The sequence below is a fragment of the Nelumbo nucifera genome, chromosome 4 (genome assembly GCF_055504915.1).
Source record: "Nelumbo nucifera cultivar China Antique chromosome 4, China Antique-T2T, whole genome shotgun sequence".
Classification (NCBI taxonomy): domain Eukaryota; kingdom Viridiplantae; phylum Streptophyta; class Magnoliopsida; order Proteales; family Nelumbonaceae; genus Nelumbo; species Nelumbo nucifera.
Window position 1 is genome coordinate 43,920,662 of NC_142652.1, and position 288,358 is coordinate 44,209,019.

The following is a 288,358-nucleotide window of genomic DNA, read 5'->3' on the forward strand; positions in this document are numbered from 1 at the left end:
TTTTTTCATTATTAATATATTTTCAATAATTGTGTATTTTCACTATAAATTTTCAATAATTAATGGAGATTAAACTATTCTTATTTATCAGAGATGAGACTATTAATTTAGTTGAAATTATGAGTGTTCGCGAGTTGGTATGGTTCGGTCATAGTCTATTTGGCCAACCAAATTGACTTGGTCAGGTTGGGGAGCTGGTCAACTAAAGCCGATTAAGCTTTTTGAAATCCAATCCACTCAAGTTGTATTGGTTTGAGTCGATTTTTTGGTTTGGTCAGTCGGTTCAAAAGATTTAAACTTAAAAACTAAATTTAATTTTAAAAATTACAGTGCAATTATTAAAAAAAATTAAAATTAGATTTAGGATATAAAACATTTTAAGAAATATGGGAAATTTCCCACTTTTCCATATTAAAAATTATATTTAAAATATAAAATATTAATATATATCCATGGTTAGGTCGTTCGATTTTGGTTGGTTTACAAATGGCCAAAGTGAAACTCATCCAACTTGGTCGAATTGGGAAATTTTTTAACTAAAGTCAACCTAAAATACTAGAAAACCGAGCAACTCAAGTTGAGTTGATCGGGTTGGTCGGTTTCATTAGTTTGATGAATAAACCAAACTGAAATCAATTATTGTTATTTTTTATTATAAAAAATTTATTAAAAGTAGTATATAAAATATGAATAATTATTAATTATTTAAAAAGTTGAAAATATAAAACAATTGTATCATATTATGTATTTCTATTAGGGTCATTTACTAGAGCACACCTTTAGGGATGGCAATTTTCCCCATCCCCAATGGGAACCCTACTTCCCCGACCCGATGGGGCCGGGGATGGGGATTATTTTGGCGGGGTGGGGGCGAGGATGGGGATTAAGGTTCCTGCCCCACCCTGACCCTGATTATATATATTAAATGTTATTTATATTAAATATACTATTATATTATTTATATTATATATATATATAGATAGATATCAAGACATATTTAAAACATTATTTATAATTTAAAATTTTTTATTTATTTTAAATAATTTTATTTAAAAAATATACTATTATCTGAAATCATTTTGGGGATTCGGGTCCCCACGGGGAACCCATCCTCGTCGGGGATCAGGGATGGGGATTAATTTCAGAATCGAGGTTAGGGACGATGATTATGATCCCCGCCCCAAACCCACTCCGTTGCCATTCCTACACACCTTATAATTTTACATATTTACTTAACCTACCTTATAGTTTTTATTTTACTAAAACATCCCATATATTTTACAATTTTTTTACTTAATCAACATTTCATTAAGGAGTGTTTATTTTGCCATTAGACCCATATTTTTTATTCCAAAATTGCACTTGACACTTTTTTTGTATAGAAAACAAAATTGACCAAATATAGCCAATAGAGTGGTTGCTCGTATCTTATTAAGGGCAAAAATGATATTTTTATTTTTATTTTCTTTTGATTAAATTTATTTAAATGAACATTAGGGTCAACACTATCATTTTCCACTGTCATTTAATGGAAGATTGATTAAATCTATTGCAAATTATAAGTGGTGTTTTAGTAAAATGCTAACTATAGGATAGATTTTAGTAAATCCATGAAACTATAAGAGGTATTTTAATAAATGACCCTTTCTATTATTTAACTTTCGCTTAATAAATCCCGTGGATCGCATGGGTCCCTGCTAGTATATATTAATGGTAATGACTTATTAGACACATTCTAAAAATTTGGTTACTGCATAGACACTTTTTGAAGTTTAGGAACTGACTTGAGACAACCTCTAAAGTTCAAGGTATTAATAATAAATTTTCCCTATAATTTTTCACTACCGTGGAGAGTTATCACAAATTATGTGGGCCCCTTGTATTTTATAATTGGTTTGTGGCATTATTATTGATTCCAAAACCAACTACATAATTAATGCATTCAGCTAATCTGATTTCTAGCATATAATCACCCCTAAGAAGGCTATGAAATGTGGAACTTGAATTGGTTGAACTATTAGCTGTGTGACAGATTGTAAAACTAAAGATAAAAGACTTAAACATACCTTGAGATTTCATAAATTGACTTAAATATACTATGAGTTTTTCAAAAAGACTTATAGGGTGTTTGGTTCTATTTACGTTTATGGGTGGTCATTTATTTGTACTTTTTCACTTTAAACATTTATTTAGGGCCTATTTGTTACTTTTTCACTTTAAATGTTTCCTATTTTTGTTGTTTGGTTGGGTTTCACTTTAAATGTTTTTATTCTCCACCTCAGATTAATACCCATTAAAATGTGACACATTAGCATTTGGTTTCAAGAAACGTTGGGGCGTTGGGGGAAACAAGAATTTGGTGTTTCCCCAAATGCCACAAGCACAAAAATCAAAGCATTTCAATTTTACCATTTATTTGATAAACGGTGAAACCAAACATATTTCATTTTGCTTCATATACAGTAAACGCCAACACCTATGTGATGCTGATATGACAACGTTTTTTCAATAAACGCCAATGAAACCGAACACATACTTAATTCTTTTACCCTTCATTTTTATTTAAATTTTCAAAATATACCCTAAATTTTTTAGACTGATGGGTGGTCGGTATATCATCCCCTCTCTTATAGTCTTGTATAAATGTGCATCTTAATCGTATCTATAAAATTTTGGTTAAACAAAATGACAATCATATCACACTTGCTTCATACAGAGCCATCTCTCCCAAGGTTGGTAAGTTCTTATTTTGATTTCTTTTCATTAATTAGTTGAAGATTTGATGACAATATTTAATACTCATTTCAAACTGCAAACTCGTGTTGTTTTTCGATGAATTTATTAAAACAATTTCATATTAGTTTCACACAAGTTGTACTTGGCATGGGTATCGTTTTTTGGAACTTCTTTATGAAAAAAATTTGTTTATTACTCTATTTTTATCAATGTTTTCAAAACTTAACCAGAAAAATCGGGAACCAGTCACTTGTCCAATTCTGTTTCACTTTAGAATCACTTTTGACCAAAAGCCGTTAATTTGGTCAGCAAATTGCTGATCTGGGCAGTCAAACCGTTAACCCGAACAACAGTTTTGACCTTTTTTACTGTTTTCTTTATTTTTTTATTTTTTATTAGAACGGACCATTCATTCAGTTTGAATGGTCAAATCATTCGACCCAAGAACCAGACCCTGTTCCCTGTCCGGTTTAGTTTTAAAAACCTTACTTTTTAGTTAAACTCATTTGTTTCTGGTATGTACGTAGGGTAAGATTGGGCTTACCACTCAAGTTCTAGTACAGAACAATGTAGATTGAGCTTGGGCCCCATAATGAACAACAAAAATGATTTTAAGATGAGGCCGCATGATTAATTTTCTGTTTCAGATTAAAAGTAAAATGAATATTTAGATCAAGTTGGAAACCTTCATGTATGAAGCAGTTGAAAAAAAAAAGAAAATAAAGAAAAATAGGAGGAGAGCAGAGAAATTATGTTTTGTCACCTACTATCTTAGATAAAATCCATTGATATCAGAAATCAGAGTAACAAGTCATGGAATAGAGGATAGTTGAAGCAGGATATTAGAGATCAAAGTCACTAATAGGGGTGGCCACGAGCTGATCTCTTCATGAGCAATTCGAGCTCAGCTCAGCTTGGTTCGGTTTCAATCGAGCTTCGAGTCAAGCTCGAGCCCAATTTATAGGCTCGTTTATTAGTTGATCCGAGTTCGAGCCTAATAAAGCTCGGCTCGTGAGGCTCACAAAACAGCTCAAATAGCTACATATATAATAATAATAATAATAAAAAATAATAATATAATTATAGAAAATAATATATATTATATATAATATTTTTATTTATATATATATTAATAACTAATTATTATAATTCTTAATTTTTTAAATATCAAATAAAAATATTTTTTATATATAACTTTTTTTTTTATTTTTATAAAACATTTTTCTCAAATCGATCTCAAGCCGAGCCGAGCTTGAGCTTACAAGCTTTTGACTCGAGTCGAGCTCGAGCTCAAGGTTCTAGCTTGAACTGAGCTCAAGCTCAAACTTGAACCTTGTACTACCTTGGTCAGCCGAGCTCGAATAGCTAACTATTTGGGTCAGCTCAGCTTGAATCCACCCTAGTCACTAATTGCTCTTTCTTTCCATTTGTTAGGAATTGGGATTTAACTTGAAAGGGTAAAATAGGATTTTAAAAATTTTAAGTGAATTTGCATGTGACATTTCATTGATGGAGAGTGTGTTTGGGTTAGTACATAAGATATATGTAAGTGTATTTGAAAAATTAAGAGTATGTTTAAGTCAATTTATGAAAACTAAAGTATTTTACCATAAAACTAATGATAATGCCCCTTATGCCCCACATTAGCAAGCATGAGGGCTATAGTGAGGAATCCGGTTTCAATGAAGGCAAAGCCCATTCCTACAGCATTTACAGCTTTACATTGGGAATACAAATGAAGGCTCCATTGGGAATTTATGAAAATACAAATGAGCCCGACCTAAAAACATAGGCTTGATACATTTTTTTTAGCATTTGTAAGTCAGAATTCCTATAAAATTGGGGGCTTGGGTCAAATTCATGTAACCACGGGATCTGTGGTAATTGGATTGGGTCAATTAGACAGAATTGAAGCGATCAAATCAATTATATAAGTTCTAATTCTATGATTTTGTTTTAATTAATAATTGGGTTGGTCTAGTTTTTGCTATTCCAAATCGATTGGCCTTTCTCTTTTCTTGTATCTTTTGTTACTAGTAATTAAGTATATGCATTGTACATGAGAAAATTTTCTTCATATTAATTACTTGAATCTTAGATATTATCATATTTAAGATAGAAATTGAAAATGAACAAAAGTAACAATATAGTTAAAAATAAACTTAAATGCTTGGGGTAAATGTGCATGGAAATTTTAAATTACAATAATAATAATAATAATAATAATAATAATAATAATGATGATGATGATGATGATGATGATGCTCAATCCGAGGTGGTGCACGAATTGAAGAGAGTAACTAGATAGTCCTTGCTGGCAGGGCGGGACCGAGCTATAAGGACGAGGTCGCGCTTCAAGACTTGTGATCAAGAAATGAGAAGTTAAGAAAGTGAATAGCCAGCTATGCCGAGCTATGCCGGGCGATGACTAGGCGGCCACGTGCCTCTTAGGACCAATTCAGCCATGACCCAAACAAATAATAATAATAATAATAGTAATAATAATAGTAATATTATTATTACTATTATTATTACTATTATTATTATTATTATTATTATTATTATTATTATTATTATTATTATTATTATTATTATTATTACTACTATTGATGAAGGAAGATTTGGCCCGACCTCGTAATCACTCGACATGTGGCGAAGGCAACAGCTCGACACGACAGCGCGCCCAAGACGCAAGCTCCGAAAGGAGGAACCAGCGGTCTGAACTCCCTACAAGGAGCCCGAACTCCTCGTAAGGAGCTTGAGCTCTCCCTTAAGCCCTGAGCCTTACAAGCACAAAGGGCAACGACCCGAACTGGCCTGCCCCATGGCAGTTCGGGACACACCTCTATCCGAACTCAAGACCACCTCGCCCACCACTCCAGCACTTCGCCTCCAGGACACCAAACTGAACAACCGTACCATGCCTGACACCGAGGAAGTTCGTACCCAGGGGCGGCGCACCTGACTGACTTGGGATCTGACGCTTGACAGCCGCACTCCAACGGCCACTTGCCACCGCCACCTGCTACCGCCATCTCCAGTTGCAGAGACGGCTCCAACAAAGAGAGCAGTGGCGATTCTGTCCCAGCAGAGGTGATGACACCCGAATTGGTAGGAGCGCAGTGATAATCATACCCGACCTGACAGAAGCTTAGGAGTGAGTGTGCGAGGTGGTTATAAAAGGCTCCCTACCCCCCAAGAACGAGGTATGTGAACTTTGCGTCATCTGGTTTTATCTTGTCTTCGAGAGAATACTAACTTGAGCTTCGGAGCAATCTCACCGGGTTCCTCCCCGGAGACTCCTCATCTTCTCTGTTTCAGGCTCCCTAGGACAGACTCCACGTAAGGAGCCTGAGCTCTCTCTTAAGCCCTGAGCCTTACAAGCACAAAGGGCAATGACCCGAACTAGCCTGCCCCATGGCAGTTCGGGACACACCTCTATCTGAACTCAAGACCACCTCGCCCACCACTCCAGCACTTCGCCTCCAGGACGCCAAACTGAGCAGCCGTACCACGCCTAACACCGAGGAAGTCCGTACCCAGGGGCGGCGCACCTGACTGACTTGGGATCTGACACTTGACAGCCGCACTCCAACGGCCACCTGCCACCACCACTTGCTACCGCCATCTCCAGTTGCAGAGACGGCTCCGACAAAGAGAGCAGTGGCGATTCTATCCCAGCAGAGGTGATGACACCCGAATTGGTAGGAGCGCAATGATAATCATACCCGACCTGACAAAAGCTTAGGAGTGAGTGCGTGAGGTGGTTATAAAAGGCTCCCTACCCCCCAAGAACGAGGTATGTAAACTTTGCGCCATCTGGTTTTATCTTGCCTTCGAGAGAATACTAACTTGAGCTTCGGAGCAATCTCACCGGGTTCCTCCTCGGAGACTCCTCATCTTCTCTGTTTCAGGCTCCTTGTTGCTCCAGTCAGAGGCAAGGTTGTTGACAGCTAAGACCAGCCGGATTGTGCACCATCAATTGGCGCCGTCTGTGGGAAATCGCTTCCAAAAGCCTCCCTCTAAAACTCTCATAACATCTTTTTTCTCCAAAAAACCCCAACACTCATGGCTTCTTCCAGCAACGCCGGATGTGGCACGGAGATGAACACCGTCGGGGAACAACTACAAGTCCCCGTGGTGTGCATCGGGCAATTCACCATCCCCCTTCCGGTGGATGGGATCCCAGCTTGAATGCGCCACGAACAGTGGCGCCCATAAACCTTCCCGCGATGAATGTCCCCTTTCCACTCCTTATCGAAACAACCTTTACTGAACCAACTGCTATCCCCAGGCGACTAGCCAGGGCCAGTTTGACGACCTGATGCAGTGCATGCGAGCAATGCAAACCCAAATGTAGCAGTTCCAGCAACATCAGCTCCAGTAGCACCAAGTATTGCACCACCTCTCTCAATATCACTATCAGCAGCAGTTCCCCCAATTGCCTATCAACCAACCGCAGCTTCCACCGCGGCATCCTGCTCCAAGGCCAGTCAAGGCTTCCCCCCCAAGGTGGACGCCACCTCCGAGGAGAAGCCTGCCAACCTCAGAACCCCCCTAATAGACAAGCCTCATCCCCGGGCCGAAGGGAAAGAAAAATACCCCCGCCTCGTAGCTCGCAGGCGGGTCGGGAACCTCGCCCGCAAAGTCAGCACCTCGGCGCTCCAAGCCTGAGTTCCCGCTCATAGAGAACCGATTTAGCACCCTAGTAGCGGACTACCAACATTCCGGGCCCATCGAGCTTGGCAACACAGAGGCCAGCAGCGCCAGTACCAGGCCCACTCAACAACGAAGGCGCTAGCGAAGTCGCCGAACTGCCACCCATGTCCTGCCCGAGCTCAGAGGTAAAGAAGAGACAAGCTCGGACGAGGTAAAAGCAGCCCCTATTCTCTCAGTTCCTTCCCCCCTCTCATCAGAACTCCTTGCAGTCCCCATGCCCAGAGACTTCAAACTCCCCCCTCTAGACAAGTATGATGGGTCCTTCGACCCCAGCGACCACGTCGATGCCTTCCAATCCCAAATGCACATGGCAAGGGCCAGTGAGTCGTGCATGTGTGTGGCCTTCACCACCACTTTCAGGGGGGTGGCCTGCACCTGGTACAGGAACCTGGCCCCCGGGTCAATAAGAAGCTGGACCCAGTTCGTGCAAGTCTTCACCGCACACTTCGTTACCAGCAAGCGATGCCCCAGAACCGAGGAAAGCATCTTCGGAGTGGTTCAGAGGGAAGGAGAGCCCATCCGGGGCTACATCAAGCGGTTCAATGATGCGTGTTTGCAGATACCGCGACTGGACCCCATGGTACAGCTCGCGGCGGCCAAAAGAGGAGTAACACACAAGGAGTTCAAATGGCACATTGTAGCTTGCCAGCCCGCGACCGTGGCCGAATTCCTCAAGCTCGCGGACAAGTTCATGAGAACAGAGGAAGAGATCAACCAGAGGACCGAAGGTGGGGTCGAGAAAAGGAAAAGAGAAGGCGAGCCCTCCAACCTAGGTGACAGAAGAAACCCGGCCCGGGAGGCGAAGCCAAGCCCGCCGTCCCGAGCTCCCTTAGTAGCTCGGACGGACTACACGCCCTTAAACACAAGGCAGACTGAGATCTTGATGACGATCAAAGACGCCCCATACGTAAAGTGGCCACCTCGCCTAAAGGGGAACCCAAATGAGAAACAAAAATTTGTATTGTAGTTTCCATAGAGATCACAGTCATAGTACCGAACAGTGTAATAATCTTCGGGACGAGATAGAGGGACTCATCCGTCGCGGGTACTTGAGAAATTTTGTATAGCATAATAATAATAATAATAATAATAATAATAATAATAATAATAATAATAATAATAATAATAATAATAATAATAATAATAATAATAAGACAGGCCAACAAGGGGAGCACAGTAAGGATGCTCCCGAATCCATCAGTAGGCCAGCCGAACCATTGCAAAGACAGCCTCCGGAAAAGAGGCCAGTTTGGGGAACCATCCACGTAATAGTGGGAGGTTCGGTGGTAGCAGGTTGTTCTTCGGCGGCAGCCCAGACGTCAGTTCGCGAAGCAACCCGAGAAGAGCAGAACCCTCCCAAGAGGTCGAAGACGGAAGAACCAATCTTCTTCACGGAAGACGATGCGCGAGGTGTCTACTACCCCCACGACGACGTGCTTGTCATAAAACTAGGGATCAGCGACTCCAAAGTCAGGCGCATACTTGTGGATTCAGGTAGCTCGGCAGGCATCCTCTTCAAGTCGGCATTTGACTAGCTTCAGTTGCAGAGAAGTGGGTTGAAGCCCGCGAACACCCCTCTGGTGGGCTTCAGCGGAGAAGAAGTCAGCCCCCTTGGGAAAATAACAGTACCTGTGGAAGTCGGCACATGGCCTTGTGCGGTGAGACTCAACCACGATTTCTTGGTGGTCGCGACCCCCTCCCCATACAATGCCATAATAGGGCGGCCAATTACGCATGTCCTGCGGGCAGTGGTCTCCACCTAATATCTGGCAATGAAGCTCCCTACTGACTTTGGTGTGGGGGTAGCGCGGGGCGACCAGCTTGAGTCCCGCAAGTGTTATGTTGCCGCCCTGAAGGGAAAAACCAAGGCGGCCGACGACCTTGAACTGGGGCGGCCTACGGAGCAGGGCGAGGAACGAGCTTCGCCCACAGCGGAAACGGTCGCAATCCCGACTTCGGCTGCGGATCCGGCTCGAACGCTACAGATCGATGCTTCCATCAAGGAGCCTCTACGAACCGAACTGGTGAGTTTCTTACTTCAAAATTTAGATATTTTTGCATGGTCTGCGGCCGATATGCCCGGTATTGACCCCAACCTTATAACTCACAAACTCAATACTGACCCTGTAGTCAGACCTATTAGACAGAAGAAACGCAACTTAGCCCCGGAGCGCTGGAGGGCGGTCGACGAGGAGGTCGAAAAGCTCCTCGTAGCAGACTTCATAAGGGAAGTTCATTACCCGAGCTGGGTAGCCAACCCAGTGCTGGTGAAAAAGGCAAACGACAAGTGGCGCATGTGCGTTGACTACACCGACCTGAACCGAGCTTGCCCAAAAGACTGTTTCCCCCTCCCCAGAATTGACTGTCTAGTGGACGTGACCTCGGGACATGAGTTGCTAAGCTTCTTGGACGCCTACTCAGGCTACAACCAAATCAGGATGGACCAGTCCGATGAGGAAAAAACCAACTTCAAAACTGAGTTCGGCCTGTACTGCTACATGGTCATGCCCTTCGGAGTGAAGAATGATGAGGCGACCTTCCAGATACTTGTAAATAAGCTATTTCGGCCCTTAATTGGCACGGAAATAGAATATTATGTAGACGACATGGTCGTCAAGATGCAGTTTTCACAGAAATTAATATAAGACTTAGCTGTCTTCCAAATTCTGCGTCAATTTAGCATGAAACTGAACCCCAACAAGTGTGTCTTCGGTGCCACCTCGGATAAGTTCCTAGGGTACATTGTCAACCGGCGCGGTATTGAGGCCAACCCGGACAAGATAAAGGCCATCCTAGATATGAGACCACCCCGAAAAGTAAAAGAAGTTCAGAGGCTAAACTGCCGCATAGCCGCTTTGAGCCGCTTCATGTCCAAATCGGCAGACCGCTGTCTGCCTTTCTTTAAGGCAATCAAAGGCAAAGGGTTCGAATGGACCCGAGACTGCCAGCTCACATTCGACAAGCTAGAAAGCTACCTCGCTACTGTGCCAACCTTAGTCAGGCCCGAGGAAGGTGAGGTCTTAGAATTGTACCTCGACAAGCGACGATGTGGTCAGTTCGGTACTAATAAAAGAAGTAGATCGGGTCTAGCGGCCCGTCTATTGTGTTAGTAAAATTTTGTAGGGATCAAAGACGAGATACCCGCAGATAAAAAAGCTAGCATATGCACTGGTAATTGCAGCTCGGAAACTCCGCCCATATTTCCAGGCTCACACTGTCATGGTCTTGACCGACAAACCTCTGAGGCAAGTCTTACTCAAGCCCGAGGTTTCCAGTCGGCTAACGAAGTGGGCCATCGAGCTCAGTGAGTACGACCTCCAGTATAAGCCACGAACTACTATTAAGGCCCAAGCCTTAGCAGATTTTATCATCGAGTGCACGTTTAGCCTCGAAGTCCCTGGGCCGGTTGAGCCCGAGATCCCCAGTTCGGGTGAGCCCGGAGCTCCCAAGCCAATAGAGTTTGAACCCCGTAAAGTAGCAGCCAATGTGGCATCTCTCTTGGTTAGGCCAAACGCGAACTGGGATGAGGAGCCCTGGATCCTTCACGTAGATGGCTCCTCGAACCAGTAGGGCAGCGGGGCTGGAATAGTGCTACGCGGCCCGGGTGGCACGAAATTGGAATACGCACTACGCTTTGAGTTCGCGGCATCCAACAACGAGGCGGAGTACGAGGCACTGATAGCCCGGGTTGAACCTAGCGCAAAAGGTAAGAGCCAAGCACGTAGTTATCTGCCGTGATTCACAACTCGTGGTCAACCAGGTTACGGGCGAATGCGAAGCACGTGAGCTCACTATGATTGCATACTTGGAAAAAGTAAAGGAGGCTCTGCTCAATTTCCATTCACACTTCATCCGGCAAATCCCGAGGTTAGAGGACACTAAGGCCGACGCCTTGTCCCGGTTAGCCAGCACGAGTCACAACACCATGAGAATCGTGTACATAGAGGACTTACCTCGGCCTAGCATTCTCGGTGGGGCAGAGGAGGTCGCTCCCGTCCTTGAAGCAGAGCCGAGCTGGATCGACCCACTCGCAAGCTTCTTGCTAGATGGAACCCTCCCTGCGGACTGCAATGCAGCCAGGAGGGTGTAGCGCCAGGCAGCCAAATACGTCATAATAGACGAACGGTTGTTCCGACGGTCCTAAACGCTCCCTTACCTGCGTTGCTTGCGACTTGCCGAAGCCGAGCTCATACTCCGCAACACTCCTGAAGGTCTGTGTGGCGGACACCTAGGGGGTAGAGCCCTCGCCCAAAAGGCACTTCGACAAGGATTCTACTAGCCAACGATGAAGGCAGAGGCTGTCGAGCTCGTCAGAAAATGCGACAAGTGTCAAAAGCATGCCAACATCCACCATCCGCCTACCGCCTACCGCCTACCGCCGACCTCAAGTACCTCACCAGTCCATGGCCCTTCGCGCAATGGGGCATCGACCTCCTGGGGCCATTTCCGCCAGTAACAGGTGGGAGGAAGTTTCTAGTGGTAGCGGTAGATTATTTCACAAAGTGGATAGAAGCTGAACCCCTAGCAACAGTTACAGCCTGAAACATGTAGAACTTCTTTTGGAAATGCCACTTCGGGTTACCTTGGGTACTAGTCTCCGACAATGGCAAGCAGTTCGAGGACATCAAGTTTCAGGAATGGTGCCAAGGTATGGGAATCCGGCATAACTTCACATCGGTCGCACATCCGCAGGCGAACGGTCAGACAGAAGTAATGAACAGAGCTATCCTCCGCGGACTGAAAGCACGACTGGACCGAGCTAAGGGGTCGTGGGTGGATGAGCTACCAAGTGTTCTATGGGCTCACCGAACCACAGAAAAAACCGCCACCGGAGAAACCCCCTTTAACCTCACCTACGACACTGAAGCGGTAATCCCGACGGAGATCGAAATACCTACACTACGACTAGAAGCGTACGACGATCAAACAAATGGAGATGAGTTGCATACCAACCTCAACCTACTGGAGGTAAGAGACTTTGCATACATCCAGACCGCAGCTTACCAGCAAAAGGTAGCTCGGTACTACAATGCCAGAGTAAAAAGAAGGAACTTTCGCGTCGGTGACCTGGTTCTCCGTAAGATCATGGCACTCGAGCCCGGCATGGGCAAACTTGGACCGAATTGGGAAGGGCCCTACCGAGTTAAGAAAGCACTCGGGGGAGCATACGGACTCGAAACTTTAGAGGGCAAACAAGTACCCTGAGCTTGGAACATCGTTAACTTGAGACGATACTACCTATAGACCACCGAGCGAAGTGGACCAAGTCGCTACCAGAGCCAAAGGGCTAGGATGCCGAGCTAACAAGGACCTCGGCATGGGCAAGCAAAGGCAAAAAATGCCGACTAAAAGCTCAGGCAAAGTGCCAACAATGAACTAATAGGGGCATCAACATATGGTCAGTTCGGCAATACGGCCAGTTTGGAGGAAAGAGCGACCAACACTTAATCAAAAAGAAAATCATTCCATTACAAAGTGCTTTGTGTACATTACAAAAAAATATAATACATTTCACAGGCCCGGAGCTACTTCTTCACCATCAGAAGGCACTTCAACGATACCCGAAGGTCCTACCTCGCCCTCGGAATCCGGCTCACCATCAGCGGCGTTGGTCATCTCCTGAGTAATGCGCGAAGTGGATATGGCACTAATATCGAGCTCGGGGTACGTGTTCCGGATCATCCACCGGCTTAGTTTAAAACCCCTTCTGTACGAGTCCACCATCAGGTCGTCAAAGCTCGGCGAGGCGATGTACTCATCGACGGCCTTCTTTTTGGCATCTTCAATGCCTTGAGAAAAGATTTGCGTCCTCTCCTTAATGTCCTCCTAAAGGTATTCGACCTGATGCTGCAAATCTAGCCTCAGATCCGCCATGTGCTTCACTACGACTCTCATGGCCTCGGCATCTCTTTGAGACCTCACCTGCCTAGTCTGTGCAGCGCGAGCAGCCGCCTCAGTAGCTCGGGAAGCCGCCTTTGCAGCACGGAGAGCCTCTTTGGCAGCTCGCGCCTGCCTCGAGCTCCTTTCCACCTGGGCCGCCAAGGCATGGATAGAAGAATTCACCTACCAAAAGGGAAGAACAAGTGATCAAAAGAATGACAGCAAGAAGGATAAAAGCAAAGAGCCCAACAAGAAATCTGCTCACCACCATGGCATGAGTGACAACATGACAAGCCACCTAGTTCAAAGGAAGATCGGTCCACGCCGCAACCTCCTCGGGGAAAATGGCCTCCCTACTCTTCTGAAGAGCGTGGTTCGACGACAACACGCTCCTGAATTCCCCTTGGGCTCCCGAGCCTGAGGGCCCAGCTCACGTATAAGCAGACCTAGAGTAAGCGGGAGCCCTAGAGTAAGCGAGAGCCCCCGTGTAAGTAGTCTCGGCATAAGGGGCCCCTACCGCTTCTTGCATTGGAGGAGCCATCTCGGGCTCCCTGGGTGGATCCTCTGGCGGGTAGCTTGGTACCTTGGGCTCCGCATCTCGAGGAAGCTCGGCACGAGTTTGTTTGGCGACTCGCTTCCTCCTCTTCATGCTGTGAAATAGGCGCCCACCACGAGTCCCTTCTGAGTCCATCACACCTGCAAAAAGAGTTCGGCATCAGAAAAAACAAAAGAACAGAGCAAAACAAAAAACCTCTGAGTAAGGAACCTACCCGAACTCAGGCCGGCCGCAATGAGGTTGGCCTCCGTTAGATACTGATGGCATTTTAGCCCAAGCGGTGCCCATGGCCGGAGGCCCTTCACTGTCTCTTTATCAAGCGTAACACTGGAGTCAGGGGCGGCCATACCCCACCCGGTCTGAAACGGCCACCCCAATACACTTCGCACCCCGAAGTAGTCCCGCTTCCACGCTGGGACCTTGTTGGGAAGTTCATGTAAAAGCTTAAAACCCAGGCGAGGAGATAGGTAATACGCCCGCCTACGCCCGGGAAGGGGACCCGCTTGCTTCTTAAGCATTAAAATGGAAGAATAGATCTCCAAGTCTAAAGGAAAGCCCTGTTCGCAAAATAGGGAGATCATCCCCACCAAGTTACGAATGGAGTTCGGGTGAAGCTGGCTGACCGTAACGCCGAAGTGGTTCAAGATCTCGACAAGGAGGGGGTGGAAAGGCAGTCGCAGCCCCGCAGCGAGCTACTCCCGGAATATCACGATCTCTTCAGGACCGTGTTCCCAAGGAAAGCTACCCGAAGGTATGAAATAGGCATACTCCCCAGGCAAGTTGTAATAGGTAATAAAGGAATGGAGCCCCTCCGGCATCATGGTCGAGGGACCAAACTTGTCTAACGTTTGACCCCGACGAGAGGTGGACGCCAATCTACCCGAGGCGACTCGGCCTACGGGTTTGAACTCTTCCTCGAGCTCTACCTCCGGCTTGCTAGGACCACAGGGGATACAACTCGGTTCGTAGAACCTGCATCTGACCCACTTGAAGAACCGTCTGAGCTATCCAAGCTAGACATTGAGGAGAGAAGATGGGATTCTAGGAAAGTACTCACCCAGAAAAAGGCTTGAACGGACTACGAGACAAATCCACCTGCCACCTCGCGAACTCCTCGCGCCAAGGCAAGTCCCTTAAACATGAGGAGTGGGGGGCAATTGATGAAGGAAGATTTGGCCCAACCTCGTAATCACTCGACACGTGGCGAAGGTAACAGCTCGGCACGACAGCGCGCCCAAGACACGAGCTCCGAAAGGAGGAACCAGCGGTTCGAACTCCCTACAAGGAGCCCGAACTCCTCGTAAGGAGCCCGAGCTCTCCCTTAAGCCCCGAGCCTTACAAGCACAAAGGGCAACGATCCGAACTGGCTTGCCCCATGGCAGTTCGGGACACACCTCTATCCGAACTCAAGACCACCTCGCCCACCACTCCAGCACTTCGCCTCCAGGACACCTAACTGAACAACCGTATCACGCCTGACACCGAGGAAGTCCGTACCCAAGGGCGACGCACCTGACTGACTTGGGATCTGACGCTTGACAGCCGCACTCCAACGACCACCTACCACCGCCACCTGCTACCGCCATCTCCAGTTGCAGAGACGGCTCCAACAAAGAGAGCAGTGGCGGTTCTGTCCCAGCAGAGGTGATGACACCCGAACTGGCAGGAGCGCAGTGATAATCATACCCGACCTGACAAAAGCTTAGGAGTGAGTGCACGAGGTGGTTATAAAAGGTTCCCTACCCCCCAAGAACGAGGTATGTGAACTTTGTGCCATCTGGTTTTATCTTGCCTTCGAGAGAATACTAACTTGAGCTTCGGAGCAATCTCACCGGGTTCCTCCCCGAAGACTCCTCATCTTCTCCGTTTCAAGCTCCCTGTTGCTCTAGTCAGAGGCAAGGTCCTTGACAGCTAAGACCAGCCGGTTTGCGCACCATCAATTATTATTATTATTATTATTATATTTTGTATTCCATTTCTCTCATAAATACAAATAATTTTATTTTAACATTTATTTTTATTTAATATGATGAAAATATAATAGTAAAAATGTCCCCAATGTTTTCAACAAAAATCTATACATTTTCATTTTTTTTCATTTTATATTTTTTAAATATTTATCATTCAATTATGACATCATGGTTTTTTTTTTTGAAAAGTTGGATCATTGACCCACCATCCCGTATAAGAAAATAGCTTTGCTTTTAGATTAATTTTAAATTATATTTCATCTATATTTTATAAATAATTTTTTACTTATCACACTTAATTTTTGTTTGACATAATTAATAATATAAATTTTTATATATATTTTTGATTGCTTGTACTTTTTAACTTTTAAAGATTTATTGTTTAACTATAATATCATCGGTTAATTCCATTTGAGCCAAACCACTAACCCACCACCCAAAAATGAAAATAGTTTGATTTCTAGGTTGACATTAAATTTTGTATTACATCTCCATCTTTGATAAAATTATTTCTTACGTATAATACTTATTTTTTTCAATATAATGAATGTATAATATTAGAGATGTATCCAATATTTTATTTTTTTTATAAATATATAACATTAGATATGTTCCCAAAATCTTATCTATTTTTGTGATTCTTTGTGTTTTCTATTTTTAAAAATATTATTATTTGAATATGACATCATTTTATTTCTAGGTTGATTTTAAATTTTTTATTTAGTATAATGAATATATAATGTTAGAGATATGCCCGATTAATTTTATTATTTTTTGTATTATATATTTATTTATTTTAATTTTTTATTATTTAATTATGACATTATATATTAACCCATTTGACCCCAAATGGTAAAATTGCTTACCCACCACTAGGAGGGACGAAAACGGTTTTGTTTTCAAAATATTTATTTTTATACTATTAAAATTAATGTTGTGGATTTAACTAGTATAATTTAATAAAGAAAAAAATATATCATAAATATAGGATTTAATGAGAGAATATACCTTACATATGAGATTTAATGAGAGAGAATAGAAAATTAGTTTTATTTCCAATTGGTTTTAAGCTTTACGTTCCATTTCCATAACTAATAAAACCATTTATTATTTATCATACTTATTATTGTTTAATACATTGAATAAAAGCATTTCTAACTACATTTTATCTATTTTTGAATTTTATTATTTGATTATGGCAATATGGATTGACCCATTTGACCCAAAATGATTTAATTTATTACCACCATCTAGATGAAAACACTATTTTTTTAAGTAGATTTTAAAAGTATAAACTTTTATGTTATTGAAATTATTAATTTATTATGTATGTTTTTAATTAATAGAATTTAATGATGAAAAGAAACAAAAGTACTTTAAATATATGATTCAATGAAGGTAAATGCAAATTAATACCTTAAATGTTGGATTTAATGAGAGGGAATTGAATGCATCGGATATCTTGAAATTTCCTATTTTCAACTCATTTAATATCAATAATTGATTATCCTATTTGCTTTAATTGTTTATCAATAAATTTAAATATGGAAGGACAAATTTCATCCTCAGAAAATTCCAAAAATATTCTTGCGGCTATTCGTGCTTGTTTAAAGTAGTATAGATATTTTATATCCAAAATGGTAACTATGAGAAAATTTTGGTTGAAACACTTGTTTATCAAGGCAATCATTTTTATCAAGTTTATATTATCAAAAATAAAGTGTTTGGTTGTTGTTAAAACCATATCCCTCACCCGAGGCAGAGCCAAGTATATTGGTGGGGGGTCTTTGCCCTCCCCCAAATAAGTGGGGGCAGGATAAAAAATGTAATAAAGTGGACTACTCTCTAACCTCATTCAACTCCTAAAATAAAAAAAAAAAACAATTGTTTATTTTTTCTTAAAAATAAATATGTAGTAGATCCAAACCTTCTTAGTCTATTTTCTCCAAACCCTACCTCTTATATTCCCTATGTCATTTATTTTTGTTTAACATACTCCCACCCAGAAACAAATAAAGAAAATTCTCCGCTCCATCGCTAATCACCCCCAACGCCTAGTGGCAACAGGATGCGATCCTAAGTCTCTACTATGACGAGCCAACTACTATGCCAACTTAACCACCCATCAGTTGGTAATTGTCCACCTTCTTTTGTCCCAACCCTAATGTAATATAAAAAAAAAAGAAAGGAAAAGAGAGTCAACCGTAGGATACACAAGGGAGGTGTTCGTTTCCATTACATTTTTTTTCCATTGTGTTTATTTTTAAAAAGCGTTTATGCAATGCCATTTGATTCATTGTGTTTTCCAATTAATTTTTGAGAAAATGTTTATGCTTGATGTTTGGTTCTATTGCTGTTTTATGAGAAAATGGCACAATGGAAGTGTTACATCAGCCATCATACTACGAAAACACTTTTGGAAAAGAACAAAAATGACATTTTCTAAGATGGGCAGTTTTTTTGAGAAAATGACAGCATTTTTGACTTTTTTTTAAGAAAATGGTTGGGGTATAACCAAAGAGGGCTACACAAGACAGGGGGTAGCACGTCCCCATAAATCAGAAATACAAATAAAAGCCAAATTCCATGGAAGGTCACTGAGATTGAGATTGACTGTACCCTGTTCAGATGAAAGAGCTTAATTGGCGAGCCTGTCCGAATCTTGATTAGTTTCCTGAAACACGTGATTGTAGAAAAACTCTTCATTTGCATGATTCTTCAATTCCAGATACTCCTCAATGATGTTCCTCAGATATCAGGGTGGTCGATGAGCCGCTTCAGATAGGAGATTACAATCAATGAGTCATCTTCGACGATGATGGGATGGTTAGAGAAATTCGTTGCCAGATTGTGAACCTCCCATGCAGCCCATGCTTTTGCCAAGTTAATGGTTGCAGGACCTAGGTGATAAGCCTTGTAATCTACAACCTCTCCCAGAAAATTTTTAGCAATGGTTGCAACTGAGCATAACCTGTTGTTTAGCCAAGATGCATTGAAATTTATTTTGATAGTACCAACTTTTGGAGGCTGCCAAACAACATACTTCCACAACTTATGGGAATCAACCCCATTAGGCTTCATTCTGGTTTCATAGTATTCTAAAAAGGACAAGAGAGCTCTATCAATCACTACTTGAATAGGGATTGACACATTATTAAAAGATTTTTGGTTTCTATTTTTCCAGATATACCATAATAAGAATAAACACTTTTCTCTTTCATTGTTTCATCAATTTGAATTCTTCTTACCAATTTCCATCCACCACTCCTCCAAGGAAGAGTTTATGCTTGTAGATCCTTCTAAAACAGGTTTGATTGCATCCCATATTTGATTAGCAACTATACAATTCTTAAATATATGATCAACATCCTTGTTACCTCCACAAAACTTACATTTTTCATCCACATTGGCACCTCTATTTTGAAGGGGCATTTTTGTTGGGAGTCTTCTATTTAGAAGAGGTAGATGAAAGCTTTTAATTTTGGGGGACAATTTACATTCCAAAGAATCGAGCTCCACTTTGAGTTCAACTTTTCATTAAGAAACATTCTACATTTCAATTTGTATACTGACTTAATTAAAAATTTCCCATTAGAGTTAAGTCTCCAAACTAATTTATCCTCTTTTGAGTTAGAGGGGATAAAGATTGATTTTATTTTCCCCCAAGTATTCAAAGCAGCGGAGCTACACATTCTATTTTCCATCCACACACACCCCTATTCTGATCAATAACCTCACTAATAAGGAGGTTACCATTATCAATCCTATTCGGGGGGATGACTTGGTCCAATGGGACATTACCCACCCAAATATCTTTTCAAAATCTAATAGATTTGCCATTGTTTATCTCCCAACCTAAACCTTTTTTTTTAAAGAGATCCTCTTCCCTTAAGGATTCCTCTCCAAACCCATGATATACCTTTCTTTTCCTTAACATTCCAAAAGTCCTAATTCTAAAGATACCTTGCTGTAACAATTTTAACTCAGAGGTTATTACTCTTAAATAAAATTTTCCATCACAGCTTTGCTAAGTTATCTTCATTAACCAATTGAAGGTTTTTTAGCCCTATGCCTCTCTATGATATTTTGGGGAAGTTTGAAAGAACTCATGAGGAATTGTGACATCATATTCATTGTAACATTTGGAAGGGTCATTCTACCTATTAAGGATAAAGTGTTTTTTTTTTTTTCAACTTGTTAGTTTATTATTTACCCTTTCCTTGAGATTCGAGAATGTGTCATTTGAAACATTACAATTTATTATCGGGGCTCCCAAATAGATATCAAACTTTGCTTAGATTGGGATCCTCAAATTTGTTGCTAAGATTTTTTGGAATCTATTTGACATATTTTTAGAAAATTAGAACACAGATTTTGAAAAGTTTGGGCACTAGCCAAATGCCACAATCAAATTTAGTGAGAATGTTTTTTATTTTCAAACATCATGTTATTGAGGTCTCAGTGAATATCAAGCAATCTGCAAACCATAAAATTGGTATTTTTGGACTTCCTCTAGAAACCTTACAACCAATTAGGGATTTTGTTTGTTTTTTTTTTCAGAGATTCTTTTTTAGTTTCTTTGCTAGTGCTTCAACGCAAAGAACAAAAATATAGGGAGAGTGTTTTTCGTTTGGTTTTGGAATACACCACAACATAAATGCATTCTTTTATGCTTGTGGTATGTTCCCAATACACAGTGGGATGGGGCTGTGAAGTCCTTGTGAGATGTGCTTTGTGAGGAGCAGATCCCAATTCGCTTGCATCTTCTTTTCATGCTAGAGAAACAAGGGCTGCTAGAAACACGGGTTTTCTCCGCCTTGTTCTCCCAATGGAAATAATAGCTCTTCTCCCCTCTCTTCATGTAAACTCTTTTATTGGGAAATGCAATACTACATGTACATATAGGGCTATAATCCATTGGATCCGGTTTGATTATTGAGAATTTGCATATGAATCTCAATCTGATCTAAAATCTAATTGGATTTGGAGACTTAGGATTCAAATTTGAATCCTAATGGACTCAATTTAGATTTGGATTTAATATAACTGCTTTAATTTTTAAAATACAAAAAAAAAATAAAAAAAAGTTAATTACTTTAGTTACTTTTCAACTTTTATATATAATAAATTAAAGTAATTAACTTTTTTTTTTGTATTTTAAAAATTAAAGCAGTTAAGTTAAATCAATATAACTATATTGGATGAAATTAAATCTAAATTTGATCCAATTATTAATCAAATATGAGTTGCAAAATGAAAATCCAATAATTACATAATATCAATCAGAAATAATTGTATCATTGACATGGATATGGACATTAATCTTTCACTTCATGTTAAACGCCATGTTTCGATAAGTTGCTTTTTTTTTTTTTAATTTCATCTCATTTAACCTTTTTGTTATTCACTCTAATCTTTCACCGTTTTCTCAAAAACGACGATAAAACCAACACCAGCAAGGTAATTTTGTGGGAAGAGTTTCACACAAAAATAACTCATACAGAACTTAGGCACCAATTTGATAAAGTTGGGTCATGGTCTTGACGTGTATGATAAGCTGGAGTCATTTAGGTATGTGTTTAGAATTGTGGACGTTTATTCGTTAAATATTTTGTATTTGATTTAATTGTAAAATCGAGAAAAACAATAATGTATCCATTTTTTGACACATAGGTGCTACTAGGTGTTATTAGGCACCTTATCAGTAAAACAGTGAATAAAAACATACCCATTAGGAAAAGCACTAAAATGAAACTTCCCTAAACGATAATACACACATAAATCAATGCCCAGTTTTGTAAATATCTATGCATATGAATTTGTATAATGAGAGAAATGCTGAAATGACACCTATATAATAGTCTTTATTGAATAAATGCCTATCGGTTCCAAATATCTTCTAGATCTATAGACAATTTGAGCGATAATGGAGTTGATGTAAGGTCCTGATTTGAGTCATTTGACCTGATGAGCAATGAGGACCATAATCCGCTATAATCTGTCGGCTCATGCAATCACCAATGTCTTGAGCCCAGGCCCAGGCCCAGGCTGCCCAGTTGACCTTTTTATCCTTGATGCCCTAAACGCTTCTCTTGGAATGAAATGAAAGACTTAATCGTAGACGTACACGTGGCACCAAAACACCACCCTTTTAATCTTTTATATTGCGATTACGTTTAGGGTTTTCAATTCTTACTCTATAAATAACAGGCTTCAGTCCCAAATCTCCAAGTCAGCATCTCTCTCCCTCTCTCATTCTGTAGGGTTTTTATGTCCATCTCTTCTCAATTGTTTCCTCCATGCCATTTGCGAATTTTCTATTACTCTCTCTTGTTGTTAGCCTAAGGTTTTGGTTTAATTTTCAGGTGCTTTTGGACTATTTCCACTGGGGGTTTGGAGTTTTTTTCGATCTATCTCTTGATTGGTGTTGTGTGAGAGCCGACACTGATAGGTGTTTTATAAGCCCTAAGATTCAAGTGTCTTTGATAGCAGAAACAGTTACTTTTTCATCTTGTTAATGGTGGTTGGAAGTGATGATCCTTTCCCCAGATGATCGACTCTGATTATACTGAGCTTTTGATTATTCTTCTCTTTGGAGAAGATCCAAGCCAGAAACCTGATCCATCCACCTACTATTATTACATCAAAACAATATTTTCTATTATTATGTTGTTGGTTTTACAAGTTTTTACGCTTTATTACTATCCGGGGTTTTCTGACTTCTGTGGTATTAGGTGCAAGTTTCTCCACTGATCGACTCTGTTTAAATTGTGCTTGCTTTAATCTTCTCATCTTGTTTAGTGGAGATTCAATACTCGAAAAATTTTCGATATTTTGTCGCGTTTTTCAACTGTTTGTTTATCCAAAAAGAAATCGTAAGGAAGGCCATTGATCGAAGCCAGTCTTGTCGAAATATAGAACTTTTGGATCATCGATGGTTTAAGCATGAAGAAATTGTTCTTCATTTGGGAGTACGTTTCTTTAATATTGTTTTAGGACGGGTAACAAGCCCGGAGAAGGAAGGGGATGAATTGTTCACTTTAGTTCAGATGAAGATGCAGGGGTTTTCTGTGGCAATCAGTAGAGATGCTCTGGGAAGTAGAAAGATGCAAGAACAACATACGAGCGTTTCGACCGTTATCATCTCGTTACATCATAAATCGGATTTAAAATTCATAATTATATTTTAATTAAAAATAATATAAGATGTTATCGTTATTTAATATAACGATAACGTAATAAGCTCCCGTTATAATTAACTGATAATTAACCTAATAAGCTCCCGTTCATTTCTATCAGCCTTTTGTTCTCCTAAACCATCAAATCAGATGTCTCCGATTTCTAGTCTGATTGGTACATCACCAACACTTGACAAAATTAGCAAAAAGACTATTTTATCGTTATTTTTCATTCAAATGAAATAGAACCACTGTAGATGTATCAGTCTTTTGTTCTTCTGGGCGGCTTTGCCATCAAACCAGATATCACCGGTTTCTGGTTCATCACCACTACTCTTAGTTGAAAAAACCAGAATTTTCAATTGGAATCAACTAGTTTAGTTTAACAACTTGTAAAGGTTCCATTCAGAATTTTTGAAAATATAAATGAGCCCAGCCTAAAAGCCCAAGTCAGAATTCTTCCAAAATTGGAGGCATGGGTGAAACTCTTGTAAAGATCCATTTTGAATTTTTGAAAATATAAATGAGCCCAACCTAAAAGCCTAGGTTTGAAGCAGGCTTTTGGTATCCTTAAGTCAGAACTCTTCCAAAATTCGAGGCATGGGTGAAACTCATGTACCCATAGTCTCTCTGTGGTAATTAGAGGCATGGGTTACCGTAGTCTCTCCCTGGTAAGTTCTGGTTTTATGATTTTGTCCTAATTAATATAATTTAGTTGGATTTGGTTCTTTCTCTTATAAGTTGATTGGCCTTGTATTTTTTGTTATATTTTATTATAATAACACTTGATCAATCAAAATCCACTCATGAATTTTGATAAATAATACTTGATTGATTATCAGGTTTAAGAGCTTTAAGATATGATATCTTTTCTATATCATAGTTCAACCCCTTTTGATAATTGACTAATTACTCCCCTACTGCAATCCGACTCTTTGATGAGGAAGATCTCCACGGTTTCCAATCTACTGCAACTAGGTCTTTTGTACCCTGTTTCTAGGGTCATTCTTCTTGTTCCCGATGAGTTTCAACTGAGACTGCACGAAGCATTGGTATCTTTTCTCGCTGCCGGTGTAGTATTCTTAGGGACCATTTGAATCAAGAGAAATGGAGTTGAGATATTCGATTTTTTGTCACTGTAGAGTTACAGTAAGAGATCGCCATTAATGGGATAGTTGATTAATGGAATTGCAAGGATTAATGGGGTAGTTTGATTAATGGAGTTGTAGTGATTAATAGGGTAGTTAATGTTATCGAAGCTGTTGTTGCTGGTGGTCTATATAAGTAAGTAGAGACTATTTGTTGGATTTAGGCATCTCCAAATGGTTGACCGCCATCATGAAGTAGATGTTATTTTTGTCGGTGGTCTCTAAGTACCTGTTGGATTTAGGGAAAGGCAGGACCTTCCACAGTTCCGTCTCTGAATGGCTGACCGCCATGACAAACAAGAAAAAAGAAAGGGGGAGGGGGGAGAGTACACAGGTCGAGAGAGAGATTTTCTCATAATACAGGTTTTCTACCACAGGTTTTCTTCCACTCTTGTCGTTCTGTTATTGCTCACGGCCATTAGTTCTTCTCTCCCTACCTTTCTCTAAAATTTTCTTGCTATTCTTCATGGCCACTGGCTGGTACTGTTCCGTTGGCTTCACCCTTGGATAATTGCCCTATAAAAACCCAAGAATGAACTAGAGGGAGACCCCCTATTCTGCTAAAAATTTGCTTATCTCCTTTTATCCCATCTGAAAAATGGATCAGTCATGAATTGGGTTTTATTTTGAAATTTTGAGAAATAATTGAAGGTAAATGTGATATTTTGCTTTTCTGCAAAAAAACAAAAAAAAAAACTTAAGGATATTGTAAGGGTACAGTTTGTCAATTAGGTAAATAATAGGGATAGTTTAAGAAATTTGCCCATAGTATAAATACAAATATGTATAGTACAAATACATAAAAAATATAAGGTTTTGCACTCTACATATTTGTATTTGTACTCACTCCAAACCGAGCCTAAATTTCATAGTTTTTATGAGATAATTTTGGTTAAAACACTGGTTTTATCAAGGCAATCGTTTTTATAATTATAGATCACCATATAAAAAAATAAAGTGTTTGTTTATGAGTCTGGATCTCCTGCACACAAACTCTGCCCACGTTTATTGCAGCCATATATGGAGAACATCTCATCCTCTACATAGTATTATGCAGGGGGAGATGTTCCCAATTCATGGAAGGTAGTGTGTTGTGGGTAGACGTGGGCAGAGTTCTCGTGGGCAGGAGATCCAGAGTCTTTGTTTACTGTCGTAAATAAACAATTGGGTTAGGCATGATCGTCTCGATTAATAATCAGTTTGGGATTGGTACAACCTACCCCATATCCATTACACCCAACCCCTAGTGGTAGTAAGATGCTTTCCCAAGTTTGTACTGAAAGATGGTAATCTAATGATCATATTGTGCAAAAACTCCAAAAATTAGAAAGGTGGAATTTCAAAATTTTATAGAAACTCTAATGCTAAAATCACATAAGAGAGAAAACTGGTTTTTCTTCTCAGATTGTGTGGGTTCTTGGACCAAGAAATATCAAATCTTTTGGGTCAAGATTGAGTTAGTACTTGATTATGATGTCCATAGTACAAAAATCAAAGTGGTGCTCACACTCAAGCTTGAATCTTCCTAAATCACTACAACTAATTGAAGATGGTATAACTGTGTTTTCACCTTTCAGTCTTGGATATTTATTTTTTCCAAAATTTACAATAATATAAGTTTGACCTTTCACATGAGTTTGGGTGAAATATTTTTGACCCAAAATAAGTCTAGAACAATGCTACAAAGATTTATTTATAAGAATGCTAGAAATATTGGCTAACAGGTTTGGTCGAATGGGGTCGAAAACCTTTGCTAAAAAGGTGTCACAAGCATGGATTCATTTCAACAATGATGGGGAGGATTTTCATTGTTCAATCCCCTCCTATTGGTCCCAATTTATAGATTATGGAAGGATTCAAGAGCCCTCTCCTTGTCTATTTATGATTCCTAACATGTATACGATTAAGTTGGAGAGAGTCTTGCTCTCCTAATTCAACCCTTTAAATTAAAATCTAATTAACTAGTTAAACTAGTCAAATCCTAATCATACTAGACTATCTAGTGAATAGTTTTGACTTGGATTCTTATGTGAGACTTTTAATTTTCCATTAACACTTTAATAATTATGGAAAACACTCATCCAATTGGGAGATTATAGCTTGTATGGCATGTGACCCACAACTTATAGGGAGAGCCAATAGGTCACAAGCTAAAGGCCCAAGTCTATGGGTTCAACCCATTATGTGATAATCAAGTCAATACATCCCAATTAATCACTTGAAATTAATTTCTTTACTAATTATATTAGACACCACATTTTCCCTCTTTGTCTTTATAACATGGTGTCAAACTTCCAACACCAATGGATTCTTCATTAAGGATTCAAATGATCATATTATCAACAAATTCAAGACTCCAAAGGGGAAGCTATATAAAATATTCTCTATATCTTAACATAGTAGCAGATCCTTATCATATTAATCATTAGTCTATATATCATCATTGAATGTCTCAACATACCAAGGTATTTGACCCTAAAAGGATCTCACTATTTGTCATATCAAAGATAGACAAGTCTAATATTCAATCTAATATCAATATCAAGTCTAGGGATTAAAAACAACACCTAGTTGTTTCACTTGTTAGAAAGTCCAAGAACATTTTGGTCTAGTTCAATGTTTACTGTAAACACTCATCCTCACACCTTAGTTCACAATTGAAGCAGCTAAAACCCACTACTTCGCCACCTTAGGCAGTATAAGAATGATAGAATAGACTTTCCTAAGTATATTCATTGGTTGTTTGAAAATTTAAGTCCATATTATGATAACTATGGGGTCTCATACATAATACTTATATGAATTAAGGGGATTTAGTAGAACAACGTAGTGACACATGAAATAGAAATTCTTTCATTCCAACAAAAATATACACAATACATCAGTTGGAACTGAGGGCATACACACTGTTTAACATCTACTATGACGAACCAGCTATTGTGCCAACTATGTCATCCCTCTGTTGGTAATTGTGTGCCTTGTTTTATCCCCACCTTAAGAGCTCTTTACAGAACTTGAACTAGGACACATGTTGGAACTTGGAATCTCCTTGGAGCCCTTGAACTCTTAAACACATTTTCTTGATATCCAACAAAAACATCAACTCTAAACATTTATATTCTCCACCTCTATGCTCATTATATTACAAATTAACTTCTAACGATTTTAGTAAATAAAAAATCAAAATCATACAAATTGGTGAACACTCCCTTAGGGCTTTATTTATAGGGGATTTAGGTGGTGGATGGGAGCAGCTGGAAGAGGAATTAAGCACATCTGACTTGAAGATGAATCTGCAGTTGTTTGCATATGTTTCATTTGAGATTGGTGCTAGCTTCAAAGGAATAAGAGTTAACATGTTTTGAGTAATCAAGTTTTTTTTTTCAAGGAACACTTTGTTAAAGGAAATTGAGTCAAGTATTTCATACAACAATGAACGGTAGAAATCATATTGAGTTGAAGGGAAGAAGCACTGGAAATTTATAACAATGAAAAAACAAAGTGTACAAAACTCTCTTCCATATAGGCTACAAATGGATGTGCTTGATAGTACCACAAAAAAGGAGCATTAAATTTACCATAAATAATCTCATCATAAATATGTATTAGATGACTGAATTGAGAGGATTCACATAAATAATCCACCTACTTACTATTAAGAGAGAATATATAAAACCATTTATAAGCATTTCCCCAACAATTTTGAATGGTTTGTGTGCTTCAGGCTTGGCTCTTTTATGGCCAGCATTTTCTTTGCTTTGGTGATTAATGGGGCAGTATTGGTAGTTGGATTAACTGAACTGATATACTATAAAATACTAAAATGACTTTCCACTGTACATATGGTTGTTATGGACTTTTGTTTTTTATGGAAGGCTCAAGTTAGTTTTATTCTCTTCAAGTCACTCTTTGGGTTTCATGCTGAATTATTGATTTGATTCCTTGGCAGTTCATTTTGATGCAAGCTCAAACCAACTATTTCTCAAAGATAATTCACAATCTTATACTGTTTCTGTATAGAAAATTCACATTTGGTGATATTCATATGGAAACAAAATTGAAACTGCAAGAGTCCTATTGATCCCATAATGAATTAGCTTATTTGGAATGATACAACATGTTTTATTATAAAATTCAGATCATGACACATTACAAGTTTACTAGATGCATCAGATCAGTTGCTGTTAGGCAAAGATATGACGGTACAACCTTATTAAAATGTAAGAGATGAAAAGAGAAAGAAAAAGGAAGCACTGCCAACGCCCATTGGGACAAGCTTGACTGCTACTTGGGGACCCAAGCTGCTTGATATTATCCTCTTCATGCTTGGTTTCTTTATTGATCTTTGAATCTTCATAGTTGGTCTCTGAACTTTCTGACACTAGTTTTTTGATCGCTGGCTCTTTACTATTGATCTCTGTACCCTCATTCCTGCAAGGAATACTCTTTTGAGTTGAAGCAGGATAGAATCCTAAGACCAATGTGATTCAGGAATTGACTGAACATCCTACAAGTCATTTAAATTGTTCAAATAAGCGATTACCCCATTGAGAGTAGGAGGAATCTTGGGTTGATTTGATTGGGATTGTCATTACTTTGTCGTTGAGAAGATGTGCGTCTGGTTTCATAAACACAGAAGAAACAACCATGTAAATAGTTAGAAGAAAAATTTATAAAAGAAATGAGACAAGTAGTTCAATTTTGCAGATAGTTCCTTCTATTTTCAGACTAATATGAAGAAAATCTGAGAGACATAATTAACTAAGGGTCCGTTTGGTTCGTAGTCAGAATCGAAATCGGAATGGTCCATTCCCATAGTCTGTTTGGTTCAGACAAGAATGGGAATGGGAATTAAAATCAGCAGGAATGGGATTTCATTCCCAAGGGAGGGACAGGAAATGGCCATTCCCTCAAATGGGGGAATGCCATTCCAGCAGGAATGGGAATGGGATTCCGATTCCACCCAACCAAACAGTTGGAATCGGAATAGCCCATTCCAATTCCGATTCCAGACCCCTATTCCTGCAAACCAAACTGACCCTAAGTATATTTTTACAAGGTTGGTATGTTTTAGTTGCTACATGATGGAGTTAACATGCCTTTGTGTTGTCTGGGGTTTTGGCTTTGGAGCTGGCGGTTGTTGGGGTTCATCACTTGGTATTGGTACATTCTTTACCTGCAATGAAGTCAACAGCAATAAAAATAAGCACTTATTGGTACATTCTCAACTATTAATTAATACCTAAAAGCTAAGTAAACCAACTCACCAAGTTTCTAAATTGGAGATTGTAGAACATTTGAAGGTATCTTTGTTTGGCTTGCTTCTGTTCTTTGTTCAATTGTTTCCAGAAGCTGTAAATGGATCCCATGTTCAACAATTTGTTTGCATAAATCTTCCATGTGTAGCTGCAAAGATCCATCAAAAGAAAATGAAGAAGAGAAAATAAGCTATAAATATTGTATGCTAACAATCAATATGTGTCTTTTTTGAGCTTTGATTTCTGCATTATATATATAGTAAATAAAAAGTAATAGGCTCTTTTAGTTACCATTCATATATGCGTTGAAGACCAGCTATGGATATCTTTCTCCAGTTTTCAACATCCTCCTTGCACTTCTCAAAGAAATCAGCAATCTTATTGCTTGATTCATCTCCATTGTTAGGATCAATGTGGAATCCTGAAACCCCATCAACAATGATTTCTGCTGGGCCTCCTTGATTGGTTGCAAAGGTTGGCAGTCCACAGTTCATTGCCTCAATCACTGTAAGGCCGAATGCTTCATATAAAGCAGGCTGTACAAAAGCACCCTTTGTATCAGCAATGCAGCGGTACAGTTCTGCATTCCGGAATCGATCGGTCTGAGCTGCTATCCATCGGATCTGACCCTTAAGTTGGTACTTGTCTATCAGGCTGTGCATCTTTTTTATTTCTGCAATTTCTTCTCTGTCTTTTGATTTGGATGGGTCAAAGAATCCAGCTACAACAACTAAATTAACCAAATTCCTCAGCCTCTTGTTCTTCCCAAACCACTCAGTTAATCCTGTAATATTCTTCACAATATCGAGCCTTGCCATTGAGAAGATAATGGGCTTTTTCCTGTCCTCTAGAAACCCACTATTCCAGGAATGGTTTGAATGTTAGAAACTTCCTGATATACTATCAGTTTCTTCCTTTGTTATAGTGTACAAAAGACAGATTTTAAACTTACCAGTTAAATTATGCAGGGTAAGTAGCATATGCAGAAAGTCATACTTAAGATGCTAGACATGGCATGCCATATTTTGGTGTCACAGTGTTTGCTACATATTTGTCTACATGTGTTTGAGGTAAATGAATTCTAACCGGGAGACTCACATGTGTTCATCATTATCCTCCTTACTGTAGAGTAGTTCTTCAATTGCAGAATGAAATGAGGTCAGCCGCTTTTGCTTTTGTGCGTAAGGGAAGTACACGGATTGATCAGCCCCAGGGGCAGCAATGTTGAATTTGGGATCGAAGACGTTGATGCCTGAGACAATTCGACAGAGCCCTGGTAGTGTAAATGCAGCATGACTTTCATACTGTCCAGGCCTGTCTTTACTGCAGAGAGAGAAAAAAAAAGCCTGAAGTTAGTTGTTATAGATGGTATTTCACTTGGAATTAGTTGAATTTCAATTAAGTCTCTTTCCATGTTTTTTTCTGAATGGTAAACTTGCAAAAATAGTAAATGTAGATAACAGCACAAAATTGTTGCCACAATTCTCCCAACGTTTTCAAAAACTTGTTTACTTAATAATTGTGTTTTCTTGATAAGTACTTAATAATTGTGCTGTGCCAGTCAATAAAACAGTTCTATCCTTCCTAGCTAAATTCTATATACTCTCTATACGCCTGAAAGATTATCAACTAGGTTTTAGATTCTGTAGTAGGAGATTAAAAATCTGAAATGTGGTTTAATGTCTAACCTTCCTGCAATTTCCTGATATGTGCTTGTGATGATGAAATCAGTAGTATTCATGGAAATGACGTCAGCTGTAAACTGACATGAGAAATGATATTTAGCATCTAGTTCTTTCCACTTGATATCTGAGTCTTCATACTTTGTCTTCTCCAGAGCGTGTGCAATGGTTCCCTATTTTTGAGACCCTCAAGTCAGTAATTTCTAACATAGTAATCTAGCAATTTTCCTAAGAATGATCAACTATCAGACCTGAGTTATCCCAAGTTTGCTTGCCATTAGTGATGCCACCAAGTTTCCATCAGTGTAGTTCCCAATAATAAGGTCCGGTTTCCCTTCAAAATGGTCAAGGATCTTGGCAGTGGCATCCTAGGAATTCAAGAAAGATCAGAAAATTGATGAATAAGGTTTGCATTAGAATTTAGAAACAAAAGAAGCATAAGCTAAGACTGAAGTTTGTGAATCAATGGGTACTTGCCTGAGTAAACCTCTCAAGGTAGGGGTAAATATCAAAGCGAGAAACCCACTGGCGTAGGACACCTTTTTCTGTTCTGAAAGGGACACGAAGGATGTGGGAGTGCTTTGTGTCAAGGATTGGTTCCAACTCCTGGTTGCATTTTGTTCCTCGAGCATCTGGTATAAGTCTTGTAACCTGTATAGGAAGCAATAAGTATAAATTCTATTCTATACATAATGTACTTATGCGTAATATGATTCTTTAGTGATTCTAACTTACCACAAGAATCTGAGGCTTGATATATAGGCCTTGCTTCTTAATTCTAAGGAGCAATTCCTCCTCCAAGGCCCTTACTTGATCCAAAATGTAAACCACCTGTTTAAAATAACAGATGCATTAACCTTATTCATTGACAATGAATGAAAATTTATTGGTATTATTGGCCGTAGTTATACCTGTCCACCAGTATCTGGCAAGCCAAGGACATCAGCTTGGCCAAAGTATCCATGGGGAGAGAAGATTACGACATCGAAAATTGTTGGAAGCCTACTGAAGAACTTCTCCATGTTCAGTGGGTCTGGTGCTTGGAGGACCTCTGAGAGTGATCTCATTGTCTCTTTTACAGTTTCTGCGGTATCTCCCCATCCTTTCTCGAAACCCCATTCAGCAAGTCTGGAAAGTACAAATGATTTAACACAAGATAAGAAAAAACAAACACGTTTTACGGCCTACAAGTTGATGTTCATGTAAGTGTATGAAGAACCAATGTGAAAAGTATAGTATACCTCTGTTCAAAATTCTGATATGGTGCATCTTTGGGATTTGAAGAGAGGAATACATCAGCTAATATCAATGCTGTTTGAAGCTTTTCAACTGTGTTGAGAGTCTCATTGATCATAAGATTCTGAAAAATTTCAACCCGAAGAGGAATTGATTAATAGCTGCCATATATAATGTGAGAATTAGCAGGTTGTTCCTTGTTAGGTTATCTTGTTTCTGTACCTCTCCTTGATGATTAAGAGCAATTAAGTAGTCCACTAATGGATTTGCACTCTTAGCATGTTTCCTTATCTTGTATGCCATGAACTTCGAGATGAAGTTAGCTCCATTACCAATTGAAGAAGATAAGCTCAGTTGAGGCATGGAGAAATCAAGTGCTCCAAAATCCACTTCCAATGCATTTTCATCAGTTGCCCTGTATGTTATGTGATATTATTGAACCCCTAAAGCTTTAAGATTGTGAATGACATTGGGTTTTGAAAATTCATGAGTAGCACATCACTTCTGAAAAGATGGTGAAGATATGATATAATTTGGATGAATTTAGTATCTTAAGGGTAGTTACTTCAATTATTGGGCAATTAGATGAAAACTCAGGTAATCCAATAATTTGTTTAGGCCTGTTTTGGAAGGGTTATTCAAGTGTACAACGGGTTGCAATGTTCAAAATTGGCAATATGAGGGTGAGTCAATTTTAAAACACTAATATGTTAAGGGGGCTTACCATTTCTCATCAAAGATCGTTTCTTTAAATTTCAAGTACTCTGAAGAAGTTATTGCATCTACTCCTAAATCATCAGCATTCACCTTAACAAATTCCCAGGATCCAGGATTGGGCCTGACTGCAAATGCAATGCAAGGTGGAACAACAGCTGCCTCCTGTGATTTTTAGAAAATTATTTGGATATAGGTGGTCAACCATGAAATATTGAAAATGAAACAGAGATAGAGATAGATAGATAGATAGAGAGATAGATAGGTAGGTAGGTAGACATATAGATAGATAGGGAGAGAGAGAGGTTGATATATACCTGAGTGGAAGACAGGATGTAACCAAGGAAGTCCTCCAAGACTTGGGTTTTTTCAAGCTTATCTTCTATTGTCTTCTCCATTTCATCCATTAGTTGTTGGCGCTTCATCAACCTCCTTCCCTTGGAGACATACCTGTTTTTCAGATGTCAATGCATTAGAACAAGAATCTTCTCCACTATCAAATTTAATAGGACAGAGGACAATGAAGCAGGGAAATCTTGACATACGTTGTAAAGCATCTCTTCATATAGTACTGGCTTTGCCTCAAGGCCTCGGGCATGCTGGCAGCAATGGAGTCTGATAGTTTGAAACTTGACCCAGAAGCCATTGGACCAGGTAGGAGAAAGAAGCTTGAAAAGATCTATCTGAATTCTGGGAAGAGTTGCAGGACACTTATGGTTGGACAAGACCAGAACTTGGGCAATTTATAGAGATGGGTTTAGCTTGATTTGATTGATTTTTCAATAAGATTAAAGCTAATGTAGTAGTTTCCTTTTAGTCTGTACAAGTTTAGTGATCAGGATTAAGAGTTTTCTTGCTGGCAATGGAGTCAGAGTGGCAGGGTGAAGGAATAGGAGAAAGCACATTCCTTGGTTAGGATTGGAGAGAAAGATTTGAGGCTAGAAAGGAATTCATCACCGTGAAGAGATCCTTTGTCTGAAGTAAATTGGCTCTGTTTCATGCTTTTCAAGTTTGTAAATTTGGGGAAGGAATTTGTGGGGGCGTGATGCACGACTTATGAAATGGGTTTTATTCTTTTCTTTTCTTCTTTAATTCTTTCATTTGTGTTGCTGACCGTTAAAATCAGTTATTTTTCTCAGAAAGAGAGTAGGGAAGTCTAGCTGTAGATTCAATTATGATACTCCAAGTCAGCTCTCTACACGTGCATCCCTCGGGACTGGCATGAGTTCCAGTAGAGGAGGATTCAGACAAGGATCTATGGGCCTTATCTGTAGCACGTGCGACAGGAAATCTTTGACCGTCAGATGAATGGGATTTGGGATCTATATAAAAGATCTAATCGGCTATACCCTGAAAAGAATTGAGGACTATAACCCGCTCCACCCTGTCAGTTCAGTGCAATTTCATTTGCACTGATGCGAAAGTATGGGAGTTCAAACCATTAGGCTCAGAATGGGAGTTCATTTGCACTTTTGCTTTGGGCTTTATCTCATTTTTGTTTCAGGTTTAATTTTACTTCATTTGCAATGGAAACAAATAAGATGAACCAAAAACTTGAACAGAAATAAATCAAAATTTGCACTTAATGCTCAGTTTGGAAGGAATACAAATATAAATATGTACAGTGCAATTTTATTTGTACTAGTGCAAATGAAAAAAATGCAAATTCTTATTTAATTTTGTTTTATGTTTTACTTTATTCTGCTTCATATTTTAATTTATTTCAATACACATTTGTATTATAATCAAACAAAATAAGCTTAAATTTAAAACAAAATTAAGTCAGAATTTACACTCAAATCATTTGCACTGTCATAATTTTGCATTAACATGAATTCATTTGCATCGCAACCAAACACAGTCTTAGTTGCATTTATGATTGGTGCAGAGCAAATAATTGGCGGTCCCACAGCCAAAAACAGCTATAATGTTTTATCTAATCTGCTTTCTGACTTTTTAATTAGTTCCAAGTCTATCACAACAAAAGTAGCAAAAATTTGCCGATAAAATTAACCATTTAATTCCTTCTCAGATTCTTAGGCCAGCTTTGGATAATAGTCTTACATTCATCAAGTTATATAGAGACTCCATCCCTGGCAACCCTTGCACAAATAGTTGCTGACTATAAAGTTGTAATAGCCAAAATTTGCTTTCTTTCATTGTTATAATCATCAATCCTTTTTTGCTATTCCATTAATTCTGTTTAACACCATATACATGGTTGTATTATTGGCTCTTAAATCATTTATTATTGTTATTTCGCACATCCTTTTACTCCCTTCAACTTATAATAAATCAATTCTTCTTACCTAATAAATCAACTTATATTATGCATGTGGTCAAATCATCTTACCTAATTTCTCACTTATTGGAGCTACTCCTAAGTTCATATCAATCTCTTATTGTAATAGCCAAAATTTTCATTTTATTTAACCCACCACAGATAGTATCAACCAATGTTTTAAAAAATCAAATTGGAAACGGTACTACTCTCTGACCACCAGTTTTCGAGTCAGTGGTTCGACCATCCTAATCTAACGGAAAGAAAAGAAGAAAAGAAAAGAACAGAAAAAAAAAGTAGGAAGGAAGGAAGATGGAGGAGGAGGGGGAGGAGGCAATGCTCACCGGTGATGTTCACCAGCGATGATGATGGCAGCAGTGGCTATAGACAGCAGCTGCAACATTTTCCCCCAACCCTTTCTGGTCTTTCTTTCTCAGATCTTAGACAGTTTCTCTCCAATCTCTTTCGCTCTCTCTGATTTTAGTGATCTCAAACCTGAGATCGCGTCTCTCCCTCCCATCTCTACATCACATTTTTTCTCTGTTAATGATCCTTTAAAAGAAATAAATATTTTATTGAACTGTGAACCACTGCCCGGATTGGATGATTTAGTGGTTTAACCGCCTGGGTCAGTGGTTCTTTGGCTAATTCAACAGTTTTATCCAAAAAGATGGCTCTATGTACTCAAAACCGGCCTGGAGATATAACCAGTTCGTGGGTCAAACGATTCAACTGCCAGTCCAATCTGGTTTGTAAAACGGTATCAAACCCCTCAAATCCCTCAAAAACAAGGAATCAGAGTTTGTGGAATTCTTATTTCAAAGCCCTTAAATCCTATTGGGAATTTGATAAATCAGGATATGTTCATACTTTTAAACTTTGCTAGAGAGAAAAACTTGCATAAACGTCAATGAAAAGTTTGTATGCATAACTGAGGCTCTTGAGTTGGGGGATTTTGACAAAAGTGAAATGGTTAATCCATAAAAATGGAATTAGGTGTGGTTCAATTTCATTTCTTGGAACTAGCCAATATTCTGTCTCTCACTTGCTTTTTTACTACCCGATTGCTAAGGCAGTATGGTTCGGATCTGTAAGAGTGTCAATTGCATGAGACTTTGGTCCAATTCGATCTAGTCCAATATGGGTCCATTTACAAATGGATAGATTCAATCTGGTCCAAATTCATATAAACCAAATCTAAACTGGTCCAATTGAAATGCAACTGGACCAAAAAATTAAAAAAAAAAAAAACTACAGAAATAAGCCGTAGAACGCCCACTTATAGTCTTTCTTGGAAACATATAGGCTCAAACAAAAACACATGCTAAAATAAAAGAAACTATGTTTCCAAGAATTAATCCATGAAAATGGAATGAGGTGTGGTTCAATTTCATTTCTTGTAATTAGGGGTGTCAATTGACTGGTTTTGGGTTGGACTTGTCCAAATCAAAATTAATTTGGATGGATTAGATAGACTAATAAGACATTGAATTGGACTAATCCAGTCTTAACGATCTAAAGTATTTATTGGATTGGATTGGATCCGGTCCATCCATAATAGATTTATATTGTATTGGATTGAATTGAAGCATCAATATCCAGTCCATTTATAGAAGATAAGAATACAGGCATTAATGGAAGGGATGTGGATTGGAACCAACCTAAATTAAAATTAATTTAAACATATTGGACGGTCCAAATATTAAATTGGACTGGTCCAAAATGGTCCAGAATATTTATCGAATTAGATTGAAACCTCGTCCTTCTGTAATGGATTCATTGGACCAGATCAGACAATTGGACCAAATCCGGTCCAATTGATACACCTACTTGAAGCAGCTGGATCAATTCATCAAAAGTGTTCTCTATTAATTATGAAAATCAATAACATTACCAGGATGCAAACTAAAAGAGAAAAGATGATAAAGCCAAACTGAAGTACTGTCACTGTTGTCTTAAAGAAAAACATAGATAAAAACTTGCAACCCAATCAGACCCGATCTGAGGCATTCAGAAGAAATGATTTCAAGTGGTTGAGAAGGGTTACCAACTGAGTCCATTGGACCTTTTAATAATGTTTCATTGGACCGTCCAGTCTCCATTGGCACTGCACATTGACCTCTTGCCAAACTATTCTCTTTTGGATTGGTTATCATCTTGGTTGCTGGCAGATTGTGATGACTCCTTAATTTTGGTCCTTTGCATTATTTTCTCACTGGTGATGCTTTCCTTGGCACATGTGGAACACCTTTACGATGCTATATATATATATATCTTTAACAAGGCTGACCCTAAACGCTCTCGGTTGTACCTCTACTTCATCCCACCTTAATTTCTTATTTTCGGATATGCTTATCCTATTATTGCCCATCCCAATCCTAGTGGTATCCATCATGGTTTTTAAAATTGAATCAGAGAACGAACTGGTCAGGGGTCCGATTTTTGGGTTAAATGGTTCGATCATTCAAATCAAACGATCAATCCATTCTGACAAAAAAATAAAAAATGGTCAAAACAGTTTGAACAGTTAATCACCTAAATCAGTAATTTACTGACCAATGATTTTTGGAGAAAATCCAATTTTGAGAAAAACCAGAATCGGTCGTTCCTGATTTTTCCAGTCCAATCATTTGGTCTGGTCCGGTCCACTTTTGAAAACCATGGTATCACACTGTTCGAGTCACTCATTAGCAACGTCGTCCCCCTTTAAACTTGGTGAAGATCAACATTGCTGCTGCTGTCGGGGTCATTATTTGTGACTCTTGTGTTGTTTGTTTGTCTGCTAGATTTAAGATCCTTCCCTGTTGTTCACCTGAGGAGGCTGAGGGGCTAGCTTTTCTACTTGCTATTCAATGGCCTTTGGATCTCAATCTCCAATCTTCGGAGGGGATGCTCTGATTATTGTTGGCGTATCAGTTTCATCATTAATGACTGTTGTGCTCTCACAGAATAGTATCAATCTTGGGTAGTCCCTCCCCCTTTTATCATTTCTGATCTTTAAGTTGATTGTATTGAGAGTAGTTAGTTGAATGAATTTGCCTTACGACTTCAAAAAAAAAAACAAAAACTATCGAGTAGTTTATGTTGGATTTTAATTTCATGATTAATTACATGATAAAGCAAACTAACACATGTACCTTGAAAATGGTTTTAAAGTTTCTACCAAAACTCTTTGTTTTAACTTCTTATATTAGAGAATTTATGAATCTGATTTGAGCTTTCAAGTAAAAACTTGTTTACAATCCTTAAAATTATAGAGGAAAGTATAGAGACTTACTACTGCACAATGCACAGTGCAATGAGACACTTTAGAAGCACACTTTGCTAGCACAACACGGGTGTGCACGTGGTTTGTGTGAAATGACTATATTTTAGTATTATAAGATAATTTCCAATGACACAGTATGAAATTGCAAACTATGATTTTTGTAAAATCACAAGTCACAAAGTGAGCAAAATTATAAACTGTGATTTTGCAAAATCATGGGCAAAAATAGTAGACCATGATTTGTAGGTAATTTGCAAAATCGCAAAATCACAAATCATGATTCACAAATAACAACTCAGAACCTGCATCTAATCTAAACCACACACAAGGGAGTGTTAGAGGCTGAATAATGGTCATTGATGTTTTAATTTGATCCAATAGTCACAACTTGAATGGGTGTGATCAAAAGACATTGTTCAAATAGTAATAGCCATTAACTATTAACTAACTGTGAATAGTCACTGAGTTTGAAATCATGACAGTACGAAGAGCCTCTTTGAACAAACACATTCTTTCTCAAGATGACTATCTAGAATCTATAAAAGGATGTGAACCAAGCTAAACTTCACAACACAAGTTTTCACTCACTTCTCACTACAAATCATTGTTGTCTCTCTTAGTCTAATTTGTTACTGTTTCACAAAAGGTTTCTCTGAAGATTCTTCAACTTTGTTGGTTGCAGTTTCTCACCCTAGGCTCTATTGTATTCTGCGAACGAGTTGCTAATAATCGAAGAACAAATTTGGTAAACTGAGTGGAGACAAATAATATTCTAAAGACATTATCTTTAGATACGCCTTAGAGCTTCTCCAATTTCTACAACCCTGTTTTCCAACAGTTAATATATCATTCATTGACCCTTATACAATGTAGAAGGGCCATTTAACCCAATACAACCATATTTGTTTTCTTAGGTTTATGTCTATGTACCTTCAGCATATGAAGTGAATGTTGATGACGATAGTGGTGGAGATGATCATGCAACTGATCATGGATCCATGCAACAAACCTCAAGATAAAATAGAAACATGATCATATTACTAATCATTTTTTGTTTTGTATGTTTTTGAAGCCTAAAGGCAAATTCATTCATCAATACTGGTATAAATGTCTAATATATATAAATTAAGGTTGTCCATGCCCTCCTTAATGCCACATCAAAACCCCTCTTTCCTCCTTCTCTACCCCCTTTGAATATATCCTCAATGCCTTAGGTTTTTATCAAAGAAAATTCTAAGCTTTCATATATATATATTTTTTTATTTGCCTAAAAGTCAATGTAAAATACCTTCAACTTCTAAAACTTCTCTTAAACTACAGTTTTCACTAGGGCTGTGTTTGATTTGAAGCAAAAAGTAGGGAAAGGAAGGGAAACTTTTACAAATCTTGTATAAATTTCCCTACCTTTCCCTTCCTTTCCCTACTTTTTCCCTTAAACCAAACATAGCCTAATTGTTCTTATTCCACTTAAGAGAGTTAGGGAGTAGAGAATATATTAAACAATCTTTCACATTGATGGACCAAAGAAAGAAATTGGTTAGAGATCAATATCAAATCATTGGAGTCCAAGTCATGATACGGATTGGTATAGAAATTAATACCAACATCATATAATTATCAAAAAATAAAAAACAGAATCAATCGGTATCATACAAGTGATATTTTGATTGATCAAAAAACTCTTCCTACGAATATCATTCCTTCTTGGCATCAAGTTTACATATCATATGGCCAAGTGGAGATGGGGAAATGGGTCAGGTCTGGTTCGGAATAGGGTGTAGCAGTCCCGTTCCGCATTATTAATCAAGACAATAAGAATTAATGACCCCAAACCAAATTTATTATTAATTGTGAAAATCGTGTTTGACCTGACTCAATTATATTTTTCACCTATAATTACCAATGATAATAACAATTTGAAAACTTCATTTCATAATATAATCTTAATAAAATTGAAATTAAGATGTTAAAATGTTTATTTTTTGATAAATATGTGTTTTTAATGATAATTAACTTATTTACTATTTATACAATTTATTCTTTTAGACATTAAAATAAAACAATAATTACAAAAAAAAAGAGATCTTTATGTTATTAACTATATAATTGGTTTGGGGCTTAATCAATTCAAATCAGCAAAGAAACCAGTTCCAACCCATTATTAATTGGGACGAAACCACATTGAACATGATCAGCAGTCGGACTAAAAAATATGGGTTATGCATAAACCATTTTACCAGTCGGACGAAGAAAGCAACCAAAATTGGCTCAAGATTGGACCATTTCAACAATTCAACCTACCCACATTGAACATGATCATTGTGCTCTTCACAATTCGACCTAGTATATGATCCGTCTCTTGGATGGTTGTGCCTTACCTGTCCATTAATCAATGTTTATTAATTCAAAATCTATTTAAAAATATTAATATGCCTATAAAATCAATAAAAAATTTTAAAAGTTAATTAATTATTAAATAATATTGATTTTAAATTTAAGTAATTGGATTGGAGTTAGATTGCTTTAGCCTAATTAGGAATGTTGTAGGGATCCTTTTGCTTCAATTTTGCTTTATAAAGTTTGTACATTGCATTGGTCCCGATTAAAAACTAATATTTATTAATTGCAAATTACTTTTATTTAAACCAATAAAACTAATATAGACTCAAATTGGCTTGATCCAACTAGAATTGCCATAAGCTCTTTTTGCTTCAATTTCACTTAACAAAGCCCATGAACGGGTTCTTACTAGTGTATGTATTAAAATAGGTCATGTCATGCCATGTCACAAAGACTGTCTTTCTCCCCTACCGTTTCTCTTTTTTTTTTGTTTTTTAATTTTAATTTTTAAAATTAAACAAAATTACTCAAGTAGCCTACCAATTTTAAGTTTTTAAGATTTTCATGTCTCATCATTAACTCTCTCTTCTCTTTCTCATAGGGGTGGATTCGAGCCGAGCCGAGTTGAATACTTGGCTATTCGAGCTCGGCTTGTTGGAACTGTGTCAAGTTCGAGCTCAATTTGAGCTAGAGACTTAAGCTCGAACTCGGCTTGGTTCAAAGCTTGCAAATTCGAGCTCGTCTCGGCTCAAGCTCGACTATAAGCCAAGTTTTTTTTTTCTAAAAAATAAAAAATATACATATAAAAATGTTTTTATTTTACATACAAAAAATAAGAATTATAAAAATTATTTACTATTATACATAAAAAAATATTATTATGTATAATAAAAATATTTATTATATATATTTATTTATTTTTATGTATGTATGTATGTATGTATATAATAAAAAAATATTTATTTATTATACTAGGCTCGCGAGCTTCACTAGCCGAGCTTCTGGGCTCGAGCTCGGCTCGACTAGCAAACAAGCTTATATATCAAGCTTAAAGCTCAGTTTAAATCGAGCCAATCCGAGCTTGAATAGCTAGTGAGAAGCTTGGCTCATGGCAACCCCTAAGTTTCTCATTAACTCCTTTGATTATATCTCTTCATTAATCATTTCGTTAACTCTCTCTCCTCCAATAACTCACTCCACTAATTCCCTCCTCTCAATTACTTTATTAAATTTCTTCAAATTCACTTATTTACTCTCTCCTTCAAAAACTCATGCCACTAATTCTCTCTCTCTCTCTCTCTATCTATATATATACATTGATTTCAATTTAACTATAATTTTATATATATTAGATGAATTTGCATTAAACTGTAATTATTAGTAAACATTAATTATATTGAAATTAAGATATTCATTGATATATTATTACACTCAATAATATACTTTCATTTAAAATTATAATCCATTTATGTTCTATTTCAAAATAATAAAAATTAATTAGCCATAATAAAAATAATTTAGTAAGTTACTTAAATAAAATAAAAATAATTATTAATTATTGTTATTGATAAATATATTTTTCTTAATATAATAAAAATAATTTAATTAAAAAAGGAATAAGATAAATTAAGAACAAATATCAATTTAAAATCAACATAAAAAAGATATAAAATAATCAAAGAATTAATAGTTTTATAATTAAATTTATTTAGATTTAAACCAACTTAAGTTCTTCTGAAAACTAAAAATTTATAGTTAATTAGATTACATAAGAATTTTAAATTCAATAAAAACTTAATATACTTAAATAAATTCAATTTTATTAATTTCAAAAATTAATAAAATATAAATTTTAAATATAGCTTAATTATTTTAAAATCAATTTAAATTCCATTTATAAATAAGAAAAATTATAAAAACCTTCCAAGGTTTTCTAATAATCCTATGAAACTCTCTAGTGTTTTGACCTTAGCCAAAACCTCCCCTATTGTTTTGAAAAAAAAAGTGTAAATACCTTCGATCTTCGTTTTGTCAGCATTCCAAATAAAAATTGTTAATGTAATGCATTAACTTTACTTCATTTCAGCCTTTTTATCTTACTTTGTCCAAGATTAGAACAGTAAGGATTTTTTGAAAGTTGTCTTGCAAAATTAATTAGTGAAAGGTAAGGTTGAAACTTTAAATTATGTATGATAATGCATTAACAATGATAAGGGTATTTTGGTAATTTTAATGTATTTATTACTTAAAAGCCCGGGGAAATAAGGTATTTGCATTTTTTTTCAAAACTATAGGAGAGGCCTTTGTTAGGGTCAAAACACAAAGGTGGTTTATAGAATTGTTATAAGAGGATTTTTTATAATTTTACCTAAAATAATACAAAAATAATAATAAACCAATAAAAAAATACTTGAATTGAACTTAGTTCAACACCATTTAATTGGAAATGTTATAAATAAAGCCTATACATCGGCATGGGTCCTGACTAGTTAATCTAATAAACCAAAAGAAATTTGCTTAGGGGTGATCATTTCAGTCTGGCTTAGCCTGGGCCCATATCAGGCCCACAAATTTCATGGCCAATATGGACCCAACCCATCTTGTAAACAAATAACAATTTAAAAATTAGTTAATGAAAATATCATAAATAGTTAAATCTCCTAAAAATAATGTGTGTGTCTGTGTGTGTGTGAGAGAGAGAGAGAGAGAGAGAGAGAGAGAGAATTCTAAGAATCAGGTAGGCACAACATTGTAAGCATATCCAACAAACACTTGGAAAATTTTTGACACCTGCCCTTAAAATACCCCCAACCTACTCTTGAAAAAGATTCAAAACAACTTTTAACAATTGTTAGAATATTTATTAAGTGCTCATTGAATGTTCTTACAATGTTATGCCTACTAGATCCGAACTCACTTCTACATGCCTCTTCCATTATTAGTCTATTGTATTCCAAAGAAAAAATTTATTCTCATCCAAATTTCATTTTTTTTTTGTTTCAGCAATAACTTTCCCCTTTTCCCCTTTACCCCCTTTTTTCCCCAAAGTGCTGGTTGCGGGATCTGATTCCATGTCAATGCTAGAACCCTCGATTGGTCATCCAAATTTCATTTATTTGCTTCATATTCAAATTCTATTTAATTGGTTAGTTGTTAGAAAATTATAATTTGAAACCTAATAACCAAAATTGATAAAAATGTTAAATTTTAGTAAGTCTTTATCTAGCAACTATTAAAAATGAAGAAATTAATAAAAATAAATAGTTATAAATATAAAATTAAAATATATTTGAATTATATTTAAAGATAACTAATATTAATAGGATAATTAAAATTAATAAAATTAGGAAATTTTTTATTAAAAGTAATAAAATAAACCATATGCTTTCCATACAAAACTTATAAAAAATAATTAAAATTATAAAACTAATAATGTACCAATTAGAAATGTCATAAGACTCCTACTTAGGGATAATGATTTATAACTTAGCCCAACCTAGCTATACCTACAAATTTCTAGGCTCAAGTAACTATTTTCTTTTAAGCTAAGTCTAGCTTAGATCTACACCAAACGTACACATAATGCGAGCAGTAGGTAAGAGTGTTCAAAATCGGTTGATAAAACGAAAACTGAACTGAATCAAAATGAATAAGCTAGTTTGGTTTAAGTTAATTTGGGTATCAGTTCGCTTCGATTTTTATTTTCTAAAAAAATCAATTTTCGTCAAAGATTTTCAACTGAACTAAACCGAAAATCAAATTAATGGTTCTATTTAATTAAGTATATTAAATATATAATATTCAATTCAATACTTTATACTCATTAATTAATAATTATTATCTTTTCCAATGGGTGATGTTCAATTCACAATTCCCCATTGTACTTTGGGCGGTTGGGTCTATTCTAGCTTTTAATTAATAATAGTTAATTAAATAGCCCAAAGACTCTAAACAACTAGATTATTAAAATCTAGATTAATTATTAATTATTCACTATTTGTGAAGAATGAGTGTAGTTACTTTAATAATTAGTCATTCAACTGTTCATTAAATGACCGTAGTTGTATTAATTATTCATTAAAATCCAGACTAAAGGTTAATAGTTAATTGTTTATTAATTATTAAAATCAAACCAAAAACCGAACCGAACCGAATTGAATTCGATTAGGGTCGGTTTGGTTCTAAATTGTAGTCTGGTTTGGTTGGGAGAGATGGTCAAACTGAATAGCTGGTTAGGTCTTTGGTTCTATCTGAACTGAACCAAACCGACCGATTGTACACCCCTAGCAGTAGGGTTGTAAATGGATCATATTCAAATCGAATCTAATTGCACCTACATCTGCATTTGACTATGAAATCTCTAGATCTACTTCCACATCCGGTTATTATGTTGGATTTTGGATCGGATTTAAATTTAATCCACAATCATCTTATTGTGTTTAAAATTACCAAAAAATTAAAACAATTTAAAAAAACTAAATATTTTTATAAAGTATATATGTATAATACATGTATATAAATATAAAATATTAAATTTATCAATTATAAACTTTATATAATTATACGTAATATCTATATGTATACATAATTATACTACATATATACATAAAATAATATTTTTTTATTGGACTTGGATTTTAGTTGTATTGGATAGGGTTAAATTTGCATCTTATCTAATTATTAATCAGATGCAAGTTCTAACATCCAAATCCAAGATAATCATATTTGGAGATGAATCAGATAACAAACTTTCAGAGTCCATTGACAACCCTAGCATGTAGGGCCCAAGCTAAGCAACCCCTAAGCTCAACTTGTAAGTTATATACATATATATTTAAATAACAAAATTTATATTAATATATAGATAGAAATTTTTATATATTTTTATAATGGACTAAAATAAAACAAAATTTTTATTTGTAAAAATCATAGTTTTATAATTAACAAACACAAGCCTGTCCCTGTCTCAAGTATAGACAAATATTATTATGCTTGAAGTGTGGGATGGGATGGGGTGGATTAGGCAACCTTAAAACTGTTAATACACTATCAAAATCTGACCTAAGATCTTTTATTTATTTATTTATTTATTGGTTCATTAGGCTACACAATGGGGATAGTCCATCCCCCATAGCTCTTTTGGCTTCAATACTAATAATTTTTATCTAAAAATAGTTAAAAACTCAAAAATAATGCATGCATAGGTTATACTCGGTTTGGTTCAATCTAATTATGAATGTCGCATTGCTCTTAGGGGTGCAACTTGGAGGGTTGGGTCACGTTGAGGATCAACCAAAGCCCAACCTAAAGTCTTAAACTTTAAGCTTGGACTTAGATTAATTTAATTATGACTAAAAAACTCAATCTATAAGTTAATTTAATTATAACTATAGCTTAATTTTATGTGTTTAATAATATTTAAATAATTTAAATATTTAAGTAATATTTACAAAAAATGGTAACATTAATCATTAATAAATCAAAAAATATAAAAGAACACCAACAAATGATTTGAAAAAAAATAATTGCTTTATTAATTAATTAAAAGTAAATTTTATTTTAGTTAAAAATTATTAATATAATTAATCCAAATTACTAAAATATTTTTATAACAAAATATTAAAAAAAAGATTAATTATTTTAAACAACAATCTATTTCTTCCCTATTATAATTATCGATTTCTATTGCTTCACTTTCCCTGGACAAATCTTGTGCACTACATGGATCCTTGCTAGTATAATCTTATAACTTTTTCAATCCTGTTGCATTTCTATAGACCTCAATTGCAACTGTAATACGACTATAATTGATGAGTCATTGGTAGGGGCTGTGCCCGAAGGTGGGTCATTAGTAGTATAAAATGATGGCCAAGCTTGTCACAACATAACCCAATAAGAAGGAAGAATCACAGGGTAATCATATGGTGATATTACATCTCCTTTCTTCCTCAGGAATCTTCTGTAAGATCTGAAGGCTACTATCGTCAGGCATCTCTATTGTCTGCCAATTGAATGACTATTGCACTCTTATGATCAAAGAGATGTCAAAAAATTTAGACTTTAGTGGGATGATAATTTCTACGAACCCACCCCCACCTGCCCTAACTGGGCAGTTTTTTATTTTTTTTCCTTCTTCTTTTTTGCTTGAAAGGTGGGTTTTGAGGTGGGGACGGGTTTTTGGATTCTACAACCCGTACGGGTACATATTGAGCTAAACGACCCTTTCCTACCTGTATATTATTGGAAAGGGATAATTGATATATTATCCTAATGTAAAAAATAAGGTCCTACCGGGAGTCGAACCCAGGTCGCTGGATTCAAAGTCCAGAGTGCTAACCACTACACCATAGAACCATTTTTGAATGAAAATGTCAAAGTAAGTTTTGTAAAATTTGAACCAACAAAAATAGACACGTAAAACAGGAAATGAAGACCGACAAAATTAGAATTTATAATATTGTATGCACGAGTGGATTGACAACTTGTCTCCCTTGACCCCAAACAAGCCAAAGATTGGTTTATTGTCAACTTGGGATTAATAGCTATGAGCCAATGGATATGCACATTCTTTGCCGCCCTTTGATCTTCCCCTTGGTAGATTGATTTAAGGATTTTAGCTATGAGCCATGTTCTCTCTATCTGGGATAGCTCATTAACTGCTGTGCTAGTCTGCTAGATCAAAGAAATTATAAACAAAAAAAAAAAAGTGTGATAACAGAGAGAAAACACAAGATTTAATATGGTTTGGCAGTTTGTGCCTGAACCCACTAAAAAACTTTTGCAATATATCACTATTGTCAATCAAAGATTACATTCCTAACACAGAGTAATAATTTTATCACTGGATTAGCTAGGTTTGAGGTTAGATGAGCCTTGGAATGCCTTGAGGTTAGATACTCATGTACAATAGATTATAACATATCCCTTGGAATGCCTAACACCTATTCATCACTAATAAGTATTGAGGTTAGATAAGCCCTAAGAAGTCTAATAAATTGACACAAAGATTGGTTTATTGTTCAACTTGGCTTAATAGTAGAGGCAAGGAAATCAGAAATTATAGTCCACGTAAAAGTTTGTGAAAGAGCTAAACCATGTCTCACCGTAGTAAGTATGAGCCACACTATTCACTCTGAAGAAACAAATGGTCATAGGCCCACGTGATCCACGGTTTAGTGTGCAAATCAACCTTTCCACCATTGGATTGGTGCATACACAAAATGTTTATAACTCTAATATTTTTATTCAAAATAAATTTGTTTTTCTTTTATATGTATGTGTGTTGATTCAACCACAAGGATATGGAGAAGTAGGTTGGATTGGAAACTCTTGCCAAGCTTACATGAGTCAGCTTGGCTTGGATAGAGTTAAGGGCTAGCGGCAAGCTCTTAGGCTGTGTTTGTTTTAGGTGTAAATGTGAACTGGGGTAAATTTTACATTCCAGTTCAATTTTGTTAACGTTTGGATGAGATGTTATTTTACATCATAGATAAGTGTAATACTCCACTTTAGGTAAATCTTACATTGAAAATCAGTGGAATGTTACCATTGATAAAATCGATGCAAAACTCCATCTTCTCAAAACTCGATGAACACACACACTCTCTCTCCCTCTTATTCTTCTTCCTCCCTGGTTTCGCTCTCGTCTGTTCCTACCTGCCACTGCAACTTCCGGTAGTAGTAGTTCTCCCCCTTCTCCAATCAGTTACTATTTCTTTTGGATATCTCACTTGCGTTGGTATTCCACTATAAAGCAAAGAATCTAAGTTTCCAACAATGAAGACTCCACCATCGGTGTTGCAAATCTGTGGACTATATTAAACTGCGAATATTTGCAAGACGAGCAGTGCAGCTCAATCATATTTGAACAAAACATTACCTTCTCTACTCAACCTCCATGCCGCAAGCTTTTTCACCGGTGTAAGAAGTTTCCATCTATTCCTTCACCCAGGTTGGTACCAAATGGCAACGAATCAGAGCTCGCACCTCTTCTTAGCGCTGCAATGGTCAATTGGGTTCGACCAACTCAGAGCACAGAAAAGCAATTGTTCTTGTTCATGGCGCAAGGCAACTGGGTTGCCATTCAAATTTTCTTGACCTCTCCGGTGCTGGAACTCAAGTCCAAGAGTTTCGTTGCATCTTCATTACAGAGATAGCAATTGTAGTCGCGGTGCGAGTGGAGAAGACATTTGGATGCAGCAACTGTAGCCCTCTTTGGATCTCTGCTAGAGGCTGGAGGAGGAGAACGTTTTAGAGCAAAAACAGAAGCCACCTAAGAGAATTTTAGAACAGGGAGAGTTCCAGAGAGCAAAAGCTAGGTTCGACAAAAGGAAGAGTTTCAGAGCAGAAACAGAGTGGGAAGCTTCACTTTTACACTGTGACAACTAAACGCCTTCGGTGTAAAAATTCAAATGCATTCAGTTTCATTTTCCATCGACCACTGAACCGGCACCACCTTTTTCATCGATGTAAAAATGATTTTACACTTCAAACAAATGCAGCCTTAAAAGAAATCACATCCCTTATTAGAGATACTTGTCTCAACCAAAAGGAATTGTTCAAAAGTCATGAATTAATTGGCTAAAGCTTGGACACAAATAATAAATTTTTTCATACTATTGCCACCATTAGAAAAAATAGGAATAGAATTACTAGAATAAGGAATGATGAGGTTGGATTTGTGACGAAAATGACATTCGGAGCCACTTTTGCTACATCTTTGAAGATAGATTTAGATATGGGGACACCTATGGTATTGATGAGGCCATTATGGATATTAATCACTACATCTTTTATGATATTAATCAGAATTTGATTAAGACTATGACTGATGAGGGAAAATTTGGTACCCTTCAGTCCATAAGGACCTTAAGCCCCTAGCCCTAATGGATTAAATGCTCTCTTCTTCAAAAAAATTTGGTCTATTGTTGGGGATTCAATTTGTATTCAGTAAAATGAATAGAGTTCTTAATAGAACTTTTATTACTCTTATCCCCAAATTAAATAATCTAGAGACTGTAAATAGCTTTCCACCTATCATCTTATATAACGTGATTTACAAAATCATTTAAAAAATTCTAGTTAATTAGCTCAAACCTAATATGGACAATATCATTTCGTCTTTTCAAAGTGCATTTGTGCCTAATAGATAGACTACTGATAATATTCTTATTGCACATGAAATGTTCCATTCCATGAAAAAGAAGAGGGGTAATTCAGGTCAGTTGACTTGTAAGATTGAGATGAAAAAAGCATATAATAAGCTTGAATGAGATTTCATAGAGAAGTCCCTGTATAAATTTGACTTTCACTCTCAATGGATTAATTGGGTGATGGAATGCGTTAGAACTGTTTCCTTTCAACTATTGATCTATGGTTCACCTTCCAACAAATTTATTCTCTCTAAAGCATTAGACAAGGGGTCCTCTCTCCCCATATATCTTTATGTTGTGTGCAGAAACCCTTTCTAGGAAGCTTGATAAGAAATCTAATACTGGAGAAAGATTGATTGGGTGTAAAGCATTTCGTGGGGGCCCTAACGTTCCAATTCTTCAGTTTGTTGACGATTGTTTAATTTTGCTAAGACACCTGTCAATGCATGTCTTAAAATCAAAGACATTGAAAAGTTGGCTAAGGCCTCTAGTCAATGCCCTAACTTTCCTAAGTCTACGCTCTTCTTTTCAAAGAACATTCGTCTTAGACTCAAGAAAATGATGTCAAGAATTCCTAAAATTTCTATTGAAATGAAAAAAGAGATTTATTTGGGAGCCCCCTAATTGAGGGAAGGGTGCCAAGGAAATTTTTAAGAACCTCAAGGATTGAATGGTTAAAAATCTTGCTGGTTGGAAATGAACTCACCCTCTTTAGTAGGAAAAGTAACATTGCTCAACTCCTCCACATGCATGATGCCTCAATCCATTATAAGATCATTTAAAGTGCCCAACAATGTAACTGAGAACATGAATAAAATTCAGAAAAAAATTCTTAGGGTCCAAATCAAGCGATAAAAGACCAATTCACCTTGTTAGTTGGAAGAAATCCTATACACCCAAAGATTAGGAAGGTCTTAGAATCAAGAACCTTCAATGGATAATTCTGCATGCCTTGCAAAATTAAGATGGTGTATCTTGACTAACCAGGACAACCTATGGGTTAGAGTGTTCTCTAATAAATACCAAAAAAGACATAACCTTTGGGAGGTCAAAACAAGAAGGGGTGTCTCTTGGGCATGGAGAGGTATCCTTTCCTCGAGAGATGTGATCAAAAGGAGTATTGGTTGGATCATTGGTGATGGTAAAAGGACCAAATTTTGGAATGGTGTGTGGGTTGGATCCACCCCTCTAATTAATTATGTGTATCAAGAGCAAATTAAGAATCTAGACCTCGACCTCTTTGTTAGTGATCTCATTGATAATAAGAGAAAGATTTGGAAAGATCAACAAATTCGGTCTTCGATCCCCACATTACAATGGTGGAACATTAAACCTATTATTGTTCTATTTGCCCCCATGAAAGATAAAATGATTTGGAAACTCACTTCCAATGGAGAATTTATAATGTAGTTAGCTTAAAGTTTTCTTATTCCTAGTCCTTAGCTACAAATTGCCATGAAAAAATGCAGATTAGAAGGGGTTGTAATATTGACAATAACTATGATATTTCTGGAGAAGAGGAGGATTTAGATCACATATTTCTTAAATGCTCTTATGCTAATCAGTTCTGGAGAACTATTGGCTCTAACAAAAGGAGACCAAATGAAAAGGATACTTCAATTCGTGACTGGTGGAGAAGATTTTCTAATGGGATTAAAGCAAGTGATGATATGCTTATCAAGGAAAAAATGGTGGTTGTTCTATGGTACCTTTGGAAAAATAGAAATTGGAAAATTTCCAATAACTGTTTGATTCCTCCTACTATCCTTCTTGAAAAAGCTATAGCTCTAAGGCCCTGTTCGCTTTTCGGTAAGTTATTTATCCGGGTAAATGCAATTATATTGGTAAGTTTTTTTTGAGAAATACTTACCCATGTAAGTGTATTTATCCATGTTCTTTTATTTCCTAAGTAAAAAAAGGAAATGACCATTTTAACCATAAAAATTCATTATTAAGAGGGCATTTTTGTCTCGTTCAAGTGTTGGAAACTTTCCCCCCAAGTGGGAAAGTTATTTACCCACCTAGGAGATGGGTACCACTTACCCAGGTAAGTGATACCTAGGAAAATAAACATTCCCTGATCCCCACATTAATCCGAAAAAAGAACATTGGGTTCTTGGTCAATGGGAATCAAAATCCCATTGACCAACTTTCCCCCTTCTCAAAATCCTAAAACAGAACACCCCCTAATTTTTTTATGGATTTTCTTAAATGGGTAGGGAGGCTAATTCAAATTATAGTAATGAGAAGGCATGGCATCCTATCTTATGGAAGTGTCCCCATGAGGGTACTATAAAGATTAACTTTGAAGCCTCATGCGGGCAGAATGGCTTTTGTTCAATTGCTTGCATAGCTAGGAACCATATTGGAAGGGTATTGGATGTGAAGGCATATTCTATTGCTTTTGCGTCCATTAATGTTGATGAAGCATGGGCTGCTTGGGAAGCTCATAATGTTGCTCTCAATTTTCGTGAATTGCCAATTGTTATTGATGGTGATTCAAAGCTTGTCATCAATTGCTTGTAGAAGATGTTATCCCCACCTTGGAAACTCAAGAGTATCATCAAGGAGTATTACTAACTCAGTGTGCTAATGAATCTGAATATTAGATATATGCGTGTCTATTGCAAAACAAACCAGGCTAGTGATTGGTTAACTCATCTCTCTCTCATAATAATCATGTGTTTTTTATTAATGAGTTACCTAGGGATCTAGAGTTTATTTGTTTTTGTGATGCTTGGGGACGTGATACCCCCCCTCTTGTGTAGCCCCTTTTTGGATTTATAAAACAAAAAAGGAAATGGCTTAAGCCAAGTGGTTTTGGGGTTCAATTATTATGAGAACCAGTGTCCCAACAAAAAGAAATTATAAATAACACTCAAGGTCCGTAACTCTTGTGCAAATTATTAGAGTCCATAGACTCCAATTCTATTTTTCTTTTTTGTTTTTTAGAATTGGAGAAAAAAAAGACTCCAACTCAAGTTGAATCTTGAGCTGTAACAAGGGCAAGTTATCAGATTCTTTTGATTGGTAACTATTGGCATTTGTTTTATAGGCCAAGTATCCTAGACTTTCACTAGTATCAGAGCCAATTGGCCTAGCGTATGAGCACAAGCACTACATCGTACCAGCATGCACCCACAAAGAAAACACTCCAAATTTGCTACCCACAAATTGTTTTCACATTCATACCCACAAAACACCACCATCATGTATTAGGAACATCTCCTCCTGAATGATAAGGGAGATATTCCCAATGCACAACTGCAATTACTCTTGGGTAGGGATGTGGGAACAACTCTGGGTAGAACAAAAGATAGAGATAAAAAGAGAGAGTAGCCACCCCTTTTTCTCCTCTTCTTCTTCTCAATTGAACTCCATTGAAGGAGCATGGTTAGAATTGGAACTAATACAATGAGATTGATCTATTTATCTGCATTTTCTCTGCTATTTTTGCCTATATTGTTGTTCTTGCACTAGATGAATTGGTAGGCGGTTTGCTCTTAAAACTCTAAGAAGTCTTGTGTTTGGTTCTCTTATTGCTTGAATATTGATGCTAGATATTTCTTTGACTACATTTGAGTATTCTTTCCTATTTGCTTCTATTGATCAAATCAATCAATTGATTGATTAGATTAGTAGCAAAACCCAATTCATTTTTAGGGATTTTATGTTTTGTTTTGAATATTCTAGAGAGTAAAATTTGCATGTTCTAGGGTTTATTATTATTATTATTATTATTATTATTATTATTATTATTATTATTATTATTATTATTATTATTATTATATTAATTTCTAATATAATGGTTTCATCAATTTTTGCTTTGTCTCTTCCTTTTCATGTTTGCAAGGGACTAAAACAAATCTTATTAGAACAATTCTTGAACACTAGAACTCTTATGGAATGAGCCAACCGAGTTTTTTAGAACTAGCAAAGGATTGAGAATAAGCTTCAACTTTCAATTTGTGCAGAAAGCTTAGTTTCTCGACTCTTCTTCTTCTTCTTCTCCTATTATTATTATTATTATTATTATTATTGGTTTCATCAATATTCTTTGTCTCTTCCTGTCATGTTTGCAAGGGCAAAGATAAGAGATGAAAGTAGAACATAGGATATTTATGGAAAATAGCACTTACTATGATGTACTTGGTGTGGGAACAATCGAAATCCCCATTAGCAATGATATCATTTTAACTTTGGCAAATGTGTTGTATGCTACCAATATGAAGAAAAATAATATTATATACAAAAAAAACGACCTTTGGCAACAGGTACTTGCTTACGATTAGAAATGGGTGTTGTCAAAAGCATAATTTTAGAAACAAGTGAGGAATATTGTTGCAAAATCAAATGAATTAGCAACACTAATTTAATAACTGTTGCTAATTATTTCACCAAATTTTTGCCGACACAAACGAATTAGAAACAAAAGATCCACTTGTTATTATTTATTAATATTATCTCCAATTGTTACATTGGCAACAAAACTTAATAAACTGTTGCTAATTGTTTCCTCAATTCTTGCTATTTCCACTAAACCTTTTACAACAATAATAGAAAAATCGTAGTTGTAGACATATTTAGCACATCAATGATTAAACAAAAGTTCGCTCTAATGGATGAGATTAACTCGATCCTATGGCAACCAAAATAAGAAAAGATTCCTCCGAACATATTTTTATTTTTGTTGGGGTGGCTTAAATTTGGAGTAGGGATGTCAATGGTTCAAGTTTGGCTTAACCCAAATCCAACTTGATCGACCATATCAAACCTCACCCAACTAGTTCTATATCAAGTAATTAAAAATAGAGTCAACATATGACATCATAATTAAGATGATAAAATACAAAAAATTGAAGAAAACTATGTAAAAATTATTAAATACTTAATGTAGGAGATGTTTCAAAATATATAAAACACAAAAAAAAAATATTGTAATCAATCAACCAATGTCACAAAAATGAAAACTAATAGTTAGTTATGTATTGAATTCACAAGGAGGCTTTTTATTGGTCAATTCCCTTCTAGTATTACATCTTTCCAACAATATAGCTTTTTGGCTATTTCTACTACTTTGTCTATGTTACTTCACTAGACGTGCTTTTATTTTTTTCTTTTTTGATTAGTTCCAATTTCCTTTAACATTAGACTACACAGATTGATAGGCATATATATTGTAACTATGAAAGGGCATTCCCCTGAGAATCCCAAGTTGATTGCACAAATCTTGATTCTTGATTGGAATCCCAAGATTTACTTGATTTTTTCTATTCCAATCCATGAGATACCATCCACCCCCAGTGTCCTCTAAATAAATTTAGGGAAAAAAAGTGACCTAGGATTCATTATACATGTTTTCTTCGTCTTTAATTCTTGGGATTATAGCAGAAAGAAACATAGACTAATGAAGATCAATAAAATGATTTGCATTGGCCCCTTTTTGTACTACCTTTTACCATTGTATCATTGTTTGGTATAATGTGTTTCTGCTAAAAGTTTTGTCTTTTAGAACAAATTTATCTAAGTGCTTTTGACTTTGTTTTATTTTTCAAGTTGGCATTTAACAACTTGTTGATAAGATTGAACACCATGATCCCCCAGTAACATTTTCCTCTTTGTGGTTGAAAATGCTACTCTAGTGTATAGTGATGGAAACTATTCTTTTTATTGTCTGCTATAGTCAACTTTTAATGTCATGGCAAAGGTTTTATTTTACAACAATATGAGTAATGGTAGGGGTTTGATTTCTATTGAACATTGAAGCAAATATACTATTATTCATCAATGGAATTCATGTTGTTGGTGTTAGAGATGGTGAAGAAGAAAGAATGGGCAAAATTGGGATTTTAAAATATTTCGATAGTCACATGTAACGGAATGCGATGGCACACTAATAGTAGGGGTAAAGTTAGTCAATTGTTAGAAATTTAGAGATACTTTAAGGGATTTTTTAAAACAATAGGGGTACGGCTAGTTAATTTCTTAAAACTTAGGGGTAATGTAAGGGATTTTCTCCATAAAATAGTGGTGCTAGGTGCTTTCAGCCCTTTGGGAATATGTAGATCTCGAAAAGCTGCCCAAAATAAAAAGGTCATCCTAATTGGACAACCAAAGTGCAAAGTTATGGCCTTTGGAAGTTCACATATACATAATGTTAAGAGTCTGAATCTAATTCCAACCACTGTTTTGACAACTAGATAGTCAAACCATTTGGACAAGAAACCGGTTAGGTCACCAGTTCAGTTTTGGACTTGAACCATTATTTGGCAAAGAACCGTTGAAATGGTTAGAGAACCACTATCTTGGGTGGTTAAACCACTAAACCATTTGACCTGGACAACAATTCATGGTTTAATAAAATATTTAATTTTGTATCTCAACAATCATTGATAGAGAAAAAAAAAGTGATGTAAAGGTGGGCGTAGGATGGAAACAAGATCTTAGATCTGAGATCACTACGAGAGAGAGAGAGAGAGAGAAGAAAGGATCAAGGGAGAAACGTTGATGCTACTATTGAGATTTTAGATCAGAGAGAGAGAGTAGAAAGGGTCAGGGGAGAAACATTAGTGTTGCTATCTATTGCCACCACTAGGGGTGATCATTTCAGCTCGGCCTGGAAATTCCGAGCTTGGACCCGGGTTTTGTGTTCAGGCCCGAGCCCACATCAGGCCCGCAAATTTTAGGGTCGGGCTTGGGCTTAATACTTTAAGCCCGGCCCAAGCCCGACCTGGCCTACATATATTTAAACTTGCACATTTTGTGTATAATGTATACATATGTATACATTATATTTTACATTATATTATATATTATATATTATATATTATATATATAAATGTTATAACATGACATGCATAATTTATATTATATGTAATATTTTGTATTATATAATGTATAAAATAAGTTTATATGCCTATTATGTCATTTAATATATAGATATGTAATGTTTTATATATGAATGACATTGGCTCGAAATCAGGCCCAGCCCGGGCCCGTATAGACCTAGGCTAGGGCTTATGTTTTAGGCTCGAAACCCTAGGCCGAGCCTAGACCTAAGCTATAGCCCTTATCATAAGTGCAAAAACTGGCCCGGCCCATGATCGCCTCTAGCCACCACCACTGTTGCCACCATCCCTGTCATTTCTTTCTTTCTTTTTTTTCTTTCCTTTTCTTTCTTTCATTTCTCACCAACAACCACCTACCTCTCTCTTTTCTCACAAAAGAATATATATATATATATATATATTATCTTCATTTTTACCCTAATATCAAACCATGCTGACTTGAAAACCAGTGGTCAAAGTGGTTCAGTTTCTCGCTCAGTTTTTAAAATCTTGGTCCCAACAATTGTCACATCACAAATACAATGAAACCAATTTCCATTAATACCAGCAAGAAACCACACATGTAAAAACACTTCATCTTTCCTTTTGCTCATCCCTCCTACTTGAATCAATGAAACTTCCCAAAAACTAGGGTTGTTCACGGGTCAGGTTGGGTCGGTTTACTAAGGTTTTTCCAACCGACCCAACCTGGTCGGGTTACCTGAGATGGAAATCGAAACCGACCCAGTGTTAAGCAAAACCAACCTAGTCGGTTTGAGTCGGGTTGGGTCGGTTTGGGTCGGTTTCGGCTCTAATTTCATCCATGCCCCCTGTGGCCACCTAGTTTTCTGGAAATATATTTAAAACTGAAATATGTATTTTAGAAATATATATATATATATATATATATAAACAAAAATATACATACAAATATATTGGAATATATATTTTCTGGAAATATATATCTGACATATTTCATAATATATATTTTTTAGATATAGATATTGGAATATATATTTTCAGATATTTCAATTTTTAGTTAAGTAGGAACTAAGTCGGTTCGGTTCGGGTCGGTTTCAATTTTCACACAAAAAACCCGAAACCGACATGAACCATCGGTTTATGAATTTGTACAACCCGAAACCGACCGGTGCTTAATAAAACCCGACCAACTCAAGTTGAACCGATTCGAATTGATCGATTTGATCGGGTTGGGCCTTCTTATGAACAGCCCAACCAAAAACTCTAGCTCAGCTCAACACTGACGACTCACTGGCGGCATGTGACAAATCTCAAACCCAGGTATGCATCACCAACGACCTCCCCAGTCACCTTTATTAGTGGTTTCCACCAAATGTTTCCTCTCTCTCTCTCCTCTATTTATTCTCCACCACTAATTCATCTATTTAGTCTATTCTTCTAAGTCCAAACCCATCCTTTCTCTATGTAGTTCTTTCATTCTTATTTCATATTCTATATTCTTTTTGCCTCTATTAATACATGTTATACGGAATTCACTTTCATCAAAGTGTGGGCAAAACAAAAGAGTGGAAAAATGAAAAGCAAAGGATCTAAGTTTTAGACCGTCTAGGAATTTTAAACGAGAATAGAGGTGGTTCTAGAAATGGTAAGGTGAGGTAGGTGGCTATCTGACCGGGTTGTTGTGGCTTTGGGAAGTTCAGGTCTGGTCTAGTTGATGGTGGAGACAAAATATTGGTGAATAGTAGTGGCCTTCGAAGTTCGAACATGGTCGATTACAAGAAAGATGAGTAACAAATGATGAACTTTGGACAAGATGCGAGGTGTTAAAGAGGGGGTGGTCAGTTTCAGGAACCATAATGGTCTTCGGCAGTCAATTGAGAATTGAGAATTGGGAGAACCAAAAAAAAGAAGAGAGGAATGGAGAGAGAGAGAGAGAGGAAAAGAAAGGGAATAGGGGCGTCAATGGGTTGGTCGGGTTAAATAGTAAGTTCACCTGGCCCGACCTCATAGGGTTGGTTTAGGGGCATGCCTATAAATCAATTTCTAACTTAAATTATTGGCTTTTAATTTTCAAAATGTGTTATAAAATGTGAAATTAAAAGGACGTGGGCCCCAGGTCGAGTTTAAAAATATTATATATTATTCAGTCAGGTTAGGGTTGGGGCAAACTTGCACCAAACCCAACCCATTAACATTCCTAGAGGAGAAGAGAAAAGTGGAAAGAGAGAATTGTTTGGCACATATGAGTGTCTTTCTCTTGTTTGGGAGATAAGTGGTGTAATTGTATTTATGTTGGGACAATTGTTAAAACTGTTGTGTTGGAACTCGATGGATTAAGCGGGTCACCTATAACCTGGCGACCATGTTGAATGGTCAATGGTTCCATCCGCTTGGATTGGATGGTTTTTGACCAAATTTTTATTTTTAGAAAATCAGACCTGAAATCATAATTGGGTGATGGTTTGATTGTATGAGTCAACCATGGATTGAATAAGGTCATTTTAAGGCTGATTCAAAATTGGTTAATTTTTCTGCAGAGGTACAAGAATTCATCATGACAACAAATCAAAGGCTTTGATGTTTTGGGCACAGGGCTACGATACTGTCGTAGCAAATGTGTGGGTAGTAGTAATTTAACTAAAACAACTCATTAATCGAATCCGTACACGTGGCCCCCGAACACCACCCCGTTGGCCTGTTCTATTACTTTTAGGTTTAAGGTTTTCAATTTAACTCTATAAATTGCAGGCTTTAGCGGAAACACAGCACCACATGCACATCTTTCGCCTTTTGATTTTGGGGAAGGATTCATTGTTTATGTGTTATTTGTTTTTGCCCTCTCCATTATCTAGGGTTTTCCCTTGGTTTCTTTTTCTTCCTCGTTGTATAGTTTACTAATTTTCGACTCTTCTCGCTTGTTGCGAGGTTTGGGTTTCTACGCTGAAGGGTTTACAAATTTTCCATTCGTCTCGCTTGTTGCGAGTTTAGGGTTGTCTAATTCCATTAGTCTCTATTTCTTCCTCGCCGTAGTTCCATTCCTCTCGCCTGGTTCGAGTTTGGGTGTCGAATGCTGATTACCATGATTCATTCTGTCTATGATCGGTGGTGTAAGAGCCAACCGTGTTCTCAATTTCTCACACCTTGAGATTCAAATAGCTTTCAAAGCCTTTTGATAGGTAGTGGACTAATGGTGGTTGGAAGTGATGAGCCTTTCCCCAGATGATCGACTCTGATTATACTGAGCTTTAGATTATTTCTCTTCGGAGAAGGTTCAAGCCAGGAATCTGATCCATCCACCTTAGTATTAAATCAAATTTTTTTATTGTTTTTACAGTTTGTTTTGCAGTAGTCGTTATATGATACAAGATTGAACCATCCAAGTGTTTAAGTTGGAGAAACAGAAATGACGAGTCTTTCTACATAGATCGACTCTGATTAAAACTTGTGCTTACTTTGATCTACTATACTATTTGTTTTATGGAGATTCTAAAGCCAAATCTTTTGATTTGATCAACATATATGCATTAATAGGAGTACTCTTAAATTTGTGATCATACTTTATGAACAGATTTCTTAGAAGGGGAAACAAGCTCTGGGAATGAATATGTAGTAATCATATTAAATTAGTAATGTAAAAGTCTTGAAAGTGATAAACATACAGAAGGATTCAACAGAAAATGGATGATATAAAAGATCTAGGAAGGATAGAAGTGTAGATTGGGAAGGTTGAAGACAAGAAGGATGGAAGGATCTAAATCGGTAGACAAGCTTTCGGAAGTGCATAGAAGCAAGACTCACTGTCACCAAACACAGCCACTGATCAGCTGCTCTGCTTCAATCTAATTCGAAAGTAGAATTGTCCTACTTTTACGATCAGACAAACACGGCCTTAAGGCTGTAGGCCATGCTAGAATGGATTCCCCCGATGGATGCCGAAGGAAGCCATAAATCTCACCAAGAATTCACGATTTTTTGTGGAGGTATATCCATAACTTGTTACATTCATGGTATGTTGTGGCTGATGAATCTCTGAATCATCTGTTTTTGCATTATAATGTGTATATCTAGACCAGTAAACATGCATGGTGCGAGGGAGGCTTCAATTCAATATAGAGGACTTTTCTCTCATCCGTTGGACTATTCCCATTAGACCTCCTCTGAAAGTGAATATTGATACTGGTATTGGATTGGGTTGTTCTGGTGTAGGGATGGTGATACGAGATTCAGATGGGGCCTTTTGCATTGAAGCTCGAGTCTGAGGATATTCCATTAATAGAAAGTTTGTGGTTTGCTGAGGAGTTGGTTTTCATTCCTTCATCGCAGAAGAGATGCACTTGTTCTGATCAAAGCTTTGTCGGAGGAAGATGTCGATCTTCCATGATGTAGAGGAATTGAACACTTCTGGGTTGAAGATGAATCTGCATTGTTGTTCACTTGTTCGTTTAGAATTAGAGATTTAGAGATGTGTGGGTAAGTGGCAAGCCCGCATTGACCCAATAAGAGTCGGGTGACTCGGGTCAGTGTTAATTGGTTTGAATTCGGGTAGAAGCTGCCCTGTACCAAAACTGACCCCATTGACATGTATCATAATTCATTATTAACATTTGTAAAACTAGCCGTAGCCGAATAGCCGATGTCGAGTGCACGTGTATTATTTGTGGTGCGTATCGGGACAGGTTTGGATATCATATTCGAGCAGAAGAGACTAACACAACAGTGCAACTCGGCTCTATTGATTTTGAGATTGGTGATGGCTTCATAGAAAGTTGGAGTAGCGTGTTTTGTGTTATTAAGGCTTCTTTAAGGAATGGTCCCAGAATTATGTTTAATGGAGGGCTATATTGTTTCATTGCCTTCAACTTCAAGCCATTATTTGGGTTTCATACTGAACCATCGATATGATTCAATGGCAGTTAGGGCTGTCGACGGGTCCGGTCTGGGTTGGAACCAGTTGGAATCAGAACCGATTCAACATGAAATGTCGTGGACTCAGACCCGGAATCGGATTTGACTGAGTCTGTAATTTTTGGACCCAGAACTGAATCGATCATATCTCGGGACAATCTGGTCTAACCCAACAGACTCGATTATAATAAATTAAAATAAACATTTGTGTTTAATATATATTCCCATCGGCTCCAGTTCCTGGAACTAGAACCAGCTCAATCGCTTTGGGTCCATCGGGTCGGACCTCGCCCATTGACAGCCCTAATGGCAGTCCACTTTGAATCATTACGGCTGTAATTGGGTTGTACTAACCTGCATCAGAATCTCATCAGATTTGAAGACAAATCCTAATGGACTCAGATTAGGTTCAAATTTAATTCCTGTTCTAATCTTTTAAAATACCAAAAACAATTAAAACTTAATTACTTTTCAACTGTTATATATAATAAATTAATGTAAAATTAGCATACTGAATTTATTATATATATAGTACAACATAGAGAATATATGCATATAATTTTAAATATTTATATAAAATTTATGTATTAAAATCAATACATAATTTTAATACAATCAGATCCGTCAAATCCAAATCTGATCTGATTATGAATTGAATGTATGTTGTAATATTCAAATCAGATCAGATTATTAATCAGATGTAAATTGTAACATCCAAATCCAGTAAATGCATCATCCAAACCTGAGATAATACAAACTATTCTTTAAAGATAGTTCACAAGAGTACAATATGAAAAAATATGAATATGAAACTACACCAATCCATAGTGGTGATGTTAAGGCTCAGTTTGGAAGGAGTACAAGTACAAATACATACAAAATATATAAAATTGAAGGTTTTGTACTCTACAAATTTGTATTTGTATTCCTTACAGTACAAATACATACATAATAATATAAAATACATAGTTTTGCACTCTACATATTTACATTTGTACTCCTTCCAAACTGAGCGTAGGGAAAAATATGAAACTGAAACAGTCCAATTGATCGCATAATGAATTTGCTCTTTGTTTGAAATAATTCAACACTGTTTATTATAAAATCCAGATCATGACACCCAATAGAACATACATTCGATCTTCATCAGATCATTATATTGTTATTAAGCAAAGACACGGTACAACCTTATTAGAATGTAAAAAATGAAAAGAGAGAGAAAAAGGAGACATTGCCAACGCCAGTTGAGACAAACTTGACTGCTACTTGGGGACCCAAGCTGCCTGGTATCATTCTCTTCATGCTTGGTTTTTGAACTTGGTGACTCAAGATGTTTGTCCTCTGTATCTTTATTGATCTTTGAAAATTCATACACGGTCTTTGAACTTGCTGACCCAAGTTGTTTGATCTCTGTCTCTTTATTATCGATCTCTGTACCTTCATTCCTGCGAAGAATGCTCTTTTGAGTTGAAGCAGGGTAGAATCCAAACACCATTGTGATTCAGGAATTAACCGAATATCCTAGACATAGGTTAAATTGTTCAAATAAGTGATTACCCCATTGAGAGTAGAATGAAGCAATGCAGGGTGAGTTGATTGGGGATCATCATTACCTTTGGAGTCGAGAAGATGAGCGTCTGGTATAGACAAAGCAAGAAACAACCATGTAAATAAAGAGTACAAAATTTTATAAAAGAAACAACATAAGAAGTTCAATATTGAAACTCCATTGAGGTCATTGGTATTTATTTTTTCAGATTAATTTAAAGAAAAGATGAAACAAATAATTAACTATGTGGTTTTATACACACAAGGCTGGTATCCTTTAGTTACTCTATGATGGAGATAACATGCCTTTGTGTTGGCTGGGATTTTGGCTTTGGAGCTGGCTGTTGTTGGGCTTCATCACTTGGTATTGGTACATTCTTTGCCTGCAATGATGTCAACAGACATGAAAACAAACAGTTATTGAAATCTCTTTATCTCTTTAGTCAGTTATTAATCAGTACCTAAAAGATGAGCAAACCAACTCACCAAGTTTCTAAATTGGAGATTGTAGAACATTTGAAGGTATCTTTGTTTGGCTTGCTTCTGTTCTTTGTTCAACTGTCTCCAGAAGCTGTAGATGGATCCCATGTTCAACACTTTGTTTGCATAAATCTTCCATGTGTAGCTGCAAAAGATCCATCAAAGAATATAGGAAATAAAAAGTATTATGGTAAATAAAAAGTATTAGGCTCTTCTAGTTACCATTATGGTAAAGAATATAGGAAATAAATAGTGTATGTTTATATGCAATTTGTGTTTGTTAATGAGTTTTGGTTTGTGCATTATGGTAAATAAAAAGTATTAGGCTCTTCTAGTTACCATTCATATATGCGTTGGAGACCTGCTGTGGATATCTTGTTCCAGTATTCAACATTCTTCTTGCACTTTTCAAAGAAATCAGCAATCTTATTGCTTGATTCATCTCCATTGTTAGGATCAATGTGGAATCCTGAAACCCCATCAACAATGATTTCTGCTGGGCCTCCTTGATTGGTTGCAAACGTTGGTAGTCCACAATTCATTGCCTCAATCACTGTAAGACCAAATGCTTCATACAAGGCAGGCTGTACAAAAGCTCCCTTTGTATCAGCAATAAAGCGGTACAGTTCTGCATTCCGGGATCGATCAGTCTGAGCTGCTATCCATCGGATCTGACCCTTAAGTTGGTACTTGTCTATCAGGCTGTGCATCTTTTTTATTTCATCAATTTCTTCTCTGTCTTTTGATTTGGAAGGGTCAAAGAAGCCGGCCACAACAACTAAATTAACCAAATTCCTCAGCCTTTTATTCTTCCCATACCACTCAGTTAATCCTGTAATGTTCTTCACAGTATCGAGCCTTGCCATTGAGAAGATAATGGGCTTTTTCCTGTCCTCCAGAAACCCACTGTTCCAGGAATGGTTCAGATATTAGAAACTTCATGATATGGTATCAGTTTTTCCTTTTCTTTTTTTTTACTATATAGTGCACAAATGACAGATTTTAAATTTGCAGTTAGGTTGTGTATGGGTAAGTAGTAAATGCATAAAGTGTTTGTCCCATATCATACTAGACAAGGCATGTCATATTTTGGAACCTCAGTGTTTGCCCCATGTCATTCTGCATTTGTTGGAAATAAATGAACCATAACCAAGAAACTCACATGTGTTCATCATTATCCTCTTTACTGTAGAGTAATTCTTCAATTGCAGGATGAAATGAGGTCAGCCGCTTTTGCTTTTGTGTATAAGGGAAGTACACAGATTGATCAGCCCCAGGGGCAGCAATGTTGAATTTGGGATCAAAGACATTGATGCCTGAGACAATTCGACAGAGCCCTGGTAGTGTAAATGCAGCATGACTTTCATACTGTCCAGGCCTGTCTTTTCTGCAGAGAAAAAAAAAATCTGAAGTTAGTTGTTGTAGACAGCATTTCACTTGGAATTAGTTTGGATTTCAATCAGATCTCTTCCAAGTTGGCTCTGAATGCTAAACTTGCAAATAAAGTAATTGTAGATAACAGCACACAATTGTTCCCACAATTTTCCCAACATTTTCAAAAACATATTTACTTAATTTTGTTGGGCTAGCCAATAAAACAGTTCTATTCTTCCTAGCCAAAGTCTGTACATTCTCTGTACTCCTGAAAGATTATCAACTAGGTTTTAGACTCTGTAGGAGACTAAAAATAAAAGATGTGGTTTAGTGTCTAACCTTCCTGCAATTTCCTGATATGTGCTTGTGATGATGAAATCAGTAGTATTCATGGAAATGATATCAGCTGTAAACTGACATGAGAAATGATATTTAGCATCGAGTTCTTTCCACTTGATATCTGAGTCTTCATACTTTGTCTTCTCTAGAGCGTGTGCAATGGTTCCCTATTTTTGAGACCATCAAATCAGTAATTTTTTAACATAATAATCCAGCAATTTTCCTAAGACTTATAAACTATCAGACCTGAGTTATCCCAAGTTTGCTTGCCATTAGTGATGCGACCAAGTTTCCATCAGTGTAATTCCCAATGATGAGGTCTGGTTTCCCTTCCAAGTGGTCAAGGATCTTGGCAGTGGCATCCTAGAGTTCAAGAAATAGGAAATTTGATAAAAACAATTTTCATTAGAATTTAGCAACAAAAGAAGCTTAATCTAAGGCTGCAGTTTGTAATTCAATGTGGTACTTGCCTGAGTAAACCTCTCAAGGTAGGGGTAAATATCAAAGCGAGAAACCCACTGGCGTAGGATACCTTTTTCTGTTCTGAAAGGGACACGAAGGATGTGGGAGTACTTCGTCTCCAGAATTGGTTCCAACTCCTGGTTGCACTTGGTTCCTCGAGCATCTGGTATTAGTCTTGTAACCTGAATAGGAAGCAATTAGTATAAATACTATTGTAGACATGTGCCAATGACTCCAACACGACTCTTTGATGATTTTAACCTACCACAAGAATCTGAGGCTTTACACTCAGGCCTTGCTTCTTAATTCTAAGGAGCAATTCCTCCTCCAAGGCTCTTACTTGATCCAAAATGTAAACCACCTGTTTAAAATAGCATATGCCCTAAGTTCATTCAATTGACAATGAATGAAAACTTATTGGTAGTTTGTCTCAAGTTATACCTGTCCACCGGTATCTGGCAAGCCAAGGACATCAGCTTGGCCAAAGTAGCCATGGGGAGAGAATATTACAACATTGAAAATTGTTGGAAGACTACCAAAGAACTTCTCCATGTTTAGTGGGTCTGGTGCTTGAAGGACCTCTGAGAGTGATCTCATTGTCTCTTTTACAGTTTCTGCATTATCACCCCATCCTTTCTCAAAACCCCATTCAGAAAGTCTGAAAGGTATGAAAGTTCAGCATAAGATATAGTATCAAAAAATAGTTCATCATCAGATAAGAAAACCAGGTCTCAAGGCCTACTAATTAATGTTCATAATACTGTATAGGGAACCAATGTGAAAAGTTTAGTATACCTCTGCTCAAAATTCTGATATGGCATGTCTTTGGGATGTGAGGACAGGAACACATCGGCTAAGATCAATGCTGTTTGAAGCTTTTCCACTGTGTTGAGGGTCTCATTGATCATAAGATTCTGCAACATTTTGAACCAGAAGTGGAATTGATCAAGGACTGCCATATTTTTTTGTGAGAGTTACAATTTTGTTGTTTGTTAGGTTATCTTGTTTGCATACCTCTCCTTGATGATTAAGAGCAATTAAGTAGTCCACTAAAGGCTTTGCACTCTCAGCATGTCCCCTTAGCTTGGATGTCATGAACTTCGAGATGAAGTTTACTCCATTTCCAATTGAAGAAGATAAGCTCAACTGAGGCATGGAGAAATCTGGTGCTCCAAAATCCACTTCCAATGCATGTTCATCAGTTGCCCTGTATGTCAAGTGATGTTATTATTTAACCCCTAAAGCTTTTAGCTGGTAAATGACATTGGGTTTTAAAAATTATTAAGTAGCACAGCACTATTAAAAAGATGGTGAAGATATGATATAATTTAGAATAAATTAGTATCTTGAGGTGAAGGTTAGTTACTTCAAATGTTGGGAAACTTGATGAAACCCAAGGTATTCCAGTAAATTGTCTAGACCTGTTTTGGAAAAGTTATTCAAGTGTACAAGGGGTTGGAATGTGTAAAGCTGGAAATCAGTGTCTAGGTGAGGTATGTGGGTGAGTCAATTTCAGAACACTAATCTGCTTAGAAAACTTACCATTTCTCATCAACAACCACTTCTTTAAATTTCAAGTACTCTGCAGCAGTAATACCATCTACTCCTAAATCTTCAGCATTCACCTTAACAAATTCCCAAAATCCAGGATTGGGCCTTACTGCAAATGCCACGTGTGGTGGAACAACAGCTGCCTCCTGTAGTTTTTAGAAAATTCTTTGGATATAAGTGATCTTCAACCATGGAAGCATGGAAAGAGAACAGAAAGAGAGATTAACACCTGAGTAGAAGCCAGGATGTAACCAAGCAAACCCTCCAAGACTTTGGCTCTTTCAAGCTTGTCTTCTATTGTCTTCTCCATTTCATCCATTAAATGTTGGCGCTTTATCAACCTTCTTCCCTTGGAGACGTACCTGTTTTTCAGATGTCAATAATTTAGTACCAAAACCTTCTCCTATCAAATATATAATGGGACGAAGGACAATGACACAGGAAAACGTTGACATACGTTGCGAAGCATCGCTTCATATAGTAACGGCTCTGCCTCAACGCCTCAGGCATGCTATCGGCAATGGAATCTGATCGTTTGATAAATGATCCAGAAGCCATTGGACCAGAAAGGAGAAACACAGAAGCTGGAAGGGAAAAGGTCTGAGTTCTGGGAAGAGTTGTAAGACAAAGATGGTTGGACAATCCCAGAACCTGGGCTATTTATAGAGATGGGGTTTAGCTTTGATTTGATGGATTTTTAAATTAGATTAAAGTTAACAAAGTAGTTTTCTTTTAGTTTCTGCAAATTAGGTGATCAGAATTAAGAGTTTCTAGCTGGCAATGGAGCTAGATGGGCAGGGTGAGGGAATAGGAAAGGTATATTCCTTGGTTAGAGGTAAAAAAGGTAGGTTGAAACAAGAAAGGAATTCATCACTGAGAAGAGATCCTTTCTCAACCAGATTGACTCTGTTTCATGCTTTTTCAAAAATTTAGGGAAAGAATTTTGTGGAGTGTGAAATCCTCTGAAATGGATTTTATGCTTTTCTTCTTTAGTTTGTGTTCCTGACCGTTAAAAACCGTTATGTTTCTACATTTCTCCCTCCTAGTACCCGCCAAAATGGTAGGTGAGAGTCTAATCGAGAGCCATGGTGTTCGGGTCATCTACAGTTTCACTCGTACTACACGTCACCTCTGTACACCGAGTTGTTGTTTTTTGCTATATATGAGATAGGAAAACTTGGACCGTTAGATGAATGGAGAATACACAAAGGATGTAATCACTTAAAATGAGGATGAATTCACCAAACCAAGCCATTGAATGGTGAGCTAACTAGCCGACGAGATTTACTTTATCTGCGCTCTGAGCATATATATAATTTTTATTTTAATTATTTTTAATATAATTTTTTAATTTCATTTTATTATATCATATATATATATATATATAAACAATTATGTATATCAAAACATTGGGATAGCTCGGGCCTAGGCAGACTAGGCAGTGCCGTCTCCCTTCTCGGGGGATTTGTGGAAGCATGGCCGTCAAAACCCACGTTTCAGCATGACATGGCAGGCTACAGTGCAGGTGGCCCACAAAAGTGACGGAAAAGTATAGGAAGATCCAATGCAGATTTTTGAATTCCACCTTACATTTATAAATATTTAAAATGTCAAAAACCCTTACTCTATGCATCAATGTCCGCTCAGAAATTGACATCAATTTCGACCTAGCACCAACCCCAATTATACTTTGGGCCGATGAATTCTGGCCCTGGGCTGAACATTCATTCTCCCCAAAAGTGGGTTGTGTTAACATTACACCTTCATGGCAAAGTTCAAAGTATATCAGCCCATATCGACTAATACGTATCGTTTCAAGAGCTTTCAATTGACCAATACCTATCGTATCGATTGATACGTACTGTATCGGGGTTCTGACCGGTTCAGGGGTGGAGGAACCATGAATGTTAGGACACATAACTAGCACGTTTATTTCATAACCTTTACCAATGATTACTCAATGTATGGTTACGTGTACCTAATGAGACATAAGTCCGAATCCTTTGAAAAGTTCAAGGAGTTCAGACAAAAAGTCGAGAAACAGTTGGGGAAAAAAATTAAGGACCTTCGATCAGATCGAGGAAACGAGTATCTCTCCGACGAATTCAGGGACTACTTAAAGGACAATGGGATTATATCACAACTATCTCCTCTTGCTATACCACAATTAAACGGTGTATCAAAGAGGAGAAACCGGGCTCTATTAAATATGGTCCGATCACTTCTCGTCCACTCATAATTACCTATATCCTTTTGGGGGTATGCATTAGTGACTGTGATATATGTGCTGAACCAGGTTCCAACCAAATCCGTTCCTAAGACTCCCTATGAGCTCTAGACCGGTAAGAAACCAAGTGTAAAACACTTGAAGATTTGGAGTTGTCCTACACATGTTAAAAGAACAAATGCTGACAAATTGGAATCCAAGACCAGTCGTTGCCTATATGTAGGCTACCCCAAAAGCTCCATAGGATACCTATTCTATGAACCAAGAGAACAAAAAGTGTTTTGTAATCGAAATGCCCATTTCTTGGAAAAAAATTACATTATGGACAATCATTGTCAAAAAATTATTCTTAATAAGGAGAGCCCAGAAATAATGGGAGATGTTCCACAAGTTCTAGATAACACCCAACCTAGAAGATCTACCCGAGTTTCTAGGCCTCCATTTCATTACGGCTATGATCAAGAAAGTTACTTGATGAAAGCGATGATCAGTGAGGAAGATCCCACGACATATACAGAAGTTATGTTGGACATAGATTGTTTGAAGTGGGTAGATGCCATAAAAGCCAAGATAGACTCAATGGAAACCAATAAGGTCTGGACCCTCGTAAACCCACCCCCCAAGATAAAAGCAATTGGTTGCAAATGGATTTACAAGAGGAAGAGGGACTTAATGGGAAGGTTGAGACCTATAAGGCTCGATTTGCTATGAAGAAGTATACTCAGAAAGAGGGAATCAATTATGAGGAAACATTTTCGCCAGTGGCCATGCTTAAATCCATATGGATCCTACTAACTGTAGCAGCACACTATGGCTATGAAATTTGGCAAATGGATGTCAAAACCACGTTCCTGAATGGAGATATTATTGAATATATCTATATGCAGCAACCACAAGGTTTCATTGTTGTAGGTTAAGAACACATGGTGTGTAAATTTAATCGATCCATCTATGGACTTAAGCAAGCTTCTAGGAGTTGGAACATCCGATTCGACTCTACCGTCAAACAATTTGACTTTGAGCAAAATCCATATGAGCCTTGTGTTTACAGGAAAACATTGGGAGATAAGGTAAAGGTTACATTATTGGATGTAGACGACATTCCATTCATTGGGAATGATGTAGGAATGTCGACTACAGTGAAGGTATGGCTTTTATAGCAATTCTCCATGAGAGATCTTGGAGAATCATTCTTCATCCTAGGACTTTGACTCTATAAAGATAGATCAAAAAAGGATAATAGGTTTATTCCAATCTACTTACATTGACAAAATTGTCAAAAAATACAGCATGGAGAACTCCAATAAGAGATTTGTCCCTTTTAGACATAGAGTCACTCTCTCCAAGGGTATGTCTCCCAATACTCCTGAGGAGATTAAGGGCATGAAAGAGGTTCTCTACGCCTCAATCGTAGGGAGAATCATATATGTCATGCTGTGCACTCGACCCGACATTGCTCAAACTGTGAGTGCAGTAAGTAAATACCAATCAAACCCAGGACATGAGCATTGGACAGCTATAAAAAACATACTAAAATACCCTTAAAAAACAAAAGAGTTTTGTCTGGTATTCAATGGTAGTTCACTACAGATCTAAGGGTATACCGTTGCCGACTTCTAGTTAGACCTAAATGATAGAAAGCCTATATCCGGTTACATCTTCACCATGGCCTATGCAGTTAGCTGGAGAAGCAGTAAACAAGGGTTCACAGTAGATTCCATGACCGAGGCCAAGTACATTGCCGCAAGTGAAGCTACCAAGGAAGTAGTTTGGATGAAGAAGTTCATTCACGAATTAGGAGTAGTTTCATCTAGTACATTACCCATTCCATTATTGTGTCACAACGCTGAAGCCATTGCTCAGGCTAAGGAGCAAAGAGCCCACTCGAAGTCAAAGCACACCGAAATGAAGTACCATGTACTACAAGAGATTGTTGGTAGAGGGGACGTCGAGATTCAAAAGAGAGCATCAGCGGAAAATGTAACAGACCCATTAACAAAGCCACAGACACAGAAAGTGTTTGAGAAACATGTGGACAATATGAGACTCCAACTTGTACCCGATTGGACCTAAGTGCAAATGGGAGCTATTAGACAGTGTATGCCCTTAGCTCCAATCAAATTGATGTACATAAAACATTTAATGTAAATGAATAAAAGTATATAATTGATTCATGTTATATCTTGTATGTTTTTGTGTTAATACCCTTAAATTGGACACTTATGAGACTCGTGTTATATTAGGATTTTCTCAATCATTAGATAGACCTGGGGAGGTTTATTCTGCCAAGGCTAACACTAATGTGCTGCCAAGTTGGTTGGGGTGGCTTGTCTCAGATACTAGGGTGAGACTCAAAGCACATGTAGTGTGTATTTGTTTGAAACACTGAACCTATACCATTTTTCAGTTATGCCCTAGACCTTGAAAACTGATGAACAAAATTGGAAAATTACACTTAACCCCTAGACTCGACTATGGTACTGCACTAAGTGCCAGATTGGGCTATCTTTGATATGCCAATAGCGAGATTCTTAGAGGGGATAAAAAATTGGGCATGTTGGGGTAGTCTAAGAATTCACTTGAGTGGGTGATCATAGTAATAAAATCAGCCAATTTGTCAGACAAAGTGAATGATTGGGGACTACGCTCTCTCTAATGGAAACCTAAAACAGTCGGCAGTTGATTTCAAACTTGTTTGATATTTGTTTTGAAAAATATATTTATATGAATATATATTTTATGTTTTATGAAAAAGGTTTGCAAAATGTTTTAATTCCCAATATCCATCTGAGCAGAGAGTGCAACACTGTACCTTGCAGTCGAGGGAGAGGTCCTCTCTTGTCGAGCAGTGTTTGATCATTAAGGGTTGAGAGGTTAAATGTAAGACCATTTAGTGCTTTTATACCTGATGGGCTAATCTCACTTAAGACCATAGTCCTTGGGCCTTCATAAGATGGCTGGACCCAAGGAATATTTAATGTAAATGTTGGGCCCATTAAGGATCCATACTGATGGACTCAATGGTTCACTATGTTTAGCAGTGAATTCGGCCAGGATTTGTCATAGAAGTTAGGATGAACCCATATGGCTTTTATGAAGATCAATGTTAAGGTCATACGCCATACAAAGAGAGCTAAGTTATCCAACAATTAAAAAGGGAAGTGAGCATGCTTGCTTAATGGGCCTAAGGCCCATAATTAACTGGGTTAATTAAAAAGTCACATGACAGTTTAAACAGTCATGTGACTTGGGCGAATTTGGTCTTGGATATGGGCTTAGATCAGCATTAGGATAAGAGGATAACTCTTATTCACTTAAGGAATACATATCCAAATAAAGATTTGGATTAGAAAACTCTTAATTGGATTAGGAGAATTTGGTCTTTAGACTTATAAATAGAGGGGGGCGAACTGCTCCAGATTTCACCTTTCGCTCTCAGTTCTCTCCATCTGTTCTTGCCACCCAAACCCCAATTCAATCTCCAGTTTCTTGGACTAATAGAGATTAGTTCCTACCTTTGATTTTGCTAGAAAATCGGATTAGATTTTGTGCTCACACTCCCTTGGTTGATCCTTGTTGAAGGATTGCATTTCTTTCTAAAGGACTGCATTGTTGAACCTGCTTCTCCTCAAACTACGCCATATTCAATGTAAGCGGGTTTTGTTACCCTCTTTGGGCGTGAACACCTACTTTGGGAGCTGGACGTGTAGATTCCATATCAGGTATTGCCCTCCCTTTTCTTTTGTTTTCAGATATGGTCTGGTTTGTTTCAAGAACAATCATTGAAAAATGTAGTTTTTGTAAAACTGGGAATACAATTCCTAAAATGAAAAAAGAAATTTTTAAAATTTTGCCCAACCACCCTGCATGATTCAGCCATTCATATAATGGATTTCCCCTTCCTTTAATCTTACCATTGATCTGATAATCTGTAAGGACCATTATCCGCTATGCTTGATCATTTCATGCAATGCAATGACTGTAACAAAGTTAGCTCCATCCACGGAAGTTCTGTGAATGAAAAAAGAGTAAATTATAAACTAATACCTATAGTTTGGGGTAGTGGCAATTATCCTAAAAAAGGGTAATCATAAATTACTACCCTATAGTTTGGGTAGTGGCACTTAACCCTAAATTTTTATTTGCAAGAAAGAACCTTTTAAATTTTGACAAAATCCTCATATTTTATTATTATTTTTTTCTTATAAAATAAAAGACGGGAGAGTAGCACGTCCCTAGAAAGCAAAACAATTGATAAGAACTGAAGGCCTAAATATTAGCTAACCAATCAGCAACTTTGTTAGTTCACCGAAGATATGATGGTATACCACATTACCCTCCATCATCCCTCTTAAGCAATCTTTAATATTTGACTTCAGTCTCCATCATCCCTCTTGTTTAAACAGTCTATCATGAGCATGGAGTCGCCCTCAATGATAATGTGCTTGTTACTGAAATTCAAAATAAGATTGTGGGTTTCCCAGGTGGCCCACGCTTCAGCTAAGTTGATGGTGGCAATTCTAATGTTGTAGGCTTTTAAGTCAAGGATTTTACTAAAATGTTTTTTGGCGGCACTAACAACAAAGCATGACCCATTAATACAAGATGCATCAAAATTTATCTCTAGCGCATTGAAGCACAGCCTTTTCCAAAGGGTAGGGATCCAAGATTTTTCTTTCTTCATTCCCCTATCGTTAATTGTATAGGACATGATTTCCAAGAAAATGTTCTTGCTATCTTTCTCCAAGGGGGAAGGGATTTATAATATCATCTTGTTTCTATTTTTCCTCGGGTGCCAAACTAAAATGGTAAATTTCTCCCTAGTGTAAGAGTTAGTAGAACCCTCATCCCAATATCTATCTAAAGTGACCCGCCAGTCCCAAATAGATGACACATAACCCCTTGGAAAACGAAAGGATGCACATGTCACCCATACTTGTCTAGCAACGGGACATTAAGCAAATACGGATACACCCAATGCAGAAATCTGATTTCCACTGCACAGCTATAAATATTCAAAACGTCCAAAAATTACACTCTATCCACCTATACCCACCCATGAATTGGCATCAATCCGAAGCTGGCACCTACCCCAAATGTACTTTAAACCTACAAATTCTGACACTGAGGGTATCGGTCATTTTCCCAAAGCAAATATATGGTCATAATCCTCCTCCACACAAAAATCGCATGACCCATCAATATTGAACCTCTAGAAACCAACAACTTAATTTTGAACATTAGCTTATTATCAAGGAGCAAAAAAACATAAAGAATTTGTATTTGTGGGGACAATTAAACTTCAATACTTTAGTCAAATTATTGTTTGGCCTAGCACACTCTCCATATAGAAAACAAAGCTTCATTATATGCAAACTTGATGGAGAATTTACCACTCGAGTTCGAGTTAGGTTCACCAAATAAGCTTATCATAATGAGCATGAGAACGAAGAAAAACGGTTCGAATAAAATTAGAACTCCTCTCAGTCCCAATAACACCACTAACAAGTAAATCATTGTTACTAATATTATCACTATCAACAGATTTGCATAAAGGCTCATCATCTGCTCACTTGTCGGTCTAGAACTTTATAGACCTCCCATTGCCAATGGACCAACCAACACCTCTCTAAGCAACTCTCTAGATGAGAGAATGCCCCTCCAAGTCAAAGACTATCTCTTTTTAATTTTTTTTTTTTTTTTTGACACCTTGAACCCAAAGATTATTTTTGTCACTCAAAATCTTCCAGCCCAATTTAGCAATGCAGGCCTCGTTGACCCACCAAAGGTTTTTCAAGTCGAGACCACCCCGCTGCTTAGATGTACATACACTATTCCAGTTAACTAAATGGATGGGCTTTCTCCCATTAGTCTTTTTGAATTCTATCAATCTCATTCAGCGGACCCCTTGGAATTTTAAAAGGGCCTCATAATAAATTGGGGCATCGTATTAGTAGACTTTAATAAGAGTGAACCTATTCGCAAAGGAGAGCGAGTTTTTTTCTAGCTCGATAGCTTTTTATTCACCTTCTTGATGAGAGGTTTAAAGGTATCCTTATTAACTCAGCAATTATTCACTAGGGTTCCCAAATAAGAACTAGTTTTAGCTCCCACAGGTATTCTGAAAATCTTGGACAACATTTTTTGTAATCTCCCATCGATATTCTTAGAAAACAAGAGTGCAAATTTTGCAAAATTTAGGACCTAACCTGAATATCGAACAAAATTTGATAAGATCTCTTGGATTTTCAGACAAGCTCAAATGGAAGAATTAGCAAAGATCAAGCAATCATCAGCAAACTACAAGATTGGAATGGAGGGCCCAACTCTCGAAGATTTACACCCAATATGACTACCAGGAAGGACTGCTTCCTTTAAGAGCTTTTTAGTGAGAGTTTCAGCACAAAGACCAAAACTATAAGGGAAACGAGGATCTCCCTCGGATTTGATACACTCCATGACTCATCCAATCCACTTAGTATGGAATCCAATAGCACTCTTTCAATGAAAATCTACTCCGGTATGTGGTAGACTTTCTCCATATCAATGTTGTAGGTGATGATCTTAGATTTACCCTTTTTCTTTTTCATGAAGTAAACCATTTCATGAGCAATAAGAATAGTCTATGAGTTGTGTATTAGGAACAAACACACTTGAAAGGGTGAATTGATGTCATCCAAAAAAAAAGGTTTAGTTCTATTGATAAGAATTTTGGATATTATTTTCCAAATGACACTATACAAACTAATAGGTCTATAGTTTTTAGTCAATTCAGGATTATTAATTTGTTTTGGGAATCAAAGTGATAAATGCTTTGTTCTATATTATGTTCAAATACCCAAAATGGAAGAAAGCTTTAACCAAATTGCAAATAGACTTGCCAATAATAAGCCAAAATCTTTTAAAAAATAAAGTATTAAGGCCAAGTCCCACGGCTTTTAAGTCCTTCATTGAGACATGAGTAGAATAAATTTCATCATCAGTCAAATTACTAATGATGGATTGATTCATCTCATTTAAGATAAAAGGATCAATACCATCAATGAATTCATTAATACCTTCTGTACCCTCGGTTTTGAATCTATCATTTAAATTTTTATACAAGAAATCAGCAATTTCCTCATTATTATTTATCCAAACCCATCATTATTTTTAATTCTATACTTCTTCTGATTGTTGGAGTTGTGTGGAAGAATTTGTTGTTCTTGTCTTTGCGGTTGACCCAATCAATTATTGACTTTTGAGCCCAAAAACACTCCTCACGAGTAAGGATAGAATTTAATTGGTTTTGAAGGGAAATCTCTAAATTAAGGAGGGAGGTGCTAGAAGGGCCGTTAACTAGACTAATTTGTACCTCTCCAATCTAGCTAGAGTAAAATATCCTCCTTAAAAATATTACCAAATCTAGATTTCTTCCAAACTTTAGCTTTTGGATCAATGAATTTCTTTTCTTGATAAATTGAATGACTCTAGAACCAGTGGAACTCTAAACTGCCTGCATTTTGAATTACATCCTCAAGGCTTGGGTCAAGGCACTACATAGCCTCAAATCTTAATGGTTTAGGCCCACTGCACTTCAAATTGTCCATTTGGAGGAGGAGATGGGAGTGTTCTGATGCCAAAAGTGATACTGTTTTTTCAAGCGAATTGAGCTCCCTTCATCTCTATGTCAATTAAATTACAATGGTTAATTAAATCATTGAAGACACGGATTTGATTGGGGTACACTCATCTACCTCCTAACTTGTTTTCACTATTTCTAAAAGCATTAAAATCACCCATTAGGCACTAGGAACTATTATCCAATTCCAAATGATTCTATGTCCACCCTGATTAGGAGGAGAGTGTAAATAAATGTACAAAAGCAAGATTTATTGCAGGCAAGATCAGTAATATAAGCATGAACCATCCATTCATTAGTACAAAATAAGATCAAGGTTACATTGATTCTTGTCCCACAAAACCCATAACCCCCAGAAAACCCAACAAGGTCAACAACAATAGAATCATCAAAAGGCAAAGATCTAACAATCCTCCTTGCCGATCCGGGTTAATCCTAGATTGCATTGAGTCAGGGCAAAAGGCAGCTTTATGATGACCTCGTCTCCTACAATATAATTGAAGCACAGGTTAATAATGTTCTCATAGAAAACTTATATCTTATGCTCCTAGCCAACAAAAGTGAGGGGAATCTAAAGCTTGAACGGTTTAGAAAGATTAACGCTCACACAAACACGAGGATACATGGCTCAGTACAATGTTTTAGTGTTTGTGCCAAGTTTAATTACAATACTTACATCATGAATGATACTTTCAAGGTCATCCCTGTTCCAACAATCCAGGGGCAAACCTAGAAGTCCGATCCACAAGGCTTTCTTCAGAATGAGGTTGTAATCTTCAGGAGAAGAGGAGAGGAGGGAAAAACCATTACCAATAGTCTGAATATATATCAGTCTTATTTTTTGATACCCCCAACTTTGGCCTTTTTCTGTAAATTAGAAAAGATAACACAACAAGAATAAAGTAATGGTTCGATGATCATCGAGGATCAAAGTATCACAGTTTGATTACAGTACAAATAATGAGGTATTTGAGTTGGAATACAATACAATTAACTATAGATAAGATACTGATAGAGAGGAGAGAGAGAGAGAAGGTACAGATCTAAGAGGATAACTGATCTGATGAGGACTCTATCCAAAACATGATCTAATACGCCCTTCAAGTGAAATGTCTGGAAAGGACATGAATCTTGGACAGAAGAGAAGTAAAACGAGTACCACTGACCGCTTTGGTGAGAAAATCCACAACCTGATCACCGGAGGAGATGAACTGTACGTAGAAAGAGCGTTTGAGCACAAGATCCCTTATGAAGTGGAAATCAACCTCAATGTGTCATGTACGGGCTCAAAAGGCAGGATTGGGGGCAAGACATGTTGCACCAATGTTGTCGCACCAAATAACCGGCACATGAGTTAATGACTGACCCAAATCTTGCAATAGAGAACGAATCCAAAGAACTTCCATGGTAGCATTAGCACAAGCCTAGAATTTGGGTTCAGTACTAGAACAAGCAATCGTAGGTTGCACACATTAAGTTCCACCCCAAATAAATAAGCACCTGTAGAATGCCGATCATCGGGCCAGCCAGCCCAATCGACATCAGAGAAAGCCTGAAGAGAGAGGGGAGCTGAGGTGGAATAAAAATGAAGATCATGATCGTCTGTATGTTTGAGATGCCATAGAATACATTTTACAACTACCTAGTGTTCAGTTGTGGGGGAGTGAAGAAACTGACACACTTTATTGATGGAGAAGGAGATGTCTAGACAAGTATTAGTAAGAGATTTGAGAGCACCTACAATACTTCGACACTCCAATGGATCTAAGAGAGAGTCACCACTAAACTTGGAGAGTTTAGAGTTCACAACCATAGGGGAAGTAAGAGGTTTGGCCTCAGCCATGTTAGCATGCTTCAGGAGACCCAAAATGTACCACTATTATGTAAAGATAATCCCATGAGGTTGAGCCATGATTTCCATACCAAGAAAATAATGTGCTAGGCCAAGATCTTTCAAGGAGAAGGTACGACCCAAGGTAGAAACGAGATCATCAATGGCGGACTATGAAGACTCGGTAAGAAGAATGTCATCCACATAGATAAGCATATACATGGTTACTGAGCCCTTTGTGTAGATAAACAAGGACGGATCTGCTGAAGACATGCAAAAACCTAGTAGAATAAGCTAAGAACCGAGACAAGAATACCATGCTCGAGGAGCTTGACAAAGGCCACACAGAGCCTTAGTGAGTTTACAAACATGATGAGGAGCAAATGAATCCTCAAAACCCTTTGGTTGTCAAACATAGATATCCTTAGAAACATAACCATTCAAAAAGGCATTATCGAAATCTAGTTGCAGAAGAGGCCAACCAAGAGCGGTGGAGAAAGCAAGAATAGTATGGATGGTAACCGGCTTTACCACCAGACAAAAAGTGTTTGTGAAATCCACCCCTAGAACCTGACTAAGTGCCTATTTTATTTCACTTCAAATAAGCACTTTTTTATAAGTACTTAATAAAAGTTTTGGGACCACACATTAAGTGGAAAACAAGCACTTGTGGGTGTTTAGTTAAAAAGTACCAAAAAAATACTTATTTGATAAAGAAGTACTTATTAAAAAAGCCACTTGAGAGTTGCTTTTTTTAAGTACATGTTAATAAGTGGACTTGCCAAAATTTTGAGACTAAAAAGTCCTTATTTATTTTTTTAAATACCCAGAATACCCCCATCTCTCCTTAAACCCCCTTCTTCCTCACTCAAATAGGGTCAAGCATACCAATGGTGGCACCTTCCTTGGAAGCGATCGGCAACCGGCAACAGGCACCTTCCTTTGGACTTGTATATATGTATGAGTGAAGTGAGGGCTAAAATTGTCATTTGTGTCAATATAAACACTTATGGAGAAAGTATCTTACCAAACATCCCCACCCCAATAAGTGCTTAAAAGCATAATAATTGACTTGACAAATGGATCACCAACAGCCTTAAGTGATTGTTAAAATAAGTACTTCTAAAAAGCACTTCTATAACAAGTACTTCTTTTAACAACCACTTAATCATCAAACAGGGGCCAAATCCCTAGGCAACCAAGTGCACCTTACACCGTTCAACAAACCCATCAACGCGCCATTTAAGTTTGTACACCCATTTGGTACCAACGACATGCATATGTGGTTGATAAGTGATAAGGTACTAAGGTCCAAATCTCATTAGCAACAAGAGCATTAAACTCACAGGACATTGCTTCACACCAACATGACTCTTTAATAGCTTTAGAGAAGCAACTAGGCTCGTGGAGGTCATCACGAAGTGTAGCGAGTAGTGCTTTTGGAAGAGGATAGCAAGTTGTTGTATGAGATTCAACCGGAAGAGAACCCGTGAGAATGGGTCTGCATGGTATGAGTGTGGATAGAGGGTGTCATTACTAGTTGAGTGGCATCAAGTATCTCTTGTTGAAGTCGATTACCATGTGGATGAGGAGAAGAATAAACACTACCAGAGATGGGGTTGTCGGCAGGTTGGGACACCATCGATGAAGAGGATATCAAACTACGTGAATGTGTTGCTTCAGATGGCATTAAACAAGGAACTAGAGCTGGTGGTACAGTGATAGTAACATCGGTGCAATGTTCTGAAGTCGGAGGAAGAGCAAGAATAGCCAGAAAATAAGTCTCATCGAACACAACATGTCGTGCAATATAAACTCAACCGGAATGATGGTGAAAACATTTATACCATTTGTGAGAGTTGTTGTAGCCGACAAATATGAAGTGTAGTTACCGGAAAGAGAACTTGTTGCAATTATATGACCAGAGGAGGGGATAACAAGCACAATCGGAGGTGTGAAGCATAATGTAGTCAAAATGGTGCCGAATAGTGTCGTAAAGGGAGACTGTCCTTGCAACACCTTGGTAGGTACCTGATTAATCAAATAAGCTGGTATAAAGGCTGAATCATCCCAAAAAGTGAATGGGAGAGCTAAGGTAGCCAATAGAGACAGGATAGACTCAACGATGTGATGATGCATTGTTTCGATAGTGCCATTCTGCTCATGAGTGTGCAAATAGAAAAGGTGATGCTTGATACCTTGTTCAGCTAGAAACGATGATACATGTCTGTATTCACCCCCCCCCCCCAATCCCCTAGTCAGAGTGTAAAGCTTTATTTTTTTCTCAAATAACACTTCTACATGCCTCTTAAATTTAATAAAAATATCAAATACATCAAACTTGTTTCGCATCAAGAATAACCAAGTAAACTTACTATAATCATCAAGAAAAAATACATAGTATCTATAACCACTATTGGACATAATACGGGCAGGACCCCAAACATCTAAATAAATTAAATCTAATGGAGCTCTAGACTGACTATTATAAGAAGAAAGACATAACCTACGACTCTTCCCTAACTGGCAAGATTCACAGACAGACGGAACATTGTTGGCATAAGACGGGTGGCCGAATATGGAGATAAATTTCTAAACCACGCGAAGAGCTAGATGCCCCAGTTGTTGATGCCAACCATGAATGGATCTACATTCACCTACAAAAGCATCTAGAGAGTTATCTTTGATGCCAAGCCTACCTGTGAAACAATAAAACATGTCTCTACTTGGTCCTCATAGAATTTGTCACCCTGTACAATCCTTCAAAACAAAATAGTCACAATGGAATTCAAAAAATAGATCGTTATCACAAGTAAACTTGCTAACAGATAATAAATTCTTCGATATGTCAAGCACATGCATTAAATCATTCAATTAAAAAGTATGAGAATTATGAGTCAAGGAAGAAGAAGCAATATGATAAATCTACAACCTTGCCCCATTGTCAACTTTAACCTAATCAAAACCACCATAATCAAAACGATTTTGCAGATTGTCAATAACGGGTGTCACATGATGTGTGGCTCTATCTGCAAATTATTAAAATTAAGGTCATATCATCGCCTATATTTGAGAGCACCATGTCTAGGAGCATTACACACTTGACAGACGATGGAAGAGCGACCATGACCCCAGCCTCCATTAGATCCATCATCAGAATGACCACGACCACAATTGTTGGAGGGAGAAAAAGTTCAAGGTTGCGGTTGAGACGACTGAGCTTTGTTCTTAAATGAAGAGAGATTAGTAGATGGCGAGTTATCCATGGAAGGAGAATGATGTTGTTCTAATAAGGCTTCATGACTAAGAAGAACGCCCAATATATCATTGATACCAAGGTCCTCTATATCTGGTCGGTTAGTGACTATAGTGACCACCGACTTGTATTCTAGACCAATGTTGGCTAAAACAAATGTATGAAATCAACATAACTAATACGATTAGAAGCAAGAAATAAGTTATTAAAGAGACACCTAGCTTCATTAATATATTCAATAATAAAGAGATTTCCTTTCTTTAAACTCCATAATTGCCTACACATCCGAAGAATTAGAGACCGAGAATGAGCAGAAAAAGATTTCGCAAGTGTAGTCCATACCTCATATGATGATCAAAGGCCTACCACTTAAGATAATATACCCTTGGTAAGAGTAGAAAAAATCTAGCTAAGGACAACTTGGTCAAATTTGAAACCATCCAGCATAAGCAGGATTCAACACCTTGTTGTTGGGATTAATGGGGTTGACAACTTCTTTAGGAGGAGCCTTGGTGGTGCCGCCAATGATTCCCATGACTTTGTGAGTGTAGAAGACTAGGAGTAGTTGTGCCTTCTAGAGCAAGTAGTTATCTCCACTAAGCTTGGTAGGGAGATAGTGAGAGGAAATAGAAATCGATGAAAAGATCACATCAACAATCAAAGACATGTTGGACCAAGAACTATGAGAGTCACTGTTGGAGGCCATGGTATTTGGCTCTAATACCAAATCAAAAAAGACAACACAACAAGAATAAAGTAATGGTTCAATGATCATAGAGGATCGAACCTTCATGTAACTATAGTGATTAAAGCATGACCATTTGATTATAATACAAATATTGAGGTACTTGAGTTAGAGGAGAATACAAATAATCGATACAAGAAAGAGGAGAGAGACAAGAGATAAGGTACAGATCTGAAAGGGCAATCGATCTGATGAGGACTTTACCAAAACATGATCTAATACTATGATAGTCTTGATTGATTCCATCTCTCCCACAATTTTGGCGAAGAGACACAAGGACACGATCGCCCACCTTCTTTCTTTCTTTTTTAATATCATCCAGTTCATAAGATGGACCACCTTGGAATCACCTCCTTTAAGTCTTCAATCACCCCTTTCTTTGCAGAAGTGATATCCATTTCTTCATGAAACAAAGTCTTGAGTGATCTCCTTGCCTTACTACATTCAGCCTACTCTGACTTGATACAAGCACTCCTCTCCATGTTCTCAGAGTTTTGAAATTTCTCAGGAATAGGAGTGGAATCAATGGTTTCCACTTGCATCCCGTAACACCTTAAATAGGCTTGTTCACCCATAGCATGCCCCTTCATACATGGAATGCAATAGTAGTTATAGTGAGCATACCAACACATGACAACCTTCGGGGAGCCTGCACCATGATTGCTACTAATAAGAGCCTCTTTGTAGTTGTAATCCATAGCAACATCATGCACACCCATATTAATTGAGCATTTGGAGGGATTTGCCAACATACAATTTTCAACCAACCTATCTCCCCCCAAGCAAGTAAGAGGTCGAAAGGCCATTGAATGTTCCCCCCATGTATGAATTAGATTAATCCATGCAAAGTCCAGATAACCTCTTCCTCATAAGCAACTTTAGATTAGGGGACTCATATATAAACATTTGCGATAATTTATGTTTTCACTGGTACAAGTTGGCTAGAAAAAGAAGCAAATATTTTGATTTGCAAATTCCTTACTAGTTGATATAACCTCCCTTGGGCAGAGTCGGCAGACATAGGCCAAATCCTGAGGCCCAAGACCTCCAATTCTAGGAAGATTAGAAGGAGAGGTGTTCAAACCACAATTGATTCACACCTCCACTTCTCACCTTTTAATTTTTTTTCTTCCAATGAGTTGCACCTTGGAATTACTACAACGTTTTAAAGTTTTTTCATTTCCATAAATTTTTTGACAATAATTGTAATGTTCCTTGTCATGCTAGTATGATTCCCATCACTTTCTTTATCCATATTTGTTTCTTGGCTTTAGACGACAAGCTAAAGACATAATCCATCGAGCAGGTATTTTTTCAACAACTCTCATGATTTCCCAGAGTAATGTAACTCCATGGACTTTCAAGGCCTCCACACAATTTCTTTATCTTCTTTTCTTTCTGTTATCCTTGATCACCATGAGAAGTAAAGGCAAGAAATTTTGAGGGGGGAAAGGCCTCTGCCGATTCCAAATTTGCACCAAAAAAAACACACACAGATTAGTAAATGAGGATCAGATGAAATAGGAATGAGAAAACATAAAAAAGGACTAAGGGGCATTCGCATTTCGGTAAGTTGCTTACCCAAGTAAATGAACTTACCTGGGTGTTTCCTAGGAAAGACTTATTCGGGTAAGTGCATTTACCCATGTTCTTTTGTTTTCTATGTAAATAAGGCAATGACTATTTTAGCCAAAAAAAAATCCATTATTAAAAGGAGCACTATTGTCCAATTCAAGTGTTTGTAACTCCCCTCCCCCCCTAAGCAAGAAAGCTTACCTAGATAAGTAATACCTACGAAAATAAATTTTCCCCAGTATATACATAAATCTGGAAAACAGAACATGGATTTTCTTAGTCAATGGAAATCAAAATCTCATTGACCAACTTTCCCCCTCTAAAAATTCGAAAAAGAACGCCCCCTAAGTATCATCGAAACAAACACCTAAGAGACACTTAAATGCCAAACTAAGAAAAAAGACGATAAAAGGGATAAGAGGGGTTGGTCGGCCGTGACACTTCCCTGAGTTCGAGTTGATTGATCTTGTGAGTGTTCTTTATTTGGATCTTGAGAGGGGGAAAGTTGGTCAATGGGATTTTGGTTCCCATTGACCAAGAACCCCATGTTCTTTTTTCATATTTATGTGGGGACCAAGGAAAGTTCATTTTCCTGGGTATCACTTATCCACCTAGGTTATAAATAACTTACCCACCTAGGGGAAAAGATTCCAACACTTGAATGGGATAGAAATGCCCCTTTTAATAATGGATTTTTATGGCTGAAATGGTCATTACATTATTTACCTAGGAAATAAAAGAACAAGGGTAAAAAGCACTTATTCGGGTAAGTGTTTCCTAGGAAAAACTTACCCAGGTAATTGCATTTACCCGAATAAATAACTTACCGAAAAGCGAACGAAGCCTTGGTGTTATCAACCAACACATGGGTAGATCAAAAAGTTCTTGTGTTTCTCCTAGGGATTCTCTTTACTATCTCCATCTTCACATGGACACGGCAACACATGGACACTGCTTCCATCTTCACTAGGGGTTCTCTTTATTGTCTATGGGTTGTTGTTTGTCTCATTCCTTGAATTCAATTCTAATTCAAAAAGTTGTCGTGCTTCTCCTCCTCTAACTTAACTGAATCTTCAACTCGACCCTCTCATACAAGCCTTGTGCTCCTCATTTAAAGTTTGAACACGAATGCCCATGCCATTATCAGACAAATTCTCATCGTTTAGGCAGTGAGGCAACTACAACACAAGAGGGTAACCTAATTACTCCCATTCCTCTTTTCTTCATTCTTCAACAAGACTAAGACTAGCCAGCAAGTGGGCTATGACATTTAAAATTGTCATAACAAAAGACCACCTAAATAAAACTTTGCAAGCTCCATACTCCTGATGATTTGAATTGAAATAAACACTTTGGATTCATCAAATGTTGTTTTCGGGTTCCATATGGGTTGTCAATGGACTCCAGAAGTCCAATACCATTGGACATCCGATCCAATGCAAATTTAAGTTTGATTAAAATTATTATTTTTATAGTGTAATTAAGTATATAATATTATACATTTATTAAAATAATCAATAATTTTAATATATATATATATATATATTGGTAAATATATAAACAAATACTTATTTTTCTACTAGAATTTAAGGGATGGGAAAAAGGTTGGTTAGACCCAACCCAACCCAAAGTTGACATCGGGTTGGGTTAGGGTAAAAGGAATTAGTTAAGGTTAGGGTTAGGGTTAGGGTTGGGGGGTTTAGAACATAGGGTTGGGCTAGGGTTGGCCTCAACCCAACCTTACCCGGCCCAAATTGCAGCCCTACAGCTAACATACCAACGAGCCAACCCTCGATTGGTATATTTTATATTTATACATTGTATAAACTACATTAAAAGTAATTAAGTGTTTATTTTTTGTAATTTTAAACAAAATAACAAGTAGACATGAATTAAATGTATATTCGACATGAGTCTACCATATAGGATTTTGGTTGCAAATATTTAATAATTAAATCAAATATGGATGTAGCTAGATTAAAATTGAATAAACCAGCTCTAAGCCCACCCTTTACCTAACCCCCCTTCCCCACCCACCAAGAGCATATCGGATTTAGAACTCACAAGACCGTGTCTATAATGTCTTCACATCCACTTGCAACTATGTATTAGGAATATCTTTATACCTGCATATTTTTATTCATGGAGAGATATTCTCAATGCATAGGTCCAATTGGCTATGAGGACAGTGTGAGCATGGTCTTGTGAGTAATGAATCCAAGTTCCCCAAAGATACCAGATCTACTTCTAACACCCTCACATCACTTTATAGTAACATGAACACCTCCCAACTGGTTAGGGTTAGGGTTGAAATTCTTGAACCCAACTGGTTGGGTTAGGGTTGACCCCTCGGGCAACCTGACCCAACCCAAAGTAATAAACAAAACTAAAACCCTAATAATCTTTAGTCTTTTTTGAAAGGTTGTATTTTATCAAAAAAGTAAACAAAAGTCTGACTTCGTCTCTATTTTTATTCTAAATCAAGGTTGTATTATTTTAGGATTGGTGTAATACTTTTATCCTTTATTTTTTTTTTTATAAAGAACTCAGAAATCAAAATAGGAGTTAAACTATTAAAGTATTCTCTTTCAAAAAAACTATTTAAGTATTCTTTCTTTTTGGCAGACCAACAAAACAATTGTTTTTAAAACCAAAAAATATATATATTCCAATGATATCAATCATTGCCACATTAAAAACTTGAAACAAGTTCCTTCCAATGGATACCTACCTTTTGACATGTTGATATGCTCACGAGAAGATGGAGTAAATGACAGGTCAAAGGTGTATCCAATTATCCATTGGATTTTAAATGTCAATGGGTTGAAGGCGCACATTTGCCTTTGCCTATGAATGACCTACATTTGGGCTCCACCAAACTACTCTCAAAGTTCAAGCCCATGGATTAAAGAGGCTACCCTCCAAGTCAGTTGAACCCAGCCTATGATCCAAGACAATTTTGGGCCAATTCGCCTAACTACATTTATGGGTGGACCAAATTTCATAGGAATCAACAAGGCCAATTTTGGGACAATTTTAGAGTTGTTTCGTGGAAAACCCACCTCATATGGCTAGGTCCCTTAACAAAACAAGATAGCCCAATATCCTATACTTTGGCATGTAGATGAATGGATGGGTTCCCGGCTCCATGATTGTTTGTTCTTCTTAATGTTTGACTCTTTTTTATTGGAGTTTCTTAGTCTTGTATATGTAATATGTTAATCCATCACCATCCATATAAATCTAAGTTTATTTATTATACTAATTTGTTATAATATGGTTATCTTTTTTGTAGATATCAATTATGGGAGACAAGGACATTAAAATGGAAAACAAAAATGGGTCTAGACGTCATAATGATGTGAATACAAAGAAAGCAACTTCAGAGGTAACACCCAAACAACCAAGCAAAAATGCATCTTCTGTTTGGAAACATTTTACTAAAAAGAAAAACACAAATTGTTCAAAACCAACCTAGGCAAATTGTAATTACTGCAATCAAGAATCCAGGTGTGCAAGTTCTTAAGGAACTAGCACACTTTATAGGCATTTATCCAAACGTAGTAAATGTCCTTTTAGTGTGAAGGACAAAAATCAACAAGTTTTGTTAATTCAACTAACTGCATCAAATGAACAAGGAAAAGTTGTCGTAGTTAATTGGAAATTTGAACAAGAGCATTGTCGGAAACAACTTGCCCAAATGATAATTCTTGATAAGTTGCCTTTTAATTTTGTGGAACATGAAGGTTTTCAAGATTTTGCGAGGGCTTTACAGCTTACATTTAATATCATGCCCCGTACAACTATGACAAAAGATTGTTTTGGAGTTGTATAAGGATGAAAAAAAAGAAATTGAAAGACATGATTTCAACAATGGATCAATGCATTTGCCTCACTATAGGCATGTGGACATCTAACCAATATCTTGACTACATATGCCTTATAATGCATTTCATTAACAATTCTTAGAATCTACAACAAAGGATTATCAACTTTTGTATAGTTCCATGTCCACATGGTGGTGAGGTGATAGCTCAAAATGTGGAGTTTTTTTTAATGTCATGGGGAATATAAAAGTTGTGCACTCTTATAATAGACAATTACATTGCTAATGATGTTGTCATTAGAAGGTTAAAAAGAAAATTCATGAAAAAATGATTTATTATTATATGGTGAATACTTTCACGTACGCTGCTCTGCACATATTTTGAATTTGATTGTGAGAAATGGAATGGAGGAGATGAATGATGTGATATAAAAAAACCATAATAGTGTAAAGTATGTAACGATTCCACCAGCAAGGCATCAACCATTTAAAGCTTGTGTTGAACAAGAAAAGATTACAAGCAAATGCCTTGTTTGTCTGGATGTTCTAACTAGATGGAACTCTACGTACTTTATATTAGATACGATTTTGAAGTTTCAAAAGGATTTTGAGAGTCTTAATGAACAAGATCAGAATTTTTCCAAAGACCTTAAGGATTGTATTCCTATAAAGAAAGATTGGAAGACTGCAAAAAAATTTGTGCAACTTTTTTAAGATGTTTTATGATGTAACAAAACAATTATCTAGACATTCTTATGTTACATCAAATATTTATTTTCATGAAATTTGTCAAGTTGAAAAAGTTCTAATACAATGGTGCAAGCATGTAGATCCTTGTTTCTCTGATATGGCTATGAAGATGAAAGAAAAGTTTGACAAATATTGGGGAAATGTTGACAAAATTAACCTATTATTGGTATTTATCGTGATTCTAGACCCAAGGTATAAATTAAAGCATGTGAAATGTTGCTATTCAAAGATTTATGAAGCTCAAAAAGGTTATGGATGGCTTGAATCGTCTCTTCAAATACTATCAAACTACTTATTTAGGCCCCTAAACATCAACTACTGCAGTTGGACCTTCTGTTGATTTTGATATGGATGATAAAAATACAAATACTCAAGATGAATATCAAAGATTTTTGGAGGAAAAAGAACTCAATCAATCAAGGCCAGAACATTTTGATATTTCGAAATTGTGGAGTTTAAGTGTTGCTAAATTCCGCATCCTTTCTTTTATGGCACGAGACATTCTTATAATTCCAATGTTCATAGTTCCTTCAGAATCAACCTTTAGCACTGGAGGTCAAATGCTTGACAAATTTCACAGTTCTCTAACACCTAAAGTTGTTCAAGCTTTAGTGTGTGTATACAATTGGTTACGGTCAACGTCCCTAACACCAGAGACTGAAGGAAACATTTTAGAACCATCTATTTATGATATCAAACATTTTTTAGTTCATTTTTATGATTGTATGAAACATTTTAGAACCATCTATTATATATTTGGACAATTAGAAATAGCATGTTATGGAGCTTTGGAACAATTATATAATTGTGGTGCTTAAATAGTTTCTTTAAAATTGATGTGGTTGTGTTTTTCTTTGTTTGTTTTCTTTTCTTTCTTTTCTTTTTTCTTTTCTTTTTTTTTTCTTTTCTTTTTTTTCCATGAGAATTTGATTCTAGTGTGATTATTGTAATTTTTTACTCTTATTGTGATGTTGTCTATGAGAACTAATTGTAAATTCAGCCAAAGGATAAGTTGTAGGTGACATGATGATTGATGAGGGCATGAGGCTATGAGATAAAGAATTAATTTCTAATTGAACTAAAAGTTAAGTAGATTTTTATTCCAGTTATTTGCATGTATTAAACTATATCATTTTTTTTATTATTCAGAAGTGCTTTCACTAATTTTGTCATTGTTATTTCTCTTTGTTTTATAGCTAATTAGGTATATGCTTATATTGCTATTGGGGTTATAGGTGTGTTCAATTGTTTCAATATTCATAGGTACTTGATTACTTGTCTTTTCCTTTTGTCTTGTAATTTTTATGTGTGACCTATCAAATAGATTCAAATTATTTGCTTAATCCTATGAGTTGTTATTAGTGATTTTATTTATATAATTTTATGTTTCATTATTATTGATTTCATGAATTTATATTTTTGAGAAAAAATCTATCATAAGTCATAACTCATGATAAATAAATACTTATTTTTCTACTAGATTTTAAGGGATGGGAAGAAGGTTGGGTTGGACGCAACCCAACCCAAAGTTGACATTGGGTTGGGTTAGGGAAAAAGGAATTAGTTAAGGTTAGGGTTAGGGTTGGGTAGGTCGGGTTGAAGGTCGAGTTGGGTTAGGGTTAGGGTTAGGGTTAGGGGTTTAGAACACAGGATTGGGCTAGGGTTGGCCTCAACCCGACCTAACCCGGCCCAACTTGCAACCCTACAACTAACATACCAACGAGCCAGCCCTCGATTGGTATATATTTTATATTTATATACTCTATAAACTACATTAAAAGTAATTAAGTGTTTATTTTTTGTAATTTTAAACAAAATAACAAGTAGACATGAATTAAATGTATATTCAACTTGAGTCTACCTTATAGGATTTTGGTTTCAAATATTTAATAATTAAATCAAATATGGATATAGCTAGATTCAAATTGAATAAACCAGCTCTAAGCCCACCCTTTACCTAACCCCCCTTCCCCATCCACAAAGAGCATATCGGATTTAGTACTCACAAGACTGTGTCTATAATGTCTTCACAGCCACTTGCAACTATGTATTAGGAATATCTTTATACCTGCATATATTTATTCAAGGAGAGATATTCTCAATGCATGGGTCCAATTGGTTATGACGAGAGTGTGAGCATGGTCTAGTGAGTAATGAATCTAAGTTCCCCAAAGATACCAAATTTGCTTCTGACACTCTCACATTACGTTGTATGAAAATGTTCCTGGAATTGCACAAATGGCAGGAACCAATAAAGGGGGGAAAAGAGTTGCAAAACTTTATGTAATGAGAGCAACACAAATAATTGATTCAAACATTTTAGTGGCAACTTTGTGAATGTAGAGTTTCTACTTTTATAAACAATTTATAATATATATTTTGTTCTTACATAGCATATAACTAAAACAAATCATTGAAGAATGTTTCACAATATGTTAAAGCTTTAATTTAAGTATGTCCAATGTGCAAATTTTAGAGAATCCATCTCTATCGCTAGATAGTTGGCTAATTTGGGTGATTATAGAACTAAAGCTCGCGCTAACCTTTAGAATTGGCAGTTTAATTATTTGAGTTTTTATAATGCATAGGGAAGGGCTCCCCCATCGTGTGTAGCTTGTTGGTTGTTCTTATACTACCAAAAAAACTTATGTATTCAATATCTATAGTATCATATATGATATTAAATAAAAAATGAATGAAAAAATTATTATTATTATCAATAAATACAATTGCTAAAAACAGATAAAATTGTAAAATAAAGAGGATTTAACATATTAGGCTACGTTTGGAAATGATGAAAATGGAGTGTAAATCCCAGTTTAGGGTAAATTGACACTCTGGTTCACTTTTGCCTGTGTTTGGCAATATTACATTTATGCATTGACAAATGACATACCAGTGCATATTTACATTGATAATAAGATGTAAAAGTACATCAATAAAAAAGAAGTAAATTTGCATTCAAGTGGGCTTTTGATAAAAAAAAGCATATATTTTATTGAAATTCATGTTGGCATCCATTACAGCTAAAAGTTTGTTTTGATAAAAAGGTAAACTTGCTATTACAAAATTAGTCCAACTTTATAATTTATATGAACCATTTTACACTCTACATATTTGCATTCACACTTATATGCATCATTTTCAAATACAACCTTAGGGTTTTATGAGTTGGATGAAAGCAATATTATAACATTTGTGATGTTCATTAAATTGAAAAGTCTAGTAGGTCATGAGAGTGCTTTTACCGTTGGATTGATGGTTAGATTGTTTGCTTTGGTACAAGTCTTCCAATATCTATGCTACCATAAAAGGTACAAATACTCTCACTTGATTTTGGACCTTTTGTTTAAGTTTAACATTAAATATCATTTGCTACTTTATTTATTATATATTAAATGAGGGTCAAAATTATATTTTAAAATGAATTTATAACAAACTTTTAGAAAATTTCCTTATTTAATTAGACATCTTTTTCTTTTTTTGTATTCATCTTGCTATTGAATCAAAATGAGAAAAAGCATATTGAAAGAAACATGCTTTTAATATTTGAGTCTGTCTATCTTGTTCAACAACAATTGTTGGTCTACTAGTAGAACTAATGTGAATTTAGATTGAAGAAATTACATGACAAAGCATCATATAGTACTAGAAAAATAATCATGATTCAATTATATTGGATGCAATACTTTTTTGGAGACTCTTTGGGCAAAATAATAGGAAAAGAATACTGGTTAGGATGATGAGTAGGATTTTTTTTCTTTTCCTTTTATTTTCATAGAAATAAAAAAATAGTAATAATAAGTGTAGGTACATAGTGATCACTCAAACCATCAGAATACTGAGGATGTCGAATTGGTACCCCATGGACCCCTGTGATAAGTTCACAACTCATCAGCTATCTGCAATGAGCTTACAATCCACCGGACAACTACGATGAATATATAACTCATTGCACGATTAAGACAAACTCATACTTAAGATGAATCGCGATGAACTATGGTTAAAGAGAACTCGCGATGGGCCTTAGACATGCGCAGTTCTGCGATAAACCTTGAATATGTGAAGTTCTGCAATGAACTTTGGATGCACAAAGTTTTACGATGAACTCGAGATAATTATTGAACTAAGGGATCACTTTGAACTAGAAATAAATATCGGCTACATGTACAACTTTAAGTTACGTGCGTGGTAAATGATAACGTCACCAACACCAAATTGGTTGAATGGATCACGAAAGGAAGTAATATATGCAGATTATGAGAATCCTCAGACAAAAGGAAAGTTCGTCTTTGAAAGATCTTATAGGACACGTGGCGAAACCCTAACAATGTTCCTTAATAACTGATAATGAATCTAATATTCCCTTTAATAATGGGAATCAAACGCTTTTGACTCCTTCCTTTTTGAACCTCGGGATCCCTCCTTATAAATGAGAGTCCATCCCATAATGAAATCACCAATCATTCAATCCTACTGCCTTATTACTTACATTTTCCATAATCTCCAAACCTACCTCTTGCACCCAATCTTCCTTCGTCTTTCAAGGAGACCCCCGAACGTAGCCTAACCACTATATTTACAATAAGTGTGGCTTAAAGATGTTTAATCCATATGAAATTATAAATAAATTATTTTTTTCCGTTCTTGGTAAATTAATCCCTATAACTAAATTCACTTCTAAAATATGCATTGTAAGGTGATATTAGGGACTAATAACAAAGTGATAATAAGATTTGGATCCATAAATATTAGGTTCACAATGTAGTTTGTAGATAAGGGTGTCAATGGACCAGTTTTGGATTGGACCCCGTCTAATCCAAAATCAATTTAGACGGATTGAGCAGACTAACAAGACATATTGGATTGGACCAATTTAGTCCAAAATATTTATTAAATTGCACGCTCTCTGCTACAAAACAAATGACCACTCTTTGGAGCCTACCCCTCCAAGCTTCACAACAAGAGCCAAATTTGCCTAACCCAGTTATTTACCTCACCAATAGTAGAATCCAAGCTTTATATGATCCTTCAAGCATAATTTTCTGCATTTCTTTTGCAATTTCTTGTATTTTGAAAATTCTATAATTTTCTACATTTTCTGCAATCTTTTGTATGTTTTTGCATGTTTTTACAATTTTTATGCAATGTTTTATATTTTCTACAATGATTTTTTAATTTTTTTGTGTTTTTTATTTGTATTTTTGTAATTTTTATATCATACAATTTTTTTTTTGTATTTTTAGATGACCCAGTCCGAATAGATGCCACATGGCAGTCGTGAAGGCAAGCAATTCTCTAAAACTATTTTCATACTAGTGAATAACCCTGTACTAAGTACGGGGAATCATTAGTGTTAAGTTTACATTATGGAATCAATAATGTTAAATTTATATCTATTAATATTTTAAATAATTATTAAAATATCAAGAAATATTTATTTCAAAAATATCTTTTCAATAATTATTAGAATATGGAGAGTTTTCTTTTGTTATAATACATAGATGATTAATGATTAACGATAGAATGTAGGTAGAAGTGGTTGTGGATAACCACTTTTGCATTTTCTGTATTTTTTACGAATGGGTTGAAAATGGTGGTAGTGGGTTGTGGCTTCAACAACAACTTCTTAGAAAATGCCATGTGTCTAGATTTCAAAAAAATGAGAAGGCATGTGTTTGAATGGTGGGGGGTTGTAGCCTGGTATTGGGTTGTAGGCTTTAGCAGGAATTTCTCAGAAATTGCCACGTGTCTATCTTTCTAGAAAATGAAAAGGACACTTGTCTGAATGGTGGTAGTGGGCTATGGGCATTAACAACAATTTCTCAAAAAATGCTATGTATCTAAATTTGAAAAAGCTACGTGTCTGAGTGGTGGGGGTTGTAGCCTAAAAACCTTCATTTAATTTATATGTATACTAGCGGAGGGGGCCCTGCATTGCAGGTGCTCCCCCATAAACTATCAGGCTAGAGGCTTGAGCTCGAGCTCGATTTCGGTTTGAGGCAAAAGCTTGGAAGTTTGAGCTCAGCTACCTTTGATTGCAGGTCTCTCAACAACCGAGGTTTCAAGTTGAGGTCTCCCTTAATTGCAGAGGTGTCAAACCGACGTGTCCCTCAGTTGTTGAAGTGTCGAGATAAAGTTTCCCTAATATGAGAGGTATCGAGTTAAGGTCTCCCTTATTTGATAAGGTGCCGAGATGAGGTCTCCCTTAGTTGTCAAGATGTTGAGCCAAGATCTAATTTAGTGACCGAGGTGTCGAGTCGAGGTCTTCCTCAATGGTCAAGGTGTCATCTAGCTCGAGCTCGATTCGAATTAGAGACTTGAGCTTGAGCTCAGAAGTTCAAGCTCGACTCGGCTCAAACTCGACTACCTTTTATTGCAAGTCCCTTAGCAACTGAGATACCGAGTTGAGGTCTCCTTCAATTAGAGAGAGAGTGGCATTCCTGTAATTTATGAGGAGAGAGAGTGATGGTAGGAGAGAGAGATGACATTCTTTTAATTTACAAGAAAGAGAGAGAGAGTAGCATTTTTGTAATTTGAAAGAAAAAAAGCAAGAGAGAGAGAGTTGGGTAGGAGAGAGTGGCATTCTTGTAATTTGAAAGAAAAAGCAAAAGTGAGAGAGTTGGTAAAGAGTGGTATTCTTGTAATTTCTAAGAAAAAAGGCAAAAAATACTGTTAGATTCCATTTCCCTCATCTTTAGTCCTTGTTACGTACACATTTCAGGTTAATATATTTACTAAGGGAGGGGGCCCTACATTGTAGGGCTTGTTCATAAACTACCAGGCTCGAGCTCGATTCGAATTAAAGACTTGAGCTTGAGCTCGAGCTTGGTTCGAGTCAAAAGCTTGAAAGTTCAAGCTCGACTACCTTTGATTACAGGTCTCTCAAGCAGTCGTGGTCTCCATCAATTGTTGAGGTGCCAAACCGAGGTTTCCCTCAGCTGGTGAAGTATTGGGCTGAGGTTTCCCTAGAAGGCGAGGTGTTGAGCTAAGGTCTCCCTTAGTTGACAAGGTGCTAAGCTGAGGTCTCCTTCAGTTGTCGAGGTACTGAGCCAAGATCTCTCCCCCAATGATTGAGGTGGCGAGCCGAGGTCTCCCTCATTGGTTGAAGTGTTGTCTAGCTCAAGCTTGATTCGAATTAGAGACTTGAGCCTGAGCTCAAAAGTTTGAGTTTGGCTCGGCTCAAACTTGACTACCTTTGATTACAGTTCCCTAGTAGTCGAGATGTTGAGCTGACATCTCCCTCAATTGGAGAGAAAGTGTGGCATTCTTGTAATTTGAAAGAAAAAAAAGGCAAGAGAGAGAGTGTGTCATTCTTGTAATTTGAAAGAAAAAAAAGCAAGAGAGAGAGAGAGAAAGTTGGTAGAGAGTGACATTCTTGTAATTTATAAGAAAAAAAAGGTAAAAGATAATGTTAGATTCCATTTTCCTCATCCTCATGCCTTTTTACGTACACATTCAGCTTAATATATTTACTAGCGGAGGGGGCCTTGCGTTGTAGGGGCTTGCTCATAAACAACAGGCTAAACTCGATTTGAATTAGAGATTTGAGCTCGAGCCCGAGCTTGGTTTGAGCCAAAAGATTGAAAGTTCGAGCTCGGCTACCTTTGATTGAAGGTCTCTCAAGCAGTTGAGGTGCCGAGTCGAGGTCTCCCTCAATTGCCGATGTGGCAAATCAAGGTCTCCCTTAGCTGTTGAAGTGTAGAGTTGAGGTTTCCCTAGCAGGTGAGGTGTTGAGTTAAGGTCTCCCTTAGTTGACAAGGTGCCAAGCTGAGGTCTCCCTCAATGACCAAGGTGCCATGCTGAGGTCTCCCTCAATGGTTGAGGTGTCATCTAGCTTGAGCTTGATTCGAATTAGAGACTTGAGCTTTAACTCAGAAGTTCGAGCACACTTCAGCTCGAACTCGACTACCTTTGATTACAGGTCCCCTAGCAACCGAAAATGCCAAACTGAGGTCCCCCTCAATTGGATAGAGAGTGGCATTCTTATAATTTACAATGAGAGAGATGAAATTCTTGTAATTTGTAAGAAAGAGAGAGAGAATTGGTAGAGAGTGGCATTCTTATAATTTTTATGAAAAAGGCAAAAAATACTATTAGATTTCATTTCCCTCATCCTCAGACCTTTTTAAGTACACATTTTAATTTAATTGATTTACTAGCGAAGGGGGTCCTGCGTTGCAGGGGCTTTTGCTCATAAACTATTAGGCTCGAGCTCGATTTGAATTAGAGACTTGAGCTTGAGCTCGAGCTTGGCTCGAGTCAAAAGCTAGGAATTTTGAGCTCGATTATTTTTTATTGTAAATTTCTCAAGCAATCAAGGTGTCGAGCTGAGGTTTCTCTCAATGGTCGAGGTGTCGTCTAGCTCGAGCTTGATTCGAATTAGAGACTTAAGCTTGAGCTTAGAAGTTCAAGCTTAGCTCGACTCGAACTTGACTACCTTTTGATTGTATGTCACCTAATAGTTGAGATGCTAAGCTAAGGTTTCCCTCGGTTGGGTTGGAGAGAGAGTGGCATTCTTGTAATTTATAAAGAAACAGAGATGAAAGGAGAAAGAGAGATGACATTCTTGTAATTTATAAGAAAGAGAGAGAGAGTTGGTAGGAAAGAATGACATTGTTGTAATTTAAAAGAAAAAAAAGCAAAATAGAGAGAATTAGTGGAGAGTGGCATTCTTATAATTTTTAAAAAATTGAATTTTCCTCGTACTCAAGCCTTTTTACGTACAGATATAATATAGATATTGAAATAGATAGATATAGATATATTAGATATGCGGGTTGACCCGACCCATATACACCATGTGGCAGCTATGAGAAGAAGCAATACTTCAAAATTGCTTTCGGGTATGTGGGTAGAGAAACAGAACGGCGTGCAAAACCGACTCCAACGCTGCTAGTGCCCGCTGCAAGTTGCCACCACTGCTTCTCTACTGTCTATTCTTCTTCTTTGTGGATCTCTGTTCTTCAAAACTACTAATTTCCGAAACATTTTTTCGTATCATACTACTATACCAGAACAAAAGACAACCGGAAGTGGCAGGGATGAAGGACGCGGAACACCTCGATGACATGAACAACTTGGCTGAAACTAAGTCAGACACGGAAAACCCTAGTTCTTCCGATTCCGAGTCGTCCGACGATGACGCCGAAGATCTCCAACTGGAAACCCTAGAGAAGGAACTCGCGGAGAACCCTTCGAGTTACGACACCCACGTTCAAGTAAGCGTTCTCTTGCTTGACTTCTTGCTTCATTGCAGCGAATTTTAAATGAAGGTTTCATTCATTAATTTGTTTGCATTTCGCAGTACATAAGGACTCTGAGGAAACTCGGCCTCATTGAGAACCTACGTGAAGCGAGGGAGTCGATGAATATTTTGTTCCCTTTGAGCCCTGCAATGTGGCGGGAATGGGCGAAGGACGAAGCTTCGCTAAACACCGGGTATGCTTAGTTAGTCTGTTTAAAGTGTTCTTAATCCGTGGGTGATATCAGCCTCTTCTTGGAGACGAGAAGAGTGTTTTGCTTTGCCTTGAGCTCGCAGAGGTAAGGATAAGAAAACAGAGTATTTGATAAGGGGTAAAAACTCGATGCCTTTTATTTATGATATAATGGCTATTTATAATCACCAGGACAGGGAATAACGGTCAGTGATTGCAAACCATTTCAGTGATGAGAGAATATTATCCGGTAACGGTTCTGTGATCGGTTATAACGTCTTGCATCAGGCACGAGCGGAGGCAGGGCTATCATTCCTACCCTGCCACGTCCTTCCTAGGAGAGTAGTCGAGCTGTATCATTCTTGCCCCCATTGGGATTAGTCTTATCCTCAAGATTAGCTCCAGGGAAACGCTTGTTGAGAGAGTCCAGACGTTCCCATGTCGCATCAGAATCTGTAGTTCCTTCCCATTTGATGAGGAGCTCAGTGATTGCTCTGTTCCCACTTTGAACTATAAGCCTGTCCAGAACTGCTATACAATGTGGCTGAAGAACTCCTCGCATGGTAGCCCAATTTAGCCTTAAGACATGAGACATGGAACACAGGTTTCTAAGGTCCGGTTTAAGACCTCAGTTTGCCCATCTGACCGGGGGTGATAAGGTGAACTCATATTGAGATGAGTCCCTTGAAGCTTGAACAATTCCTTCCAGAACGCTCCAGTGAAAGTTGGGTCCCAATTACTCACCATATATCTCGACATCCCATGTAATTTAAACACTCCTTCCATGAATACTCGAGCAACCTCCTGTGTTGTATAAGGATGACTGAGGGAAAGAAAATGACCATATTTGGTCAGCTAATTCACCACTACTAATATGACATTCTTCTTATTTGAGCTTGGCAATCAGTCCACAAAGTCAAGTGAATGTCAACCCATGCTTGCTTCAGAATGGATAATGGCTGGAGTTACCAAGGAGTAGGAAGATTCTCAGTTTTGTGCCTTTGACAAACATCACACTCATGGACCCATCCTTTGACTTCCTTTCTATAGCCCTTCCAATAACAAATTTGTCTCAATCTCTGAATGGTGTTCTATAACCAGAATGGCCCTCGATGGGGCTGGAGTGAGCTTCATCAAAAAGTTTCCTTCGAAATGATGAAGTGGGACTCAGTACCAGCTTACTGTCCTTCCATAACAGACCATTGCATTGTCTGTAGTTTGGCTTATGCCTTCTTCCTTCTGCAATCTTTGTTATAATGTTATGTAAATGAGCATCTGTAGCTACTTCAGGTTTCAATTCTGTTGTCCAATTTGGCATTAGAACTGATATTCCCATTACCTCAGACTCATGCCTTCTAGAGAGTGCATTGGCGGCATTATTCTCTTTCTCTTTACGATAGAACACTTCATAATCATATCCCAACAGCTTGCTTAGAAGCTTTTGCGGAGTGGGAGAAGTGATCCTTTGCTTCATAATATAACCAATGCTTCTCTGATTTGTTAAAATTCTGAATTTATTGCTCAAGAGGTAAGGGTTCCAATGTTAAACTGCTGAGACGACTGCAAGTAATTCACGATCATAAGTGGACATGTTCAATGCTTGACCTTGTAATGCCTTATCGAAAAATGCAACGGGCTGCCCTTCTTGGGATAAGTCTGCACCTAGGCCATGGCCACTAGCATCACTCTCCACAGTAAAAGGTTTGCTGAAATCAGGTATCGCCAATACAGGAGCAGTAGTCATGGCAGCCTTCAACTCCTTAAAAGTAGTTTCTGCCTCCTTCCACCAAGCCCAGGCTCCCTTTTTTAGTAACTGGGTGAGAGGTCTGGCTATACTCCCATACCACTTAACAAACCTTCGGTAATACCTAGTCAACCCCAAGAATCCCCTTAATCCCTTCACTATGGTAGGTCTTGGCCAGGATAGCATTCCCTCTACTTTAGTTGGGTCCATTTCCACTCCTTGATTGGATATGATATGTCCTAGGTATTCAATTATGTTTCTCATAAAATTGCGCTTATTTCTTTTGGTGCGAAGTTGATGGGCACGAAGAATGCTCAAGACTTGCTTCAGATGGAGGAGGTGCTCTTTTTGTGATAGGTTATAGACCAAGATGTCATCAGAGAACACTAGAACAAATTGCCCGAGTTGTTCCTTAAAGATTTGGTTCATGAGCGCTTGGAAGGTTACCGGGGCATTGGTGAGCCCAAATGGCATTACCAAGAACTCATAGTGTTCTTCATGAGTCATAAAGACTGTTAGCAATGTCTTCCTCCTTCACCTAGATTTGATGGACTCAGCTTGCAGATCCAATTTCGAAAAGAACTTCGCTCCATGGAGTTCGTCAATCAGCTCATCAATGATTGGCATGGGGAAACGATCCTTGATCGTCTGCTGGTTTAACGCTTTGTAATCCACACAGAGCCTCCACCCACCATCTTTCTTTTGCACCAACAATATTGGCAACGAGAAGGGACTCTGGTTGGGTCAAATAATCTCTTCTTGTAGCATCCCTTCAATCCCTTCTGTGTATAAGGGTAATAGTATGGTCTAATATTTGCAACATGGCCTTCTTGGGTTAAAGGTATCACATGGTCACAGGAATGTGGAGGTGGCAAGCCTGTAGGTTCCTCAAAAATATTTGCAAACTCTTTAAGTAAAATCCTAGTTTCTCTATCAACTTCCAGATTATCATATCCCAATTCTACATTCATAAATTGTAGTAGGTATACCTGGGTAGCTTTGTTCAGTGCCTCAGGTGCAGTCTCTGCAGGTTATCAATTTGGGCTTGGGCTTCCGAACTCCTTTTAGTATGTGTGCTTCTTGGTCATTCCAAAACTGTAGAAACAGAGCTTCAAAATCCCACAGTATAGGTGCGAGAGTCCTAAGCCATTGAGCGCTGAGCACTGCATCATAATCAGGGAGTTGTAGCATATGGAAGTCTACCTCAATGGTGATTCCCTGGGTCTGAATACCTACCCTGGAGCACCTACCATAGTCACGAAGTCGTTCACCGCTCACCACCTGTATAATGAAGCTAGGATGGGAATCCACCTATAACCCAACCTTCACCATTTTGGGGCAACGCCGGAGATATCCCTACACGCCATATCCGGAGCCAATTCACCCAGAACCGTGAGGATTCAAGGACACATTCAGCATTATCCACTTACCATCCTCTTGGACAGCGGGTCTTCACATAACTTCTTAGACTCCTCTTTTGTAGTTGGCCCTTGGTGATCTTTCTTCATTGTCGTTGTAATCCAGAAGAGTTTCTGCTTTTGACATTGATGTTGGGGTGTATACTTTTCATCACAATTAAAGCAGAGTCTCCACTCTCTTCTTTCCTGTGCCTCTACGGGAGTTAGTCTTTTAATTTCAGGTAATTTCTGAGTCTGGTTAGAAGTGTTACCTGCCAAGGATGGGGGCTTTGCTTTTGGAACCTCTTGCTTCGTCAACCTCTGTTTTTGCATCCATTCTTATTCTTTTAATAGCGCTGATTGAAATGCTCGATGGATAGAGGTTGGTTCGAGCATCTCGACTCTTGTGCAGATTTCAGGCTCAAGTCCGGAGACGAAATAGCTAAGGAAGGGGGAGAGGAGGGGCTGGAAGACAGGGGAGGAGAGGGGAAGATGAGGATCCTTAGATGGAACATGAGGGAATTGAAGGAAGGAAGAAGAAGGGATATTGTAAGAATTTTTTATGTATCAAACCATAGGGGGTATTACTTCAAGAAGCAAAACTGGAATGTTGAATACTTTTTAGCTGGGGTGAGCAATTTGATTGCAGCCTGGGTTCTCAGTCTTCCAGAGTTTGACCAAGTGAACAAGCCGGATCTGATAGAGAATTTCTGGAGTACCATAGAGTTGAATACCTGTAATTTTAAGTCATTTACAATGTAATTTGTTAAGTAGTCGGTTTGTGATCTAGACAACCATTTTTCTGAGATGTACTGCTTTCTTTTTCAATTTTAATAAAATTTGCTTTTGATCCTTCAAAAAAATTAATGATATGATGGCTATTTATAATCACTAGGACAGGGAATAACGGTCAATGATTGCAAATCATTACAATGATGAGAGAATATTCTCCAGTGATGGTCATGTGATCGATTATAACGTCTTGCTTCAGGCACGAGCAGAGGCAGGGGTATCGTAATGACCTGTCATGTCCTTCCTAGGAGAGTTGATCTGTATCAAAGCGTACTTATATTTGTTGTTAGATTTCTAGGTCGAGGTGATTTTTCAAAGCAGTCATGTTACTTCTGGCGGCTCAATCTTTATAACAGCACCTTTTTGTGGAATTAAAAGGTTTTCGTCGCATGGTATCTGTTTGAAGGTTTATCTTTCCTGATGTTCCCTTGTTTTTTTTTTGATCTGATCAATAACTGATATTCCCTTGTTTTAAGTTGAAATTGTATTGTATACTAAAGAACGGTTGACAAGAAATGAAACTAATTGTGTAGGGAGGGAGGGAGGGAGATCAACCTTTCTCTGATATCATGTGCTGAGATAATCTGACCTGAAAACAGAAGTAAAAAGTAAGAGAATGAAGAAAAAAATAATTTATAAAGAGGAGAAGAGGGGGTGTTCCCTATGTTGCCTCTGATATGTAGCTTGCTGACCTCTTCACCAAAGTAGTTACAAAGAAAAGTTAGAGATAGACTTATGCAAGTTGGGAATGACCAATATCCATTCCCAACTTGAGGGGGAGTGTGGAGAAATAGTGTAGTAAATTAGTTATGGGTGTTTTAAAAGTACAAGGCGCAAAAAAGGCGCAGGGGAGAATTGGAAACCAAACTCTTCTATCTGGTTTAGAAGGCTCCAAACAAACTCTATCAAGAAGATGCAAAAGCTCTGTTACAGAGGCGAATTTCTCATCCCTCAATGCCCTATGAAACATCAATAGATTAGATAGAAAGAGAACCCTTGCTGTTAAGGTAAATAGGAAAGAGACAGATCAATCATAAGTCATAAAAAGAAATAGGTGAGAGAAAAGTCAAGGAAAAAATGGAGTTCGTGCAGGCAGGTCAGTGGAGGAGATCCTTGAAGATAGAAGCAAAAAATTTCCTGTTCGAAGAGATGAGAATCAAGGGGAAGGTAAGCCTGAAGGTAAGGGAAGCGAAAAAGGGTACAATATTGCTGGAAGGATTAGAAGTGATCGAGTGGCTAAGAGAGTTCATAGCTGGAGCCTGTTCAAAAGGTAAGCAGATAAACTGGCAGGATTTTAGTACTTTAGTAGGGAGAAGATATGTTGTTGAATGTAAGAGGAATAGAAATGGCTTCTTCATAGCTTTGGCTGAATTTTTTGGTAAGGGACGAAGGCAACTGGTGTGTCTACCAGCAGGAAAACAGAACCAAGGATGGGGGGAAGTCGACTGGTTGTTCAAAGAGTTTTTAGCTCAAAGAGTAGCAAATGATAAAAAAGCCTCCATAAGGGAGGAGAAGGCATATCTCAGCAACAGCAGGGTAGTACAAGGGCCAGTGGTCATGGCAAAAACAAAAGGCCAATGCAGAATGGTGGGAGGTCTAGAGAGAGAAGAGTGGGATAGTAAGTTTGTGATACAAGCCAAGGAAAAGGTTAATGATTGGAGGAGGGTAGCTGACTTACTGGCAACCAGTTTGAAGCTGAAGAGTGTCTTCATAGTAACCCCCTTCGATAACTGTAAAGCCCTCCTAGATCCAATAGAGAATGAATTGGAAATATCAGCTATCAATGTTCAGGCTGATTTCGGATCATTCAGTCTTTAAATGGAATCCAACATCCAACTCCAAGGATTTATTTGTCAAAGATGGTGTGGTGGTGCGTGTAATAGGCTTGCCGTTTCATCTATGGAAACAAGAAGTAGCAGAGTCTATAGCAGTATTGTGTGGAGGAATCTTGCTTTCTGGGGCGAACAGAGGGGAGTTTTGTCTCTGTGTGGCTAGCATCCTCCATTGAAGCAGGGCTGTGGAAGGAGGCTCGTATGGTAGGAGGGGAGAAGGAGGAAGAAGAAGCATTACGTGGACTTGTGAGATTGGTTAATTCAAATGGGAAGGAATGTTTCACTAAAAAAGGGCCAACAAATTCTAGGAAGCCAAAAAGCTTTGGGGCAGATGGAAGGTCAAACATGTAGAAAGCAAGAAAAGGCTATGACAAATGGCAGATCTTTTGCGCAGGTGGTGTCAGGGGAAATAGACAAAAATTTACCAGTGTCTAAAGGGAGAGGGCTGAACCAGCAACCTCAGACAGGGAGGGTTGCTGGTTCGACCATTAAAACAGGGGGGCGTGATTTGTTAAGAGGTCACGTGGGAGGATAGAAAATGGGCCCAGTCGAGTGAATCCCTTTTCTGGTGGGCCGGAGAAGGAAACTCAAGTAAAGGCTTTAAAGCTGGGTTCTTATACTACAAGTTTTGAGCCCAAGGCCCATTACAAGACAAATGGGCCAAGGGACTCTTTAAGTAAGCACGTGACTGGGAGGAGGGAAGAGCTGATATACGAGATTAAGTGTCTATCTTCTTCTATCCTGAATCCCTCCTTTCGATCAAATAGTTCAGGCGCAAAATCTCAAGACTCTCAGTCTCGAGGCTCTCTATAGTGGGTCCCATTCATCCTGGCGAACCGTCTCTCACCAGATAGGCGCAACCTGAGATACCTGAAGCCTAGTGATTTGAACAGAACAGGGTTTGAAGATTGGTTGAGTGAACAAAACAGCAGTGACGATTCTGATAGAGACGAAACTTTAAGTTTGGGAAGTCTGTCTCCGAAAAGCAACAATGATTTACTTGAAATAGAAAGTTTGCATACAGAGTTGTTGTTTTTAGAGGAAGAGATTGAAGAGGCAGGTGGCGGGAAGACTAGAAATGGTGAAGAAAATGGTTCTAAAGCTGTGAAAACTCCTCTTCCCTTCGTTGAGGGAGCTGACCCTGAGTCTAATGAATTACAGGATGTTGGTGGAGAGGGACAAGAATCGGCCGTGAGGATGGATGTGGGTATTCCAGTGTCGGAAACACAGAGAAAGGTTTTCCAAGTGGGTAGGTCGTCAGGAAGTGATTCTTTCACTATGTCTACTTCACAACTTTGTCCAAAAAGGGGAAAGTCCTTAAAACCATTTGTCGCCTGTCAGCAACTCAATTCCAGTGATTCTAGTCCTACCCCCGTCCTACCAGGTTTGGGTGTCAATTCTTTTTTAGGTACTGACTTGTTTGCTATACCTGTAACAAATATTCCAGCTTCCCATCCAGGAGGTTCTGATGCAAGAGAGAGGGTGATAGTGGATGGAGGAGAGAGGGTGATGGAAGGAAGTAGTAAGGGGGAGGCAGACAGAATTTGGGAGTTGATCTGTACAATGATGGAGGAACTAACAAAAAGAAGGATTCTTAGAGAGATGCTGTAGCCAAAATAAGTGTGAGCAGGGTAAAATTCTTCCTCAGACATTGACTAGAAAGGATGGAGAAAAGAAAAAGGATGATTGTTGTATTAGGAAAGGGGGGAAAAAAGGAACAAAGGAGAAAAAAAGATCTGAAGTGGAAAGGCTAATCTCAAACATTGAGGGGGATTTAGAATTCAGTGGTAGAGGGGATAGGAGGAAGGGCCTAAAATGAGGAGATTATGGCCTTCTCATGGGTTTTTTTTGCTATTTTGTCTCGATGAAAATTATTAGCTGGAATGTAAGAGGGTTAGGGAGTGCAAGAAAGAGAAGGGTGATCAAAGACCTACTTTGAAGGGAAAAACCCGTTATTGTGCTGCTACAAGAATCCAAAATGATGGAATTAGATGGGAGATGGGTGAGGAGTTTTTGGAGGTCTAGAGGTTTAGGTTGGAGCTTGTCTCCTTCTTGGGGAGCCTCGGGGGGGATCGTAACACTGTGGAGGGAGGATGTGGTGGAAGTAGTGGAAGAATTGATAGGCAGATTCTTAGTTTCCATTAAGTGTAATAATGTAGAGAATGGGTGTGTATGGGTCTTAACCAATGTTTATGGCCCTAATTCCTATAGAGAGAGGAATGAGATGTGGGAGGAACTATATGCAATCAAGGGGCTATGGGATGGCCCTTGGTGCCTGGGTGGGGATTTTAATGTCATTAGATTCTCTGATGAAACCAGTAATCCCCAACAGGTAATTACAACAAGCATGAGGAAATTTAATGGTTTTATTGAAGAATGTGAACTAAAGGAAATACCTCTGCTGCAAGCCAGTTACACATGGTCCAACCTTCAGGAAACCCCTTTGTGTTCGGAGTTGGACAGGTTCTTATTTAACCTTGCTTGGTAGAATAGTTTTGAAAACTTGGTTGCTAGAGCGTTACCCAGGGTCACCTCTGATCACTGTCCTATCTAGATAGGTACTGAGTTTTTTCCTATAGGACCCAAACCTTTTAGATTTGAAAATATGTGGCTTACCCATCCAGATTTTGTGAAAAAAGTGAAGGAATGGTGGGGTGAGGAGGAGAGGGGGGTAAGATGGAAGGGGATCAAGTTTCATAAGAAATTAAAAAAGGTTGAGAGCCAAAATAAAAGAGTGGAATAGAGATCATTTTGGTAGAATTGAGGAGCAAAAGTTGTGCCTAATCTCTTGAATAAAAAACTTGGATGTAAAGGAATCTCAAAATGGGTTGACCGAGAAGGACAAAGTGTTAAGGAGACAATTGAAAAAGGATTTGGAAGAGGTGTTACTGAGGGAAGAAATCAGTTGGAGACAAAAAGCCAGACACAAGTTGATTAAGGAAGGCGATGGGAACACTAGATTTTTCCATGATTTGGCAAATGGGAGACGAAGAAAGAATCTTGTGACCAAGCTAGAGATAGGAGAGGAGGTGATTACCAACCAGGATGACATAGCCAAAAAATTTGTTGATCACTTCAAATTGATTTATAGAAGACCTTTGAGTGAGAGAGCAGTCGTGGAAGGGGTGGAATGGCCAAGAATTGATGATGGAGTGGCAAGGTGGCTGGAAAGGGATTTCGAGGAAGAAGAGATTAAGAAAGTTGTCTTTCTAATGGATAGATCCAAGGCTCCAGGTCCAGATGGCTTTACAATGGGTTTTTATCAAGACTGTTGGGAGGTGTTGAAAGAGGATTTAGTTGAAGTCTTTAAGGAATTTGCAGACAAGCACATTATAAATCCTGGAATTAATGCCACCTTTTTGGCCTTGATACCTAAGAAGAATGATGCCAACCACCCAAAAGATTATAGGCCTATTAGTCTGGTGACAAACATCTATAAAATTCTGGTTAAAGTGCTCTCGTTGAGGATCAAAATAGTCCTCCCTTCTATCATTAGTGAAACCCAGGGGGCTTTCATTCAAGGGCGACAAATAATAGATCAGATCTTAATTACGAATGAGTGTGTGGAGGAAATGAAAAGGTCTAGTAAGAGAGGTTTCATTTGTAAATTGGATCTTGAAAAGGCCTATGATTTGGTGGACTGGAAGTTTCTATTAGAGGTTATGCGAAACTGTGGATTTGGGGACAAGTGGTGTAGTTGGATTTTTGGGTGTATCAGTACTTGTCACTACTCTATTATGGTCATAGTATGGTGAGGGACTTTTTTCCAGCTTGCAGGGGTGTCAGGCAAGGGGATCCACTCTCACCCTTCCTTTTTACCTTAGTAGCTGATGTGATTAGTAGGATCGTTACTAAGGCTGACAGTGAAGATGCCATTAGGGGTTGGAGAATAGGGAGACACCAAGTCCCTGTCACCCACCTTCAGTTTGCAGATGACCTATTGATCTTTTGTGAAGGAGGTTTTAGCAAAAAGGTAGCAAACCTAAAGGAGCTAATCAAAGGTTTTGAAAGTATTTCTAATTTGAGAATAAATTTGGAAAAGAGCTGCATAGCGGGTATAAATTTGGAGGTAGGGGAGGTCGAGGCTATTGTGGAGTGTCTTGAATGTTCCACCTCTGCTTGGCCTATGTCATATTTAGGGCTTCCTTTAGGGGCAAATCCTAGGGAGAGTAGATTTTGGACCTCAGTGATTGAAAAGTTTGAGAAGAGATTAGCCTCATGGAAGAGGAATTATGTCTCTTTAGGAGGGAGAATTACTCTAATAAGAGCTACCTTGGCTAACTTACCTACCTATTTTTTGTCTGTTTTTAGGATGCCAGCTAGGGAAGCTAGGAAACTGGAGAAGTTGATGAGAGATTTCTTATGGGAGCCGAGACAAGAAAAAAAGGATCACTTGGTTAATTGGGAAATTGTGTGTAGAAGTAAAGAAGAGGGGGGTTTGGGACTTGGGAGGGTAACTAGAAAAAATCAAGCTCTGTTAGGGAAATGGTTGTGGCGATGGCCATTGGAAAGAGAGAGATTGTGGCATGAGGTGGTGGGAAGCATTTATGAGAGGTCAGAGAATGGATGGGATGCTGGTGTATCAAGGCAAGCTAACCTAGCAGCACCTTGGAAGGCCATTCACAACACCCTTCTTCAATTCCTCAATTTTATCAGGTATGAAGTTTGTTCTGGCAACACTGTTCATTTTTGGGAGGATATTTGGGTAGGAGACACACCTTTAAAGGATCTGTTCCCTTCGCTATTTTTTTGTTTCTTTGTACAAAAAAGAGGTGGTCTCAAAATTTGTCTCACCTTTGGGAACACCTTTAGATCCTACTTGGGATTTTGGGTTTCGTAGAGGACTTAGGGATGATGAAATTGAATCTCTTTCTATTTTGCTTGGTTGTCTTAATCAGGTTTGTTTGGATTCCTCCAAGCCAGATAAGAGGGTATGGACTCCTAGACCCAATGGAACCTTCACTTGTGCTTCTTTCTTCAAGTCCATCTCTCAACTTTCTACTCACCAACCCTTTCCGTCAAAAGAAATTTGGTGCAGGCCAGTTCCCCAAAAAATTATGGCGTTCTGTTGGGAAGTATTCCATGGGAAAGTAAACACTCTAGATAACCTACAAAATAGAAGACCTTTCCTCTGTATTTCTCCTAATTGGTGTATCCTCTATAGAGCTCACGGTGAGGATTGTTACCACCTATTAATATCTTGTCCCTTTTTTGCAGACCTTTGGGCTTGGCTACTTTCGTTGTTTGGGAGTAGTTGGAGTCTACCAGCAGAAGTTCACATGCTCTTCAACCATTCTACCTTTTATTGGCCTACAACAATAGGGAGAATTATGTGGAGATGTGCTCATGCTGCCTTGATTTGGACTCTTTGGGAAGAAAGGAATATTAGAATTTTTCAAGAGAAGGAAAGGAGCAGTCAGGAATTGAAAGACTGTGTGTTAAATAGGGCAATACCTTGGCTGAAGACCTTGGAAATCTTTCATCAATTCTCCTTTAATGACCTTTGGAGAAATTGGTTAGTAGTAGCGAGGTGTTCATCTCTAAAGGACAAATCAATTACAAGCTGGTCTCCTCCATCCGAAGGTTCACTGAAGTTGAACTTTGATGGAAGTAGCATGGGTAATCCAGGATTATGCGGAATGGGGGGTGCTTTTAGAAACGAGAAGGGAGAGATTTTGTTGCTCTACTCAGGTCCCTTGGGAATTGGGGACTCCATCAGGGTAGAACTTTTAGCTGCTGTACAAGGGCTGCTATTTGCAAACCAGCTGGGGGTACAACACCTAACAATCGAAGGGGATTCCAAAGTGGTGGTGGGTTGGTTGAAAAATCCTGAAGAGGCTATGTGGCGTTACAAGAATGAAATGAAGAAATTTAGTTGGTTGACAAGGAATATGTTGGTCACTGTATAGTGGGTGGGGAGATCAGCAAATACTTTGTCAGATGTGTTAGCTAAGCAAGGGGTAAATAGGGAAGAATTGTTTTGGGCTCAGTTATGATTCTTGCTTTTCTTTCCTAGTTTACTTGTAAGATTCAAGGAGGGGCTGCAGCTCGCGCTTCTCCCTGGGATGTTGTATGAACTCACTCTAAATCTGGTTCTGATTTAATAATTCACTTTTTTTATGAATTATGGGATAATGTCTTATTAGTATGGTTTTGTTATTTTTTATTCATTTGTTTGGATTAGTTGATTGCTCAGTGATTGTTGCATGTTCTTTCTAATTTTGCAGACCTGAGGCCTTTGCTGTAATTGAAAAACTTTATGAGCGAGGAGTGCATGAATATCTGGTAGGTTCTGGTACTCGTTATGTAACATGGACTTCATATTCTGTCAAAAAATGGATATTATGATGGCTTCAAGGCAACTGTCTTTTCTATTCTTTTACCTGACCTATTTTTGTTAAGCACATATTGAAATTGAAGTAACTTTGCATTTAGTCACTGTTCTGCAATGCAGCTGAATATACTTTCTTTTGTGTAGTCTGTATCTCTTTGGTGCGACTATGTAAATTTTGTTCAAGAACATGATCCATCAGTACGGGAATGTTCATCAGATGGCATCAAGAAGATGAGGGACTTATTTGAGCGTGCTCTTACTGCTGGTGGATTGCATCTTGTTGAAGGCAATAAAATCTGGGAAGCATACAGAGAATTTGAACTAAATATATTTCATACTATTGATGATAACAACAATGAGGTCAGACTTTACCCTAATATAAGGTTTCATATTGGTGTTACATTTTCTATCAGTGATCACTTTGCTACATCAAGCCTTTTTATTGGCTAATTTCTACCTCAACTTTCTTCTATTTTTCTATTTGATTTTCTCGTATTTGATTTTGCTTTAATTATTAAGGTAAAGGGAAATATGTTAGGAACTCGACAAGAAAGTGTTTCCTGGGTGTGCTATCATTATGCATGGGGGTGTACATTTTTTTAAGCTTAACAAAGTCTAAAATTGAAGGTATAACTATGTAGATGTTAAATCTACTGTCCTTATGATGTCTAGTGATATTTGATAAATAGAAGTCGGATATTTTAATTTGGTATTCACTTGTCACTAAATGCCTAAGTTTATATTTCTCAAAAATCAGAAGTGTATGCACACGTTATTTTTTTGAAGGTAAATAAAAATTTATTAAAAGAAAAAAGAAATATAAGAATGATTATAACCAATCATCCGAGAGAGAAGATAACCCAAAGACTAAATCCCAAAAGAAAAATCCTCACATAGGCCCTTGACATCACAAAGACTAGCCCTTCCACGGTTCCATCATTTACCCTTACAAAAAAGCATCCCAAACAAAAATCACAAACACAAATACATCACTGAGAAACCAAAAACCCATAAACATCTAAAAAGCCTATCTAACATCCCTCGAGAAGCCCAACCGAGACCCTAACCCCCCAAAACCGATCAACACTTCTTTATCTCTTATTCTCTGTTTCTTGAATAAAATATTCTTTTCTTCTTCTGGTTGGCCTTTTGTTTTTTTAGCCATGTTGTTAGGCCCTACTCAAAACAAACCTCCTTTTATCCTCGCGAGCACCTTAGAAACCAGAATCTGATGCTGGTTCTTTTGATTTTCTTTTTGAGTTTTAAAATGCGACCGTATTTGAAGCTTCCACAACTTCCTTTGACTTGCCTGAAGCAGCATTCTCCCCATCTGAAACCAACTCTCCTTTTGCCTTATCTTCCCACCTCCCTTTAAAATTACCTGCAACCTCCATCATAAATTTCCTTGTCGTTTTTTTGGAAGAATCAGAATAAAAGATTCCATTAAAATAAAAAGAGCCATACTACCCGGGGGTTGTTAAGATAGCTCCCAGTCGCATCCTAGCACACATGCCGGTTACACTACACCAGAAAAATCAAGAAAAACAGAACCGGTTGAGATTACAAGTCTGTGACACAAGAAATTTCAAAAATTCTCCCCTAACACTGCTCCTTCCCCAAGTTTCTTCCCTCATGCCCAGACTAAAAGATTCCAGTTTATTCTCCTGCAGCAGCACAACTGTAGGAGTAAGACTATTTTTCCTCATTAAATTTCTCACTGTCACCCTTCTTTCCTTATCTTTCAGACCCCTTACGTTCCAGCTGGTCACCCACACTCTTCTCTTCCCCCCTGACAACTAAAGAGAAAAAGACTCACCTTTTGTCCTCACCCACTTCCTCCTCTCCCCCCTCTTCGTCCCACTCCTTGCCCTTCCCATGTTTTTCTTTTTCTCTATTTTTTTCTTCCCTCCTAATTTTTCAATGCGTTCGAAGGCCTTCCTTGCAAATTCTTCCCCTCCCCAGAAAAATAAACCCAAGGATTTTTTGATAGGGACCTCCTTTTCTACCAGCTTGTCAATTTCAACAACACCATTTCAGATCAGATCTGAATCCTAGACTGTCCCCCCTCCGATCTCCCTCTCTCAAGGTTTTAAAATGTGGAGGCGTGACGCGAGGCGTTCCACTACCCCTCTCAAATACAAGGAGGCGTAAGCCTCCTTAAGAGGAGGGGGGTTAGGAGGAGGATGAAGAGGAAGGGGGATCTTATTTTTTCTTTACTTTCTTTCCCCTTATCTTTTTTTCCCTTCCCTTTTATTTTCTTTCCTTTTCTCTTTTTTTTTCTTCTCTTTCTTTTTCTTTCCCTCCCCTTTCTTTTCCTTTACTTTTTTTTCTTTTTTCTTTTTTTTTTGTCTTTTTATATAAGATGTGCATGAGGCGTATGCCTCTAGCACGCCTCATGAAAAAAACGCAAGAGGCGTACGCCTTAGAGGTGTTAGCGCCTCTAGCATACGCCTCAGGACGTTTTGGGAGCGCCTCGCCCGGAGGCATGCCTCCAGGCATACGCCTCCCACGCCTTTTAAAACACTGCTCCCTCTTCTTGTCTTTCCCCTCTATTCCCCTCCGAGCACCCTTCTTGTCCTACCTCCCTTACTCCTACTCCTTTTTCCACCCCCTGAGAAGAAACAAGAGCTCTTTTTTCTATTGTAATACCTTTTCTTTTCTCTCACTCCCTCCTAACTCCCCAAACAGCCTTTTTTTTTGGAACCCCGGGAGACTTTGCCTCTTCCCCAAGCTCCTTTCCCTATCCCTCCTTCGACCTGCGTTCAAACATTTGGCCAACATCTGAGATAGGGGTGCTTACCTCTTGGTTGATCCGCTTTTCACTAAACTCAGAAGCACCATCAGTAGCTCCTTCCCTGTCCTTTGTTAAACAAATCAGTAGGTCCGAGGTCTTATCTTCTTCTCCTGCTCAGAAAACTGTCGGAGCCAAAGAAACCATGGTCACCTGCTGGGAAACATCAGGCTTTGACTTCCCTCGACAAAACTCAATCCATAGCCTTCCTTTCTCTCCCAACTTCAGACCTACCCGCTAGCCTTACGACGAGCTCCCTCCCTCTTCGAACGATGTAGCAACTCGGGTGGCACTTGACACTCTTACACGGTCATTGTTTCCTCTCTTTCTCTGAAACTCCATTGTCTTTTTGCCTTCTGCATATTTAGCAACCATCCAACCCAAACATCCTTTTGGTCCTTACCTTTTGAAATATTTTTCAAGAAACCCCTCTTAAACTGCTTTTTACCAATAATGCCCCTCCCTTTCTTTTACCCCAACTTTGTGAGCTTGTTCTTTCTCACAACTTCCCCCCTCCTGTGAGCCCCACCTATAGGAGATTCGAAGCTAATTCCTCCCTCCACCTGTGTCCCTCTAACTTCCCCTTCTACCACGTGCGAACTGAGCTCCCCCGCCTTCTTACCTTTTTCCCTCCAATGTGTCCTTTCCTGTTTAAATCTAAACCTTTCTCTCCATCTGAAATTCCATAACTGCCCTTCCCATCCCATTTTGAATGCAAAAAATGGTTGAAAAACAGATTTACTTTCATTTTCTATACAAGAATGCATTCTTACCAAACCTGCAAAACCGAACTGGAGTGCAAATTTACTTCAGTTCTGCATTTGTACCCTCACCAAATGCTGCCTCAGATGTAAAAGTTGCACTGCCAATGAGTGCAACTAAGAAAAATGTGTAATTTTGCACCAGATGGAAGTGCAATTCATAGTTACAAATGGATGCAAAACTGAACTAGGTGCAAAATTTATATCTGGATCAGATTTAAACTGCAAACAAACAGAGCCTTGGCAATAATTTCCTCTCTTAAATGGTAGATTTCAATGAAACATTATCAACAACATATAATTGCATTTTAAATTTCAATGAAACCTTAGGGTGAACATTGAGAAAAGTTGTATAGTTGGAATCAATATGGGGGAAGGGGAGGTTGGTGAGTATGCAAACATTTTGGGGTGTGTAGTTTCTAATTGGCCCTTAAATTACCATGGTTAACCTCTGGGGGATAATCCTCAGAGTGGTGATTTTTAGGCCCCTATTGTGGAGAGGGTTGAAAAGAGACTTGTCAACTACAAGAAAAATTATGTTTCTTGGAGGGAGAACCACCTTAATTAGGTCTACTCTGACTAACCTTCCGGTCTATATTTTGTCAGCCTTTATAAGATTCCAACTAAGGTGGCTAGCAGGTTGGAAAAACTAATGAGAGATTTTCTTTGGGAGCCGGAGGAGGAGAAGGATCATAGGGTCAGGTGGGAGGTGGTATGTAGGGATAAGAAGGAGGGAGGTTTGGGAATTGGGAACATAAGGATTAAGAACTTAGCATTACTAGGGAAATGGCTATGGAGATTTTCATTGGAGAAAGAAAGACTGTGGGTTAATATAATGGGAAGTATACATGGGTTGGCAGACAATGGATGGGACTCTGGGATTCTAGCAAGGACTACAAGAGCTTCTCCTTGGAAAGCTATTCAAGCCATCTTGCCCTTGTTCTCTCCTTGGATTAGGTATGACTTGCAATTAGATAACCTCATTAAGTTTTTGGAACATGTTTGGGTTGGGGATTCCTCTTTAAAAGATCAATTTCCAGGCCTTTTTGCTATTTTTACCCTTAAAAATGAACCAATTTCCTCTTTTCTTGTTCCTTCTAATTCACCTTCTAGGTTTGGATGGAACTTGAGCTTGAGAAGAGATGTCAGGGACACAGAGTTAGCTTGTACTTTAGCCTTATTATCCATTCTTGAAGGGGTCTTCATTGAGCCATCAAAGACAGATAATAGAATATGGACACTCACTCTCTCAGGTTCCTACACTTGTGCCTCTTTCTTTAAAGCCCTTTTACCCCCTCCTCCTGTTGGAATTTCTTTCCCTGTTAAAGAAGTGTAGTGTCGGCCTATACCTCCAAAGGTTGGGCATTTTTGTTGGGAAGCTTTTCTTGAAAGAGTTAATACAAGGGATCTACTTCAAAGAAAAAGACCCAACAATTGTTTGTCTCCTCACTGGTGTGTTCTCTGTAAATCCAATGACGAGTCTGGGTACCATTTACTAATTTCTTGTCAGTTTGTTAAAGGTATTTGGGAATGGTTTACTTCGTTGTTTGGGTGCAGGTGGACTCCCCCTTTGAATGTGCAATGCTTATTTACTTCCATGCCTAACTGGTCAACCAAAAGGGCCAAGATCATGTGGAGATGTGGTAGTGTGTTGGACTGTTTGGGAGGAGAGAAACTCAAGGATATTCTCAAATAAGGAAAGAAGTTTGGAAGTAATCCTGGAGACTATTCACATTAGGATGATACATTGGTTGAGAACATTGGAATTGTTTAAAGTCTTCTCAGTTGATGAGATGATAAGAAGCTAGAAGGAGATTGTAGATTCGGCCTCAATTAAGAAGACCTTAAATTCCTGCTGGACACCTCCCCTTCATGGGTTTACCAAACTGAATTTTGATGGTAGCAGCATAGGCAAGCCCTTCGGAGTAGGGGGAGTGATAAGGGATGAGAAAGGGAATTTGTTAGCCATGTATTCTGGTCCGATTGGGGTGGGAGATTCCTTGAGTGCTGAGATACTAGGAGCTCTTGATGGGATACAAAGGGTCAAGGAAGTGAATATTAAAAAATTGATCATAGAAGGTGATTCTGAAATTGTGGTGAATTGGCTAAAAGATGACAGTTCTATGCTCTGGAAATACAGCAATGAAAAGAGGAAGTTCAAGTGGCTCACCAAGGGCATTGAAATTCATTGTACATGGATAAAGAGAAGTGCAAATGCATTGGCAGATGGTCTAACTAGGCAAGGGGTGAACAGAAACTCTATCTTTTGGGCTGTTTTGTAATTGTCTCATGGTTAAGTTGTACTTTGGGTAGTTGGGAGTTAAGATTCTTTAGCTCCTTCCCTTGTAATTCTGTTTTTCTCAATCATTAATAAAATTCATTGTTATTGATAAAAAAAATCACTCTCTCTCTCTCTCTATATATACATATATGTATGTATGTATATAATTTTGTATATTTTTTCCTTATTTTCCTTAATAAAGTTTATTTTTTGTTTATCTAAAAATATTTCTTCCTTATTTGATTTCTATTTTACTTGGTAGGTTTTCTAGTTTAAGTGCAAATTATCAGTTTATTTAATGACATGCTTATGTAATGAGATAACTGTTGTATTTTGTTGTCATTTGATCTGTGATTTTTTTTCTTTATCTAATATTTGTTTTATGAAATATGACACATGAGATAATTTATCAATGACAACCAGGGAAAAGAAAAGCAAATTCAATGCATTCGAAGCATATTCCATCGTCAGTTATCTGTACCACTTGATGACCTAAGATCAACCCTTCTTGCTTACAAAGCTTGGGAGGTCAAACATGGGAATCTTCATGAAAGCAACTGTTCTGACTTGGATGGAATCCCCAGTCATGTTACCTCAGCATACCAGAAGGCCATGGAAATGTATAATGCTCGTATACCTTATGAGCAACAGATATCTAAGCAGGATGCATTTGACACAGAGAAGCTTCAACACTTCACGGTATGGTAATTGTACATGACATCATGGATGGAAACCTTTAGTTATTTTATAATTCTTTATATTTTTGACTCCAAGGGAGTGTGTTCTATATTGTAATAACCTGGACAGAGTTGTTGTTTGTTCTTGTTGCTACCATTTTCATTGTTGGTAACACTGTTTCCATTATCATAATCATCACCACTACTACCATCACTATTATTGTTGTAGTTGTTGTTGTACTTATAATATGTCATTTCATTTCTTTGAGTTTTGCATGCATGTCCTCACACTTGTTCTGTACCTGACGTGTTTGTATGTCTATATCTGTACCTCTTTCAAATAGTCAAATAAACTGCATCAAAGAAAAGAAGTATACAAAATGTCTTTAGGCAAAGTGCTTCTTTTTGTTTTCGAGTCACTGGAGCCATGTTTCTACTTGGTAGATAGAAGACTTTTTGACATTTTTATTGTAGGCTAAATATGAGCTGTTTTGCTCAGATGATAGGATTTGCCACCCCAGCTATGAGCATGAATGCCATTTTTGTTTTAATTTACAATTAATGGATGAACTTAATTGGTTCCCTTTGCTTTAGAAGCCTGGTTTTGTAGTGCTGCTAACATGCATCTATAAAAATAATGCTGCCAACATGTGGGGGAATTTGCATTAAAGCCTTGAATGATTCTTTCTATGCTATTTATGACTACATTTAAGCTGCTCATTGATTAAAAACTTTGGAATTTGGAAGAGTTAACTGCAAAATAACAGGATATACATGGTTAAAGAAAACTGGAGAATATGGAGAAGTTCATTCCGGCGACAAGGTGGAGGAAAGAAATCAAGGTGGAAAAGAAAAGACTGCTACTTGAGGATTCAAAATCTAGAAGAACAAATCTGAAAATCAGAGAAGACAAATGAGCAACGGTTATCCTGGACTTGGTGGTCTTGAACTGGTTCAAATGATTCATAGATGGCCTGCTTTTCTTTGTGAAGAGAGAAGGATGGAGAAATAAGATAGAGGAGAAAATGAATACTGGGTCGAGTAGAAGGAACAACTGAGGATGGTACATCACATTAACAAAAATTTTTGGTCAAGGGAAGAAAAAAACAATATGCCTACCTGAAGGTTGGCTAAACAAGGCTAGGTGTTGGTGGCCAGTGCCCTAGAAGAATTCTAATCGAAGCATGGAGAGCATAGTGAAACTGGAAAGACCAAGTGCCCTGGAGGAGAAATTCATACAAGCACAGAAAAGGAGAAATCAGGTGTAAGGGTATCAGGGGGGGGGGTGGAAATTAGAAACTGAAGAAGATTTAGTAGTATCATCCTCAACAACAGTGCCGAAAGTTCTGTGGGTAAGGAAGAAGATTGATTGGGAAGTGTTTTGGAATGGTAGAATACTGATGTATTTCATTCTATTGCCAATCGGCATATTTATACAGTAAGCTGCTGCAATAACTAGAAAGAAGAAAAAAATAGAAAGAAAAGAAAAAAGAAAGTAAAAATATAGAAAGAAAAGAAAATAGAAAGTACAAGAATAGAAAGAAAGAAATAGAAAGAAAACTTTCTAAATCAATCCTTCCACAATCCTAGGAATATATACAATTCTATTTTTACACAACTACCAAATATAGATCTGCACCAGTAACCCCACGTTTTCCAACACTCCCCCTCAAGCCGGTGAATGGAGGTCCTCCATTCCCAGCTTGGCTATAATTCTTCGAAAGTCTGTACTATTGAGCCCTTTAGTAAGTACATCGGCCAGTTGTCCTTTTGTAGATACATAGGGAGTGCAAATCAACTTGCGTCCAGTTTCTCTTTTATAAAGTGTCGGTCAATTTCGATGTGCTTCGTCCTGTCATGTTGAACAGGATTGTGAGCAATATTGATGGCTGACTTGTTATCACAATATAGTTTCATAGGCTCTTCTCGTGGAATCTTCAGGTCTTCTAAAATTATCTTCAACCAGAGTAATTCACACACTCCTTGTGCCATAGCCCTGAATTCTGCCTCTGCACTTGATCGAGCCACTACATTTTGCTTCTTACTCCTAAGTGACTAAGTTTCCTCCCAAGAAGGTACAGTAACCGGAAGTGGACCGTTTATCTACTGGAGATCTTGCATAATCGGCATCTGTATATGCTTCAAGAGCCAGTCCCTCATTTCTTCTAAATAAAATTCCTTTTCCTGGATTGGCTTTCAAATAGTGCAGAATTCGATGAGCAGCCTGCAGATGAACTTCTTTAGGATTATGCATAAACTGACTTATTACACTTACAGCGTATGCAATATCTAGTCGTGTATGTGCAAGATAAACGAGTTTTCCAACCAGTCTTTGGAACATCTCCTTGTCTACACTTGCATTCTTGCTGGCTTCTCCAAGTTTATGATTGGGATCTATAGGCGTAGAAGCTGGTTTACATGCCATATTTTCTGTTTCTCTCAAAAGATCAACAACATACTTTTGTTGAGAGATAAAGATGCCTTGTTTAGAATGTGCAACTTCAATCCCGAGAAAATACTTTAGTCTCCCCAAGTCTTTTATCTCGAATTCTCTGGAAAGGCAGTTTTTCAATGCTTCCTTCTCCTTTTTATCATTCCCAGTAACGATTATGTCGTCCACATAGACTAATAGTGCAGTAACTCCCCCTGAGGCTGTGTGTTTGATAAACAATGTGTGGTCACCTTGACTTTGCTTGTAACCTGTACTAAGCATCACCTTTGTAAACCTTCCAAACCATGCTCTCGGAGATTGTTTGTGGCCGTATAGTGCTTTTTTCAACCTACAAACTTTGTTCCCCTTAATGCCTTCTCCAAAACCCGGTGGAATTTCCATGTATATCTCCTCTTCTAGATCACCATGGAGAAATGCATTCTTTACATCAAACTGTTGCAAATCCCAATTATAGTTAGCCGCCAAAGACAATAACACCCTTATTGTATTCATTTTAGCTACTGGGGCAAAAGTTTCCTGATAATCTACCCCATAAGTCTATTTATATCCCTTGGCTACCAGTCGTGCTTTGTACCTTTCTAACGACCCATCAGATTTGTACTTAATTGTGAACACCCATTTACAACCTACAGTCTTCTTGTTTCTTGGTAGATCCACAATTTCCCATGTGTTGTTCTTTTCTAGTGCCTCCATTTCCACTCTCAAGGCTTTTCTCCACTCCTTATTAGAAAGTGCCTCGGCTAGAGTATTAGGAATTGAAATAGTGTTAAGGCTGGCTAGAAAACTTTTATGGGATTTAGAGAATCTTTGGAACGACACAGATTTGGCTAAAGGGTACAATGGGCGTTTGGTACATTCTCTGGTTCTTTTTCTCAGTGCAATAGGTAGGTCATATTCAGACTGTGAAGGTGCAGGTTCAGGTTCTGCATATCCCTCAGTTCCAGGATTAGGAGTTGAATCTTGGACTTGCACAAGTTGAGGATTTGGATTTCTTCTCTGTAGAGAAGATGGGCCGAATGGCCCATAGACTGTCATTTTATGTTATGTTATGTTTCTCTCTGTTGTGGGCCTTATTCTGGGCCCATACTCTATAATAGTCTGTTTTTTTGTATTTTCCTGCTCACTCAAGGGCCTCTCTGTAATTTGTAAAAGATTAACTTATTAATAAGATGTTTAGAGTGTTAGAGAGGGGTTATGTTCGAACCTCTTACTGTCTAACACTCATTGCCGCCAGCTCTCTCTTCTCTTCCTCTCTTGTTTGTTCATTTTCTGGTTTGCATCTAATATCAAACAGTTCCATACATCAAGTGGGCTGTTTTTCAACTTGGTATCAGAGCGGGTCATTGCTTGGCGTGTCCCTCATGTGGTTCTAGTTCAGCCAACTACATGAGGAGGTTCTAGGGCTGAAAGTTTACAGTCATTCGCCTGGTTCTTGGAGGTCATTGGAGGGTGCCCAAGTGTCTATACACTTGGAGAAGGGTTCGGTGACCAGGAAGAATCAGAGAGCAAGTTGTTTGGCCTGATTTGAAATAAGAGAAAAGGACTTGCGAAATTATCTCAGAGAACAAGTGTTCGGCCTGGTTTATAGTTGAAACCAGAGACTCTCTTGCTGTAAGTCTTTTCTCAGTTCTTTGCTGAGTTATTTTTTTGTTATCTGGGAGGACTGTTAAAGCATTCAAAACACCTCCATTTGGCCCACTGTTGCTGGACTGATTTCTGGGTTATTCTGGAAGTGTGGTTCGGCTGTTATTGGGCTTCCAAACTGCTAAAAAAACTGATCTAAATTAAGTGGTACAAGCCTCTACTTAGTTCAGCTGCTTCTTGGACTTAGACGAAGTGTTCTTGAAGAGATTTCTGCTTGTTAACAGTGAAGTGTTGACTGTTGCATACATAGTGTTTGTAAAAAGTCCTCTTAGGTACTGTGGACTGTTTTCTTTGTTCTCCTTGGGAAATTATTGTTGGGAACCAAGAATACATATTGTTTGGAGGCCTACTGATTGTTCCTTGAAGGCTGAATCAGGGTTTCTCCCCTTGAAAGTGCTGCCACCGAACTTGGTTCTCACGGCTGTTAGTTCTGAACTGAGTTTGTGAGTTGTTTTGTTTGCTACTGTTTCAACTCAATCTGAGTTCTTTGAAATCAGATCACTTTTAAAGGCCTGCCGAAACCCTAATTGAAGCTGTTACATAATGGACTTCTCAGAAATTGAGAACAAGAGCACTGCTGAATATGGACATAATTTGGGAACTACAACTGATTCCTTGTTGGCTGTAACTACAGTTAAATTGGATGGAACCAATTATTTGGCCTGGTCACAATCCGTAAAAATTCATATTTGCAGTAGAGGAAAGTGGGGGTTTATCTCTAGGAGCAAGAAAGCTCCCCCAGAGGAGGATCCCTCTTATGAGAAATGGGTGCAGGAGAATTACACAGTGATTGGGTGGCTTGTGAACTCAATGCAGCCACAGATTAGCCAACATTACTTGTGGATGAACTCGGCTAAAGAAATCTGGGATAGTGTTGCAGAAACTTACTCCCAGAAGTTGAATGTAGCCAGAGCTTACAAACTGAGAAGTGATGTGAAGATTCTAAGACAGGGGGAGAAGTCACTTGCAGCATACTTCTTAGCCCTAAAATCTATATGGCAAGAAATTGATTTGATAGAGGCCGTGACATGGGATACCCCTAAGGATGCTGAAACATATAGGAAATTGGTTGAAAGGAATAGCTCAATTCTGAATATGACATTACAAAGCAAAACATCCTGTCCAAGGAAGATGTTTCATTGTCTCAAGCATATGCTTTGGTCAGCAGTGAGGAAAGTAGGAGGAAAGTGCAGGTTCAAGGGGTCAGTATCAGTGATCATTTTGCAAATATGGGAATCAAACCCAAAGGAGTTACAGGAGCTCCCAGTGGCACAGGAAAGAAGGAGGTGGTGTGTGAATATTGCAAGAAGCCGAAACACACTAAGGACAAGTGCTGGAAATTGCATCCCAGTCTTGTTCCTATCCGATTCCAGAAGAAGAATGACAATAGAAAGACAGGAAGTGCACATACTGCCACAAGTACAGATACAGAGTTTGAGTCTGCAAGTGCACAATTGGCAGCCATGAAAGCTGAATATGAGAAGTTTGGAAGGATGATCAGCCAGCTTGAAGGTGTAACTTCATCATCCAACCCTTCTAGAAGTCCAGCCACCACTGCATTTGCTCACTCAGGTATAAGGGCTTCTGCTAACCATGCATCTACCTCAGGTAATCCCAAGACCCCTTGGATCATTGACTCAGGTGCTTCTGATCACATGACCAACCTTTCCACTTTGTTTGTGTCATATGATTTGCTTCCTGGCCGTGACAAAATCACCTTAGCTGATGGTTCTCTTGCCCCCATTTCTGGCAAGGGAACTGTCAAGCCTACAGACTCTTTACTTTTATCTTCCACTCTTCATGTACCTAAGTTAAATACCAACTTGTTATCTGTAAGTAGCTTGACCAAGTCATTGGACTGTTGTGTAACCTTTTTCCCTTCTCACTGTGTGTTTCAGGACCTGAAGTCTCGGAAGGTGATTGGGAGTGGCCATGAAGCGAATGGAATATACTTGCTTGACACCCCTGGCCAATGCTTTGATCATCCCAAGAATGTTGCTTTTGGTTCTACTTCTTCAGAGTCTGTCAGTCAAATTATGTTGAGTCATTGTCGGTTGGGTCATTTACCTTTTCCTGCTTTAAGTCATTTGTTTCCCAAACTGTTTAAGGGAGTCAGTGTGTCCAGTCTCAATTGTGAGTCATGTCAGTTGTCAAAGCATTGTAGAAAAAATTACCCTGTGAGCAATAAAAGATCCTCTTTTCTTTTTCATATTGTACACTCTGATGTGTGGGGGCCTTACCACTTACCCTCTATGAGGGGCTACAAATACTTTATCCTGTTTATTGATGACTTTTCTAGATTCACTTGGATATACTTAATGAAATCCCGAGACGAAGTCCCGAGACTTGTGAGGCAATTTCATGAGCTTGTTTTAACTCAATTTGGTACCAGAATTAAGGTTTTCAGATCTGACAATGCAAAAGAGTATTTTGAGAAGAGCTTATCCTTGTATCTCTCTGACATGGGGATTATTCACCAAAGCTCCTGTGTTAGAACCCCTGAACATAATGGAGTTGCTGAGAGGAAAAATAGACATATTGTTGAGGTTGCAAGGAGCCTTTTATTTGCCTCACATGTTCCCACAAGATTTTGGGGTGATGCTGTACTTACTGCTACCTATCTAATAAACCGTATGCCATCCAGGGTTTTAGGGTTTAAATCCCCCTTCAGTCTTCTTCATCCAGATAAGGATCTCTTCCCAATTCCTCTTCGTGTGTTTGGTTGTACCTGTTATGTTCACATTCCAAGTGTGCAGAGACACAAGTTTGAACCAAAAGCCCACAAATGCATCTTCCTTGGTTACTCCCCCACACAAAAGGGTTATTGTTGTTTTGATCCAAAGACTGGCACCAGACATGTCTCTATAGATGTTACCTTTGATGAACTTTCTCCTTTTTATGGTTCTTCTCAGGAAGGACATTGTCAACAGGGGGAGAGTCTGTCACAAGTTTTTGCTCTTCCCCTTCCTGTCCCAGTTCAGTCTCTTGACAAATCTGTATCCTCCCAAAATGAATCAAAGGAGGATCAGCCACTTCATTCTTCTTGTCCTAGTGCTCCTATCTCTTTACCTCCTCGTCCTACCCATAATCCCAAAGTGTATCAAAGGCAGAGATCCAGGAATGAGCAAGTGGTTTCCCTTACAACAGATGAGGCTCATACCCTCCCAATCACAGATGAGATAACAGGTATTGCTTCAGCTCCCTTGGAATCCTCCTTCCCAGATCTTGATGTCCCCATTGCTGTTAGGAAAGGAAAGCGGAAGTGTACTGCACACTGCATTTCCAAACACCTTTCTTACGACCTACTTTCCCCTTTATATTGTGCCTACCTCACTTCAGTTGCTTCTAACCCCATTCCTAGGTCTGTATCAGAAGCTCTTGGGATTCCAGAATGGAGAGATGCCATGCAGGCTGAAATGGATGCCCTACATGAAAATGGTACTTGGGAGGTGGTGGATTTGCCTGAAGGGAAGGATCCAGTTGGATGCAAGTGGGTTTTTACCATTAAATACAGGGCAGATGGGATTATTGAGAGGTACAAGGCCAGACTTGTTGCAAAGGGCTACACACAGACATATGGGATTGACTATCTGGAAACTTTTGCCCCTGTTGCTAAGATGACATCTGTGAGGGTTCTTTTGTCTCTGGCAGCTCACTTTGATTGGCCTCTCTATCAGTTAGATGTAAAGAATGCATTTCTGAATGGTGACTTACATGAGGAGGTCTACATGTGTCTTCCTCCAGGAATGTATGAGAAAGATATGCAAGGAAAGGTATGTAAACTGAAGAAATCTCTTTATGGCCTCAAACAATCTCCTAGAGCCTGGTTTGAGAGATTTAGAGCTGCACTTGTTAAATTCGGCTATGTTCAGACACAGTCAGATCATACTCTTTTTGTGAAGAAAAGTGGGTCTCTAGCAGTGTATCTCATTGTGTATGTTGATGACATTATAGTGACTGGTGATGATGCCTCAGGCATTCTGGGCCTTAAGTCTTTCCTCCGTACAGAATTTGAGATTAAGGATCTGGGGGAGTTGAGATATTTCCTTGGCATAGAAGTTGCCAGATCCAGGGATGGGATTCTTATTTCCCAGAGGAAATATGTCCTTGATTTGTTGTCTGAAACTGGCAAATTGGGTGCAAGACCAGCTGCAACTCCTATTGATATGAGTCACAAACTTTTAGCTTCGGATGGAACTTTGTTGGAAGACAAAGGGGTCTTCCAGAGACTTCTTGGGAAGCTTTTGTACCTGTGCATGACTAGGCCAGATATTGCGTATGCTGTCAGTTGCATTAGCCAGTTCATGCATGCTCCTAGAGATACCCATATGGCAGCCGCAGAACGGATTTTGTGCTATCTGAAAGGCTCTCCAGGAAAAGGAATTCTATTTGCCAAACATGGTCATCTGAAACTTGAAGCCTATACTGATGCTGATTGGGCTGGAAATATTGATGATAGAAGATCTACTTCAGGGTATTGCAGTCTGGTGGCTGGTAATGTTGTCTCTTGGAGGAGTAAGAAACAAACAGTTGTGGCTCGATCCTCCGCAGAAGCAGAATATAGAGCCATGGCACATGGAGTCTCGGAATTGTTGTGGCTAAGGTCCTTAATGGAAGAACTTGGGGTAGATCATGACAAACCCATGATGTTGTACTGTGATAATCAGGCTGCCATCAACATTGCTCACAACCCGGTACAACATGATAGAACCAAACATATTGAGGTTGATAGACACTTTATTCGTGAAAGAGTCTCCTCCGGTGAAGTGTGTCTTCCATTCATTACTTCTGAAGGACAATTGGCAGATTTTCTCACCAAGGGCATTTCCAAGGGAAGGCTTCAACATGACACTGGCAAGCTGGGCATGATTAACATCTATGCTCAGCTTGAGGGGGAGTGTAGAGAAGATGGGCCGAATGGCCCATAGACTGTCATTTTATGTTATGTTATGTTTCTCTCTGTTGTGGGCCTTATTCTGGGCCCATACTCTGTAATAGTCTGTTTTTTTGTATTTTCCTGCTCACTCAAGGGCCTCTCTGTAATTTGTAAAAGATTAACTTATTAATAAGATGTTTAGAGTGTTAGAGAGGGGTTATGTTCGAACCTCTTACTCTCTAACACTCATTGCCGCCAGCTCTCTCTTCTCTTCCTCTCTTGTTTGTTCATTTTCTGGTTTGCATCTAATATCAAACAGTTCCATACATCAAGTGGGCTGTTTTTCAACTTTCTCCTAGAGTAAACCTGCATATATCTCACATCATCATGCACATTATTGGTGGGGTTAACAGTGTCTGAATTTGGTTCAATGGTCGGGTTGTTTGACTCTTGTTGAGACTCGGGAATGTGGGGCTCAGAGGATTGTGACTCAGAGGGATGTGACTCTTGACGGTTGGATGATTGTGAGGAGGGTAATACATCTAAGGAGAGTAGATCCGAGGCCTTATCTTCCATTAATGAGGGCTCCCTCTGAAGATAAGGTTGAGTGAAAAAGGATTGTCCCTCCTCAAATGTGACATCGATGGAGGTGTAGAATTTTCTGGTGGCTGGATGATAACATTTATAACCTTTCTGAGTTGGGGAATATCCCAAGAAGACACACCTGATTGCTCGTGGATCCAATTTTCCCTTATTATGGACATGAACAAAGGCAGTGCAGCCAAAAATTCTTGGTGTGAGATTATTTGAGGTTCGAATATCAGGGTAGAATTGAGAAAGGACTTGTATTGGGCTTCGGTTGTCAAGAACTTTAGATGGTAGTCTATTTATGGTGTATGCAGCAGTAAGGACAACTTCCCCCAATATTGTTTTGGCACCCGGTTTTGAAAGAGAAAGGCTCGGGTGGTTTGCAAAAGATGGCCATTTTTCCTCTCAGCTATCCCATTCTGTTGGGGAGTGTTAACACAGGAGGATTCATGCACAATGCATTCTTTATGAAAAAATGGGGACAAATTCTGATTAAAATAATCTGTAGCATTATCAGATCGAAACCTTTTAATTCTCACACCGAAATGAGTTTGGACCATGTTATGAAGGGCCCCATATATCCAAATGAATCAAATAAAAAGGAGTTGAAGATCTTTTATTGCTGATTGGGAAAGAAACCCTTTTGTGCTTAGCAAGTTCACAAACATCACAATGAAAAGTTTCAACATCAATTCCTTTAAACAAGGAAGGAAGCATTGTTTTTAAAACAGGAAATGAAGGATGACCGAAACGGAAGTGATGACGCCAAATTAAATCTTTATTGGAGGTAGATAAGAATGATTCGTGTGTGACATGCATAACAGTGTGAGATGGTTTTCTGGTTGTTTCAAGGTAGTAAAGTCCATCCCTTTCTTTAGCAAGTCCAATCTTCTTCCCCGAAACCTGGTCCTGAAATACACAGTAAGAAGGAAAGAACACAACATTGCAGTTCACATCCTGGGTGAGTTTATCTATAGAGATAAGGCTAGTGGATAACTTAGGAACATGAAGCACATTTTTAAGCAATAGGGATGGAGTAATTTGAATATTCCCAATCCCTGTCACTGTGGTGAAAGAACCATCAGCAACAAAAGTTTTTCTATTACTAGGACAGGGCATATAGGTGAGAAAATGTAGTGAAGAGGGTGTCATGTGGTCAGTAGCTCCAGAATCAAGAATCCATGGAAAAACACTAGCCGGGGCATGTAATCCTAGAGATAAAGACTCACCTGAGAGAGCAAGAGAGGTAGAACCACTTCCTGGTTTCAAGGATTTCAGGAAGCTCCTTAGCCTTTCAATTTCTTCATCATTAAATGGTCCCTGACTTGAGTGTTCTTGCTGTGGGGTTGTGGAGATATTATGGGCCTGTTGAACTCCTTTTGAAACTCCTCAATTTCCCCATTCCTTGCTGGATGTGGGAGGTTTCCCATGAAGTTTCCAGCACCGATCTTTTGTGTGTCTGGGCTTTTTGCAATAGGTGCACCAGAGGTTATCGTTAGAGTCACGGGTAGTTGTGTCACGAGCCAAGTTGTGATTGTTCTCACCCTTTGAACCACTGTAACTTCCTCCCCTTGCCACCATGGCTGAGCCTTCGGGATCTTTAGGCTCAAGTATGATTCCACGATGGCTTTCCTCAACTCTGACAAGGGATATGACTTCATTCAATGGAGGCACTTCTTCTTTGCCAAGAATTTGTATTCGAACCTGATCAAATTCAGCATTCAGTCCGACCAAAAAATCATACACCCTATCTCTTTCAATAAAATTCTTCAAGATCACAACATCATCAGGGCATTTTGTTTCAAGAACCCGATAATGATCAAGCTCATGCCATAAATTTTGCAGCAGATTTGCATACTTTGTAACACTTCTGCTCCCTTGTTTGGCCGCCACTATCTTCACTTTGACCTCATAGACACGAGCAGCGTCATGGGCTTTGGAATAAGTTTGTCGGACAACATCCCAAATAGCCTTTGCAGAGGGAAGAAACATACAAGTATCACTGATCTCGGGTGTCATTGAACTCCACAACCATGACATAATCATTGAGTTCTCTTCGTCCCAAGCATCAAAATTTGGCTCGCCCAACTTTGGCCCTGTTCCAAGAAGGTGACTAATTTTTCCTTTTCCCTTCAAATAGGTACGCACTAGTTGTGACCACTTCAAGTAGTTCTGGTCATAGTCTATATGTTGTCTGAATATTCTGCAAATCACTAGTGTGAGGATGAGAATTTGTTGCTCCTTCATCGGTTTGGACGGGAGCACTTGTTGCAGTCATGTCAGACATTGTTAATGGAGGAAAAATAAGGGCAGCAGGAAAGGAGAATAAAGGAGGGAAGAACTGGCCGGAATAAAGGAACACTTCTGGTTACAGATCAACACTGAAGCCAGAAGAGAAAAACACGAAAAACTGGCAATGAAGGCCGAAAAAAAAACTCAAGGTTGACAAACCTAGAGCTCTGATACCATGTTTTGGAATGGTAGAATACTGATGTATTTCATTCTATTGCCAATTGACATATTTATATAGTAAGCTGCTGCAATAAATAGAAAGAAGAAAAAAATAGAAAGAAAAGAAAATAGAAAGTAGAAAAATCGAAAGAAAAGAAAGTAGAAAGTACAAGAATAGAAAGAAAAACTTTCTAAATCAATTCTTCCACAATCCTAGGAATATATACAATTCTATTTTTACACAACTACCAAATATAGATCTGCACCAGTAACCCCACGTTTTCCAATAGGAAGGGAGAAAAGTTATCTTGACAAAGGAAAGAGTAGAAGACTGGAATGAAATCTTGAGGATGATAGTGGAAAATCTCAATCCAAAGAAAAGTGATCCTTATACCTTTTGGATAAAAGAAGGCGATATTAGACGTGGGAAAATTTCAGTTGGCAATGTTGGCTTTGGAAACAAGATATGGGAAACTAACAATAGAAAACTGGTTGCTCAATTGTAATGAAGAAACCTGTGTAAATGGTAGTCTGGTTATCAAGCTTCTTGGGCTACATTTCGACCTTTGGAAGGAGCAAGTTCTCCAAGAGTTGCAGCTATTTGTGGTGGAGTCTTAGAAGCTTACTGTATGAAGGATCTGCGAGCAACATAGATTAAGCTTGTGGGAGCGAAACCAAGAAATATCCCTCGAGCTTTGGAGGTATTTTCTGATGAGACCTGGATAACAATATAGCTCATATTGGAAGCTGAAGTGTTACTCTGGAACTCTGAGTTGAAGGTCGAAGGAGATGATGATGTAGTGCACTAGATGCCATGTGGTCTAAGACTCTAAGCTGGGTGGATCGCAATAAACATGGAAGACTGAGAAGTCGGAGGAAGTCTCAGTAACCGAAGATTTCCTTTAATGGATAAATTTTCAAACTATTTTGAATTTAATCCAAGGGCCGACAAGGCCTCTTATGCGGAGGTGGTAAGAACAAAGTCGAACTAGGGCAATTCTTTTTTATGGAACCAGCCTGAACCAAGGTCTAACCTAGCTGCCTTGTGTAGAACTGATATGGAGTCATGTGACCACTTTAAAGAATCCATGCCTCAAGAGCACTTGAATGTGGATGTAAAGCATCGCCCCATTTGATACAACCAGTCTTTCCTCAGACTTAGGCTCAGGTGGCGAACTTATTGAGCAGAGGAGGGTTCCCTTTTCTCTCCCTCTGGCGGCAAAAGGCCTGAAATGTCCACAAAAGAGTTTTTGCTGGAAGAAAATCTTGGTGGAATACTCAACAACACTTGATAAGCCCAATCTATGCTTTAACAGTGATTAAGAGCATGATTTTGATGATGAAAACGATTGGGTGGAACCAAGGGACTTAGATGAAAAAGTTAACTAACCGTCAAGCAACGAAAGTGTGGACTCAACGAAAGGTTGCAAAATTATGGATTTATATTAGCTTGGAACAAAGCTTCTCTTCAAAGAACATTTTGGTATAGAAATTTTGGGGCTGAAGGAAACATGAGTGGAAGAAATTAGTACCGATTGTGGGGATCTTTGGAGGAACCACAAGGATAAAAAATGTAGGAACAAGACAAGCACAGGAATAGGGTGTTTGTAAGTGGGGTGAAGAGGATCACAAGGAATCGAGCACAAGAACACCTAAGGAACAAAACTTGTTGGTTGTACAGGTTGATCAAGAAATGGACTCGACCACCCAAAGCTTAACCTTGGGAAAGTTTGTACTAGTTCGGTTCAGGGATTTTTCTTCCCCCTCTACCCTTTTCTATTCCTCCTCTCTCTATCTTCTCTTCTGAATTTACTTCTACACGGCCTGGTTCTAATCCCTCTCCTATTGACTTTGCAAGTCCAACTATTGGTGTCACACTTGATGCGAACTCTGACCTTCTTGAGCTAGAAGAGGGAGGAAGAGTGGGAGTGGCAATGGAGGAGGAGGAGATTATGGTGTTGGTCTTAGAACATTTAGTAAGCCTAGTTGAATTGGAGGATGAATGAGGAAAGATTAGAGGTGTAGGGGATTCCCTCAGAGCCAATAGAGAAAGAGGAGATTGATGACCAAAGTAAAGAGAGAAGAGGAATAGTGATCAAACAAAGACGAAGGGGAAGAAACCTAGGAAATCAAAAAAAGAACTCACCAAATTGAAAGTCTATAATAGGAAAGAAGTGGAATGCAGTGTTTTAAAAGGCGTGAGAGGCGTACGCCTGGAGGCGCTCCCAAAACGCTGAGGCGTATGCCAGAGGCGTTGACACCTCTGAGGCGTACACCTCAGGTGCAAGAGGCGTATCCTCTTGCACTTTTTTCATGAGGCGTGCTAGAGGCGTACGCCTCATGTGCCTCATGCACATCTGATATAAAAAGACAGAAAAAAAGAAAAAAGAAAAAAAGGAAAGGAAAAGAAAGGGAAAGGAAAGAAAAAGAACAAAAAAAGAGAAAAGGAAAGGAAAAGATAAGGGGAAAGAAAGTGGTTTGCCCCCGCCCCTTCGACTGGGGTAGACCTGGCAATTGGGTTGGGTGGGTCGGGTTCGGGTTGGGTCAAGACACTTGGGGTTGATTTCGGGTTGGGTTATCAAATGCTAAACCCTAACCCTAAATGTTCAGGTTAGGGTTGATCCATGGGTCAATTCGGGTCATCCCAAAAAAATTGAAATTAAAAAAATAAAGATAAACTACATGGGAAATGCCAAAATTAAAGGAATTAACCTTAAAATTCCAAATATAGAATAAAAAAACTTGAACATTTAACAATTTAAAGAGTAAACAATAAAGAGTAAAGACTAAATAGAAAAAATTAAAGAGTGGAAACTTCTAACAATGCATAAATAGTCCCAATTAGACTTGACAATTTGGTCAGCGTGTTGACCCATGACCCAACCCAACACAACCCAATTTTTTCCGGGTTGGGTCATTCTCTCATTCAGGTAGCTAAATATGAGACCCTAACCCTATTTTTTCGGGTTGGGTTGGGTCGGGTTCGTGGGTTGGGTCAACTTTTTGCCAAGTATAGCTTGAGGTTGATGGCCAGGTGTAGATAGGGAAGGGGAAGTTGTTAAGAATTTAGTGGAGCATTTCAAATCAATCTTTGCCACTATAGGAAATAGATACCTTAAGTTTGAAGACTTGGATTGGAACATTGTGCCTGAAACATAAGCAGCCTTTTTAGAAAGGTATTTCATTATGGAAGAGGTTCGTGGAACAATTTTCTCAATGGAAAGATCCAAACCCTAGGTTTTGATGGGTTTTCAATGGCTTTTTATCAGGATTGTTGAGAGGTCATAAAAGATGATTTGATGGAGGTATTTTTTTTTTTTTGAATTTCACTGGAAAGGGAAAATATCGTCGGGAGCAAATGTTACATTCCTTGCTCTTGCCCATAAAGAAAGAGGCTAAGGCCATGCTTGGTTCAATTCTCATTCTTTCTCATTCTTACCCAACATGATCTCTTGATAAATACAATAGAGTCCATACTTTCATGATGTCCAAACAGATAAAATGCCTTATCTAAATGGAGATTTGTCAACTTCTTATAGTTCAGGTGAACCATCAGCAAATCCAATAATGGTACTTCTGGTTCCCCCACTCTTCCCTTACATTTTTTTCTTTCTCCATATACTCAATAATGCAAATATGATTATGTTTCAAAGGTCTTCACTTTGTATCATTAAGAGAGGATCACTGAAAACAATTACTGTCCCTATTCAGAAAAGAAGATACACAATAACTCTCATATGGATCAGAAGGACTTGATACATTTGCCAATATCTTAAAAGAAAATAGGTCAACAGGATTAAATACAAATTTGTTTTGTTTTGATCAATATATTACATACAGCTGATGCAACACATTCTCAAATGGTTGTATCTCAAACGGCTTGGATGTATTCTGGTATTCTTTTCCAAAACTTCTCATGCAATCCGTCCATTGGGTTATCTTCTGTGGATGGTGAAATGTGCATGCTTACAGAAAACTAGGTTTCCATGATACAGTAGCTCTCTTCCCTTTGGTAAACTGTGTGACGAGTCACTGTTAGTTCTTGTCTTCTTTGGTTCCTGTATACTATCTACTACCTACCTGGCTAATCTGTATACATGAGTATATAATATAATGAAAGCAGTAAAGTGGTTTTCCTTTTTTGTATCATTATGCTTAACTATTTACTCTAATGCTATTGGCTTTTGCAGACCTACCTGAAGTTTGAACAGTCCTGTGGTGATCCAGCTCGCATTCAACTTCTATACGAACGCGCTGTTGCAGTATTTCCTATATCAAGTGACCTTTGGATTGAATATACTCAGTATTTAGATCACACCCTGAAGGTTTTCTTTCAAATTTGTTTCAAACAATTTTTCATTAGATGTAATTTTTTTTCCCGTAATTAGATGTAATTGCTTCACTTCATATCATTTACCTTTTTATTTCAGATTCCAAATGTTGCAAAGTGTGTTTATTCCAGGGCCACAAGAAATTGTACCTGGATCGGGGAACTTTGGGTTCGATATTTGCTTTCCTTGGAACGTGCTCATGCCTCTGAGGAGGAGTTGTCTACCGTATGTTTCAATCACCGTCTCCTCTTAAGGATATTTCTTATTTGTATGGAGTTAAAAGTTGGGATACTATTTGTTTCGAGATTGGCGATTGGGGAAATTTAGCCCATGTAATTTGCATTCCTTAATAACTATTGGTTGGTGAGCCAGAGCATATGTTAAATGGTGCAGATGCATGGTCTTTTCTTTATGTAACAGAATCACTCAAGGATCAGAAAATAAGACTTCTCTAAAACTAATAAAATCTATTCCATCAGTCAGGTGAATGATAGGCAGTGCTGTTGCAAAATGATCCTAACCACTTGAAAGAATCTTACTCTTGTTACTTCTGTTGTACCATTATGCCCCTTGTGCTTATTTGTTTATTTATTTTTTTTGAAAAAAGGTAAAGTATGATCTTATTAATATAAGGTCCGAGTACAATGAGAAGCTGTACAAAATGGAGGCCATCCTCAAAAAAGTATAATCAGAAATACTATCTCTGAAAACAGTATTTATAGACAACCAACTTCTCAAAACCTTTATTGCCAAGTTAATGACCTCAGCTTCAGTAGTAGATTTGACCACGCAGCCCACAGAACTGCCGGAGGGATGGAATTCTAGCATAACTTTCCTTTTCCTTTCTTAGACAGCCCCTGGATATGCCACTCCTCAAGCAGTGCTCTTGTGTGCTTTAACCACCCCCCCTCCCCCCCACAAAAAAAAAAAAAAAAGAAAAGGGAAGCTTTAGAACAGCTATTGTAATGTCAATGTATTGATCTTGAAAGATGAGTGAATAGGGGGGATTAACCAGATTAGGCTCAGAGTGAGCTGATCTTAAATCTTATTGTACTTTGCCTAGAATAAATCACATAACAGAGGAAATACAAAAGAAAAGGCCTCTGAGATGTGTCTGGGTAGAATGAAGAAGAAAGAGAATAGAATTAGGGCAAAGAGCAGAGTAGATCTGACCAACTTAGATTATCCAACTGCTGTACATCTTTTATTAATTATATGATGTGAAATACAACTACAAAACTGCCCCTGTTTAAAGAATAAAAAGAAAAGGACACTAAAATCTTGCTGCCACTGTATATACAGGATATATAAAACTTCTAAACTCCTGCTCAAGTTGGAGCATAGATGTCATAAAGCTCCAGGTTGCTACAGATCTGATTCATCCATACCTAACTCAATCCTTACATAATGTGTGGCAATTTGTCCACTTTTGACTTTCTCCCTCACAAAATGACATTCTACTTCTATATGCATGGTTCTTTCATGGAACACTGGTTGGAAGAAGTATGAATTACAGCTTGGTTGTCTTAAAACAACTTTATTGGTTTAGAGACATCTACTCCAATCTCCTATAATCAATGCTTCAACGTAATTAATTCACAAGTGCTGTGGACCATTGCCCTATATTCAGCTTTGGATTGCTTTTAGCAACCACACTTTGCTTCTTACTCTTTCATGTAAGATGATTACCCCCAAGAAATGTGCAATACACTATAGGAGACTTTCTATTTGTTACAGATCTTTCCCAATCAACATTTGAATATCCTTCCAATGTCAATCCTCCCCTTTATTATATAATAATACTTGACCTGGAGCATCATTTAGATAGCATAACACCCTAATGACACCTGCCCAGTGACTAGACCTTGGGTTCAGCATAAATTGACTCAATACTCCCGTTCTAAATCATATATCGTCTGGTAACAGTGAAGTAGATAATTTTATTTACTTGTAGCCTTTAACTAGTTGGATTGTCCAATGGCTCCTCCTCACTCTTTGTTATCTTATTCTTAGTGTGGTCAATGGGAGTGTCAACTAGCAGATGATATCATCTCCAATTTAGGGGTTAGAGAGTGGGTAGAGACAACATCCCACTTACTCATCTCCAATTTGCAGATGGTATCATTATTTTTTGTGGAGGAGACATTAGGAAAGTTGAGAGATTGAAAAATCTAATCAAGAAGTTTGAAAAAGTGTCAAATATGAAAATCAATTTGGACAAGAGTTGCATAGCAAGGATTAATATGGAGGGGGTGGTCCTACATAGGATAGCAGATTGCTTAGAATGTTATATCACCCCGTGGCCTCTGACCAACCTAGGGCTTCCCCTAGGTGCAAACCCGAAGGAAAGTAGGTTTTGAAACCCAGCTATAGAAAGATGTATAAAGAGATTGGCTGCTTGGAAAAGGAGTTATATCTCTTTGGGAGGTAGGATCACGCTGATAAAATCTACTATGGCTAACCTACCCATCTACTTTCTCTCTGCCTTTAGGATTCCACCAAGAGAAGAAACGAAATTAGAAAAAATTATGAGGGATTTCCTTTGGGAGCCGGGAGAGACTAGAAAGGACCATTTAATAAAATGGGAGGTTGTGTGTAAAAGAAAGGAAGAAGGTGGTTTAGGTCTAGGGAATGTAAGGAAGAAGAATACAACTCTGTTAGGGAAATGATTATGGAGATGGCCTCTTGAGAGAGAATTTGTGGGTTGAAATAGTGGCAAGTATACATGGTAGATTGGAGAATGGCTGGGACGCTGGTGTATCGCGTAGGGCTACCTTGGCAGCACCTTGGAAAGCAATTCATAGCCTCCTCCCTCAGTTTCTCAGGTACATCAGGTATGATGTTGGCTCAGGGAATTTCATTGGTTTCTGGGAAGACACTTGGTTTGGTGACTAGCCTTTAAAGGAGGTTTTTCCTTCTTTGTATTCTATTTCGTTGTATAAAAATAAGGTGATTTCAAATTTTTTTGTTCTTCCTTCTTTGCCTTTGAGTCTTAACTGGAATCTCAGATTTCGTAGGGGTTTGAGGGATGAGGAAGCAACTTGTTTGTTAGAACTTCTCCTTCTCCTAGATGGTGTTTGTTTAGAGCTTTCTTGTCCAGATAGAAGAATTTGGTTCCCAAGTTCTAAAGGCTCTTTTTCTTGTGCCTCCTTTTTTAAAGCTCTTTGTCAGTCCTCTTCCTCTTTGTCCTTTCCTTGGAAAAAAGTTTGGTTTTCGTTGATTCCTCCTAAAATTCAGGCCTTCTGTTGGGAAGTGGCTCTTGGGAAAATTAACACTCTGGATTATTTGCAGAAGAAGAGGCCTTTTTTGTGTATTTCCCCGAATTGGTGCACTCTATGCAAATCTGATGGTGAATCTTGTTACCATTTACTAATTTCCTGTTCATTTGCTTCAGATATATGGGATTGATTTTTCTCTTTGTTTGGGTGCAGGTGGAATATGCCAACCGAGATAAAAGTTCTGTTTGACCCATCTACCTTTGTGTTACCGAAGAAGAGGGGAAGAGTAATGTGGAGGTCCACTAGAGCAGCAGTGGTGTGGATCTTGTGGGAAGAAAGAAATGCTAGAACTTTCCAAGAGAAAGAAAGGAGCAAACGACAAATTGTGGAGTGTGTAATGACTAGGGTTATAAACCGGCTACAAACGGTGGAACTATTAAAAAATTTCACACTTGATGATATTTGGAGGAATTGGCCATTAGTGGCTTCTAGCTCAATGCAGAAGGTTAAGGCAAGGTTGGTTTGGGCTCCTCCCATTGAAGGATTCCTGAAATTAAACTTCGATGGGAGTAGTCAAGGCAACCCAGGCCCAACTGGAATAGGAGGGGTCATCTGAGACAAGGAAGGAAACTTAAGAGAAATCTTCTCAGGACCAGTGGGGAATGGAGACTCTTTAAAGGTAGAATTGTACGCAGCCATACAAGGTGTACAGATTGCAAGAGAGCTAGGATTGGAAAATTTGGTGATAGAAGGGGACTCCAAGGTGGTGTTGGGTTGGGTAAAAAACCCAGATTCAGTGATCTGGGCTCACAGAAATGAATTGAAGAAATTCAAATGGTTAACTCAGCAGATGGAGGTAACTATACAGTGGGTGGGGGGAGGCAAATGCTTTTTCTGATTCCCTAGCTAAACAAGGGGTAACTAGGGAACAGTTGTACTGGGCTCAATTGTATACTTATGATGTTTCTGTACCAATGAGTGAGGTTGCACCTCGCGCCTCATTTTGGGATGCTTGTAATGAACATTTTATCATTTGCTTCTAATGAAATCAATTGAATTTTATCTATAAAAAAATGGGAGTGCCAACTGGCTTAATTCCTAGTAATCTTATTTCTTCTAACAAATCAAGAACATACATTGCGAGAGGGTTCAAGGTTGATGATTTTTTCAGGTCTTGGGGTGCAATAGCTGCTTCTTCCTCTAGAAGACAAAAAGTTTGTGTGCAGTGGTCACCACCACGCTGTGATTGGAAGTATCTAAATTTTGATGGTAGTTGTGTGGGTAATCTGGGACTATCAGGCATTGGTGGAGCAATTAGGAGGAAAAAGGAATTATACTGCGGGGGGGGGAGGCAAATGCTTTTTCTGATTCCCTAGCTAAACAAGGGGTAACTAGGGAACAGTTGTACTGGGCTCAATTGTATACTTATGATGTTTCTGTACCAATGAGTGAGGTTGCACCTCGCGCCTCATTTTGGGATGCTTGTAATGAACATTTTATCATTTGCTTCTAATGAAATCAATTGAATTTTATCTATAAAAAAATGGGAGTGTCAACTGGCTTAATTCCTAGTAATCTTATTTCTTCTATCAAATCAAGAACATACATTGCGAGAGGGTTCAAGGTTGATGATTTTTTCAGGTCTTGGGGTGCAATAGCTGCTTCTTCCTCTAGAAGACAAAAAGTTTGTGTGCAGTGGTCACCACCAAGCTGTGATTGGAAGTATCTAAATTTTGATGGTAGTTGTGTGGGTAATCTGGGACTATCAGGCATTGGTGGAGCAATTAGGAGGAAAAAGGAATTATACTCTCATTGGTACTTAGTTTCATTGGGCAAGGTGATGTACTCAGATCAGAATTTTTGGCAGCAGTTTATGGTGTGGAGAAAGTAAAAGAATCGGGTAGTGAAAGACTGATTATTGAAGGGGACTCGAGAACAATTTTGAGTTGGCTGAAAAAGGGAGAAGGGATAACTTGGAAATTAAGGAATGATTATAGAAGTTTCAAATGGCTTTTTAAAGAAATGATGATTCAAGTCAATTGGGTTAGAAGATCTGCAAACCGTTTGGCAGATGGGCTAGCTAAGCAAGGGGCTCAGAGACGCTCTATGTAGTGAGCTCATTGCAATTTTCTGGGTTAAATATGCCCTCTTGTGAGTCTATGATAAGTCCTTTGCAGTAGGAAGAGGACGAGTAGCAGATAGAGGGGAACAAGATTCTATTGCTGAGAAAAAAGGATACATTTTGAAAGAAAGAGACGTTATGAAGAATAAATGACTAATGTGCATTGTAGGGTTATGGCATTTATAACCCTTTTGAAACCAAGAGTACCCAAAAACACACTTGAGTGAATGGTTATCTAATTTATTCAACCCAAGGCCAAGACAATAAACAAAATAGACAACCAAAAATCCATAAAGAGAAAAGGGAAGTATAGAGGGAAACAAAAGAGAGAATGAAGTCTTGCCAACAAGAACTGAAGAAGGCAAGTGTTTTATGAGAAAACAAGAGGTTAGGACAACATCACTCTGATAGACTTCAGGAATTAGCATCTGGAATTCTGGATTAAAAGAGCACGAGCCGTATCAAGTAAATGGTGATCTTCCGTTTAAGCACACATTTTGTTGTGGTGTTTTGTGAATAAGAAGACTGATGAATGATGCCATGAGGATTAAAATAGGACTGAAAGGGTCTAGAAAACTGTTCCTAGGTGTTATTGAACGAAACACTTTAATAGAAACACCAAACTGATTTTGAATTTCAGCATAGAGTGAAAAGAGAGTAAACAAGTCAAAACACTCTTCATTAAGTAAATCCAAGTCATTCTTGAATAATCATTAATGATATTTGATTCCATTATGCGGTTTGATATGACTAGGACCCCAAACATCAGAGAGTAAACAAGTTCAAAAGGACTCAAGACTCTATTCTAACTTCTTGGAACAAAAGGTGTAATATTTTCTAAGTTGACAAGACCCACATTGCAACTTTATTGTAGGCTCTAATGTAGGAACTAACTCCTTTAAGACAGGAAGATGGATAGTCCAATCAACAATGCCATTGAAGAGGAGTAAGTGTTGCATGCCATGCCTTCTATGAACCACTGCCATCTAGATGGTACAACCCTCCAACCTCACACCTGCCACCAATTGTCCTCCCTGCCTTGAGATCCTAAAAGACAAAATAAGTGGGATAAAATGTGATAGAGCAATTAAGAGTCTTTGTTAACTTATGAACATGAGACTAAAAGGAAACTTAGGCATGTATAATACAGTAAGTAAAGTTAAATCAAAATTAAGTGCTACATTATTGGTACTTGAAACGGAAGTAGTACAATTGACAAGAGTAACAGGTTGAGAAGTGAATGGGGGGATATAGAGACAAACTAATCTGGAGACCTCATCACGTGGTCCATGGTCCATGGTCTGAGGCATCGGAATCTGTACCCCAGGACTTAGAAGAAGATGCAAGACAAACAATACTTCACTTAGCTAGACTAGCAGTGTTATTAGAAGATAGGCTAAGTTTCTCATATTCATCACGTGTGATGGATAATGGATTCCAACTCCTTTCTAGCACTAGAATCAGGAAGGTCATCCTCTGTAGCTTCATGATCCTCTCCAATTGAAGCATCACTGGCCCTTGTAGATGGAGGACCATGCAAATTATAGAAAAAAAATGAACTGTATGCCTTTCACATCCACATTTTTTTTGATCAATCCTTCACATCCACATTGACTATACTCACATACAATACAATGTCCACCATCACCTCTACCCCCACCTCTGGCACTACTGCCATCTTTAACCACCACCACAGCCCCCTTTTCCCATTGGAATTGGACTGGCATGTTTATAGTTAGACATTTGAATCTTTGTAAAGCTCCTTTATAGGACCAGGCTGCTGTTTCTGGTTCTTTTAACCACTGAATCACCAGCTTGGAATCACCTTCGATTAACAGCTGTTAAATTCAGCTCCTTGTAACACTGCTTGAATTTAGTACAACTGCTTCACTTGATCACAGATGTCTTTTGCATTGTCTAGGAACACAAGACTTTCATAAATGGAGGGTTCCATTACTGTTCCAAGACAAGCAAAATATTTGTTTATCCTCCTGCACCCAATTGTTGTAACAATCAGCCCCACTTTCTGGTTTTGGATCTTTGCCATATTTCAACTTCATTCAGTGAGAAAAACGTCCAGTGATTTTGGCCATGGTACATAAATGTCATCTGTATCATCATGTAATCTTGTTGCATCACCACACCAGATTTATTCTCACCCATGGGTGATGCCATAACTCGTAACTCAATGCTGAATAAGAGTGAACACAACTGTCTCATCCAAACCCTCCTATGGGCTTTTACCTACACACAAGTTTCAAAGTATTGATAAACCTTCATACGTCAAAAGGGGTTTATTAGTACTTTGTACTGCACACATCCTAATTTTTGTTTTGGTTTTTTTTTTTTTTTTTTCAAAAATAGGGCAGAGGGGTAGGTAGGCCTGCCTACCCCCTGAAATAAGTTAAAGCTTCAAAAGCTTCATATTTGATGTATCGGTGACCCATTGGCAAGATATGTATTGGCCAATATGGCCCAATAATGACAAAATTTTGAACTTTGCCTACACAATCAACCCCTCATAGTACCATAAATACCAAACTACAGCAGCCTACTTCAATTAAAAACTAACCTGAATAAATTAGGAATAGTTGCTGAGCTCAGACTCAACCAAAATATTCTGGCTCACATCAATTTATTATCCACTCCCAACATAACAGAGTATTGCAAGTTACAAGTCTGAAATTTGCATAAATTCTTCCCTCTTTGAACTGCCATTTAGAGGGCTTCTTAAAAAGGAAATCCATCAATGCAAAATAATTCAAACTCAGGCATGAAAGCCTCGTCCTTGTTACTATCAGATCAAAGCTCTTAACCTGTGTTTTAGGAGAAAGATTTCTCTTGCACGAGGCTGAAGAGAAAGGCTGAGATCTACCCAAGCGATTAATGGTTCTCTGGTACCACGTAATCTGGTTAGAATAAATCACTGAACTGAAGAAAATTAAAGGAAAAGGTCTCAGATATTTCTGGGTAGAAAGAAGAGAAAGTGAAGAGAATTAGGGCCATAGTTTCAAGGTGCCAAGGTGAGGCTAGGCGACAGGGGGGTGCCTTGTCGCCTAGTCGCCTAGGCGATGGATTTTTTTAAGTAAAACCCTAGATCCTAGGGTAGTTCCAGATGTGAATCAGTCCTCTAATATCAGGTTTAAAATCAGTGATTAACAGTACAAATCAGATCTGAATGATAGTGCAAGAGCTGTGTATGTCGAAGAGAAGAGGTAAGAGAAGAAGAAGTCGAATTAGTCTTCCTTCTCCTCTAACCCTATATTTTATTAATCTCTAAAACAAATTGATGATGACAAGTATACCCTTAAGTAGGCGGCCAGCTTGGCAGTTGCATAAAGAAAATAAAATAAGAACAAATAACAGGCCCATTAAGTGAGGCCCATCAACATAAAATAAAAGATAAAATAAAGGATATCACATAAGAGGCTGTTAGGGCCCATTCGGCCCAGTCTCTTTACAGTTCCCTAGGTTCCATAACCATCTTTCCTTAATAATTGTTCATAATTTTCATAAGAAAAGTTTAAATTTCATGTTTAAGTCTAGAAAATTAACATTTTATGAGAAGAAAAAGAACAAAGTAAAGAAAGTTCAAAAAATATAGGGGCTGAACCCCAACTTTTGTTATAGGAAAGAAGAAAAGAAAAGGTGGAAGAAGAAAATGTGTTGATTAGACAAAATTTTAAGTTCTTCCCTTGCTTATAGGTTCAGGTTTTGAAATTTTGGAGGCTTCAATCAAGGATCAAAAACCATGGGTTCAATACAGCAGTTAGCAATGTTTGCATTGATTAAACCCTAACAAAATAAGAAAATAATAAAAGGAAATTAGTATATAAACACATAAAATGAATATTCTAGTTTAATAATGTCTATTTTATAATTATAGTGTCAAAAAATTAAAAATCTAAAAGTATTTTATAACCCAGTGCACAAAACTTCTAGGTGACTGGGCGAGGCGAGCCTCCAAGGGCGCCTTGTCGCCTAGGTGTCGCCTTGACAACTATGATTAGGGCTAAGGGCAGAGGAGATTGAACTGGCTTAGATTCTCCAACTGTCATCCATCTTTTATTAATTATATAATGTGAAATACAATCGCAAACGAGACCCTGTTTAAATAATAAAAAGAAAAGGACAGTGATACCCTGCCACCGCTGCATATAAAGAATAATATATAAAACTTCCAACACTTAACCTTGCCAATCTGAGTCTGGAATGACCACTTTAGCTTTATCTGGAGTTTGATCCAAGGTCGAATAACCAACTCAGCTGGACTAATTTGGAAGCCTTGGCAGAATTTAGTCCTTGCTGATGCTTTGTTTTTACATTCTATGTATTTTATTCTTGAAATTAGACTTAATTTCTAATTGTCTCACATGAATTCTTGTTTTAATCAGATTTTTATCTGTTGTTGAACATTTGTCTGATAAAACCTGGAGTTAGGCCTTCTGAAGCTTATATCCTATTCTATTCAGGTTTTTGAGCAATCACTACAATGTTCTTTCTCAAGCATTGACGAGGTAAGAAAAATACTTATGGACCTTGTTTTTTTAAGTCAGATTTTCAAACTTGTTTCACTGCATGTATGGTAATGTTTTATTCTGACGAGGTAAGAAAAATACTTATGGACCTTGTTTTTATAAGTCAGATTTCCTTGGTTATTATGCAATTTTATCATCTTTGGGGGTCCATTTACTAGAGTTGTCATACAAAATAAATGTTGTGTTTAATTAATAGTTGTTCCATTGGAGTTAATTGATAGAACACTCAGGGATAGTGAGGCTTTGGTTATTTAGATTACAACATCTGTACTTTAATATATGGACTAAAAGAAAGAGATTTGAGGAGAAATTGGGCAGAGTATCTCAGTTAGAAGGATCTTGAGATTGAGTTGGTTAGAGTGAAGGAACTTTTCATATGCTGATGATCAATTCATTACAGATGGTGTATCATTGAGTTGCTAGAGGGACTTTAGGATGGTTTATTCATAAACAGAGAGGGCCTTAAGTGAATCAATATAAGAGTGTAATTAGGGGTTCTGATAGTTGAATGTGATGTTTCTAGAGTATGTGTTTCCTGGGATGGGGGTATGTGGATGGGTGCTGTACCGTGATTGTTCTGTGCAACATGTGCACATACTTGTGAATTGTGATACATATATTGATTGTAGGACTTGGTCTTTTTAAGTGCAGGGGAGTTGTTAATTCATGCTGCTGCAAGTCTATTTTCTGATATCAAGATTTGTGTTTTCTAGGGCTTCTCTTCTCTCTTTTTTATTTTTATTTACATTGAACAGAAGTGGATAATAACATGGCTATAAGAAATGAGTACAAACCTCTGGGACATAGTGCCAAGGGCAGCCCTAGCCCAAAAGGGGGGTCTGCTCCAAAAGGCGTCAAGAATATTGAAAGAATGAGCTTGGCATTTTAGGATGCCATTATGGTTCAGTTTTTCCTACAATTGAATTGGTGGATATTAGAACCCACCTGAATGAGTGATTCAGTCTGGCACTCAGGCTCAACACATCTCTAATAACACTTTCCTAATCCTACTAAGGCTAACTTAGTTTGAAGACACCAGAAATCACTAAAAATAGTAATATGTGAATTTACTAAAATTAGTAATTACGAGATTTACTACAAATAGTAAGACCAAGAGTTACCATAAATTGGTAATTTCAAGATAAAAATCTAAAAAACAGAATCATGTTCTCAAGGCACCAACAACTAAAAAATAAGCAAATAAAAAAACTGAAACAAGACCAATATCCTATACTGAAATTGATATAGGAATTGGAATATTGGTTTGTTTCCCCATAAATTATTTTCCTTGCTTCTGCCTCTGCAACACTTGGTGATCATATTCTCTCGATTCTGTACTCTACCTTGTTTGACTACCAATCTTTTGTTGGTAAGTTGCCTTACAAAGCAATTAAGTTTATTATGTAACATTCATTCTTGATGATATTTGCGTATTGTTATCTGCAAAGTGTTATCAAAGCATCAACTAGTTGACCAGCCAGTCCATTGAGGGCCAAAGTGACTTAATCACTAACTAGCTGGCCGATTCTCATGATGCGGTTGCCTAGGACAACTAAGCATCAGCTAGGTTGACTAGTCAACCCAGTCCACAACAAAATCATTTTAAGCCGTATTTATTTGTATATCTTCTCTAATTATTAGAAATAATATATAACATTTTTTCATTTTGTTAATTTATGATGTTACTTTAAACCTTTGTGATGGAAGATGGAGCAATGTTGGACGGTTGTATATAAAATAGAAAAGGCTTAAAATAAAAGGCAGAAGAGTAGTTTTCTTTCCTTTATTTTGTGAAAAAAAGCAAGATAACGTTATATTAATTGGTCAAAAAGAGGGAACATTCCCTATACGGTGAGCTGCTATACAAGTATAGGCATTTTCAAACAGTAAAGATATACTAAATACAAAAAGTTATACAGCATAAGAAGAAGAAAAAGCAGAAATTGTCCAAGAAATGACTTTTGCAGAGATGTTTTGGTAAGTTTCATCTAGTTGAGAAGCTTTGATTCTAATGATCCTGCTGTTTCTCTCCATCCAAATACACCAGAGGGTGGCTGCAGGGATTAGATGTCAGGATGCATTAGATTGGGGAGGCAGATTTTGCACCAGCCAACTTTGAAGGGCTTCCAGAACTGACCTTGGAAAGACCCAACTTATATAAGTGTCTAACATAGTGGGCCCAGATCTGGTAGATTATTTGGCAGTGGAGGAATAGGTGATTCATTGTTTCCAGCTCTAGGTTACAGAAAACACAGGTGGAAGAAGGAATATTCATACCTCTTTTGATAAGATTTTCCAGAGTAAGAGACTTGACGAGGCCTGCAATGCAAACATGGAAGGCACTCTTTTAAGTTTTCTTGTAATTAGCGATATGTTGGTATATAGTTGCCACAAATGTCAAATCAAATAGTCGATGTTGTATTCTTTATTTGGGAGACGAAGACTGTGATTCCCTATCCTAGATTTTGCTTTGCTTGCAAAACAAAGACTATAAACTTAAGGTTCAATATCATTCCTTTCTTCCACTATTGTAGTCCATGTCACTGAGATTTCATTAATATCTTAAGTTTTGAATATGTCTTTGTTTTGTCAACTAGGCAATGCCTCGGCATTGACTTGTCATCACATCAGACAAAGAGGTCAAAATGACTAGTGATTGTTTCACTGCATTGATATTGTGAGGGTGACTGTTAGTATGCCCAGGGTTCTAGTGCTCATCTTTCTATTCTGTGTATCTTTCTATTATTTCTTTTGTTGCTGTTCCTAAAAATGTTTTAGAGACTTTCTCATTCTTAGTTGAAGGCAGCAAGGAACCTTGAGATGGTGGCCCTATATTATAATAACACCTGGAAACTTGTTCAGCTTCCTTAGGGAAGAGAACCTTTTGGATGTAAGTGGGTCTTGATTCTGAAACATGGAGCTGATGACTTGATGAAGTTGTACAAGGTTATATGGGAAAATTGTAATCTGTGTTTTATGAAATTCCTTGAAGTAAAGCATAGAATCTGTTCCTTATGCCAAAGTTGTAGTTAAATCTTCAAAGGACTGCATGCCCATACTGTGTGCATTAAATGTCGTTGCTGCTGTACCCTATGAACCACCTTTTGTTTTGACTGCAGAACAAGGAAATAGACAATTTCTGCCTTTAGACACTTAGGTCTCTTACCATGCTATTTAAAAAGTTAGATTGTTGCAATTTTGTTGGTTCTGCACTTTTTAAGTGTCTAATTTGAGTTCTTTACTGGATTTTGATTAATCAAACAATACTAACATGCCAGTGGACCCTGCTATTACAGTATCTGGATTTATTCCTCACTCGAGTGGATGGTTTACGGCGAAGAATTTCTCCCACTAATGCGGAAGATGGCCTTGATTGCACAGTGTTCAGGGACACATTTCAGGTTCCTAACTGTAATGCCAACACAAATTGTTTGGATCTTTCACTTATGATTGTTTTTCATTGTTCTTGTTAATCTAAAGCTCAACCTGTTTCCTTGGAATTGTATTGTTTTTTTTTTCCTTGGAAAATATGCAGTATATTTCCTATAGAATTTTGTTAAATACTGTACTTGGTATGCCCAAATTGTTTCAATGGAGGTTTGATCATTTTTGGGTTATTATGTGTATTAAAGCCTTTTTGTGGGGGGTGGGGTGGTTAGAGTGTTTCTCCTTTTCTTTTCTTCTCTCCTGATTTATTTATGGTGACTATTTTCATTGTGATTGGCATGCATCACAGAAACACCCATATGGAATTTGTTCTTATGCAAATTGTCATTAGCAAGATGGAATCAAGGGAGAGTTACCAAATGAACAATTCCACCTTTTAGGGCACTTTATCTGTTTTTTAACAAATGCTTGATGAATGCATTTCACTGAGTAAAACTTGTCTGAAAGATTATTATCTGCTGAAAAAATTTTTGAATTCATCAAATTTTCCATATAAAAGTTGGAGACCATATGAGTTGGTCTCCCTGAAGTTCAGGACAAATGATAATTTCCTTAGTATACAACATGTAGTCATGTATTACCTAGAACATGGGTCACATTCCAGGTTTACACCATTCATTGTTGCAAAAGAGAAATTTTGTGCCTTCTACCTGATCACAACCATGGTAAAACCAGCAAACTCCTGGTGAAATTTCAATATTTCTTTCCAATCAGTCTGGGGACTCCTCCAAACAACTCCACTTCATATAATTGGTGATTGTAGGCCTGACTTGTTTTCCAAGTCAATTACAAAGTCACCCTTACCTCTCCACTCCTAGATCTCAAACCTACAACATGCACTGGCAATTAGCTGTGTTTGGCATGCTTCTAGAGACTCAGTTCTGATGAATTTTGTGATTCTAAGAATCAACATTAAATTTTGATGTATGGAAATTGCTGGAATTAAAGCATCTTTTGGTCTCAAAATTCATTCTAAGAATTGATTCTTTGGAGCTAAAATTTTAACATAAAAAAAGAATCATTTTTGGCTGAAAAGTTGACTGTAACCAATGGTAATCAGACCTGTGCTTTTATAAGAAGACAGAAGAAAAAAGAGAAAAGAAAGAGGGGGATCAAGGGAGAAGAAGAAGAGAAAAGACAGAACGAAGAAAAAAGGGGTGGAGATTCTAATGGTTCTACGACCCTGAGCTGGCCGAAGAGAAGAGGTAAAGTTATGTGGAGATGTTCTTGGGCTGCATTGATTTGGACAGTTTGGGAGGAAAGGAACAGCATAATTTTAAATTGTACAGAAGGGAAGGATAAACCGATTGTAGCTTGGACTCTAGGAGAAGGTTTTCTTAAATTATATTTTGATGGAAGTTGTCTTGGAAACCCAGGGTTGGCTGGCATTGGAGGAGTATTTAGATATTCTGAAGGACACATTCTTGCTGTAGTTTTTGGCCCTGTTGGAGAAGGGGATTCGGTGTATGCTGAATTCAAAACAGTCTTGCAAGGAGTACAAATTGTTAAGTACTTAGGTGCCGTTTGCAAGTCTTTTTTGAAAGATCTTCCGGCTGACCTGATAGCCAAAAGATGATGTGAGCTTTTGCATTAAGATCTTAACAGCCTGAAGACCGCTTTGTTAAGGTGTGTCTTCCTATGCATCTTTCTGTGCGAAGACGTGATGAAAAAATCGAAAAGCTCCATTTGGGGCTTCTAGAAAATAGCCCAAAATGGGCTTCACACGTCTTTTTGGGGCTACATCTTTTGGCGGTTAGATCTGTTCCCAACCAAATGGGAAAAGACCAAAATGCGTGCTGCTGGGCTTTTAAACAGCTGACAGCCTGCACAGAAAGACGTGCCGAACAGCGCCTTAAACAATGACAGATTGGTAAATACTCCTCCAATGCCTGCCAACCCTGGTCAAGAGATGAACAAGTTGCATATCATAGACTATATAAGGAAGACATACTTCTTGGGAAGCAACTCTCTTTGATAAAGTGTCAGTCCACTTCAATAAGTTTTGTTCTATCAGGCTGTCTTGGGTTATGAGCAATGTTAATGGCGTTTGGTTATCACAATACAACATTAAGGGTCTTCCATATTCAATCCCCATTTCTTTTAAGTAGGGATCTCAGCTATAACACTTGAGTCACCCCATTAGCCATAGACCTATACTATGCTTTAGCAATGGAGCGGGCAACAACATCAAGGGTCTATCACCACAATATCATCAACATACATAGCCAGGAGAGTCAAGGCAGAACCTGTTTCTTGATATAGTGAGTGTGATCAGATTGGGCTTGTACGTATCCAAATTTCTCTAAGGCAAGTCTAGATCTATCAAACCATACTCTTGGAGATTGCTTCAAAGCATACAAAGCTTTCTTCACCCGACAGACTTTCTTATCAGCATCTATGTTATAAAAAGTGGGAGGAAACTGCATATACACTTCCTCCTGTAGATCATCATTTAGAAAAGCGTTTTTAACATCAATTTTGAATGGTTTAAAATGTCCCTAATTTCCCTAATATTTCCACGACATATTTCCATTTTCATTTCCATAGGTAGTGACATGAAACTTTACTGGAACCGACATTTCCCCAATGAACACTACCAACACTATGTGGAGTGCAAGAGATAGTTTCCACAAAATACTTCCATTTCCACTTCCATGGGTAACAACATGAAATTTTACTTCAATTGACATATTCCCCATTGAACACTACCAATACTATGTGGAGTACAAGAGATAGTATTATAATATAATTTGGTAACAACATTGTAGGTATGTGAAGTAGCAAGTTATTGTCCACCTAACTTATATGATTACCACTTTGATTGATCTATTGCAACCATTTACATTTTCTATGAGTTCAAATTTTGCTTTAACCTATTCTATCATGAAGCTCCGAATCTTAAAGTTTATAGGGCAACTTTAGAATATATTCTTTTATCTATAACCTTACTTTCTTAGCTTTGTTTAATGATTTAGTATAAGATAATAATTTAAAAAGGTGCGCCTATGCTTTTTTTATCATTTCATAAAATAACATTATATATTTTGCACATTTTACAATGTTTCCACCATATCTATAATTTTTACAATATTTCCGACGTTTCCGACATGTTTCTTTTATTTGGATGACCGACATTTCCACTGACATCGACATTTCAAACCTTGGGAACGACCATGAGAAATTTGCAATAAGTGATAGAAATACTTTAATAGTGTTCATTTTGGTGACTGGTGCAAGGGTTTTTAACTACAATTTATGATTGCACTACTTACCTTGTGTGATTTAAGAAAGTATAGATGGATCAAATATGATATGAAATTTGAAGGGTTAAGATCCATCATATGGATGGCCTAACCATGCTAGATGGCTGGGCGAAATTTCAAAAAATTCCTAATGCTTCCAGGAACCAAATTCCCTATGTTTCGAAAAATTGCATTTTTTACGATCTGTCTTGCATTGAACTGGACCAGATTTGAAACCAAACAAAGAGGGGGATGTATACCTGATACGGATGCCACAAACACAGGTCCCAAGGTGGAAGTTCACGCCCAAATCAGTCCTAAAACCAGCTTCCACTGAAGATGGCACAATGTACTCTTGAAGCTGGTTCAACAATGCAGTTTTCAGCAAAACTACAATCCAACTGCTTGGATCGAACTGGGGAAGTGAGCAAGAAATTCCTCTGGATTTCTCTTGCAAAAGTTAGAGGAAAACTGATCTCTATCAGTCCCAAATAAGCTATAGTCTAACTAGGGTTTCTTGGAAGACAAAAGAAGAGAGAGAGAGAGAGAGTAGAATTGAGAGGTGTTCTTGTTTAGTTCCCCTCTTCTTCTTTTATCTCTTTATGGAGCACTTCTCCTAATCAAATTAGGAGATTATCCAAATCTAATTTGGATCTAGACTCTATTAAGAGATAAGCCTTATCCTCTTAAGAGGATGGGTGCTCCATACCCATTTCCATATCCAGATTTGCCCCATGTCACATGACAACTTAAGCTGTCATGTGATAACTTAATTGATCATATTAATTATGGGCCTTAGGCCCATTAGCTATAAGGCTCATGACCCAAGAGTGTTGCATGGCCATCTTAGGCCTGATTTGTATGGCGTGGGATACCACAATGACCTCACATAAGTCCACATGGGTTCGACCTAGCCTCTGTGAAAGGGCTTGACTGAATTCACTACTAAATACAGTGAACCCCGATCACATCACTATGGGTTCAAAACGGGCCCAACATTTACACTTAAATGATCTTTGAATTCAACCATTCTATGAAGACCCAGGGATAATGGACTTATGTGAGATAAATCCTATTAGGTAATCAGCCCTATAATGGTCTCTTAGACTTAATCTCTCGACCCATAATGATCAGACACTGCCTGACAGGGAATGACCTCTCCCTTGGTTGCAAGGTGCAGTGTCACACTCACTATTGACAGTTGAAATCCACTACCGGCAGTTTAGGTTTCCATCAGAGAGAGTGTAAACCCTATCATTCACTTTGTCCGACAAAGGGGCCAATCCTATCACTATGATCACCCAATCAGATGAATTCTCAGATTGCCCCAACATACTCAGGTTTTGATCCTCAATGGATCTCACTGATTGGCATATCAAAGACAGCCCAATCCGGCACCTAATGCAATACCATAATCAACTCTAGAGTTATGTTTAACTTTCTAGTTTTGCCCATCAATTTCCAAGGTCCAGGGCATAATCGGAAAATGGTTTGGGTTCAATGTTTCAACGAAACACACACTACGTGTGCTTTGGGTCTAACCCTAGCAGTTGAGACAAGTTGCCCCAATTTCTTTGGCAGCACCTCAGTGTCAACCTTGGCAGGATAAACTCTCCAAGTCTATCTAACGGCTGAGAACATTCTAAACTAACACGAGTCTCATAAGTGTCCAGTTTAAGGGGTAATTTCATAGAAACATGCCAATATCAACATGAAACAATAATGTACTTTTATTCATTTACAATAAATGTATCTGTACATCAATTTGATTGGAGCTAAGGGCATACACTGTCTAACAAAATTAATAGGGTTCTGTTTTACAAGTATAGAATTGGAAGAGATTTTTAATAGAAGTGTAGCTGCCATGAGGTGTGTGTGCCCCATTCTATTCATTATATGGTAACTGTGCAATAAGAAAAGGGGCAGTTGCAGAAAAGGAAAAACTCTTTGAAGCCCTTCTTCTTTTCTGCACCTGTTCCTTCTTGTATTGGACTATCAGTCTCAACCAATAGTCAAACGAAAAAACTGTGCAATAAGAAAGGATTCAACCATAATAGGTAAAAAGCTTTGGGATATAAGAATGTGGTAGTGGAAGGGGATTCAAAGATAGTATTGGGATGAATAGGCAACAGCCAAGATCAAAGATTTGCTATCCGAGAAATATTGAAATATAAAAATTATCAGTTGAGGTGGAAGTCATCTTTAGATGGGTGCCAACTGCCAAGGTTAGTATATAGTATTAGGCTACTGGTGTATTTCCATTTCCAAAAATTCGATTCATGGTATAGGTATGGGTATCCCATGTAATATGTTTATTTTCTTGTTTCATATTTTAAAAGTGTTATGCTATAAAGTATATCTAAAAGAAGTGTTATGCTATATGTAAGGAGGCAGAGCTCAATTGCATCGAGGGTCAGGTAGGTGGTTAAGGATGAGGGTGGTTGAGGGAGAAAAAAGAAGTGGTAGGGGTCTATAGGAAGATGGGTGAAAGGCTGGCAGGTTTTCAGTTTCAGTGTGTTTGCAGGAAGTGAAAGGAGATCAGGGTTGGGGTTTTAACAAACACTTGGTCTTGTTTCCCCCTTGTGTGTTTTGGTTTATATGGAATGAGAGGATCAGGAGATAACTAGAAGATAAGCCCAAAATTATTGAATTGCTGACGGCTTAGTTGCTCAGCTTGACTCGGTTGGATTCTGATGATCCCTGATTTTGAACAAGTTGAGCAGTTCAGATTTGAGGGAGAACTTTCGGAGTGTTTGTGATATTATGAATTGTAACAGTGATCAGTTTGTATTTTTGGTCATTTGATGTTTTGTTTTGGTGAGGTGTCCTCTTGTCACCTCTTAATATGTAACCTTTTTTCTTTTTAATAATTTTTTCTTCGTCTTCCAAAAAAAAAACAAGTATGCAGGTATCATAGGAAATAATCCATATATTAATGAATTCTAATATCATATATCTATTAAAAGTTCTAAAATTTTAACCTTGTTAGCAACCTTCTATCGGTAAGATAGCTAACATCATGTACATAAACTGTTCACTTTTGTCAAATAAGCAAGGAGAAAGGGGTAAACATCATGTAAAAAGTGTTTCAAGAACACAAAGTTTATTGAATCCAACATGGACACTTCATCCATTAAGCGAATTAATGCAACACTAGATAAAACAAATTTGATATACTTGATATTTGAGGCAATTCAGTTCCTCTCCCTCCTAGGGTAGATCCTTTTGTGTGGTTAGAGGCTGTTGGAAAGAGTCTTGTGTCTTCTCCTCTGTACATTTTCTTTTTCTATTAAATTTTTAATAAATTTTTTACTTTACAAGAAAAGAAGCTTAGACAACAAGGGGCAGTAGAGGGTGCCAACCAATTATATAGCTGGGTGCATAAGCTTTTGTAGTCTTATTGAGAAAATGTGAGATTTCTATTAAAGAAATAATGATATAGATAAAGGCTGCTGAGGGAGAGGTTTCCTCAACAGTTGAGTACAACAAAACGTACGCAAGACAAGGCCAGAGGATAGCTCTTTCGAAGCAGAAGAGAGGATCTTATGGAGGATAGGTCCCTTCGTTACTTTCTGGGGTATATAGGAGAAAAATTGAAGGGTATACAAAAGTGAATCAATAATGTTGCACAGGATTTGCAAGGTTACAGTGCTCAAATTTCCAAGTAATGATATCTGATTGGGAAACATTCAATGAAGCTTTCATTGCTATATATTGTTTTTGTTCTGATATTTTTAACATCAATTCAGTTTAATTTGGCTGATGTTCTTGAATTGTATAATGTATTGTATATATCATATTCCACAGCGTGCCAAAGAATACATCTCTCCACACCTAAAGAGTACTGATGATTTATTGCATCTGCATGCTTATTGGGCTCATTTAGAGTTAAATCTTGCTAAGGATCTGGTTGCAGCTCGTGGAGTTTGGGAGAGCCTTCTGAAGACCAGGTTTGGTTCATACCTTGCCTGCTCTTTTTAAGTTTGCGGCATTTTACTTTATTTTCTCTGTACTTGAGAATTTTTTATGGTTCACAGTGGTTCAATGTTGGAAGCCTGGCAAAGCTATATCAGAATGGAAATTGAAGCAGGTCATATAAAAGATGCTAGGTCTATCTATAAGAGATGCTACAGTAAAAGATTTAGTGGGACTGGTTCAGAGGTATACTTAATACTGATACTTTCTTGATTGCTTTACTCATTGTGAATTGTGTATTCATAATCATAACCCTTCTGTTTATATATGCTGATACATATATAAGTCATACAAAAATTTGCAACTGGTTCATAGATACACAATACAAAAATTGGTGGTTTTCTTTTCCTTTTTTCTTTTTCTTTCATTCAAAAGAGTAAGATTGTTGTATTACATGTTTGATTGTTGGATGTGTGTGACAAAACTATCAATCATCAACTTATAGTTTATGGTGGCATTTTAATGATCTTCTTTAGTTTTTGACACATGGTTCTTCTCTGTTTCTTTTTCACTTTTTTAATGCATTGAAGCTAATGGGAATATGAAATTAGAAGAAAACAAAACAATGGAAAATGAAGATTTGATCTAGAAAAGTGAGAGAAATAAGAGAAGTGCTGAACAAGAGGAATAAAAAGGTGGAGAAGAAAGGGAGAAGGAGAAGAGAGTTCGATGATATCTATTCCATTCCCTTAATTAGTTTTATTAGTTTTGATCAAAGAATGGGCCAACTTCAAAGATCCCCTTAATGTAGTGGTCAGCTCATAGATATAAAATAAGAAGTTTAACAGGCCCATATAACCAAAGCTCATTAATATAAAGACATAATGGCAACTATAATATAAACGATACAAGCATAGTTGTCAAGGTGCCTAGGCGACCATAGGTTACCCAGGCACCTAGGCAATGGAATCTGAAAGCATAAAATCTAAGGAACCCTACTTCTCCTAAGCTACTTTATTGGTTTTTTATACTAACCAACGTACCTGTATGCTACCTATTAGCAATAAAACCATTCAAATGAGTAACTGACTATAAATTTCATATAAAAACATAGAAATGCCTTCATAAATACATCATTTAAATATATTAAACCAATGTTTAATAACCTGTATCAGGCTAACAAATGGAAATGCAGCAAGGATAAGAGAAAAATAAGGGGGCACTATTTCGTTCCCAAAAAAAATTTCTTAAAAAATAACAAAATAAAAATCCATGAATAAGGGGACAACTTGGACTGTGTTTAAGGGGTAGAGACCCTATTTCAGGCCAATTACAAGGTTGAATGCAGCAAAAAAGGAGAAAAATAAGGAGACGGAGCCCCTGTTTCTTTCCAAAATAAGGGGACAAAGAAGAGCCACAGTCTTGTTCCCAAAAGTATTTAAATAAAACTAAGAAAATAAGAGTAATAGGACCATTCGAAGGAGGAGGGGGTGTCGGAAAAGCCCCTGTTTTGTTTCCAACAATATTTCTTAAAAAATGTAAGAAAAAAAATACAGGAGCACGGGACAACTTGGACTGAAAAACTCTTTTCAGTCGTCGGTCTTCTTTGTCTTCTCTTCTCAGTCTTGGTTTAGAACCCAAAAAACTTGTAACATACGCATAATTCTAAATAACCATCTTAATAAAAAAAAGTGTAACATACAAAAGGGTGTATGTTAATAAAATAAAGCCAACCAATAAAATGATATAAATATATATGAGCATTCAAGAAAATGATATGGTAATATGGAAACCATATTAGTGTTGGGTGAGGTGACCTCTAAAAGTCGCCTAGTCGCCTGGGCATTGCCTTGACAACTATGGATACAAGTGAGAAGATTAAGGCCCATCCAGTCCTGTCTATCTATAGTCCCCCTGAAGTTGAGCATAGCTGTCAACCATGCCCATCTTGCTTACATAATTCTGTAGCTTACCCTTTGGAACCCCCTTTGTTATTACATCTACTAATTGTTCCTTACTCCTTAGACGCAATAAATGGCAAATACACTTCCCCTAAAGTTACTCTCTCCCGTATGAAATGTCTATTTACTTTAATACGCTTTGTCCTATCATTCTAAACCGGATTATGAGCAATGTTATTGGCCACTTAATTATCAAAGTACAACATCATTGGCTTATCATAGATACTAACCAATTCCCCTAGGAGAGATCTAGCCCATAACAACTCAGATACACAAATGGGCATATCATTGTATTCTTCCTCCATTGATGATCTAGCAACCACAGGCTGCTTCTTACTTCTCCAAGAAATAATGTTCCTCGCAACCATAGCACAATAACTAGAAGTGGATCTCCTGTCCTCAATGCAACCAGCCCAGCCTACATCTATATATGCCTTCAACTTCATATATCCATGTTTGGGAAAAAGAATACCCTTCCCTCGAGTTCCTTTCAAGTAGCACAAAACCTTTTCAATAGCCACCATATGGGTATCTTTAGGAGCCTGCATGAATTGGCTAATCACACTTATATCATAAGAGATATCAAGATGAGTCTTCAAAGATATAATTTCTTAAGAATTCTCTGGGACACTCCCTTCTTAGTTAATAACTCTTCATCATTGGTTAAGAGCGTGTGATTTAAATGAGTAGGCATGGATGTAGGCTTAACTCCAAGTTTGCTAGTTTTAGTTAAATGATCAAGGACATATTTCCGTTGAAAAATATACCTTCCCTAGACTGAGCAACGTCTATCCCTAGAAAGTACCATAACTTTCCCAAGTTCATAATCTCAAAATTAATACTAAACCTCATGAGGCTTTGAACTTGCTGTAAATCATTGCCAATAACCACAAAATCATCAACATAAATGATTAAAAGGGTCACTAGAGAAGCTCTCCTCTTAACAAAGTGGGTGTCATCAAATTGAGTTTGTGTGTAACCAAAAGTGACAAGATTAGCATGAAACTTGTCAAACCAAGTTCTAGGGGACTGTTTGAAGAGATTTCTTCAATTTGTAAACCTTTTTCTATATTTCTTGCCCCTATATCCCTAGTGTAGGAGGAGCGTAAACTTTTTCATATAGATCTCCATTCAAGAAGGCATTATTGACATCAAACTAATAAAGAGTCCAGTCAAAACTTGTTGCAAAGAAGTGAAGGACAAGAGAACCTTAACTGAGGTCATTTTAGCTACTAGAGCATAGGTCTCCAAGTAGTCTATACCATACATTTTACTTGGGGTGTGTAGGAAACTGTGGACCCCACATTAGCATACTCGTGGGACAGCATGGATTTAATTAAGTTTTGATTAGGATTAGCTTTCCTAGTAGGATTAGTTTTAATCTTATCTTATCTTGTCTTATCTTGCCATGTAAACATTAAAGTCCTATTACAATTATGAAAGTATGTATATAAATTCAAAGGGTGGGGCGGCTGTTTAACAACCAACCACTCTCTTTTCTAAAACCCTCCACGAAATCTTCCTCTCCATCTCTCTTCTTCTCTTCTCCTCCTCTCTTCTATTTTTCTTTTATTTTCTGTTCAAATCTTTAGTCTTGTACGACTACTGGGTTCTCATCTAAAAGAAAAAAATCCAGTTAACTAAATTGATTAGTTTGGTATTTTTTTCAAAAATCAAAGGACTGGTTCAGTTCCAGTTAACTTATAAAAATCAAGCGGTTAATCGAACCAACTAGTATATATATATTATATTATATTATCTATAATATAAGAGAACCTTTGTGGGAGGAAACTTGGTCATCTGGAGAAGAAGCAAAGTGTGGTGGCTAGATCCAGTGCTGAAGCAGAATGCAGAGTTATGTCTCATTGAGTTGCTGAAATCATGTGGATAAGAAACCTGTTAGGTGAACTGGGTTTTGCAGTTAACTGTTGTTAGTTTTAATTATGTTGTTACCATGCTGTCAGCTAAGATTGCTGGCAGCATGTTCTTTTCTTTTGTTTAGGGTGTGCCACTAGGGGCCTATGAGCAATTTCTTGTAATTATTATAATACAATTTTAAATAAAGGAGAAGCTGGGTACCACCAGTTCTTATCTTTCTCATCTTCTTCTTCTTCTTCTCCTCTCTCCTCTCTTCTCTCTTCTTCCTTGTACGATCACATGGTATCGGAGCAACATTAATTCTGGACAATATTTTTTTTTCTTTATGCTGAGGAGTATTCACTCAACTCAGGTGTCGGTTTTTTGTTTTGGAATGTGAAGACAAAAAACATAAAATCGGACTGATCGGAAACATCTCTTGTTACTTCTTCTGGGTTCTTCCTTGGTCGTAGCACCAAGGTAACCCTAACTGGTGGAAGCCGATGCTGTGAAGCTTCCTTGTCCTCTTTGACTGATGCTGTGAATATCCAAATAAACCTCTTTTTTGACCTTCAGCTGGTGCTGTGAAGGCTTGGCTCCATCGACTGATGCTTTAAAGCCCAAAAAACTTCCTTTTTTGACCTTCGGATGATGCTGTAAAGGTCTGGTTATGTTTTTGCACCTTAATACAGGTGCTGTACAGGGGTGTGTGATCCCCTGTGTCCAGGTATGTGCTAAAATCAGTGTGTGAAGTGTGGAATTTACAGTAGTATACTTTGAATAGCAGTTTTTTTCTCTTCCTAGACTGTTTATGTGCTGCAGAAGTGTGTATATGCTTTCGGAAGTAGGGTGTGGTGTTTTATGCCTAACTGTGACTATTAGAAGTAGTACTGGTGTGAGTACTGGTCTTGTGCACCTACAATGTTTTGTTCTAGCTTGTAGACCTGCCTTTAAAAATGGCGAATGATGATTCTGCATCATCTGGGGTTACATCAACCCGTGGTGCTGCAGGTATGGGGGCTGAAAGCATGATGTTCTCTATGCCGAACACTCCTTTGAATGATCTGAACTACCTAGAGTGGGCCAAAGGTGTAAAACTTTATGTAACAGCAAGGGGGAAAGCTGGTTACATAAATGGAAGGGTGAAACCCAAGAGTGGGACTGATGTGAAAAAGAATTTTATGTGGGCAGATACTGCAAATGAGATATGGGAATAGGCCAAAACCACCTGTTCAAAGCAAAGGCGCTTTGCTAAGATCTACCAGTTACAAGCTGAATCCTTAACCTGTAAATAGGGAAACCGCAGCCTATCAGCCTATTATTTATCTCTTACCTCAGTGTGGAAAGAATTGGACCACTATCAGGCTATAGAATGGAAACATGAGGATGATGCTAGAGCTTATAACAAGGGTTTCTTAGCAGCGGGTTTTTGCTTTCTTGTTGGGGCTAAACCCTATATATGAACCCCTTAGAGTTCAGATTTTAGGAAGTAAAGAGTTACCCTCAGCCCAAGAGGTGTATGCCCTTGTTCAGTTTGAGGAAAGTAGGAGGAATATGATGGTTACAACTGAGGGGGAGCAACTGGTAGCATTAGCTGCAATGGGTGGAAATAATATGGAAAAGAAAAATTATTTCAAGAAAACCGATGATAGTTCTACACTCACTGCCGTCGTTCAAGACATACTCGTGACACATGTTGGGAGCTCCATGGGAGACCAAAGTGGGTTGTAAAGAACTAAGAACAGGGTAAGGTACAGAGTCAGAAGAATCCTAATACAACTTACAATGCAGCAAATGTAGTAACCCAAGAAACTTAGTCTGCTGGGGTTTCAACTGATAATGCTCGAGAACACTTCATTGGTTTTGACCCCAAGGACGACATTATGAACTCCTTCTGTAGTCACTTGGAATCATATGGTAGGGCCTTGCACCAGATGAACAGATCAGCCACTGGTAACCGGTGTATTCGGAAAAAGTAAATAAAAATTTTTCTCCATGCTTCCCCGGCAATGGCGCCAAAAACTTGGTGTAGCCGGAAGCGCGTCGTTAAACACTCCAGAACACTAGTTTAAACATTTATAATTTTTACTGTTTTTCAAACAACTACTAACATAGTAAATGGGTGAGAATGGGTCGTATCCACAGGGAAGCAAGTGAAAAATTAATATATACTTAGATCTGGACAAGAGAATGCAATCGGGAATGGCAGAAAATAGGAAAATAAAATCTACCATTGCTGAAATGAAAATTTTAAAATTTAAACAAGACAATAAATAACAATCAGAATTTAATAAAGTATGGGAATCAACAAAGGAAGTAAAAGAAATAAATAAGAAAAAACGATCCAGAATCCGGATCCAGTGGCGGTAGCTGCAGATTGGCCAGACAACTTGCAGAAACCCCTCCTGACAAGAACCGAGCGTCGGTCCTTTCTACAACCCTCGAACCCCTCAAAACACCTTAGCCTTGAACTGAACGAATTCAGATATGCAAAACAAAGAAACAAACAAGAATTAAATCTAAAAGATTGCAGAAATAAAAATAACAGAAAAGAAAATAAAGAAAAGAAAAGAATCGTTGCTCAGATCCAGTTGCAGTAGTTGCAGAATGGTTGAACAGCTTGCAGGAATCCCTCCTGACAAGATCTGGGCATCCTCCCCTTCTACAACCCTTGAACTCCCCAAGAAACCTTAGCCTTGTTAACTGGGCGAATTGACCAACCCGTTCTACAGGGCCCCTGGGGTCCTTTTTATAGAGAAGGGTGGACACAACTGGGAATAGAGAGAAAGAGGGGGGTGGCAGTTGGGTTTTAGCAAAAATATGGGTGCCTTAGGGTTTAGAATGAAGGGTTAGGATGGTTCTAGGGTGATCTTAAGGCTGAGAATAAAAGGAGAAGGCACCCAATATTATGTAAGGCTGAGATTTAATGGCTAAAGGCTGAATGGTGAAAATTAGAGGTTAGGTGGCTCCTAGGGTTAGAATGCTAAAAAGAAAGTGCCCTAGAATGGATGGAAGGTGAGGATTTAGCAGTTAGGGGTGGCTAGGGTTTGTTAAGAGTGAAAAGAATGGGTTAAAAGGTGCCCTAGGGTTTGCTAAGGCGTGGGGAGCATGATAATACAATAGGAGGGGTGCCAAACTGGGTTTAGCAGCTAGGAGGCGCCCTCCTGCTTTCAGTTTTTCACAAAAACACCTCCTCTCTCAGCTGGACTTCACACTAGCTTCCCAAAATCTGCAGCTGGACTTCACACTAGCTTCCCAAAATCTGCATTTCAGCCATGAAAACTTCCCAGTTTTCCCCAAAATTTGCACAGAGACCCTTAGAGACCACAACATTGCATTTAATTGGGAAAAGGGTATATCTTGACTATTCTAAGGCCAAAAATACCCCTGAATTGATGCCCTTAAGGCATCAAAATGCAGAGTTATTAGTAACCCTTCTACTTGATTCGCGTCTACATTAGGTAATGTAGCTTCTGCCTTCCATGTCTCCACAACCACAAATTCCCCCTGGATCATTGACTAAGGGGCTTCTAATCACATAACTGGTAAGCCAAACCTATTTAGTTCTTATAACCTTTTGTCAGGAAGGGATAAAAGTGAGACTTGCAGATGGCTCTTTTTCTTCCATTGGAGGTCGGGGATCAATATTCCTCCCTCGAGGACTTAACCTAAATAATGTTTTGCATGTCCCTTAGCTTCCTATCAACCTTCTTTCTATTAGTAGTATCACAAATTCATTAAACTGCAGTGTAACCTTTTTCCCTGATTCATGTATTTTTTAGGACCTAACTTTTGGGAGGACGATTGGTAAAAGAAGCTTAGTGAATGGTCTCTACACTTTTGACAGCAAGGCTGGTTTCTTGGTGTCATCTTCAGAGTCTCATAGTTGGTCAAATAAAGGTCAAATTGTTTTGTGGCATAATCGGTTAGGTCATGTGTCCTTTGAGCAAGTAATGTAGAACAATTTTTTCTTCAAGTAATAAAAGATCAAGTTTCCCTTTCAATATTGTGTATTCTGATGTGTGGGGGCCTACTACCATAACTTTGTAGGGCAGGTATAAGTACTTTATCACATTGATTGACGATTTCTCCCGTTATACATGTGTAGCAGAGACGAAGTCCCAAAGATCGTAAGAGATTTCCAAAGGATGGTGTTTACTTAGTTCCATGTGGATGTTCAGAGTTTTCAATCCGATAATGCCAATGAATATTTCCATAGTGAGCTAAATGAGTTTTTTGCTTCCCATAAATCGATTCATAGAATCTCATTTGCAAGAACACCACAACAAAACGGTGTTGCAGAAAGAAAAAACAGACACCTCCTTGAGGTAGCCCGAGGGATGATGTTACATATGAATGTCCCCAAATGATTTTGGGTTGATGTTGTACTTGCTGTTGCTTGTGTAATGCTTAAATAGATTTAAGCTTTATTGCAATTAGGATTACTTATCTCATAAGATTTCCCATAATTACAATTAGGTCCCTTCACTAAGACCCCTCTTAGTGATTATACCTCTACTTCATGCTTTGTCTATGTTTGCCCCTTAATGTGTGGTTCAAAATTTTGATACAATACATCCTGTATTGGGCGTGTTTTATCGTATTGGTAGATCTCCAAAACCCCAAATAAGGGGTATTTTGGAATTTGGCCACTTTCACGGGGTAGGCATACCTAAAACCGGCCCCCAGAAACAATTTTGAATAAAAAAACTAAAAAAAAGTTATGAAGTATCGAAACAGCCAATATGCCTGTTCGTGTGTATCGATACTTTAAACCATGCGTGTGACCTCTTAGGTTCAACCTTGTTAGGCAGTGGCAAATGATGTCAAACTCCTTTAGCAATCCTGATGGAACTCCTTCCAGCTGAATTGAGTTAAAACTCTTTTAGTTCTCCCTTGAATGTGAATAATAGACCATTATTCATAGGGGTTTCACAAGTCTTGAGTGACACCTAGCAGTATGTCATGACTATCATAATAGCTTGAATTTTGCAGATTGAACATTTCCATCTATAGTTATGTTACAGATGAATTCTTCTATCATACAATGTCTCGAAAGAGTAGAGGGTCATGGTGGTTTTGTCAAACCCCATTGGCTCAGTTATATTCCCACTAGATTGATGATGACTCATGGTAAAACTTGGAATTCTTTTTATAAACCATGTTGCCTTGGCCAAGGACTTCTTGAGCAACACTAATCCTAGTCGGATAGGACATTCTCCCTCATGGAGTGATAGGTCCCATATTATGCATTCACATGCCACCATTTACAATCAACATAGCCGGCATGTGCATGGCTATGCCCCTAATTAGGGTACATAGTTGCAAGGCAACGCCTAGGCGACAAGGCACCCTTGGAGGCTTGCTTGGGCTATTCACCAAGCAGTTTTGTACTTTCTATTAATACTTTTTTATTCTTTATTTTTTTGAGATTATAATTTTAAAATAGACATTATTAAAGTAAAATATTCATTTTGTGTGTTTATATACTATTTTTTTTTATTATTTTCTTATTTGTTAGGGTTTAATCAACACAAACATTGCTAAATGCTGCATTGAACCCCCAAAGACTTAAAAACCTGAATCAATAAGCAAGGAAGAACTGAACATTTTGTCTAATGACTCTAATCAACACATTTTCTTCTTCCATATCTTCTTCTTCTTCTTCTTCTTCTACTACTACTATTACTACTACTACTACTACTACTACTACTACTACTTTTTCTTTTCTTCTTTTCCAATAACAAAAATAAGGGTTCAACCCCTATATTTTTTGAATTTTCTTTTCTTTCTTTTTCTTCTCATGAGTATGTTGATTTTCTATACTTAAACATGGAACTTTGTACTTTTCTTATGAAAATTATGAATAATTATTAAGTAAATATGATTATGGTACCTTGGGAACTACAATAGGATCTTTGTTTTTTGAATAAAAAGTCCATCACCTAGCCTTGCTTTGGTGCCTTGAAAACTATGTTAGGGTATAAGTGTTTGCATTGTCAAACTATGGAAGCCCATGCACAAGGTATCCATGTTGCCTCAGGTCTGAGGATTATCTACACAATTGGGATGATGGAATTTATTATTCACAAAAGACTCTATGTAACTGTTCTATTAATGGGAGTAGTTCAGTGAACTTGTTCTCTAACAAGCACCCACATATTTTCTGTAGTGTTTTTACATAAGTGTCTTGAGATTCATCACTCCACTAAGGCAAGCATAATATGTGCCACTCTATCTGGATCATCAAAGCCCTCTTGATGATCCTCCAACTAGGAACTATTTAAGTATCTTGTACCAAGATAAGCATATCTTAAATTCTTAAAACACTTAAGAATACATTATCTTGACATAGTTGCTTTGGACTATTCATGCAAATTGTAATATTAGAAAACATGAATGATGAAATGGCCATTTATTAATGAAGTGTGAACAGTACAAATCTTCCTTCCACAGTATTGGTTTTGAGGCATACAACTAACAGGAAAGTGGGCTGTACATGGGGTAAGAGAGGCATTTACCATATGTAACAGTCCTCACCAGAAAAGCCACTTTAGATGGCACTTTCTGAGCCCTAACTACCTTATGAGGAAACTTGGGCCTATCCAAAGTAAGATGCTGCACCATGGACTTGACAGAAAAGTTTTCTTTCTTGTCCCATCCCAGAATGTACTGCCCTCTTCTGTTGTGACGGGATGAAATTGGTGAAGTTGGAGAAACAAGGTTTCTAAATTTCCAATTTCCAGTCAAAAAGTTTTCTCCTGAACGCTGGAGCCCAATGACTGTTTGCTCCATCATTAGAAAAAACTTCTGCTACTGTTGCTTCTTTGTTAATGGCTGCATTGAAATGATTGGAGTAGGTATTAGCCAAAGTTCTATCACCACACCATAAGTCCAAGCAAAACCGCAGACGAGCTCCTTTGCTTCCAGACTCCAGTAGAGGTAGAATGAGAGGCTTGAAAAGTGTTCCAACCTCCAAAATCTTGCCCATATTTTCCTGCTATCTGTTGTCTCCACCAATTGTTCCTTTTATTATTGAATCTCCAATGCCATTTGCTTAAAAGAGCTGTATTCATTTTCCTTGTCTGGTAAAGACAGAGGCCACTATTCTGTTTTGTGGAGCATATCTTGGCCCAGTCAACGAGCTGGATTTCCTTGTCATCTTTCCACCCTTTCCAGAGGAAGTCTCTTTGAAATTGAAATATTTCCAAACTACATGCAACTTTGGCAGGGATCTTAAATAAAGAGAGGAAATGTCTTGGAAGACTGGAGATGGTGTTTTTAATTAGAGTTAGCTTTCCTCCCTTGGACTTGTATCTAGCTTTCCAGGAGGATAGCTTCTTTTGATATCTCTCCGGAACTGGATCCCACAAGGAGCAGGAGGAGTTGGCTCCCAAAGACAGACCAAGACAAGAGTACTTTTTTAAACAAGTGTCTAAAATGCCCACAGTCCCATGCGCCTACTTAATATATAAATTCTTATCAGACATGAAAAAAAATCAAAGCTCATTACCGCTTGGTACATGGTGTAGAAAAGGATATTTGCGGACCTTGAGATCCTTTTGAATGGGATATTCATCCTTGTAACCCTACATCTATTGTCTATATGAAATATGTCCAATGCTAAGGTCTATCTGAATTAAGCATCCAGTCATATTCACTTAAAAATCTCCTTCAATTTGTAGTCTTTTTCTGATCATAATATATGCATCATGTATTTCTTATTTATTGATGTGTCAAGCTTATTTATTTATATCTTTTCTGTTTGTTTGTAAAGAAACATGCTACTCTGTTATCCTATCAAAAAATAAAACATTCTACTCTGTTTCTCTTTTGCATATTGTAAAAGTGGTTTTGCAACCATTGGTAGTAATCATCTTGCATTATAAAAAGGATATTTGCATATTGTCTATAAAGTGGTTTTGCAACCATTGGTTTTGCAACCATTACAGTTTGTTTTGCATTGGAATGAATTGTTTTAAATGCCCTGACTATGCTCCTTCAAGTGTCAGAATTGAATTTTGTTATCTGCCATAGAAGAATACTAAGAACAAAGAGACAGGAGATTAAAATACTAGAGAGCCAAAAAGTGGAGTGGTTGGTGCTCCATTCTCTTATTTTTATTAGGGTGAAGCATTAAGTACCGAGTATTAAAATATCCTATGCCTAGTGACCCATTTGTATAGCTGTATACATTTTAATGAACTTAATCTTTTTTAGGTTTTGTTCTTGAAGTGACATGTACTGTACTATTGCTTAGATGATACCTTCATTTCCTAAAACACAAAATTATTCAGGACATATGTCATTCTTGGTTGCGTTTTGAGAGGAAGTTTGGCTCATTGGAAGATTTTGACTTTGCTGTAAGGAAGGTAATATTCTAGTCCAAGCCTTACTTAGAGTTTTTTTTTTTTTTGTTTTCAAGATAAATAAGAAACTTCAGAGTTTCTGCCTCATTTAGAATTTCTGCCATTTTGGTTTTATACTTTGCTCTTTAATATTATTTAGCATTGCTTTCTTGAGATGGATTTTATTTAGTGATGTAATTATTTTTAGAAATTTAGATGGGTATGGTAGTCTATTCAGATGAATGGAAATACATGTTTAGATACTTGATTTATTGTTCAAGATTTGCTCTTGAAGGTTATGCAGGATGATGTAAATTGTTTAAATGGCTGATAGAAAAATCTATATTATTTAAGTTTGTTACTTGTGATAAATTTCTTTCTCTAATTTCATCTTTATGTGGAAAGAGACTATTGTAAAATATTACTGTGAAAATGATGAGTATGATCAACAGTCAAGAAGAAGGTACACCATACACTGAAATGACATAACCACACATTGCAAGCCAAGTATAAAATATTAGGTCCCTACCATCGCTCTGCCCAAAGTCATCATTTATTTGCACTACTTGTGGATGGATTGACTAAACATATTCAGGACGTCCCATGGTGCCTCTGTTTTATTCTTTTTTAGTTAATCCCTTGGTGCTTGTTATTTTCTGATGAGATAGTATTAATAATTGATGAAACCAACAAAGGACTAAAAGCTAAATTAAGTTTATGGGGAAATACCTTAGAAATAGGAGGTTAAAAAATAGGACTGTATCCATTGTAAATTTAAGTGTTATCATAAAAAACTCTCCACCTTTTCCCATTTCTTTTAAACTTACCCTGATTTTTCAAAACCTATAGCGACCCCCTAGTCCCCCATGTTAGAGAACTTTTGTTTAATAAAACTTACATACATTCTTTCAGGTGACTGTTAGTGACCATTAACAGTTACCAGTTGGCCATTGTTTATTTTTAATGACCAAATTAACCCTGAACTTCTGTTAAATAATTGTTTAAACAAAGAAAACAGTTAAAAAAATTAATTGTTCAAACAAAGTATCAATATGATATGCCTAGGGGTGAGCAAAAAAAAAAAAAAACCAAAAAATTGAACCGATCGAAACCGAACTGAAAAATCGATTAACCAAGCCGGTCAGTTCGGTTTCGGTTTGGTGTTTTTAATAAATCGATGGTACCGGTTCGGTTTTGGTTAACCAATATAGAAAACCAGCGGTTAACTGAACAGACCAGTATACATATATTTCTATACATTTTATATATATTTATGTATATTTTATATATTTTGTATATATTATAAATTAATACATATGCATTATATGTAACATATATATATTTATAGTATATGATATATTATCTATTATTTAAAATATAATATTTTATATATATTTATAATTTTTTATTATATATTTATATATATTTTTATAATATATATTGTAAAAATTAAAAACCGAAAAACCGGCGAACCAAACTGACGGTTAACCAAACCGGTCAACTGGTTAACTGACTGGCTTTGGTTCGGTTTTGGTTACCGGTTTTCCAAAAACCAGTAGTACCGGTTAGGTTCAAAAAAAGCCCCACGGTTCGGTTAACCGAACTGTGAGCACCCCTAGATATGTCTCGTATAGGGTGTATTGTATTGTATCTTTAGGAGTCTGATACGCCTATGTACAGGTGTTTTTGGGAACCTTTTTTTTAATGAATAATATGTATAAAATGTATATAAAATTGAAATTTGAAAAAATAACCAAAAAGGATACATCTCTGCTGATACACAGAGATGTATCAATACTTTGAACCTTGATTTGGATGAAGAGAACTCCCGAATGTCAGATGGACGGGTAGTACAATAAATTTCATCATGATGCAATTTTTGTTCATGGCAAACCTAAAAGGAGAGGTAGTGTTGTAAATTTATAAAAACTATTCATCTCCTAAAGATAGATCTTTGACAATGGGCTCTTTGGAGGTTTTGAAAAGTCAAGGTAACTTTTAGAGAGGGGAGGGGGATGAAGGTGCATTTTAGATAATAACTGAATGTGACCTCTTCCATTACCTTGTTTCGTGATTCCTAACAAAGGAGAGATTGAATAGAATATCACCTGTAGAGCTGGAGTAGGATGCAAAGGAAAATTTTACAACTAACAAAAAAAGGCAAATTTTATAAACATTTATCATTTGATGGAATAATGAGTGCCTATAATTGTAGTGATATTTGATGTTAAAATTTTCTTATTTCTTTTACTGGGAAGGCTATAATGCTTGTATCTTAAGGTTCCTACTTGGCCCTAATTTGGACTCCTATTATTTTATTTGAACAGTTGTAGGCACAATAATATTCCTGTTACTCCATAAAATTTTGTTCTAGTATGCCAAGTACATAGAAAAGTTATTCTAGGGGAATGTGTAACCACATGACATGGATTAATGGTCATAGATGTGCTTTGGAAATCGATGAAAAATAAAGAAAACAAATAGGTGTCCAAACCTAAAATGAGGAAAATTAGAACAATTTAGAGACAAGCTGATATCAGAAGGAATATGAAATTTAGATGGAATTACTAATAATGTGCAGCTTGAAATGGCTAATTGTATAAGTTGCAATGTACATTTTAGAAGAATCTAAAGGGCAATGAGAGAGTGCTAAAGAAACTTAGTAGTGGAATTAAGAGGTTGAAAATATAATGAAAATAAAATGAGAATGTTATAAAGATACTCAAAAGAATAAACATGTAGAAAACTTGGAAAAAATTGAAAACATAAGAAAGAAAAGGTCGAGATTTAAATCATGTCAAGTTACAGAGGAAGATCCATGAATCTTGGTAGAAGATGTGGAAATCAAGGAGAGGTGGAAAAACTATGAAGTAAAATAAAAAGAGAGAAGGAAGGAGATAAGTAATTTTATCTCCTTTAAGGTCCTGGATGTATGTACACCTTCTTATTCTTCTTTTAATAAAATTGCAAAGTTACTGATCAAAAAAAAAAAAAGACATGTAGTCATGTAGAGTGTGCTAATTAAGGAGTGGTTAGTAACTATAATAATATTGAAAATAAAATGTACATTCATGAAACTAGAATTACTAAAGTAAAGGAGGTGCTAAATAGGATGAGGAAAAGGTGTTAGGACGTGATTGTATTCTAATAATAGTGTAGGAAGGTATTGGAGAAGTTGGGTTATTATGGCTAACTAAACTATTTGAAAGTTATTGTGTTTATATTTAAAAATAAAGGCATTATACAAAGTTATAATAAATATTGAGAGATTAAACTCATATCCACACTAAAGTTGGGAGTGAATGATTGGGCAAAGGTTATGACATGGAGTTAGTATATCAGAGGACCAATTTGAGTTTATTCACCATGGAATTTATTTTCTTTTGAGACGATTGATAAAAATGTTCAGAGAGAAGAAGAGAGGTCCTCATATAGTGTTCATTGATCTAGAGAGCATATGATGAAGTCCCTAGAAAGATAATGTGGTAAATTTTGGAAAAGAAAGGAATCCTGAATAGGTATGTGGAGCCAACTAATGATATTATGAGGGTGTAACAATCAATGCAAGAACACCTGTAGGGGAGACATCAGGTTTTACAGTTATGGTGGATCTTCACCACGGCTTGGAACTTATTCGTGCACTAATAATAGATAAATTGGTTAACCATATTCTGAGGAGGTCCCTTGGGACCTTGGTATTTGCTGATAACATGGTATTAACTGATGAAACTACGGAAGGATTAAATGTAGAATTAAGTTTATGGAGAGAGAGAGAGAGAGGGCAAAATGACTAGGAAAATTCAATAAAATAGTTGTAAGGCAGCAATGCTGTATGCATAGTTGTGAAGGTGTCGCCTAGTCGGCACACGACTAAGCGACAAAAATGACAAGGCGGGTGCCATATTATAATATCATCTATATTGCTACATCTTATTAATATGTTCTATTATATACTGTATGTATCATTTATGCTTTGTTTTAGTGTTTTACTATTGAAATTTAAAGGATCAAAGGGTTTAGAGAAGAGGAAAAGAAAGAAAGAATGAACAGAAGTATAGAGCTCCCTCTCATGAATTAAACAAAATAGCAAGTCCATCCTTGTTTTCCATCTTGAATTTTTATCATATAACTTAATAGCTTTCTTTAATTGCTAATTGATATGAAATTAATATATTTAAAATATTTTTATGAAAATCTTTCAGATATGATGATTTGCCATTTTTCTTAGGAAATATAATGTTCTTAATAAAGAAACATGCAGCTAGGTGACTAGGTGCCCTGCTTTAGCCTATAATCACCTAGATGCCTTGACAACTATGACTGTATGGAGCATAGTGTTGGGCAGTCAACAAACAAAATGTCTTTCACCAAAAAAAGAAAAAAAAAAGCAAAGACTGAGGGAAAACTATGTTCTGATGGGTAACTCCTGTGAGAGAGTTAGAAATGCGTATGTTCTGATGGGTGAGAGGGAAAAATAGAAAGGATATGGTTAGAAATGAAGTCATTCATGTTACCTAAGGGTAGCTCCTGTGAGATAGTGGAATTATATTTCAGGTCTTAAAATCCTAGCTAAAAGCAAAGACCGAGATCAACTTGTAGTTTGCGACTGTCAAGCAAAATAACATAACCATGTGAGGCCAAGCGGAACTTGGCAGAGGAGCTTCTCTAGGTCGTGAGGAAAAGTTTCACAAGATAGAATATTGCGAACACGACACAGACAACACTTATAAGTATCAACTCATCTTTGACAATTTGACCTCGTGAAGTCAGACCAGAACCTTCACATTTAGAGGTTGATAGCTTGACCTCGGGACTGCATTTGACGTCGCGAGGCCGGATCAAAACCTCAATACTTAGAAGCCGATAATCCTGAAAGTTGTGACATGCACAAGGTTGTTTTTTTCTGTTCAAAACCTTTCCAAAACTAGGGTTCAAGAATCGAAGTATCACGTAGGAGAATAGATCCAAAACATTAAGAAAGGTTGGATCTTTAGCTGATGGATGAGTCTGCACAATTGCAAGTTTGATCCTAGATGGAAGCTAGGGTTTTTTGGACTTAATTGTCTTGTCTAGAATGCCTGAATGTGTAACCTGAATTTCCAGCCTTAATTGGTATTTAAAGGCTTCTATTATGTCTCTAATCTGGAAAAGTCCCAATCCAATTGGGTGTTGGGTGGTTTGTGTTATGCAACTAATTCAGTACTAGTTTGAATAGTCATGTTTCTAGTCAAACTAGAAGTCTTGCAACATTGGTTGTACCACTACGACCTCCAATAGGTCGTATACAAAAGAAGACATTATTGTATGGCATGGGGCCCACATACCAATTGGGCCTTCTTACTCAATCAAAGTGAGTTGAGACCATTTGGCCAAACTCACTCTAACTAAAGAGTGAATCACCTGTTAGATTATGGGCCTGAACATTTTAGCCCATTAGTATCTAATACTTGCTACTTGGGCCTCATCCACCCTATGAGTCCAAGTCCAGTGGTCCAATTCAATTAAATGTCTGTTAGAGTTTTGGGCCTAATAAGACATTTGCTACATTACTTATCAGCCATCAATAGGCATCATTGGATCTGGGGAAGGACTTATTCCCTAAACACAGCCCAGTGTCGCACTCTCTTATTAGCGGATCCTGGGAAAGAATTATTTTGCAAACACCTTTTCAAAATAAACTATTTAAATATACACATATACTTTTGCAAAACAGATTTCAACAACTTTTGAATCCACTATCTATAGTTTTATTTATCCACTGAATAAGGTAGTATGTTCACAGATATTCTCTTTGTTTGACACAGTGACTGATCCCATTACAATTACCACTTGCCTAGATACCCCTCATAACTACTTCAACATACCCAAATGTTGACCCCAAAAAGGGTGCCACTGATTGATGTATCAAAAGCAGCTTAGCTGAATATCCAGGTGAATACCATTATCAAGTCAGGGATCACAAGCAATGCTTCAGCTAAGCCACCTATCCAGAAGCCCCAGAATAATCTAAAACCTGGTCTGGTTCAGTGTTTCAGTAGACATCCATTCCCACACTTGGGGTCACAACCCTAGTAGATGAGACAGTCCACCCCATTACTTATGTAGTGTGTTTATGTCAACCTTGTTAGGATTAGACCACCCAAGTCTATCCACTGGTTGAGAACATTTTAGACTACATTAATTGGAAGTTGGGACAAGGCTTAGATGATCGTGATGATGATTATGTTAAGCATATAATACTGTTTTTGTTTGTTTAAATAGCTTGATACTCGTATATGCATAATTAGTCGAAACATGTGAAAGACATGCAAATATGCTTGTATTCCTCTATTGGAATTTGGCATACCTAATTACTGGAACTGAACTGTTTAACACTTCCTAGTAAAGGGACTAAAGATTGGAAATTAGTAGGGAAAGCAGATATAGGATATCCTCAATCCGGATACCAGGTTTCAAACTCAGGGTTTCAAGCCAAATACATTAATATTTGTGTCATGCTAAATGTAATGGAACTAAGATAATTTGGATGGTTTAGGATCTGTTATGGTGTAACACTGATATTTTTCTTTGTATATTGGAAATTGTTGCAATACAAGAAATATGGTTGTTTGTGCAGTGGGAAATGATATAATTGTGTTCATGAAGTAATAATGCTACATCAAATCTGTGTTTTATTTCCTTGATATTGCTTCCAGATTTTCTTGGTGGAGAATCTGAACTGAAAAAGGGCAATGATTTCTTTTTCGTTTAGTTTCAGTTGGTTCATAACTTCTTTCCTTTTCTTCCTAGGTGACTCCACGCCTGGAAGAGCTTCGATTATTTAGAGCACAACAGGAATCCAAGAATGTTTCTATTACAACTGCGAAAGAGATTCCTGCAGATGTTGTTTCCCAAAAAAGGAAATCAGGTAGAAGATTAACGGATGAACAACCTCAACTGAAGCGGCAGAAATATGCAGCATATCACTCAGAGGGAGCATTGGTGAAAGATACAACAAAGAAGTCAACAGAAGAAGATGATGCGAAACCTATTGATGGCAAGACCAACAAACTTGAACCCACAGATGAGCAAAGGATCAATGGTTCTACATCAAAGAAAACAAAGTACACAGATCAGTGCACTGTGTTTGTTTCAAATCTCAGCTTTGAGGCAAGTTGCTTTCTCTCACCACACAACATGGCTATTTGGTATTGACATTAAACTGTATGATACTAACTTTAACACCTTGAACAGGCCAAGGAGGAACACCTACGTGATTTTTTCAGTGATGTTGGTGGAGTTACCGCTATTCGTATACTGAGAAACAAGTTCAATGGAAAATCAAGGGTCTCTCTCTCTCCTTCCATCTCCCCCGTCTCTCTTCTTTGTATGTGTACCTTCTATCATGAGACCTAGATTGTGAATCCAGATCACTGTGTGATACAGATTGACAAGTTCATTGGAAAATGAAGGGTCTCTCTCTCTCTCTCTCTCTCTCTCTCATGTGTGTGTGTGTGCACGTGTTGATTAAACATAGCCAAAAGCCATTGCCATCATATAGGATTCTAATGCCCAATTTATGGTTTCATTTTTGATTGTCAAGAGCTGTACCACATGCCATATGTTCACTTCATGTTTGTTGATCTAGATTTTAAATTCAAGTGTACATTTTGGTTTCTGCATGCCCAGGAATCTTGGGGAGAAAAAGTGGGATAAAGAAATAGTTTGATGCTCATTATTTGAATGTTAGATGCACTAGAGATGGTGGGCAAAGATTTGGTTAGTGGATATTCTATATCTTGTCAAAGCTATTTATGTTGTATGTACATAACTTCAGCATCAGTATCCAACTTGCTACCTACATTTAGTTGTCAGTTTTAGTGGCTTCACATATGATTCAACCAGTGAAGACTGAGGACCAATAACATCATTGATGTACAAATTTTTTGACGACCACTTATAGGATACTGCTTTTCCTGCATATCTTCCTCACGGTTCTTGAATGTGTTTGGGAACCATAGCGTTTTTGCTAATAAAACCTATATTAACCGTATGTTCTATACTTGTTATGATTTGGAGCATAGTCTTCAAGGCGCCAAGGCAAGGCTAGGTGACCATGGGGCACCTAGGCCTCACCTAGGCAATGGAATCTAAAAATAGGAAGCCTACAGATTTCTATTCCTCCTGAGCAAGTTCTTTTGTTTTTTTTTTTTTTTTTGTTTTACATGAACCTACAAACCTCTAAAGTAACTTTTGTGCTTGTGCTTTGTGAAATCTCTATTCGATTCTAGGTTAAAGTAGAGAAGAAGAAGAGGAGAAAAAAGAAGAGAAGAAGGGTTCGGCTAGAATAGGAAAAATTATTTCACCTCTAGCCGACCCACTTGTATTTATCTCCAAAAACATAGTTACAAGAAAAGACCATATTGTCCCTCATAAGTGATGGGACACATAACTTAAACTTAAATAAAATAGACCTTTCACTCTCAAATAGATAAACCAAATGACCAAAATACCCCTGATTTGTGTATTCTAACACTCCCCCTCAAGTTGGAGAGTATATGTCATGTAGTCCCAGCTTGTCACAAATATAATCTACTCTGCCCCGAGACAATTCCTTTGTAAAGAGATCTGCCCACTGATTTCCTGAGCTCACATGAGATGTGGTTATCACTCCACTTTTCACTTTCTCTCTCACAAAGTGACAATCGACCTCAATATGTTTGGTTCTCTCATGGAAGACTGGGTTGGAAGAGATATGAATAGCAGCTTGGTTATCACAATATAGTCTCATGGGTTTGTCAACCGAGAACCCCATCTCTTGTAGCAAGTTCTTCAACCATACTAGTTCACATGTGGTATGAGCCATAGCCCTGTACTCAGCTTTTGCACTACTCCTTGCCACCACTATTTGTTTTTTGCTCTTCCAAGTTACAAGATTGCCACCAAGGAAGGTACAATACCTTGTGGTTGATCTTCTGTCTGATATAGAACCAATCCAATCAGCATCTGTATACCCCACCATTTCAAGAGTCCCTCCACTTCGGTATAGCAAACCACGACTTGGAGCACCCTTCAGGTACCTAACAATCCTTAGAATTGCTTCCCAATGAGGAATCCGAGGATGTTGCATAAACTGACTCACCATACTCACAACAAATGATATATCTGGTCGGGTTATAGTCTAATAATTCAACTTTCCCACTAGCCTCCTGTATCTTCTAGGATCATCAAACTCTTCACCTGCATCAACACTCAACTTGACATTAAGTTCCATAGGAGTCTTTGCTGGTTTAGCACCTAACAGTTTTGTTTCTTCAAGTAGGTCAAGAACATATTTTCTTTGACATAAGTTAATTCCATGCCTTGACCTTGCAACTTCTATTCCTAGGAATTATTTTAGCTTACCAAAATCTTTCGTATTGAAGTGGTCCTGTAGGAATTTCTTCAGCCTGTCAATCCCGTTACTGTCACTCCTAGTTATGACAATATCATCCACATACACCACTAGCAAGATTTTCCCATCTTTTGGGTCATGGCTGAACACAGAATGGTCTACCTGACACTATTTCATCCCAAATTCCTTCAGTACTTCACTGAACCTCCCAAACCATGTGCGTGGAGATTGTTTCAGTCCATAAATTGCCTTTTTGAGTCTACAAACCTTTCCAACCTCCCCCTGAGCAACAAACCCTGGCGGTTGCTCCATATACACTTCTTCAATGAGATCACCATGTAGGAAAGCATTTTTGATGTCCAGTTGCACAAGAGGCCAATCATACATAGCAGCTAATGAAATCAACACTCGAACTGAACCAATTTTAGCCACAGGAGAAAATGTCTCCATATAGTCCACACCATACAGCTGAAAATAGCCCTTGGCCACTAACCTAGCCTTCAATCTCTCCACACTACCATCTGGAAGATACTTCTCTGTGTAGACCCACTTACACCCAACAACATGCTTATCAGGAGGAAGAGCAGTAAGTTCCCACATGTGATTGTGTTGTAGAGCAGAGAGTTCCTCTTCCATGGCTTGCCGCCACCCTAGGGAAGTAAGGGCTTCTTGGACAGTCTTGGGAATGGAAACAGATGATAGCAATGATATAAATTTGCGATGAGAAGCAGAAATGTGAGCAGCTGAAACATAGTGTGAAATAGGATGAGAAGTACAAGTGCGTTTTCCTTTCCGCAGGGCAATAGGAAGATCAAGGTCTGAGGAAGAAGAAGCAATGACAGTCTCTGTCGACGAGGGCTGAATTGGAGGAGGGGCCGATGCTCTTCTGTGAGTATACATGTGTTTGATTGGTGGCCTCTCAGTAGTAACCAGCATGGTAGGTGAATCTGCAACTGGAATGGGAACCACGGGAAGGGGATCCGCAACAGGGATAGGAAGAGGAACTACGGAGGAAGGAGAAGAAACCACAGTATCCGAGTTAGGGTTGTAGCACTTATACTCTTTCTGAGTCCTTGAGTAGCCAAGGAAGATACACTTAGTAGCTCGTGCATCTAACTTGTCTAAACCAGGCCCCAAGTTTTGAACAAAACAAACACATCCAAAGACTCTTAGGGTGAGAGGAAACGGAGACAAGGTGGGAAACAATACCGAGAAGGGGGATTAACTTCCAAGGATGGACATGGGCATCCTATTGATGAGGAAACAAGATGTAAGGACAACATCACTCCAAAAATGCTTTGGGACATTCATATTAAGCATAAAAAACCGAGCAGTTTCAAGGAGATGTCGATTTTTCCGTTCAGCTACACCGTTCTGTTGTGGGGTGTAGGCACAAGATGTTTGATGAATTATCCCATGGTGCTCTAAGTATTGCTGAAATGGTATTGAGGTGTACACTTTGGCATTATTGGAGTGAAGAATTTTAATATGAACACCAAATTGGGTACGTGTTTCAGCATAAAATTTTTGTAAAATAGAAAACACTTCACTGCGATATTTCATAATATAAATCCATGTCATCCTTGAAAAGTCATCAACAAAAATTACAAAATACTTATAGCCATTGTATGACATCACTTTGATTGGACCCTAGACATCAGAAAGAATTAAAGAAAAAGGACTCGAGACACGACTATCAACTCTTGGACTAAAAGAGACTCTATGATGTTTCCCAAGCTGACATGATTCACAATCCAAAGATGAAAGATGACTCAAGGAAGGAACCATCAACTTCAGAGCCTTGGGTAATGGATGACCAAGTCTGCAGTGCCATTGAAGAGGAGTAAGAGAAGACTGAAAAGCTACTGGAGGGTTACCACCATCAAGGTAATACAATCCACCTGCCTCATGCCCTCCACCAATCTTCATCCTCGTCTTGAGATCCTGAAACTCACAAGAAGAGGGATAAAAGGTTATGGAACAATTAAGTGACATGGTTAATCTACTAACAAACATAAGGTTAAAGGGGAACTTGGGAACATATAAAACAGATGATAAAGACAAGGAGGAGAGATCAACATCACCAACACCACAAATGGGAGATGTAGAACCATTAGCAAGAGTAACTGTTTGAGATGCGGAGGACCGAGAAAGAGAAGAAAATACATTAGGAGTCCCAGACATATGATCCGAGGCTCCGGAGTCAATGATCCAGGGTGAAGGCTTGGAAGCCAAGCAAGCCATACCTGAATGGGCAAGGGTAGTTGTGTTCTGCTGAGATGTCTGAAGGTACTGCTCATATACTGCACGGGGTACACTCACTATCTCCTTCTCAAAAGCACCAGTATATGTGGAGGAAATCGGGTCAGTTTGTTGACTTTCAGTAATTGTACCACTACCCTTAGTCACAACATGATTAGCCCAAGTGTTGGGTGGACCATGTAAATCATAGCAGAAATTAACCGTTTGCCCCTCTAATCCATAGTGTGTACACTTCCTAGGGGCATTACTTTTTCCTTTACCACGACCTCCCCCTAAGTTCCGACCTCCACTCCGGCCTCCTTCACGGTTAAACATGGGACCACCACGGTTACCTGGAAGGCCACAACCACCACCACCACCTCTATTTCCACGGCCTCCCCCTCTAGTCACCACAAAACCAGATTTGTCTGAGAGAGAAGAATGCTCTATAGACTCAATAGATGTCCTCCTGAGGGAAGAGCAGATCCCCCCAATATTTGTGCACGGACAGGCTCATATTCAGCCTTCAAACCCACCAGAAACCTTGTCACATCAAGTTGCTCACGCTGTTGTTGCTGAATCTGAACATCCTGTGTCAGAGGATGATACACATTGAGCTCATTTTGGATATTCCTCAGACTTGCATAGTATTCCTCCAAACTTTGACTGCCTTGTTTCAGATTAAAATACTCTTGGTACAACTGATACACCCTAGTTGTATTGTCTTGTTCTGAGTACAATTTCTTAGCATGATCCCAGATTTCTTTAGTTGTATCTAGGAACATAAAGTTCACGCTAATTTTTTGTTCCATGCTATTCCACAGCCATGTCATTATTTGTGCATTTTCCTGTTCTCAGTCACTGAACCCCGGATTTTGTCCACGGAACATAATTCTCACTGTTCAACTTAATAGATGTCATTTGAACATTTAGGTAATCTGGAGGAATCATAATGCCTGTTTTATTGTCATTCCCATCTCCAATCGATGCCATCTTAACTAATTCACCTTCAAATATTCAGCACAACTTCACGCACTTCCACAAAACTTATCTCACTCTCAGCACCACCAACTTCTTCAAATACACATTGCACATCAAATACAAAAACTGAAATCACTCAGTCATTAAATCAAACACCTGTACTGCACACTGCAGAACCATTCACACACCAAATCTAAGGGCTGAAGTCACTCAGCCATTAAACCAAACACAAAAATCAGTATAAACACCACCACACGACACAAGGTTTCACTTTCAACTATTCAGAATCACCCACACACCATTCAACACAGTACAACCGCCACCACACCACTGCTGTCGTGAACTTCAGCAGTCGAAAAATTCTACTTTCAGCACACATATGAGGTAAAAACAGAGAAGAACAAGGCTGATATGCATACTAATCACTTCAAACCTCCACAAAAAAAATATTTTGAACCAAAGCACAGCATTTACAGTCCACTATTTGGGCAAAAAACAGAACTGCTCATACCTGTCCACAAACAGCCCTCTTCGTATCACAGAATAGAGGGCATCTAGTACACAACCTCAACGACCACCACCACAGTAACTAGAGGCATACTCACCTCCAAAACCACAAAACGACCACTTCTTTTTGGCCTCTTGTCGAGCTTCCACTCAGGCTAGAAGCAAATCGAAGAAAGCTGAAATAGTTGGCGGCGAACCCAGGAAGAAGACAAACAGTGAGGAAAGAAAAAAAAGGGAAAAGAGAACTAGGTTTTATTGCTCTGATACTATGTGAAATCCCTATTCGATTCTAGGTTAAAGTAGAGAAGAAGAGAAGAAAGAAGAAGAAGAGAAGAAGAAGGGTTCGACCAGAATAGGAAAAATCAGTCCACCTCTAGCCGACCCACTTGTATTTATCTCCAATAACATAGTTACAAGAAAAGACCATATTGTTCCTCACAAGTGATGGGACACATAACTTAAACTTAAATAAATCAGACCTTTCACTCTCAAATAGATAAACCCAAATGACCAAAATACCCCTGATTTGTGTATTCTAACATGCTTCTTGCAGTCAAGTATGCAAAACATAATATTTGAGTTTGAAGCTAGAACTTAAAAGAACTGTAAGGGGGCATAGCCCCCGTTTTAGACCAAGAAATAAATGAACTTTGGAAGAAAACTTGGGGGGGGGGGATGAAACCCCTGTTCTTGTCTAATAAAACAATTCAAAAGCTTTGGAAATGATAAAAGAAAGAAGAGGAAAGAAAAGGGGGTGTGACCCCTGTTTTAAACCAACAAAAAGAAAGGAAGCAAAGAAGAAAAAGAGAAGAGAGAAATAACAACTGTTTCGTTCTTGCATTTGCAGCTTCAGGTGTGACTGTGTGAGAGACTGAGAGTGAAACGAACCGGCTCTAAGTTCTTGTAGTCTTGCCTCTTCATTGTAATGTGAAAACTCCTACTAGCCAATTCAATGATCAACTATTATTTTGTTACTTTTAGTAATAACAGGTTCTATCATAACTAGTAAAAGTAACCAATAAATGTTAAGGACAAAAGAAAAACAAAGATTCCAAGTAATTTGAATGACTTCTAAGCGTCTGTTATTCGATAAGGTGCCAAGGTAGCCTAGTCATGCACTTAATTCATTGAGTGTGCACCTTTTGCATTTTTCACATGGCATTTGGAGCTACAAACTGATTTTCTCTCCTATGAATCAATCTAGGTAGCTTGCTGCCCAAGGCACTGTAAATTTCTTCAACATCCCAAAGCTGCTTTATGTATGATCTAGCAAATTTTTACATTTTTGAAGTCAACTGAATTTTTTATCTAAAGGTCGTAGATATGTGTCATTCATTAGAAGCTTTGAATTTTTGAGAATGTGAACAGTCTGCATTTATTTATTTAATTTTTATCACTGGTTGGAAGAATTTCAATTTAAAGAATGTGACTATCTAATTATTAATGTTTCAATACATGTTTGAATACATAATATAACATAAAGACACCATTGATGGAGATAATAAAGGAGCCCTTAATATTAGAGCTGTTCAAGTACCATGTAGAGATCAGTCTATGTGCATTCTCAATTTCTCAATAATGTCTTTATTATCTTTAATTCTGAGCTGTTGGTTGTCTTTGCTTATCTATCTGTTGTTTGGACATTTGTTGTGTTTGTCTTTTCTGTCCTGTTTCATTTGTTTCTGAAGGTTCCATAAAATCAATTTCCACATTTTTAGGTTGTTGTTCCTTTCCTCCTTTTTCTTCATGCTGGCTTTCCCCGGAGGAACCTATATATAGTTTCCAATATGTTGATGCATTATTCTTTGTTCCTTGTTTCAATGTTTTGCAGTAATTCTGTCCAGCCATTTGTTTCTGAAAGTTCTTTTTTAATGCTTTGACCTGCATTCTATATGTATTTTTTCTGTATGACTATAGATCCTTTTAACTGAACTAGGTCTTTTGTTTGCGGTAATGAATGATATGTCTCATCGAATATGACCAACTTTTATGCTCATGGAATCATTTATTTGAACTGGTTTTCTTTTTTCCTTCTCTCTGTTTTTAGGATTTCTGGTTTGGAAATGCTGGTAGCCCAGAATCAATGCCATCTGTTTTACATGCTATTTATCACATTGTAGAAATATGGCTTTTGACTTTTGAGTTGCAAAATGACATCTGACAAAATGTCTGATAGAGACATTTGATTGTCAGTGGTTGAATGAACTATACAATCATGTTGACTTTGTACGAGATGCTCCATATTTAATATTTTTCACAGGTATTCTGATTATTTGAATTTGTAAAGGGACTGGCATATGTCGATTTCTCCGATGAAATACATCTTGTGGCAGCTGTATCAAAGAACAAAAAGCAATTGCTAGGAAAGAAATTGAATATTGTACGGTCAGATCCAAAACAGAGCCAAAAACAAGATTCCTCTAGAAGCAACACCATTACAGAGCATGGTATGTTGACAAGAAGAAAACTCTTTAATGTTTTTTAATTTCTATCCCTTCTTTGTGTATGCCATGGTTGTCAAGGCTAACAGGCACTAATGTTTATATGGCATTTCCATTTCCATAGGTATTATCTTGAAATATTACTAAATTGGCATATTTCCCAGTGAAAACTATCTACACTATGTGGAGTAGTATATGGGGTGGTATTTTAACATGATGAGTTGGCAATAATATTGCAGATATATGGAGTTGTACTATAGCCCACCTAATGTAGATGATAACCACTTCTAGCTGGTTTGAAATTCTTTTTGGATGTGACATTATATCAGAATTTTTGTTTGTGTAATAGATTACTTGGAGTACTATTAAGAAAATATTATTTTGCATTAGAATAATCTGCACATTTTTGTTAGTGTAAATTTCGTTTGAACTTTATTATTTAGTTTTGACTCTTAATGTTTATAGGACTTCACAATGCATTATTTTGTCTATTAACCTTAGTTTCTTGGTTGTGCTTGATGGGTTGGAACAAGATAAAATTCTAAAATGCCATAATTATGCTTTTATCATTTCATAAAATATTGTTGTATGTTTTCACACATTTCACAATATTTCCACTGTCTGTAATTTTCACAATATTTTCATACGGCATTTCTGTCATGTTTACTATATTTGGATGACTGACATATTCATTGACACTGAGACCTACATATTAAATGTTGCCTCCAAAACATCTATATTACACTTACGTAGATCATGTATCATAGATTGAATGAACCCAGATAGCATCTGTATGTGTCTCCACTATGAGATTCCATGCTTGTCATGTAAGATTCCTCTACCTAGTAAACTTTTTAAATAAGAGAATATTTTCTTAGTTCCTTCTAAATGAGGTGCTTATAGTTTGTGCATATGCTGGCTGACAACACTTACTATGTAGGAGGTCTCTAGCGGAGTTGAACACAATTTAGGAGTTTCCCCTCTAGCCTTTGGTCCATGCCATAATCCTTGAGTAACACTCCCTGATCAGCAGCTAGGTAATGATTAGGATCAGTTGGGGTATCTACTTATTTAACCCCCAATTTCACTTTAGATGATCTAAGATATGTTTTATGAGAGAGAAGTATCTTCTTTGACTATGCCAGTTTGATACTAGGAAACAATGTCGTCAGACTTGGACTTGTTGAAGAACCAAAAAGGTCACTAATTCACAGTATTGTTGATTTAACAGGTCAAAATCATTCATCTTGTAAAAACCACCACATAATATGAACATACAATGCTGACCAGGTTACTAGTTTTTCTATTCAACTATTGGATCCTATCCAAGTTTGACAGCATTGCTAAGAAATATACTAGATTTGCAAGGGCCTTGGTCTCAAACTCAACAGCTATAAATATCTTTGGGCCATCAATTTATGTTGGATTACCTGTAATCACAATATCATTAGCAGAGACAATTAAAGAAACTATCAATCTTCCCTCTAGCTTTGTGAATAGAGCATGGTCAGCAAGAGACTGAAGGTAACTGATAAAGTTCAGACCGGTGATATCCTTAGGTTCGAAATAATGAATAGAAATAAATATTGGAGAAAGATTAGGAGAAAGAGAAGAGAAGAGAAGAGAAGGAGAAGAGAAGAGAAGGAGAAGAAACAAAGTCTGGTTCGAAGTAGAGTTCTCTCTCTAGTCGGCCACTTCTATTTATAGCTTTCTAAAATATTGTACAAAGTCTATTGTGCTCTCATTTAAGTGTGGGACACATCACTTAACTTATGATCTACTCGTAACTACATCAGCATATAAAATAATGTAAATTGACTATACAACCCCTCAACAGTCGACTCTAATACTCCCCCTCAAGCTGGTGAGTATATGTCATATAGTCCTAGCTTGTTACATATGTAATCCACTCTTCCCTGACTCAACCCTTTAGTAAACAAGTCTGCCCATTTATTTCCTGTATTCATATATGTTGTGCTTATCACTCCACTAAGTACCTTCTCTCTTACAAAGTGACAGTCAACTTCTATGTGCTTTGTTTTTTCATGAAATATAAGATTGGAGGAAATATGAATTGCAGCTTGGTTATCACAATACAACTTCATAGGTGTGTTAATCGAGTACCCCATTTCCTCTAAGAGATGCTTCAACCATACTAGTTCTCATGTGTGCCATGGCTTTATATTCAACTTCAAAACTGCTTCTTGCTACCACTGTCTGCTTCTTACTCTTCCATGTCACCAAATTGCCCCCAAGAAATGTGCAATACCTTCTAGCGGACCTTCTGTCAGATATGGAACTAGCCCAATCAGCATCAGTGTATCCTTCTATTTCAAGTCTCTCTCCACTCTCATATAACAAGCCACAACCTGGAGCTTCCTTCAAGTACCGTACAATCCTTGGTACCACATCCCAATGTGCGATCCGAGGATTTTGCATAAACTGACTCACTACACTCGCTGCAAATGAAATGTTAGGTAGAGCGATAGTTAGGTAGTTCAACTTACCTACCAACCTCCTATAAATTCCAGAATCTTCAAACTCCTCGCTCGCATCACTACTTAACTTGACATTTGGTTCCATGGGTGTTTTAATTGATTTGGCACCCAACAGCCCTGTCTCCTCTAGTAGATCAAGAACATACTTCCTCTGACATAGATTAATACCATGCCTTGGATCTTGCTACCCCTATCCCTAAGAAGAAGAAGAAGAAGAAGAAGAAGAAGAAGAAGAAGGGTTTGGCCAGTAGAGGAAAATCAGTCCTCTCTCTAGTCGACCCACTTGTATTTATCTCCAATAACATAGTTACAGGAAAGACCATATTGTCCCTCATAAGTGATGGGACACATAACTTAAACTTGAATAAAACAGACCTTTCACTCTCAAATAGATAAACCCAAATGACCAAAATACCCCTGTTTTGTGTACTTTAACACTTCCCCTAAAGCTGGAGAGTATATGTCATATAGTCCCAACTTGTCATAAATATAATCTACTCTGCCCCGAAACAATCCCTTTGTAAAGAGATCTGCCCACTGATTTCCTAAGCTTACATGAGATGTGGTTATCACTCAACTTATCACTTTCTCTCTCACAAAGTGACAATCGACCTCAATATGCTTGGTTCTCTCATGAAAGACTAGGTTGGAAGAGATGTGAACAGCAACTTGGTTATCACAGTATAGTCTCATGGGTTTGTCAACCGAGAACCCCATCTCTTGTAGCAAGTTCTTCAACCATACTAGTTCACATGTGGTATAAGCCATAGCTCTGTACTTAGGTTCTGCACTACTCCTTGCCACCATTGTTTGTTTCTTGCTCTTCCAAGTTATAAGATTGCCACCAAGGAAGGTACAATACTCTATAGTTGATCTCCTATCTGATATAGAACCAGCCCAATCAGCATTTGTATGCCTTACTATTTCAAGAGTCCCTCCACTTTTGTATAGCAAACCACGACCTGGAGCACCCTTCAGGTACCTAACAATCCTTAGAACTGCTTCCCAATGAGGAATCCAAGGATGTTGCAAAAACTGACTCACCATATTCATAACAAATGATATATCTTGTCGGGTAATAGTCAGATAATTCAACTTTCCCACCAACCTCATGTATCTTCCAGGATCATCAAACTCTCCACCTGCATCAACACTCAACTTGACATTAAGTTCCATAGGAGCCTCTGCTGGTTTAGCACCTAACAGTCCTGTTTCTTCAAGTAGGTCAAGAACATATTTTCTTTGACATAAGTTAATTCCATGCCTTGACCTTGCAACTTCTATTCCCAGGAAGTATTTCAGCTTACCCAAATCTTTCGTATTGAAGTGGTCTTGTAGGAATTTCTTCAACCTGTCAATCCCATTACTATCACTCCCAGTTATGACAATATCATCCACATGCACCACTAGCAAGATTTTTCCATCTTTTGAGTTATGGTTGAACACAGAATAGTCTACCTGACACTGTTTCATCCCAAAGTCTTTCACTATTCACTGAACCTGCCAAACCATGTGCGTGGAGATTGTTTCAGTCCATAAATTGCCTTTTTGATTCTACAAACCTTACCATCCTCCCCCTGGGCAACAAACCCTGGTGGTTGCTCCATATACACTTCCTCAATGAGTTTACCATGTAGGAAAGCATTTTTTATGTCAAGTTGCACAAGAGGCCAATCATACATAGCAGCTAACGAAATCAACATCCCAACTGAACCAATTTTAGCCACAGGAGAAAATGTCTCCATATAGCCCACACCATATAGATGAGAATAGTTCTTGGCCACTAACCTAGCCTTCAATCGCTCCACACTATCATCTGGAAGATACTTCATTGTGTAGTCCCACTTACACCCAACAGCATGTTTACCAGGAGGAAGAGCAGTGAGTTCCCATGTTTGATTTTGTTGTAGAGCAGATTGTTCCTCTTCCAATGCTCGCCGCCACCCTGGGGAGGTAAGGGCTTCCTGGACAGTCTTGGGAATGGAAACAAATGATAGCAATGATATAAAGTTGCGATGAGAAGCAAAAATGTGAGTAGCTGAAACATAGTGTGACATAGGATGAGAAGTACAAGTGTGTTTACCTTTCCGCAGGGCAATAGGAAGATCAAGGTCCAACGGAGAAGAAGTAATGATAGGATCTGCTGACGAGGGCTGAATTGGAGGAGGGGCCGGTGTTCTTTTGTGAGTATACACTTGTCTGATTGGTGGCCTCTCAGTAGTAACCGGCACGGGAGGTGAATCTGCAATTGGAATGGGAACCACGGGAAGGGGATCCGCAACAGGGACAGGAAGAGGAACTACGAGGGAAGGAGAAGAAACCCTAGTGTCTGAGAAAAAAGGAACCGATTCAAAGAAGGTTACATCGGAGCACACAAATGACTTATGGAAGTTAGGGTTATAGCACTTATACCCTTTTTGAGTCCTTGAGTAGCCAAGGAAGATACACTTAGTAGCTCGTGCATCTAACTTGTCTAAACTAGGCCCCAAGTTTTGAACAAAACAAACACATCCAAAGACTCTAGGGGTGAGAGGAAACGGAGACAAGGTGGGAAACAACACCGAGAAGGGGGATTGACTTCCAAGAATGGACATGGGCATCCGATTGATGAGAAAACAGGATGTGAGGACAGCATAACTCCAAAAATGCTTTGGGACATTCATATTAAGCATCAAAGACCGAGCAATTTCAAGGAGATGTCGATTTTTCCGTTCAGCTACATCGTTCTGTTGTGGGGTGTAGGCACAAGAAGTTTGATGAATTATCCCATGGTGCTTTAAGTATTGCTGAAATGGTATTGAAGTGTACACTTTGGCATTATCAGAGGGAAGAATTTTAATATGAACACCAAATTGGGTACGTATTTCATTGAAGATTTCACTGCGATCTTTCATAAGATAAATCAATGTCATCCTTGAAAAGTCATCAACAAAAATTACAAAATACTTATAGCCATTGTATGACATCACTTTGATCGGAGGACCGAGAAAGAGAAGTGTATACTTGGGGACATATAAAATAGATGATAAAGATAAGGAGGAGAGATCAACATTAGCAACACCAGAGATGAGAGATGTAGAACCATTAGCAAGAGTAACTATTTGAGATGTGGAGGACCGAGAAAGAGAAGAAAATACATTAGGAGTCCCAGACATATGGTCTGACGCTCCGGAGTCAATGATCTAGTGTGAAGGCTTGGAAGCCAACAAGCCATACCTAAATGGGCAAGGGTAGTTGTGTTCTGCTGAGAAGATGTCTGAAGGAACTGCTCATATACTGCACGGGGTACACTCACCATCTCCTTCTCAGAAACACCAGTAGATGTGGAGGGGATCGGGTTAGTTAAACATGGGACCACCACGGTTACCTAGAGGTCCACGACCACCACCACCACCACCACCTCTATTTCCATGGACTCCTCCTCTAGTCACCACAAAACCAGATCTGTCTCAGTGAGACGATTGCTTTGTAGACTCAACAGATGTCCTCCTAAGACGAGCAAAAACTTCAAGTGAGGGAAGAGTAGACCCCCCTAGTATTTGTGCTCGGACAGGCTCATATTCAGCCTTCAAACCCACCAGAAACCTTGTCACATCAAGTTGCTCACGCTGTTGTTGCTGAATCTGAACATCTTGTGTCAGAAGATGATACACATTGATCTCATTTCGGATATTCCTCGGACTTGCATAGTATTCCTCCAAGCTTTGACTGCCTTGTTTCAGATTAAAGTACTCTTGGTACAACTGATACACCCTAGTTATATTGTCTTGCCCGGAATACAGTTTCTTAGCATGACCCCAGATTTCTTTAGCTGTATCTAGGAACATAAAGTTCACGCTAATTTTTGGTTCCATGCTATTCCACAACCATGTCATTATTTGTGCATCTTCCTGTTCTCAGTCATTAAACCCTAGAGAATTAGAGGAGGGTTTCTCCTCTCTTACATGTTTTATTTTTTTCTTGGCTTTTAAAAACACCTCCACAGATTTTGCTCACGACACATAATTCTCACCATTCAACTTAATAGATGTCATTTGAACATTTAGGTAATCTTGGAGAAATCATAATGCCTGTTTTATTGTCATTCCCATCTCCAATCGATGCCATCTTAACTAATTCACCTTACCTCACAAAGAAATCACTGCTATATTTAGAGTATTCACCTGCAAATATTCAGCACAATCTTACGCACCTCCACAAAACTTATCTTACTTTCAACACCACCAACTTCTTAAAATATACATTACACATCAAATACAAAAGCTGAGATCACTCAGTCATTAAATCAAACACCTGTGCTGCACAGTGCAGAACCACTCACACACCAAATACAAGAGCTGAAATCACTCAATCATTAAATCAAACACCAGTACTGCACACTGCAGAACCATTCACACACCAAATACAAGGGCTGAAATCACTCAGCCATTAAACCAAACACTTACACTGCACTCTGCAGAACCAACTTGTACTCCGTTGAACACTGTTCACCCGAACCTGCTCTCTTCGTACCATCGAATAGAGAGCTTCCTACCAATCACCACAAACAGCCACTGCACCACAAACTGGAGGCATGAAGACCTCCTACAGAGAAAAACGACCACTCCTTTTTTGCCTTTCCCTTAATCTCCCAGTGGTTCTTGAGAAATCTGCAAAACCCTAGAGAGGAGGGTGATAAAAAAATCTGGGTAAACCAGAAAAAAAGAGCACGACGAGCAGATCTGAACTTGTTACATGCGCTTTGATACCATGTGAAAACCTTATTTAGTCCTGGGTTACAGTAGAGAAGAAGGAGAAGTAGAAGAAGAAATAGGGGTTTGGCCAATAGAGAAGAAGAAGAAGAAGAAGAAGAAGAAGAAGAAGAAGAAGGGTTTGGCCAATAGAGGAAAATCAGTCCTCTCTAGTCGACCCACTTGTATTTATCTCCAATAACATAGTTACAAGAAAGACCATATTGTCCCTCATAAGTAATGGGACACATAACTTAAGCTTGAATAAAACAAACCTTTCACTCTCAAATAGATAAACCCAAATGACCAAAATACCCCTGTTCTGTGTACTCTAACAGTTTGGAAGTGATCATGCAAGGTCTTTAACCCATCAATACCCAACCTATTATTGTTGGTATAACAATATCATCTACATATGCCACCAATAAAATCTTTCTAGCACTGGACTCATAGCTGAATATGGAACCTAACACTATTTCATGCCAAATTTCTTCAGCACCTCATTGAATCTGCCAAACCATGCACGAGGAGATTGTTTATGCCAATAAATAGCCTTCTTGAGTGTACACACCTTACCATCCTCCCCCTGAGCAACAAACCTTAGTGGTTGCTCCATGTATATTTTCTCAAGGAGGTCACCATGTAAAAATGCATTCTTGATGTCAATCTGAAACAGAGGCCAATCATACATAGCAACAAGGGAGATCAAAACATGAACGGAGCCAATCTGTGAATAACCTTTAGCAACCAATCGGGCTTTCAACCGCTCAACATACCCATCAGGTAAAAACTTAATAGTGTACACCCACTTGCAACCAACAACATGCTTAGTAGGCGGAAGAGTGGTAAGCTCCCACATATGATTATGAGCTAGGGTTGAGAGTTCTTCCTCCATTGCTTGGCACCACCTTGGAGAGGTAAGTGCTTCCTAGAGTCCTAAACATCCATAGGAACAAAAGTAGAGGACAACATGGAAACATAATGGTGATGGGAAGCTGAAAGGTGAGATACAGAGACAGATAGAAATGGGATGAAGAGTGCAATTGCATTTATCTTTCCACAAAGCGATAGGGAGATCAAGGTCAGAAATAGGGGTTGAGGCTGGCGAATCTGTCGACGGTGACAAAGCTAGAGGAGCCGGTACATGGCGATGCGTATACACTTGTCGAATTAGTGCTTGTTCAATAGGAAGTAGCACTGGAGGCAAAGAACAAAGGTGGAGGAAGAACATCGGGACACTTCCTCCACCTCCATGGAGGAAGAACATCGGAAGTGGTGGAGGAAGAATAAGGGCATCTGACCCCCCTTAAAAAAAGGAACAGACTCAAAGAATGTAACATCAGGACACACAAACGAATGTCGGGAACTAGGGTTGTAACACTTATACCCTTCCCGAGTCCTAGAATAACCATGAAAGATGTAGTTAGTGGATTGAACATCTAATTTGTCCATCCTAGGCTCAAGATTATGGACAAAACACGCACCCAAAAACCCTGGGGGTAAGAGAGAAAGAAGACAAAGCAAGAAACAAAACATAAAACGGAGAATGACCTTCAAGGATTCACATGGGCATGCAGTTAATAAGGAAACAAGATGTAAGCACATCACTCCAGTGATTTAAAAGGCGTGCCTAGGCACACAGGCGAGGCACATTTTAGGGTATGCGCCTCGCCTAGGTCCTAGGCACAACCTTTTCAAAAGGCGCATGCCTGGTGCGCCTAGGTGTGCGCCTGATGCACCTTTTACCTCAGTCTAGGTGTGCGCCTTTTGAAAATTTGACGCCTCGAGGGGCATCAATTAACATTATAAAATCATTATTTTTTGTGTGAAAACTAAGAATTTAAGACCTAACGTGGACTTGTTTGGGCTTGCCTCGAGGGGCGTGGCACAAAGGCGGCTCGTAGAATCAGGAATGTAATATGTTTTACATTACATTAGCTACTTGAAGTAATGCAATTGAGTGAGAAAAGTGATTAGAGGTTTTACATGCTTGAAAATGTTTTATATGTTTGATTTTATTTTTAAATTCTCATTTGAATATGTTGTACATCTTATGTTTATGTACTTCAATTTTAGATAATAGGTTTTATAAAACATTATTTTAAAATTTAAGTTTATATTTTTTATTAATATTATGTTTAATATTTTTTGATTTTTTTGACATTTTTAGTATTTTTTTTGTATTTTTGTGCTTTGTTTCGAAAAGGTGCGCGCCTTGCGCCTAAGGCACAAATTGAACCCTATGCCTTTTTTGTGCCTTGCACTTTTAAAACACTGCATCACTCCAAAAGTGTTTGGGAACATTCATATAGTGCAAAAGGGACCGAATGGTTTCCAAAAGGTGGCGGTTCTTTCTTTCAGCCACCCCATTTTGTTGAGGTGTGTAGGTATACAAGGTTCGATGGATAATGCCATGTCAGAACGAAGAATCATAATGTGTACACCAAATTGATTACGAATCTTAGCATAAAATTTTTGAAAAATGGTAAACAATTCACTCCTTTCTTTCATAAGGTAAAGCCATGTCATCCTTGAATAACCATCAACAAAAATTACAAAGTACTCGTAACCATTATATGAAACTACTCTATTTGGACCCTAGATATCTAAATGGACTAAAGAAAAAGGACTCGACACACGACTATCAACCCTCGGACTAAGGGAACATGATGATGTTTCACGAACTAACACGACTCACAATCCAAAGTAGAAAGATGACTCAACGGTGGGACAAGTAACTTAAGTGCTTTGAGAGACGGATGACCAAGTTTGTAGTGCCGCTGAAGAGGAGAAAGAGATGTTTGAACGGTTGTTGTTGAACCACCTCCATCAAGATAATACAGTTCACCAGCTTCATGCCCTCCACCAATCTTCGCTCCCATCTTGAGACCCTAAAAAACACAAGATGAAGGGTAAAAGGTGATAGAGCAATTAAGAGTAGCAGAATGTCAACACTACCAATCTTCGCTCCATCAATTTACTAACAGACATAAGGTTAAAGGGAAACTTGAGAACATACACAACTGAGGATAGGGATAACCTATGTCAACACTACCAACACCACATATGGAAGATGTGGAACCATTAGCAAGAGTAGCAGAATGTGATGTGGAGGGCTGAGAAAGGGAGGAAAACACACCTGGAGTCCCAATCATATGATCTGAGGCTCTAGAATCTATAATCCAGTGGGAAGGTTTAGATGCCAAACAAGCCATACCTAATTGTGCAAGGGTAGTCGTGTTTTGCTGAGATGTAGCCTGAATAAACAGTTCATACTCATCATGTGGGACACTCATCAGTTTACTGGGGAATCCATAGATGTAGCCTGAATAAACCACTCATCCTTTCTCGAGGCATCCGTAGATGTAGGGGGGGTATCTGATCAGTATGTTGGGATTCCTTCTCAAACCACCACTAGTAGTCACTACATGATTTACTTAGGTTAAAGGTGGGCCATGTAGATCATAACAATAGTTGATTGTATGTCCCTCCATACCACAATACACCTCCTCGGACCATTACTACGTCCTCTGCCATAGGCTCCCCCTAAATCTCGACCTCCAATATGATCACCACCACAGTCATACAAGGGTCCAGTACCACCACCATGACCAGGTTGAACCTCTCGGACTCCTTTACCTCTATGGCCTCCCCCTCTTGCGATTGCAAATATATGATATAGTTGAGTTCTTTGTAGGTCCAACTGAGATCCTTCGGAGATGGGAAAATACCTCTTCAAGAGAGGGAAGAGAAAACCCTCCTAGTATCTGTGCTCTCACCGGTTCATATTCAGACTTCAACCCTACTAAGAATCTAGTGGCATCCAACTGCTCTCTTTGTTGTTGCTGAATCTTGACATCAGATGTAAGGAGGTGATATACATTCAACTCATTCCGAAGATTTCTTATACTAGCATAATATTCCTCAAGACTTTGATTACCTTGATGCAGATTAAAATACTCTTGATATAGTTGGTAAACCCCAGTTGTGTTGTCTTGCCCAGAATAAAGCTTCTTTGCGTGATCCCAAACCTCCTTGTCTGTATCTAAGAACATAAAGTCCACGATGATCTTGGGTTCCATAATATTCCATAACCATGCCATAATCTGTGCATCCTCTTGTTCTCACTCATCGTACCCCTGAGAGTCATTTGGGGGTTTATCTTCCTTTACATGCTTCACTTTCTTCTTTAGCTTTCAAAAAAACTTTTAACAGATTTAGCCTAAGGCACATTATTCTCACCATTTAGTTTGATAGATGTCATCTGCACATTCAAATAGTCAGAGGGAACCATTACACTAGACTTGCCTTCACTGTTGTCTCCCATGGCTGCCAAAAAAAAAAAACACTCCACTTATACTAAAGAGTCATTACACTACACCCCAACAGCTTATTATTGTTAGAGTACCTACTGTCACATTTCAGCAATAACACTCACTTTTGTTCACCACTTTCAGCAACAACACCACTTCTGTCTTCCACTTTCAGCACCATAAACCGCCAAAACACACCTCACATACATAGTATTAGGTTCTGCAACACATGCAACCTACCTATTTGAACCCCCAACATATCAGACGTGCTGTTGTTCAATTACACCACTGAAACCAGCCCTCTTCGAATCGAATAGAGGGTTTTCTACCAACCACACATAAAATCCACTACCACCCATTGGAGGCATGGAAACCTCCATATTAAAGAAACAATGACTCCTTTTTAGCCTCTCTGTGAATCTCCTATCGGTTAGTGAGAAACCTGCAAAACCCTAGGAGGATAGGCGCTGAAAAGGAGAAAACTGGGTTGTTCTGAACTGGATTATATTGGCTCTGATACCATGATAAAGTTCAGACCAGTGATATCCTTAGGTTCAAAGTAATGAATAGAAGTAAATACTGGTGAAAGAGAAGAGAAGAGAAGGAGGAGAGAAAATAAAGTCTGGTTTGAACTAGAGTTTTCTTTCTCTAGTTGGCTAGTTCTATTTATAGCTTTCTTAAACATTGCATAAAGTATTGTGCCCTCACTTAAGTGTGGGACACATCACTTAACTTACGATTTACTTGCAACTACATCAGCATATAAAACACTGTAGATTGACTATACTACCCTCAACAACTGACTCTAACTGTAACCTCTTTTCTAAACTTAAAACCATTTAACTAGATATTCTGTGATTATTTATAGATGGACTTCTTGAGATGACATAAGTTCCCTTGACCTCCAAATGGTGGTGATATAATACACTTCTTGAACATCTCTATTTGAAAAGGCACTTTTTTTTCACAAGAAGTTGTTGTAAAGGTCAATTGTAGGATGTCCAAGAGAGATATCACACATTGAATTTCATTTTTGCCACTACACCATAAGTCTGTATAGCCCTTTGCCACTAACCTAGGCTTGTACTTTTCAATAGACCCATCTGTCCTATACTTCGTGATAAGCGACCATTTACGTTCCATAGGTTTTTGTGCTATTAGGAAGACTAATTAGTTGACATGTTTCATTTTTCAAGATCACCCATTTCTTGCCTCAGAGCTTCCTACTCGAGATGAAGAGGGGTCTCAATAGAATATGAAAAAGCATGACATAGAGAGGATAAATGCTTGTAGGATAGGAATTTAGAGGTATAATGAGTAGCACTTCTGTTTTGATGCTTTCTTTTGCATAAAGCAATGGGTGCATCAAGATCACAAGGAACAATAGTACAACTGGATGAATTATTAGAAGAGGGAAGGTGACAACTAGTCTAAGATAAGAGTCATAGAGGATTCATATCCACAACTACCTTATCAATCAAATATATGTATGGAACTATCTTTTGTTGCCTTTAGAGACCTGCAAATCCTTGGCGCATCATCAATAGGGGCAACCGGGATTCATATCCACAACCTGTAAATCCTTTCTATTAAGCTTTTCAGGAGCAATAGGAGTTACAAATTCTCTTGAAGCAGAATTGCAGGCTTTAATACAAGTGCTGAAATTAATTGCAGTGAGAGGGTGGACTGGGATTGATATAGAAGGGGACTGTCAGACTATTATATTCTGGGTGGAAGATGTGGAGAATATCCTCTGGAAAACCAGTGAAAGACTCTTTTCCTAGGTCAAAATTTGAATATCTCATTCAAGTGGGTTCCTAGAAGTGCAAACAGCTTGGAAGATGCTTCAGCTAAAGTAGGAGCAATCAAGGAATGTTTGGATTGAGGTGAAACAGGCCCAGGATTCAGTTTGTTACTCTTGAATGTAATGCAATGATTATTTGTGTCTGCCAGTTTGCTTCGCAATTCTGGGTTGGTTACACTTTCAGAAATAATTTGGTTCATGTTAATGAAATTTTGTTATTTATCAGAAGAGGGTAGAGAGACCATGAGATTGAATTGTATTGGTTGCTTTGTTGTTAAAATTTCTTGATCCTTTGCTTTGCAACTCTCCAAACCAGATCGTCGAGTATGGTCTCCTCATCGTAGAGGGTTGTTTCTTGTGCCTTTTTATTTTTCAACTCTTGTCTGCTCCCCCTACCTGGGCCTTCACCCCTAAAGAATTCTGATCTAGACCAATTCCAACTCAGGTTGGTACTCTTTGGTTGGGAAGTTTTCTATTGGATGTTAAAACCCATGGACAACTTACAAAAAAGGCCTTTCTTGTGTATTTCCCAAAATTGGTGTATCCTATGCATAGTTGGGGAGAAAGTTACTACCACTTACTAACTCCTGTCCTTTTGTTGTGGTCTTACTCTTTGGTTGCAGATGGCCTTTGCCTATGCAGATTAGTAGCTTATTTGACTTTTCAACTGTTATGCAGGAGAGAAGAATGGAAGAAGAGAGAGAAGAGAGAGAGAAGAAGAGAGAAGTGAGAACTGAGAGCAAAAGATACTGCTGGCGGTGCTAGCTTTTTTAATATATATACTAGGGCAACAACAACTAAAATAAAAAGTGTAAAAGTACAATAGTACCCCTGTGGTACTATACATAGGAAAAATAACAGCTGTTAACACTCCCCCTCAAGTTGGGGCATAGATGTCAATCATGCCGAACTTGTCACATAAATCATGATGCCGTGAGTGGTGTAGTCCTTTTGTAAAGATGTCTGCAAGTTGATCCTCAGAGCTGACATAGGGAGTAGACACTTCCCCTATGATAACCTTCTCTCTGATAAAATGCTTGTCGACTTCAATGTGTTTAGTTCTATCATATAGCACAGGGTTAGCAACAATGTTTATGGTCTGCTTTGTTATCACAGAATAGGGTCATAGGTCTGTTCACTGGAAAACCCAAGTCATTCAACAGATTCTTTATCCACATAATCTCAGCCACTCCATGAGCCATTGCTCGATATTCAGCTTCAACACTAGATCTAGCTACCACACTTCGCCTTTTGCTTCTCCAGGTAACTAGATTTCCTCCTATGAAGGTACAATAGCCACTAGATGACTTTCTATCATTTAGGGATCCTGCCCAATCTGCATCAGTATACACTTCAACTTTCAAATGTCCGTGCCTTTGAAACAACAAGCCAGCACCTAGAAACCTTTTAAGGTATCGGAGGATTCTTTCTGCTGCTTGAAGAGAGAACTGAGAGCAAAAGATACTTCTGGCAGCGCCAGCTCTTTTAATATATATTGTTTCGACTGCTGCTACAGTAGTTCGAACAGGAAGAGGAGAAGAAGAAGAAGAAGAAGAAGAAGAAGAAGAAGAAGAAGAAGAAGAAGAAGAGAAGAAGGGTCTGTCGAAAATCTATTCAGTCGACCCCCTTAATCTATATTAGATTCTAATAATGTTTACAAAGACAAAAATGCCCTTACTTAAGTGTGGGGCAGAGTAACTCTAATAACACTGCCACATAAGCAAGTTACTTAATAAATAGAAGAAGACTAAACTACCCCTATTCGGCACATCTTAACACTCCCCCTCAAGCTGGAGAATATATGTCATATAATCCCAGCTTGTTACATAGATAGTTCACTTTCCCTGAGCTTAGAGCTTTTGTAAACAAATCTGCCCACTGATCATTGGAGCCCACATGTTCTGTATTTATCTCTCTAGCAAGAACCTTCTCTCTCACAAAGTGGCAATTAACCTCTATGTGCTTTGTTCTCTCATGAAAGACAGGATTGGATGAGATATGGAGTGCAGCTTGGTTGTCACAGTACAATCTCATAGGTTTATCCATGTGAAACCCAATTTCTTGTAGGAGATTCCTCAGCCACACTAATTCACAGGTAGTGTGAGCCATGGCCCTATATTTGGCTTCAGCACTGCTTCTGGCCACAACCGTCTCCTTTTTACTCTTTCATGTCACAAGATTTCCTCCCAGAAATGTGCAATAGCCTGTAGTAGATCTTCTGTCACTCACTGAGCCTGCCTAGTCTGCATCTGTATACCCAACTATGTCAAGTTTTCCTCCTGGTTTATACAATAGCCCATGGCCTGGAGCTCCTTTCAGATACCTCACAATTCTAAGGACTGCATCCCAGTGAGGTATACGGGGGTTCTGCATGAATTGGCTCACCACACTGACTGCAAAGGAGATGTCGGGTCTCATGATAGTCAGATAGTTCAACTTTCCCACTAGTCATCTATACCTTCCAGGATCTTCAAATACTTCTCCTGTATCACTGCTCAACTTAACATTTGGTTCCATAGGGGTCTTAGCCGGTTTTGCACCTAACAGTCCTGTTTCTTCCAATAGATCAAGGACATATTTCCTTTGGCACAGATTCACACCTTGTTTTGACCTGGCAACCTCTATTCCCAAGAAATACTTTAATTTCCAAGGTCCTTTGTTTGAAAATGATTTTGTAGAAATACCTTTAGTTTGCCAATCCCCAATTTATCACTACCAGTGATGACAATATCATCCACATAGACCACTAATAAAATCTTCCCAGCTCTGAGTCATAGCTGAACACTGAGTGATCAACCTGGCATTTCTTCATTCCAAAACTCTTCACCACTTCGCTGAACTTTCCAAACCAAGCACGTGGAGATTGCTTAAACCCATAAATTGCTTTCTTCAGCTTGCACACCTTACCACCCTCCCCCTGAGCAACAAACCCAGGTGGTTGTTCCATATATACCTCCTCCACTAGATTACCATGGAGGAAGGCATTCTTTATGTCAAGTTGAAGGAGAGGCCAATCGTACATAACTGCCAAGGAAATTAGGACACGAACGGAACCAATTTTAGCCACCGGAGAGAATGTCTCCATGTAGTCCACACCATACAACTGTGAGTAACCTTTAGCAACAAGTTTGGCCTTCAGACGCTCCACACTACCATCTGGAAAGTATTTCATAGTATACACCCATTTACAGCCCACAACATGCTTGCCAGGTGGGAGAGTAGTAAGTTCCCACGTTTGAGTATGTTGAAGAGCAGAAAGTTCCTCCTCCAGGTGAACTAAGAGCTTCTTGAACATTGTTAGGTATGGAAATAGAAGACAAAAGTGAAACAATCTGGCGATGTGAGGTAGAAAGACGAGATAATGAAACAAAATTGGAAAGGGGATGGAGTGTAGAACTACATTTACCTTTCCGTAAGGCAATGGGTAGGTCAAGGTCTGAAGGTTTAGCAATAGGAGCCATGAGAGGATCCGCGGATGAGGTAGAAGCAGGAGGGGCCGGTGTCGTTCGACGTGTATACAGTTGTCAGATCGGTGGTCGTTCAGTGGTGACCTGCACTGGATGAGATGATGAGTCTACTCCAACAACAGCCTCTGGAACTGAATCACTGACAGGAAGAGGAAGAGGAGGTAATGGTGAGGACAAGGGTGCTTCATGACTGGAGAAGAAGGGGACAGACTCAAAAAAGGTGACATCAGGGCAGACATAGCACTTTCGGGCAATGGGATTACACTTGTACCCTTTTTGAGTCCGAGAGTAGCTAAGGAAGAAACATTTAATTGAGCATGCATCTAGCTTGTCTATTCCAGGACTCAGATTATGAACAAAGCACACACAACCAAAGACACGAGGAGTTAATGGAAACGGAGATAAAGTGGGAAACAAGATGGAGAAGGGGAACCGACCATGAAGAATAAAGGAGGGCATCCGATTAATGAGAAAACATGCAGTGAGTACAGCATCACTCCAAAACCGTTTAGGAACATTCATGTGGTGAAGCATAGACCGAGCAATTTCAAGAAGATGACGATTCTTCCGTTCAACCACCCCATTTTGTTGAGGGGTGAAAGCACACGAGGTCTGATGAATAATGTCATGCTGTTCTAAATACTGTTGAAATGAAGTAAGAAAGTATTCACGACCATTATCTAAACGGAGAACTTTGATTGGAACACCAAATTGTATGCGTATTTCAGCTTTGAATTTTTGAAAAATGGAAAATAATTCACTTCTTTCTTTCATTAAGTAAATCCATGTCATTCTTGAACAATCATCAATAAAGGAGACAAAATACTTGTACCCATTATAAGACTATTTTGATTGGACCCCAAACATCTGAATGAACAAAAAAAAAACGACTCAACATACGACTCTCAACTCTTGGACTGAAGGGCACACGACGGTGTTTACCAAACTGATATGACTCACATTGTAAAACTGACAACTGACTCAATGATGGAACCAACATCTTTAGAACCTTGAGAGATGGATGTCCCAGTCAGCAATGCCATTGTAGAGGAGTAAGAAAAGTCTGAAGTGCAATTGAAGATCCACCACCGTCAAGGTAATACAATCCACCAGCTTCATGCCCTCCACCAATCTTCTTCCCCATCTTGAGATCTTGAAAAACATAAGTGGAAGGAAAGAAGGTAACAGAACAATTAAGAGCTTTGATTATTTTACTAACATACATAAGATTGAATGGAAACTTAGGTACATATAAAACAGATGATAAGGGGACAGAAGCCATGTCAACTTTACCAACACCACAGATGGGAGATGAGGACCCATTGGCAAGTTTAACAGTTTGTGATGTGGAGGTTTTAGAAAGAGAAGAGAACACACCTGGAGTCTCGGTCATATGATCTGAGGCTCCAGAGTTAATAATCCAGGAAGGAGTTTTAGATGATATGCAAGCAATACCTGATTGGGCATATGTGGCAGTGGTATGCTGTGAAGTAGTTTTAAGGAACCGTTCATACTCATCACGCGGAACACTCACCATCTCCCTCCCATAAGTAGATGTAGATGTGGGAGGTGTTCGGTCTGCCAGTTTACTGTCACTAATAACAACCTCGCCTGCTACAGCATGATTAGCCCATTTAGAGGGAGGGCCATGTAGGTCATAACAGAAATTCACTGTGTGTCCTTCCCTACCACAATCAGTACACTTCCTTGTAGAGTTATTTTTTCCTCTGCCATGGCCTCCCCTTGAGTCACGGCTACCCCAACCAATCATGGAATTGCCACGGCCCCCTCTGGGAGCATGACCTCCCCCTCTTGTACTATGTCCACCACCTCTAGCTGTCACAAATGCTGATCTATCAGACTGTGTGGGGTTCTCTGTCTGTCCCAAAGAAATTCTACGAAGTCTTGAGAATACTTCCTCAAGTGTAGGAAGAGTAGAGCCCCCCAATATTTGAGCTCTAACTGGTTCATATTCCGACTTCAGCCCCACTAAAAATCTTGTAACATCTAGCTACTCCTTTTGCTGTTGCTGAACTTGAATATCTGGAGTAAGGGGATGATAGACATTGAGTTCATTCCTTATATTCTTCATGCAGGCATAGTACTCTTCTAGTGTTTTGGTTCCTTGTTGTAAATCAAAGTACACCTGATACAGTTGATATACTCTTGTTGTGTTATCTTGTCCAGAATATAGCTTCTTAGCATTCTCCCATATATCCTTAGCAGTATCAAGGAACATGAAGTTGGCACTGATTTTGGGTTCCATACTATTCCACAGCCAAGTCATGATTTGAGCATCTTCTTGTTCCCAATCATCAAACCCTAGAGAGTCAACTCGTGGCTTCTCATCTCTTACATGCTTTACTTTCTTCTTTGCCTTGAGAAAAACTTCCACTGATTTAGCCCATGGAACATAGTTCTCCCCATTTACCTTAATTGAGGTCATTTGTACCCCTAGGTAGTCGGAGGAAATTACTACACTAGGTTTCTGATCATTGTAGCCATCTCCTATTGCTGCCATTGTACTCTTTCACAGTTGCCTCTAACTTTACTTCTCAGCTACAAGCTGATTGATGTTGTTCACAGTTTGATATTTCAGCACCTATTGCAGCCTCTAAACACAACAGTGGAAGCACACACTTGTTCTTATTCACACTACTGCTGACTTCACACACTTACGTCACACATAAGCGTCAATTTACCATTCACTAATCACAAGTAGGCCCTCTTACAACCACTCAAAACAAATTGTGCATCACAAGCACCACAACACAGTCAAATCTGCTGCACCCAGTTCAGACTTGTTTAACACACTTAAGAGGGCATTACACAACCACAAGGAGTTCGGCAAGGTCACTGCATTCCACCTTACACCACTCGGCCACTTACAGCAGCCCTAACACCACTTAACAACTTACAACAGCCCTACACCATTCAACAGCTTACAGCAGCCCTACACCATTCGGCTACTGCACACACAGCCCTTCCTAGGGCAACAATGAACCTAGTTCTCTAGGTTCTAATCAATACGAACCGACCTTCCTTTGAGAATATCAATCAACCATTCACTGCTGAAGTCACTTTCCTTGTTGAAGAAGGTTATGCGTAGCAGAGAGACAAGCTGTAATGTTTCTGACCTAGGGCGAACCAGTTCTCTCCATTGACTGACCAGAAACGAAGGTGAAGAGTCACGAACAATGCTGAGGTGCTTTACCAACTGACATAGGTCAGGAACCTGGCTCTGATACCATGTTTCGACTGCTGCTACAGTAGTCCGAACAGGAAGAGGAGAAGAAGAAGAAGAAGAAGAAGAAGAGAAGGGTCTGTCGAAAATCTGATGGTTAACCCATTCAGTCGACCCCCTTAATCTATATTAGATTCTAATAATGTTTACAAAGACAGAAATGCCCTTACTTAAGTGTGGGGCAGAGTAACTCTAATAAAACTGCCACATAAGCAAGTTACTTAATAAACAGAAGAAGACTAAACTACCCCTATTCAGCACATCTTAACATATATACTAGGGCAACAGCAACTAAAATAAAAAAGAGTATAAGTACAATAGTACCCCTGCGGTACTATACATAGGAAAAATAACAGCTGTTAACAGCAACCTTTGTGTGGCCTAGTAGGAGGGATAGACTCATATGGAGGTGTGTTAAGGCTGCTTTGGTTTAGATGGTCTAGGAGGAGAGAAATGCAAGAACCTTTACTGTAAAGGAAAGAGATGAGGGTGCAATTTTTGATTGCATTGTGCAAAGGGTTATAGATTGGATAAAAACCTTAGATACTTTCTCTTACTTCTCTTATGATGATTGTTTGGAGGAACTGGGAAGCTGTAGCAAAGCGTTCAACTGACAAATGAAGGGTTGTCTCATCTTGGGTACCACCGGAGAAGACTTCATTAAATTTAACTATGATAGAAGCACTATAGGGAAACCCAGGACCTTCTGGAATGGGGGTTTTCAGAAATAAATATGAACATATTCTTGCTTTATACTTGGGCCTGGCAGGGGTGGGGATACAGATTGCTAGAAAATTTCCCATTGAAGGATTGCTCACTTTAGGGGATTCCAAACTGGTAGTTGGTTTGTTTAAGGAACTGGACACAATAATATTGACCTACAGGGAGACTATTAAGAGATTTAAGTGGCTGACTGAATACATGATTGTAAGGATTCAATGGGAAAGGAGATTGGCAAATTGAATGGCAGAGTACTTGGCTAAGCAAGGGCTGGCTAGGTATCACTTGTAGGGCTCAGAGTTGTAATATATCTTTTGCTTTTGAGGCTGTGAGTGTGTTGGGAAGCATTGATGGTAAACCTATTTGTTTTTGCTTAATCTAATGTAGTTACTTTACTTTATCAAAAAAAGAAGAGTTGAAACTTTAGTAGAGAAAAGCACATTGATAGATGCGTTATCATCTAGTAGTACAATCAAGACACTTGTATCCTTTATGAATATACAAGTACCTCCAAAAGATTAGTAGCCTTAAATCAAGTTTGGACCTGTTAAGGTCCAAGATATGAATTAAAGACAGAACTAAAGAAACACCAGGGAATGGGAAAAAAAGAAAGATCAGGGAAAAGCAGTTGATGCTACAAGTGTATGTTAGACCCCCAATTAATTTTACATACACCAGGAAGGGGAAAGGTCAGCTGGCGGCCGAGGGGGGGAAATAATTGAACATGGGGGAATTTATGGCTGGAGGGAATAAGGAGAGTTTTTATGAGATTTATAGCTTGTCAGTTGAGAACAGGAAGAGTATAGGGCATTTAGCATTTATAGCTTGTTAGTGGGAATAAGAAGAGTGGGGCATTTATATTTCGGCCAGCTGGGCATTTATTATGGAAGGCAGTTTTGCTATAAGATGTGTATAAGAAGGGGCTTTGGGGGATGGGGGAAGGCAGATTTTTGCTGAGTACAGAACTCTGAGAGTGCTTGGGAGAGCCGACGGTCTCTCGAAGAACCGACCTACTGTAAGTGATCCTCTTTTCCTCTGGATGAATATCAGTACCCTGTTGAAGTACTAGTGGTTTGGATTCTGCTGTGAGTCTGTGAACTGCGTGTTACATTTCTGGGACATATCAGTGGTATCAGAGCATGTCTTTCCTCGGCCATGGTGACAGCTAAGGAAGTGGCATCATAGGTGGAGGGTTTCGAAGAACGCTTGACTTCTCTGCATTCTGAAGTGGATGGCTTGCATGATGAGATAACAGCTGGACTGTCGAAGATCACATCCCTGGAAGGAGGCATTCAAGACTTGGTAAGGCGTTTTGATCTGTTGCTGCAGCAACAGTCCTTGTCAGCTCCTTTGTCTACAACTGACAATGTTCCTCCTGTATCCGCATCAAGTCGTGCGGCTGACAAAGGGAAGGGTGCAGCTTTCCCGACGTCCCCTTCAATGACAGTCCCGGAACATACTTCTGATTCACTTCCTCGGAAGTTGGAGCTGCCTATTTTTGATGGGGAAAATCCAGACGGCTGGCTTTTTCGCACATAGCGCTATTTTGAGATTAACGGCTTGCTTCCGGCGGAACGCCTGCGGACAGCGGTGGTCTGTTTAGAGGGTGATGCACTGGTGTGGTATTATTGGGAGGATGGTCGGCGACCCTTTCGTAGCTGGGCAGAATTCAAGGAACTCCTCCTTGAACGTTTCCGATCAACTCAGGAGGGAAACTTGCAGGAGCAACTTCTATCATTACGTCAATCCACTACTGTCAAGGAATATCGTCGCCATTTCGAGGTGCTTTTTGCCCCCTTACATGACCTACCAGAATCAGTCCTTGAAGCAGCCTTTGTGAATGGGTTGCGCCCAGATATCCAGGCCGAACTTCGACAGATGGAACCCATTGGGCTGATTAGAAAAATGGTTGCAGCCCAGAAAATTGAGGAAAAGAATAAGGCCTTATGGGCCTATCAATCCAGTTCATACCCTCGTGGGCCCGCGACATCCCTCTCTGGAACCCACTTTAACTCACGGGTTTCACAAGTGACTACTTCTGCTGTCACCCGACCAACACAAGCCGCAATCCCTCCTCCTGCACCAGCCCCTATTGTTAAGGCCCCACCTCCTGCTTTCAAAAAGATGACCGACAAAGAGATGCAGCAGAAACGAGCGAAGGGTCTATGCTTCCGTTGTGACGAGAAATACAGCCCGGGACATCGTTGTGCTCAGAAATCACTTCAGGTTTTATGGGTTCAAGATGACGTGGAGGAACTAGATTCTGATTTGGACTGCACTTCCGGGGACATTGAAATTGCTCCGGCTCCAGAATCAGCCGCACTTTGTGTCTCGTCTCTTGTTGGGTTGTGTGCGGCAAATTCCCCCAAGGTGCGTGGACACATTTTGTCACGTGAGGTGGTCATATTGGTAGACTCGGGTGCATCCCACAACTTTATCTCCGCAACTTTAGTGGAAGAATTGAAATTACCCCGCACCCCTACACACGAATTTGGAGTTCAGATGGGAAATGGTGATGAGGTGAGAACTTCCGGAGTCTGCCGTCAGGTTTGCATCAACTTACCCGAATTGGATGTCATTGCTGATTTCTTTCCCTTAAAGTTGGGTTCTACAAATGTCATTCTCGGTTTTCCTTGGTTAGCATCTCTCGGGGACTCAGTGATGTATTGGGGCAACATGTCTATGAAACTCAATTTGGGAGGTGCCCGGGTAAAGTTGCAGGGCGACCCTTCTCTCTGTTCATCTCAGGTATCCTTGCATGCCATGATGTGCAACTTACAACATGAGGGACAAGGGGTTTTGATAGAATTAAAACAATTGCCGATAGTGGATCCTCCGCTGAACTCTGTCTTGCCTACATCCCTGCCCACCTTCGCCTTACTAGATGAGTTCAAAGATATTTTTGACATGCCTACGGGCTTACCCCCTGCCCGGGCTACAGAACATGCTATTGTCTTACAGTAAGGCACTTCTCCTATCTCTGTTCGTCCTTACAGATATCCTCAATTCCAGAAAGATGAGATTGAACGTCTTGTCTTTGAGATGCTGGTTGTAGGTATTGTTCAGCCAAGTACAAACCCCTACTTGAGCCTGGTCCTTTTAGTCAAAAAGAAAGACAGAAGTTGGCGTTTTGTGTGGATTACAGAGCCCTCAACCGTGCTACGGTTCCGGATAAGTTCCCCATTCCGGTCATCGAAGAACTTCTCGATGAGCTCCATGGTGCTTCTATTTTCAGCAAAATTGATCTTAAATCGGGCTACCACCAGATTCGGGTCCGCGGGGAGGACATTTCCAAGACTGCATTTCGCACCCACGAGGGCCATTATGAATTCCTTGTCATGCCCTTCGGTCTCACTAATGCGCCCTCGACCTTCCAGTCATTAATGAATACTGTATTCCATGATTTCCTCCGTCGCTTTGTGCTGGTACTTTTTGATGATATTCTGGTTTACAGTGCTTCCAAAGCTGCCCATTGGATCACCTTCGACAGGTATTCTCTGTGTTGCGCACTCACTGTCTCTTTGCCAACTCAAAGAAATGTATCTTTGCTCAGCCTAGCATTGAGTACCTGGGTCATATTATTAGCACGACTGGTGTTTCTACAGATCCTTCTAAAATCCTTGGTTGATTGGCCTCAACCATCTTCACTTAAAGCTCTTCGCGGTTTTTTGGGACTTATAGGCTATTATCGCCGTTTTGTGCGTAACTATAGTAAAATAGCATGGCCATTGACGCAGCAGTTTAAAAAAGATGCTTTCTCATGGAATGCAGAGGCCGATAATGCATTTCAGGAGTTGAAACGGGCTATGACGACCGTACCAGTGTTGGCCCTTCCAGATTTTTCCCAACCCTTCTTGATTGAGACAGATGCATCCAGGGTAGGACTCGGGGCGGTATTAATGCAGAATAATCAGCCTATAGCTTTTTATAGCCACAAGCTTAGCCCGACGGCACAGTCAAAATCTGTCTACGAGAGGGAATTAATGGCCATTGTCTTCGCTATTAAAAAGTGGCATCCCTATCTTCTTGGAAGACGCTTTATTGTTCGGACCGACCAGCGGAGTCTCAAGTATCTATTGGAGCAACGGATTGTTGAAGGTGAGCATCATAAGTGGCTTCTTAAGCTTATGAATTATGACTTCGAGATTCAGTACAAACCGGGTGCCGATAATACTGTGGCTGACGCCCTATCCAGAGTTCATGCCGAAATGCACTTAAACTCACTTACAGTACCTGTTTTTCTTGATTTTGATGACCTTAAGGAGCAAGTTGATGATGATCCTTTTTTGGCCAACATCAAGCATACCATACAGCAGAATCCAACTGCCTATCCCGCCTATTCTTTAGTTGGAGAACACCTACGTTATCATGGTAAATTGGTTCTGCCAGCTTCTTCCCCATTTATCCCCCTCTTGCTTAAGGAGTTTCATTCGGGAGTTGTAGGAGGACACGCGGGTATCTGCCGGACATATAGGTGCATAGCAGCTGAATTTTACTGGCGGGGGATAAGGCGTTCTGTCCAGGAGTTTGTGCAGACCTACGATGTGTGTCAACGCAATAAATATGAAGCCATGTCCCCTGTTGTCTTTTTACAACCTTTACCCGTACCTGAACAGATCTGGGAAGATATTGCTATGGACTTTATTGAGGCTCTTCCTAAATCAAAGGGGTTTGATACAATTATGGTGGTGGTCGATCGTCTCTCCAAGTATGCCCATTTTATCTCCCTCAGTCATCCCTTCTCAGCTCTCACGGTTGCTCAGGCCTTCCTACACAACATAGTCCGTTTACATGGCATTCCCCGCTTGATTGTATCTGATCGTGATAAGGTCTTTATGAGCTTCTTCTGGCGTGAGCTTTTTACCCTGCAGGGTTCAGAGTTGCATCGTAGCTCAGCTTACCATCCTCAGACAGATGGACAGTCGGAGGTGGTTAATCGCTGTTTGGAGACTTATTTGAGGTGCTTTGCGGCTGATTCCCCCTCCCGCTGGTCTTCTTGGATATCGTGGGCAGAATACAGCTATAATACCTCTTTTCACACTGCTGCTGGCATGACACCTTTCAAGGTGGTTTATGGGCGTGATCCTCCTCCATTAATCCGCTATGAGCTTGGCTCTACGGCTAATGCTGATGTTGAAACTGTTCTCCTTCAGCGAGATGCTATACTCAGGGAGCTGTGTGCTCATCTACACCGGGCACAACAAAAGATGAAAGACTCGGCTGATGTGAACCGCCGTGATGTTAATTTTGAGGTTGGGGATTCGGTGTATGTACGAGTGCGACCTTATCGCCAGCAGTCTCTAGCTCGCCGAGCCAATGAAAAGCTTGCCCCTTGATTTTATGGACCATTTTCTATTGTGGAAAGAATTGGTGTTGTCGCTTATAAACTTCAACTTCCTCCAGAGGCAAGGATTCACCATGTTTTTCATGTCTTGCAACTCAAGAAGGCAATTGGCAATCATATCTCTTCTCCCGTGATTCCTTCCACTCTGTCAGCTGATATGGAAATACTGGTGGAACCTGCGGCCGTTCGGAGGGTGCGTCCATCCACTTTGCCTGGAGTTACTGGTTCGGAAGTGCTTATCCATTGGCAGGACCTGCCTGATTTTGAAGATTCATGGGAGCCTTTTGACTTACTTCACGACCAATTTCCTCATTTCAACCTTGAGGACAAGGTTAGACTTTGGGCGGCGGGTAATGTTAGGCCCCCAATTAATTTTACATACACCAGGAAGGGGAAAGGTCAGCTGGCGGCCAAGGGGGGGAAATAATTGAACATGGGGGAATTTATGGCTGGAGGGAATAAGGAGAGTTTTTATGGCATTTATAGCTTGTCAGTTGAGAATAGGAAGAGTATAGGGCATTTAGCATTTATAGCTTGTTAGTGGGAATAAGAAGAGTGGGGCATTTATATTTCGGCCAGCTGGGCATTTATTATGGAAGACAGTTTTGCTATAAGATGTGTATAAGAAGGGGCTTTGGGGGATGGGGGAAGGCAGACTTTTGCTGAGTAAAGAACTCTGAGAGTGCTTGGGAGAGCCGACGGTCTCTCGAAGAATCGACCTACTGTAAGTGATCCTCTTTTCCTCTGGATGAATATCAGTTCCCTGTTGAAGTACTAGTGGTTTGGATTCTGCTGAGTCTGTGAACTGCATGTTACATTTCTGGGACATATCAGTGTACAATCCTAGATGGCATTCAATTAATAAAGAAAAGCTGTTTGAACTAGGGCTGTTCACGGGTCGGGTTGGGTCGGTTTACTGCTGTTTTTCCAACCGACCCGACCTGGTCGGGTTGCCTGAAAAAGAAACAGAAACTGACCCTGTGTTAGGCAAAACCAACTTGGTTGGTTTGGGTTGGTTTGGGTCGGTTTGGGTCGGTTTGAGTGCTTGAGTTGAGGGGCTAAGGGAGTAAGGGCGGACCAAGTTAGAAGTTACCAAGAAAAGAGAATCAAATTGTGTTAGAAAAAGAAGACTGAAATGTGGAATTTTTAAGAAGGCTTCTAATCTAAGTAAAAAAGACACCTAATTGTAATTACCTATTTGGTGTAAAGGACCTTAGAGAATAGGATCCTTTCTTTAAACCTTCCAAAAAAAATGCAAGAAGCTATTAATGGCATTAATGGCATTCCTTGTCTTGCAATGCTTGCCATTAATGGCATTCCTAAAGAGAAGACTAGAAAGTAGAAACTATAAGTAACTAGAAAGTAGAAACTAAGTTAGGTACTAACTACTAAGTACTAATTAGGAACTAAGTCGGTTCGGGTTGGTTCGGTTTCGGTTTTCATTTGTGGAAATCGAAACCAAACCGCCCCATCGGTTTATGCTTTTTAGTAACCCAAAACCGACCGACGCTAAAGAAAACCCAGCCGACTCGGGTTGGGTCAGATCGGGTTGGTCGGTTTGGTCGGTTTGGGTCTTCTTATGAACAGCCCTAGTTTGAACAAAACATTTGCAGAACTTGTTTAAAAGTAAATAGTGGATCTGAAAATCTTGACTTGTTTCTCAAACTGCATTCATTCAGTGTTTTAAAAGTGCAAGGCACAAGGTTCAATTTGCGCCCGAGGCGCAAAGCAAGGCATGCGCCTTTTTGAAGCAAGGCGCAAAAATACGAAAAATTGTTAAAAAATAAAAATAAAATGTCAGAAAATTCAAAAAAAAATCAAAAAGTTCAAAAGAGCAAAAAAATAAAAAAATATTAAACATAATATTAATAAGAAATATATACTTAAATTTTAAAATTAATGTTTTAAGAAACCTATTATCTAAAATTAAATTACATAAACAAAACATGTAAAACATATTCAAATGAAAATTTAAAAATAAAACCAAATATATAAAACCTTTTCAAGCATGTAAAGCCCACAATCTCTTTTCTTCCTCAATTGCATTACTTAAAATAGCTAATGTGATGTAAAACATATTACATTCCTGATTCTACAAGCTGCCTTTGTGCCACACTCCTCGAGGCAAGCCTAAACAAGTCCATGTTAGGGTCTTAAATTCTTAGTTCTCACACAAAAACTAATGATTTTATAATTTTAATTGCTTTTTAAGAAGATATTTAAGAGGATGAATGAATGAACAACATTAGCAAATAGGGGGTTTTCAGAGCTCTAGTAATTGTGTTAATGATTTCCTCACCTAAAACATGTCTAATTAAAATCATGCTGTCCTCAAATCTTTTAACATTTACAATTACATTTTTTTAAATCATTATCTACTATTATTGTTACACCATTTCTATTATTTACCTCTCCCATATACCATAATTTGTAGCCATCAATTTCTTTAACTTTTTTACACATCCATTTAATTTCTTGTAAGCATGCAATGTTAACCTTGCATTCCAAGTGGCTAAACGAAGTTGTGCTTGTTGGACTAGATTCTTTACCCACCCCTGTTCAAAAGGATGTAGGAAACTTTGCCTATTTGACACCACAATTGGGTGTTGCTGTGGAGGGTCACTTATGAGGACCATCTTAGCAAACCCTTGTCCTTTTGACTTTACACTCGGGTTTCGGTGCAATGTGTCGTTTCAAGAGAATGCTCTAGTGTAGTTGGCATGAAATATGACATAATGAAAAAATAACCGATTAGGGACACAAAAATAAGGATTTAAAATGAATGTGGTTGACTCTTCATTAATCGATTAATTGACCTGGTTGATCTTTAGTGGTTCTAGGCAATATTTTAAAAACCAACCCAGAGGCCAAACTGTTTTTTCCTTTGGGGTCGTAGGTCATCAGTTTGGCTATCTAGGTCAAATAGCTTAGATGATGCCACGTTAGCACTCTACTTATTTACGTCTATATGTGTGTGTGTAGACACATGTTTATGTTTTTAACAATGCTTTAAAAGGCGTGGGAGGCATATGCCTGGAGGCGCGCTTCCAGGCGAGGCATTCCCAAAACACCTTGAGGCGTATGCTAGAGGTGTTGACACCTCTGAGGCGTACGCCTCATGCGCTTTTTTTCATGAGGTGTGCTAGGGGCGTACGCCTCATGCACTTTTTTTCATGAGGCATGCTAGAGGCGTATGCCTTATGCACATCTTATATAAAAAACAGAAAAAAAAAAGAAAAAAGAAAAAAAAAAGGAAATGAAAGAAAGGAAAAGAAAGGGAAGGGAAAGAAAATAAAGAGAAGAAAAAAACAGAAAAGCAAAAGGAAGGGAAGAAAAGATAAGGGGAAAGAAAGTGGTTTGCCCTTGCCCCTTTGGCTAGGGGGCTTCACCCCCCAGACCCCCCTTTGAACTAATGTTATGCATCTTTATTCCTCTTGATATAAAAGATTTTTATTAAAAATAAAGAAAAAACTGAGATCCCCCCTTCCTCTTCATCCTCTTCCCCTTCCTCCTCCTAACCTCCCTCCTCTTAAGGAGGCTTACACCTCCTTGTATTTGGGAGGCTTATGCCTCACGCCTCTCGGTAGTGGAACGCCTCGTGTCATGCCTCCGGATTTTAAGACATTGGTTTGTAATAAACTTATCTATATTTTTATTTGTAAAAAATATTAAAAAAAAACGCAATTTGAGGCCAAACGGGGGTTTTTCTCAAAAATAACAGGGCAACGGCACCTTGGGACACATAGATCTTGAAAAGTTACCAACAATCAAAAAAAAAAGAAGAAAAAAGATCACCCCAATCAGACATTGTAGTGCAAAGTTATGGCCTCTGGAAGTTTACATACATATTTAGTGTGCAACCATGACCCATTCATCGGGTTGAACAGGTCAGTGGTCCTGCTGCTCGGTTCTGATGGTTTTTTGACTCAGTCAATGGTTTTTGACCAATTTCCAGGTTTTACTAGAACCAGAACAGAATCATGGCTGGGTGATGTTTCGAATGGTTCAACTGGCCGGGTCAACATTGGGTTGAAAACACTGATCCTAGGTGACCACATCATGAGTATCAAATAACCAGTTAGTAATGTAGTCAGTCTGCTGCTGTTTTGCTGTTTGATAACGAAATTGTTCATTTCTTGACCCCCCCCACCCCATGTAGGACCAGCTCAGTTCTAGTCCTTAAAGAATGTTGAATGGTCTTCTTTGATCAGAATTTTATGGTCGTAATGGCTTCTTTAAGGAATAGGAGAGAAAATAGAGATAAGAAAGAAGAGATAAAATACCTGGAATCACTCACAGGGTGCCCAGAATCACTTTGGGGCATGGGAATCACTCACCATAGTTAGCATAAGCTGAAGAAACTCAATATATTTCATTGCCTTTGTGTAAAACGTCCATACATATTTATAGACTCTATACTCGTAATAATCCTTGGAGTCAAAACTGTTGGACTCATATTAGTCCTAGGAATCAAACTATTAGACTCAATAATCCTAAGTTGTCACATCCTATTTCAATTCAAAGAAGACTCAATAACTCTAGTCCTACTTGTGCAGTGACCCTAAAATTTTAAACATAAATAAACCATAACCACACGAATTAAACCCTATCATTGGACCCCACAGAAAATTGCAAATTGACAAAAATACCCCTGTTGTCCAAAAATATAGAAATACATAAAATTTCATAAAATTCCAATTTTGACTCTTCAGCTCTTGCATCATTCTCCCCCAGTTCAAAAAAACTCATCCTTTGAGTTTTGAAGAACTTGAGGATGAAAAGTTGATATGCCTCAATTTCAAAAGGAGTAGAACTTACCACAACTACATGCTTGAATTGTAGAGTAGAGGTTACACATAGAACTAGGAAAGGATCTTGAAAGAAACGTATTTCTGAAACACTGCCTACAATAACTATCTTTGTTAAATAATCAATGACATTAGTTTCTTGAACACTTAATTCATCAACCAGTCATTGTGATGAATCTTCCCCTCGCTTATCCAAACCCTCAAATGCAACATTTGGAACTTTTCCTTCAACCTCTAGCTTAGGAATCACCATCTCTATGTGTTCTGCTATTGATGGTTCTTCAACAAACTCTAGGACTCCTTCCATTATTGATGTTGGTGGAACTTGTCCTATGCCAGGTTGTAATTCTTGAATTAGTTCTAGTTGGGCTTGTAAGGTAAAGTCACTTGCTTCCTTATTAGGATCTACTACAATCAACACATTCTAATCTTGCACCTGAATTTCTTTAACTTGTCCCACTTCTATTTCTTCTTGATCATTAACCTCAAATTGATCACGAGTGTTGGAAACTCCAGCAATTTCTGTTTTTTCTTGGCTTGCACCCTCTTGACTTTTAATATCTACAACTTCTATAGCTTGAAATTCTTCTTCTTTAGCTTCATCCTCGACTTCAGCTCTAGGATAGGCATCAACTTGCAATGAATCATCTACTTTCTTTTCAACTTTGTACCTTCTTCCCATTGACTTCAAGTTCTTTGTTGAAACTTGGTGCTTCTTCTTTTCTTCGAAATTAGTCAACTCCATATATAGATCATCATGGAAGTCTAGTGGGATGTACTTTTCTTGCATATATCTCTTCATCTTTGCCCATGTACTAATTGGATCATCGCTTCTTTTTTCTAGTCGTTGCTCAAGAGTTCTCCACCATACTTTAGTATGACCCGTCAGCTTCATGCATGCAAATCTAATCCTTTGTTTGTCAAACATATCATAATAATCAAAATATTCTTTTAGTTCAGCAACCTAATCAAAGAATGTTTGTGGATCATCATCTCCTTTGAAATCTGGTATTTACCTTCTCTTCTAACATTTTTGAAAACCTTACTCCCATAGCTTAATAGTATTAGATCTATTTTCTTCCACCATCTTCTCAAATAAGTCAACCAAAGACCCTTCGTATGGTTTAGAAACCAACCATCATTGGTTTTAGACCCGTAAGATTGTTCAGAAGGTAACCTAGGCCTATAGAATCAGTCACTTTGTGAGAACATACTGAATAAACCATTAGGTCTAATACCAACTGATGTAGGACGAGCTCAGTTCTAGTCCTTAAAGAATGTTGAATGGTCTTCTTTGATAAGAATTTTATGGCCTTAATGGCTTCTTGAAGGAATAAGAGAGAAAATAGGGATAGAAAGAAGAGAAAATACCTGGAATCACTCACAGGGTGCCTAGAATCAATCTAGGGCATGGGAATCACTCACCATAGTTAGCATAAGCTGAAGAAACTCAATATATTTCATTGCCTTTGTGTAAAACGTCCATACATATTTATAGACTCTAAACTCATAGTAATCCTAGGAGTCAAACTGTTGGACTCATAATAGATCTAGGAATAACTACCTGACTCAATAATCCTACGACTCAAAGTAAGTTATCACATCCTATTTTAATTCAAAGAAGGCTCGATAACTCTAATCCTACTTATGCAATGACTCTAGAATTTTAAACATAAACAAACTAAACTAGATAATTTAAACCTCATCATTGGACCCCACATAAAATTGAAAAATGACAAAACTACCCCTACTGTTAAAAATATAGAATTACATAAAATTCCAATTTTGACTCTTCAGCTCCTGCATCACACCCCCCCTCCCCCCCAAAAAAAAAATCCGGTTTTTTGGTTGGTAGTTACCAAACTGAACACAACTCAAGGTAATTGCATTTATGCTTACCAATGATTTTAGGCAATTGTTTAGTTCCCTGTATATTAAGTGGACTCTAACATACAAGCTCTCTGGAGTAGCTTCACTTGCTCAGCTTCTTTGGAAGGGTTAATGGGCTATTTAATGAGATGTCATCAAGTTTTTTACTTTTTCCTTCTTTTTTAGTTTTTTATTGTAGTTAGGATATGGGAGAGCAAAAACATTTTTTGAAACAAAATGAGAATGGTTTGTGAAGAATGAGCTGTGATACTGCAAAAAGAGAATGTTTAATAAAAAGCCAAGCCAATTAGGTCATTGTGTTTCACCAACGGAACAGTTGACGTTTGAGAAATAAATGTGTAATACATGCATGTTCTAGTTGCATTGCATTTTTAATGGATGGTAGTGTGCTTTGTCTCCAAGTTTACCTATAAAATAGAGCGCAAATGGAACAACCTTTTAATTTCTCCTGGTTTCTTCATCTTGATAATATGTTGAACCTTTTTGAATGCATTTAATTAACTTTTGCAGGTAAAAGAACAACTGCTGGGGAAGATGCTCCAGACGAAAAGCATGATATAGAAGGATCTGTTGAAGCCGATAAAGAGTCTGTTGCACCTCATGTGCCATCCTCACATTCTCATAGGCGTGGAGAGACTGTCTATCCCAGGGGTAAGAGCACATCCACTATGGTGCCAAGAGCTGTTGTCCGACCCCTTGGGTGGGGCAAGAATGAACCAAGGAGTGAAGGAGATGAGAAACCAAAATCAAATGATGAATTCAGGGAAATGTTCCTCAAAACTGAGTGATAATTCAGGAAATATCCAGTCTGAGTGTCCTATTTTTTGTTGAGTGGATATTCAATTATTCAGTTGTAATCTATAAAAAGATACATGGGCTCCAGGCAAAGTCCAGATATGCTGATTACCTACGAGTTGGTTTCTTTGCTGGATCTGGGTAGAGGTTCAAAGTATCAGCATATCAGTGCCAATGATCGAATGGGCTCGCCAAAGAGCGCGTCCCATAGTTGTTACGTGCTTTATCAGCACATGATGGACAATTTCATTTTATTGTTCATAATCATTCATGGGTGCTCTCTTTGCGAACTACAGTCCATGTCTAATGGTGTAAAGGACATTTGCATGCAGAACATCACAATCAGCATGATAAATATTAGCTCCATGCTCGACTTTGTGCATTTTTTGACAACTTTCAGGCAAAGAGTTCATTAACCGCTCAAATACTACCATGAGATATGGAAGTGCCAAAGACCAATAAATCCATGTCTAGAAAGGACCCTGCAACCGACGAGCAATGTGGCTATGCACCTTGTTGAATTAAGGTTATTCTTCATGAGGGATAAAATAACCGTCTCCCTCAACTTCCGAATCTCAAATCTGAGTCCCGTGCAAGTTTAAAGCCCCCTAGACGAGTAAACGCTTCAATCTCAACTAGGGTACAGGGAAGCAAATTTGGTTGCCCTTGCAGCTTCCAAAGTGATCTCTAAGAAGTAATAACTACTCCTGCACCAGCAGAGATGGTGTAGTGGTAAGGTTAAAATTTCAATATGATATGTCCAATAAGGGGTGTATTGTATTGTATCTTTTACAAATTGATGTGGCATGCATGGCAATTAGGCATCTCACATTTTTTCATGCATACTGGACTCATATTGGGGCATATTGGGAGTGTATCGGAGTATATTGGTAGCGTATCGACAAAAATGATCTGCCCAAAACTGAAAAAAAAAATAAAGGGGGAAGGTAAATTTATTTATCATGAAATAAGCCTTTTTTTCACCTCCAAATAACTCAAACTCCAAACCTCATTTCTAGATTGTTAGATTTGCAAAAAATTGCAAGAATAAGTGTGAATTGTTAATTTTTTGAAGATTTTTTAAAATTTGAAAAAATAAGGTAAAATAGGTGAGTTTTTTTTCAAATTTTTTATAATATCTTGTGTTTTTTTTCTTTAATATTTAAATTTATGTTGATCTAGATTTCTTATCTTCAAAATCACAAATTTTCTTTTTCTTTTGTGTTATCATTAGATTTATGGAAATTTCATGAAATTATTTGGGGAAAATATAAATTAACAAAAAATTTGAAAATATAATTTTTTCTTTGCCTATAAAGACTAAATATGTTTTAGATCTATAGATTTATCTATCATATCCATAGAGCAATTAAATTTCTTTAATATATTTTTTTATTTTTTATATTTTAGAATTAAAAAAAAATAAAAAATAATTAATTATATTTTATTGTTTGATCATAACAATGGAATATATTATAATTCTATGGATGATCTATCATATCCATAGACCAATTGAAATATTTTCTTTAATAATTATTTTTTTTATTTTTATAATTTTAAAATTAAAAAATAATGGGAAAAGTACTGATAGGCCCAATGTAGTTTACAAGTTGAAAAGTGATGTGAAGAACCAAAGACAGGGGGAGAAGAGTGTGGCAATCTACTATTCTATACTGAAATCCCTATTGCAAGAAATTGATGTTATGGAGATAATTGTATGGGAGAGTAAGAATGATGTAGAAATGTTTAGGAAGTTAGTGGAATGAAACAGGGTCTTTGAATTTCTTATTGGATTCAACCCTGAGTTTGACATCATTAAACAGTATATTCTAACCAAAGATAATGTTACTATCGCCCAAGCATATGCTATGGTAAGCAGCGAGGAGAGTAGGCAGTAGGTTCAGTTACAGAGTCCACCTACAGAACACTTTGCACATGTTGGAATAAAACTAAAGGGTCCAATTGAGAAGGAACAAGTGTGTGAATATTGCAAGAAATCGAGGCATATGAAGGACACTTGTTGGAAGCTTCATTTTGATCTTCTACCTGACTGGTTTAAGAATAACAACAATTTTAAGAAGACCAATCAGACAGCTAGTGTTGCCATAGTACCGGAAGGAGGAAGTAAGAAAAGTGAAGAGAAGTCAACCATTGAATAGTTGGCAACAATGAAGGCAGATTTTGAAAAGTATGGAAGGCTGTTAAATCACTTGGAGGCTACTGTTTCTACCTCAGCATTTGCTCACTCAAGTATTCGTGCTTCTACAAATCATGCTCCAGTTTCAGGTAATCATAAAATCCCTTGGATAATTGATTTTGGCGCATCAGACCATATAACCAGCTTGTCTAATCTTTTCTATTCATACCACCTTCTCTCTGGTAAAGAGAAAATATCTCTTGCTGATGGGTCTCTTGTTCCCATTTCTGCCAAAGGGGATATAAAGACCTCTAACACCCTTTATTTATCCTCTGTCCTTCATGTCCCCAAACTTAATACAAATCTTTTATCTGTTACTAACTTAAATAAATCCATGAACTATATCATAATCTTCTTTCCCACTCATTGTGCTTTTCAAAACCTGCAATATCAGAGAATGATTGGGAGTGGCCATGAGGTGAATGGAATATATTTGCTAAACACACTTAATAGAGCTCTTGGGGCACCTCATGTAGTTGCCTTGGAGTCAATCTTGTCAAAGTCTGTTGGCAAAGTCATGTTATGTCACTTTTGGTTTAGTCATTTGTCTTTTTTCTGCTTTGAGTCATTTGTTTCTATATATGTTTAATGGAGTGTCTTTATCAAATCATCATTGTGAGTCATGTCAACTGGCAAAGCATTGTAGACAATCTTATTCAGTAAGCAATAAAAGATTTGTTTATCATTTTTCATATTGTTCACTCTAATGTGTGGAGGCCATATCATTTGCTTACTATGGGGGGTTACAGGTACTTTATCCTTTTTATTGATGATTACTCTCGTTACACTTGAATTTATCTCATGAAATCCTGAGATGAAGTACCAATTATTGTGCAAATTTTTCATGAATTCATTCTTACCCAATTTAATACCTTGATCAAAATATTCTGTTCTAATAATGCTAAAGAGTGTTTTGAGAAAATCCTCTAAACCTGTCTTGAAACTTTTTGAGATATTTATCGAAGTTCTTGTTCCTACATTTCACAACAGAATGGAGTGGCAGAAAGGAATAACTGACATGTAGTTTAAGTTGCTAGATCCCTCCTTTTTGCATCCCATGTTCCTATAAAATTTTGGGGAGATGATGTCCTTATTGCTACTTTTTTGATTAACTGTATGCCTTCCCAAGTTCTTAGCTTCAAAACCCCCTTTCGCCTTCTCTTTCCAAATAAGGATCTCTTTTCTCTTCCTCTCTGTGTTTTTTGGTGCACTTGCTATGTCCATGTTCATAGTCGCTTTGTAAATGTATTTTTCTGGGATATGCCCCCACCCAAAAGGGATATTGCTATTTTGATCCGGTTAGTGGCACCCGCTTTGTATCTCGGGATGTCACATTTGTTGAGTCTACTCCTTTTTTTACTATTCCTCATAAGGGGGAGAAATCTGAGAAACCCTTTGCTATATCTCCAACAGTTCCTCCTCTTGTTCCTTTTGAGTTATCTGATGAGGTGTCCACTTCTCCCACTAAACATACCTCCAGTATTCCTACTCCTCCACCTCATCCTGTTCTCCAAAGGTGGTACCAAAGGCATAGATTCAGACATGGACAAGTTGTTTCCACTCCTACAAAAGAGTCTTTTGCTCCTCCCATCATTACTGAGGTAACAGGTCAACCTTCCTCTGACCTCCCAAACCTTGATCTTCCTATTGCTCTTCGTAAGGGCAAGCGGAAGTGTACAACCCATTATATCTCCAAACACCTGTCTTATAGCCTTCTATCTCCTACCTACTACTCTTTTCTTGCTTCTGTTTCTTCCCATGCGATACCCAAGTCTGTACTAGAAGACCAATAAACCTGAATGGAGAGATGCTATGATGATGGCTGAACTAGATGCTTTGCATAAGAACCATACATGGGATATTGTTGACTTGCTAGAAGGGAATGAACCAATGGGTTGTAAATGGGTATTTGCCGTTAAATATCATTCCAATGGGTTTGTTAAGAGGCTTAAGGCCAAGCTAATTGCTAAAGGCTACACTCAGATGTACAGTATTGACTATCTTGAGACATTTTCTCCTATAACTAAGATGACCTCAGTCTGGGTTTTGTTGTCTCTAGCTGCTACTTTTGACTGGCCTCTCCACCAGTTTGATGTTGGTATATATATCTTTGCCTCTGAGGGTGTATGGAAAGAAAATGCAAGGGAAGGTGTGTAAACTGCAAAAATCCATTTATGGTCTCAAACAATCTCCTCGGGCTTGGTTTGAGAGGTTCAGGGCTGCTCTTGTCTCATTTGGTTACAGACAAATTCAATTTGACCATACTCTAGGGAAAGGCATTCCATTTTCCAAACATTGACACATGAAGCTAGAAGCATACACTGATGTTGATTGGACAGGATGTATTGATGATAGGAGATCCACCTAAAGTTATTGTGCTTTAGTGGCAGGGAACATTTTTTTATGGAGGAGTAAGAAACAGTTTGTAGTTGTCAGATCCTCTATTGAAGTAGAATACAGGGCAATGGCACATGGTGTGTCAAAATTACTGTACGATCACTTTTAGAAGAATTGGGGGTTGACTATGAGAAGCCAATGATGCTCTACTGTGACAACCAAGCAGCTATCAATATTGCACATAATTCTGTTCAACATGACAAAACTAGGCACATTGAGGTTGATAGACATTTTATACGGGAAAGAGTTTCCTCAGGAAAAGTTTGTTTGCCATTCATCACCTCAGAAGAACAGTTGGCTGATATTTTGACCAAGGGAGTTCCGAGAGGGAAACTGACACACTATATATGCAAGCTGGGCATGATTAACATCTATGCTCAGCTTGAGGGGGAGCGTAAAGAGATTGGGCCGAATGGGACCTAGTATCTTTTCTTGTAGAATGTTTTTTATTTATTTGTTAGCTAATGGCTAATGGCCCTATCTTAATGGCCTTGTTATTTCTTTTTTGTTAGTTCTCTTTATATTATTGCGCTGGCTGCCCACATAAGGGTATACTTACAATTATGCTAAGATTGAAGTTTAGTAAAAAAATTAGAGAAGGGACGAACGAGACATTCAAACTCTTCATCTTCTACCTCTTCTTTTCTCCATCTTCTTTCTTTTGTGCTGTTGTTCTCTTCTTTTTTTTCCTCTTTTCTCATAATTTTTCCAAGTTTACATCAGTTTTAGATGACTGATTTACATCTATCAACAGCATATTGCACATTATTTTGAGATTAAGCACACTGAAAACAAGACAATTAGAAATCCCGTGAAAAGTGGAGTTCTTATACAAGTATGAATGATTGTTAATGCTGCAAGAAGAGAACTTCATAGTTCAACTTTTCATCAGCTGCAAGTTATGATGAGTAATGACCATACAATATTAGCCAGCTCACTCTAACTATTAAGCCATTTGTTTTTACAAAAATTGGGCTATTAACAGTGATAATTTGACTTCCCATACTCAAGAAATGTAGGACATGGGAGGCAATGAAGAAAAGTATTCAAGTAATATTAAAGTCCAGAACAATAGCGGCCAATTTCAGTTTATCATATACAAATTAGCACATAAAACCATAAAGGAGAATCATTAGTTATTCCTCTAGAGGATTAAATGGTTCACTCTCGAAAAAGGAGAAATGGATGTAGTTCATGCTCAAAATAAATAGGTGATAATGAGAGCAATTCAAGTTTAGTTAAGAGGTGTAATAACGAAAGTAGCTCAAGCTTAGTTGAAAGTGACAGAAGTGAGATTGGAATAAATGAATCACCTAAACCAACTTTGTAAGGTATTGGGTTTCTGCCCCTCAAGGAAAGAATTTCAGCAGTGAAAAGCTTCTTTCAAATGAAATTTGAAGACCAAGACAACAGTTCATTTCTGATGTAACCGTTTTTAGTCACGTACCAATTTTTTATGATGTATCAATTTTTTTGGCTAAGTGCCTCGTCATTTGACCTGCTCCCAGGAAAGGATGGTGGAGCTCCTTGGTGGTGAACTGCTTGGGGGGAGAGCTATGCCGAGCTGCCTGAGCTATGTCGAGTTGCCCGAGCTATGCCGAGCTGGGGAGAGCTATGCCGAACTCCCTAATGGCGAACTGCCTGGGGGGAGGAGAGCTATGCCAAGCTGCCCGAGCTATGCCGAGCTGGGGAGAGCTATGTCGAGCTCCTTGATGGCGAACTGCCTGGGGGAGAGCTATGCTGAGCTCCCTAGTGGTGAGCTACCTTGGTGGACTCGTCATTTGCCCTGCTCCTAGGCGGCTTGTGACTCAGAGAATGGTGGAGCTTCCTAGTGGTGAGCTACCTTGGTGGACTCGTCATTTGCCCTGCTCCTAGGTGACCTGTGACTCAGAGAATGGTGGAGCTCCCTGGTGCAGCGCAACCCGACTGCCCTCTGCATGAGGTGATCTTCTCTCCTTTGTAGGCAGTGGGAGCTGAGGGACCTGCGAGAACTCCATCTTTTCCTCCTCTTTGTAGGCGGCGGGAGCTGAGGAACCTGCGAGAACTGAATCAGAGGACCCGGGGGTATTTTCCCGGTGGGGACTCTCCGATGCCTAAGTTAGCATTCTGATTGTAGGGAGCTTGGAGAGAAATGGGAGAGCTAGAGAGCAGGGATTACCTCCATTTTTCCATTCTCTCCCCCTTGTTTTTGGGGGTCGGAGTCCTTATATAGTGGTGTCCTATCAAATCAGGCGTAACAGCCTCTGTCAAATCAGGCATAACCGCCTCTATCTCTCTACCGCAGCCGTTACTGCCAGAGCTGAAGTGGTGGGTGCAGGCAGCTATTGCAGAGTACGACTCTGCCAGGCAGGGACAACTCTCAGGGCTGGCAGGCATGGCGTCGCCTGGTGAGAGACATGGGCGCAGGTCTCCGGATCTGTTAGGTATGGTTGTCAGGCATGAGATCTTCCTGCGATATGTCAAACTGCTCTTCTGTACCGAGCTACCCTACAAGTGGCGAGCTACCTATGGCGAGCTGCCTAGGGGTGGAGCTATGTCGAGCTGCCTGTGGCGAGCTCTGCCGAGCTGCCTGTGATGAGCTATGCTGAGCTGCTTGTGGCGAGTTGTGGCAATCTCTGCCGAGCTGCCTGTGGCGAGCTATGGCAGGCTCTACCGAACTGCCTGTGATGAGCTATGCTGAGCTGCCTAAGCTACCCAGTTGTTAAGAGGTTACACTTGGCTTGCATTAGGTGCCAGGTGTCACAATTTCAGTGGAGGGCCAAATTCGCTCTCATCAATTTCATACTTCAATGACTAAAGATATTATCATATTCATTTAAATTTTCTGAGACAGCAATTTTTGTTTAACTTGGATTAAAACCCTTTAATAGTCTTGATTGAAAATATTACTAAACAAATATTCCTCGTAGTTTTGCCTTGCATAATAAAGAAAAAGAAATGGCTATGAGGGCCACCTGGAATCATTGAATTGTTTATCATATGGGGCTGTATGAAGCTTTTCGCATGTTCCAACAATCATGATGGAGGTAATTGTCATGAAGCTTTTTGCATAAAAGCTTTTGAATCGAATAACAGATGGAGGTAATTGTCAGCAATGTGAGAAAACTTTTGGGTCGAATAAAAATTTTGGAATCAAGTCTAGTTGGTCGGTTCATTAATGCAGATCCTGAAGGGGAAGAGGTTTCAAAGTAGGTTTGTTCAAATTGGAGGTTGAAAAACAAGTTTAAGTTAGAAAACTTTTACATGGGATTCTTCCTTTTCATTTTGAGTTACAAAGATGAAGCAGAGGAAGTACTTTGGCAGGAATCAAATAGAGTCTGTTTGCCTGAGCTTAGATTGGGGAGATGGAATCTGTTAGAGTCGGCTGTTAAGGGGTAGTCTGGTCATTTTGCCTTACCTTAAGTTTGTATTGTAATGTCTTTTATGGTTTACTTTAAGTGCTATGTCCCATAATTAGGCGCGTAACTGTCTTTGTAACTAATTAGAAACATATAAATAATACTTGGCTGACTAGAGAGAGTGATCTTTTCTATCTAGTTCGAACCAATCTTGTCCTCTCCCATCTATCCTCTTCTCTCTCTGCTCCTTTTTATTTATCATTATAGGACTGAAACCAGTGCAAAACCGATTTGTAACATGGAATCAGAGCCTTGGTAATCAGTCCAAGGTCAACCCAATTTCATCGCCTTCTACCCTATTTCTCTATAGAGATCTCATTGATCACTTGGAGAATCACAGAGCGGATGTGATTGTTCATGTGAGTTGGATAGCAGCTACAGTGGTAAGATGAGGAGAGTTGTGGTGAACGTCGGGAGGATTGGGAAGATGGAGGAGCGGATGTTGGTTCTGCAGCGAGATTGGTGGGAACAAGGTTCAAAATGTCGATACGCCGGATATGCCAATATGAGCATATGGGGCAAATCGATACTGTTTTTTAGTTTTTTTTTTTTTTTTTTTTTCTGAAACCGGTTCAGGGGCCACCCGTGAACCAGTCAGACCCGCGATACACCCACTATACGTATCGGCCGATGGATAAAAGGAGATGGATAAAAGGGATTTGATGCCTGGGTAAAGCTAGAGCGGGGAAGAGAGGTCTTGGGAGTGAAGAGATTGAATGCAGAACTATGGTTAACGTTTCAGTCCAAGGAAGTCACAGAAGAGGTTTTGTAAGGGGAGCAAGAAAAAGAGAGGGCCATAGACCTCAGGTTGGGCTGGTGTTTCCTGGTGGTTGGAGAGCTAAAGAAAGGAAAAGCAAATTACATGACTTAGATTGGCATTGCAAGGATACCCCTCCATGCGTGGAGCATACTTATCTTTGAATAAGTGGGTGCAACGTGCAGTAGATTCCTTAAGTTCGACGACCGCAATAGAACGTGGGAAAAGATGGACTTAGCTAGGATTCTGGTCAAGGTTGAGAATCCTGTAGATATTCCTAGGAAGCTGATTCTGGAGTTTGCAGGGGAGGAGTATGAGCTGAGAATGTTGGTAGAAGAGGTCGATGAATCCTTTTGTAAAGAGGAGAGGTCACATTATAAGCACAGAGAGAAAGGGAGGTCAGAGGGAGAGACAGGGTGCTCGAAAGCTCAGGGGAGCGTAGAGGCGAAAACAGGGGAAAGGCAGGAGATAGAAAGGGAGTCAAAGAGTCAGGCGAGGGAAGAAGGAAATGCTGAGAGGGAGCCGAAGAGTCGAGGGGAAGAGGTTGATGCTGAGTCAGATTCAAGTTTAAATGGGAAGACACACGTGGGCGAAGGGGCAGCTAGAAAGGACGAAGAGGGGGACAGTTTATCCCAAGAGCAAGCCTTGTTTTACCTCTTCTGCTTCTACACCTGCTGGGGAATTGGTAGCAAAAAAAAAAAAAAAGCATCCAAGCTGCTATAAAAGAACCTCTGCTGTCTCTTATCACCACACCAAAAGAACTTTTTGTTCTCCAAAAATCCTCCATCAGTATTGATTTTATAATAGTCATTTACTGGTGGCATCCATGTTGATATTTGGGTTCACAGATTTGACCTTCTAGTCTTGAGCCATTTCAGACTTTCACATCCCAAAGTGATAGTTCTCCCCAACTTCCTCCTGCAAAGATCAAGAAAATATTTTAAAGGATCAACTGTAACATTTTCAAATATTTCTTTATTGCATGCGTTCCCCATCGTCCGGGCTATGCCAGAGAACTGTGAAGCAGTTTCAATTTTTCCATGTTTTTGGTCAATGATTGCCTTGAAACATGCAGAAAAAGAGTTAAAAGCAGCCATTCTGAGACTCAACAAGCTAGCAAACCATAAATACTAAGAATTATCACACACAAACTGGATTAAAAGTTTATTTTTATTCCTAGTGACAGAGAGAGCAAATGGCATTTGAAATAATGTGCCTTTCAGAGTGGTTTAGTTTACCACAATGGCTTCAAGTCAGGCTCGCCAGATAAAGAATTTGATTTATGGCCGACGAGGGAGGTTACAGAGAGAGCTCTAATGGGACTTTGACAGGGATGGGATGCTTCTAAAATTTGATCTTTGGTTCTCGCTATTCTCATATTCCTATTTATTTGCCAAAAAAAAAGGCAGATTTAACAGTAAAGATACCATTGGGTTGAGGATCCACACTAATTTTTCATGCAGTCAAAACTTGCCAAACTTATTTTTTGAATCTCTTCACATTACATTGGACACAGAAGATTTTCCAACAAATCCTGCCTCCAAATTCAGGTAGCTTCTAGCCTTTAAATTTTAGCCCAGAAAACACATGAAAAAAATATGCACAATTTTGCCTTGTAGCATGTCTTTTCATGAGTGAAAAGGAGACCCACAATTACTTTGGGAGAAGCTCCAAGAGTCCATAATGGATTTGTTTCCTAGCATTGTTTTTTCTCTCTAAATATTACACCAATGCAAGGGTAGCGACCTAAAAGTTACATTAAATTAAAAAGTAAAAGAAACACCAATAGGGGATCATTACTTACCTCTTGTCTAGACAGGTTCCACTGGAATTCCTTTTATAGCCTTTCCTGTTTACCATTAATGAACTCAAACAAACAAACAAACAAACAAAATAAAACAAAAAGGATAATTAACTTGAGGATTTTTACCTCAAGAATTAATTGGTGCTGTGGTATTGTCAGAGGTGATAGAATGCTGGAGTTTCTATTATGAACCTGACTTTGTGGTCTTGAGCTTTCAATTTACCATATCTATCTCCTCAATATATACATGATTGATGTGTGATATTTTTGCCCAATCTTCTCCTCCCTCTTGGCACCTATATTTTAGTTCATCAGAGCATTCCCCAATAAATAAACTCTGAAGGCTAGTTGGCAGCCCCTTCTCTGGCAAAGACATTAGATTACAACAACGGGCAAGAGACAACTTTTCAAGAGAAACTAGACCATGCAAATTCTTAGGAAGTGACTTCAATTGATCAATTCCACGTATGTCAAGATGCTTTAGTATTGGTGGTAGACACTCATCTTCCTCTGGAAACAATACCAATTGAGTACAATCCAGAAAACAGATTGACTCTAAGAAGGAAAGTTTGCAAAGTCCACTGGGTAACGACTTGAGATTATTACAATCGATTATCCTTAAACATTTTAGCATGGGTGGAAATACCCTATCTTCATCTTCTAGGAATGATATAAGATGATCACATCCACTGATAGTCAAATCATCAAGAGAAGTGAGTATCTGCAATCCAGTAGGAAAGTATGCAAGTCTAGGAAAATCTCTGATTGACAGACTTCGGAGAGAAGCAAGTGATTGTATTGCTTGTGGTAGGGCGGTTGAATCACTAGATCTCAATGCCTCCAGAAATGGAAAAGAAGTGTTCTGGTGCTCCCAACTTAATATTCTCTCACTACAATCCTTTAATTTAAGGTCAATAATTGATGGAAACCTTGGAAGAGAAGTCAAATCATAACACTTATCTATTTGTAGTTCTTTTACAGTAGGAAGAAATGAAGAGATCTTCCTCAGCTTTGGGCATTCTATGATTTGAAGACTTTCAAGGCAAGGAAATTCATAACCATCATCATCATCATCATTTTTCCCGCACAATTCCTCTAAGCCAGTCATATTTTCAAGTTGTAAATATTTTAACCTCTGAAATCCCTTAAGATCACCATTACCATAAATTTCTTGGCACACTTTCTCCACTTTCGGCATTCCGTGTATCTTAAGGGATTCTAGCAAGGGTAACTGCCCAAAGGGTGGAAGAAACTTGCATTGTCGGCAATTGAAAAGATGCAGAGAGACTAGATTACTACATCCCATGATGTCTACCATCATCCAATCTGGAAAATTTAAGCCAGGGTAGCCAGAAATTTCAAGTCGCTTCAACCATTGGTGTGGTTGTAAAACCTTAAGTACAACCTCGGCACTTGCTTCACACTGTACATAGTCACCATATTTGCTCCACTTTAACACCAAATCATTAATCTTTCCATGATGCTTCAAATTGACATTCTCATACTCAATGTTTACTACGTTTTCTAGATTAAAAATTTGAAGTTTTCCCTCAAGTTGCCTCAACTCTTTTAACTCCCCTATTCTGAAGCCATCATTTTGACGCACAAAAAATACTGGCAATGTCTTAAGGTATTTTAACCTCCCAATGTCTGCTGGTATGCATTTTTCCCAAATGTGGTTATCCATCACTAATTGTTGGAGGTTGATGAGATTTGACATGTTTTTGGGCAACTCGCCAAGGGCATTGCAACCTTCAAGATTCAAAATTTGCAAGTTGTAAAGGTTACAGATTGACTTAGGCAATGTTTTAATATGACTGCCACAAAGGATGATGTGCCGTAGGTTTTTCAAATTGCCAATATCATTTGGCAATGCCCCAAAGGCATTGCAACTTCTAAGGTTCAGTATTTGCAGATTATAGAGGTTACAGATTGATTCAGGCAATATATCAATATGACTGCGACAGAGGATAAGGCACCGTAGTTGCTTCAGAGTTCCAATTGAATTAGGAAGTCTTACACTCTGAAAATAAGACAAATCCAACACACGCAGGAATCTCAAATGTTCTAATACATCATCAACTTTTACACAGTCCAAGTAATGTGAAAAAAGTGTGGATGATCTCTTAAATTTATAGAGTTCTTTTCTTATGCTGTCCAATTGATGAGGCCAAACAAGTGAAACATGACGAACCATCTCGATATTGTTACACAATTTGTCTCTCCATTCGAAAGCACATTCCCCTTGAAACTGACTGCTAAATCATGCATAAGATCATGCATCACAAAACAGGACTGATCCTCGCTATTTTCTCCCTTATATTGAAAGAAAGACCTGTTGAGTAAATCATCAAAATATTGTCCACCAATGTCTTCAATTCTTCTAGCATCTCTAGATTTCACAAATCCTTCAGAAATCCAAAGTTGGACTAAATGTTCCTTTTCAAATTTATAATCCTTGTCAAATAATGAGCAATATGCAAAGCACTGCTTGAGTTCTGATGAAAGGTGATAATAACTCATCCTTAAAGCTGATAAAATGCCATCTTCTTCTATGTCCCATATATCACTTTTGATGACAGACTTCCATTCATCTTCATCTGATTTGCCTTGTAGAAGGCCTCCAAGTGTGTTTATTGCTAAAGGCAACCCTTGGCATTTTTCTACAACTTTTCTACCAACGGCTTCTAAGTTGGGATGTTTATCGCAATTCTCTTCAAGAAAAGCATGTTTCTTGAACAATGACCAACTATCTGCACTTGACAAACCATTCAAATAATGGGTTCTAATTGTGCCCATGACAGATGAAACTTTAATGCTCCGAGTGGTTACTAAAATTCTACTCCCTTCTTTTGTCAACAAAAATGGAGTTCGCAAGGCATTCCAATTACTACGGTTTTCATTCCACAGATCATCCAACACAATTAAACTTCTCTTCCCACTTAGTCTTTCTTTAAGTTCAGTTTGAAGTAAATCTAATTGCTGGAGATGATCAGTTGATGTTTTGGTTATTGAATTTAGAATTCCCCTAGTTAGTTTTTTGACATTAAATTCCTGGGAAACATAGATCCATACTTTTACATCAAAATGGCTTTGCACATCTGAATCATTATAGACGAGTTGGGCAAGTGTAGTCTTTCCTAGGCCCCCATACCAACTATGGAAATCACAGAAACACTTCCTTTCCATTATATTGATCAGATAATAGCATGTTCTTTATGAGCATTGTATCTTCCTCTCTTCCGAAAACATCAGATATGTCTAGTAAGGATCCCATCTCACTTGATGAGTTGCTTGGTAATCTCTTAAACAATTTATGCACACTAGCTTCTGCTTGAAAGTAGTGTTTTCTCAGCTTCTTTTCAACCTCAACTAGTTTTTCGTAGAATTTAGTTATGAATGTTGCAATATCGTCCTTCCGTAACATTCTATTTCCTTTCAAAGAAAACGAGTGAAACGAGGGTACCTGCTTGTGGTTCGTGCTTGGAATACTTTCATCTTTCTCTTTCAGAACTTCGTAGATGAATTCATCCAGTAAATCATCAGTACAATAAGCACTACTTCGAAGAAATTCAAGATGAACTCTCAACAGACCATCCTTTCTTTGCTTCTCCTCCAAGACATCGATCATCGCGTAGATCCTGCTAGCCGTATCATACAGTTGCTTCAACTCTATTTCAACACCCCACTTTGATCCAAAATCATGTAGCATCGGTGATTTCAATTTATCAATTATCACCTGAATTTGAGGAGATACGACTATGTCCTCGCCTCCTGTCATAGCTTTCCCCTTGTAGAAAGATCAAAGGATCCAAATAGGTAAACCTTTTAGCGTTTCTGGTGAAAATGTTCAAACTTCAATATGAATGAAAATATAAAGGCCAAGGGCACCACATTGACTTCTGATTCTTTCACCGGTGAAAAAGGAAAAAGAAAATGGTAAATTGCAAATTAGTACGGGGATAGTCTCACTTTTTTACTCCATCAGGGCCTAAAACAGAAAATCATGCCCACTAAGAACTCACTTCTTCAGATTCAAGGCGGGGTCATTACAGCAAATCAAAGGTTTGTGCAAGGCTACGACACTGCGTAGCAAATGTGCGTTGGAAAAACAAAAAGGTCAATAGCATTTTTCAAAAAACGACTCACTAAATGCCACGTTAATATCCCTAAAATCAATTTTGCATATTTGTTTAAATTTTTACAATATGTACTTCTGGATTGTAAAATAGTTGAAGGCGATGGTCCTTGACGGATGGTCTCTCCCCGGCGATGAATAATGCGAATGAGAAGAGATGGGGGTTCAAGAGAAAACTAAATTGAAGTGATTGAGGAGGCAAGTCCGAGTTCTTCGATGAGGGAACTCAATCGAACGATTTTAAAGTTCGGGAAGTGTACGAGAAAGTGAAGTGAAAGCTAGAGCAGATGATGGAGATGGAGAAGCAAAGAATGGAGTTTTCTGGGGAGTTGAGTTACAGAGGTTGCGGTTCTTCATGAAGACCTAGATCGAATTGTCTCATCTAGAACACAAAAGAAGGGTTATCTCATCAGCAATGGTCGTCGGAAGTCGGAACAATAATAACAGTGGATAGAACCCTCATTAAATGAATCCCTTGTGTAGGGTTGCCCATTACTTATGCTTTTGTTGAAACCCAAATCAAATCAAACAAGACTTACCCACAAAAACGGTAGCAATTCTATTTCAGATACAGATCGACTAAAGGAGTTATAATGTTATATCCATGTAAATCAAAGTGGAAAAGACAGATAGATTACTTGGTCAAACTCAAACACATTAGCAACTGAGTTCTGTTTGCCAAATCAAAAGTAGTGGTTGAATTTCAATTGAGTTTTGCATTCACAAATCACGTGTTTATTTGGACTATGCTCGTATAGGATCTTGAGATGCTGTAACTGAAATTGCATCTTTTTTTTTTTTTTTTTTTGTACTTCCTTGAGTTGAAGGGAGGTATTTCCCCATTTTTTGTTTTTCCTTTTTCCACTCTCCTCTCTTAGTTTTTGAAATGGGTTTTGGGTAGTTTCCACTCTTGGGACAAGTCACTCCCAAACTCAGAACCCTCTTGGGAGTCAGGCCTCATCCCGCGGGAGAGAAAGGCAAGTCACTCCCCCCACTTCGCAGCATGTAGTCAGGTCGAGGGACTCTCAACCAACCAGACCCGTATCACCTCGGCCTTCGCAGTTCAAGATCCCGCTCGTTGAGAACCAGTTCGAGGTCCTGGCTGCGGATTATAGACAAGGCCCTTCGATCCACAGCCATCGGCAGCAGTCCGAGCCACTCCCTGGGCTTACTGTGCCCAACAACACAGAGGACAGCAGCACTAATGCAGAGCCAACAAAGAAGCAGTGGAGACATCGCCGAGCTCGCCGAGCTACAGCCCAGCGCCTGCCCGAACTCCCCAAAGAAGAGGTGAGCTCAGGAGTAGTGAAAGTCACTCGCTCCTCTCTGTGAACTCCTGGCCGTCCCAATGCCCCAAGACTTCAAGGTACCTCCCCTGGACAAGTATGATGGATCATTCGACCCAAATGATCACGTAGATGTCTTTCAGTCGCAGATGCACTTAGCTGGGGCGAGTGAGTCATGCATGTGTGTAGCCTTCTCCACCACATTCAAGGGAGTAGCTTGCACGTGGTATAGGAACCTTGTGCCTGGAACAATCAAGAGTTGGGCACAGTTCGTGCAGGTTTTCACCTCCCACTTTGTCTCTAGCAAGAGATGCCCGATGACCCAAGAAAGCCTCCTCGGCATAGTCCAGAGGAAAGGGGAGTCCATCCGCAGCTACATCAAGAGATTCAATGATGCGTGCCTGTAGATACCTGATCTGGACCCTACGGTGAGGCTCACAGCAGCCAAGAGGAGGCATAACGCACAAGGAGTTCAAGTGGCATGTGGTTGTCAACAGACCTAAGGATGTAACTGAATTCCTCAAGCTCGCGGACCAATTCATCGAAACGGAGGAGGAGATGAACCAGAAGAGCGAGAACCCGCCTGAGAAGAGGAAAGAGAAGGTGAGTCCTCGACCCACGAGGACAGCAAGAAGAAGAAAGAACTAGCTCGAGGAGGAAGGCCATATCAGTCTTTCCGAGCTCCTCCAGCCGAAAGGCCGAACTACACACCATTGAATGCGAAGCGAGCTGAGATCCTCATGGCAATCAAGGACACGCCATACGTGAGGTGGCCACCTCGGCTGAGAGGAGACCCAAACTCTAGAAATAAAAACTTGTATTGTCATTTTCATAAAGATCATGGTCATAGCACCGAAATTTGTAAAAACCTCCGCAATGAGATAGAAGAAATCATCTGTCGTAGGATGGCAGGGGGAGTAAGGTAGAGACGCTCCCGAGTCTAGTAGCAGGCAAGGCAAGTAGCCGTAGAGGCCGCCACTCGAAGAGAGGCCAGTTCGGGGAACAATCCACATGATCACCGGTGGATCGACCATCGTGGGTAGGGCCTCGATTCGCGAGATCAAAAGAGAACAGAATCCCCGAAGCGACTGAGGACGGAGGAGCCGATTTTCTTCACCGAAGACGACACACACGAAGTCCACTACCCTCACGATGACGCGCTCGTCGACTCTAGCAGCTCGGTGGACATCCTCTTCAAAGCTGCGTTTGACAAGCTTCAGCTTCAGGAAAGCGACCTCAAGCCCGCAGGCACTCCCTTGGTGAGCTTCAACGGAGAGGAAGTCAGGCCCTTGGGGAGGATTTCCGAACCAGTAGAGGTCGGCACCTGGCCTAGCATAGTGAGGCTCAACCACAGCTTTTTGGTGATCACAACTCCCTCCCCGTACAACGCCATAATAGGTCGGCCCATCACCCATGCTCTACGTGCGGTGGTCTCCACCTATTATTTGGTCATGAAGTTCCCCACGGACTTCAGAGTTGGGGTAGCGCGAGGCGATCAGGTCGAGTTTCGCAAGTGCTATGATGCCACCCTCAAAGGAAAAGCCAAGGTAGTAGATGACCTCGAGCTGGAGTGACCTGCGGAGCACTATGAAGAGCGTGTTGCACCCGTAGAGGAGACGGGTTTCATGCCTACTTCAACAGAGGACCCAGTTTGGACTCTCCAGATCGGCGCTTCAGTTGAGGAGCCTCTACGATCCCAGCTGGAAGTAGAGACAAGGTATCATGAGATCGAAAAGTTGGCGTATGTGCTAGTTATTGCAGTTTGAAAAATTCAACCGTACTTCCAAGCTCATACGATCGTCGTCCTCACCAATAAGCCTCTAAGGCAAGTCTTGCTCAAGCCCGAGGTCTCCGACAGATTGATGAAGTGGGCCATCGAACTCAATGAGTACGGCATACAATACAAGCTGCGAACTGCCATTAAGGCCCAAGCCTTAGCTGACTTTGTCCCAGAATGCAATTTCAGCACTGAGGTCCCTGTTAGACAGTTTTGTATGCCCTTAGCTTCAATCAGAATGATGTACTTTATGAGTTTATTGTAAATGAATAAAAGTGCATATTTGATTCATGTTCCCTTGGTATGTTTCTATGTAATACCCTTAAACTGGACACTTAATGAGACTCGTGTTAGTTTAGAATGTTCACAGCCAGTGGGTCGGTCTAGGGAGACCTATCCTGACAAGGCTGACACTGTGGTGCCACCAAGTCGGTTGGGGTGGCTTGTCTCAACTGCCAGGGTGAGACCCTAGGCACATATAGTGTAGGATTAATTGAATCTATGAACTGGACCAGATTTCCAGTATTGCCCTGGACCTTAGAGATTGATGGGCAAAACTGAAAAGTTATACCCGACCCCTAGACTCGATTATGATACTGCACTAGGTGTCGGATTGGGCTGTCTTTGATGTACCATTCAGTGAGATCCTTAGCGGCTCAAAACCTGGGTATGTTGGGGCAGTCCGAGAATTCATCTGAGTGGGTGATCATAGTGACAGGATCAGCCCCTTTGTCAGACAAAGGAAATGATCGGGGATGCACTCTCACTGATGGAAACCAAGACTGCCGGCAACCGATTTCAATCGTTGAGATTTGTTTTGCAAAGTATATTTTATATAAGATATAAAAGTATATATATTATGGTTTCTAAAAGGTTTGCAAGAAGGTTTTAATTCCCGGGATCCATATAAGTAGAGAGTGCAACACTGTTCCTTGCAGTCGAGGGAGAGGTCCTCTCTTGTCGGGCAGTGTATGATCATTATGGGCTGAGAGGTTATGTGTAAGACCATTGAGGGTAATACCTGATGGGCTAATCTTGCATCTGCTCATAGTCCCTGGGTGTTACAAGGTGGCTTGGCCTAGGGACCACTTAGGGTAAGTATTGGGCCCATAGAGCCCATTTGATGAGTTTTAGGGGGTGCACTGTCCATAATAGTGTATTCGGCCAGACCTAGTAACAAAGGCTGGGCCGAACCCATGTGGCTGATGTGTAGATCAATGCTTGGGTTCCACAGCATACAAGAAAGCCCAACTGGGCAGTAGTTAGGAAGGTTAAGTGAGTACATGAGCTTAATGGGCCTAAAGCCCATTTCGAACTGGGCTATTTATTTAGTTAATAATGGGGCGAATTCTGAGATGGATTAGCAGATAGGATAGGGGCTTGACCCTATCCACTCAGAGAGTCCAGATCTGAATGTGATTCAGATCTAGAAACCTTCTAATGAGATTAGGAGAAAGCTAATCTAATCTGCAGATAAGATAAGGGTTTATCCTTATCACCTGAAGAGAAGCCTGATCCAAATATGATTTGGATAAGCAGCTCCTCATGGGATTAGGAGTTGATCCTTTAGGTTAACAAAAAGAAACAAGGGGGCGGCAGCCTTTAGATGAATGATACAATCAGATTTCCTTTAGTGCTGAAATCACAAGAAGAGAGAATTCTGCACCCTGCAAATACTCTCTTGCTGCCTCTCTGTTCCTACCGCCCTGTTTGCTAGTTCGATCTCCAGTTGTGGGAGAAGTCAAGATTCAATCTTGACATCAATTCTTTGAGAATGAATTGATAGGAAGCAGTGCTCACGTGCCATCCTGCTGATTCTTGCGAAGGACAGAGTTCTTGGAAAAGAACACTACTGATTCTGCTCCATCCTGTACTGCGCCATCTTCAGTGGGAGCAGTCTTTGGATCCTTCCTTGGGCGTGAACACCTTCGTTGGGAGATACTATTTCTCCGTATCAGGTATAATCCTCTCCTACTCCTTTTGATTCAGATCTGGTTCAGTTTATGGTTCAAGAATGATCCTTGAAAATATGATTTTCTAAAATAGGGAATGCGATTCCCAGTTCAAGGGAGAGAAAAAATTTTTGAAATTCGCCCCCTTATTCCGCAATCTTTGGGCATCCATACGATGGATTTCTCATCCCTTCAGTCCCTGAGATAGTCGAGCCTGAGCACAGTGAGGAAGTTCCAACCAGTGTGGCTTCTCTTCTGGTTAGACTGAAACCGACTTGGGATGAGGAGCCCTGGATCCTCCATGTGGATGGCTCATCAAATCAGTAGGGTAGCAGGGCTAGAATTGTTCTGTATGGGCCAAACGGCATGAAATTGGAGTATGCACTATGCTTCGAGTTCGCTGCGTCCAACAATGAAGCGGAGTACGAGGCACTAATAGCCAGGCTGGCCTTAGCAAGCAAAGTGAAAGCTAAGCATATCGTTATCTGCAGCAACTCCCAACTCGTGGTCAACCAGGTCACTGGCGAATACGAGGCTCGTGAGCCAACCATGGTCTCCTACTTAGCCAAAGTCAGAGAGGCTCTGCTCAAATTCCAATCCTATTTCATCAAGCAGATCCTGAGATCCGAGAATGCTGAGGCTGATGCCCTGTCCCGATTAGCCAGCACAAGCGACAACACCATGAGAGCCGTGTACATAGAGAACTTGCCTTGGCCTAACATTCTCTAGGGGGCAAAGGAGGTCGCTCCTATTGTACAAGAAGAGCCGAGTTGGATTGACCCACTCGTGAGCTACCTGCTACATGGGACCCTCCCTACAGATCATAATGTTGCCAGAAGGGTAGAGCGCCAGGCAGCCAAATACATCATAATAGACGGATGGTTGTACTGAAGATCTTACATGCACCCTTATCTGTGCTGCTTACGATCTTCTAAAGCCGAGCTCGTGCTCCGCGACACTCATGAGGGCTTGTGCGGTGGACACTTGGGGGGCAGGGCCCTCATCCAGAAGGCACTACGACAAGGATACTATTGGCCAATGATGAAGGCGGATGTGATTGAGTTCGTCAGAAGGTGTGACAAGTGCCAAAAGCACGCCAACATCCACCACCAGCCCGCTGCCGACCTAAAGTACCTCACCAGCCCATGGCCCTTTGCACAATGGGGGATCGATATACTCGAACCGTTCCCACCAGCGACAGGACAAAGGAGGTTCTTAGTAGTAGCAGTTGATTATTTCACTAAGTGGGTGGAGGCCGAACCCCTCACAACGATCACAGCGCGAAATGTGCAGAACTTCTTCTGGAAGAATATAGTTTTTCGTTTCATACTACCTCGAGTGCTCATCTCTGACAACGGCAAACAATTCGAGGATATTAAATTCTAGAATTGGTGTAAAGACATGGGGATACAACATAATTTTACGTCGGTGGTGCACCCTCAAGCAAACGGTCAAGCGGAAGTCACGAACAGAGCCATTCTCTGCGGACTGGAGGCATGCTTAGCCCGAGTTAAAGGACTATGGGTAAACAAACTACCCAGCGTACTGTGGGCTTACCAAACCACTATGAAGACCGCGACGGGTGAGACTCCCTTCAACCTCACTTACGGGACAAAGGCGGTCAACCCAACCGAGATAGAGGTCCCTACACTACGCCTGGAAGCATACGATGATGAAGCAAATAGGGATGAGCTATGCACCAACCTTGACCTGCTTGATGAGGTACGGGACCTCGCATACATTAGGACCGCGGCCTACCAATAGAGAGTAGCTCGGTACTATAACGCCAGGGTCAAGAAGTGGAACCTCCGCGTCGGAGACCTAGTTCTTCATAAAGTCATGGTACCTGAGCTCGACGTAGGTAAACTCGGACCAAATTGGGAGGGACCCTGCCGAGTAAGGCGGGTACTCAGGGAAGGAACGTACTCAGGGAGGGACCCTACCTGTAACCGCTAAGTTAAGTGAACTATAAGTCACTCCCCCAGCCTAAGGGCTAAAAATCCGAGCTAAGGACCTCGGCACCTAGTCACCTCTTCGGCATGGGAAAACTCTAGAAGAGTGGACTATAAGTCGCTCCCCCAGCCTAAGGGCTAAAACGCCGAGGTCCCTCGGCGCCCAGTCACCTCTTCGGCATGGGCGAACTCCAGAATAGTGAACTATAAGTCGCTCCCCCCGCCTAAGGGCTAAAACGCCAAGCTAAAGACCTCGACACTACGAAAGACCCAGTCGCCTTTGGCATGGGCAAGGTATTCTAAAGTGCCTAAGGTATAGGCAGCTCGGGTATAAGCACCTATATTAGCTCGGGCATATCAGGATGTTTGACATAGGCGAAGTAACCAATGCGCAGACAGGTTGGGCATGCACCCTACAATGTCAACCGCTTCGGTGTACACCCTGTGAAATTGCCCCTAAGTGACAGTTTGGGGTAACCGCTAAAGAAACCCCCACTTCGACCATCTAAGCTCGATGGCTTAACAATTCGGGGAAAATTACATCCTTAATTTGCGAACAAAAATGAAAATGGCACAACACTTGGAAAAAAAGTGTATTTTCATTAAACTCAAAGAGTTCGTTACAAAAAGGGGAGATAAGAAAAAGAAGCTGAGCTCGCAGGCTCGGAGTACAAAAACTATTCGGGGCACTCATCACCCTTGCTCAAAGTCTCAACGGAGGAACCAGCCTAGTCGTCGACACCAACTTTGTTGTTGACACCGGCCTCTTCGTTATTGAGAAGCTCATCATTGCTCTCCACTTCAAAGTTCGGGTCTCCGGCAGCTTCAAGGGCCATCTCTTTGGTGATCCGCGAGGTAGTGATGGCACTCATATCGAGTTGCGGGAACTCGCGCTTGGTTAGCCACCTACTAAGCTTTGAAGCCTTTACGGTAGCCCTCCGATCCGGCCTCGATTAGCTCCCCCTCGAACTCCTCTGAGCTCTTATAATCCGTGACGGCCTTGACCTTAGCTTTCTCCACGGCCTTGAGAAGAATTTCAGTTCTCTCCTTGACATCGGCCTCGATGCTCTCCACCTGACGCATCAGACCTGCCTTCTCCGACGTCAGCGATGCTATAAGTTCTTCCTAAGCTCGCGCACGGTCCTCCAGTTAACTAATCTTGTCACGAGCTAAGTCTAGCTTAGCATGAGCCTCGTGAGATGAATCCTCAACAGCTAGAGCCCGTTTTAGGTGCTGCTCAAACTGATAAGTCAAGGCGTGCATGGCGGAGTTCACCTGCCAAGAGCATAAATTAGCACTAGCGAAAATCACAAATACAAAAATCAAAGCAGAACAAGACTTACCACCATGCAATGGGTAGTTGTTCGAGCTCCGAGTTGAGCAGGCATCAGTTCAGCCCAGCTCGCAACTTCCTCGGAGTACACAGCCCCTTTGCTCTTTTTGAGGCTGCATTATGGAGACAAGATACTCCGAACTGTCTCTCTGCTCCCTGAAGAAGCAACAGTTGCCAAAGGGGCAGGCCCCGAAGATGTCTCAGGTACACAAGGTGGGACCAAATCAGTCACTGGAGGCGCGCTGGGAGGCTGTTCAGGCCCAGGGATGGCAGGTTCTGGAGACTCAGTACGAGCTCTTTTGACAGCTCGCTTCTTCTTCTTCCCTTTCATCTGCCCAAGAAGCTTGTCCGTGCTGAGATTCATGGGAGCTGCAACAGAACTTGGCGTTAGCAATGTCAACAAAATAGAATACCAACTACCAGAATAACTCTAAACCAAAGACGACCTACCGGGACTCAAACCGGCCTGCACGAACTTATCTTCGGCAAGGTAGTCCTTACAATGGAAGCCGAGCTCCACCCATGAATGGAGTGTCTCCCTTGTCTTCAGGTCCAACCTAACACCGGAGTCTTGAATGGCAGCCCTCCAATGGGTAGGAAAAGGCCACCTTGCGGGATTACGAACTATGAAATAACTCCGCTTCTAGGCCGGGATCTTATTGGGTAGCTTTTGTAAAAGCTTATAACTCGGGCGAGGAGACAGGTAATAGGTTTGCCTATGCTCGGGAAGGACACAAGAAGAGTTCTTCTTGATGGACAAGATAGAAGAGAAAATTTCGAGGTCGAGGGGCAGACAATACTCGTAGAAAAGAGAGATCATCCCTACTACATTTCGAATTGAGTTTGGGTGTAATTGGTCTATAGTGATGTTGAACTTTAGGACCTCTATAATCAAAGGGTGCAAAGGTAATCGAAGACCAGCCACGAGCTGCTCTTTGAAGATTACGATCTCATTATGATCATGTTCCCAAGGAAAGTTACTTATGGGAAGGCTATAGGTGTACTTACTCGGGAGGTGGTAGCGACCTATCAAAGCCCTAAGTCTATCTACGGTGAGTGTCGAGGGACCGAACCTATCCGGCGCCTGACCTCGATGAGAAGTAGAAGCCGGATTATTCGCGACCTCTCGCGCCTCCCGAGATGACTCCACTTCGGGAGGACCGACCTGAGCCGAGGTACCTTCCTCGGGCTCATCCAAAAGACTATCAAAACTAAGCTGAGACATAGCTACGAACTGAACTAAATCGAAAAAGAAAAGCTAGGGGACTCACCCAGAAAAATGACCGAACTGAGAAAACGGTGAACTGGGAAACCCGAGCAAAGGAGCCTAAATGCGACCTCTGAGCGAAGGCTAGTGAACTTATGGCGAGGAAAAATGTCTCGGGTCCCCCCCTATTTATATCCGGTATGTCTGAGAATCAACGATCAAGATCAGGACGATCCAACAGCTCTCAAGAAAACCGGCTGCACGACCCCCAAGGTGAAATCAGTTTAGCGCATTTTTTGGCGTCCACGGAGTTTATAGATCGCGTGACGTCCGTGCGTAAACTGTATGCGACCCAGGTTATCCTTGATTGAGCCAAGCAGCGAACCGGTCCGACCAATGAACTCTGACTAGGTGACCTAGACTTCGAGCCAAATCCACCCGTCACGTCGTGAACTCCCCACATCAGGTCAGGACCCCTGGCCTGGGGAGTGGGGGACGGGAGTGGAGGACAATTGATGGATGGTGATTTGGACCGACCTCATAATAAGGGGACACGTGGACATGACTCGACATAAGTGACAACTCAGCATAACGAGCTCGATACAACTCAGCATGACGAGCTCGGTGCAACTCAGCATAACAAGCTCGGTACAACCTAGCCCGGCAGCTCGCGACAAGATGATACTCTGACGACCCGAGCTAAGACTCTCCCAGGGAGCATCCCGAGCTGAAGACACCTCAGGTCAAGCTTGTCAGCCCCCTAACTAGGATCAGCTCGCTCCCGCCTAAACTTAGGCTACATTAAGAGATCCACCTCGGAGAAACACCTCGGCACATCACCAGCAGCTCGGTGTAAGGTAGCTCACGGCAGAGCAGCTCGACGTATCGTAGGAGATTCGTCACCTGACAACCATACCTTCCAGACTACACCCACGTCTCTCGCCTGGCGGCGTTTGACAGGACCGTACTCTGCAGCGGTTACCTCTGCCCGACAGCACAACTCTAACAGATAACGGCCTGCCACGCCAAGCCGTTATCTGACAGCAGATCGCCGCAGCAGGGATTCGGAGGCGGTTACACCTGATATGTCAGAAGACCACTATATAAGGATTCAGACCCCCAAAAGAGAAGGGATCGCGTGATCCTCACTCTTAGCCCTCTCATTTTCTCTGCAACTCTCTTCTTCTCCCAGCTTCCAACTCGAGTACTAACTTAAGCGTTGGAGTATTCCCGTCAAGAGAGCTCCCCGGGGATCCTTCTTCTTTCTCACAAGTATCTTATTCGTCGCCAGCTAGAAACACAGCCGCCGCCAATTAGGAGTGACCAGATCGCGCACCATCAACAAGAAATTATTTTTAAGCTCATGTATTCTATTTTCTTAAATAAATTATTCAATAGTGCCATGTGTGTCATACATGGGTCCATGTGTGTCGTGAGGCTTAGAATTAATTGTCATTTTCAGCCAAATATTTTTAAGCTCATGAAGTTTTTGTCTTTTTAGAAGACCCCATAACCCGAGTCGTGAAGTGAAAGAATCAAGATTGACTGAGATTAACAAATGGATAGACATGCATTTGAGATCTGTATGCATGTGGTTTAATCAGAGCAAAGGATTGTTTTGTTTTATTTATTTTGGGTGATGAGATGGAGATTCATTTGAAAATGAAGGAAAACATCCAAGATGTACAGACTAGCAAGTGCATGAGCATGCAAATTAATAAAACCCTGTAAATGCCAATCTTTCCGGTTAGAACAATTAATGGAAGCAGTGCTACTTCACATGGTCCTGATAACGATTAGAACTTTAGAAGTATAGTTAGTTAATTCAGCCAATTGGGCTGTTGAAAGGCATGTTGAGAACAATATTGACAAAGTGGATAAACCTTGGAAAACAATTATTTGGAAATCTCTCAATATTGATCATATCAAAATCAACTTAGATGCATCTAGAAATAGGGAGGGTTTTTGCTCGGTTGAGAGCATTGCTAGCTAGAGATCATTTCGGGAAAGTCTAAGACATCAAGGCTTATAAGCTTGGCATTACTTCAATTAACATTGCAGAAGCTGCATGGGAAGCCGATAATTTGGCCTTGAATTTTAAAGATTATCCTATCATTATCGCAGAAGATCCCAATTCCTTGGAAGATAAGACGCATCATCAAGAACTGCATCAACCTAAAGGACAAGTTTCGAAGAGGTCTGGCATATAAGCATATCTATCGGGAGGTAAACCAGGCAGATGATTCACTGGCGCACGAAAGTGGTTGCTTGAACAATAAGTGCTGTCTCTTATCCCAGTCAGCACCCCCAAAGCTCTAGCCCTGTCAGCCGTTTGGCGGGAAATAAATCTCAGTTTCAAATTTGCAAATTTCTCCCTTTCAACATCTCTTATAGTAAAGTAACCTGTGCAATGTTTAATGTTAATTCTATTTGGGTTAAGACGTTACTCTTTAAAAATTAAGCAGCATAATTTTGAGACAACTAAGGTTTGTTAATTTGGATATGCTTCAAGACTAGTGCTTTTAAGGCCTAAAAAGCACAAAGTCCCAATCTTAAGATTTGGAGTTTGAAGGTATTTTGGCTTCAGATTATAATAATGTTTATTGTTCAATTTTATTTCCACAGCTAGCCCACAGTTCTAAGGAAAAGCATATCCACATAAGGCCTAAAGAAAGTACAGCACGCTAGATATTTTTTCCCCTTTCTCTAAATTCAAATCAAATGCAACATGTCATGTCACAACTCGCAAGAAGATCTAGGTACAGACCAGTAACAATTGCTGGTGGTTGATCAATTGGTAAGTTCTCTCACTAATTGTACCAGAAATTTGAGATCAAATACTGAGGAGAGAGAGGACTAAAAACCAGGTAGCCTTGAACTGAAATTGACTTGAATGGTCAAACCATTCGAATTGTCACCCAGCATTGATTGGTTTGACACGACCATGAAGTCACAAGTTCCATCCTAAATGTATATAAAAACTTCTTGAGACCACATTTGCACTTTGATATTTGAGTGGGGTGCTTTTTTTATTTTGGGTACTATTTTCATGAAAAAAAAACCATTTTTAACCTCAAATCACAATTTTTAGCATTTTTACAAATAAAAATTTAAAAACTGAATTAAAAATATAAATTAATACATATATATACACATATTATATGTAGAATATAGTTATACATTTTTATTGATATAATACATGTTTATACCTTTATAATTAAATAGTGGGGCCCCATGTGATGAAAGGTAATATCCAATTTCTAGTTTGATGACTAGAGGAATTAAAAAGAAATGCAAAATTATATCATTGCTTTGGAAAGAAAAACACTTTACCTAATAAAAATAGCTAAATAGATAATTGATTAATCAAAGATGGTCAATTAATTAATTTACCATTCATAGAAATGGAATTAATATATTTACTAAAAATTTGGAAATGTCTTTATTAATATCAAAGCTATTTTTTTGTCTCCAATTATTTTTAAGCTAAACCAAATCATTATATAAATTAACTTAATAATATATAAGTATATTTAGTCTAGGTTCTTTTTTTTTATTTTTTTTTTGAGGAAAAGTCAGAGGGTTTTTCACTTCAACATAAACTACACTTAAAGTAGCTAGTTAAGAAAAAAAATAAAAAATATAAATTGGTTTAGCACTTAACTATCATCATTAATCATAATCACCAAGATAATATAGAAATTTGCCCAATATATCTAGTGGTCTTATTGTAATTATATATAACTATTTTCAAAATGGACAAATTTCTTAAACCACCCCTATTGTTTACTAACTAACAAATTATACCCCTATTGTTTAACTATTGTCTTGCACCACCCCTACTGTTTCTAACAATGGTTATTGTTGTTAAATTCTAAAGTTTTACCCTTCCGTTAAATCCCGTCCATCTTTCTTCAAACACCAGAACCTCCTTCCTAGTTCCATGTGTATCGTCATCACTGTAACCAAATCCCCATCACTTGTTGAACCATCATCTTCGACGAAGAACAGGGTGACAATAGTAGAGGAGAGGAGTGACAATAACCTCCATAGAGGATTAAAGGTTATTGTTCCCCCCTTTAATCCTGATGCTCTTCTCCCGCTGTAGATTTCCCTTTTTCATCCTCTTTGATGAGAGCAGAGGATGACAGAAGTAAACTAGCGCGTTTGTAGTGTTTTCTCCCCTTTAATATCGAGGGTGCACCACAAAAAAGAACTGGATTTCTCTTCTAAAAATTTAAGTTTAGGTAAAAAAAGGGTACAAATGGAGCCAGTTCATAGAAGAAGGGTGCCGCCAGATGTTGCTAGCTCTTGATTGTGGACCTCTTGGCCTCCAACATCTTTCACTCTTGTTGCCTTGGTTCCTCCCTAGAAGAAGATGATGATGATTTCAATACCTCCACTATTAATTTGATCCTCTAGATCATGCGATGTGGGTGATAATACCAATAGTGATAGAAGAAGGATTGCTACCTTCTACCCTACAGCTAACTCTGACACTAGGTTCACATGTATGGACACTGACACTCTACTCTATAATCTTTGACATGTTTTTTGGCTTCGGCTTTCTAGGGTTTAGCGTTCAGGAGAGGTCGAAGTCAGTGAGGATGACATGGCCGGATTGCTGTAACCTAGTGCATAGATCACACTTCGTCGTCCTTCTTCCTGTGTTTTTAAATTATTAATTAAAACAAAAAACAAATGTTGAGTAGAGAGGTCTGACAATTTTAATCGGTCTTGATACAAAGCGTTTGATCAGTAGGCGATTGAATGATGCTTCTATTCAGAGTGATATTAAGTTGTGGCACTTCAAGGTTAGTGCCGGCCTTGGTGACCAACATCACCGTTGTCATGGTCCCCACCTACTTTCAACGACTATCAGAATATTCCTCCCCTTGCTCAAAGATCAAACACAGAGCTATGTCATGATCACCAAAGGAGGGGCACTTGGGTTGAGTTGAGCCTAGCACCCATCCAGATGAACTTCCACTGTTGAGCCTAAGTCTCTTCCACAGGAAGGGGGTTGGCCAACTTCTCTCCTTTGGATATCCAAATCTCCTCTCGTAGGTGTTCTCTAATATTTGGATTTGCTTCTAGGACTTTGACATCAGTCCTTTTTAAATCTAAGAGCAACAATTCTCTTTCTTACTTTCTTACTTCCCTAGTTTGTTGTTGGGAAACTTAATTTAACAAAGAAGTTCGGGTCTCATGACCATGAAAAGACAGTCTACACAATAACAGTCCATTCTCTACTCTGTTGGAAACCATTCATTACATCATTTTAAACTAAGATTATCTGAAGTGTCTAAAGGGAGGTTTGAATCGCTGCTCCTCCGTTCATCTCTCTATCTCTTAGTAGAGAGAGATTTAATTGTGGCCTTAGGGGAGATGGAGATTTGTTGGAATTAACAGGGGAGAAGGAAAACGTTTGATTCAAGTAGTTTCCAATAACCCCCACAAAAATGGCCACCTACCTAGTAGCAAGAAAATAGCTCGCTATAGTAGTTGAGTCCAGCAGTTGCGTTGGGGGTGGGGTGGTGTGGGTGGTTCTCGTAAGGACCATTGACGGGAGAAGAAGAAGGGTAAATTTGAAATTTAAAAAAATTATATATCACGTGGTGTCACATGTGTACTGGTTTTGAAAGAACGTTATTAACGGATGCTAATTGTAAGGGCAAGCTAGTCAATTGTCAAAAACAATAGGAGTGGTTTATGATAATAATTAAACAGTAAAGGTACAATTTGTCAATTAGCTAAATAGTAGGGATAGTTTAAGAAGGCATGGACTTCACTCCCCATCCTCATCCATGTCCTTGATCCCTACTTGTTCCTCATCCCATCATCATCCCTATTAGATAGTGTATATGCCCTCAACTCTAACTGATGTATTGTACATAATTTATTATAAATAAAAGAACATTCATTTTCATGTGTTATTTGGGTTATTCTACTAAATTACCCTTGTTTAAAATTAGTATAATGTGTGAGACCACATAATTAATTTAATATGGATTAAATCTTTACAGCCAATGGATACACTCGGGGAAATTGATCATGACAAGGTTTTTCATTCTCACACAATCCAAGTTTGTAAAGATGTGTGTCTCAACTGTTTGGGTTGTAACATAAGGTGTAAGGTTAGTGTTTACAAGAAATGTTGAATTAAACCAAACCCAACATGTTTGTGGACCTTATGATAAGTGGAACAACTGTGTGTTTCTTAAATCTACAAGGATGATATTCGACTAAGGATCCAAGTGGTGTTGGAAATTGAATGCCATGCTATAAGGACAAAGAGGGAAAAAGTCATTCCTTTAATGTGGTGTCATAATGGGTTGAATCAATGGACTTGGGCCTTTATGATGGTAAGGTCCAAGTAGTTTAAGTGTTTAGACACTTCGTGGGCCTAATTACTTAAGCCTGTATTAGCATAGGTTGATTTATCTTACGGGGCTAATAAGAATTCAATGGCCGGCTCCACTAGGTTGCATAAAGCATATGACATATTGGATCTCCCATTGAGTTGTGAGTTCCATATCATACAAGTTGTAATTCCCCATTGGATAATAATTTTTCTAGAATTATTAGAGTGTTTATGGATAATTAGAAATATCACATTAAGTCCTAGTCAAACTATGTGTTTGAAAAGTCTAGTAAGACTAAGATTTGACTAGTTAGAATAGTTACATGGATTCCAATGTAATGGTTGATTTAAGAGAGTTGGACTATATCTATTTTTATCCTAAATAAGGTTGTGTTTGGTACCATTGCCACTTATTTGCAACGTTTTAGGTTGGTCAATACAAATTTTTCAGAAACTGTCTTATCACATCACATCATATAACCACTTCCACTAAAAAAATATAGGCATCATATTGGGTGTTGGGATTTATGGTAGAAACATCAAATTTGATGTTTCATCAACAATAATAGCACTAAATGTTGTATTGATAACTCAAAGCATTTGTAATAGAAAAAATATATTCTAATAAAATTTGTATTAACCAACCTAAAATGTTGAAAGTAAAAGTTGCAATGGTATCAAACACAACCTAAGTCAGGAGTTATAATTATATTAGAAGAGGGCTCATGCAGTCCACCCAAGTCTATAAATAAAATTGGAACATTAAGGGGTTGGATCCATCCCCCATTCTCTCATTACCAGTTGTGGTCAAGTCTACCTTTGTGTTGGAACTTACTAGGGTTTTAAACCCCATTCAATTAGCCCTTTTATCCATTATTTCTAGAACTCTTTCAAATTTGTTTTGAGTCAAAAATCTTGATCAAAATCATGAGAATGGTTGGACCTTATTGTTGTAACTTCTAGAAAAAGAATCTAAGACTACAAGTTTAAGGTTGCACCATCTTCAACTTGTAGTGGTTTGAGGAAGATTTGGTTTGGATGTAAACGCCACATCAAATTCTATAATTGTGGACTTCAAATTCAGGTAATGCATTGATTCTTAACCCAAAAGATCAGGGTCGAGTTTGGCAAGTCTTCTGGCGCGGGCTTCGGGCTGTTTAGAAGCCCAAAAGCCCAAATTTCGGGCTTTTCCCGTTTGGCAAATGGTGGATCTGTTCCAAAAAATCCGTAGACCGTTGAAGACGCAAGAAGTCCAAAATTGGGCTTTTTTGGAAAGCTTCGATTGAAGCTTTTGCAGTCTTCTAGCTTCTTCGAACGTGTGTTTCTCTACGCACGCTCGTGAGAAAATAGGGGATGTTTCGATAAAAACTCGCAATACTATCGAGCCCTAACCCTGAAATCCGCCATTCGACCTGCGTACATCTCCTTCCTTTTTCTTCTTCTTCTTCTTCTTCTTCTTCTTCTTCTTCGAGTGTTGTTATTCTTTTTCTTCTTCCCATGGCTAATCTTTCTCTCCATTTTGCAGGTATATAATCGAAGGTAACTTGCCACGATCAAAGGTTTGAAGACTTGCGAACAAAACAGGTACAACCCCCTACCCATTTCCCTTCGCTTGGAATCTCTTCTTGCTGTTGTTATTTCTCTTCTTCATTTGGAACCCCTTCTGATGAGAGTTTTCCATTGTACAAAGAGATGATGGATAATCTTGTGCTTGCATTAACTTCCATGCACTGATGTATGATGTATGAACCTTCTGATGTGCTTGCATTAACTCGTCTGGAATCTCCCTTTATATAATGTATGAAGATTTATTAATGTCTTGATTTTGAAATGCCCCATGCTAACGATAGATACTCTACCCATCTATAAAGTTGATCTATTTGAAAAAGTTCAGATTTTGCAAGGCAAAATCCTCTTTAACCATGACAAACGCTCCAAGGTCATTAAAATAATTTCCTTCGTGATCTTGTGGAAATTATGCTTCACTTATGTATGATATATGCATTAATGGAAATTAGTTGTCATTAAAATAAAAAGATGCCAATCAAATAGTTATGTATGATATATCCACCCTTTATATCCATTGCTCTAATAATTCTTTTTCTTAGATTTCCCTCAACAGCAAACAAACGAGAACTGATTGCAAAAGAGGGTAGTGTTGCAAGCAATTTTGGTTGTTGCCATAGATGATGAAGAGTAGTGAATTATGACAAATGTCCTCATTGCGAAGGAACTTGAGAAGGAAGATGAAATGTATTTCTCCAAGACACCTTACTCCAATGACATTTTGAGAAGGTCAAAGTGGTTGAAAAATGTCATATGCAATGAAGGTAATAGGTGTTTGGAAATGTTTAGAATGACCCCAGAATCATTTGTTAGCCTAATAGGTGCACTGAGACAACGAGGGTTAGTGAAAGATAGTAGATACGTATCAGCTGATGAGCAGGTTGGAATTATTTTAAAGATCATAGGACACAACAAATCAAATCAAGATATTGCAAACCACTTTCAACACTCCAAAGAAACCATTTCATGACGCTTTAATTCTGCATTGAAAGCAATTTGTGAATTTGGCAAGGAAATTGTACAACCCGATGATCTAACTGTTGTACCACCTGAGATACTCAACAATCCAAAATATTATTCAGGGTTCGAGGTATCTCATACTATATGAGAGATATTATTTTAATTCTTTATTCTTCAATAAAAATCTATCGCCAAGCTTAATTATTTTTTCATATGCAGAATTGCGTAGGTGCAATAGGTGATCAAATTCCATTTAGGGGAACAAAATCAATAAGCACCCAGAATGTGATGTGTGCATGTTCGTTTGACATGCTCTTCACTTTTGTTGAGGCAGGATGGGAGGGTGCTGCACATGATTCAAGAGTTTTCTTGGAAATAGTTTAGAACCCCGCCAATATGTTCCCACTACCACCAAAAGGTTAGCAAAACTATTGAATAACCCACCAGAATTTTGTATTCAATACACTAACTAACATTTGTGCTATCATATAGGAAAATATTACCCAGTTGACTCAGGTTATACAAATATGCTTGGATTTCTATCTCTATATTGATCAGAGAGATACCATTTGAGAGACTTTCAAGGAAGAGGTGGTTGACTCAAGAATGCCGAAGAGTATTTTCATTATGTTCATTCTTCATTAAGGAATGTCATAGAACGTTGCTTCGGTGTCCTTGGCAAGATTCCCAATACAAAAGTTGATGCCTCCATATCCACTTCACATGCATATTAGAATTGTATTTGCTTGTTGTGTGCTACATAATTTCATTCGATTATCGAGAATACAAGATGTCTTTTGGAGTGGTTTCCTTCAAGATGGTGTTCTTGTTGAAGGAGAGGGAGGATTGTTTCATGGTACAACACCGACAACTATCGACGTAGGATCCCAGACATCTAGACAGATGGAACAAGTTCGTGATGAAATTATGTTCAAAATGGCTGATCATTACAACTTACGTGTCAATCGCACCCACCCAAGAAGTATACGTAGGAGGCAATCAAATTAATTAGAGATTTCAATGAATTATTGAACAATTAATGGTTATGTGCTTTTAACTACAAACTTATGGCATTGGTATGTTCTCAACTAGTGATCATGTGCTTGTTGGAAATTTCACAAATTAGATGTTAGGTAAAAAATTATTATGATGTGATGTGATGTTCAATTGTTTTGTTATTTAGTGATGGCAACAAATTGAAAGGAGTCGATGTGTCCATGTGGTCGTTGATGTATGAAATTGTGGATGGCAAAAACTAAGAAAAATTACGAAAGATGGTTTTATAAATGTCCAATCAGTGAGGTATAAGTCCAATACCCAAAAACCCATATTGATCAATATTTGTGTTTGACGTGGATTGAAAATTATTAACATTTTTTTTTCTTCTAGCCATGTGAATATGACTTCATGTGGGCAGAAGAACCCGAAGTCCGCATCATTGAACAGCATAATATTGCTCATGAACATGCAAATTACAAGAAAGAGCAGGTTGTTGCAATTGGGGCTTGTGTTTGTTGTTGTGCCATGATGTGTTTGATCTTGCTTTTGCTAATTTTGATTATCATTTTGTTGGTCTGAAAGTAGAATAGATACCACTAGAAGTGGGTATGAATTGGTGTATGGATTTTCCATTTCGGATATGCTTTGTAGTTGCACAATACTAAAGTTGTAATATTAAAATTAAGGTTATTATGTTACTAGCATGTACAAAAAATTTGAATGTGCAAGTGGGACCGCTAATGGTATATATAGGTGGGTCCCACATTATGTATTATATATATGTTGAAATGTATGTGGGGCCCACATTACGTATTAAGCATATGTTGAAATGTATGTGGAGCCCATATTGAAAAAATAATTTTGGACTCCATAATGAGGGATATATAGTTAGAATTGCATGTGGGGCCCACACTATTATGCATATGTTGAAATATTTGTGGGGTCCACATTACATATTATGTATGTTGATATTTATGTGGGGCCCACATAGAAAAAATAATTTTTGGAATCTATAATGAAGGATATGCATATGTGGGGCCCACATTGGAAAAATATACGCGGGCCCATTTATGGTGATTGCATGTGGGACCCACAACTATTGAATGCACATTTAGACCTATATGTGGATTCCACATGTGTTAAATGTTATGGTTTATTGGCCCACATATGAGACATTCATATATACATAGCATATATTTTCATCACATTACCAAACAGTCTTTTAGCTTTTATGGTGTTTCCCGAGATCTATTAAAAATGTTTCAACCAAACAGTCTTTGGTCTTTCAAGATCTATTTGCAAAAACTCACCAGGTCTTTTAACCATCAGATCTTGCAATAGATTTTCTGAAAAACACTTGCCAAACAGGCACCAGATCTTTCAAGGTCTAAAGCTCATTCAATCCAAAGGAGAAAACTTGGAATTTTCTCCTATGTGATTTCAACATTAGGGTTTCAATAAAAAAATTGATTTTTACCACATTAACGGCTGGAATTTTTTGCATAACATGATCATTGGATGATAACCTTTCAATATGTTACATTTATTAAGTTAGTTTGTCTTTTTATTTAGCTTAAGTTGACTAAATTAATTTAATTGATCTAATTAGATTTATCATGTTGGGTTAATTAAGTTAAACCTAATAAGCTAATTTAAAGTTTTATGATATAATATTCATGTTGATACATTATCAAAGTAATTTTATTATAACAATTAAGTTTTTATATCATATGATAATTCAATTAATTATATATTACTATGATATTAGCATAGATATTACTTTTTATCAATTTTAGTATTATTCTTACATTAGAAAGCATAATGCCAGAAATAAATTAAAAAAGAAAAAACAACGGAGTTGTTTAACTTCCATGGTACATTAAGATCAAATCCAAGCTTAAGCTCAAGGTCAAGCCTGAATTGTTCTTCTCAAGGTCAGCCAAACTTGAAATCCGATGCACTCGGGTTGCGCTTGGGCTTGATCTCAGCCAAGGAATAAAACAAAACTACATTAGAAAGATTTTTAGTCGATGGAGATGCAAACTCGTCCCTAGAACGATTCCATAAAAGGTTCGACTCCCTAAAACAAAGAGAACAAAAAAGCAATATGGATGAGAAAATAACAATGCCGACTTAATTTCCAACTACGTAAGCTTCTAAAATTCAAAAATAATTAAAGATTCTCTTTCCTTTTAGGTTAATTTCTAAACATGAATAGGTAGGACTAGGTTTCCTTATAAATGAATATAGATTGAACGGTGTAATTGAGAGGATGATGATTTGGCAAATTAGGAGTGGTGGGAAGGAGAAGGAAGAGAGATTTAAGGAAAACTCAAGAAGGAGGGTTTGGAGAAAGGAGAGGTAATATGGCATGGACAACCTTTCTTTATATATATAGTATAGATATAATATAAGTATTTATATATTTACATGTTGATGTGTCACAATCTGATTCATCTGACCTAGATGGTTGAACCAGTGACCTGTGACCCGGAGACAAAAACAATTCATCTTCCAAGTCAGTTCTTAAAATATTACTTTAAACCACCACTTAACAGGTTTTATTAGTTTATAAGCTTTCCAAGACAAAAAAACCAAAATGCAGATACTATAACCATTCATAACTGAAGATTTTTTAGGACTTTTTCTCGATGTTTTTCCTTCCAAACCAAGAAACAAAGAATAACTATACATTTCACATCATCTGTTTACTTGTTTTTGTTGTTGTTGTTGACCTCTTAGATTAGATCCATTAGAATATAGAACCTCCATCTTCTGCATTCTTTACACGTATAAGTTTGTTAAGAGTATGAATGGCTTTGATCAACCAAAACAAATGTGTAGGAGTGAATGTAATATTAGCAAAAAGTATGTCAGTATGATCATCACAGATTTAAAATATTGACATAAATTTAAAAGAAAAAAAAAAAAAAAAAACTTACATTATGTAAGCCATTTCACTTAAGAGGTGGAAACTAAGAATTCTGGACTCAAATACAGAATATACTCAAACAGGATTGACAGCCTACACAATAAGACAAATTTAACAACGGACTATGTTTGAAGTTAGAAAGTTCGGGAATGATTTATGAGAATTAGGGGTGGCCATGAGCTGATCTTCTTATGAGCTATTTGAGCTTGCATCGTGAAAAGCTTGGTGTAGCTTGGCTCGGTTTAAATTGAGCTTTGATTCGAGTTCGAGTCTAGTAAAGCTTAGCTCGTCAGAGTCTTGAGCCTAGTATAATAAATAAATAATTTTTTATTATATACATACATACATATACATATACATATAAATATATATATAATAAATAATTTTTATTATATAATAATATTTTATATATAACTTTTTTTTTATTTATAATAGTAAATAATTTTTATAACTCTTATTTTTTGTATGTAAAATAAAAAAATTATTTATATAGGTATACTTTTTTATTTCTTAGAAAAAAACATGACTTGTAGTCGAGCTTGAGCCGAGCCAAGCCAAACTTGAACTCTTGAGCTTCGAACCAAACCAAGCTCGAGCTCAAGTCTCTAGCTCGATCCTAACATGGTTTCAGTGAGCCAAGCTCAAATAACCAAGTATTCAGCTTGGATCGGCTCAAATCCACCCCTAATGAGAACAATATTAAGAGAAACCATTTGTATGAAACTTTTCTCCTCCATCATATACTACATTCTGTTAAAATTACAATTAAGTATGAAGTAAAAAAGAGTTGAGTAGAGAGAAACCAAATCAGAACTATTGTTCTTCCATGGTTCCAACAAATTACAATTGCCCTTGCCATATTCATTCTTCAAGATTGAGAGAGAGGTAGGAAATTAAATTAGTTTTATAGACAAGGTTCAAAGTATCGACACGTATCGGCTGATATGTATTGTCTCAGGAGCTCCCCGATATGCCCCTACAGAGGGTGTATCGAAGTTGTGACCAGTTCAGAGGGTGGAAGAGCCTTAAACCCCCCCCCCCCCCGAACCAGTTTTGAAAAAATAAAAAAAAATAAAAAAAAAATACCGATATAGCCCAATATGCCCCTACCGATGTATCAGGCGTATCTGTATTTTGAACCTTGCTTATAGATGACAGGGAAGGGAAGTAAATGCTGCTTTTGTTATTAGTTGATCACACACACAGATGCAAGTGATGAGTCTGGGTTAGGATGGGCTTCTTCATTGGTCCATGCGCTGCAAATTGGCCTTATAAAAGGTTTGGGACCTGGCTTGAAAATGATCTATGTGATGCCCTGCAAATTGGCCCATTTATATCAGGTGTCATATTATTCCCATCTTCCTTTCTCTTTTTCTTTTCTATTGATAGTTAGGGTCGTATTAGCAACTAACAGTTGCTGCAAAAAGAATGTTTTAAACAATTATCCATGTCCAAAAATGGAAAAAAAAGAACAAAAAATGAAAAAAAAATAGTATTTTATTCTAAATGAATATATAGTTCAAATCTGGGAGTGTGATGTGTAAATAGTGGAAATTTGGTAACAAATTCAAATTGTCGCAAGGGAGAGTGGATTTCTTTACTATCTAGTCTAATGTTTTTTCATTTTTCTTGCTTTTAAAAATTATATATAATCAACATGAAGAAAACAAAACTTTGTCATCAGATTTCTCAAAAAAAAAAAAAAAGTTTTAGTATGGCGTAAAAAAAGTAACCTCGTTTTTGAAAGCAACCAGATGATTTGAAAAACAAAATCATCAGTTTGTGGCATATACACCCCAACATCTCATTACAAAATCTCTTATAAGTGCTTTTTTAAAGCGCTTTTACCAAGGCCACATGTAAATGGATTTTGGTATAAAGTATATATAAAAAGAAGAATTAGTATTCATTTGTTTGGAAACTCTACCTGAATATGATAAGAATGTATTTTTGACCGTGCCATTTATTTTACCAATACAAAACTCTAAAGCATGGTTGAAAAGTAATTACAATTTATTTATTAATTGAAAACTTTGATGCAGTAGTTTATAGCCGAAAAGAGTGCAATTTAGGAACTTTCACATGGTGAAGGGGAGATAAAATTAAGTGGCTTCTACTTTTCTAGGCACAAAGTGATTAGGTATGAGCTGAGTTTTTTAGTGCTTTAATTTTGTGTACATTTAATTTATTAAGTGGTGTTGAAAGTTGGACACCATGAGGGAAAAAGTTCTTCCGTTAATGTAGTGTCAAGTATTTTTAGTAGAGAGATTAATTGGATTGCATTGATTTGATTATCACATAATGTGTTGAATCAATGGACTTGTGCCTTTATGATGGTAAGGTTCAAGTAGTTTAAGTGTTTAGATACTTAATGGGCCTAATTACTTAGACTCGTATTAGCATAGGTTGATTTATGGGGCTAATAAGAATTTAATGGTCCGCTCCACTAGCTTGCATAAAACATGTGACACATTGCATCTCCCATTGATTTATGAGTCCCATACTATACAAGTTGTAATTTTACGATTGGATAAGAATTTTACTAGAATTATTAGAGTGTTTATAAATAATTAGAAGTCTCACATTAAGTCCTAGTCAAATTATGTGTTAGAAAAGTCTAGTAAGACTAAGACTTGACTAATTAAGATGAAATCCAATGTAATGGTTGATTTAAGAGAGTTGGACTCTCTCTATTTTTATCCTAAATAAGGTTGTGTTTGGTACCATTGCCACTTTTATTTGCAACATTTTAGATTGGTCAAGACAAATTTTTCAAAAACTGTCTTATCACATCACTTCATACAACCACTTCTACTAAAAAAATATAGGTATCATATTGGGTGTTGGCATTTATGGTAAAAACACCAAATTTGATGTTTCATCAACAAATAATAATGGCACCAAAAGTTGTATTGATAACTCAAAGCATTTGCAACAGGAAAAAAACATATTCTCGGAAAACATATATTAACCAACCTAAAATGTTGCAAGTAGACGTTGCAATGGTACCAAACACAAGGTAAGTCATAAGTTATAATTATATTAGAAGAGGGCTCATGCAGTCCACCCAAGTCTATAAATAAATTGGAACACTAAGCGTTCAGATCCATCCCCCATTCTCTCATTACTAGTTGTGGTCAACTCTACCTTCGTGTTAGCTGTTCACTAGGGTTTTAAAACCCATTCGATCAGCCGTTTTATCCACTCTTTCTAGTACTCTTTCAGATTTGTTTTGGGTAAAAAATCTTGCTCAAAATCGTGAAAATGGTTGGACCTTACTGTTGTAACTTTTGGAGAAAGAATCTAAGACTGCAAATTTAAAGTTGCACCATCTTCATCTTGTAGTGGTTTGAAGAAGATTTGTCTTGGATGTGAACACCACATCGAGTTCTACAATTTTAAACTTCAAATTCAGGTAATGCACTATTCTTGACCCAAAAGATCAAATCTTTCATGGTCTAAAACCCATTCAATCCAAAAGGAGAAAACTCAGAATTTTCTCCTATGTGATTTCAGCAACAGGGTTTCAATACAAGTTTGATTTTTACCACGCTAACGGCTAGAATTTTTGCATAACATGATCATTGGATGATAATCTTTCAATATGATACATTTATTTAGTTTGTTTTTTGTTATTTAATTTAAATTGACTAAATTAATTTAATTGATCTAATTAGATTTATCATGTTTGGTTAACTAAGTTAAATCTAATAAGTTAACTTAATGGTTTATGATATAATATTCATGTTAATACATTACTAAGTAATTTTATTATAACATTTAAGTTTATATATCATATGACAATTCACTTGATTATATATTACTATGATATTAGCATAGATATTACTTTTTATTAATTTCAGTATTATTTTTAAACTAGAAAACATATAATGTAAGAAATAAATTAAAAAAGAAAAAACAAAAGGAGAAAAACCAATGGAGTTGTTTAACTTCCATAATACATTAAGGTAAAATCCAAGCTCAAGCTCGAGGTCAAGCCTGAATTGTTCACCCCCAGCCCAGCCAAAATTGAAATCTGATGCACTCGGGTTGTGCTTAAGCTTGATCTCAGCCAAGCTCAGGTTGGTCAATCAGCTCACACTCAAATTTAATGTAAATGTATGTATATATGTATGCATGTGTATGGTTTATCAAAAAAAAATGCATATATGTTTGTATATACATATGTGTAAATTTATAGGTGGGCTGGGCTTAGGTCAAATTTAGAGTACCTAAGGGCTAGGCCCAAGCCCAGCCCAAAAGATAAAAAAAGCCCAGACTTTTGTGCCTAACCCACCCCGAAGGCCAAGAATCCAAGTCCAATCTGTATAAAATTGTGGGTTGAGTTGGTCCAGACTTGGATTGTACTTATCCAACTTGCAACCTGCAAATGGAATTTACTCCCATTTAGAGTAATCCCTTGTATCGACATGGCAACCTTCGTCTGGTCATGTACTTTTAACAATTGGATGTCATTAGAACCCGACCCAATAACCCGTCTAAATTGTCATCAATACCCGGTTTAAATAAGAGAAACATTAACAATTTCAGCAGTGAAAAAATAGAATATGAGGAAAACATACCTCTTTCGAACAATTTTCACAGCAAGAACTCCCGAACTTCCGAAGACCTCTCTCCAACAATCAACAAATTGGTAGAATCGATGCTTGGATTGTCACCAAACATAGCATAGAAAAGTCAAAACAGAGCAAAAATAATGGATGAAGTTCCTTCTATATAGATCGTTAAATAAAACATAAACATACATTAGGAAGATTTTTAGTCGATGGAGATGCAAACTTGTCCCTAGAACGATGCCATAAAAGGTTCGACTCCCTAAAACAAAGAAAATAGCAAAGCAACATGGATGAGAAAATAACAATGCAGACTTAATTTCCAGCTACGTAAACTTCTTAAGTTCAAAAATAATCAAAGATTTCCTTTCCTTTTAAGTTAATTTCTAAACATGAATAGGTGGGACTAGGTTTCCTTATATATGAACATAGGTGGAATGCAGAGTGAGTGAGAGGATGACGATTTGGCAAATTTGGAGTGGTGGGAAAGAGAAGAGAGAGAATTATGGGGTGTTCTTTAGCATAAATGCAAAATTGGGTGGTGTGGATGAAAACACACCACACCCCAACAGGATAGTTATTCTACAATGTGGATAAAAATGTGTGGATCAATCCACACCACACCTCTATGGGCGTTCTACAAGGTGTGGTGCATTTTAATCCACACCTTGTATTTGATTCCATGCATCTCAAATACAACATGTAAGATAATATATGTAATTAATCATTAAAAATAATATTTTATTTTTTAATCATATACACAATATAACAATAACAATAACTTGCTAAGAATTTTAATAATTAATAAAATTAATATTAATAATTAATAATATTAAATAACACATAATAATATTAATATTAATAATAAATGAGTAGTAACATTATTGATATTTGATAATACTAACAACAATATTAATAACATTTAATAATAAGTAATAATATCAATAACAATTGATATTAATAAAAGTAATATTTAATAGGGGTGAGCAAAAAAACCAAAAATTCGAACCGACCGAAACCGAACCAAAAAATTAGTTAACCAAACCGGTCGGTTTGCTTTCGATTAGGCGTTTTTAAAAAAACCTAAGGTACCGGTTTGGTTTTGATTAACCAATATAGAAAACCAGCGGTTAATTGAACCAACCGATATACATATATTTCTATATATTTATGTATATTATATATATTTTATATATTATAAATTAATGAATATGCATTATATATAAATATATATTTATAATATATGATATATTATTTATTATTTAAAATATAATATTTTATATATATTTATATCTTTTATAATATGTTTATATATATTTTATAATATATATTGTAAAAATTAAAAAAACCAAAAAACCGATGAACTGAATCGATCAACTGATTGGTTTCGGTTCAGTTTCGGTTACCGATTTTCCAAAAACCGATCGTACCAATTTGGTTACAAAAAAATGTCCACGATTCGGTTAACTGAACCATGAGCACCCCTAAATTATTCAAAACTTAATAATTAAAAATTAATGTTAGAATTAATTAATAATATCAATAAAAGTAACATTAATTAATAAAAGTAATATTCAACCTCTTATAAGTCCATACACGAATTTCCGATCTTCTCTCTTAGAAGTCCTCTCTCTTCTCTTCTTCTTCATTGTACTATCTATCTTCTGTTGCTAATTTCTTTCCTTACTGTCAAATTTAACTCTCAGTAGAGGCAAATCCATATAGCAATTAGACAATGAAGATCCAGTGTGATGTTTGTGATAAAGACGAGGCCTCTGTCTTCTGCTCTCCCAACGAGGCTGCCCTCTGCTATGAATGTGATTGCCGTATTCATTCCGCAAATAAGCTCGCCTGCAAACACCTGCGCTTTTCCCTCCTTCACCCTTCCTTCAAAGTGGCTCCTCATTGTGATGTCTACCAGGTAGAATTTCAGATCTCTCTCTGGTATTATTTGTTCAGAGTTTTTACGTTGATTTTAATTTTTTTTCCTTTGTTTAATTTCTATTTCGTGTTGTTGTAGGAGAGACGCGCCTTTCTGATCTGTCAGGAGGACAAGGCGATTCTCTGCAGAGAGTGCAACCTTCCTATTCACATGGCCAACGACCACACCAAGAAACATAACAGGTTTCTCCTCACCGGCGTCATCCACCTCTGTACACCACCAACTCATCCACCAATGAAGCATGTGATTCCATAAAGCAAGTGAGTAAGCACTGATGGTCGGAGTTGCAGCGGCAAGCATAGAAGCAAGTAGCGGTGATTGGTAAAACACAGGATCAATGCTCATAACATAAAATGGGGTTGTGTGGTTTGATCTACGAGAAAACCCATAAACGAGATTTTTGCCTGTGGTGTGGACCAATTCACGAGATAACATGGATCAGTACACACCACAGGCGAACTGAACATCCTAAATTACAGGTGTTGCACGTTCCCAAAGGCAATATCTTGTGGACATTCCACTATGCAAGAACACCACCTTAATTAAGGAGAATTCAAGAAGGGGGGTTTGGAGAAAGGAGAGGTCACATGGAATGGACAACCTTGCTTTATATATAGTATAGATATAATATAATATAGGTATTTATATATTTACATGTAATATATATTCACATATAGGTTTATATTATATAGGTATTTATATATTCACATGTTGATGTGTCACAATCTGACCCGTCTTACTTAGATGATTGAACTAGTGACCCATGACCTAGAGGCAAAAACAATTCATCCTCCCAGTCAGTTCTTAAAACATTAGTTAAAACCACCACTTAACAGGTTTTATTTATAAGCTTTCCAAGACAAAAGAAACCAAAATGCAGATACAATAACCTCCATCTTCTGCATGCACGTATATGTTTGGAATGGTTTTGATCAACCAAAAAAAAACTGTCTAGGAGTTGGTGAATGTAATATTAGTAAAAAGTATGTTAATGTTCCTTAATAAATGAAGTGAAACGGTACCAATCAGAGAAGTAGTGAAATGACATTTTACTTGAATGTCAAGCTAAAGCAATCACAGATTTAAAATATTGGAATAAATTTAGAAAAAAAATAGCTTACATTATGTAAGCCATTTCACTTAGGAGGTGGAAACCAAGGATTCTGGACTCAAATACAGAATACATATTAGCTTAAACAAGATTGACAGTTGATAATTCTGTAGTTTGATGCCTTAAGGGCACCATTTTAGGGGTATTTTAGGCTTTAGAATAGTAAAAATGTGCCATCTTCCTAGTTAAATTCAATACTGTGACCTTTAAGGGTCTCTATGCAAATCTTGTGGAAAACTGAGGAAGTTTCATGGCTGAAATGTAGTTTTTGGGAAGCTGGTATAAAATCCAGTTGAGAGAGAGGGTGTTTTCGTGAAAAACTGAGCACAGGAGGGCATCTCCTATCTGCTAAACCCAGAATGGCGCCCCTCCTACTGTATTAGCATGCTCAGCTCTCTTTAGCAAACCCTAGGGCACCTTCTAACTCATTCTTTTCATCCTTAACAACCCCTATCTGCCCCTAGATGCTAAATCTCCACCTTCCATCCCTTCTAATCTCCATCATTCATTCTAGGGCACCCTCTTTTTAGCTTTTTAACCCTAGGGTGCCACCTACCTTCTAATCCTCAACATTTAGCCCCTAACCACTAGATCTTAGCCATCCACTCTAGGGTGCCACCCACTCCTTTTAATCTCTACCTTTCAACCCTAGGTGCCTCAATCTCCACCATCTATTTCTAGGCGCCCATATCTTTACTAAAACGTAGCTTCCGCCCCCCTCTTTCTCTCTAATCCCAGTTTTATCCACCCTTATCTATAAAAAGGACCCAAGGGGCCCTGAGAAGGGGTTGGATTTTGCTCCCAAGTAAGACGGAAGGCTGATGTTAAGAAGTTTAAGGGTAGAAGAAGAGGAGGATGCCAAGGCAAGAGGAGGGGTTCCTACTTGCAGTTCGCCTAAGCCACTACGACCACCTTTGGATTCAGATTCCAACCATTATAGCTCATATTTTTTGTATGTCAAATAAAAAAATATTTTTATATGTATAATTTCTTATTTCTTAGAAAAAAACATGACTTGTAGTTGAGCAAGAGTGGAGCCAAACCGAGCTCAAACTTGTGAGCTTGAACCAAACCGAGCTCGAGCTCAAGTCTCTAACTCAAATCGAGCTTGAGCTGTTCTTCCATGGCTCTAACAAATTACTATCACCCTTGCCATATTCATTCTTCAAGCTTGAGAGAGAGGTAAGAAATTAAATTAGTCTCATAGATGACAAGGAAGGGAAGTAAAATTAAGGTTGGAATGGAAAATTGAAAACTGGTTCAAGAAGTAAAATTAAAGAAAGGAAAACAAAAATTAGAGAAAACTAAAATTGTGTTTAATGTTTATAAGTGAGGGTACTTTTATCAACTTCAAATTATATATTTTAGATTCAAGTCTAATATTCTATTATTGAGAGCATTTTAGTAAAATATCTCTGTCTTGATTCCATATCTTATATGAATAAATACTCTGTAATTTCATGGTCAAAGGAGATATAAATTAATATGTTGAATCATGCGCACACACACACATTAAATTAATATGCAAGTGAAAAGTCTGGGTTAGGATGGGCTTTTCATTGGTCCATGGGCTGCAAATTGGCTTTGACCATCAAACCCATTAAATAAAAGGTTTGGGAAAAGACTTACTGTTGCCTGGCCTGAAAATGATCTATGTGGTGCCCTGCAAATTGGCCCATATATCTCAGCTGTCATATTATTCCCATCTTCCTTTCTCTTTTTCTTTTCTAGGGTCGTATTAGCAATTAACAGTTGCTGCAAAAAGAATGTTTTAAACAATTATCAATGTCCAAAAATGGCAAAAAAATAACAAAAAATGAAAAATAAATAGTATTTTATTCTAAATGAATATATAGTTCAAATCTGGGAGTGTGATGTGTAAATAGTGTTGTAACAAATGAAGGAAATTTTGTAACAAATTCTAATTGAGTTAAGGGAGAGTGGATTTCTTTACAATCTAGTCTAATGTTTTTTCATTTTTATTGCTTTTAAAATTTCTATATGATCAACATGAAGAAAACAAAACAAAAATGTGTTCTTTGTCATGAGATTTCTCAAAAAATAAAAAATAAAATAAAATGTTTTAGTATGGCGTAAAAAAAGTAATCTCATTTTTAAAACCAACTAGATGATTTGAAAAACAAAATAATCGGTGTGTGGCATATACACCCCAACATCTCATTACAAAACCTCGTATAAGTGCTTTTCTAAAGCCCTTTTACCAAGGCCACATGTAAATGGATTTTGGTACAATGTATAAATAAAAAATATAATTATAGAAACAATAATTAGTATTCATTTGTTTGGAAATTCTATATATGTATTTTTGACTATGCCATTGGGAAAAAAAGAAAAATAAAAACACCATTTATTTTACCAATACAAAACAAGAACAGGTCTCAGGTTCTTTTTTGATCATATTCTTTTCTTAAATCATTTGTGGTGACAGCCCTTTGAATTTTGATGAATGGAAACTAAGTGACTATAGAGGAAACGAATTATAAATCACCATTTATTTTGCTATATTCAGTTGATGTAGGCGCTTTTAACAGGCCACTGGCATGTTGACACAGGGCTGAGGGTGGATCCAATCAGAGTATTTAGCAGGGCAGGGATCGATGCCCAACGTGGGACCAATGGCGCGACCACACACGGCGAGCTTGGATGACAGCTCGCCTAGGGCCGAACCGCATCCTGACCGTCCGCGTACGTCCGCTGTCAGATGACCTCAAGTATAAATAGGGCATTACCCCCCCCCCCCCCCCCCCCCAAGTAAAGGATCGAGAACTCAAGCTCTCTTACCGGGCTTTGAGATTTCCTATTCTCCTATGCCCTTGACTGGGTGCTCACCACTTCGAACCTCATCCACCTTGCACCTCACTAACTTGACCGTCGGAGTTATCACCTCGGGTTATCAATTGGGGCCTCTAACGCTCCCTTCCTCGTAGCTACCCGGCCTTGGCCTTGATCGACCTTAGTCGACCTCGAGCAAACTTCACCAGCCCTCGGCCACAATGCACCTCGGGCTCCTCTAGCCATTGGCCTCAGTAGCCCTTAGCTACTTCCAACAGCCAACTCGTCCAGGAAGCAAAACAATTGGCGTTGTCTGCGGGATCGATTGCTAAGACTTCCCCCAATCTACAATTCAGCTTCCAATGAAATGGCTAGAAACAAGAGAACTACCAAGAACTTGGTCACCAGGGACCAACTCCAAATTGTCCTTGACCGACTTGATGACCTCACGCAGAGGCTGGATGAGGTGGGGCGATTGGCGGGAGGCCGCCCCGCTAGAGACCTAGGGCATCGCCACGGATGCCCTTCACGGGCTCTGTCGGCTAAGTGCCTTGGCGGACCTTACCGAGCCAACCCCTCAACGTCTAGCGGAAGCGGCTGAAGTGTGAGACCGCCTCCGAGGACCCTTCAAACTCTTGGTCGAAGGGAGAGCAAATCATTACAATCTTGCAACCAATGCGAAAGCCGAAGACACCGCTGCCAACCAGGAAGCCCTCGAGATGAAGGCAGACAATCGGGGCACCACAACCCCCCTCTGATGGCCGAGGACCAATGCCTCTCCTCCTCTTCACCTGACCCTTAGACCTTCGATACTACCTCGATGACCAATGGGCCAAAAGGATCCAAGACATAGCCAGCCCATCCCATTGCCGAGGAGACCAGGATGAAGCCGAGGTACCCGTTGGCTATCAGATCGCCGACCTACAGGCACAGCTCGGTGTGGTGAAGGATGAAATTCGACAAGTCAATGAGAGCTGACATGACACCTCGACAAGTCAGCACCCCTCCCACTAGGATGGATGCCTTCACTGTCGCCATCACCTCGAAACTTCTTCCACATCATTTCAAAGCTCCCACTTTGGAGACTTATGATGGCACCTCGGACCCAAACAAACACCTGGAGAGCTTCCAGGCACTCATGCTTCTGTATTGGTATCCCGACCCATTGATGTGATGAGATTTCCAGGCGACCTTCAAGGGGGCATCTCGGTGCTAGTTCTCTGGGCTCCCGCCTCGCTCCATCAACTCCTGGGACCAATTCACCAGTCTTTTCCTCACCCACTTCATCAGTAACTGACAATGCTAGAAGAGCGTAATCTCAATCATGGTTGTCCTATAGTGACACAACGAGAGCCCGCAGTCCTACATCGGTTGCTTCAAGAAAGAAGAACTCGAGGTCTGTGACCTCAACCCCATGGTCTCCATGCATGCAACAATCCAAGGCTTCCTCCTCAGGTTGGCCCTCAAGTGCTCTGTCGCCAAGATGCTGCCTAGAACTAAGGCGGAATTTTTGAAAAAGGCGCAGAGGTACATCGCCGCTAGGAAGCCTCCTCCGGTGAGCATCGAGGTGGAGAGGCCGATCGTGACTGTCGTGACCACCGATGTGAAAACAACTACGGTGACAACCACAACCGAAGGAAGCTGCCAGCCTCATCCTACGACCAGTACAAACCACTCAACTCCACCCAAGCACACATCCTCATGCAAATAGGAGGGAAGAGTATATGAAGTGGCCTGTGAAGAGAAAGAGGAGCCCCAAGAGGAGTGACCCAGCAAAATACTACACGTATCATTGCTGGGCCAACCACGACACCGAGGAGTGTTACGACCTCCAAGACGAGATCGAATCCCTCATCCACCACAGATATCTGAAGCAGTATGTTGACACCGACCTCATCAGCTTGCCCCAGTAGAAATGGTTGTAATCAATCATCATCATCAACACCTCGACCTCGGTTGTACCCACAAGCTAGACCATGTAGCTCAACTTTGGCTGACCATGTAAAAAGTTTTTGTAATAAAGAAAGTTCCTCTCACCTCGCCTCAAACCCTCAGCGTATATGTTCTCATCTTGATCGAGCGACCTTCCACAGCATACAACCTTAACCAAGGTTACACATTCAGACTGGACCTCGGTTTAAGGCACATGGCCCTCGGAAGTCATACGCCTAGTCGCTAGGTCCCTCACATCAGTTGATCGGCTAGCCGTGACATACAACCTTCACCAAGGTTACATGCTTGGACTGGACATCAACCCAAGGCATACGACCCTTTGGTGGCCACAAACCCTCAGACAACTGGCTGGCCGCAGCATACAACCTTCACCAAGGTTACACACTCGGACTAGATGTTGGTCCCAAGGCATACGACGCGTTGGAGGTCACATGTCTGCTCACCTCTTTTGACAGGGGATCTAGTGAACCTCGAAAGCAGCTGATAGGGTGACCCGTGATTCTGGCCTTGGACTCAGAGAGACCCTCCAAGTGACTGAGTTCTCATCCAGGCTCGAGAGTTGGCATCGACCCTTCGCTTGGCACAATTTATGGCAGAACAAACATGCTGAAGGGAACAACTCCACCTCACTAAGACTAGGGTGGTCCGCGGCGCCGGCCAGGCTCCACACAGCTTTGGTCGTGCATGGGTTCACACGCTCTGTTCCCCATGGGAAGGGTAGCCAGGAGAGCTATGGCATGTGCCTCCCTTCTCGCTAAGGAAGGGGGCCCCGAATTTCTGGCAGCAAAGCTCGGCCTCGGCCTTACCCACTTGGGTGCTTGAGCAGATGGGTTATCGAGCGTTGAAATCTTTAGAACTTGCAACCTTTCGGAAGGGGACACCGACCCATACACAGAAAAACGAAACTGCGACAAAGGCACAAGATACGCAAAAATTTCATGTCGGGCAACTTAAAATAGGCTTCAAACCTCGACGACCTCTTCAGCTATCGTAGACTCCTCCCTGGCAAACAAAACCTCGAACGGTCACACCTCAGCGGGCACGAACACTTCAGCTGTTGATGAAGGCAACTGAGACCTCGGACATGTCCCTTCCTCGGCCGCTCACTGATGACTCTCTATGCTCACCTTGCATCATCACATCAGATGCATTCCACACCTTGGCATCCCTCTCTTCCTGCCTTTAGGCACCTACGTAACCCTCCTTTCCAGTGACCTTCCCCCTTAGCTCGGGGCATCCTCACCATGGATGCCGACCACACATCAGCACATCGGCGTGGGTTAAGATTCACCTCGGCCACCGCTCGCACCTCGATGGGCCCCCTCACCAATGACCTTGCCTCACCAGCTCGAGGCATCATCACCTCGGACGCCGACCACGCCATGTGCCCCTCCTCATCAGTGACATTGCCCCCTCAGCTCGGGGCATCCTCACCGTAGACAATGGCCATACCTCGCCTCCGCATCTCGGATCATCATCACCTCAGGTGACTGCTCCACCACTATGGCCCCCTTTGCCCACCTCTTGATGGGCGCGCACTCTTCAGCTTGGAGCAGTGTCACCTCAGACACCTGCAGCCTTACATCTGCCACCCTCTTCGCGTAGTAGTCGCACACCGACGGCATGACAAGTAACCCGCAGCGGAAGCGCAGTCGTCGACAAAAGAATTCTCTAAGCGACAAAGCAAGTACTTACCTTGGCCACCCCTATGGCTGACCTGGTCAAGGCACCATTCTGGCTGAGGCACCCTCTCTAGACGAGGCACCCTCCCTCTGAACAGGCCCTCGCCTAGTGCCCACTCTAGTGACTTGGCCTACTCAAGCAGCAAGTCCCTAGCATTCAATGACATCCTTACGCAAGCATAGTGAGCCAATGAGTCGGGCTGACAACAGGAATCCTCCTACCCAGGCGAGCGAAGCTAAGGCCAGCTAGTGTCAAAGCTTCCTCCGCCACTAGGGGCTCAGCTCATTTCCCCACCAAATTGACCTAAATGACCAGCCCTCTACACCAGATGCAAAGGAACACCATCGTTGTCTCGCGTACGACCACAACCCGATTCCCACTTCGGGCGTAGTCCAGACCTTCAACGCTGGGACTCGTCACACGTGCGGAAAACACCCGACGCCGAAACTCATCTCGTGTGTGGCCACGACACACCCACTTGTTGTCTACACCTCACACGGTGGTGACCGTAAGATGATGCCTGGCCTGCACACGGACTCATCAGCTCATCTAGAGCACACGACTGGGGCCTTGGGGGGCTCGCACGCCTCGTACCTGTAGAAAACACGGTACCAAAGCTGAGGATGACGTCTACATGCTCATAGGACTGACTACCTCCAACAAGGCCTCGGCCGTAGCCGATGTCTCCACGCTCCCAAGCCAGGCTATCCTTAGCAAATCCAAAATCGGGACCAACACCTCTGTGCTCAAAGACCGCTCTTTCCAGCCTATCCATAGACAAGGTCCTCACCATAAAAGGCCACTCAACGCCTCCCAGCAAGAATGACACTCTCTTCGGCCGAAGCCGAGGTCCTCAGCTAAGACCTCCACCACGGCTTCAAGAGTGGGGCAAATGATGTAGGCACTTTTGGCAAGCCACTAGCACATCAACACGTGGCCGAGGGCAGAACCAATCAGAGCGTCTAGCAGGGTGGGGGTCGGCACCCTGTGCGGGACCAATGTCATGACCACATGCAGCGAGCTCGGATGACTACCCACCTAGGGCCGGGTTGCATCCTAACTGTCTACACGTCCGTTGTCAGATGACCTCAAGTATAAATAGGGCACTACCCCCCCGACCGCAGGTAAAGGATTGGGAACTCAAGCTTTCTTAACAGCCTTTGAGATTTCCTATTCTCCTGTGGCCTCATCTGGGTGCTCAGCACTTTGAACCTTGTCCACCTTGCACCTCACTAACTTGACCGTTGGAGTCCACTCCTCGGATTATCACTCGAGGCCTCAGGCAAACTTCACCAGACTTCACCAGTCCTCGGCCACAGTTTACCTCGGGCTCCTCTAGACCTCGGCCTCAAGAGCCTTCAGCTCCTTCCACTATGTAGAAGTAGAACAAATTTACTGTGTTTTCCTTGACCAATCCGAGCATAAACAGTACTCAACCATTTATCTAAAGCATGGTTGAAAAGTAATTACAATTTATTTATTAATTAGAAACTTTGATGCAGTAGTTTATAGTGGAAAAGGGTGCAATTTAGGAATTTTGACATGATCAAGGGGGCACAAAATTAAGTGGCTTCTACTTTCTAGGCGCAGAGTGACTAGGTATGAACTGAGTTTCTTAGTGCTTTAATTTTGTGTACATTTAATTTATTAAGTGAAAGAAAAAAAACAGTAAATAAATGGAAATTGAGAGGACTGAATGGGAAATAATTTTGGATTATCTTTTTGTGCGCACAGACTTAACTTAATTTGCTCCATTCGTCGTTGATTGTAATATTGGGGATGTGGGATATCTTGTCCCAGTCCTCTGCAACATCCTTTTGGTAACTTACTACCAATGTGATCATATATTCCCAATTCCTCCAAGTATGGTGGTGGTTCGAGAGCTTCGAGTACACCCTTCTCCATTCTCTCTTTCACCATGTCGCTGTCTACATTGTAATTATCTTCATCATGGAAGTTTTAAGTATAGTTCACGGAGATGTCGCTTCTTCTTCAACTCAGCCATGCTAGCCTCATTCTTGCTTGATACTTTGCCCAAACCTCTTATCTCTGACCACCCTTGGAGGTTGTTAAGGTCTTTCAATTCCTCAATTATACACCCATCAGAACCATCAGTATTGCTTACAACAGACTCGCCTAATGTTTCCAATGAGCTTAATCTCCCAATTCCCTGTGGCAATTGTTTTAGTTCATAAGTACCTACAATTGCAAGATGTCTCAATTGGGTTGGGTCAATTGTCCAATTTCTTTGGGTAATTTCTTCAGTTCTCCACAGGCATCGAGATTCAGAGTCTGCAAATTGTATAAACGACAAATCGTTTCTGGTAATTCTTCAATTGGAGTGGAAGCCATATTTAGGCATCTTAGTTGAATAATCATTTTCACAATACCTTGAGGTAGTTTCTTCAATTTTCGACAGCCATAAAGATTCAAAGTCTGAAAATTGTATAAATCACAAATCGTTTTTGGCAGTTGTTGTAATTCTGTTTGATTAGACAAATTACAATTAAGTGGGGGTGTTGAAAAGTTTGAGTGATAATTCTATATTTTTACTTTATGTTTTGTCTTTTGTATTAAGTGGGTTGTCTTGGGAGTTGGTAGCAGAAAGATTTGAGTGCAAAAGTAAAACTACTTTATATTTCTTGTAATCTGAAGCATTTTGTAAGATAACTCAAGAAACTAAGAACAAGAAAGCTCACGTAGAGTACGTGAGCTTTTTCATCTTCTCTTCTTCTTTCGATTTCCACATTCCTATTCTCTTCTTCAGATTTCTTTTGTTCTTCCTTTGATTTTTACCACCACACTTCCGTTGCTCCAACATTCTTGATAGCCTACTCTATCATATCCCTCAGTGGCACTGTGTTTGCCCTCAAGCTACTTGTATCATTTTCCACTGGAATGGTCCAACGCGCTTGGCAACGTTAACTGACCATCCGAGGAAGGCGTCGGCAATGATGCACAGTGGAGGCTGGTCGTCTTGCTGAGTAATGGTGGAGACAAGGTTGTGGAAGGAAGGCTCAAGGGTTTGAGGCACAAAAGAGCAGTAGAGTTTGCTGGGCGATGATGCACAATAGAGTTTTCTCCTGTTTTCGGAAGAGCAGAAGAAATTCCAGTAGGTAATGGTGAGTGAGAAGAGGTAAGCAAAAGTGCTTGAAAAGGTTTTTCCGTCAGAAGAAAAGAGGCAAAACGATGAATAGGCGGCACTGTCGGTCTGTTTTTACCGGATGGTTGATAAAGAAAATTAGATAATACTTGAAGGGCATTTTTGTCTTTTTCATGCCACTTAACGGCTGGTTACGCCAGGTACTAAATTGTCACAAAATGAAAGTTTGGATACTAGATTGTCGCGTTTTAAAGTTCGGGTACTAAATTGGCACTCAGCCTAAACTATAGGATACCCATAGACAATTTTCCCTTTTTTTTTTATTCTTGTGATTTATTTATACTTTTAAGGCTGAGTGATATCCATTAGGGGGTTAAGTGTAGTTCATTTGGGCCTAGCTGATTTTTAAGGCCGGATAGTCATAGCCCATGTTTTGACATGTTGGGCCTGGGAAAAAATTTTGACGTGTTTGACATGTCAGACCATTCATTGCACAAATATTTTCTACACTATGTGCTTATTACTTCCTAAGTGCTCATCAATCCATAATTGGCCTTGTGTTGAAGTTCCATCAAAGCGTCCATCGGATTGACGATGGAAACACGTTGGACCATTTTGGGCACACATGGATGATTAGTGGGACATGTAAATTATTTTACGGAGAAGTATGGGTACACCTAATGCAGAATTCTGATTCTCACTGCACAGCTATAAACATTTAAAACGTAAAAAAATACACCCTATGCACCCATACCTGCCCATGAATTGGCATCAATTCCAAGCTGGCCCCTACCCCAAATGTACTTTGAACTTACAAATTCTAACACGGGTTATCGGTCATTCTCTCAATATTTTATGAGGACGTACACTCAGTTTTATATGAGAGTTTGTCATGGTTTTCAAAACCGGACCGGACTAGATGGTCAAACTGGAAAAACCGGGAACTGGTCAGGTGACAGGTTTCATTTTCCCCAAAAACTGGATTTTCTCCCAAAACCGTTGATTTTGGTCAGCGAACCGCTGAATCGGGCAGTTAACCATTCGAACGGTTTTGACTGTTTTTTATTTTTTTGAATTTTCTTTTTATTTTTTGTCAGAACAGGCTGAGCATTCAATTCGAACAGTTGGACTGTTCGACCCGGTAACCGGACCCCTAACTGGTTCGGTCACCAGGTCGGTTTTAAAAACCATGGAGTTTGTTAAGTATTATATTAACGCTAGATTGACTTATGCGATCAATCAACTTTAGAGAAATGACAACTATTTTCTCTGCAATGGGTTCTTACAGAAAAATTAATTGATCAGAGACCCAGTTCTTTGGCTAATCAATAGCATAAATCTTTTGGCACCCACAACTAAGGGTGTTAATGGACTGGTTTTGGATTGGACCCCGTCCGGTCCAAAATATTTATTAAATTGGATTGGACCTGGTCTGTTCATAATAAATTTATATTGGATTGGGTTGGACTAAGCCAATATTTAGTCCATTGATATAAGATAAGAGTACAGGTGTCAATAGATCAGGTTTGAGTAGAAATCAATCTAAATTAAAATGAATTTGAAGAGATTGCATAGTCCAGACATTAAATTGGACCAGTCCAAAAGATTCATTAGATTGGATTGGACCTGGTCCACTTGTAATGGGCTCACATTGGACTGGATCGGATTGGACTAAATCCAGTCCAATGGGCATCCCTACCCACGACCCATAAGCTGTATTGACAAGCTTATTCATAGTTGCTATCAATAGGTCGAGTCTAGTCTCGGTCAAACCAATAAATAGATGTGTAGAACCGGTTCTTATCTACACCAACAAACCCACTCATTTGTTTAATTACAGATAATATATAATAATACTATGATTACTTTTTTGCGTAAAATAATATTAAGATTTATGATATGAGAAAGATACATATACACAGGGTCTGGATGTAGTAGGCACGTTAAGTAAGCACAATGAGTGAGCGTGTAAAATTGTGAATTGTGTGACACATGTTCCAGTTAATGTGCCTTTCATCCAAACATTTTTATTCCGTTAGACAAAAATTATTTATTATTTTATTATCTTTGTTAAAATAATTAAAATAAAAAACAATGAAAAAGGAAAAGATAAATGAGTCCCAACTTCCAATTCATTTACGTGTTATTAAGTGGAACATGTATCATACAACTATTACTTATTCATTCAATGTGCTTAGCTAACGTGCCTACTACATCCGGACCCTACATTCCAATGGGATATCTTTGTCCGGACCCTACATTACAATGGGGTATCTTTGTAAAATACCAATATACATTTATATAAATTTTATATAAATAGTTCACATATCCAGTTGGTTTGGGTTTTAACCCGTTCCCCGGTTTGGAACACAAAAACCAGTCCTGAACCAATCATAATCGGAACACATAATGCAGATATAGACCCAATAAAATCGGATTGATTTCAGTCCTGACACATTAAGCATTAATAGCCCTACTAGAATCTGTTTTCCTTCTATTCTCTTTCCTTTATTATTTTGGGAGGGTCAAATAAACAAATTCTTTTAAGCCCCACGTGGCCCAAGGTTTAAAAGGGTGCATATAGGCCCATAATGAGGATTCCAGCAATGAGTTATGCAATTTCAGTTCTACTAACAAATCTGCCCAGATTAATGGTTAAGTAGGGATTAAGGCTTTTTGTTTAATGTAATTCCTACACAGAGCCGGCCATCCCTGACCAGTCAATGACCCTTTGGAGGCAGTAATTTAACGAGTAATTTTTTATTGTTCTAATTTAATTTGTTGTTTAAAGTGCATTTGGTTGCGATGCAAATGCCAGATTAATGCTTTAATGGAGTTCGGTTTGGGTTTGCACGTATTTGGTTAGAGTGTGGAATCAAGGTAAAAGTGCATAGTTGTTAGAAATTACCTCAATTATGCAAGGAAATGTTCGAAAAAATCCAAGTAAACATTTTCTCTATTCTACCATTGAATGGAACAAACGGTAATGACAACAGCCAAGAAGGATTTTCTATGGAGACAGAAAATGGGGAGAGAAGTGATAAAAGAAGTGCATATCTCTTAATAAATTATTCAACCTAAGAGTTTAAGCTGTTAAATGAAGTTCTTGAATAGATTTTTATCATCTAATACACCTCACCTGAAAGCCCATAAGGCTTGAAGCTTGGACAAGCACAAGGCCATTCATACCTTATCCTGAAATTTAATTAACTATAATGGGGGCAATGAAGGCCTAAGCTCTGATACTATCTCAAAAAAACTTAATTGTAGCTGAGGTCCCTGATTAGATTTTTATTTTCTAACATCATGATCGTGGACAGTGATGATCTAGAAATTGAAGCTTTAGTCTCCAAGAAGAATGTTTCTAATCAGGTCAAATAAGCATTTTTTTTTCTTTGATAGAATGGGAAACAAAACAAGGAGAAAGTAAACAAAGAGAAAAAAAAAGGGAAAAACACCGCTAGAACCAATGAGATCCCTTCTAGCTGTCTCAAGAATAGAGCTGTAATGTGGGCCAGGCCAGTGGTGGGCCAGCATGGCCTAGCACAAGGGGAATCTGGACCATGCCGGACCTAGGCTACTGAGGGCACCGGGCCTCCAAGGCATGACTTGGTCAAACGGAATGATTCATAGGCATGGCATGGCATGTTGGTAGGGGTGTCAATCGACCGGTTTTGGTTTGGATTCAATCCAATCCAAATCTTATCAAATCGGATTTGGACGATCCATTATAATTATTGGATTGGGCTAATCCAAAATAGATTGGTATGCATTCTTATTGGTTTGAATTAGACCTCAACCAAATGCCCAATACTCTAATCATGAGGCCAAACCCTTGTCCAAATTGAAATCAATCAAAACTAAAAACAACATAAAATCACTTTTATGAAAGTACTTTTATGAAAATATTTTTCTAAAAGCACTTTTATAAATGTAATTTTATGAAAAGTGTTTTTACGAAAGTATTTTTACAAAAGTACTTTTATGAAAGCATTTTTACAGAAGTAGTTTTATAAAAGCACTTTTACAAAAGTAATTTTACGAAAGCACTTTTACACGAAAGCATTTTTATAAAATCACTTTTACGAAAGTATTTTTACGAAAGCACTTTTATATAAGTACTTTTATAAAAGCACTTTTACGAAAACACTTTTATTGAAATACTTTTAGAAAATCACTTTTATGAAAGAACTTTTACGAAAGCACTTTTATAAAAGTACTTTTATGAAAGCACTCTTATAAAAACACTTCTACAAAAGTACTTTTATAAAAGCACTTCTATAAAAGCACTTTTCCGAAGTACTTTCAATAAAGTACTTTTGTAAAAGCACTTTTACGAAAATATTTCTATCAAAGTGTTTTTTCAATGCTAAAAGTGCTTTTATATAATTTTTTATATTTCATTCGGTTTGGATTGGATTTGGACTAGATTGGGTCCAGTCCATTTATAAATGGACTCACATTGGACTGGATCGGATTGGACCAAATCTGTCCATTTGACAGCTCTACATGTAGGCCGGCAAAAGCATGGCTCGAATATTAGCCTGGCACAACATGGGATGTGTGTGGCATGCATGCAGCCCGCCACTATGGGGTATCTATGTATTTTGGATCATGGGGGTGGGGGGCAAAAAATCACTTAAATGCCTTCCTAACAGCTATACAGCATCTAGTTTATGGGAGTATTTAAGTCAAATAACATATAAGATATAACCCCTAAAAATGATCAAAATACCCCTCCCAATAGACATAAAAAGCTAGTTTTTTAGGGTATTTTGGTCAAATTAATCCCCAATTCCTATAAACACCCTTTCCCTCATTCTCACAATAACAACTCTCATACTCTCTTACATAGCCTATTATTCTCTACACTCTGCATACTCTCATATTCGTAACTCTTTTAATTTTCACAATTTTATTTTTTTTATTCCAATTTACAAGTTCCAACAAGGAGGAGCGTGCTTCAAGTGTTTCAAGTTTGAAAATCAAATAATGCAATTTGGAAACCTAGGAGGCTTAGAAAGCTCCATCGGTTGAAATCAAGGATATTGAAAATTGGACTGAGTAAGCAACAGATTAATTTTTTTCTAAATTTGTTATTTTCATTGCAATGGCTGGTTCTTTCTAAAATCCTTTTCCTTTTCTTGATGAGGCACAATCTTAATATGACAACACAAAACAAAAACAAAATCGATGTTAGTAATAGTAATGTTGCTCCATATATGGCTTCTTTAATTAATGCTACTACCCGTAATGCTAAGTCCCACTTTGGTAAGAGAAGGACTAGCAATGTCTGGACCATGTTTGAGATTGAGAAAATCACCTGAAGAAGAGTAGTCTACTGAAAATGCAAACATGATTTCAGCTACCAAAGTAGTAGTGGCATTGGCCATTTGTCTAGACACATGGCATCTCACCTAAAACAGGAAGATGGCAATTCAAACCAAACATAGATTTTTAATGGGGTATTTGGTAATTTCAAATATTTCCAAGAGAAAATGGAGAAAACAAGGTAAGAATTAGCGAAATACATTGTACTTGCTGAGTAGCCCTTTATTTTTATTTTTTCTGAAGACTCTATGTCAGAAAAATTTTTGCAACATATTGTTAATCCTCAATTCAAAAAAAGTTTCTAGGAGTACAACTAGAAATGATACTTTAAAAAATTTTCAAATATATAAACAAGATTTAATTTCAACTATTTTTAATTTAGATTATGAAATTTCTCTTACATGCATCTAATATATGGACATCCAAATATAACGTTAATTTTATTTGTGTCCTTACACATTTTATTGATTAAGATTGGAATTTTCAAAAAAAAATAATAATTTGAAGGCTTACTAGACTATAATGGCCACATACTGGTACTACAATTTCTAGGAGTATTTTAAATACTTTATATATGAATATAAAATTGAAAATATTTTTTTTCTATTACTTTCAATAATGCAAATAATAATGATTTTGCAATAAATATGCTAAAAAATCAATTAAAACCAATTTTTAATGAAAATTTACTTCATAATAGGTGCATGGCACATATTAAATTTATGTATATAGAATGCATTAGAATTTATTTCACCCCATATTAATAAAGTTAGAAATTGTATTATATATATTAGAACTTTAGGATTAGAAAACAAGAATTTAAAAATTTATGTCACCAATACAAAAATATATATATATATATATATATATATATATATATATATATATAAAAGATTGTATTAGATGTAAAACATAGGTGGAATTCAACATATTCTATGTTAAAAAGTTGTTTATGATATAAAGATGTTTTAACAAGTTTTTATAATGAAAAAAATGCCAAATGATTACATAACTGATGATGATTATTGGGAATTGCAATTTGTATAAAAGATTTTTTGCAAACGTATGATGCAACTAATTTATTTTCAGGAGTTTATTATCCTACTTCATGTGTCATTAGTTAATCAATTATTTATAGTTAGCGATGTTTTTCAAAATATATAAATATTCCACAATTTCAAAAAATTATTGAAATTATAGAAATAAATTTTAAAAAATATTGAGAAAATATTTCTCCTTTATATTGTTTAGCTACAATTTTTTACTCTAGAATTAAAAAATTAGGTTTAGATGCTTTACTTGATCTTTATCATGCAAACATGACAACTCAAATTGGAACAAAGAAAAAAAGATGAAGTTAATACTTTATTATTTCAAATGTATGAAATGTATGAATATCAAAATTCAATAGGAAATTAATAAGAGAAGTTCAACAACTACACCACATGAAAGTGGTAGTGAAAATAAAATTTGGTCAGTAATAAATAGAGGAAGGCAATAATCAACCGCCACCTCTTCATCAAGTTCATCATTTAGAGAACTTCAATTTTATTTATAATAATCAAGTATATCTGGTTATCTCAGCTCAGAGGAAGCAGACTAAATCGATATTTTATCCTGGTTGAGAGAAAACAAAAAAAAAACTTTTAACCATGGCATGTGATATACTAATCCCTCTGATGTCAATAGTTGCATCGTAGTCTTGTTTTCTTATAGTTAATCAGGTTTTGAACGAAAAGAGAACTAACTAGAATAGTAAATCTTTGGAGATGTGCATCTCCTTGAAGGATTAGCTAGATGCAGAAGATAGGTTATAAGACAAAGGAAGATATGACACCTTAACTAGAATAGTTCACCAGGTGTAGATGATGGAAGTGAAACATGAAAAAGTGTTGAATCCAATATTTTTTTCTATTCTTGTAATTTTTTTTTTATTTTCTATTTTATTTGAGAATTATTTGTAATATTTTCAAATAATCCAATCCCATTGTAATTTTTATCTTCAATTTTATCATTTTAGTAATTTAACTCTATTATATTATTTTTTTCACTATATTTTTTATTTTTTGTACACATTAAATTTGAAATGAAATAAAAAAAATTCACAAAATTTTCCAACTTATTGCCTATTATTCATGTTAATTTTCTGCTATTATACATTTTTTTATTTTTTTCTTAATTTAGGAAGACTTGAAAAGAAAAAAAAAAAATAGGCCCAACCCAATCCTGACCTATCATGGCTTGGCACAGCTAGGAACTGGGTCACAAGCCATGTCGTGTCATGTTTGGGACCATGCTGCCCAAACATGACATGACACAAATGGCATCCGGTCTGCCTTCAATCTATGCCTTGCCAGCACGGGACGACCCACATTACATGTCTACTCAAGTGGAACTAGATCATTAAAATCTTACGGACCATGATGAGAGAAACTATCCTTGCGAACTTGGCCTTTGTTTGCTAGCTAGTATGCAACGTAGTTTCCTTCCCTATAAGTGTGATTGTGGAGTTCGGCTTCAATCAGGGCAAAGCCCATTCGAGCAACCTTTATTGCCTTGCATTAAGAATATCTCTATACTTATATACTTTATTTCATGGGGAGATATTCCCAATTCAAGGTTGCAAAAGGCTGTTAGAACAGTGTGGGCACAGGTTTGCCTTGATGGAAGTCAATCTCGTGATTGTGACTTGTGAGAGATCCTTTCTGTGCCAGGCTTTGAGCTATCCAGTTGCAATCTTTGAAGAGGGAGAGGCACGCCCAATGCACCTCCTTTGAAGGATATTCACAACTACCATCAAGTCTCCTTCTGTAATAATGGATGAGTTGTTTGTCTACATGGCTATTTTATGGGTATCAAATGCGGCCCTAATCTCTGCCACTGTGTTGTTGTATGTAATTTCCTAGCGAACACATCAAAGTTGATCTTTATTGAGCCATGGTGTAGTGGGTTTCATCGGATCCCTCCCAATCAAGATTAGGCAAATTGTGGTTTGTAGGTGTTGGATTTTAATCTCATTAGAGATTAAATCCAATGGGTTTGATTGGTCAATTACATGAGAAATTACATCTGCACACTTGTTTTAAAAAATAACTTTTCTCTTATTGTTGATGTGATCAATGACCATGATCCAATTGGGTGTGATCAAGAGGCACATATCAAAGTTAATAGTCACTAACTGTTAAATACCTTTTAACAGTCACAATTTTTTCAAAGAGCCTTTTTTGAACCAACACATTCGTAACTCTTTAGAGATTATTTAATGAGCACAAATCAAGCTTTTGCACACATACAACATTTTTGAAAATCACTTTTTCTCACTCTCTCAATCCGGTCTGTTATAGTCTCACATATGGTTTATTCAAAGACTCTTCAACTTTGCTAGTTGTAGATTCTCGCCCAAGACTCTATTGTATCCTAGGAACGGATTTGCCTGTAACCCAACAATAAACTCAGTGAAACTGAGTGGGGGCAAATAACGTTCTAAAGACAGTGTTTTCAGACATGCCTCAAAATTTCTCCTCCAAGTTTCAATGACCCCCTTTCCCAACAGTAGAAGACTGGTTAGCCTCAATATACTCTTTGGTATAGCACTCAGCTTTTGCCACTATTTCCTATGGGACAAAGGATTTGTTCTTCAAGTTTTTTTTTTTTTTTTTTTTACATTGAAACCAGAATAGCAATAGAAACTCTTTCCAAGAACCAATAAATATAATCTTTTTATGTAAATCTTTTAATTCGAGAACCTTGGCCCACCAATCAATTAGATCCGAGCCTGGGTCAGCAATTAGTTGACTGATCTTGATCCATTCGTATTGCTACTGACATTTTGTTAGCCCTTTCCACTTTCCACTACGTTTTTCCTCTCTGAAATCTTGTTTTGGATGAGAAGCCAAAGAAAGATTTTTTTTTTTTTATCTTCTCGGCACACAAGATCTTTCAAGAGCAGTTTATTAATTTCACCAGGTTTGGCTCAGTCTATTTTCTTAGCTTAAAAAGTTATAAACCGTTTGGGCTGGTACCCTACACTATCAAGTCTTCCTTATCACTTAATGGCAGGTGAATTTCTTTGAATTTTTTCTACATATTCACCGGGTACTACAGCATTTAATCAAACAAGACCTTGTTTCCTCATAAGTTAACCTTGTTTCAACCTTTTGGAGATCCATACCAGCCCTATAGTCTAGAGGTGCAACTTGGATCGTGTTGGGTCGGCAATTTGTTAATTTTCAATGGCCAAACCCTAACCCAAGCCCACTGCATGATTGCAAACAAGGTATGTGCACAGAATGTCAAAAGTAAGAAGTGCCCCAAATCATTCCAAAAAAGAAAAATAAAATGGGACCCAGTTTGGATGGTTTGATGTTACTAACCGTGGATTAGCTGAATTTGATACTGACTGTGGAGCAAAATGATTGGTCCCACAAACAGGTACCGAATTCAGCTAATTTGCTCTTCGATTTTATGTTTATTAATACATGTGGGTACGGTTCAAGTATCATATCGGAAAAACTTATTACTCGATTAGTATCGTAAAAGTGGTAATCAATCGGTTGGCATTTATCAAAATTGATGGGGATTTTCAATTGATAAAAAAAAGCCCGTCTCCATTAATAATTGGAACACATAATGCAGACCCAGACGTGCCACAGCGTATGTGATTGGGTTTGTTCGGTTGGGATCTGTTGGCTCTGCTAGACCCATGACAGCCCACTTAATTTTTGCTACTGAAATCAGTTTTTCTTTATTTTTTTTCCTTTCTTCTTTTAACGGATCAAATCAACAATTTATTGTAATGGTCCAATTTTAACTGGTTGTATCTAATCTCCCAGATAGGGATAGCAACTGAGTGGGTTTGATGAGGGTTTTGTAAATTCTAAATTTTATTTGTCTCCCTAGACCTTTTAATATGTACCTGTCTCAAAATCAGTAGCGGATTGAATTTTAAGAATCTAAACCCTATTCATACATGAAAACGCAAAATCCTCCCTGACCCTACTTTCCTCACATTCAAAGGTAGGGACAGGTTGGGTTTAGAATTTGCATCTAATTTTCTTTTATTTTTCGTCATATACAAGCAATAAATAAGAAAAGGGGAAAATTTTCGACCAGTACCCTGTACTTTGGCTTGGGTGACAATTTGGTCCCCGAACTTTAAAATGTGACAATTCAGTGTCCAACCTTTGAAAGTGTGATAATCCAGTACCCAAACATTCAAAATGTGACAATCCAGTATCTGCCGTTAACAAGTCCGTTAATCAGCCATTAAGTGACATTTGAAAAGTCAAAAATACCCTTTGAATGCCATCTAAACATTGGCAAAAAATTGAACAATTTCAAATCATAGATTCTTCTAAACAGTCACCAACTTTTTTTAATAGAAGAGGCTAAGATTTGGAACTGTTCAGTTTTTTGTCAACGTTTGGATAGTTGATAAAAAGAATTAGATGGCACTCAAAGGGCATTTTGACTTTTCAAATGTCACTTAACGGCTGATTAATGGATTGTTTAATGACAAGTACTAGATTGTCACATTTTGAAAGTTTAGGTACTAGATTATCGCATTTTAAAGTTTGGGGACCAAATTGTCACTTGAACCAAAGTACAGGGTATTGATCAAGACTTTTCCCATAAGAAAAATAACAAAAGCAAGCAACAAGTTTTCCAATTATTTGATTAAGGCATGTAAGAACATACATAATTATCAATTATCCTTTATGTAAATTTTAAAATATTATTAAATTTAAGACCTAACATAAAGTTTATATGTTTTTCAACAATATGCAGGTCAGGGAGGGTCAGATTTAGCCTAATACTATGCCCTACCCGTACTCGTATGGGTTGTCGAATCTCAAAAATCCCCGCCCCAAAGTCCATTCTACAAGCAAAAAAGTTAATCCACCCTGTTTAAGAGGGTAGGGGCAGGTACCCACCGAATAGGGTAAAAATTTCCATCCCTATTCCTAGAAATTCGGCAACTAGTTACTCAGTCATCACTCATCAGTTGATCATTCGTAACAACATTTCAATCGGCCTGGTGCAATGGGTCACTCATCACTAGACTTAAAATATTTTACGATGATAGTGGTGAATTGACCTCAAATCACAATTCTTAACTTTTTTACAAATAAAAAAATTAAAAACTGAATTAAAATATAAATTAATACATACATATACACATATTATACGTGGAATATAATTATATAATTTTATTAATATAATTCATATTTATACATTTATATATAACTAGTTGGGCCCATGTGATGCATGGTAATATCCAATTTCTAATATCATTGCTCTGGAAAGAAAAACACTTTACCTAATAAAAATAGCAAAATAAATAATAGATTAATCAAAGATAGTCAATTCATTAATTTACTATTAATAAAAATGGAATTAATATATTTACTAAAAACATTGGGAATGTCTTTATTAATATCAAAGCTATTTTTTATCTCCAATTATTATTAAGCTGGACCAAATCAATATATAAATTAACTTACCAACATATAAGTATATTTAGACTAGGTTCTTTTTTTTTGAGGGAAAGTCAGAGTGTTTTTTACTTCAACATAAGCTACATTTAAAATAGCTAATTAAGAAAAAATAAAAAATCTAAATTGGTTTAGCACTTACCTATCGTCATTAATCATAATCACCAAGCTAATATAGAAATTTGTCCAATATATCTAACGGAGTTATTATAATTATACATAACTATTTTCAAAATGGACAAATTTCTTAAACTACCTCTATTATTTAGCTAATTGACAAACTGTACCTATATTGTTTAAGTATGATCTTACACTACCCCAGACAATGGTTATTACCGTTAAATTCTAACAAAAAAATATGAAAAGTTAATTTTACCCTTCCGTTAAATCTCATCCATCTTTTCTCAAACGTTGGCACCTCTTCCCAGTTCCTAGTTTCATGTGTATCATGATCACTATAACTAAATCCCCATTACCTATTGAACCATCGTCTTCGAAGAAGAACAAGGTGACAATAGCACAGGAGAGGAGCGGGAAATAACCTTCGTAGAGGATTAAAGTTTATTATTCCCCTTTAATCCCGATGCTCTCTCCCTAGATCCCCCTTTGTCATCCTCTCTGATGAGAGCAGAGAGGATGACAGAAGTAACCTAGCGTGTTCAAAGTGTTTCTCCCCTTTAATCCTGCGGGCACTCCACAAAAGAGAACTGAATTTCTCTTTTGAAAATTTAAGTTCGGGTAAAAAAGAAGGTACAAACAGAGCCAGTTCATAGGATTGGAAATTGGATTTTTTTCTTTGGGGAGATGGGAAAGTAACCCCATATACCCACCTGATGAAGGAACCCGACCTCGCAATCACGCCACGTGGCAAAAAACAAGTAGCTCGGCACTTAAAGCAACATACTCAGGGTGCAAACACCAAAGGGAAGAGACCAGTAGACCGAACTCTCCTCGAGGAGACCAACTCCCTAAGGGGAGCCCGAACTCCCTACAAGGGGCCCGAACTCCCTAAAAGGAGCCCGACCTCCCTACTAAGAGCTCGAACTCCCTACTAAGAGCCCGAACTCCCTACGAGGAGCCCGAACTCTCCCTTTGGCCCCGAGCCACACAAAGCAGTGACCCGAACTGGCCCGTCTCATGGCAGTTCGGGACACCCCCCCTATCCGAACTCAACACTTCGCCTCGCACACCGCTCCAAGCACTTCGCCTCCAGAGCATTGAACTGGACAAATCACACCGTACCTGACACCGAAGGAGTCCGTATCCAGGGGCGGCGCACCTGACTGACTTGGGATCTGATGCTTGACGGCCGCACTTCAACGGCCACCTACCACCGCCATCTCCAGTTATAGAGACGACTCCGACAAAAAGAGCAGTGACGGTTCTGCCCCAGCAGAGGTGGTTATAAAAGGCTCTCCACCCCCCTAAAGAGGAGGTATGCAAACTTTGCGCTATCTGTTTTATCTTGCCTTTGAAGGATTCTAACTTGAGCTTCGGAGCCTTTACACTGGGTTCCCCCCGGAGCTTCCTCATCTCCTCCGTTTCAGGTTCCCTGCTACTCAGTTCAGAGGCAAGGTCATTGACAACTAAGACCGGCCAGATTGCGCATCATCAATTGGTGTCGTCTGTGGGAAAACGCTTCAAAAAGCCTCCCTCCAAACTCTCATAACCTCTTTTCTTCAAAAAATCCAACACTCATGGCTTCTTCCAGCAACGCTGGACGTGGCACAGAGACAAACACCACCAAGGAACAACTTCAAGTCCCCGTGGTGTGCGTTGGACAGTTCACCATCCCCCTTTCGGTGGATGGGATTCCCAGCTTGAATGCGGCACAAGCAGTGGCACCCGTAAACCTTCCTGCCACGAGCATCCCCTTTCCTCCCCCTATTGAGACCACCTTTACTGAACCAACTGCCGTCCCCCTGGCAGCCAGCCAAAACCGGTTGGACAACCTGATGCAGTGCATGCGGGCAATGCAAGCTCAAATGCAACAGTTCCAGCAACACCAGCTTCATCAGCACCAAGTACAGCACAACATCTCCTAGTATCACTATCAACAGCAGTTCCCCCAACTGCCGCTGAACCAACCACTACTTCCACCTTGGCACCCTGCTCCGAGGCTGGTTAAGGCCTCCCCGCAAGATGGACGCCCCCACCAAGGAAAGGCCTCCCAGCCCCAGAACCCCCCTAACAGCCAGGCCTCGTCCCTAGGCCGAAGGGAGAGAAAAATCATCCCTGCCTCGCAACTCGCAGGCGGGTTGAGAACCTCGCCCGCAAGATCGGCACCTCGGCGCACCAAGCCCGAGCTCCCGCTCACGGAAAACCGATTCGGCGCCCTGGCAGCAAACTACCAGCATTCCGGGCCCACCGAGCTCGGTAACACGGAGGCCAGCAATGCCAGTACCAGGCCCACTCAACAACGAAGGCACCGGCGAAGTCATCGAACTGCCACCCGTGTCTTGTCAGAGCTTAGAGGCAAAGAAGAGACGAGCTCGGACGAGGTAGAAGCTGCCCCGATTCTCTCAGTTCCTTCCCCCCTCGCATCAGAACTCCTGGCGGTCCCCTTGCCCAGAGATTTCAAGCTCCCACCTTTGGACAAGTATGACGGGTCCTTCGACCCCAACAACCACGTTGATGCTTTCCAGTCCCAAATACACCTCGCCAGGGCCAGCGAATCGTGCATGTGCGTGGCCTTCACCACCACCTTCAGGGGGGTAGCCCGCACTTGGTACAGGAACCTGGCCCCCGGGTCGATAAAGTGCTAGGCCCAGTTCGTGCAGGTTTTCACCGCACACATTGTCACCAGCAAACGATGCCCCAGGACAGAGGAAAGCATCTTCGGAGTAGTCCAGAGGGAAAGAGAATCCATCCGGGGCTACATCAAGCGATTCAATGAAGCATGCTTACAGATACCGAGGTTAGACCCTACGGTGCAGCTCACGACAGCCAAGAGAGAAGTAACGCACAAAGAGTTCAAGTGGCACATGGTAGATAACCAGCCCGCAACCGTGGCCGAATTCCTCAAGCTCGTGGACAAGTTCATGAGGACAGAGGAAGAAATCAACCAACGAACCGAAAGCGGGAATGAGAAAAGAAAGAGGGAAGGCGAACCCTCCAACCCAGTCGACAGAAAAAACCCGGCCCGAGAGCCGAAGCCGAACCAGTCGTTACGAGCTCCCCTAGCAGTTCGAACGGATTACATGCCGTTAAACGCGAAGTGGACTGAGATCTTAATGACAATCAAGGACGCCCCATACGTTAAGTGGCCACCTCGCCTAAAGGGAAATCCGAACGAGAGAAATAAGAATTTGTATTGTAGTTTCCATAGAGACCACGGTCATAGTACCGAACAGTGTAATAATCTCCGGGACGAGATAGAGGGGCTCATCCGTTGCGGATACTTAAGAAATTTTGCACAGCATAACAATAATAACAATAAGGTAGGTCGGCAAGGGGAGCACGAAAAAAAAGCCCCCGAGTCTAGCAGCAGACCTGCCGAACCGTTGCAGCGACAGCCTCCGGAAGAGAGGCCAGTTTGGGGAACCATCCATGTAATTGTGGGAGGTTCGGTGGTAGCAGGGTATACCTCGGCAGCAGCCCGGACATCAGTTCGTAAAGCGGACCTCGAGGAACGGAACCCCCCAAAAAGACCAAAGACCGAAGAACCAATCTTCTTCACGAAAGACAACGCGCGAGGGGTCCACTACCCCCACGATGACGCGCTTGTCATTAAACTAAGGATCAGCGACTTCGAGGTCAGACGCGTACTCGTAGATTCGAGTAGCTCAGCGGACATCCTCTTCAAATCAGCATTTGACCAGCTACAATTACAGAGGAGCGAGCTGAAGCCCGCGAACACTCCTCTGGTGGGTTTCAATGGAGAGGAAGTCAGGCCCCTCGGAAAAGTAACAGTACCTGTGGAAGTCGGCAGATGGCCTTGTGCGGTCAGACTCAACCATGATTTCCTGGTGGTCGTGACCCCCTCCCTATACAATGCCATAATAGGGCAGCTAATCATTCATATCCTACAGGCGGTGGTCTCTACCTACTATTTAGCCATGAAGTTCCCTACGGACTTCGGTGTGGGGTAGCGTGGGGCGATCAGCTCGAGTCCCGCAAATATTATGTTGCCGCCCTGAAGGGAGAAACCAAGGTGGCCGATGACCTTGAACTAGAGCGACCTGCGGAGCAAGGCGAGGAATGAGCTTCGCCCACAGAGGAAACGGTCTCAGTACCGACTTCAGCTACGAACCCAGCTCGCACACTACAGATTGGTGCTTCCGTCAAGGAACCCCTACGAACCGAACCGGTGAGTTTTTTACTTCAAAATTTAGATATTTTTGCCTAGTCCGCGACCGACATGCCCGATATTAGCCCTGGCCTGATAACTCACAAACTTAATACTGACCATATAGTCAGACCCGTTAGACAGAAGAAACGCAACTTAGCCCCAGAGCGCTGGAGGGCGATCGACGAGGAGGTCGAGAAGCTCCTCGCAGCAGACTTCATAAGGGAAGTCCATTACCCAAGCTGGGTGGGCAACCCAGTGCTGGTAAAAAAGGCGAACGACAAGTGGCGCATGTGCGTCGACTACACCAACCTGAACTGAGCTTGCCCGAAAGATTGCTTCCCCCTCCCCAGAATTGACCGCCTAGTGGACGCGACCTCGGGACAGGAGTTGCTAAGCTTCCATGAGGCCTACTCGGGCTACAACCAAATCAGGATGGACCAGTCCGATGAGGAAAAAACCAGCTTCATAACCGAGTTCGGCCTGTACTGCTACAAGGTCATGCCCTTCGGATTAAAAAATGCCGGGGCGACCTTCCAAAGACTTGTAAATAGGCTGTTTCGGCCCTTGATTGGCACGAAGATAGAATGTTATGTAGATGACATGGTCGTCAAGACACAGTTTTCACAGGAATTAATACAAGACTTAGATTCTATCTTCCAAATCCTGTGTCAATTTAGCATGAAATTGAACCCTAACAAATGTGTCTTTGGCGTCACCTCGGGCAAATTCCTAGGGTACATTGTCAACCGGCGCGGTATTGAGGCCAACCCGGACAAGATAATAGCCATCCTAAATATGAGACCACCCCGGAAAGTAAAAGAAGTTCAGAGGCTAAACGGCCGCATAGCCGCTCTAAGCCGCTTCATGTCCAAATCAGCAGATTGCTGCCTATCTTTCTTCAAAGCAATCAAAGGCAAAGGGTTCGAATGGACCCAAGATTGCCAGCTCGCGTTTGACGAGCTAAAAAGTTACCTCGCTAATGTGCCAACCTAAGTCCGGCCCGAGGAGGGTGAGGTCTTAGAACTGTACCTCTCGGCAAGCGACGAGGTGGTCAGTTCGGTACTAATAAAAGAAGCAGACCGGGTCCAGCGACCCATCTACTATGTTAGTAAAATTTTGCAGGGAGCAGAGACAAGATACCCGCAGATAGAAAAACTAGCATACGCACTGGTGATAGCAGCTCAGAAACTCCGCCCGTACTTCCAGGCTCACACCATCATCGTCCTGACTGACAAACCTCTGAGGCAAGTTTTACTCAAACCCCAGGTTTCCGGTCGACTGACGAAATGGGCCATCAAACTCAGCGAGTACGACCTCCAGTACAAGCCAAGAACTGCTATTAAGGCCCAAGCCTTGGCAGATTTTATCGCCGAGTGCACGTTTAGCCTCGAAGCCCCTGAGCCGGTCGAGCCCGAGATCCCCAGTTCGGGTGAGCTCGGAGCTCTCAAGCCAATAGAGTTTGAACCCCGTGAAGTAGCAGCCAGTGTTGCATCTCTCCTGGTTAGGCCAAACGCGAACTGGGATGAGGAGCCCTAGAACCTTCACATAGATGGCTCCTCAAACCAACAGGGCAGTGGGGCTGGAATAGTGCTACGCGGCCCGAGCGGAACAAAATTGGAATACGCACTACGCTTTGAGTTCGCAACATCCAACAACGAGGCAGAGTACGAGGCACTGATAGTCGGGCTGAACTTAGCACACAAGGTCGGAGCAAAGCACGTAGTTATCTGCAGTGATTCCCAGCTCGTAGTCAACCAAGTTACAAGCAAGTACGAAGCACGCGAGCTCACTATGATTGCATACTTGGCAAAAGTAAAGGAGGCTCTGCTCAACTTCCAGTCACACTTCATCAGGCAAATCCCGAGGTCAGAGAACACTGAGGCCGACGCCCTGTCCTGGCTAGCCAGCACGAGTCACAACGCCATGAGAACTGTGTACATAGAGGACTTACCTCGGCCCAGCATTCTCGATGGGGCAGAAGAGGTCGCTCCCGTCTTTGAAGCAGAGCCGAGCTGGATCGACCCACTCGCGAGCTTCCTGCTAGATGGAACCCTCCCTGCGGACCGCAATGCAGCCAAGAGGGTGCAGCGCCAGGCAGCCAAATACGTCATAATAGACGAACGGTTGTACCAACGATCCTATACGCTCCCCTACCTGCGTTGCTTGCGACCTGCCGAAGCCGAGCTCGTACTCCACGGCACTCATAAAGGCTTGTACGGCGGACACCTGGGGGGTAGAGCCCTCGCTCAAAAGGCACTTCGACAAGGATACTACTGGCCAACGATGAAGGCAGAAGTCGTCGAGCTCGTCAAAAAATGCGACAAGTGTTAGAAGCATGCCAATATCCACCATCAGCCTACTGCCGACCTCAAGTATCTCACCAGTCCATGGCCCTTTGCACAATGGGGCATCGACCTTCTGGGGCCATTCCCGCCAGCAACAGGTGGGAGAAAGT

The 288,358-nt window shown here is 38.8% G+C and overlaps 4 protein-coding genes, 2 long non-coding RNA genes and 3 other non-coding genes across 13 annotated transcripts; 5 read left to right on the forward strand and 4 right to left on the reverse strand.

Annotated features, from left to right (window-relative positions):
- Positions 1-22,092: 22,092 nt before the first annotated feature.
- LOC148792239 (sucrose synthase 7-like) lies at positions 22,093-35,879 on the reverse strand. Of its 2 annotated transcripts, none has more exons than XM_088902359.1 (16): positions 35,703-35,879; positions 33,395-33,527; positions 33,088-33,242; positions 32,586-32,778; positions 32,369-32,487; positions 32,039-32,255; positions 31,863-31,958; positions 31,605-31,778; positions 31,379-31,495; positions 31,134-31,300; positions 30,544-30,768; positions 29,737-30,303; positions 29,455-29,593; positions 29,287-29,363; positions 28,731-28,805; positions 22,093-28,618 (listed from the first exon to the last, which is right to left on the reverse strand). In XM_088902359.1, the coding sequence occupies exons 1-16, from the start codon at positions 35,759-35,761 to the stop codon at positions 28,372-28,374; spliced, it is 2,760 nt and encodes a 919-aa protein (XP_088758485.1). In that variant the 5' UTR covers positions 35,762-35,879; the 3' UTR covers positions 22,093-28,371. The 2 variants fall into 2 exon arrangements, with proteins under 2 accessions (XP_088758485.1, XP_010270734.1); XM_010272432.3 differs by lacking the exon at positions 35,703-35,879 and adding an exon at positions 33,623-34,772.
- Positions 22,386-22,486, forward strand: LOC148792240 (small nucleolar RNA Z103). Its single transcript, XR_016071001.1, has one exon. It is a non-coding gene; the product is annotated as a small nucleolar RNA Z103 (small nucleolar RNA).
- LOC104606966 (uncharacterized) lies at positions 23,561-31,015 on the forward strand. The gene is made up of 4 exons (XR_016085106.1): positions 23,561-23,710; positions 29,852-30,083; positions 30,414-30,515; positions 30,593-31,015. It is a non-coding gene; the product is annotated as an uncharacterized LOC104606966 (long non-coding RNA).
- Positions 35,880-47,248: 11,369 nt separating the features above from the next.
- Positions 47,249-47,320, reverse strand: TRNAQ-UUG (transfer RNA glutamine (anticodon UUG)). Its single transcript has one exon. It is a non-coding gene; the product is annotated as a tRNA-Gln (tRNA).
- A 12,343-nt stretch (positions 47,321-59,663) lies between these two features.
- Positions 59,664-61,776, forward strand: LOC148792241 (uncharacterized). Of its 2 annotated transcripts, none has more exons than XR_016085972.1 (2): positions 59,664-60,907; positions 61,134-61,776. It is a non-coding gene; the product is annotated as an uncharacterized LOC148792241 (long non-coding RNA). The 2 variants fall into 2 exon arrangements; XR_016085973.1 differs by having other exon boundaries at positions 59,687-60,907; positions 60,996-61,776.
- LOC148792242 (small nucleolar RNA Z103) lies at positions 60,122-60,220 on the forward strand. The gene has a single exon (XR_016071002.1). It is a non-coding gene; the product is annotated as a small nucleolar RNA Z103 (small nucleolar RNA).
- A 1,125-nt stretch (positions 61,777-62,901) lies between the features above and the next one.
- On the reverse strand, positions 62,902-68,214 carry LOC148792243 (sucrose synthase 7-like). The gene is made up of 16 exons (XM_010272430.3): positions 68,044-68,214; positions 67,816-67,948; positions 67,578-67,732; positions 67,050-67,242; positions 66,831-66,949; positions 66,477-66,693; positions 66,301-66,396; positions 66,044-66,217; positions 65,820-65,936; positions 65,574-65,740; positions 65,023-65,247; positions 64,200-64,766; positions 63,867-64,005; positions 63,687-63,763; positions 63,446-63,469; positions 62,902-63,277 (listed from the first exon to the last, which is right to left on the reverse strand). Exons 1-16 carry the CDS (start codon positions 68,142-68,144, stop codon positions 62,998-63,000), a joined length of 2,784 nt encoding a protein of 927 aa, XP_010270732.1. The 5' UTR covers positions 68,145-68,214; the 3' UTR covers positions 62,902-62,997.
- A 30,047-nt stretch (positions 68,215-98,261) lies between these two features.
- LOC104606971 (uncharacterized) lies at positions 98,262-216,002 on the forward strand. Of its 2 annotated transcripts, XM_010272435.3 has the most exons (16): positions 98,262-98,638; positions 98,725-98,858; positions 110,847-110,904; positions 111,098-111,313; positions 117,210-117,485; positions 133,665-133,799; positions 133,905-134,030; positions 143,618-143,662; positions 146,980-147,084; positions 154,180-154,322; positions 154,410-154,533; positions 166,403-166,477; positions 173,243-173,602; positions 173,687-173,779; positions 181,843-182,002; positions 215,325-216,002. In XM_010272435.3, exons 1-16 carry the CDS (start codon positions 98,462-98,464, stop codon positions 215,600-215,602), a joined length of 2,505 nt encoding a protein of 834 aa, XP_010270737.1. In that variant the 5' UTR covers positions 98,262-98,461; the 3' UTR covers positions 215,603-216,002. The 2 variants fall into 2 exon arrangements, 1 of the variants encoding a protein (XP_010270737.1); XR_016085750.1 differs by lacking the exon at positions 215,325-216,002 and having other exon boundaries at positions 173,687-173,905; positions 181,843-182,005.
- A 5,197-nt stretch (positions 216,003-221,199) lies between these two features.
- LOC104606972 (putative disease resistance protein At3g14460) lies at positions 221,200-230,844 on the reverse strand. 2 transcript variants are annotated; one of them, XM_088902849.1, is made up of 3 exons: positions 226,289-228,366; positions 226,163-226,207; positions 221,200-225,276 (listed from the first exon to the last, which is right to left on the reverse strand). In XM_088902849.1, exon 1 carries the CDS (start codon positions 228,357-228,359, stop codon positions 226,377-226,379), a length of 1,983 nt encoding a protein of 660 aa, XP_088758975.1. In that variant the 5' UTR covers positions 228,360-228,366; the 3' UTR covers positions 221,200-225,276; positions 226,163-226,207; positions 226,289-226,376. The 2 variants fall into 2 exon arrangements, 1 of the variants encoding a protein (XP_088758975.1); XR_016085337.1 differs by lacking the exons at positions 226,163-226,207; positions 226,289-228,366 and adding an exon at positions 229,629-230,844.
- Between the last annotated feature and the right edge of the window lie 57,514 nt (positions 230,845-288,358).

Coding starts and splice junctions, on each gene's coding strand:
- LOC148792239 (XM_010272432.3), bottom strand. CDS start 33,723: ATGGCTTCTGGGTCAAGTTTCAAACTATCAGACTCCATTGCTGCCAGC. Junction 29,364..29,454: donor ATCTCCAATTTAGAAACTTG/GTGAGTTGGTTT, acceptor ACTTCATTGCAG/GTAAAGAATGTACCAATACC. Junction 28,619..28,730: donor TTCCTCCTACTCTCAATGGG/GTAATCGCTTAT, acceptor TATTCCTTGCAG/GAATGAGGGTACAGAGATCA.
- LOC148792243 (XM_010272430.3), bottom strand. CDS start 68,144: ATGGCTTCTGGATCATTTATCAAACGATCAGATTCCATTGCCGATAGC. Junction 66,950..67,049: donor CTCTTAATCATCAAGGAGAG/GTATGCAAACAA, acceptor AAAATGTTGCAG/AATCTTATGATCAATGAGAC. Junction 66,218..66,300: donor TAAAGCCTCAGATTCTTGTG/GTAGGTTAAAAT, acceptor CTTCCTATTCAG/GTTACAAGACTAATACCAGA.
- LOC104606971 (XM_010272435.3), top strand. CDS start 98,462: ATGAAGGACGCGGAACACCTCGATGACATGAACAACTTGGCTGAAACT. Junction 98,639..98,724: donor GTTACGACACCCACGTTCAA/GTAAGCGTTCTC, acceptor TGCATTTCGCAG/TACATAAGGACTCTGAGGAA. Junction 98,859..110,846: donor GAAGCTTCGCTAAACACCGG/GTATGCTTAGTT, acceptor CTAATTTTGCAG/ACCTGAGGCCTTTGCTGTAA.
- LOC104606972 (XM_088902849.1), bottom strand. CDS start 228,359: ATGGTTCGTCATGTTTCACTTGTTTGGCCTCATCAATTGGACAGCATA.